This window comes from Mus caroli, unplaced genomic scaffold (assembly GCF_978045245.1).
Source record: "Mus caroli unplaced genomic scaffold, Mus_caroli_1 scaffold_8, whole genome shotgun sequence".
Taxonomy (NCBI): Eukaryota; Metazoa; Chordata; class Mammalia; order Rodentia; family Muridae; genus Mus; species Mus caroli.
Window position 1 is genome coordinate 116662219 of NW_028227263.1, and position 246330 is coordinate 116908548.

At 49.8% G+C, this 246330-nt stretch overlaps 14 protein-coding genes, 2 non-coding genes and 4 pseudogenes across 21 annotated transcripts; 9 read left to right on the forward strand and 11 right to left on the reverse strand.

Moving 5' to 3' along the window:
• Nucleotides 1–291: 291 nt before the first annotated feature.
• Nucleotides 292–3791, forward strand: Nccrp1 (NCCRP1, F-box associated domain containing). The gene is made up of 6 exons (XM_021166015.3): nt 292–676; nt 1077–1139; nt 1222–1273; nt 2112–2207; nt 2876–3014; nt 3148–3791. The coding sequence occupies exons 1-6, from the start codon at nt 292–294 to the stop codon at nt 3286–3288; spliced, it is 876 nt and encodes a 291-aa protein (XP_021021674.3). The 3' UTR covers nt 3289–3791.
• Nucleotides 3792–5199: 1408 nt separating this feature from the next.
• Nucleotides 5200–6568, reverse strand: Sycn (syncollin). The gene is made up of 2 exons (XM_021169228.3): nt 6133–6568; nt 5200–5352 (listed from the first exon to the last, which is right to left on the reverse strand). The coding sequence occupies exons 1-2, from the start codon at nt 6525–6527 to the stop codon at nt 5343–5345; spliced, it is 405 nt and encodes a 134-aa protein (XP_021024887.1). The 5' UTR covers nt 6528–6568; the 3' UTR covers nt 5200–5342.
• A 5306-nt stretch (nt 6569–11874) lies between these two features.
• LOC110299520 (cytochrome c, somatic pseudogene) lies at nt 11875–12259 on the reverse strand (annotated as a pseudogene).
• A 12619-nt stretch (nt 12260–24878) lies between these two features.
• Nucleotides 24879–26525, reverse strand: LOC110299357 (interferon lambda-2-like). The gene is made up of 6 exons (XM_085840956.1): nt 26516–26525; nt 26233–26423; nt 25656–25733; nt 25249–25392; nt 25061–25147; nt 24879–24977 (listed from the first exon to the last, which is right to left on the reverse strand). The coding sequence occupies exons 1-6, from the start codon at nt 26523–26525 to the stop codon at nt 24879–24881; spliced, it is 609 nt and encodes a 202-aa protein (XP_085697082.1).
• A 13206-nt stretch (nt 26526–39731) lies between these two features.
• On the forward strand, nt 39732–41377 carry LOC110299144 (interferon lambda-2). The gene is made up of 6 exons (XM_021168771.2): nt 39732–39741; nt 39833–40023; nt 40523–40600; nt 40864–41007; nt 41109–41195; nt 41279–41377. Exons 1-6 carry the CDS (start codon nt 39732–39734, stop codon nt 41375–41377), a joined length of 609 nt encoding a protein of 202 aa, XP_021024430.2.
• An 11885-nt stretch (nt 41378–53262) lies between these two features.
• Nucleotides 53263–53823, reverse strand: LOC110299486 (NADH dehydrogenase [ubiquinone] 1 beta subcomplex subunit 8, mitochondrial pseudogene; annotated as a pseudogene).
• Nucleotides 53824–71415: 17592 nt separating this feature from the next.
• Nucleotides 71416–73779, forward strand: LOC110297430 (interferon lambda-2-like; annotated as a pseudogene).
• Nucleotides 73780–82610: 8831 nt separating this feature from the next.
• Nucleotides 82611–98260, reverse strand: Lrfn1 (leucine rich repeat and fibronectin type III domain containing 1). 2 transcript variants are annotated; one of them, XM_029479168.2, is made up of 5 exons: nt 98172–98260; nt 95671–95703; nt 91988–92042; nt 89938–91374; nt 82611–84211 (listed from the first exon to the last, which is right to left on the reverse strand). In XM_029479168.2, exons 4-5 carry the CDS (start codon nt 91341–91343, stop codon nt 83317–83319), a joined length of 2301 nt encoding a protein of 766 aa, XP_029335028.1. In that variant the 5' UTR covers nt 91344–91374; nt 91988–92042; nt 95671–95703; nt 98172–98260; the 3' UTR covers nt 82611–83316. The 2 variants fall into 2 exon arrangements, with proteins under 2 accessions (XP_029335028.1, XP_021023924.1); XM_021168265.3 differs by lacking the exon at nt 98172–98260 and adding an exon at nt 97880–97942.
• Nucleotides 98261–99499: 1239 nt separating this feature from the next.
• Nucleotides 99500–100021, reverse strand: LOC147003355 (large ribosomal subunit protein eL38 pseudogene; annotated as a pseudogene).
• A 4017-nt stretch (nt 100022–104038) lies between these two features.
• Nucleotides 104039–113002, reverse strand: Gmfg (glia maturation factor gamma). 3 transcript variants are annotated; one of them, XM_021167148.1, is made up of 7 exons: nt 112864–113002; nt 108871–108967; nt 108686–108735; nt 107296–107345; nt 105677–105759; nt 104594–104667; nt 104039–104216 (listed from the first exon to the last, which is right to left on the reverse strand). In XM_021167148.1, the coding sequence occupies exons 1-7, from the start codon at nt 112864–112866 to the stop codon at nt 104145–104147; spliced, it is 429 nt and encodes a 142-aa protein (XP_021022807.1). In that variant the 5' UTR covers nt 112867–113002; the 3' UTR covers nt 104039–104144. The 3 variants fall into 3 exon arrangements, with proteins under 3 accessions (XP_021022807.1, XP_021022808.1, XP_085698107.1); XM_021167149.2 differs by lacking the exon at nt 112864–113002 and adding an exon at nt 109376–109452; XM_085841981.1 differs by lacking the exon at nt 112864–113002.
• Nucleotides 113003–113681: 679 nt separating this feature from the next.
• Samd4b (sterile alpha motif domain containing 4B) lies at nt 113682–151566 on the forward strand. The gene is made up of 13 exons (XM_021167145.2): nt 113682–114303; nt 126465–126867; nt 136460–136930; nt 142677–142916; nt 143255–143364; nt 143516–143602; nt 144140–144458; nt 144794–144879; nt 145226–145344; nt 146924–147122; nt 147246–147369; nt 149229–149312; nt 149519–151566. Exons 2-13 carry the CDS (start codon nt 126672–126674, stop codon nt 149545–149547), a joined length of 2064 nt encoding a protein of 687 aa, XP_021022804.1. The 5' UTR covers nt 113682–114303; nt 126465–126671; the 3' UTR covers nt 149548–151566.
• A 129-nt stretch (nt 151567–151695) lies between these two features.
• Paf1 (PAF1 component of Paf1/RNA polymerase II complex) lies at nt 151696–157882 on the reverse strand. The gene is made up of 14 exons (XM_021167146.3): nt 157353–157882; nt 156940–156969; nt 155683–155775; nt 155277–155398; nt 155122–155188; nt 154946–155047; nt 154762–154867; nt 154617–154685; nt 154432–154535; nt 154103–154219; nt 153883–154011; nt 152576–152681; nt 152380–152470; nt 151696–152305 (listed from the first exon to the last, which is right to left on the reverse strand). The coding sequence occupies exons 1-14, from the start codon at nt 157397–157399 to the stop codon at nt 151881–151883; spliced, it is 1608 nt and encodes a 535-aa protein (XP_021022805.1). The 5' UTR covers nt 157400–157882; the 3' UTR covers nt 151696–151880.
• A 66-nt stretch (nt 157883–157948) lies between these two features.
• Nucleotides 157949–164474, forward strand: Med29 (mediator complex subunit 29). The gene is made up of 4 exons (XM_021167147.3): nt 157949–158161; nt 159653–159711; nt 159893–159977; nt 164183–164474. The coding sequence occupies exons 1-4, from the start codon at nt 157949–157951 to the stop codon at nt 164423–164425; spliced, it is 600 nt and encodes a 199-aa protein (XP_021022806.1). The 3' UTR covers nt 164426–164474.
• A 7375-nt stretch (nt 164475–171849) lies between these two features.
• Nucleotides 171850–173570, forward strand: Zfp36 (ZFP36 zinc finger CCCH-type). The gene is made up of 2 exons (XM_021167464.2): nt 171850–171950; nt 172632–173570. Exons 1-2 carry the CDS (start codon nt 171909–171911, stop codon nt 173565–173567), a joined length of 978 nt encoding a protein of 325 aa, XP_021023123.1. The 5' UTR covers nt 171850–171908; the 3' UTR covers nt 173568–173570.
• A 4293-nt stretch (nt 173571–177863) lies between these two features.
• On the reverse strand, nt 177864–177958 carry Trnai-uau (transfer RNA isoleucine (anticodon UAU)). The gene is made up of 2 exons: nt 177921–177958; nt 177864–177899 (listed from the first exon to the last, which is right to left on the reverse strand). It is a non-coding gene; the product is annotated as a tRNA-Ile (tRNA).
• A 347-nt stretch (nt 177959–178305) lies between these two features.
• Plekhg2 (pleckstrin homology and RhoGEF domain containing G2) lies at nt 178306–191272 on the forward strand. The gene is given in 20 exon segments (XM_085841982.1): nt 178306–179097; nt 179709–179839; nt 180461–180717; nt 180794–180894; nt 182052–182118; nt 182210–182256; nt 182494–182644; nt 182829–182966; nt 183106–183306; nt 185424–185516; nt 185602–185688; nt 186020–186053; nt 186144–186245; nt 186338–186385; nt 186461–186499; nt 186656–186672; nt 187930–188103; nt 188216–189116; nt 189605–191019; nt 191021–191272. Coding segments are annotated over 19 exon segments (4047 nt in total). The 5' UTR covers nt 178306–179097; nt 179709–179730; the 3' UTR covers nt 191087–191272.
• Nucleotides 191273–198046: 6774 nt separating this feature from the next.
• On the reverse strand, nt 198047–200035 carry Rps16 (ribosomal protein S16). Its single transcript, XM_021167407.3, has 5 exons — nt 199902–200035; nt 199660–199761; nt 198460–198556; nt 198323–198370; nt 198047–198239 (listed from the first exon to the last, which is right to left on the reverse strand). Exons 1-5 carry the CDS (start codon nt 199947–199949, stop codon nt 198094–198096), a joined length of 441 nt encoding a protein of 146 aa, XP_021023066.1. The 5' UTR covers nt 199950–200035; the 3' UTR covers nt 198047–198093.
• On the reverse strand, nt 199129–199253 carry LOC115031666 (small nucleolar RNA SNORA40). The gene has a single exon (XR_003837331.1). It is a non-coding gene; the product is annotated as a small nucleolar RNA SNORA40 (small nucleolar RNA).
• Nucleotides 200036–209316: 9281 nt separating the features above from the next.
• Nucleotides 209317–235084, forward strand: Supt5h (SPT5 homolog, DSIF elongation factor subunit). 3 transcript variants are annotated; one of them, XM_029479542.1, is made up of 29 exons: nt 209317–209378; nt 209652–209735; nt 216491–216653; nt 217362–217427; nt 218379–218448; nt 218547–218615; nt 218708–218773; nt 218962–218992; nt 219260–219328; nt 221836–222087; nt 224092–224181; nt 224279–224349; nt 225515–225620; nt 225771–225864; nt 225946–226082; nt 227930–228085; nt 228183–228329; nt 229128–229274; nt 229365–229490; nt 230384–230468; nt 230704–230811; nt 230886–230988; nt 231091–231218; nt 231315–231420; nt 231773–231931; nt 232037–232205; nt 232292–232495; nt 234542–234637; nt 234716–235084. In XM_029479542.1, exons 2-29 carry the CDS (start codon nt 209661–209663, stop codon nt 234860–234862), a joined length of 3240 nt encoding a protein of 1079 aa, XP_029335402.1. In that variant the 5' UTR covers nt 209317–209378; nt 209652–209660; the 3' UTR covers nt 234863–235084. The 3 variants fall into 3 exon arrangements, with proteins under 3 accessions (XP_029335402.1, XP_085698109.1, XP_085698110.1); XM_085841983.1 differs by having other exon boundaries at nt 209324–209392; XM_085841984.1 differs by lacking the exon at nt 231773–231931 and having other exon boundaries at nt 209324–209392.
• Nucleotides 235085–237898: 2814 nt separating this feature from the next.
• On the forward strand, nt 237899–245029 carry Timm50 (translocase of inner mitochondrial membrane 50). Its single transcript, XM_021167193.3, has 11 exons — nt 237899–238028; nt 238930–239080; nt 239623–239654; nt 239835–239856; nt 242228–242286; nt 242378–242497; nt 242797–242901; nt 242991–243089; nt 243675–243831; nt 244124–244230; nt 244821–245029. Exons 1-11 carry the CDS (start codon nt 237921–237923, stop codon nt 244920–244922), a joined length of 1062 nt encoding a protein of 353 aa, XP_021022852.1. The 5' UTR covers nt 237899–237920; the 3' UTR covers nt 244923–245029.
• Nucleotides 245030–246330: the final 1301 nt, after the last annotated feature.

Consider the following 246330-nt stretch of genomic DNA (forward strand, 5'->3'; position numbering starts at 1 on the left):
GGAGGAGGATACACATCATTAGAGAGCTTGACATTAGCCCCAGGGGTCAGGCGAGGTCCTCAGCTGGCCCTGGGGAAACTGGGGCAGAAGAATGAGAAGTTGAGGGGGTGGGGACCTTTTCTGAGGGAGGAGGCTGGCGGCTGGACCACTGAGTCTGAGGGAGGAGGGCTGGGGAGGCTGGAACACTAGGTCAGAAGGAGGAGGACCTTGAGAACTGGGCTGCTGGTCTGAGAGAGGAGGGCCCCCGGGGCTCAGATCCTTCCCCTAACACGCCTTCTCTTAAATGCCCCTATGACTTGCCCCGCCCCTCCACCCCCAGTTAACCTGGATCCTAGGAACCAGGACCCAGTCGCCCAAACCTTAGGGATGGAGAAGACACCGGACAGAGACGCGCTCAGTGGCAGGATGGAAGCCGAGGGGTCCCTGAACTCGGAGGAACTGCCGCCGCATCCCCAGTCCCCGCCACCACCGCCGTCCCCAAGGTCTCCCACGTCCCCGGTGACCCCGGAGCTCCCCCAGCCCAATGCACCGACTGAGGTTGAAGCCAGGCAGCTGCTAGTAGAAGAATGGGGACCCCTGAGCGGGAAACTGGAGCTGCCCCCGAGAATCAGCTGGCAGCTGCTGTTCCTGGAGCGGCCGCTCTACCGCAACCTGCTCAGCTCACCGAACCCGGAAGGTGGGGACGCAGCCTGGGGACCCCTGGCGCGCTGCTCAGACCCTCGGTCTCTTATTCATCTTTCTCTGTGGCTCCTGTCTATTTCTTTCTCTCAGCAGGCATCTCTGCCCCGTCAGTGCACTTCTGTATCTCCCTATCTATCTCTGTCCTACTCTCTGTATCTTGTCTCTGTGTGTCTTTCTGTCTCCGTTTCTCTCCCTCCCCTCTACCCGTGTTTCGGTCCCTTTCTCTGGATTCTTCCAGAGCTCCAGAGACTCACCATAACCGCCCACCAACCTCCTTAATCCCTGCCAGGCTGGTCTAGCCCGGCTCGGGTTCCTGCCCTTCTAGTCTAGCTAGGGGTAGGAAGACTTGAGGAGGTGGGCACTGGCCTGAGGCGCCATTCCCTTGTGTGATTCAGGCATTAATATCTACCAGCCGGCGCCCCCCACGGGTCCCACCCGGAAACCCCTGAAGGAGCTGGGTAAGCACTGGGGATTCTGCCCGGGAGGATGGTGCCCCTCAAGGAATGTCCCACCGACCCTTCCATCCTCCTCACTGGCCAGGTAATTTCCGTGGATGGTACATTACTACTCAAAACCTCCAGGGGCCTCTCAGGTGAGTTGCCACAGGGTCTGGGGGTGGGCGTGGGGGTGGGAGGAATTACTCTCCTCTCCTCTAACTTTCTTTGTTGAGGCGCCTGCCGAGGGGGCCTCCCTTTCTGGCTCCGTGACAGGGTTAGTCATAACTGATTGCCTATGAAACATGCGGCACAGGTGCCCAAGATGTCTGGTCAGCGCACAGTAGGTGTTTGGTAAACCTTGATCTCACCCTCATTCCCTGGGAGAGACCTCCAGGTCCAGTTGAGCTCCTGAACGGTAGATGGGAGGGTGTGTGTAATTCAGGGGCTCGGGGTCAAATCTCATCTTTCCTAAATCTGTTCTTGTTTTTTGAATGAACTGATTAAAGTATCCCTTAAACTAGATAAATCGCTACTTTTATTGTTTTTTGTTTTGTTTTGTTTTTTGGGTTTTTTTTTTTAACCGAGCCACGCCCCCAGCCCCTCCCCGGAAGATTCTGGATAAGCGCTCTCCTGGTGAGCCATGCTCCTAGTCTGTTTTCGTTTTTTTTTTGTTTTTCTGAGGTAGGGTCTCGCTAAGTTGCCCAAGTAGGCCTTGAACTTCCAATCCTCTAACTCATAGAGTAGCTAAGCTTCCAGGCCTGGATCCAGTCATCACCTTAAGTGTCAGCTCTCTCCTGGAACTGAGGGTTTGTGTATATTGTTCTCCAGGGTCTCCTGGGAACCAGGACTGCCAGGTCCTACTGCAGGGGGGTAGGGGCTGAGGGGGGAGGGTCTCCTGCTGTACCTAGAACCCTGTCACCATGCTTCCTGTTCCCTGGGAGACCTCAGGGTTGTGGGACTGCCAGGCCCATCTCCTCTCTTGTTTGTCTGCAGCTGGACTGTGAAGGAGCAGTGCGTGAACCTGCTGGCCAAGAAGCTGTGGGAGGAGCTGCTGGATGACGAACAGCCTGACATCACCATCATGGACTGGTGAGCCCCGCCCTCCCTGACTACCTGCTCACGTCATCCGAGGCTCCCCAGAGCTCAGACTTCCTTGCTCCCGAGGGCCTGAGCCCCTCCCTCACCAATACCCTTTGACTCTGTGGTCTCACCCAATCCTTCTCTCCTCCGGCCCCAACCTTTGTATCTTTCAGGTGTCAGCTGGGTGGGTTCCCTCTGGGCCAAGCTGTTCCTTTATTCCCCGAAGCCTATGCCCCTGATTTTTAGACTCATTTTCCTCCTATTAAAAAGACAGTTTTTTTTTTTTTTCACACAGCTCCAACGGGAAACCTACTTCAGTCATATGGAGGGGCCATATATGAATTTGCTCTAATGCCCTGCGTTCCCCACCAGACCCCTAAACTCTACCAGCACCCTCTTTCAGTTCTCTGCCTGTACCCCATCTCACCTCAACCTGTGCCTGTGCCCCTCCATCTACAGATGTAGCCGTCATTATTAGTGACATGTCAACTCCCCCCAACTCCCGACCGCCCCTGGACAATGGGCCTCAGAGAACAGAGCATGGGGTTGTCTTGGTCTCCGCCAGCCCAGGGCTGGGAGGCTAGATCTGGAGATAGTTGTAGCTGGGCCTAGGACCAGGGCTGGGGAATGAGATGATGTTGTGGCCGCATGGCAGTCAAAACCTGAACCTCCTCCAGGTTCGAGGACAGCCGCCTAGACCAGTGTGTTTATGAGCTGCATGTCTGGCTGTTAGCAGCTGACCGCCGCACGGTCATTGCCCAGCACCACGTGGCCCCTCGGACCAATGGGAGAGGACCCCCTGGCCGCTGGATTCAGGTGAGATGCGCTGCCAGGTCCCGCCCCTCCCGCACAGGTGTTCTTTCCCACGACCTTGGGCAGAGGGAGGAAGGGACGCCAGCAGGCTGTGGGACCCTGGTGAGACTTTCTTCCTAACTCCGGGCTGCCACAGGTGTCCCACGTCTTCCGCCAGTACGGCCCCGGAGTGCGCTTTGTCCACTTCCAGCACAAGGCTAAGAACCGCATGGAGCCTGGGGGACTGCGGAGGACAAGGGTGACCGACTCCTCCGTGTCTGTGCAGCTCCGGGAGTGACCTCTGACCGGCTCTCCCCAAGGCTGACGTGATCGATCCTTTGAAAGTCCCTGATGTTTGTCTCGTCCCAGCCCTTGGCATTTCTATGATGCTCCCTGCCTTCTGCCTTTTGTGTGTGTGCTTAGCAACAGTCTGACCCCTCCTCACCCCCAATCCATCCTCCTTCTCACCTCCTTGATGCCTCCTTACCTTCGTCTGACCCCTCTTTTCCTCCCTGAGCCCCCCTCACCCCTCTGACTTTTCTTCACTTCTTAGAGCCCTCCTTCCCCCCATCCCTGCTCATCCTCTGACCTTTCCTCCCCCCCCCATCTCCTTCACCCCTGGCCCCACCTTGCTCCCTTCTCTGCCCCCAGCTCCTTCCTATTTCTCCCTGCCCAGGCTCTCCTTTGACATCTCCACGCCTCCATGAATGTGTGTCTCTGGGCAGGGCCGCCCCTTGTAGACCAACTGATCCTCTCATGCTGGTGAATAAACTTTCAGAGAGTGGCTCTAAGAACGCATATGCTCAGAGGCTGGTTGTCTGCCTGGTCTCTGTTCATTAGAAACCCCCTCCGTCCACATCTCACCCACTCAGCCAATCCTTGAACTCCGGGGACTTCTGTGACCTCTGGATCTTTTTCATTGACTGTGACCTCTGACCTCCTACCTCTTACCTCTTTTTTGCAGTGCAGGGAATTGAACTCAGGTTCTTTGTGTATACTGAACAAGTTGTCTACCGCTGAACTATATCCCCAGAGTTCTTTTTATTTATTGAAATTCTGTGACAAGATCTATGTGGCCCAGCCTGGCTTTTAATTTTCAGTCCTCTGCCTCAGCCTTTTGAGGAGCTGAGGTTATATGTCTGCACCACTGGGCCTAGCCTGACCTCAGTTTTTCCTTCTACCTTGTGGGTCCTGGAGATCTAACTGAGGTTGTCAGGATTGGTTGCAAGCCCCTTTACGGGCTAATCCATCTCCTAGGCCCCTGACAGTTGACCTGTTTATATCCCAGTGTGGCCCCTGAAGTATTCTCACTTATCTGCTCTTCTTCATCCCTTAACTCTCAGAATCTCCCCAAATCCCAGTCCTGTCTCCAGTCTACCCTGGATTACATTCCTACAGAGCTCTACCCATCTCTCTGCCTAGGACATCCCAGACTCACTCAAACCAGACAGCCATTAAAAGCTCCCACGCCTGGGACAAAGGTGAAGGCGAGATCACAACCTGAACAGAAACATAAGTTTGAACTAAAGTGTCTTCCATATGTCAGGGAAGGGACATTAAATGTAATTAACAACCCAGTGTCAAGTCTTTAAGTCCCTCTACTAAGGAGGCTGAGTTAAAGGGATCTCAAGTTAAAAGATAACCCGGGCAACTTAGTTAGACCCTGTTCCAAAATAAAAAAGTAAAGAGAGAGATGTGGGTGTGGCTCTGTGGCAGAGCCCCTGCCTAGAATCCCCCAGTGAGGGGCTGGGGGCATGGCTCAGTGGTAGAGCCCCTGCCTAGAATCCCCCAGTGAGGGCTGGGGGCGTGGCTCAGTGGTAGAGCCCCTGCCTAGAATCCCCCAGTGAGGGGCTGGGGGCGTGGTTCAGTGGTAGAGCTCCTGCCTAGAATCCCCCAGTGAGGAGCTGGGGGCGTGGCTCAGTGGTAGAGCACCTGCCTCTACCACATCATCCAATACACGGTGGTTCTACCCTGGCACAAGGTCCTAGAATGACCCTGATGTTCTAGGCATTAATGTCGAGAAGTAAACAAGAAGTGTTTAAATATTTAGACAGCAGCCAGCAGTGCTCACTCCTGCTCCCTGGGTGTCTTTGTTCATCCCAACCCAAGTTACAATCAAAGGCTGCGTCCCCAGTATGGTCTGACTCAGATCTGATCACTCTGCTGTCTCCTATTCTACCCACCCGTGCTTGCTGGGTCTCAAACACACACAGATGTCACACAGGGTTGTAACTTTGAAAGGGCTGTATTACAGGGAAGCTATGATAGCAGGTCGTGGGGTCATCTTGCCTCCTGGCTCTTGGGGCTACAGCAATCCCCAAGGCCAGGCTGGGTAGACAGAGCCTCAAGCCATCAATAGCACCTGTAACAGAAACATGAAGTCCCAACAGGGGGTGTCCAGACAGAGATTGTCCCGTGTGGGAAGGTCTGAGGAGGGGTTCAAGGCTCCAGGTTGAGGAGCTGGGAGGTTTTGGGGTCAGGCAATTTTTTTTTTGAGTGATTCCACTGAGCTGGTTTGGGATGTTGTTACAGTGAAACAGAGAATACCCGAGGTCTGTGGGTCTTGGGATGATTGCTGGACCTGGGGACCACTAGGAATGAGCCTGGGAGGTCTACAAATGGTTTCTGGGTTTGGGGCTGATCTAAACAAAGTGGGTGGGGGTGGAAGGTTAGACCAGGCTGACTCTTCAAGATTTGGGCCTGGGGTCTCGAGGCCTGAGAGGTTTTTAAGTCTCAGAGTTGGATCTAGGGGCTTCCTAATGTAATGAGGCGGGGCTGGCTTAGGGGTCTAAGGGCCCCAGAGGAGCCAGTGATCCCCTAATTCTGAGGCCAGGAAACCTCACGCAAGTGCAGAATTAGGGTGACGCTGAGTGGAAGGGTTTCTAGAATGGAGGCACAAGTTGGCTGGCATTGTTGACTTCCTGGTATGGGGAGCCTAGAGTTTGTCTAAGAGCCCAGGGGTGGTGGTGAGGGCCATAAGATAGAAGATGACAGGATTAGTCTAGGGGGTGCACTCAGAGATGGGACCTCCAGGAGCAGTTTCTAAGGAGAGATCTACTTTTCTTCGTATGAATCTGGGGGGTCTCTGGATTCTGGGGGAGCGAGCCTTGGGTTTGGGTGGTGGGGTTGGGTAGGTACTCACTTGCAGTAGAGGGCAGAGATGGAGTCGGACCAGTCTCCAAAGATGCCTTTGCGGTACTCTTCCAGGCGAGGGTAAGTACCCGCGGTGAACTTGCGGGTCTTGCCACGCTTACCGGGGAGAGACCACACAGTGATCTCGCAGCGCTGGCCCACTACCAGAGACGATGCAGTTTTAGACCAGCCCGAGGGCAGATAGGGCAGGTCAGTACCTGGCTCCACAGACAACTCGGGCCCCTGGCAGCAGTTTTCATAGTATGGGTCACTCGTCTCATAGAGCCTGGCGCACGTGCGCGTCCCATCTGACTTCTTCAGGTCTGCGGGCACGGGGCAAGTGCCATGGGCACCAGGGACAGCCACCAGGGCTATAGCCAGCAGCAGCGCGCACAGCAGGGACATGGTGACAATGAACCACGAGAGATCTGAGGTGCACTTATGTGTCTGACCCATGGGAAGAGAGAAGAGATAAAGACGGGGGAAGAACGAGGACACACCCCCTGTCCTTGGCGCCCACTGGAACGAGGACACGCCCCCTGTCCTTGGCGCCCACTGGAACGAGGACACGCCCCCTGTCCTTGGCGCCAGAGACCTACCTGATCCGGTGGAAAACCTCACACCACTGAATATAGTAAATACAAGATGGGGATAAAACCCTAACGCCTTGGACTGATTAAAGACAGTCTAGGGGTTGGAGATGAGGCTCAGAGTGTTTGCCTAGCACTCAGAAAACCTGGGATTTGATCCCTTGCCATTGTTTACAGAGTAGCTGCGGTGGGGAAAGCAATGTGGAAGTAGAGGCAGGGGGATCAGGAGCTCAAGGTTATCTTTGGCTACAAAGCAAATAGGAGCCTCCATGGGGATGTATTTGGGATCCTGGGTGAATGGGAGATGGATAGATAGATAGATAGATAGATAGATAGATAGATAGATAGATAGGAGATGATTCAGAGTTCAGATCCTTGAAGAGGGCCATGATCCAGGAGACTCATCACTTTGGGCGTCTATGGGCACCTTACAATCACATGCACGCACACCCACAGAGACATGCATGTTCACACATCATTTAAAAATAAATTAAAGGTTTTAAATGGGAAAAGTCAGGACTGGAGAGATGGCTCAGCAGGGAAACCTAAGTTCTGAGTCCCAGCACCCATGGGAATGTGGCCCTGTACACTTGTAACACCAGCACTGCAGAGGGCAGAGGCAGGAAGATGGCTGAGACTTGCTGACTGGCAGCCTAGCTCCAGGTTCAGTGAGAGACCCCGTCTCTTGAGAATACTTTGTTGATGGATCAGAATAGATAGATCAGCCCTCCTGTGGCCTTTGTGTACACATGCACATTAATGCATATATCTCACACGTGTGTGCATATGCCACACACGGACACATGGACACATAAAAAGAGAAGAGAAAGATAAAAGGGAAAGGCTGAAAAGGTCAGCATAGACCTCAAATCTCAGCACTGAGGACCCTGAGGTAGGAGAAGAAGCTGTGCGCCAGCTTGGGTTACAGAGTGAGACTGTACAGCTGGAAGGGCTAGGGATCTTAACTAAATAAGTAATTTGGTAAGTTAAAAAGGGTTCCCAAACTCTAGATGTAGCTATGCTATATGGAGTGTTTACAAATGGACAAAGAGATGAGCTTCCTCTTCCCCACCCCTCCCTCCACCCAAAAGCACAGGCAGGGGAGAGGACAGGGGTGCCCACCCTCTCCCTTACCTCAAGAGCTGGAGTTCTGTTTGTGTGTGGTTCTGGGTATAGAACCCACAGCCTCCAGCCACACCTGGAGGCTTTCTCCCCTCCTTCTCTCCTTCCTCCTCCTCCTCCTCCTCTTCTTCCTCCTCCTTCCTTTTTTACCTTCTCCTCTTATTTTAGTTTTCTGAGATAGGGTCTCAATATATAGCTGGCCTTAAACTTACAGCCATCCTCCTGTCTCAGCCTCCCTAGTGCTGCATTACAGACATGCACCCCACACAGTTTCTTTGCCTGGGAAATGGACAGTGCTTTTCTCCAACGCTGTCGGATTGTAATGGTGACAGTGGATGATTGACAGTGTGTTTCAGTGCCTGGGATGGAAGTCAGTGATGGAGGATGAGCCTTGCATGTACTAGCACCACCATGTATGCAGAGGCAGGTGGATTTCTGAGTTTGAGGCCAGCCTGGTCTACAGAGTGAGTTCCAGGACAGCCAGGGCTACACAGAGAAACCCTGTCTCGGAAAACAAAACAAAACAAAACAAGCCTTCAATACGTGGCCCGGAGTTCAAATCCCAGCACCAGTGCAGATGGCCAGGTGCACCAGCAGAGCTGTCAATCCAGTGCCGGGAAAGGCAGAGCCCCTGCTCCCCAGTGGGCACAACAGCTGAACTGGCGGTCTCCAGGTTCCAGGGAGACCCGGTCTCAAAGATAAGTGGACAGAGGCTGGAAGAATGGCTCAGCAGTTAAGAGCACTGCCAGAGGGAGGAGCAGGCCTCAGTTTCCAGAGCCCACGTGATGGCTTACAGCTGCTTGTAACTCCAGTTCCAGGGGATCCAACCTTCTCTTCTGGGCTTCACAGCATTAGATACCCAGGTAGCACACTCGTACATGTAGAGCAAAAATGATTTACATTGTTCAATAATAAAAACAAGTGGAGAGCTGAATGGTGGAGTTCACCTTTAATCCCAGGACTCAGGAGGCCGAGGCAAGTGGAGATCTGTGAGTCTGAGGCTAGCCTGGTCTAACAAGTTCTAGGCAGCCACCCAGGGCAAAAAATAAAAACCAAACAAATAAAAACAAAAAGCCTAAGAGTGACTGAGGAAGGCACTGGATGGTGACCTCTGAACTCTAACACGTACACATGCACGCACGCGCACTTGAATGTGCACACACACTACATAGATCCACTTACATACAGGTGGAAGGAGAAGCATCAATTTCACAACTTTCTCCTGTTACCTCCTCATGCCTCTCCCTACCTCATGTACACGCAAACAGTAACAATAAATATAATTTTAATGAAGCCAAACATGTAACACAATTGCCTACGGAGCAAGACTGCCTGCGTCCAGACCCAGTCTCCTTCATGGCCCTGCACCTCGCAGTAATAAGATCACAGGCTTGCACCAGGACCCCTGTCTTCACGCAGGCAAGGCAAGCCCTTTACCCACTGAGCCATCTCCCCAGCTCGGGAGCTTAGATCTGGCCTCTGCTGTGTACTTTCTGAGTGACCTTGGGCAGAGACAGGTAATCTTTCTGAGCCTCGGTTTCTTCTTGGCCTCTGAAATCGTAGATGATCATATTAATCAATGATGTCATTTATAATGACTCCAAACCATTACAAACAATCCACGTCACTGTTATTTATCAATGCACTACAAATACCTAACAGAAAATATGGGATAAATATGAAATTGTATGTATAAATGTGCAGGGCCTGAGTCCGGGACCTGTCGGTCAGCTGGAGGGTCAGTACCATTCTTAGCGTGAGCCTGAGAGCCTGGCCCTGCCCCAGAGCACACACAGATCTGGATCCCTCCTCCCCGTCTCATGATTCATGGAATCTAATCTCCAGCTGTTAACTTCCCAGAGCACTTCCTGGGCTTCAGGGTCATGGAGGCCCCACTCTTAGCTCTATGGACATGGAGCCAAAGACACCAAAGTGTGGGACAGTCACCTACATCTGCATCCACCCAGAAGGGTCCCAGGAACATAAGACACGCTTGGGTAGGGAGACCCGGAAAGGGACAAGAACATGATTCATACCACACACCGTCATAGGAATCACAGAAAAGGCCATGGCACAGCAAGCACCCAACCCTACACACATGCAGGGGGGAGAGGAACAGAGGCTGGTCACTGAGTCTGAGGTGCTTCTGTTACTGCTGTCTTTCTCTTTGTGCTGTGCAGGATCACAGATGTGTTAGGCAAGCACTCTATCACCAGGCCACGCCCCCAACCCCTCACTGGGGGATTCTAGGCAGGGGCTCTACCACTGAGCCACGCCCCCAGCCCCTCACTGGAGGATTCTAGACAGGGGCTTACCACTGAGCCACGCCCCCAGCCCCTCACTGCGGGATTCTAGGCAGGGGCTCTACCACCAGGCCACACCCCAGCCCCTCACTGGGGGATTCTAGACAGGGGCTCTACCACCAGGCCACACCCCAGCCCCTCACTGGGGGATTCTAGGCAGGGGCTCTACCACTGAGCCACGCCCCCAGCCCCTCACGGGGGGATTCTAGGCAGGGGCTCTACCACCAGGCCACGCCCCCAGCCCCTCACTGGGAGATTCTAGGCAGGGGCTCTATCACTGAGCCACGCCCTCAGCCCCTCACTGGGGGATTCTAGGCAGGGCTCTACCACTGAGCCACGCCCCCAGCCCCTCACTGGGGGATTCTAGGCAGGGGCTCTATCACTGAGCCACGCCCCAGCCCCTCACTGGGGGATTCTAGGCAGGGGCTCTACCACTGAGCCACGCCCCCAGCCCCTCACTGGAGGATTCTAGACAGGGGCTTACCACTGAGCCACGCCCCCAGCCCCTCACTGCGGGATTCTAGGCAGGGGCTCTACCACCAGGCCACACCCCAGCCCCTCACTGGGGGATTCTAGACAGGGGCTCTACCACTGAGCCACGCCCCCAGCCCCTCACTGGGGGATTCTAGGCAGGGGCTCCACCACCAAGCCACGCCCCCAGCCCCTCACTGGGGGATTCTAGGCAGGGGCTCTACCACTGAGCCACGCCCCCAGCCCCTCACTGGGGGATTCTAGGCAGGGGCTCTACCACCAGGCCACACCCCAGCCCCTCACTGGGAGATTACAGAGGCTGCACACTCTGAGTGTAGTGTGATAGACACAGGTTTAATATATAGGCCTAGAGAGAAACAGTCACCAACTTCCAGGTTCCAGTACAACCAGGGCACTATTATCTTCACAGCCCACTCCTCGCTCACTCCAGCCCCACATCCCACAAACTCTCACTCTTACAACAACTCCTCACACACATATCCGACTGACACGCGTGACTATATGCTCAGCATTTCTACTAACAAACAAATCTCCTGACTGCATGTTCGCAGACACTAGCCAAAGGATCTCTTCTCACACAGCATCCTTCCCAGGAAGAATGCAAGAACGCCTTGCCCTTGAGGAATCCACCAGCCTCTGAGAGAGCCAGGCGCTAAATCGATAATTCAAACACCATGTGAAAGGGGTTCTAACAGGCATGCTGCAAAGGACTCTGGGAATGCAGTGGGAAGAAAAGTTGGCTTTTTTTCTTTTCCTCTTATTTTTAAAGAAGTGTTAAATACTCTTTATTTGATATCATACATAAACCACAGCAAATGCCTTTCAATAGTAAAAGGCAGCATCCTTGATGTAGGGGATTCTAATTAAAACTGCACTGTCAAGCATAGACAGTTGCCTCCTGGTGTTTAGCCATGGCCTGTAAGAGGCCAGTAAACACAAACTGAAACATGGGCGAGTCTTCTTACTTCGCAGACAGTGATAAAATGTTCCCAGTGTTTAAATATATTCATATGCCCAGTTATATAAATCTAAGTATAAAACCATTTAATAGGTTTGAGGCGACATGCCCATATTTATGGAAAGTAAAACATTACTAATTAAGTCCAATCCTATCTTGAGAAAGGGAGAGCAGTGGGAGAGTGTATACAACCGGAGCTGTTGCTTTAAAAAAGACCGTACCCACTTAAATCAGGACTGTCCAACAAGAACATTGTTAGCCATTCATGATCTGAATTTGGTGTATGAATTAAATTATGGTATACATTAAAAGCCATGAGACATTTGTTTTGTAATAAATAAGGCAGTGGAATTACTCATTAGTAGCCTTTTTAAGATAAGCTATTAGGTCTGCCCTTTCTCCCGTCTTCTTGATTCCAGCGAAGATCATTTTTGTTCCAGGGATGTACTTTTGGGATTCTCTAAATACTCCATCAAGGAGGGTGTCCTCTCCCCAGGTGATGCCTCTGTCCTTGTTGGCATCTGTGTAAGAGAATCCAGCAGCCTGGCCTGTCTTCTGCCCAAACAGACCCTGGAGATTTGGTCCAGTCTTACGCTCGCCTCACTTTTCCACAGTGTGGCACTGGGCACACCTCTGAACAAAAATCTTCTTGCCTTTTTCAACATCACCCATTTTTAATTTGCTCCGGGCTGGTCAACACCACGAATGTTCGGACAGATGTCCCACTCTCCAGCCCAAGGACACGCCGGCCTGCGCCTATGTCTCTTTTTTTCTTTTTAAAATTTCCATGATATGCTTTGATTAGTAAAAGAAACCCTCTTTTTAGATCTCACAACCTTGATTCGACATTTTTCCAGCAGCCCGGAGAAAAGGAGACACGTGACACCACCCCTGGGAGAAAAAGGAATGTGTCTCATTCAGAGTAATCACTGTACATGAATACCATTATGGATGGCACAGGGTTTAAATGACAAAGCTGGAGCAGGAAGATGGCTCAGACAGGAAAGTGCTTGCTGACAATCTAAGTTCCATTCTTGGAACCCAACCACACATGGTGGAAGGAAAGAGTCCTAACGGTGTCCTCTGGCATCCACAGATGTGTCATGGAGTGTGCACTCCCACGCACAAACATATGCTCACACATAAATGAAGTACACACAACATACATATGAAGCCAGGTGTGGTGGCATGCACCTTTAAACCCAACACTGAGGAGGCAGAGTTCTAGGCTAGCCTGGTCTACATAGTGAGCTCTAGGCCAGCCAGGGCTACACAGAGAAACCCTGTCTCAAAGTGGGTAGGGGCACTAGAGAGGCAGCTCAGATGCTAAGAGGATTTGTGGCTGCTGCCCATGACAACCCTGGTTCAATTCCCAGCATCCAATTGGCAGGTGACAGCATCTGCAAACTACAGTCCCAGGGGATGTGGCCCACTCTGTTAACACTGCACATGTGTGGTTACAGACATACATACAGGCAGAACACACATACACGTAAAACAAAGTGAAAGAAAAAAGGGGTTGTCTTTGTTTTAAATGAAAGATTCTATTTGTTTGCTTTTATTTTATGTGCATTGGTGTTTTGCCTGCTTGTATGTCTGTGTGAGAGTGTCTAAGCCCTGGAACTGGAGTTGTGAGCTGCTGCGTGGGTGTTGGGAATTGAACCCTGATCTTCCAGAAGAGCAGTCAGTGCCTTTAACTGCTGAGCCATTGCTTCAGTCTCCCAGTTTAGATATTGTATTTATTTATTTTTATTTCTTCCACTCACTCCAGCCCCGAAAAGTTTTTTTTTAATGTAAATGAAAATGTTGAATGTGTTTCACACAGACAGAAAAACATGCAAATCAGCCCTGAGCACGCCAGGCCATGGGTAGCCACGATGGCTGAGAAATGACAGGTACCCAGGGGCCTTGTTTCTTCAGTCACTCATTGCTTAACCAAGGGGACAGACCCTGAGAACTGTGTCATGGAGTTGTGCAAATATCACAGGTTGCTCACATGCCTGGATGGTGATGACTTACTGCGTGATGTCATCGGAGGGAACTGTATCATAGATGTCATCCCTGGGGACAGAACAGTCATTATAGAATACATTGCAGCAGGAGTTTCTTAAAAGACCCCTTCCTTCCTTCCTTCCTTCCTTCCTTCCTTCCTTCCTTCCTTCCTTTCTTCTTCCTTTCTTTCTTATGAGTGTGAGTGAGTGAGTGAGTGTGTGTGTGTGTGTGTGTGTGTGTGTGTGTGTGTGTGCATGTGCCTATGAGTGTTCTCAAAGGGAGAAGAGTGTATTGGAGTCCCTGAGGCTGGAGCATCAAGTGACTGTGAGCCACCTGATGTGGAGCCTGAGGATCCAAACACAGGTTCTCTTTAAGAGCAGCAAGTGCTCCTGACTTCTGAGCCATTGCTTCAGCCTCCCAGTTTAGATATTGTATTTATTTATTTTTATTTCTTCCACTTACTTAGAGAGGGATGTGTATGTAAATGTGCCCAAGTGTGTGCATTGTTAGTTCTTTTTTTTTTTTTTTAATGGTACTGAGGATGGAGTTCATTGCTTTATGCATGTTACATAAGTCCTCTACCACGGAGCCTCGCCCCAGCCCCTCACTGGGGGATTCTAGGCAGGGGCTCTACCACTGAGCCACTTTACTCTATGGGGAGTTTTATTGTTTATCTCTCAGTCCTGGGGGAGGGACCAGGGTCTTGAGTGCCCTAGGCAGCCTGTGGGCTCCATCCCACTGCAGTTCGAACAGAAACCTTTCTGTCCTGCTCCATTCTGCCTGGGGCCCTAATCTTCCCTGTGACCAGGGCAGCCCTGTCCACTGGTCACTTAATAGGCAAGGTTTTAAGGGCAGGGTTTTAAGCTAACTTTATTTCACTCAATCATACTTAATCATAGCCTCGCAGCACGAAAGATCCAGTGCTGGCAACTCAGACCTGCTGAAGAGAAGCCAGCACTGCTGCCCGCTTGCTGTGGAAAAGCCTTTACTGAGGAGGCTAAGATCTGGAAAGCAAGGAAAAGGAAGGGTGAACGACTTTTGCTGTGATGCCTCAGACTACGGAAGTTAGATGGACACACACACACACACACAGAGAGAGAGAGAAAGAGAGAGAGAGAGAGAGAGAGAGAGAGAGAGAGAGAGAGAGAGAGAGAATATAATTAAAAACATAAAGTCAAGAGGTATTAGTCAGCAGTGCAATGTCTGCCTGACCTGCCACAGGCCCAGGGTTTAGTCCCCAGCACCAAACCAAACACAACAAACTCAAAAGATGGGCCTGGGCTGGGCAGTGGTGGCACACACCTTTAATCCCAGCACTTGGGAGGCAGAGGCAGGCAAATTTCTGAGTTCAAGGCCAGCCTGGTCTACAGAGTGAGTTCCAGAACAGCCTAGACTAAACAGAGAAATTCTGTTTCAAAAAAACAAAAAAAAAAGGGGGGGGGGCTGGAGAGATGGCTCAGAGGTTAAGAGCACTGACTGCTCTTCCAGAGGTTCTGAGTTCAGTTCCCAGCAACCACATGGTGGCTCACAGCCATCTGTAATGGGATCTGATGCACTCTTCTGGTGTGTATGAATATAGTTACAGTGTATTCATATACATAAATAAATCTTTTAAAAAAAAAAGACGGGCCTGATAGTACACATGTAATCTAAGCTACTCAGAAGCAGAGGCAGGAGGATTGTGTGTGTGCATGTGTGTTTCTGTGTGTGCATATGTGTGTGTGTGTGTGCATGCAGAAGGATTGAATGTATATGTATGTGTTTGTGTGTGTAAGGGTGCATGTAGGGAGATTGCATGTGTGTGTGTGCAAGCAGGAGGATTGCATTTGTGTGTGTGTGCCAAAGGATTACATGTGCATGCAAAAGGATTATATGTGTGTGCATGCAGGAGGATTGCATGTGTGTGTACAGGAGGACTACATGTGTGTGCATGCATATGTACATGCAGAAGGATGTGTGTGTTCAGTGTGTGTGCGCGCACGCGCATGCGTGAGAATGTGTGCATGCACTTGCCAATGCATGTGGTTAAGTGCCTTCCTCCATCACTTCCCACCGTGCTTTTTCAGATCGGGTCTCTTACTGAACCTGGAGCTCACCACCATGGAGGTCACTGTGTCTGGTCAGTGACCTTCAGGGAGCTGCCTGTCTCTCTCTGCCCCTTCTTCCTTCCCCCAGCACCGATGTCACAGAACACCAATGTCACGGGGCACCGCCATCACCTAGCTTTCTACTCATGCCCTCAAATTTGTGCAAAAAGCACGTTTCCCACTAAGCCATTTCCCCAGTTCTCATGTTTTGTTTTTCAGACAGGACCTCATAGCCCAGGCTGGCCTCAAACTCACTATGTAGTTGAAGCTGGCCTCAAAGTCCTGATCCTCCCGCCTCTGCCTCAACTGCTGAGATGATAGTTGTAAGCTATTAAGCTGGATCTTGGTGCTTCCTTACTGCAGCAACAGCGGAGGGTGTCCGTGTGTGCGAAGGAAGAGACTCTCAGGCCTCTGCTCCTGTGATAACTAGTTCACTCCCACTCAGCCACCTTCAGCCATTCGTTATGGTGACACAGTCATGACGTTGCCACCTCTCACAGGCCTCGCCTCGCAATACCGTTGGTGTGACAGATTTCCACAGGAGTTTTGAAACCACTGCAGATGGCAGCTGTTGGGGTAGGGATCTCTCAGGAGAGATATCACAGACACGGCTGTCATCCCGTAGTCGGTTTTGATGGCTCAGGTAGGTTAAAATTCATTTTGATTGGAAGCAATAGAAACCCACTCAAACTAGCTTAAGTGGGGGGATGTGTACTATAAGGGGAAAGGATGTGTTAGAGACTCTGACAGAAACATTTTGGCACTGTCTTGTAAAGTTGAATATATGAAGGTTCTAGAAGTCAGTAACTATACTCAGGTAGATCACGAAGAACCCTCGCATGGTACAGGAGCTGAGGAGAACCTTTTTTGAAGTCGAGTGTGGTGACACACATCAGTTAATCCTAGCACTTGGAGTAGAGGCTACAGGATCAGGGGTTCGAGACCAGCCCTAACTCCACAGTGAATTCAGACACATGCCAGAGGCATCCCCCAGACACATAGACTCGGCTCTGTGACCCAGATGCAGCCTCACTCCGGACAGCTTATCAGCTCCAGCTGTTAACTGCTGCTGCCATCACAAGTGGGGACAGATCCCATGACTTGGCTGCCAGAATCCCTTATGATACTCTCAGCCATTCTTTCATGTTCAGCCTTTCCCTCTCCCTCATCCTCTCCCTCATTGTGTGTGTGTGTGTGTGTGTGTATGCGTGTCTGTCTGTCTGTCTCTCACTGTTGTTATAGAATAGGCCTCAGAACAGAACAGCTCTTATTTTTTTAATTATTTATTTTTATTTTATTTTATTATTTTTTATTTTTTTGTTTTTGTTTTTTCAAGACAGGTTTTTCTCTGTATAGCCCTGGCTGTCCTGGAACTCACTTTGTAGACCAGGCTGGCCTCGAACTCAGAAATCTGCCTGCCTCTGCCTCCGGAGTGCTGGGATTAAAGGCATGAGCCACCATTGCCTGGTTTATTTTTATTTATATGAGTACACTGTAGCTGACTTCAGACACACCAGAAGAGGGCATCAGATGGTTGTGAGCCACTATGTAGTTGCTGGGAATTGAACTCAGGACCTCTGGAAGAGCAATCAGTGTTCTTAACTGCTGAGCCATCTCTCCAGCCTAACAGCTCTTATTTTTATCAGAGCCATTGTGGCTACGCAAAGAGACCCTCAAGGTCAGACTTGTTAGGCCAGCAAGATGGCTTAGTGGGTAAAGTATTTGTCCCCAAGCTTAATGACTAAGCCTGTGCCCTGGAACCCACATGGTTGAAAGAGAGACATGACTCACACAAGTGGTCCTCTTACCTCCACACACACACAAGCTAAATTACTATACTATATTATGATATAATAAAATATAATATAATATTAAAAATACAGAGCAAGCCGAGCATAACGGCATTTAACCCCAGCATTCAGGAGGTAGAAGCAGAAGGATTACCAAGTATTCCAGGCTAGCCTGGTTTACTTCGTGAGTTCTAGATCATCCAGGGCTACACAGTGAGAACCCGTCTCAAAAATTAGTTAATCAATTACCATTGGAAAGAGACCAGGCCTGTTGACTGTCGACCTTCCCCCAGGGAAGGAGGCTGTGGAGGCCATTAGGTCCCTGCCTGAGATTCCAGCTGCTCCCTCCTGCATACCCCTCCCTGTCAGTATGGAATCTGTCCAGCTCTCATGACCTTGCCTCAGGAGGTTTTTAGAATACATAGAGTATGAAAAGTAGCTAAAGAAGGGGTCTTCACCTGCAGGAAGATGTATGTCACCCTTCTATGTGGGGTGACACTGTCAGGAAGGCAGCTTGGGGATCACCTATGGTCTCTTTTTTTGTTTTCTTTTGGTTTGGTTTTGGTTTTTCGAGACAGGGTTTCTCTGTGGAGCCCTGGCTGTCCTGGAACTCACTTTGTAGACCAGGCTGGCCTCGAACACCTATGATCTCTTTAAGCCCAAGAAACATATTGGCTCCCCAAATTGGACTTTGGTCTGTTGTTGGTGTCCCATCTTGGGGAAGCAAATGCTGTTTCTATCCTGAGTGAAAAGTTCACTTAAGACATACACACACACATACACACACATATACATACACAAACATACATACATACATACACACACATAACACACATACACATATATACACACATACACACATATATACACATACACACATACACACATATACACAGATATACACACATATATACACATATACACACATACACATATATACACACATATATACACATATACACACATATACACACATATACACGCATACACACATATATACACATATACACACATACACACATATACATACACAAACATACATACACATACATACATACACACACATACACACATATGTCCTGACCCACAGGACAGTCGAACAGGGACTTGAGGGGACACCTGGAAGAGAATGAGGGACAAAGGAACACAAAGAACAAGCAAGACAAGGGGTTCTGTTCAAGCTGACAAATTTTTATTTTTCCCACACAGGTTATATACTCATAGGAGCAGGAAGTGGGGTAGAGGGGGTTCGCTTTGTCTCTGGGTAATGTGCCTGTTCCCAGGAACAGGATATTGACTGGGTAAACAGTTCAGCAGGAAGATCAGAACAGAATGGGTTATTAGGCACCTATCCACAAGGTTTATAGCTATTTGTTCTCCACTGACTTCAGGATCTATGTCTATTTGTTCTCAGCTGGGCTAGTGCTTTCCCACAGAGGCCAAGACTTTGTAAGTAAGCACTTATGGCTGACAAGGCAGTTAACATTCAAACAGGGTCGCTCCCAACACACATACATATGCACACGCATAAACACATTCATGTTCATGCATACATATACACACATGCATATATACCCATACACATATACATACTCATATATACACACTCATACATATATGTATATACACATATATACATACTTACATACACACATATGCATATATACATACTCATGTACATACACACATATATACACATGTACACATACATACATACACACATAATAACATGCATATATATACATACATACACATACACTGAAGTTGAGGAAATTTTCAGTGTTACATGTGTTTACACAGTCATAGACACAAACAAGCTCAATGTCACACAGATATACTTGTCACTGTTCGGTTCTCAACAGTCTAGGGTCATAACTATAAACATCTGGGGAGCTTTACAAGCGGTAGAGACCTGGATCCAGCAACCCTGGGCAGGAAGGGGTGCCATAAAACCTAAGCCCCTGGAGTAACATGCAACAGAATTCAAGATATACATTTCAGGTCACAGTGGAGCGGGGGGAAATGGTTAAAAGTGACAGAGACCTCCAGGCAGCAGAGGGTTTCCTTCGAGGACAGGGCTGGCTCAGGGCCTGCTGGGGCTCAGGGCTCCCAGGCACTTCAGATCCTAGTCCTGACCCCAGACTCACCTTGCTCTGGGCCTCCTGGAGCCTGTGTATCTAGGAAAAGAGATGGTGGTTCTGTAGGTAGAGAGAATGAGAGCTCTGAGCGTGAGCTATGGCAGAGGAAGGAAGCTCTACTGGGTAAAGCCGAGACACGGGTGACCCAGGGCTCAGGATTTTTACCATCCCAGAAGTGGTTGTCATGCAGAGTTGGAAGGAGCCAGTGCAGGTCTGTAACGGCTTGAATCTGAAATGTGCCTGGTTGCTGAGAACCAAAACCAGGTCCCCTGTAAGAGCAGCCTGTGTGTCTGGGGGTGATACCTGCCTAGCTCCTGCCTCCCTTTCTGCTTTCCCGGTCTTCTGTGATGTGAACAGGCTGGACGACATGCTGCTACTGCCCCCAAAGGAATTGATCTGATATGTTGCCCCTTCCACAAGAGTGGGAGGAGCTGGGCTTGGGGAGTTCAAAGTGGGGGATTGGGGGACCGGGAGGCTAAAAACCCTGAATCTGCGCACCAAAACAAAGCCTTGTTTCTTTAAGTTGTCTCTATCCAGAATAGTGGTCACAGCGACATAAATTAGTGAATGAAAGGAATATTGCCCAACTCCCTGCTTCCCAGGACCTTCATAGCCTTGGCCATCTCAGACTGCAAGGCACCTCTACATCGGGGCAAGGAGACAGACACAGGTGAGGGTTCCAGATGAGAACAGCTGTTGGGAGGAAAGATAAAACAAAACAAAACAAAACAAAAAACAAAACAAAAACAAAAAAAAAACCACCCAGGGACCGGTTAGGAGGAGCAGAGGAGAGCGCACCACCGTGGTCAGGGAGGGGACAGGTAGGAGCGAGAAGATTGGGGGTGGGGTGGGGAATGAGAGAAGCAACTGTGCATGACCAACAGAGGGCAAAGTTGAAGCTAACTTCAACTCACCCGAAGCTGCCGCAAACCCCCAGGCTCTGGGAAAGGGAAAAGCCACACGTGACAGCGCCCACTCTTGTTGAAGGGCGAGGACACAGATTCGCCCCTGCAGGGAGAGAGGTGAACATTATCCCATGCAGAAGGGAGGAAGGGTCACCCTTGCAGAGAAGTGAAGGTTAAGCACTTGCAAAAAGGGTATATAGCACCCACAGGAAGCGTGAAGTCAGCTCCAAAATGTCCTGCATCCCTTGCATGAGCCCGCCTCGCATTGGGAGCCTCTAGCTTCATAGTCCTCTTCAGCTTCAAAGCGTGGAGACCCTCAGCTCCATCTGGAATCTCAGCCTGACCTGGGTTCCACCCTGCCAGGTCATCTGGGCAGGGCAGCGGAGCTGAGAGAGGAGAAAAAGGGTGTGAGGGGTGAGGTCTGTACCCGCCGCCAGGGGGAGCCTCAGGCTGTGGAAGGCCAGAGCCGGTCGGGGCCGGCTGACGTCAGAGAAAAGGAAACTGCCAGCAAACCTCACTATGACCTGTGGGAAGGTCGCATCCACTACAGGGCCATCCTTGGTTTGAGATAAGGAGGAGACGTGGATGCCGGGATGGGAGAGTGTGTGGTAGGAGCTTGTTGGACACCCAGAAAATGTTTCCTGAAAGTAAGGTACTCAAAGAAAGAGATTGTCTAGAGAGGGAAGACCTTCTAGGAATACCATGCATGCTGTTGCCGAGTCTGGTTCTATGCTCAGGACGTGGAAGTCAACCTGTGCTAAGCAGAAGGAAACAGCATGTGACCCCCACTCCATTTCCCGTCTCATGGTCAGGACTTCTGATCTACCACCCATATCTCAATCACTTCTCTAAGAAGGCTTTGAGATTTTCGGCTTGTATGAGTTTCTGACAGCTGCTGTAACCACTCACCAGAGACTTGATGGTTAAAACTCAAGACTTCCTGGCCCGGCAGGGGTGGCCCATGCCTTTAATTCCAGCACTCAGAAGCAGAAGCAGGCCCATCTCTTGTGAGTTCAAGGCCAGCCTAGTCTACAGAATGAGTTCCAGGACAGCCAGAGGAACCCTGTCTCGAAAAACAAAACTGAACAACCAAACAATACAAAACAACAACAACAACAAACCCCAGACTTCCCACTGATGAGAGACTGCTTTTTTTTTTTTTTTTTTTTTTGGTTTTTCGAGACAGGGTTTCTCTATATAGCCCTGGAGGTCCTGGAACTCACTTTGTAGACCAGGCTGGCCTCGAACTCAGAAATCCTCCTGCCTCTGCCTCCCGAGTGCTGTGATTAAAGGCCTGCACTACCATGCCCGGCTGAGAGACTGCTTAAGCAAAACACAGCAACAAATAAAACAACCTTCTGTCATAGATGAACTCTGCAGATAGTATAGTAAGTGAAATGGGCAGGTTGCTCTGATGCAATGCCCCTGGAGAGACCAGTTTCCCTGAGACAGAAGAGCAAAGGGGAGCAGGTGGGAGGAGGAGCAGGTGGGAGGAGGAGCAGGTGGGAGGAGGAGCAGGTGGGAGGAGGAGCAGGTGGGAGGAGGAGCAGGTGGGAGCGATGAGGGGAGGAAGGAGGGAATTTGGTGTTTCAATAGTAGAGTTCAAGACAAGTTCAAGACTTATTTTTTGTTTTGTTTTAGGATTAATTTATTTTATGTGTAGGAGTGACTGCATATATATAAACGCACCGTGTGTATGTAGTGCCTGTTGAGACAGAAGGGGGCATCAAGTCCTCTGGTCCAGAGTTGGAGTTCCAGACATTTGTGAACCTCCATGTGGGTGCTGGGAACTAAACTCAGATCCTACACAAGAGCCTCACCAGGTGCTCTTACCATTGAGCCATCTCTCCGGCCTATTGATGTTTTTATGTTTTGTTTTGTTTTTGTTTTTGTCTATAAAGATAGAGAACAACTAGGTATCAATGTTGGCCTCAAACTCTTGATCCTCCTGCCTCAACCTCTGAAGTGCTGAGATTATAGGTGTGAACCACCTCCCCCAGGAAGATGCAAAGACTTCTGGGAATCCAGACTGCCCTTAATATTGAATCTGGTGGGGCCAGTGAGGTGGCTCACCAGGGAAAGGCGCTTGCAGCCAAGCCTGACAACCTGGGTTCAATCCTGAAGTCCCACCAGGTAGAAGAGAAAACTACTCCTTAGCGTTATCCTCTCATCCTCATTCGTGTATCACAGCATGTGTATGCCCACCAAATTAATAATAAATGTGAAAAAATTCCAATGAATATGCTAGAGATGTGTGTGCTTTCCACAACAAAAAATGGAAGTTGGGCTGGAGAGGCGGCTCAGTGGCTAGGAGCACTGGCTGCTCTTGCAGAGGACCTGAGTTTGGTTCCCAGCACCCACGTCAGATGTCAGATGGCTCACAACCACTTAAACCCAGCTCCGGGAGCTCCAAGGGCACGCATACACAGAGGGATAGAAAACAAAACCAACAAGAACAGCATGCACTTACAGGACAGGTTGCAAAGGGAGCCTGGAACTCCAGAGGAGGGTGGGTGCCAGCCCAGGGCTCACCTCCTGCAGTGGCTGAGGCTCCTCCTGCCCTGGCTCTGTTCCCAGGCTCCACTGCAGGCCTCTGAAGCCCTGGGTTTTACCCAAGGATATTGGGATCAGCACTCACGCCCAGGGTTAATGTCCCAGGCCCTAGTGACATTCAGAGTAAGATATTCGCAGTGCTAAGGCCGAGAGCCACCTGGAGACCACCTCAGAGGCCATGCACCTGTCCAAGATGACAACCGGAGTTCAACCTTGGAAATACTTGGGCTGGAAGAAGAGATGCAATTCTCTGAACTGCTGGGATGGGTGTGTAGATCCTTGTCACACAGAGACCCCCACCCACCTCAAAAAACAACATGGAGAATTGAGTGAGGGAGACAACGAATGTCCACTTACACCCTCCATGTGCACATGCTTTTCTGTACATGGCCAAAAGGCAAGAGCAAGCACACAAACACATATATGCAATTTGGAGAAATCACATTTGAGTGACATTCAGGCCTACATCTCATGGGGCACAGGAGAGCAGTTGGGAGACAAGATGGGTCTAGGATGCTCCCATCTTGGAAGACACTTTCAGGTATAAGCACTGGCTCATGTGAGCAGTGCTTTTGGTATTACTTTGTAGACAGCACATTGTTGGCAGGGGACAGGGTCTCATGCAGCCCAGGCTGGCCCCAAGCTGACCAAGAAGACAAGGATGACCTTGAGCTAACTCCTGTCTCCACCTCCTGAGGGCAGGCACTGCAGCCATGGACCATCCCGTCCCAAGGGAGACACCTGTGCATTCTGTTTCAAAGCTCTGGTCTCTCTGGGAGTTCAAACATGCCTGCCCATATTAAAGGTCAGGACGGTTAACAGCACGTGCTGTGGACATCTGGGGATAAAGCTTATCATGGGTGGGCTGAGGATGTGACTCAGGGGGGCCATTCTTGCCTAGCACACATGAAGCCTTGGGTTCAGTCCCCAGCACTGTATGAAGACAGATGTGGTGGCACATGCCTGCCATCCCAGCACTAGGGAGGTGGAGGCAGGTGAATCAGGAGTTCAGGGCATCCACAGTGACACAGTAGTGAGTTTGAAGCCAGCCTGAGGCTCAGGAGACCCTGTGTCATCATGAAACACTGTCCTAGGGAATGGAATGCCGAGGCACCGCTCTGGGAAGCACACTTTGTCTTCACACAGGTTCCAGAAGAGGAGAGAGCAAAGCAGAGAGGACCTTATCCACACGGTGTCTTTCCTGCAGCAAGGCTGGCTGTTGTGAGACCCTGTCCTAGTGGTTATGCCTGCAAGCCCAGCATCCCAGAGGAGCAACAGGAGAAACAGGAGTTTGAGGTCATCGGACTACATAGCAAACTGGAGGCTAGCCTCGGCTACAAGAAGCCACCTCAAGGGCAGAAACAAAGGAGAGCATAGAGAAGCCTGCTGCCAACACTTGGAACCACAGGGAAGAGACTTTTCCAGAACAGCATAAGATCCCCTCCAAAGTAAAACAACAGCAACCCCCAAAACAAAAACAAACAAAACCCCCAACACCCAGAGGCAAAAAGCAGTAGCCCAGGCTAGACCACAGGGTTCAGGGCAAGCAGGGGTTGTTGCTATAGACTTGAAGTTGTGGGGTTTTTTTCCCCCCAAGGGCAAAAGACCAGGAGTCAACACCAACACACACACCACAGAGGTCTTTTATCATTGTGTATTTGAAGAATGTTTACAAAGTAAAAAAATAGACATTTTGTGGGGACTGAGTCTGAGACCCACACGTATAAATAAATACTTTAAACAGGCATGAGTAGCTATAAATTAAGGTGCTGTCTTGGTGCATCCACACAGTGAAGAATTCCTGAAGCTGGCAGGAGGGTTCCAGGTCAGACACACTGGTCTCCACTGGCCACACACTTGAGGTCCCGGGTGAGCAGGCGAAAGAGGTTGGAAGTGACAGAGTCCTCCAGGCAGCTAGGGGTCTCCTGAAAGGACATGGCTGGCTCAGGGTCTGCTGGGCCTCAGAGTTCCCAGGCACTGCAGACCCCAGTTCCCTGCCCAGACTCACCTTGTTCTGGGCCTCCTGGAGCCTATGCAGCCAGCGGGAGAGGCGGCGGCTCGGGGGCCTGGGCTCTGCTGTGGGCTGAGGCTGTGTCTGTGGACAGAGGATGGGAACTGTGAGGCTGCTGCTAGGACACAGGAGAAGCCCAAGTGGCTGGAGGTATACTGGGGAGGAGCCAGGGACCCCGGACTCACACAGGTCTGCAGCTGGGAGTGGATGTGGCTCAGTGTGTGAAGAGGCTGGCTTAGGATGGTGGCCAGGGCTGAGTCAGTCATGTTCTCCCAGACCTTCAGGGTCAGGGCCACCTCAGCCTGCAAGGCCTTGGGGCGCTCCTGGACCTGAGCAAGGAGACAGGAGGAAGAACCCATGAGTGAGCAGGGGAGGGGAGGTCAAGGGAGACAGGTGAAGGGGACAGGATTGGGGCCAGGACAGGGAACATCTGAGATGTAGAGGACAGGGACAGCTGAGGAGCCACAGCCAATGGGATCACACTGTGGACAGGCCACGGAGCTGCCAGTGAGGACAAGAAACAGGAAAGTGGAGGTCCAAACAGCACTCAGACGAGGCCTCCGAGGGCAGGCTGAGTTCAGCCCCCACTCACCTGCAGCTGCTTCAAGTCCCAGGCACTGGGGAAGAGGTGGGAACTGCACCTCACGTCCTTCTCAAGCAGCCTCTTCTCCTGGAGAGCAGAGACACAGGTTAGCCCACACAGGAGGGTGAAGGTTAGACCACTGCAGTGGAACTGGGATGGGTCACGACAGGAAAGATGAAGTTCACTGCCAGAAAGACAGAGGGTCCTCCACAGCAATGGATATCAGATAGCCACTGCACTATTAGTGAGTAGGAGATAGCCCAGTTTGCGAAGGGTGGAGATCATCCTAAGGGTTAGCTCACTGAAGGAAGAGTGGAAAATAGCCTCCTGTAGGAATAATGGGGCCTAGAATATTACAGGAAATGTGGGCTTTCTGTTTCCAGCCAAGGAAGGATGGAGACTAGCTCACTGCATCAAGAGCGGCTTCAGCCTAAGGGCTGAGGTTAGCCCACTCTAGCAGAGATTGAAGTCAGCCCACTGCACAAAGTGTGGAGACTATTTTCATCCCAGTTAGCATAAGGAATGAAACCCAGAAAAGGAAGGGTGGAGGAGGCTAGCCCACACAGGAGGGCAGAGGGAGACTCACAATGGCATCCTTGGCCTTTTTGAAGGCCTGCAGCTCTTTTGGGGACAGAGACTTGAACTGAGCAATGTGGCAATCCTTTGCTTCCACTGGGAGCCTGGTGGCCCTGGGGACAGGGTCAGCTTGGGTTCTTGTCAGCACTGAGGCCAGCAGCAGTGGCAACAGCAGGAGGAGCATGTGGCCCCCAGCTGTTTCTGTGTCACAGAGGGACAGAGTGAGATTAGAGTGAGATGTGTAGCAAGGGGACTCTTGGAACACACACCCACACACCATTCTCGGGACTCACCTGGCTTCATGTTGCTCTCTGGGGTCTGTGAGGAGATAGGGACTCAGGTCTCCCTTGAGGTTTTCTCTTTTTCTTGCTTGGTGTCTCTGGCCTGGGTCGTCCCCTGTGGCCTGTTGCTGTGTGCGGACTGAAGCGCTGAGTTTCCAGCTCTGTGGAGTGCACTGCCATCCGTGCTCCATGCTTTTAACCTGGTCTGATGGGCAGCCCCAGCTGATGTAGGAAAAGTGAAAATAAGGTAGCAGGTTGATACCAGCCACTAGGGGAGCCCAGGCTGGGGAAGCCCAGAGCAGGGCGTGGGAGAGCAGGTGAGACACTGTAGGGAAAGAGAAAGTGACAGAGTCCAGGTCACCTGGGGCAAGGTTAGTCAGGAGGCTTCTCAGGAGAAGCTTGGGCCTGGGGCAATTTCGGGGCACAGGCTCAGGTCCTTGGTTTGGTTCTATGGCAGATACCTGCCTGGGGTACAGAGAATACTGGACCTATTGGTTATAACGCTGAGAAAATCTCAATGCTCAGAGGTGAGGCTCTCTACTCTGCTTGTCTGAGACCATGTATAAGTATGGCTGTAGCAAAGTTGACTCTAAATTGCTCCAATTTGTTTGAGGTAGAATGTACCTCAGCATTGTGTGAGACTTCTGTTCCAGCTTCCAGAGTCCTGCCATTGTAGGTGAGTGCCTCCTTGGCTAGCTCCCAATTGCTTAAAGGAAAAAATAGTGTGTGACTTGATTGTGTTCACCTTTATCCCTAGCATTCAGTAACCACGGGTAGGTGGATCTTTGTGAGTTCAAGGCCAGCCTCGTGTTCATAGCAAGTTTCAGGATACTGAGAGGAATGTGAAGAGACCCAGTCCAAAAAAAAAAAAAAAATCCAAACAAAACAAAACCAAAAAACCAAACCCCACTTTCTTTCCAGTTATTCCTTGGTGCTTTTCTAAATCAGCTAGAGGAGACCTTTTGGAAACCAGCTCTTTCTTTCTACTGTGGGTGCCCCAGGTATCAAACTCTGGTCTGATAAGCCCTTTACATGTTGAGCATCTTCAAGTTCCCCAAATTGCTCTGCTTAAGAGAAGGTTTGGCCAACACTTTTCTGGGACGCAGACTGGTTTCTTCATTTGAGGGCTGCAGAGGTTTCTCTGGGGTTAAGAGCAAGGGTTTCTCTCCCAGAGGACCCAGGTTCAATTCCCAGCACCGACATGGTGGCTTGCAAACAGCTGTAACTCCATTTCCACAGGCACCGGCTCCCTTGTCTGGTCTCCATGGCAGGCAAAACACTCAGACACATAAAATAAATATAAATAAATCTTTATAACAAAACAAAATGTCTTCATTCATTCTATAAGGATCCTTTCAGCCCCTACTTGTGATAGACACTGTCTGGGGTGCCTGGAAAAAGTGTTAGGCTGGGAACAACAGAAGCCTACAACAACAGAAACCACCTCTCCAGGCCTTTCCAGCAGCCTGTAGCAGTGAGTCTGCAGCCTCCGTCAGCCCCAAAGAAAATACGGCAGGTAAGCAGGGCATGGTGATTCTTGCCTTTAAGCCCAGCACTGAAGAGGCAGAGGCAGAGGCAGAGGCAGAGGCAGAGGCAGAGGCAGAGGCAGAGGCAGAGGCAGAGGCAGAGGCAGAGGCAGAGGCAGAGGCAGAGGCAGAGGCAGAGGCAGAGGCAGAGGCAGAGGCAGAGGCAGAGGCAGAGGCAGAGGCAGAGGCAGAGGCAGAGGCAGAGGCAGAGGCAGAGGCAGAGGCAGAGAGGCAGAGAGGCAGAGGCAGAGAGGCAGAGGCAGAGGCAGAGAGGCAGAGGCAGAGAGGCAGAGGCAGAGAGGCAGAGGCAGAGAGGCAGAGGCAGAGAGGCAGAGGCAGAGAGGCAGAGGCAGAGAGGCAGAGAGGCAGAGGCAGAGAGGCAGAGGCAGAGAGGCAGAGGCAGAGAGGCAGAGGCAGAGAGGCAGAGAGGCAGAGGCAGAGAGGCAGAGGCAGAGAGGCAGAGGCAGAGGCAGAGAGGCAGAGGCAGAGGCAGAGAGGCAGAGGCAGAGGCAGAGGCAGAGGCAGAGAGGCAGAGGCAGAGAGGCAGAGGCAGAGAGGCAGAGGCAGAGAGGCAGAGGCAGAGAGGCAGAGGCAGAGAGGCAGAGGCAGAGAGGCAGAGGCAGAGAGGCAGAGAGGCAGAGGCAGAGAGGCAGAGGCAGAGAGGCAGAGAGGCAGAGGCAGAGAGGCAGAGGCAGAGAGGCAGAGGCAGAGGCAGAGAGGCAGAGGCAGAGGTAGAGGCAGAGGCAGAGGCAGAGGCAGAGAGGCAGAGGCAGAGAGGCAGAGAGGCAGAGGCAGAGAGGCAGAGGCAGAGAGGCAGAGGCAGAGAGGCAGAGGCAGAGAGGCAGAGAGGCAGAGGCAGAGAGGCAGAGAGGCAGAGGCAGAGAGGCAGAGAGGCAGAGGCAGAGAGGCAGAGGCAGAGAAGCAGAGGCAGAGAGGCAGAGAGGCAGAGGCAGAGAGGCAGAGGCAGAGAGGCAGAGGCAGAGATGCAGAGATGCAGAGGCAGAGAGGCAGAGGCAGAGAGGCAGAGGCAGAGGCAGAGAGGCAGAGGCAGAGAGGCAGAGGCAGAGGCAGAGGCAGAGGCAGAGGCAGAGGCAGAGGCAGAGGCAGAGGCAGAGGCAGAGGCAGAGGCAGAGGCAGAGGCAGAGGCAGAGGCAGAGGCAGAGGCAGAGGCAGAGGCAGAGGCAGAGGCAGAGGCAGAGGCAGAGGCAGAGGCAGAGGCAGGCAGATAGATCTCTGAGTTTGAGGCCAGCCTGATCTGTAATATGAGTTCCAGGACAGCCAGGGCTACACAAAAAAACCCTGTCTCAGAAAACAAAAACAAAAATAAAAAAAAAAAACCAAGAAGGAGAGAGAGAGACAGACAGAGACAGAGACAGAGACAGAGACAGAGACAGAGACAGAGACAGACAGACAGACAGACAGACAGACAGACAGACAGACAGACAGACAGACAGACAGACAGAGTCGTGGGATAAAGCAGGCAAAATCACTGGTTCAGGAAGGCATTTTTAAACATGACTTATTTATTTACATATTTTAGGTATATGAGTGCTGTGGCTTCATGTCCACCAGAAGAAGGCATCAGATCCCATTACAGATGGTTGTGAGCCATCATGTGGTTGCTGGGAATTGGACTCAGGACCTCGGGAAGAGCAGCCAAGTGCTCTTAACCACTGCACCGTGCCCCAGGAGAGCTTCCTTTTTCTTCTTCTTTTTTTAATCAATGCAATGCCTTGTGGGAAGATCATCAGGTGAAGACTCAGGGCAGAGGGAGAGAAAGCCCAAAAGGAGCCTTCTAGAGTAAATCATAGGCAGCGCACAGTGAAGATGTAGGTAGCCCCTTTGTGGATCACATTCACATCAACCTGTCAAGGAGGTTTTGTGTCAACATAATATTGAAAACCTAAGACCACAAATCGATGGTGGCTCGCCCACCCTTTTTTGAGGAAAAACAACTGCAGCGTCAGAGAGCACTGTCCAGACCTGCCCAGGGTCACCTATCAAAGCCGCAGTGAAGGGGCTCTGCCCCTTTTCTCTGAGCCACAGGGAGACCTGTGAGTCCCTTGCCTTTGTGTGTGGTTTAACTATCGGGGAACCTGAGAGACACTGGAGGGAAGGAGAGGCTGAATTTTGACATCTGGTGCGCCAACCCCCTTCCCTTTTCTGACAGGTTCCGAGGAGAAGTCAATAGTTCAACGTCTGGTAAATGGGCTGTAGTGTGGCTCAGCGCTCGCCCTAAAGCCACCAGTGCGTGAGGCTGGGGGGAGGGGGGGGGAGAAACACAGATTACTAAAGAACGCTTTCTTTTGCTTATTCGTGTGTACGGTTACCTACTAAGACCATTAAGCACCCATCTGGAAGGTTAGTATGAGCGCTACTGACGTGTTTCTAACCCCTTCGCTGTAGAATTATTATCATCAACATAATATTTTACTAATTCTTTGAAAACTTTTTATAACATATTTTAATCGTATTTTTACTACCATTCCCTCCTGACTCCTCTCAGATTGACTCCCCACCTTCCCACTCCCTTCCAATTAGTTTCTTCTCTTTAAAAAGAAAAAAAAAATAGCCCACTGGGCTGGAGAGATGACTCAGCGGTTAAGAGCACTGACTGCTCTTCCAGAGGTCCTGAGTTCAATTCCCAGAAACCACATGGTGGCTCACAACCATCTGTACAGCTACAGTGTACTAATATAATAAAATAAAAATAAATAAATCTTTCTAAAAAATAGCTCACTAAGCCCGATTTGTGTTGACCATACTCCGAGGAATGGGGCCATCCACTTGAGTGTGTTTGACATACCACGCCACACTGTTAAGGAAAATAAGGCTCCCTCCATAAGGAAGCATCAACAGTCAGTAGGTGTAGGGGCTCACTTACCCCTCCTTCCTCCAGGCCAAACTGCTGACTGGCTTGTTGCTGTGCAGGTAGCCATGGCTGCTTTGCCATCAGAATTGTGGCCAACATCTCACATAGAGATGTTTTCACTCCTCTCGGATCTCTGACCTCTGGTATTTATAGGATTTCTGCTCTCTCTCCTACGGTCCCCAAGCCTTGAGGTGTGTGTATGTTTGTGTGTCTATGTTTGTGTGTGTTTGTGTGTGTGTGTGTGATAGATGTCCCACTTGTGAGTGATTTAACACTCTGATGATCCTTAATCTCTGCACTCGGATGCGTTGGAGTCCCGGTGCCTAAGAGCTGCACTGAGCTATAGGCAGAGCAATATGACGTTAGAGTGGTGGTTTTGAACCATCCTAATGCTGCTACTCTTTAATACAGCCCCTCATGTTGTGGTCTAAATTTATTTTTTTGTTGCTACTTCATAACTGTAATTTTGCTACTGTTATGAATCGTAATGTAAATATCTGATATGTAAGACATCTGATACGCAGCCCCTGTAATAGAATTGCTTGGCCTCAAATGGGGTCTAGACCCACGGGCTGAGAGCCACAGGTTTACAAGGTTGTCTGATAGTATATCCATTTAGCACAGTACCAGTATCAGGTTCACTCTGGGGCCTGTAGACTCCCCAACCATGGGCTTTCTGACAGATTTGCAGTACCAGGAATGAGTATCCTCCTGTGGACAAACCTTAAATCCAGTCACAAATGAGCTGGTTTCCACATAACATTCATACTGCCATTGTGTCCATGGGTTTATCTTGTCTTGCTAGTCATTATCGTCGTTCACAAGGTCCACAGCTCTGCAAGAGTGTTCATAATATTTCCCCCCCAGCAGCCTACATAGAACCTTCTAGGACTCTAAAAGCTAGCCAACAGGGGCCCTGGGCAGTGCCAACTTTACCTCCCCAAGTCCTCTGCCCATGGATAATACACTTGGCTGTATGGCCTCACCAGCAGCTCGGGTGGCAACCAAGAGCAATAGCAACAAGCTGCATTGTTTGGGGTTCTTGCTATGCGATTATAAAAATGTTTTTCTAGATAATGGAACCGAGATTCATAGAGAAGACATTTCCTAGAGTTATGCTCTAATTAAAATGCAGAGTCAGGAGCTGGAGGGTTGACTCTGCAGCTAAGAGCACTCTGTTCTTACAGAGAATCCCAGTGCTCACATCAGTCAGCTCGTGACCATTTGTAACTCAAGCTCCTGGGGACCTGATGCCCTCTTCTGGCCTTGGCAGGAATCTGTAAACATGTACACACACACACACACACACACACACACACACACACACACACACATAAATAAAAATTTTTTAAAATATTTTTAAAACAGAATTAGAGTTTGAAATGTGAATCACTGATGGCAAATCTCATTTAAAGAATCTGTAGAGTGTGTGTATGATCATATCCAAAGTAAATAATGCAAAGAAAGAGTTGTGTAACAGCGGCAATGTATTAACACTTAGAGCCAGAGCAGAAAACACACTTAGAATGCACAAATTCAAACAAGATGTGTGCAACAGAATTGAGAAGTGGTCTTCAGTGATATTTCAGCTTTCTCCACTAAGTACCTTAGGGAATTGGGCCCCACAGATGGGGTCTGAGAATCTCAGATCCACAGAATGCCAAGGTGCACGTGTGTGCGAGTGCGCATGCGCATGCGCACATGTTCCCATGACTGTACATGTGTTTCAAGTCAGGAGGATATGGAGCCCCCGCCCCGCAGGAGGAGATGTCTGTTAATCTCAGAAGCCAGTCGTGGCCCTGATGGCAGGGCTGGTGTGCCTTCCATTCTAGTTCTGGAGCAGTTCTGCCAGCTAAATCATCATCTCCCCCTGGGACTTGTGGTCTCTTCTTTGGAGACAGTAACAACCCAGGAAAGGGAGGGGCGCTCAGACACAGCTCCCTGCCCCCCCCCCAAAGGGCCACCAACCTGAGGTCCCTAGGAAGCGGGAGCAAGAGGTTGCAGATGACAGTGTCTAGGGTGCATACAGGTGAGTTCTGCAGTGGCTGGAGATGGTGGGGGTCAGATCAGGAGGGCTTTTCCAATCAGTTCCATGCAGGCGCAGTCTATAGTCTTGAGCCTGGTCTACAGAGACGGTCTTCCAGGACATCCAAGGCTACACCAAGAAACCCTGTCTCGAAAAACAACAACAGGAGCCGGGCGTGGTGGCGTACGCCTTTAATCCCAGCACTCGGGAGGCAGAGGCAGGCGGATTTCTGAGTTCGAGGCCAGCCTGGTCTACAAAGTGAGCTCCAGGACAGCCAGAGCTATAAAGAGAAACCCTGTCTCGAAAAAAAAAAAAAAAAAAAGAAAAACAACAACAACATTTAAACTTGGTTTATTCTTGTCATTGCTGTGTCTATAAGTGTGTGTGTGTGTGTGTGTGTTTGTGTGTGTGTGTGCATGTGTTTGCCATGTTGTGTGTGCATTGGAGGTCAGATGACAACTTTATGGAGTCGGTTTTCTCCTTCCACCTTTGTGTGGGTTCTGGGGATTGAAATCATGCCACCAGGCTTGAGCTATCTTCTGATCTCCACATATGCTTGGTGGCATTCCAGTACCCAGACTTACACACACACACACACACACACACACACACACACACACCCCAAAGCAAACAAATGTAATATTTTTTTTAATTAACTCAAAATATATAAGGGAACTAAAAACAAAATACAAAGCTAGGACATTGCTAGAAAACGACTCAAGTATATTAATGGTGGACTTAGTTCTTGACATTTGGGGTACAGATTACTTGTGGTGGTGCACACCTCTCACCCCAGTACTGGAGAGGCAGAAGCAGGTGACTCTCTGTGAGTCTGAGGACAGCCTGATGATCTACATAGAAAGTCCTAGCCAACAAGGGGTACACAATGAGACCCTGTCTCAACACCAGCAAAGGAAACCAAACCATCTTGGTAGCAGGGACAAGTGATATGGTTCAGCTGTTAGTGTCTGCTTAGCATGCAGGAAACCCTGGGCTCTGTTCCTAGCACAGCATAAACTAGGTGGGTTGGCGCACATCTGTAATCTCAGCCCTGGGATGGCAGAGGAGTTCAAGGTTATTTTTGGCTACATAGAAAAGCCAGCCTGGGCTACATGAGATGGCATTTTTAAAAAGCAAACCAGACAGAAGTAAACGTAAAAACTCTTTAAGAAAGACACTGCTTTGTTTTGAGACAGGGTCTCTCTGTGTAGCCCCGGCTAGCCTGGAACTTGCTATGTAGACCAGGCTGGCCTCGAACTCACAGAGATCCAGTTGCTTGTGCCTCCTGAATGCTGGGATTAAAGATGTGCACTGTCACGCCCAATGAGAAAGGTTGTTAAGACAGTGAAAAGCACGAGAAGCCTGGATCTCCTGTCTCTCCACTGAGAAGCAAGGCTTCAGAAGAGCCCTAGAGACAGCACTCATGCTAACCGATAGTTACTAAATGAATCTGTTGAGGCTGGGACACAGGTGTGTGTAACACACGTTCCCCTGACCTCTCCAAATTTCCCATGAGTTCAGGGCCACCACAGGCTGGCTTTCGCTTTGACACAGTGCAGCCAAGTCATAGTGCCAGGGACAGAAGGTATCAGGTCTATTCACAGCACCCCAAATGATCTGTCTGTTCCTCTCTTCCCTCTCCCCAAAAGCTGGGCAATGACACGACCCTGTTCCAATTCTGGTGGACCTACACGCGTCCCACCCAGCTCCATGCTGGCCCCAGGGCCTTGACTTCACCCCTATCATTTTCTTCTACTAGTGAACTCTTTTGGAAATGTTATCCCTTTCCAACCCATCCTCAATTATCCTAAATTGATCGGGCCATCTGTTTCCTGCTGGGTCCTAACTGATACACTATAATTAAAGATGTGGGGGAATGCAAATGAGAGGTAATGAGGAGAATGTAAAAGGCAGGCTACCAAACTGTATACAGCAAGCATCCAATTTGGGAGACATTGCTCACAGACGGGGTGGGGGGGTGGGGGGGAGGGGGGAAGAAGAAAAGCAATAGTTACAAATTGTCAAAAATAGATTCACCTCCCTGAGGTGGCAATCTAAGACTGCAGCTGTCCCAGGTCGCAGGCTTTTGTGTGGATGGAATACTTAGGAATCCATGTTGATAACTAGAGCACACACCCACACATAAAAACACAGGGACTCCCTGCACTCTGGAAAGACTCCCACAGGTGAGATGAAGTGAGAGGCAAGGGAGACAACGGTGCAGATGGGGGTGCCCCTCCCAACAATTTTAGACTTTCCTGTGTTTATTAAACTTTATCCAATGAATGCAAGTTGCTAATTTTATCAGGAAAAGAAGTAGTAGCTTTAATGTTTAGAGTAAAACAGAGGGCTGGAGAGATGGCTCATTGGTTAAGAGCACTGTCTGCTCTTCCAGAGGTCCTGAGTTCAATCCCCAGCAACCACAAGGTGGCTCACAACCATCTGTAATGAGATCTGGTGCTCTCTTCTGGCTGCATTCGTACATGAAGATAGAGAGAGCACTCATAAAATAAATAAACAAAAAATAAGTGAAAACAAATCTTAAAAATGTTTAAAAATTAAAGTGAAACAGAGACAGACTAGAGACAGACAAGGACAGAGAAGGGGACAAAAGGGAGATCTACATAGAGAGAAACGACAGAATGAAATAGAGAGCAACAGAAATAAAGGTTTGGGGCTGTAGTAGCATTAGAAAAAAAAACAGACTTCCTTTTTTCAGAGATGGAGAAGGAACTCAGGGCATTATATTTGTTAGGAAAGCTCTATATTCTTCAATACATCCTCATCCCCTCAAGATGGATTAAAGCAAGTGCTCTGCCACTGAGCCACACCCCCAGTCCCTCACTAAGGGATTCTAGGCAGGTGAGCTACCCCTGAGCCACAAACTAGCCCCTGGCACATATACAAAGCTGGGGGGGGGGCAGGGATATGTTTCTGTTTTCCACCTGTAGGATTGGTTATGGTGGGACCTCTCTTTTGGAAGGTTTCTGATGATGAGAAGGCATGATTTACATTCATCTAGTACATAGGGCTTGGTGGAAAGTGACTTCTATAGGACTGGTTATGGTTGTGGTAAGGGAAAGGACACAAGGTAAGGCAAGTCCAGTGACATATACACGAGAGGAAAAGCAGATTTGGGATCTGAGCAGCTGCCTTTCTGGCGAGAGACTACTGGTTAGTAAAGTTCTCAAAAGCTAAGATCTCACAGGAATCTGGCCTGGAGCCAGAGATTATAATCTAAAAAAAGCACTCCAGTTGGAGAAGCCTGATTGTGAACCATTTCTCACCCAGGCCCATAAAAGCCACCATGGGGCATCCAGATACCATTGCCCAATGGGCAGTACTCTACACACCATCCAGGGGATAGTAAAAGATGGGTCCTGCTGCAGCAGCAGACACTGAGTGCACACTGAAGGTGAGGAGGAGAGATGCTGAGTGGCTGGAGACTGCTGGGTCCAGGCGGTCTCTGCCCTATGTGTGACCATCACAGGACCATCTATGGATCCTGAATCTTAGCCAACCTGAGGGTGTCTCTAGGGGAAGAGGGCTTTGGTATTTCTGATGCCATGGCCTCCTGTAGGATCAGAGATGGGACCAAATAGTGGTGGAGGTTGGGTTGTGTGTTCTGTGGACATTGAGCAGAAGTGGACCTCATCAGGGTGACACTTGGCAATAGCACCTCACCCACTACCAGTAGTTGGACCCTAGGGTTCTGGCGAGCACACCTAGCCCCAAAGTTTATTAGCATATTTAATGGCTCAATAAAAGAATTCAGCACTTAAAAATGGTATTTCCACCCAGAAGCAAAGAACTGAATTTTTGATAAAAAGGTTTCTAAGTGGAGGTAATTGTATGCCTGGCTTTCCTCATACGAATCAATTGCAAGAGAATCAAATCCTCGCATTCGGGAGCTCGGCACAGGAGCTTCACGAATTTGCATTCAGCCTGGATGACCTAATGAGTTCCAGGCTAACCTGGGCTACAAGAGGTAGCCATGGAGTACTCACATAGATACATATCATTTCAAAAATACAGAAAGTACCCATGGAATGAGCATGTGTAAGTGTCTCAAGAAATGGAGAAAGCAGGGCTGAAGAGATGGTTTGGTAGCTTGGAGCACTGACCTGGGTTTGGTCCCAGCACACACATGGTGACTCACAATCATCCATAGCTTCAAACTCGGAGGTCCTATGCCATCTTCTGGCCTTTGGGGGGGTGGGCACTAAGCAAGTGGTGTATATATACACATGCAGGAGAAACACTGACACACAAAAATAAGTTAAATCTTTAAAAAAAAAAAAAAAAAAGCTCCATGAGAAATGGCGACTCTTATCGTTCCAGGATTCTACTCTTGTCACCTTGGACAAGGCCAGCCTGCCTCCAGCTTCAGGGATGAATTCTACTGAATGAATGAAGGTCCTCATCACACACACCTTCACTGAGATCTTTGGCTACACCGGTCCACAGCCAATCGTCCCAGAGCCATGGTGGTACAAGTCCATAACCCTAGCAGCAGGAGGCAGAGGCAAGAGGACCAGGAGCTCGGGTCATCCTCAGCTACACAGAGAACCCCAGGCCAGAACTCGTTCCTCCCTTTCCCCCACCCCCCAAAGAAAACGAGGATGGAGAGAGATTGAATGAAGGAGAAAAACTGCTCTGGACTCCAGTAGGAAACTGTAGGTCTAGCAGAACACACTCAGTGGCAACCTGTAAGAGCCAGAGGCTGTTATAGAGCAGGGGCTAGACCCAGCATCAGCTGATAGACCGTTGCTACCATGGCTGAAGCCCTGGGTTCAATGCCTAGAGCTGTATAGAGTGGACATGGGGGAGCACTTGTGATTACAGCACTTGATGTTGAAGCAAACGGTTCAGAAGTCTGAGGTCATCTACACATTGCTTTGAAGTCTAGCAACAAGACCTTGTTTCAAAATACAACAAAGAACAATTGGTCAGCCTTTTCATGCCAATAATGAACTTGCTGAGAAAGAGTTAGGAAAAAATATTCCATTCACAATTGTTTCAATGAAATAAATAATGGAGAGAGATAAGAAAAGGAGAGAATAAACAGAGTTGGTCATCCATGTATGGAATTGTTAAAGAACTCAATCTACCAACAAAAAAATATATATAAATAAGTGCAGGTGCACATAGGAATAAATCTAACCAGGGAAGTGAAAACCTCTACAATGAAAACATAGAGACTCTAAAAAGAAATCGATTGTGACACTAGGTGATAGAAACATCTCTTCTGGGCTCCTGAACTCTCAAAATCAACCCTATGAAAACGACCGTCTTACCACAAGTAATCTGATTATGAAAGCCGCATCAGAATTCTAGTAAAGACACTGAATATGGCGGCACACGCCTTTAATCCAAGCAGTGGGGAAGCAAGGCCATCCTGGTCTACAGAGGGAGTTCTAGAGCAGACAGGAGACCCTGTCTCAAAAAATCAACCTCCCCGCAAAAGAAAACCAATGACAAAGGCCAGTGAGGATGTGGGGGAGAGAACCTTTACAAACAACTATATCTAGTGCTCAGGAGAGCAAAATGGTGCAGCCACTATAGAATCCAGCATAGAGGTTTATAAAAAGGGGGGAAAAAGTAGAACCACAGGACCCAGCTCTACCAGACCTGGGCAAACCCCAGCGGCCCCTAAGCCCTACCACAGAGATGTCTGCACTCCTATGGTCTTAGCTGCTCTTCTCACAATAACATCACGAGGAGACCGTCCGTCCCAGCTGCCCACCAGCAGACAGACAGATGATGAGAACGTGGGAAGTATACACGGAGGGATTTCATTCAGCCGCTTAGAAAAAAAAAAAACTGAAACTCCAAAAAGTTCTGGGAAACAGACAGACAGGATATTATCTTAGTAAGTGAGGTAACCCCAAAGACCAAAAAAGTCAGACAAGCCACACCCCCTCACACGGGGCCTACGATAGATCATGAAACTAGAAAGGGGACCTTGAAGAGAAAATGAAGTTTTGTGGGAGGAAGGGGGAGGCAGAGGAGAACACAGTGACATGCGATTGGAAAGGTAGGGGGTAGATGGGTCCAGGATGGGAGAGACAGACAATCCAGGGAGAAATCAACACATACACTCCATGACATGTCATTAGGGAGCCCAAACCTTTGATGGTCTGAAAGGAGCTAAAGAGTTCATGGGGTGACTTTGGGCATCTGCCTACTTACTTTTCCCCAGGAGATGGGGTTTTAGGTTTCTGTATCTGAGCCTCTCCTGCCTGCCAGCAACCGTGGGTCTCCACCCCTCCCCTAGGCAGCTCTCAGGGACTTGTCCCATAGCCTGGATGGGGCACTGAGCAGATGGCAGGACATCTGCCTGTCTTCTCTCTAGCACAGACAGCTATCTGCCACAAAACCAAACCAAAGACCTGGGCCTGTGCCCCGAAGCTGCCCCAGCCTCGAGCTTCCTGTGGGAAGCCTCCTGACGAACCTTGCCCCAGGTGACCTGGACTCTGTCATTTTCTCTTTCCCTACAGTGTCTCACCTGCTCTTGCCACGCCCTGCTCTGGGCTTCCCCAGCCTGGGCTCCCCTAGTGGCAGGTATCAACCTGCTACCTTATTTTCACTTTTCCTACATCAGCTGGGACTGCCCATCAGGCCAGGTTAAAAGCATGGAGCACGGATGGCAGTGCACTCCACAGAGCTGGAAACTCAGCGCTTCAGTCCTCACACAGCAACAGGCCACAGGGCACGACCCAGACCAGAGACACCAAGGAAGAACCAGAGAAAACCTCAAGGGAGACCTGAGTCCCTATCTCCTCACAGACCCCGGAGAGCAACATGAAGCCAGGTGAGTCCCCAGAATGGTGTGTGGGTGTGTGTCCCAAAGCCCCCTTGCTACACATCTCACTCTAATCTCACTCTGTCCTTCTGTGACACAGAAACAGCTGGGGGCCATATGCTCCTCCTGCTGTTGCCACTGCTGCTGGCCTCAGTGCTGACAAGAACCCAAGCTGACCCTGTCCCCAGGGCCACCAGGCTCCCAGTGGAAGCAAAGGATTGCCACATTGCTCAGTTCAAGTCTCTGTCCCCAAAAGAGCTGCAGACCTTCAAAAGGGCCAAGGATGCCATTGTGAGTCTCCCTCTGCCCTCCTGTGTGGGCTAGCCTCCTCCACCCTTCCTTTTCTGGGTTTCATCCCTTATGCTAACTGGGATGAAAATGGTCTCCACACTTTGTGCAGTGGGCTGACTTCAATCTCTGCTAGAGTGGGCTAACCTCAGCCCTTAGGCTGAAGCCGCTCTTGATGCAGTGAGCTAGTCTCCATCCTTCCTTGGCTGGGAACAGAAAGCCCACATTTCCTGTAATATTCTAGGCCCCATCATTCCTATAGGAGGCTATTTTCCACTCTTCCTTCAGTGAGCTAACCCTTAGGATGATCTCCACCCTTCGCAAACTGGGCTATCTCCTACTCACTAATAGTGCAGTGGCTATCTGATATCCATTGCTGTGGAGGACCCTCTGTCTTTCTGGCAGTGAACTTCATCTTTCCTGTCGTGACCCACCCCAGTTCCACTGCAGTGGTCTAACCTTCACCCTCCTGTGTGGGCTAACCTGTGTCTCTGCTCTCCAGGAGAAGAGGCTGCTTGAGAAGGACGTGAGGTGCAGTTCCCACCTCTTCCCCAGGGCCTGGGACTTGAAGCAGCTGCAGGTGAGTGGGGGCTGAACTCAGCCTGCCCTCGGAGGCCTCGTCTGGGTGCTGTTTGGACCTCCACTTTCCTGTTTCTTGTCCTCACTGGCAGCTCCGTGGCCTGTCCACAGTGTGATCCCATTGGCTGTGGCTCCTCAGCTGTCCCTGTCCTCTACATCTCAGATGTTCCCTGTCCTGGCCCCAATCCTGTCCCCTTCACCTGTCTCCCTTGACCTCCCCTCCCCTGCTCACTCATGGGTTCTTCCTCCTGTCTCCTTGCTCAGGTCCAGGAGCGCCCCAAGGCCTTGCAGGCTGAGGTGGCCCTGACCCTGAAGGTCTGGGAGAACATGACTGACTCAGCCCTGGCCACCATCCTAAGCCAGCCTCTTCACACACTGAGCCACATCCACTCCCAGCTGCAGACCTGTGTGAGTCCGGGGTCCCTAGCTCCTCCCCAGTATACCTCCAGCCACTTGGGCTTCTCCTGTGTCCTAGCAGCAGCCTCACAGTCCCCATCCTCTGTCCACAGACACAGCCTCAGCCCACAGCAGAGCCCAGGCCCCCGAGCCGCCGCCTCTCTCGCTGGCTGCACAGGCTCCAGGAGGCCCAGAGCAAGGTGAGTCTGGGCAGGGGACTGGGGTCTGCAGTGCCTGGGAACTCTGAGGCCCAGCAGACCCTGAGCCAGCCATGTCCTTTCAGGAGACCCCTGGCTGCCTGGAGGACTCTGTCACTTCCAACCTCTTTCGCCTGCTCACCCGGGACCTCAAGTGTGTGGCCAGTGGAGACCAGTGTGTCTGACCTGGAACCCTCCTGCCAGCTTCAGGAATTCTTCACTGTGTGGATGCACCAAGACAGCACCTTAATTTATAGCTACTCATGCCTGTTTAAAGTATTTATTTATACGTGTGGGTCTCAGACTCCGTCCCCACAAAATGTCTATTTTTTTACTTTGTAAACATTCTTCAAATACACAATGATAAAAGACCTCTGTGGTGTGTGTGTTGGTGTTGACTCCTGGTCTTTTGCCCTTGGGGGGAAAAAAAAGCCCACAACTTCAAGTCTATAGCAACAACCCCTGTTTGCCCTGAACCCTGTGGTCTAGCCTGGGCTACTGCTTTTTGCCTCTGGGTGTTGGGGGTTTTTGTTTGTTTGTTTGTTTGTTTTTGTTTTGGGTGTTGTTGTTGTTGTTGTTGTTTTACTTTGGAGGGGGATCTTATGCTGTTCTGGAAAAGTCTCTTCCCTGTGGTTCCAAGTGTTGGCAGCAGGCTTCTCTATGCTCTCCTTTGTTTCTGCCCTTGAGGTGGCTTCTTGTAGCCGAGGCTAGCCTCCAGTTTGCTATGTAGTCCGATGACCTCAAACTCCTGTTTCTCCTGTTGCCCCTCTGGGATGCTGGGCTTGCAGGCATAACCACTAGGACAGGGTCTCACAACAGCCAGCCTTGCTGCAGGAAAGACATCGTGTGGATAAGGTCCTCTCTGCTTTGCTCTCTCCTCTTCTGGAACCTGTGTGAAGACAAAGTGTGCTTCCCAGAGCGGTGCCTCGGCATTCCATTCCCTAGGACAGTGTTTCATGATGACACAGGGTCTCCTGAGCCTCAGGCTGGCTTCAAACTCACTACTGAGTCACTGTGGATGCCCTGAACTCCTGATTCACCTGCCTCCACCTCCCTAGTGCTGGGATGGCAGGCATGTGCCACCACATCTGTCTTCATACAGTGCTGGGGACTGAACCCAAGGCTTCATGTGTGCTAGGCAAGAATGGCCCCCCTGAGTCACATCCTCAGCCCACCCATGATAAGCTTTATCCCCAGATGTCCACAGCACGTGCTGTTAACCGTCCTGACCTTTAATATGGGCAGGCATGTTTGAACTCCCAGAGAGATCAGAGCTTTGAAACAGAATGCACAGGTGTCTGTCTGTGGGACGGGATGGTCCATGGCTGCAGTGCCTGCCCTCAGGAGGTGGAGACAGGAGTTAGCTCAAGGTCATCATTGTCTTCTTGGTCAGCTTGGGGCCAGCCTGGGCTGCATGAGACCCTGTCCCCTGCCCCCAGTGCTTATGTACTGTCTACAAAATTGTACTGAAAGCACTGCTCACTTCAATCACACTTATATCTGAAAGTGTCTTTCATGATGGGAGCATTCTAGACCCATCTCGTCTTCCAATTGCTGTCCTGTGTCCCATGAGATGTAGGCCTGAGTGTCACTCAAACGTGTCCTGTGTCCGTTGAGATGTAGGTCTTGACTCACCTCAAATGTGATATTGTGGTGTCCCCTTTGTGAGTATATGTATGTGTCTCTGTGTGCATGCTCATACTTGTACACACAGGCACACATATATATGCAGGTATGCATGCACATGTGTGTGTTCATGGAAGATGTAAGTGGACACCCGGTGTCTTCCTCCATCACTCTCCACTTGATTATTGAGGTGGGTGTGGTCTCTCACTGAGCCAGAGCTCAAGGTCTCAGATAGTTTGCCCTGGGCATAGTCTGTCTCCACCTTCTTAGCATGAGTGTCATAGGCAGGTCTCCATGCCCACCCATCTTTTCCTTGGGTGTCAGTGATCTATCTGAACCTGAGCCTTCACACTTCTGCAGCAGACACAGTGTCTACTGAACCATTGTTCCCTGATCCTTGCAATTCTCATTCTAAACTGTCTCTTTCAGAAGACAGACTTTCTAGAATGATAAGATGGCTCTGTGAGTAATGGCCCTGGCCACTCAGCCTAGTGTCCTGATCTGGGTTTAATCCTGAAACCCACATGTGGAAGGAAAGAACTGACTCCTGGGAGTAGTCCTTTGACCTTCACATTTGGTTGTTGGCATAAGTACACAACACACACACACACACCTACACCTACTTCTACTCTTACTACATATAAAAACAAAATTTAAGAAATGGGTGTGATGGCTCATGCCTTTGATCCCAGACCTCCAGAGGCAAAGGCAGGGGGATCTCTTTGGATTTGAAGCCAGCCTAATCTACATGGCTAGTTCTGGAGGATAAAAGTGTAGCCTCCAAGCCTGAGGACTTCAATCCCAGGCATCTATCTATGTGGTGGAAGAGAAACTGACTGTCTAGTCCCCTGGGGTAAGTGTGCACAACCTCGTCACACAGAGACCCCATGGCAGCCTCTCAAAGCCTCCACATCCTCCCCAGTGCCAGCCAGGGCACACAGGACAAGGGAACCTGGTCTTCATCAGGTGCAGAGATCAAAGCATTTTCCCTGTGGTGTGCTAATTCCTGGCTTCCTCCTCTGCACGTTGAGAAACGCCATTGGGTCAGCTCTAATACCATCTGTAACTGAGACATAGAAAGGATCTGGTTGGAAAAGCCTGGCAGGAGGCAGCAAGGCATGAGAGTGGCCTCAAGGGCTCCAGGGAACAGTCACGGTGGCTTCTGACACTCTGTCCTGTGGACCACATTGTGACAAGTGTGTGGCACTGGGCCTGGTCTCCATGTTCTGAGCACTAGGACTGTGTTACTCTTAATGTCTGATCTGAGTGTCTGCGCGCTGGGCTGTGACCCGGGGTGCAGGTGCCCGTGAGGATGCTCTCCATTTCTAAGGATGACAGAATCGGTCCACGTAGTAGTCATCCTTTGTAGCTTGCTTGTTTCCCTTATAATGTCCTCAGAGTTCGTCCTCAGTGTAAAAATGTCTGGCTACCCTTCCTTTCCAAGGTCACAGAGCATTGCATTAGCTAGTGAAGTTCACGAGCATATAAATGGGGACTGTCCAGACTGTCACACTAACACTCGGGGGAATGGTGAGTTCAAGTCCAGCCTGGGCTACATAATGAGTTTCAGACCAGCCTGGTGTACATAGAACCAATCAATCCCCAAGGAAATACCCCCCCAAAAAAGTTAATAAATTTAAATAACGTGGAAGAATTTTTGGTAAGGCAGCAGCTAGTGCTGAAGAAACGCTCTGCAGTTAGCAGCTGTGCCCCCTGTCCGTGGTCCTGAACCCTCCAGAGCCTAGGGACGCTGTGGGGAGGAGTTGAAAGGAGTTTCCCCCAGGTATTCTGGACCAAAAGAGGCAATGGTGGTAGAAAAAAAAAAAAAAAAAAAAACCAACAGAGATGTGCATGAAGAGCCTCGGACTATGGGGTCTCCTCATATGGAGAAAGGTCTCCAGGGAACTGGAGAGGGCTAGGTGTCTGCTAAGGAGCACAGGTTCAAAGCCAGTCTGGGCTGTATAGGAATTCCCTGTCTAAAAAACATGAAGGGTTCTAGAGAGACAACTTAAGTGTGTAAAGCACCTGCCTGGCAAGCTTGAGGACCTGAGCTTAGCTCCCAGAACCCATGTAAAAAGTTAGCTACAGTATTGTAATGCTCTTGCAACCCTAACTTGGGGAGGCAGGGAAATGAGCAGCCAGTGTAGCCCAGTGGGAGAGCTTCAGGCTCAGTGAGAGCCCCTATCTCCCTGTCTCAAAAAGAAGGAAAGAAAGGTAGGAAGGAAGGAAGAAAGGAAGGAAGGAAGGAAGGAAGGAAGGAAGGAAGGAAGGAAGGAAGGGAGAGAGGGAGGGAGGGAGGGAGGGAGGGAGGGAGGGAGGGAGGGAGGGAGGGGAGGGGAGGGGAGGGGAGGGGAGGGGAGGGGAGGGAGGGAGGAAGGGAGGGAGGGACCATCAAGTGCCACAGAGAACAGAGCACTTACCATGCAAACCTGACAACCTGAGATTGATTCCTGGAACCCACATAAGGGTGGGAGGAGAGAACCAACTCCACGTTGTCCTCCAACCCCCGGTGCACACTGTGCACAGACATCACATATGCACCTGATAATGAGAAGTAAGACAACTTTAAAAAATAATGTAAATACCATTCACAAGGAATGACTCCCAAGGCCATTCTCTGACCTCCCCATATGCACACACACACACACACACACCACATACACTCCAAACACACACACACACACACACATGCCACATACACAAACATATATACACACCACACTGGTGAGAAAAACTTCCTTTGACAGTGCTGATTTTGTGGAGATTCTCCATGCCATGTTGATTGGCAAGGGTCACCTGATCATATAGCCTTGGCAGAAAAGTTCTAGGGTGCCAGTATCACCCACAGATAACCGCTTAACTTGAAGGAAGGATAGAAATGTGAACTCTTGCTTGCTTTAGTGTTTGAGATAGAACCATCCAATATAGCCCAGGGTGGCCTTAGACTCATCCTCTTCCTGTCTCTACCTCCCCGTCGTGGTAATTACAGCACGAATCACAACACCTGGCTCAAGAATAGAAACTGTGTGTGTGTGTGTGTGTGTGTGTGTGTGTGTGTGTGTGTGAAAGAGAGAGAGAGAGAGGGAGGGAGGGAGGGAGGGAGGGAGGGAGGGAGGGAGAGAGGGAGGGAGGGAGGAAGGGAGAGAGAGAGAGAGAGAGAGAGAGAGAGAGAGAGAGCACTTACACATAAATGTGCGGGTCAATGCAATTGCCTATGCATGTGTGGATGGCAGATGTCAACACCAGTTGTTTCTGTTTTTGAGACAGGCTCTCCCACTGTTACCTGGAGTCAGCCCATCTACCTATCTCCACCCCTGCATCAGCACCTGACTTTTAGGAGGGATGCTGGGGATCTGAACTCAGATCCTTGCAACTTGCACAGCAAGCATGTGACCCGCTGAGCCGCCTCCCCAGCCAAGGACAGACTTTTATAATGGAGACACCAAGCCAGCTACAGCTTCTCTGAATCACCAATAAGACGATGACAGAGAGACAAGATGTTCCTTCCAGTGGGACGCAGCAAGGACACAGCACCACTTCTGAATTATTCTGGGGAAACTCATATTTACCCTGAACTTAAATCAACAAGAAGGAATCAGATGAATCCAAGGAAAAGAGTCTATAGAGTGGTTATCTTGGACTCTCCACAAATGTCAATGTCAGGAAAGAATTAAACAAAACAGAAAGGCTGTGGACCATTCTAGATCAGAGAAGAGAAGGCAGTGTGACATTGAACTCCGACTGGGATGAGCTGATTCGTTACCTGGATTTAAAAGTATGCATATAATATAGGTAAATTGGCTATATGGTTATGGGGCAGAGTACAGTGACACACGTGTAGGAAAATGTCACAGAGCTCCCTGTGGGGCCCACACCTGCAATCCAGAACTCAGGCAGGAAGAGGAGGGACCCATGGTCACCCTGTGCTGTGTAGTGAGTTCAAAGTTAGCCATGGCTACCAGGCGCTCTGCTCAAAAATAAAAATAAATAAAATGAGGGGGTGGTGAGATGGCTCAGTGGTTAGGGGCACTTGCTTCTCCTGCAGGAGTCCTAGGTTGGCTTCCCAGCATTGACATGGTGGCTCACAACCATACGTAGCTGCAATCCCAGAGGACCCAATGCCCGCTTCCAGCCACCGAGGGCACTGGGCAGGAGCTTGCTCCTCAGATACAGAAGCAGGCAAAACACACATACATATTAAAAAATGGGGTTGTTTGGTTGTTTGGTTGTTTTGGTTTTTTGAGATAGGGTTTCTCTGTGTACCAGTCCTGGCTGTCATGGAACTCTCTTTGTAGACTACATGGCCTCAAACTCACAAAAATACACATGCCTCTTCCTCCTGAGTGCTGGGATTAACCACACCTGATGACATATAAAATAAATTTTAATTTAAAATTTTAAACCAAAAATTATATATATGTATATATACACACACATATATATATTGCACACACAAATATATATATATGAACATATATATATATATATATATATATATATATATATATATATATATATATATATATAAACATAAACATAGATACATTGTGTTATAGCTAAATTGGCCCAATTCAGACATGCATGGCTTCTTACTTTTAAAGACATTTTATTTTTTAATTTTGTCTCTGTGTCTGTGCACATGTGTGTGGGGCTTCCTATGGACTGCAGAGGCCTTGGATTCCCTGGAGCTAGAGTTACAGGTGGTTGTGAACCATCTGACATGGGTGCTGGGAACCAACCTTGGCTCCTCTATAAGAGCAGAAGTGTTCTTAATCTCCATTCTCCACTATTTTTTTTGGAGAAAAATTCCTCAAAAAAAAAAAAAAAAGCCCAGGTTGGCCTTGAACTCACCACGGAGCCAAGGATGGCCTTGACCTTGTGATTTCCCCAGCTGTACACATGTGCAAACATTCTACCACTGATCCACACTCCCAGCCCTCACCAAACACTCTTTTGCAACAAGAACATTTGAAATCTACTGTTTTGATCCTTTTCTTTCTAAGTTAAAATTTTTCCTGAGTGTGATATGTGGTAGAGAGGGTCCACGTTCTATGGCATGAGTGGAGGTCAGAGAGTCAGCTCTTACCTTCAACAAGGCCTCTGGGGATTGAGTGCAGTCCTCAGACTTGTAAAACAAGTGCTTTTATCTACTGAGCCATCTCACCAAGCCTTCTCCTGGGCACATTGGGATTTTAGGGGGGCGGGCATTGTCTTTTGGTTTTTGTTTGTCTTTTTAAAGACAGGGCTTCTCTGTGTATCTGTGTCCTGGACACATTGTTATTAACTGCAGCTCAGTGTTGCAGACTAGAACTCTTGAAGTTATCTCTCTTACTCTTCAATATTTTATTCCCTTGAACAGGACTCTCCAGTCCCCATATCCAGCCCAGACCCTGATAACCACCATGATACTCTCAGCTTCTGTGGATCTAATACAATATATTTTTTAAAGAAAAAACTATGATAAGCCAGGCAATGGTGGCTCACACCTTTAATCCAGCACACAGGAGGAGGCAGAGGCAGGTAGATCTCTGAGTTCGAGGCCAGCCTGGTCTACAAAGTGAGTTCCAGGACAGCCAGGGCTACACAGGGAAACCTGTTTTGAAAACCAAACAACAAAACAAAACAAAATGACTATTATTAGTCTAAGTGGGCAAATCTGCAGAGGGTACATGTTAATAATAAAGTGTTATTGGAATTAATGATGTTTTAACTATTCTGAGCAGGGTAGTTCATATACCAGCATATTCTTGGTGTAGAAATATCAAGTATTCAGACCTGAAGCATTTCAGTTCTGTGACTTACTCTCAAGTGGGTTTAAGGAGGTACTATGGCTATGAATCCCACAAAAGGTGACAGAGGTGTCCATTGTCCCACTGTTGGAGCTCTGTGGCAAGAGTGATAAATTTCTAAATAAATAATTGGGAAAGCATTGACTGCATTTTTCTATTAAGACATCTATGACACTTTGAACAATGACAAACGTGTTTTCTATTGTTTTGCATCAGCCAGGGCTACCATCATTTAACAGTTATTGAAAACTGATTGTATGCCAGGCATTGTTCCAGGTGCTGGGCGAATGGAACACACATAAATATTTGTACTTACAGGATTCTCCCACATTCTAGTGAAAAATGTTCTGCAATCTGGCACTTCTGGTCTCCACATCTGTGCTCTCACCACCAGGGTGCAAGTGGGTAGCAAAGAATGCTAGGCTGTATCTAGCATTCTTTAGTAGTAGAGGTCTCACTCAATTATAGTGTGTATTATATGACACTTTTCCTGGAGAGACATAACACAAACGTCTATGCGCCCCATGGAAAGAACTGGTGACAGACCAAAGTATGATACCAGATAAGACAAACTTGGTGAACCAGTAAGTTTATTGGAAAGTTTCAAGTAAGAGGAGTACCTGGCTAGAAGGAATTACTAGACTCCCTTGCAGCTAGGATAGCTTTCTAAATTGGTATATCTGTTGTTGTGATGAGTCACCATGACCAAAAAACAACTCAGAGAGGAAAAGAGTTTATTTTAACATACAACTCTCAGGTCATGCTTCATCACTGAGGGAAGTCAAGGCAGGAACTCATGGCAGGCCTCTGGAGGCAGACACTGAAGTAGAGGCCATAGAGGAATGCTTCTTACTGACTTGCTTCTCGTGGCTTGCTCTGCCTGCTTTCTTACACACCCCAGGACAATCTATCTATGAACTCCATCCCTCACAATGGGCTGGGCCCTTCCATGTCAGACATTCATTAAGAAAATGCCTCCGCAGACTTGCCTGCAGCCTGACCTTATAGAGGCATTTTCTTAGTTGAAGTTTCTCTTTGCAGTTAACTCTAGCTTGTGTCAAGGGGGCGGAGGGGGGAGGGGGGAGGGGGGACTATAAGCACGGCAATAGCCAAGAGCTCCCCACTCCCAAATACTCAAGGCATGGGGTGTTGTAGAATGATGTCTTCTGAGTATAGTGGCCATTACTATTTTTTCCTCAGAGCACCTGTGACTACCAAAGACCCCCAATATCCAGTCTGTTGATGTTTCCACATAGACGTGATGGGGGAGGGACATCAGACTCTCATCTGAGATCCATTACCTCTGCACCATCTTCATGTGGCTGTGGTCTTGGGAGACAGTAGCATATGCAGAGTCTGGAGGGCCCACTGAAGTATCAACTCCATTCTGTGCTGCTACGGGGATGTGGACATCCAGGCTGGGTGGGATTCAGTGTGGTTACTTTGATGACAGCCACACTTCAGGAAGGGATCCCTTCTCTGTGGAAGTTCCTGGAGTAAGCTCAATAAACCCATTGATTTGCCAAGCTAGACTTGGGTGGAATCATACTCTGATCTGTTGTCAGAGACCTTCCTGTAGTGTGTAGACATTTATTTGTTCATGTCTCCTCAGGAAAAGTTCACTCCAGACATCCTAACATTTGGAAGGCAGCTCTCCATGAGGCCAGCCTGGTCTACATAACGAGCTCTGTGTAAGCCAGAGATGCATACTGAGATCCTATCTTAAAGGGGGGGGGGCGGGAAGAGCCAAGGTTGGTGGTGTTGCCAGCTAAGCTCTTGTGTGGGGTGAAGCAGAGACAGGCAGATCCCTGGCTTCTGTGGCCAAACAGCCTACCTCTGCCTCCCCGATTAAAGGTGTGCACCACAGGCCTGCCTAACTCTCAGAATCTTCAGCCCTAATAGGTTACTGTTGTTTACACCCACCAAGCTTTAAGGTCACTTGCCAAGTCAGTAAACACTGCTATAGGTCACAGATACAGAACACCCCCGGAGGGAATGTCCAGGGTGGAGAAGATTGTTGCTAATGTGTGTAGGAATAATCCCTTGGGTGCTGTGTGCAAGCATCACCTGTCAATAAAAGTCTGATGGCAAATAAGCTGAGGCAGGATTAGAAGGTAGGGACACCTGGCAGAGAGAGAGAGAGGACTCTGGGAAAGAGTCAGGCTCAGGAGAGCTGCCACCCAGACTCAGAGGAAGTTGGACGTATGAAATTGAGGAGAGGTAACCAGCCATGTGGCAGGACTTGGAAGAGTATAAATGGGATAATTAAGTCACGAGCTAGTCAGGGAACAAGTCTAGCTTAAGGCCTAGGTGCTTACTCATAAACAAACAAACAAATAAACAAATAGCCTCCCAGTCATTATTTGGGAGCTGGGGTGCGGGTGAAAAAGCCCACGGTTACAAGAGTGCTTTGTGTTGCTGTAACAGAATACCTGAGGATAAGTAACTTATAAACAACAAAACAGAGCCTGGGCTGTGGTTCAGTTGGCAGACTGGTCACACAGAGGCCCTGGGTTTGCTCCTTACTAGCACACAGCACTAGCGGTAGTGCACACCCTGTAATCTCAGCAACTCGGAAATTTAATGCAAGAGGATCAGAAGTTCAAGGTTATTCTCAGCTATGCATCAAGTTCAAAGCCAGCCTGGGACAGACCAGGGAAGATGTGTTTCATTTCACATAGAAGTTCTGGAGGCTGAGCTGTCCACAGCCCAGATGTTGACATCTGGAGGCTGGGAAGAAGGCTCAGTTGGTAATGTGCTTGATGTTCAAGCACAAAAGCACCTGCATTCAGTTCCCCAGAACCCACACAAAAATCTGGGTGCGATGATGTGTGCCTGTAACCCCATCACTGGGGAGTAGGAGGCAGAAGGACCCCTAAGGCTTGTCTGACAGAAAGTTTTGCCAAGTCACTGAACAGAGAACCTGTCTCAAAAGTAAGGCATAGGTCAATAGAGGAAGACATTGGGGTCCCCACCGCACTTACATATGCATGCACACACCTGTAAACACATGTGCACGGGGTTGGTTGGCATTTGGTGAAGCTTTTTGCTTTGTTCTTCCATGGTGAGAAGCAGAAGGGCAGGAAAGGGGTCTAACTGAATGTGACATGATGGTAACTGAGTGTCACGTGATGGTAACTGAGTGTCACGTGATGGTAACTGAGTGCCACGTGATGGTAACTGAGTGCCACGTGATGGTAACTGAGTGCCACGTGATGGTAACTGGGTGCCACGTGATGGTAACTGGGTGCCACGTGATGGTAACTGGGTGCCACGTGATGGTAACTGGGTGCCACGTGATGGTAACTGAGTGTCACATGATGGTAACTGAGTGCCACGTGATGGTAACTGAGTGCCACGTGATGGTAACTGAGTGCCACGTGATAGTAAACTGGGTGCCATGTGATGGTAACTGAGTGCCATGTGATGGTAACTGGGTGCCACGTGATGGTAACTGGGTGCCACGTGATGGTAACTGGGTGCCACGTGATGGTGCTTTTCTTCTTTCTCCCTCTGCTTTTTATTTTTAGGTTTTGTTTTTATTTTTAGTTTTTTTGTTTTTCAAGACAGGATTTCTCTGTGTAGCACAGGCTGTCCTGGAACTTGCCCTGTAGACCAGACTGCTCTTGAAATCACAGAGCTCCACCTACCTCTGCCTACCAAGTGCTGAGATTAAAGGAGTGCACCACCACCACCTGGCATCTTTTTGATTTTCAAGACAGGATCTTGCCACACAGCCCAGGTTGGGCTCAAATTCAATCCTTTGGCTTCAGCTTCCAGAGTGCTGAGATCATAGTTCTTTCTGCACTACTGTGTGCGACATTTTAAAGACTTGGCAGAGACAGTTTAAAGGAGAAAGGATTTGGGACTGGACAGATGGCTCAGTGGTTAAGAGCATGGACTGTTTCTCCGGAGGACCCAGGTTCAATTCCCAGCACTTGCCTATCAGCTTACAACTGTCTAATTCTGGTCCTAGAGGATCTGGCACCCTCACACAGACAGACAGACAGACAGACAGACAGACAGACAGACAGACAGGCAAAACACCAATACACGTAAAATAAAAATAAATCTTTAAAAGAGATTTTGAGGAGAAAGGATTTACTTTGCTCATGGTTTTAGACCCTTCAGCCCATCTTGGTGGACTCAAGAAACGGAGACAGCCTTTACAGGTTTCCGCCTCTCCCAAGTCCCATATGGGTGGACTGCCTCTGAGGTGGTGCCGCCCACATTTCATGTGGTTCTTCCCCTCCAGGTCCATCCCCTCTGGAACTGTCCTTACCACCCAGCCAGAGGGTGCGCTTGACTAATTCTCTGGGTAGTTCGCAGCCCAGTCTAATTAGCAATGAAGACTGAGCAGCCCGAACCTCTGAGCCTATTCACGAAGAATAAACCTGGATGGATTAATTGCCTTTTTTTTTTTTTCTCTGATACAGCACTGAGCTTTATTAGGGATTTCATTAAGGTTAAACCTCTTGCCAGGTGGTGGTGACACACTCCTTTAATTCCAGCACTTGGGAGGCAGAGGCAGGCGGATTTCTGAGTTCGAGGCCAGCCTGGTCTACAGAGTGAGTTCCAGGATATCCAGGGCTACACAGAGAAGCCCTGTCTCGAGGGAGTCCTATTTAGAGGGCACAAAAGCCTATCAAGCGTCCTCAGATATCACAGTGAACCGCGGGCTCAGGCTCTTTGGTAGGATCACCACCTCACTCCAGGGGCAGATTATTGTAAGGGCACTGCTTCAGACCCACAGGCTGGTAGGAAGGGAACATGTTCCCTACCCAGAACATGAAAACCAGGAAAGCCACGAAGCCGAAGCGATGTTTACACATGACATCTCAGGAAGCAGGTGTAGGAGACATGTCCACGCGACTCCTGATCCTGATGTAGATGTCTAGGTCCCAGTGTATCGGTTCACCCTAGGTCAGCCTGAGGTCTGGGTGGTCCCATCATACCACGGATCCCTCTCATGCTGCGATCATTTGGGGAGCATCGGGTAGTCACCATTACCCCATGCCATCATCTGGGTATGGTTCGGAGTCTTCCACACGCATATTACACTTCTTGGTGGCTGCGGCCCGTTCTTCTGGGGTCCTAGGATATGGCCCTGGCAACATGGCCTTAGTCATGTGGAAGGCTCTCCGTGCCTCCAGTGGCACCACACCGCGGGTTGTCCTTTGCAGCCACCTGACTCTCAGGGCCGCAGCCCAGGCGGCCGCCAGATTCTCTTAAAGTTCTCACCTCATCACAGCGGCAGCAGCTGAAATTGAAGAAAACATAAGAAACCTAGTGTACTGTAGGACCCAGAAGAAACCCAAGGGGCGGGGGAGAATAAAATCAGAATATCCAAGTGCTGAGCGATCAAGGTGCTGACAAGGTGCTCTACTCTGAGATGATGCCATCTCATGAACAATGTTACTGGCTTAAATACGAAACGTCCCCCACTGGGTCACGTCTTCAGCTCAGATCCTCAGTCAGTGGGGCTGTTTAGGGGGAAATTAGCTTCAGCTGAGCCTCCTTGGAGGAAGCAGTGGCTGAGGATGGGACTGTGAGGGTTATATCTGATCCCCACCCTTCCCAGCACCGTGCTGCCTGTCCATCTTGAGTCGAATGGCTCCTCTTTCCCTCGGCTTCTGCTACATCAGTGTTTCTCAACCTGTGGGCCGCGACCCATGCAGGGGTGGGTTATATGTCAGATCTTTACATAAATTCATAACGGTAGCAAAATTACGTTTACAAAGTAGCAATGAGGAAAAAAATTTTTTTTTTTCGAGACAGGGTTTCTCTGTGTCGCCCTGGCTGTCCTGGAACTCACTCTGTAAACCAGGCTGGCCTCAAACTCAGAAATCCGCCTGCCTCTGCTAGAATTAAAGGTGTGTGCCACCACGCCCGGCCAATGAGATAATTTTTATGTTCCGGGGATCACCACAGCATGAAGAACTGTATTTACAGGTCACAGCAATTAGGAAGGTTGAGAACCACTGCTCTAGAGTGTCAAGTAAACACCCTGGCTCGGTCAGAGTCAACAGAGCAAAGATCTATGGGGCTGACATCTATGAAGCCCTTCCTTTTTGGTTTGTTTCTGTCAAGCATGTGATCATAGAGAAGACAAAAATGATGAACAGCCGTGGAGACTGAACATCGCCTCTGGAGCCTGCAAAAGTGGGATTCGATTTCAGGATTAGCTTTTGCCAGTTAGGTTAATAAGGTTTGCGGTGTTTCTTTTCTTTTCTTCGCTATGCATTATTCATTCAGGATCCAGTGCCTATTATAAAATCCTAGAAAATGCAAACTGATCTATAAAGACAGGAAGTAGATCGTCGCTTCCAGGGGAAGAGACCCAGGCAGATAAAGATGTCAAGACTTGTCAATGATCCGTGTTAAATGTGTGCAGTCCATTAATGTAAATCACACCTCGATGCTGCGGTGCCTATTCTGTGTCAGCTCAGATAGGCTACGGGGCCCAGTTATCCCATTAACCACACAGCCAGCGCTTCCGTGAGAGGCTTTGTAGAGGCCATTAAACCCACAATCTGGTGACTCAAGGAAAGATTAGCCTCCATCATCTGGGTGGACTTCATCCACTCAATTGAGAGGTCTTAAAGCAAAGCTGAGGTGTTCTCAGAGTAGGAAAATCCTGTCTGTGGCCTCCAGCATGGATCCTGTATAAGCCAAGAGCCTTGAGATCCCCCTTGCTTCCCCTCTCCTGGGGCCATCCCCACGGCCTTGCATGTGCTAAACAAACACTAACCACTGAGCTACATATACGCTCTCTCTTTATTTGTCATTTCTTTCATTTATTATTTGCTTCTTCATGACAGGTCTCATGTAGTCCAGGCTGGCCCTTGACTTGTTATGTAGCTGAGGGTCGCTTTAAATTCCTGTACCTTCTCCCTCCCTCCACTCACCAATTGTTAGAGTTACTGGTGTACACTACCACACCCGGCTGTACTTCCTGTTTGGGTTAGAGCCTCTCTAAGTTGCCCCAGTGGGACTGGAACTCACTCTGTGTCCCAAGTGGGACTTGTTCCTTCAACCTCCTGAACTGCCCACTATGCTTCCCACATGCCCCATCCTCTCTCAATTCTTTTTATTTTTTTTTCATTTATTTACTTTATTTTATTGAGTATTCAGTGGAAGAGGGTAAATGGGTTGGGCCATAGGTGGAGTATTACCTGAGAGTCAAGATGACTTGGCTCCTATGCTGGGATGGTGAGGTTTCTCTTCTTAGATGCGTGATTCGTGTCTTGGAAGGAAGGGCAGTCAGTCCACAAGGCTGGTGTATAGTCCTAGGACTTATCAAGGACTCACTTTGAATCTGGCCATCCTCCTCCCTCCCCAGGCAGTCCGAGAGCCCCAGCTCCTAAAGTTCACATCTCTCAGCCACAGCCTCCAGCACCTTCCTTTGTTCCAGAGAATAGAGCCCGGCATGGTGGCTCAAACCCTTAATCCCAGCACTTGAGACCAGCATGGTTTTCTCCACTTGGTGAGATGGGGGCCAGCCTGGTCTTCTTCACAAGACAGCCAGGATTACATAATAAAGATATCAAAACACAAATATAGATAGCTAGATTGATAACTAGATAGATGATAGATAGATGATAGATATGTATGTTGATGGATAAAAAACAAATGGAAGGGAAGAAGAGTGGGAAGAAGGAGGAGAAGGAGGGAGGGAAGGCTCTTAATTCATTTTTTTAATGATTTTTAAAAAATATTTATTTATTATTTATATGTAAGTACACTGTAGCTGTCTTCAGACACACCAGTAGAGGGTGTCAGATGCCATTACGGATGGTTGTAAGCCACCATGTGGTTGCTGGAATTTGAACTCAGGACCTCTGGGAGAGCAGTCAGTGCTCTTAACTGCTGAGCTATCTCACCAGCCCTCTCTTAATTCATTTTTAAAAAACTGTTCTTTTGGGCCTGGAGAGATGGCTCAGCAGTTAGGAGCACTGACTGCTCTCCCAAAGGTCCTGAGTTCAAATCCCAGCAACCACATGGTAGCTCACAACCATCCTATTGAGATCTGACACCCTCTTCTGGTGCGTCTGAGGACAGCTACAGTGTACTTAGATACAATAATAAAAGAAATCTTTTTTTTAACTGCTCTTTTTTTGCCTGATATAATACTGACTAATATACTTAATAATTTTTTTTTCAGAACCCAAATGAAAGTTGAAAAGCAACCCCGTGTGATGGCGCACGCCTATGATCATCAACCCTTGACAGTTAGATGAGAAAGATCTCAAGTTCAAGGCCAGTCTGGGCTACAAAGCAAGACCCTATCTCCCCAAACAAGGAAGGGGCAAGAGAGATCCGGCGGCATTAACAGCACTTGCTCTTCAACCTGGGACCCAGAATCCAGTGCCCAGCGCCCAGGTCAGGTGCTCACAGCCACCTGTAACTCCAGCTCCAGGAGATCTGATGCCCTCTTCCGGCCTCCACACACACAAGTAGCATATGCCCCTACCAACACATACATAGAAGTCAACCTGTAAAGTGTGTGTGTGTGTGTGTGTGCTTGTGTGTCTGTGTGCCTGTGTGCATACCAAAATGCACACAGATAGAGGTTAGAAAATAACCTATGGCATCAATTCTTTCCCTCCACTGTGTGTCCTAAGGATGAAAGTCAGGCCCTCACGTTAGAGGCAAGTAGCTTTGCTGCTGACACATCGCACCAACCCATACACCTTTATAAGTTTGAATGGGCGGAGCTAACTGGGCAGTGGTGGCACAAGTCTTTCATCCCAGCACTCAGGAGGCAAAGGCAGGCAGATTTCTGAGTCCAAAGGCCAGCCTGGTCTTCAGCGTGAGTTTTAGGACAGCCAGAATGGCACAGAAAAACCCTGTCTCAAAAAAAAGGGGCGGTGGGGAGTGGGGATGCTGGAGAGATGGCTTAGCAGTTAAGAGCACTGGCTGCTCTTCCAGAGAACATGGGTTCAATTCCCAGCAACCACGTGATAACTCTTACAACTGTCTGTAACTCCGATTCCAGGGCTTATGACACCTCACACAGATATACATGCAGGCAAAACACCAATGGATAGAGAATAAAAATAAACTATTTTTTTTAAAGTGGGGGATTATCAGGTTCAATGGCACATGAGTTTTGTCCCAGCACTAGAGAGGCTGAGGTAGGTGAATCTCTGAGCTTGAAACCAGCCTGACATACATAGTTAGTTTCCAAGTCAGTCAGAGCTATGCAGTGAGACCCTGATTCCAAAGAAAATAAATAAATAAGGAAGTGGAGGATCTCTTAGTTAGGGTTCCCATTGCTGAGAAGAGACACCAGTCTTGCGCACCGCCCTGGCTCGCCAGCAAGGACGACGCTGCAACAGGATCCTTCTGCACACGTTTACTGGGAGAGCTTGATTGTAGAGGCAAAGAGACCCCAAGCCCAGAACTGGTGCTGCTTATATAGGCCTAGGAGAGGCGTGTCTCACACCCAGATTGGTTGTGCTTGGGTTATGCTTATCACCTCATTTGCATGCCTACATATGATTGGTTAACTTGTCTCTCATCTGATTGGTTAACTTGTCTCTCATCTGATTGGTTAACTTGTCTCTCATCTGATTGGTTAATTTTGGTTAATTCTCAAAACCTCATCTTGGCAAAAGAACTTTACTGCCTATGTATGTGTGGTGGCCAGTGGTAGCCAGTGCCACCCTGCAACGGCACATGTGGCTTCCCACAAACCAGGACCAAGGCAACCCTTTTTTTTATTATTATTATTTATTTATTTATTTATTATTTATACAAGTACACTGTAGCTGTTTTCAGACACACCAGAAGAGGGCATCAGATCCCATTACAGATGGTTGTGAGCCACCACGTGGTTGCTGGGATTTGAAGTCAGGACCTTTCAGAAGAGCAGTCAATGTTCTTAACCACTGAGCCATCTCTCCAGCCCCGAAGGCAACTCTTAAAGGGACAACATTTAACTGGGGCTGGCTTACAGGTTCAGAGGTTCAGTCCATTATTATCACAGCAGGGAGCATAGCTGTGTCTAGGCAGATACGGTGCTGGAGAAGGAGCTGAGAGTTCTGCATCTTGACCAAAGGCAACCAGGAGAGACTGGCATCCTCAGGCAGCTAAGAGGAAGCTCTCTCCCACAATGGGTGGAGCCTGAGCATAGGAGGATACCTCCAAAGCCCACCCCCTCAGTGACGCACTTCCTCCATCAAGGCCACGCCTCCTAACGGTACCATTCCCTATAGGCCAAACACATTCAAACCACCACAGGGGATAAGGAAATTGGCTGAGTAGATAAGAAGGCTTGAGAAAGCACAAGGACCTGAATCCAGATTCCCGGGATCCACCTAAAAGACAAAGAACGTCAATGCTGGCTTGGGTGTAGGGTAATAAAGACAGGCAACAGTAGCTTGCTGGATACCAGCCGAGCACATCAACACTCTGGGTCCGACGACCCTGTGTCAAAGAAATAAGGCACAGACTGAGAGCAGAGGACACTTAGTGCCTTCCTTTGGACTTCCAATGATTGTGCACATGTGTCCAGGCACCTGCACATATGTCACACATACATCATACATACATAAACATAAACCAACAAGAAAATCTGGAAGGAAGTTTCTGCTAGACTCAAATTTTAATTAGGAGTAAAAGCACCTATGTTAAGCAATCGTTATGTGCTAGGCACGACTTTAGGCCTGGGAATTTAACATGGACCTACTTGGTGTGGGTCCCTTGCAGCCCACAGTCTAGTGGGGGAGGGGTGGATAGACAAGAAGACACACACAGTAAAGCATGTGTCCGGTTGGGCCTAGTAGGAAACAATGCTGGTCTCCGGGATGTGTTTGTTCTCTAGGAGCGTGCTGCTGTGCATCAGGCTGTTCCTAAGAGGCTGTTTCTCTTTCCATTTCTTTGCCGTGTTGTGATACCACCAAGGGGATCTGCAGCAGAGGCCAAACACATAGCACACGCCTGAATGTTGGCCTTTTAGTCTTTAGGAATATAGGCAAAGTAAACCTTTTTTCTTTATCAAGTACCCAGTCTCCAGCTTTGTGTTATAGCCACAGAAGACTGGCTGACATAGAGGGTACAGACCATGTGCTTTATTTGTGTCTATATGGTATGTACCAATAGCTAAATGGATCTAAGTACACGTGGGGCACAGGGTCTGCTAAACAGAAGAAGGTAATATAATGCATTATTAAGAAACGCCAAGGGGAGCCAGGCGTGGTGGCACACGCCTTTAATCCCAGCACTTGGGAGGCAGAGGCAGGCGGATTTCTGAGTTCAAGGCCAGCCTGGTCTACAAAGTGAGCTCCAGGACAGCCAGAGCTATACAGAGAAACCCTGTCTCGAAAAACCAAAAAAAAAAAAAAGAAAAAGAAAAAAAAGAAACGCCAAGGGGTACACAGAGAAGGCCGGTCTCAAACAAACAAACAAAATCAAACAAGCAAAAGAGAAAGAAAGAAAAAGAGCCGGGCGTGGTGGCACACGCCTTTAATCCTAGCACTTGGGAGGCAGAGGCAGGCAGATTTCTGAGTTTGAGGCCAGCCTGGTCTACAAAGTGAGTTCCAGGATAGCCAGGGTAACACAGAGAAACCATGTCTTGAAAAACCAAAAAAAAAAAAAAAAGAAGCTGATGGGATATCAGAGCGCCACCAGGGCAAAGTTCTCCTAGTCAACTGGTAACACAAAAGGATCCCTAGGTGCCCACAGGCATGGCAGGAGGAAGGGCGCCTAGAGCAGGGTGCCGCTGACTGTGTGAAGTTCAGGAGGACCTCGACAGGAGCCTCCAGCACTTGCACGGGCAGCGCACGGGCAGCTTGAGGTAGCTGGGTGGGAAGGAGGCTTCTTTAGTCTCCCGACTGCACCCCCATGCCACGGCCCTCCACCTCAGCATATGTCCCCTCGGAGCTGGGACAGAACCTGAAAACAATCACTAGGCTAGCTTCACAGAGACATCTAGAGATACTCTAGCCAGCTAAGAATGTGGGGTCAGGGACATGCCCCCTCTTCATCTCAGTGTGTCCCTCTCCTGCCACCTAAAGAAACCACAGAGGGCCAGAATCCTTACTGCCTGACTGGCCACCTTCGTTACTGCCAGTGTCCCTGTAGCACCCTCTACTGGCCAGGTTGGCCAAGTTTCTACTCTACAGAGAATAATACAGAGAGGGGGTGGGGTGCCTTTTAATAGGTGTGGACTCAACCAATCATCGATTGAAAATACCAAGAGGTGATGGACAGTATTGGCTCATGATTTCAATCCCAGCACTCGGGAGTCATAGGCAGCGAGTGAGGCCAGCCTGATCTATAGAATGAGATCTGGGACAGCCCGCCAGGACTACACAGAGAAACGGGGGGGGGGGTGGGGAGGGGGGGAGAAGAGGGAGAATGAGAGGGAGGAAGGAAGAGAGAGAGAATTCAGAGAAGCAAGGATTCTGAGCCACGATAGCAGAATGGATCAGTAATTCCAGCACGCAGAGAACATAGGAAGGTTATGAAATAAGGAATAAGACCTCTCAAAGGAGGAAGAGGCCTGGGGAGATGGGTCAGCCAGCAAAGTGCTTGCTGAATAAGGGTTAGACCCTCAACACCCGCATAAAAACCTAGGGAAGAGAAGAAGATAAACTGGGGCTTGCTGGCCGGCCAGCCTAGCCTACTTGTTTAATAGCAGGCCAGTGAGGAGCTGTAGCAAAGAAAAGAAGAGAAGAGAAAAGAAAAGAAAAGAAAAGAAAAGAAAAGAAAAGAAAAGAAAAGAAAAGAAAAGAAAAGAAAAGAAAAGAAAAGAAAAGAAAAGAAAAGAAAAGAGACAAGACAGAAGCCAAATGAATATCTAGGGCCAACAGATGGCTCAACAGGTAAAAGTAATAAATAACCATACAAGCCTGATGGAACCAAGACGCACCACATTGAAAACCCACACATTGCCCTCCACAGGGATAGCCTGCTGCACTCTGATGTCACCCATTTTTCCTCTTGGAAGTCCAGGGCCCTGGCATCTGGGAAGTAGTTCTGCAGTCCTGTGACCTCAACTCAACCAATGTGAAGGAGTTCTGTAGAGTCATGTGACCTCAGCGCAGTCAATCACACACATCACAACAGATCAGGTTGTTGCGGGGAGGGGGGGCGGGGGGGTGTCTCTGAAGTGATGCTGAACCTCTGTAATCCCAGAGATTAAGAGGGTGAAGCAGGAGAATTCAGGCGTTCTATGATACCCAGAGAAAAACCCTGTCTCAAACAAACTATAAGCAGGGCACGGTGGGAGTGCCTGAATCCCTGGCAAGCATTTGGAAATTGGAGGCAGGAACATCAGGAGTTCAAGGTCCTCCTCAGCTACATGATGGATTTGAGGCTAGTCTAGGCTATATGAGATCCTTATTCAGAATGCCAGTGTGTGTGTGTGTGTGTGTGTGTGTCTGTCTGTCCGCTTATGTGATGTACCTGTGTGTCTGTGTGGTGTGGCTCTGTGTTTGTGTGTATGTAGGAGCTGTAAGGATGGCTTGCTGTTTACACTGAAATTTCAACACAGACAGCACTGTATTGGGTTACCTTGAGGAGTCTACATAATCATAGGCATAAAATGCTTATAGAGGCTGAAGATTTGACTGAAGTGGATAGAGTGCTTGCTTAGCATGCAGGAAGCCCTACGTTTGAGGGGGTGAAGTGGCTCATGCCTGCAATTCCAGCACTCCAGAAGTGGAGGTCAGAGGATCGAGAGTTTAAGGTCACCCATGAGTGCATAGAGAGTTCAAGACCAGCCTGTATAAAAGTGAAGGGGTGAGGGGCAGGGGAGCCTTATAGTGTCACAGGCCGTTAATCCCAACCTTCAGACAAAGGCAGGAGGATCTCTTTGAATTCCAGGCCAGCTTGTTCTACATAGAGAGTTCCAGCCTGTGAGACCCTGTCTCAAAAAAAAAAAAAAAAAAAAGAAAAGCAAAAAGAAAAAAGAAAAAAGGGAAAAAAAAAAGCCTAAGGGGGCGGGTAATAAAAAGAAAACGGCTTCTGGCACATTTCATGGAACATAGTGACTCTGATTATTTATTACGGGGTGTGGCACAAGTCATCCAAACCCATCATCTTTCTTCTGGCACCCCCCCAAAACTCCTACATGTGTCCCCTAAGATTCCAAGAAAGGCCTCCTCCGTGCCCCAATTTCTTTAAAAACATCTCCCTCCTTGCTGTGTGTCTTCGCCATCGCTAGAAATTCGGGGTGAGTCAGGGCAACTTCCTCTCCTCCCACCATCCTCTAGGTTCTGAGCATTTTCCAGTCAGGATTCCAAGCTCCTGGGTTTCTCTTTCGGACCAAGTCTTCTGTCCGTCATTCTCCGGCCCCGCCCACCAGGTATCTCTCCACCCCGCCTCCTCCCCTCCTCACCCTGCCCTGCAATTACATCAGCAGAATAGTCTCGGGCCGTTCCCTGGGGAACTCTTAGACCAAGAACACCCGGGCGACGTCCCAGAGCCCTGACTGGTGCAGCCGCCTTCCCCATCGCCACGTCCAAACTCTCCAGAAACCCGGAATGGGCTGGAGGCATGCCTGGAGCACGGACTGGGGGACCGGACCCCAGAACTACTGACTCTGGAGCTCATCAGAGAGTATGCATGTGGGACAAGATCCAGGGCTACCCAGGCAGTGAGAATCGCTGCACTGCGGAGAGGGAATGGTTAAAACTCACGTTACTGTTCAGGAAGGATGAACCTGTGCCATTTGCAGGAAAAATGGATGCGACTGGAAAGTCTCCCGTCAAACGAAATATACCAGACTCACAACGGCAAATATCACGATTTTCCTCTCCTGTGCAGGATCTACATTTAGCAGTGTACGTAGGAAAGCCATAAAAGCATAATTATTTGGAATAGAAAAGAGAAAAGTGGGGAGTCCTGAAGGGAGGGGAGCAAAGAAAGTCATAAACACCTGTGACTCTAGCTCCAAGAGAGTAACGCCCTCTCTGGCTGCTCTGAACACCTACATACATGTTCAGAGACAACCACACAGACACAGGCATACACATAGCTAAAAATAAAAAATAAGGGGCTGGAGAGATGGCTCAGCAGTTAAGGACACTTCCTGCTCTTCCAGGGGATCTGAGTTCAGAGTTCAGCACCCACAGGACAGTGCCCACAGTAACTCCAGTTCCGGAGTGTCACAGGTCTTCTGATCTCCCAGGGCACGGCATGCATGTAGTGCACAGACACACATACAGGTGAAACACCCACCCGCATAAAATACAAATAAATAAATCCTTTTTATAAGTTAAAAAGAACGTCTTTATAAAAAAAGTAATAAGAGAAGCCAAGGGGTGGTGGAACATGCCTTTAATCCCAGCACTTGGGAGGCAGAGGCAGGTGGATTTCTGCGTTCGAGACCAGCCTGATCTACAGAGTGAGTTCCAGGACAGCCAGGGCTACACACAGAAACCCCGTCTCAATAATAATAATAATAATAATAATAATAATAATAATAATAATAATAAGGAAAATGATACACATAATGATGTAATAATAAAACCCATTATTCTATATACTAACTAAAAAGAGCTCCTAAAGGAAAAATCCTTCCTCCCCCAAAGGGTCATGCGCAGACCAACAGCATCATTTGGTGAGAGAGTCAGGAATGTCTCTTGTTGGGCACAGTGGCATGAATCTGCAGCCCCAGCCACTCAGGAAGTGGGGCAGGAAGATTGCTTGAGCTCAGGAGTTTGATGACAGCCTAGGGAACATAGCCTGTCTCAAAGTAAAATAAAGGAAAAGAAAAGGGGCGGGGGAGATGGCTCCGTGAGTAAGAGCACTACTGGCTGCTCTTCCAGAGGACTCATGCTCAATTCCCAGCACCCACATGGCAGCTCACAACTGTTGATAACTCCAGTTCCAGGGGATCCTGTACTAGGCATGCACAAGGTACATATATATGTGCATGTAGGCAAAATATTCATACATGTAAAATGAATCCTTTTTAGAAAGAAAAGAAGGGAGAGAGGGAGGAAGGAAGAAAGGAAGGAAAGAAGAAAGGAGAGAAGGAAGGAAGGAAGGAAGGAAGGAAGGAAGGAAGGAAGGAAGAGAAAAGCCAGCAACTGATACCAAGCCTGACAATCTAAGTTCAAATCTGGGAATCCACATTGTAGAAAGAGAGAGCTGACTACCATAGCTCTCTGATCTCTGCGCCTGCTCCTGCTCCTGTTCCTGCTCCTGCTCCTGCGCTCTCTCTCGCTCTCTCTCTCTCTCTCTCTCTCTCTCTCTCTCTCTCCCTCTCTCTCTCTCTCAAACACACACACACACACACATAATCTTTGAAAGACAGGGAACAGCTGGGCAATGGTGACACACACCTTTAATCCCAGCACTTGGGAGGCAGAGGCAGAAGGATTTCTTAGTTCGAGGCCAGCTCTGGTTGGAGGCCAGAGCGAGCTCCAGGACAACCAGGGCTACACAGAAAAACAAAACCAACAACAACAAGAAAGAAAGAAAGAAAGAAAGAAAGAAAGAAAGAAAGAAAGAAAGAAAGAAAGAAAGAAAGAAAGAAAGAAAGAGACAGAAAGAAAGAAAGAGACAGAAAGAAAGAGACAGAAAGAAAGAAAGAGACAGAAAGAAAGAAAGAAAGAAAGAAAGAAAGAAAGAAAGAGAGAGAGAGAGAGACAGAAAGAAAGAAAGAAAGAAAGAAAGAAAGAAAGAAAGAAAGAAAGAAAGAAAGAAAGAAAGGAAGGAAGGAAGGAAGGAAGGAAGGAAGGAAGGAAGAAAGAAAGGAAGGAAGAAGGAAAGAAGAAAAAGAAAAAAACAGGGAGGAAGGGAGGAACAGAGGAGCCCAGAAAGAGGTATTGTCATCCAGCATTCTTGTTTCCCCTGGCCGTGTGCGAGAGAGCATCTTCCTCTGTGGCCTCAGCATGCATTCCTAACTGTGGTCATTAGCCATTCCACCAGTCTCTTGTGAAAGGTCAACATGGGCGTCTCGGGCATTTTCCATTCTTGGTTTCTGTATTGGTTTCCCGTGTGTTCCCCTCCCTCTCCTATCTCTATGTTTATCTGTTCTTGTCTTCTGCCCGTTTCCTAGTGGGTTGTACAGCATTTTGCTATGTAGCTCAGGCTAGCCTCAAAGCCAGGCTAGCCGATTTGTTCCTCAGTCTCCTTGGTGCTGGTGTCACAGGCATGTGCCCAGTGGTTAGAACAGGTTGTTTTGTTTTGTTTTTTTAATTCTTTTTTTTTTGTTGTTGTTGTTGTTTTTGGTTTTTTTGAGACAGGGTTTCTCTGTGTAGCCCTGGCTGTCCTGGAACTCACTTTGTAGACCAGGCTGGCCTCGAACTCAGAAATCCGCCTGCCTCTGCCTCCCAAGTGCTGGGATTAAAGGCGTGCGCCACCACACCCGGCTGTTTTTTTAATTCTTGTGTATGTGTGGACGTGGGTCTGTGGTGTGCAGTGTGTTTAAGTGTATGTGCACAGGCACGCAGAAGCCGGGGGTTCACATAAGGTGTCTCCTTCAATCAGTTGCCACCCAACTTTTGTTTTGTTTTGTTTTGTTTTTTGAGACAGGGTTTCTCTGCGTAGCCTGGCTGCTCTGGAACTCTCTGAGCCATCTCTCCAGATCATCCACCTAATTTTTTAGTACAGGGCCCCTCACTGAGCCTGGAGCTCAGTGGTTAAACTGGCTGCCCAGCAAGCTTCTGGCATCCTCCAGTCTCTTCCTCCCCAGTGCTGGGATTGTGGGTACATGCCACTGTGCCAAGCTCTTCCTGTGGGTGCTGGGCTGCTAATGCATGCTCACACACTTGTACAGCAAACGCTTTACCCCCTAAGCCATCTCCCCGGACCCTTGGATCAGTTCTGAGAGGTGTGGGGCAGGGGTATACCCAGGTCCATGTGGGGTCTATGTTTGTATTCTCAGCACTTGAAAGGCTAAGGCAGAATTGTGAGTTCAAGGCTCGAGACTAGCTAGTCCAAGCTACATAAGAAGACACTGTCCCAAAACCCTTTGTACAGCGTCCGGGAAGATGCAATTTGTCTTTTTCCAGTCCATAGTTGAATACAGTGCTGGCACATACACTCACAAGCCTGAGGCACGAGGATCACCCATAAATTCAAGGCTAGCATGGGGTACATAGTGAGATCCAGGCCAGTCTGGGCTATGGAATGAGACCAAATAAAATCAATCAATCAATCAAGACAAATCAAGGGAGTGCTGGCACATGCCTTTAATCCCAGCACTCAGGAGGCCTAGGCAGATGGATCTCTGTGAGTTCAAAGTCAGCCTGGTCTACAGAGTGAGTTCCAGGCCAGTCAGGTCTATGCTTCAAGACCCTGCCTCAGAAAACAAAAAACAAAGCAAAACAAAGCAAATAAAGCACACCCAACGGGGTGGGCTCTGTGTGTGTGGCACTTACACACAGTTAGCTGATGTGCTCCCCTGGAGAGAACAGGGCCACAGCAAGCCATTGGTCCCTGGAAGCTCTGGTGAACAGCACCAGGAAGACCACACAGCCGCAGACATGACCTGTGACCCAGACATGACATGACCTGTGACCCCATGACCTCCTTTGCATTCTCTGCAAAGCCTAGACACTGAGCAAGAACGTGAACACGGGGGATGCCCTCCACAAGTGGGTGAGAACCAAAGCACAAAACGAAAAAAGTCAGTCACTGACAAGACTCAAGGAAACCTCTGGGGAGTCAGTCACACAGCAGTAGTAAGCAGTTGCTCCAGAGACGAGACTCTTCTGAGGAGCTGCCCCAGAGATGCGCAGGGAGCGCCAGGCTTTTACGAGTCCTCACCCGTGCTGGGGTGGGCTTTCCTGTGATGGAGCTTCAGGGGAGTCCCCCCCAAATCCTGTAAGTAACTCCCAAACAACTCTGCTTCCGCACGCTGGACTTAGATTGGCTCCTTCATCGGTCTGCTATTGCTTCTGTCTGTCTGAGTGAATAGAAATAGAGTCCTCATGTAATCATGCAGCCAGTCCAGGCTGGAGTAGAGGGAGACACTTAGAGGGCTTGCCCACCCCTGCGAGTGAGTAGCCCAAATTCTACATCTCCTTGTTTGTTTGTTTGTTGTTTTGTTGAGACAGGGTTTCTCTGTATAGCCCTGGCTGTCCTGGAACACACTCAGAGATCCACCTACCTCTGCCTCCCGAGTGCTGGGATTAAAGGCGTGTGTCACTACGGCTGGCTAAATTCTACATCTTGTGCCCATCTCTCTCATACCCCACTCCCTGACCTGAGACAGTTGGGGTCCCTGGATGGTGCAGAAATCATGCAGAACACAACTTGATCCTGACAGAGAAGCTATATGTTCAAATTACATTTGTTTTATTTTTATAAAGTTCCATTTGTTTATTGTGTTCGTTTCTGGTGCTTATGGAATCTCAGAACACAAGTTGCAAGAGTCGGTTCTCTCCTTCCACCACGTGGGTTCCAGGTTCTGAACTTGAATTGTCAGGCTTGGCTGCAAACACTTACACCCACTGAGCGCCAGCTCGCCAACCTAAAGGCTGTAATATTTATTTTCCGGCTCTGTCCCTGGGTAGGGATTGCTCCGAAGAAAGCACTAATGGTACTTCCACTTCCGGTCCGCTCTGCATCCGCTCAGAAAAAAGGCCTAGAAAAGCCGGAAGATCCAGGCACATCGGTGGGATGCTGACAGTGAGTGGGGACTACCCACCCTTTCCACGAGTGAGTGCAAAAGTGCGCCCATGGGATGTGGTGGGAGGGTACCAGCTGGTGTGCTGCAGAAGGTTCTAAAAAATCTCCCACACAGGGGACAGGTGTGGGCCTTATGGGAATAGGAAGCTAGAGGCAACCTAAGTGCCCATCTCTGGGCGAGTGGGTAAGTACTGGCGCTGTGGGCGCACGCTGTCACAGTTCCACAGAGAACTGGATGTCCACAGCTGTGTGGGGAGATCTCAGAGATGTGGTGTTAAGTTTTTTGGTTTTTTTTTTCAAAGTTAGTAGATTTATAGCGCAATCTCATTTGTGTAAATTGGAAACGCATAGACAAAGTCACAAATTAAAACGGTGCCTCTTGGCAGTTGTATATCAAGCCCGCTGAAGTGGGTGTCTGGGAGGCAGACGGAGGGGGTGGGGACTGGAGAGGAGGGGACTCTTATGGGCCATTTGTGGCTCTGCGTTATGATCTGAAAAGTATGATTAACAACCCTGGGCACTGAGAACTGAGATGAAATGAAGAAATAAAAGCTGCAGACAACATCACAGAAATTGCTTACTGGTTGTGTGGATCTGATAACCGCAGGACTGACCAACAATAGCAGAGCCCCCAACCCTTCCCCAGCCTGCGAGAGGGCCCTAGAGAGTGCCCTTGTCCCTCTTCAAGTTACCCAACAGTCAGATAGGAGACACTTGTGACTCTTGAGGTGTGTGTGTGCGCGTGCGTGCATGCATATCTCTTTATTTCTCATGTGTGTGTTTATGTGTGTGTACATGTGTGTGTACGTGCATACATGAGTGTGTGTATGTGTGTAAGAGTGTGTGTGCACATGTGCGCATACATTTATGAGTGTGTATGTCAGTGTGAGTGTGTGTGTGTAAGCTGTTAGCAGGTGTCTTCTTCCTCAGTTGTTCTTTAACTTATTTTATTGTGTGGGTCTCTCACTCAATCTGAAGCTTACCAACTGGTGAGACCGACTATCCAGCAAACCCCAGGGATTTTTTTGTCCGCCTTCTCGAGCACAATGATCACAGGCATGCAATGCTGTACTCAAGTTTTTTGTTTGTTTTGTTTTGTTTTTCAAGACAGGGTCTCTCTGTGTAGCACTGGCTGTCCTGGAACTCACTCGGTAGACCGGGCTACGCCTCTGCCTCTCAGGTGGTGGGTTTAAAGGCACACACCAGGACTGCCGGCCATACTAACTTTTTATAGAGGTCCTGGAGATTAGACTCAGGACCTGATGCTTGGGGGACAAGCACTTTCACCAACTGAGCCATCTTCTCAGCCCATCTCTGTTCCTTTGTTTTTGGAGATGGTCTTGTTATACAGCTCAGTCCTGTCTCAAAACATTCAGTCCTCTTGTGATTACAGGCTCTGTGGACACACTCTGTCACAGTTACAGACAGGGACTTCGATGCCCACAGCCTGTGGAGAGAGCTCCTGGGTGCTGGGATTATAAGCACTGGCTACAACGCCGAGCTTCCTCTCTGCCCAGACTCTCGCCCCATCTCTTAGCGGCATGCACAGTGGGGTGGGCACAGAGAATTCAGTAACTAACCAGCGGAGGGACCCCAAGGAAGTCATCAGAAAAATGGGGTAACCATTATAAAGGCCAGGGTTCTTCTGAGAGACAGCCTTACAGGTTACACAGTCATGTACCCCTCAACAGCCTGCAGCCAGTGATGGACCACTGTGCTCGGATTTGTGGGGGTTTGTTGTTCTTGTTGTTTTTTTGTTTTTAAATTTTATTTATTTTAGCATATGAGTGTTTGCATGTGTATATTTGTACCACATTTGTGCCTGGTGCCCTCAGAGACCAAAAGAAGGCATCAAAAACTCTGGAAGTGAAATTACAGGCCTTTGTGTGCCACCATTAGATAAGCCAGGTCCTCCGCAAGACCAGTATGAAATGGGAATTTCTGGTTTCTTTGGAGACTTAGCTGTGTCATGTGATGTTTTTCTGGAAACTGTCTTATGAGAGGATGTTGTGCTGAAGCAGACATGTGGGAGGGTGTTTTGCTGAGAACAGACATGCGGTGTTTTTCTGGAAGCTGTCTGGTGAAAGGGCATGTGGTGTTTGCAGACACTTGGGAAGGACATGTGATGCTTGGAAAGAATATGAGCACCACCCAACAGACAGTGGACAATGTGTCAGGCTTTGTTGCTCTTTGCTGATGACACACTTGCATTGGTTCGCCTTGCTTTCTTCTCTGATTTGCACTTCTCATGACTTTGTAGAGAGAAACACACCAAAGACTTCTGCTGGTGTTCCGGCTGCCTCTTGCTGCGTCAGCGGACTTGTGCGATTGGCAGAGCCCTTTGGTTTCTTCTGGATCGAGCCACTGCTGCTGAGTTTGGTGTTTTGCTAGTAGACTTGACTGTTGACAACGAAGACTGGAATCGCCCCAAAGAACTACTTCTAAGCAGGCTCATGCCCCCCTTGTCCTGTTAGCCATTTTCCTCCCTTACCTTCAGTTGGAGGGCTATAAAGGAGGTTAAAGCCTTTAAGAACCCTATTAAAGTCGGTTTTGAAAAACATAAGCCTACACCAGTAAGTGTCCTTACCCACTGTCTTTCTCAGCCCCTCATAATACAGGAGGCTCCTCCTATCTCACACATCTCACTGACTCACAGGCCCGCCTCTTCCCCAAACATCCTCAAATACCCAGAAATGAAGCCTTTCCAGCTACCAGGCTACTCCCGAGCAAGATGACACCTGAAAAATATCCCTCACAGTCACAGCAGAAATTACTCATGGGAATTTTACTGAGACACTCTCCTCAGTCAGACAGCCTCTTCCACATGCACCCACCCTCCACCACCTCCCCTGTGACCTCGAGCCTTCTGCCAGCTCACACCCTCTCTCCCTCACTCCCTTCCCCTCTTCCCCACCACACCCCCACCAATGTAGTCTAAGTTGGGAGCCCCAGGCTTTGGTGGCCTGAAAGAGATAGTTTTGCGGACTCTTGACACTGGGTTCAGTTTCTCTTTCCTTCCTGACCCGGCCACACCCACACCGGATCACTTACCTGGCCCAGGGATTAGCTCCGCCCATCAGTGTGCCTCTAAGCACAAATTTTCCTTTCCCTTATCTCCGGCTTCCCCCTTCCGCTTTGAAATCATCCAGGATAGCACCTGTAGCCTGGCCTAAAAAGCAGAGCCATGCAGCTCAGGAGACTCTTGGGACTTGAGCATGGCTACAGTGTGCCTGCTGGGTCTAGTGACCATGGTGCTGGGCTTGGCCACAGCTGGCTCTGTCCCTCCTTCCAAGCCCACCCCAACCGGATCAGGCTGTCACATTGGTAGCTTCCAGTCTCTGTCATAACGGGAGCTAGATGTCCTTAAGAAAGCCAAGGAGGCGTTAGTGTGTCACCGTTACCATGATGGACCACGCTACGTCATTTTTACTGAGATGAAGATGGTAGCCTGCCGCTGTGGGCTAACCTCTAATCTTCTGCTATGGGTTAGGCTTGAGCCTTCCAGCTATGACCAGTCTAAGTCTATCTTTCTGTTATGGGCTCAGTTCAAATCCTCCTGCCAGGCTGTTTCACTCTTGCTGCTGTGAACTAGTGCCCTGTTCTCCTGTGTGGGCTAACCTGTGCCTTTCCCTTCAGGAAGGGTCGTTTCAGAAGGACATTTGGCGCAACACCAACTCCTTTCCCAGTGCCTGGGACCTGGGCCAGCAGCAGGTGAGTTGGAAGCACGGTCACAATTGCCCCGTGATAAAGTGACTGCTTTGCCTGTCCCAAACCCTCTGTCCCTCAAATGCCTCTGCCTCTTCCATGCTTAGCTGGCTTATTCCCATCGCTTTCTGCAGGGAAGGGGACACAGAGTCTCACTTTGTAGCCCAGGCTGGCCTCAGTCTTAAGGTTCTCAAGACCCTTGGCCTCAGCCTCCCAACTATGCTGGGATCACAGACACAGGGCACCATGCCTGGCTCCTCTTTTTCTTTCTGTCCCAGTCTGTCTGCCATCCCAGTCCATCCTGCTTGCCCCTCTAAGAACTTTCTAAGAGTTCTCTCTCCTCTCTTACCTATTCCCCTCACACAGCCTCTGCCCTGTCTCTCATCTCCTAGAACCCGCCTGTGATCCTCTCCTCCCTCCATCTTCCATGCAAACCACGCCCCCACTCCCGCCCCTGCCCAGGTCCCCGCCTCCACCCCCACCCCCCACCCCCGTCCTGCCCGGGTCCCCGCCTCCCTATCCTATTCTCTTCTCCCTGCTCTATCAAGCCTGAGAGCCCAGATTCCCTGTTTGCTGCCACCTTGTTTGCCTCCTCACCTGTCTTCTCTCTTCCCTTTATTCCTCATCTGCATCCTCTCCGTTGGTATTTCTACCCATGTGCCCTGCTCTCTGGATCCCTCTTGCTTACTCATCACCTGTTCCTTTGAATGACCTACACCACCTTCCTCCTGCACGGCATTACCCCCACAGCCCAACCTACCTATGTTTTGTGGGGACTGGGACATGTATGGTGATAGAGACTCAAATGAGGGCTCACACAGGCTAGGTAAGTGATCTACCACTGAGCCACGCCCCCAGCCCCTCACTGGGGGATTCTAGGCAGGGGCTCTACCACTGAGCCACGCCCCCAGCCCTCACTGGGGGATTCTAGGCAGGGGCTCTACCACTGAGCCACGCCCCCAGCCCCTCACTGGGGGATTCTAGGCAGAAGCTCTACCACTGAGCCACGCCCCCAGCCTCTCACTGGGGGATTCTAGGCAGGGACTCTACCACTGAGCCACGCCCCCAGCCCCTCACTGGGGGATTCTAGGCAGGGGCTCTACCACTGAGCCACGCCCCCAGCCACTCACTGGGGGATTCTAGGCAGGGGCTCTACCACTGAGCCACGCCCCCAGCCACTCACTGGGGGATTCTAGGCAGGGGCTCTACCACTGAGCCACGCCCCCAGCCACTCACTGGGGCTGATTCTAGGCAGAGGCTCTACCATGTGCTATGCCTCCAACTCATCAGTGGAGAATTCTGGTGAAACATCCAGAATCACACTCCCAGCCCTTACCTCAGCCCTCTTGCCTATTATTTCTCACCTCACCTCAGGTCCAGGAGGCTGAGGTGGCCCTGACCCTGAAGGTCTGGGAGAACATGACTGTCTCAGCCCTGGCCACCATCATCCTGGGCCAGCCTCTTCACACACTGAGCCACATCCACTCCCAGCTGCAGACCCGTGTGAGTCCTGGGTCCCTGGCTCCTCCCCATTGTGCCTCCAGCCACTTGGGCTTGCCCTGTGTCCCAGCAGCAGCCTCACAGTCCCCATCCTCTGTCCACAGACACAGCCTCAGCCCACAGCAGAGCCCAGGCCCCCTGAGCCGCCGCCTCTCCCGCTGACTGCACAGGCTCCAGGAGGCCCAGAGCAAGGTGAGTCTGGGCAGGGGACTGGGGTCTGCAGTGCCTGGGAGCTCTGAGGCCCAGCAGACCCTGAGCCAACCATGTCCTTTCAGGAGACCCCCGACTGCCTGGAGGCCTCTGTCACCCTCAACCTCTTTCGCCTGCTCACCCGGGACCTCAAGTGTGTGGCCAGTGAAGACCAGTGTGTCTGAGTATGGTGGCCCAGCCCAGCCCATCCAGGACAATGGACTTTAAACTCAGTCCCACCCCACCTTAATTTATTTCCTTTCACCATTTATGAAGCTGCAGTCCAGGCTGGGTTTATTTTTCTACTTTTATACAATTTATGCAAACATATGCAAAGAAGCCACGAGGAGTTGGAGTCTTCCTTCGTGTGTGGTCTTGAGTGTGTGTTCATGGTTATGAGCATGTGACCGAGGGTGCATGTCTGCATGGTGCAGGAGACACTCAAGAGTGTGTGTCTGTGTGTCTGTCTTCTGTGATGTGTATCTAAGGGACCACCTCCCTGAATCAGAGGCTAAACAAAGGTGTGTTGTTGTGTGGCCTGGCCACGTGCTCATGTGTTTACAAACATGCTTTGTGGTCTCTCTCTAGTCGGCACCCACTGTGTATCTCCTCTTTAACATTGTTTCTGGAACAGATGGGGATCTCTCGTCCAGGATGCTATCTCCTGTAACAGAATAAAAAACCCAAACCAGGCTGGAGGGGTTGCACAAGGGTGAGGACCTTAGACCTGATCCCCAGGAACTATTAAAAAAAAAAAAAAGTTAACAGTGAACTTTGGAAGCAGATGCAGCAGAAGGGCTCCTGGGATTAGCTAACCAGCCGATGGCAAGCTTCAGATCTAGTTGTAGACCTTGGCTCAGAAAATAAGGTAAAGAGAAATTGAGAAGACACTCAACATGCACTTCAGGCCCCCATACACATGCACATGTGTATATATGTGAAAAAGTGCATAAACATTATAATGCGTAGTACACAGGTCAAAGGCTGGAGAGACAGCTCAGAGATCAGCAGCACTGGCTACTCCTGCAGAGGACTTGAGTTGGGATTCCCGGAACCTACATAATGGCTCCCAACTGTCATAATTTCCTGTCCCAGGGACATGATGCCCTCTTGTGGCTTCCATGAGCACCAGGCACACCCTTGGTATACATATATACATGCCAGCACTCATGTATGTGCATAAAATAAAAATAATTACATTATTTTCCAAAAGCAACCAGCTGAGGGAGCTACAGGGTATTGACCTTTGGCTTCTATGTGCACACGCAAGCTCACACACATGCATGCGGCACGCAGGCGCACATACATCCAAAGAAAGAACTCATCTCATATGGCAAAAACAAAAAGGAATTTATCATCACACAGAGTATTGGACCTGCACAGTCACTCTGCTCTAAACCTATACTCATAAGCTTGATACCCAGCAACCACATAGTGGAAGGAAGAACTTAGCCTCCAGCTTGTCTCTGACACCCACCCTAGGGTGTGTAAGTCTTAACATTATTATTATTATTATTATTATTATTATTATTATTATTATTATTATTACTATATGTGTATGGGTGTTCTGCTTGCATGTGTGTCTGTGTACCAGATGCATGCCTGGTGCCTAGAGAGGCCAGAAGAGGACATTAGATCCCCTGTAACTGGAGTTACAGATGATTGTGGGTGCTGGGAATCAAACCCAGGTCCTCTGAAAGAGAAGTCAGTGCTCTTAAACACTGAGCCATCTCTCTCTCCAATCCCAAATGTAAGTAAATAAGTAAGTAAATAAATAATATAAGCACATATATTATTCTGAGTGTGGTGGTGCGCACACACACCTGTAATCTCAGCACTGAGAAAGTGGAAGCATGAGGGTCAGAAGTTCAAAGTCATCCTAAGATACCTGCCTATTCGGTTCAAAACCAGCCTAGGATACTTGACATCTTACCAAAAAGTAAAAAACAAAAATCCAACAAACAAAAAAGATGCACATGCAAGTTTGGAGAGGAACCTTTACCCCTGGCAGCACGCCCCTAGGAAGATGGCTGCAGTTAGACCCAGAGCAGAGAGAAGGTGAGGCGAGGCAAGACTACTTCTACTGAACATAGAGTTTGCAATTTTGTGTTTGCCTCACAAAACTGATGTCTAGTGGATCTTCCACTAGTTTGTGTGTGTGTGTGTGTCTGTTTATGTGTGCGTGTATGTGTGTGTGTGCGCATGTGTGTTTGCCTGTGTATGTGCATGTGTGTGTGCCTATGTGTATATATATGTGTGTGCTCATGTGCATGCAGATGTGTGTGAGTGTGTATGTGGAGGTGAGAAACGCCCTCAGCTGTCACCTGTCAATAGCTGTCCACCTTGGCTTGTTTTCCTTTTGTTGACTTAGTCACTGTCTGCGGCTTGTCTGTTAGGCTATGCTGGCTGTTCAGTGTGCCCCAGAGATCCTCCTAGTTACGCTTCCCTGGCACTGGATTCCAAGCACGTGCTGCCATGTCTGGCTTCTGCTCACTCCTGCATGGGTTCTGGGGATTCGAACCGGGGTCCTCATACTTGTGCAGCTGGCACTTTACTACCTGAACCAGCCATCTTTCCAGCCTTAAGAATGCATCGCTTCATCAAGATATGGAAATGTATACGTTTGAGGTCATTCAGGACTACATAGTGAAACAGTGAGAGAGAGAAAGAGAGAGAGAGAGAGAGAGAGAGGGAAAGGGAGAGGGAGAGGGAGAGGGAGAGGGAGAGGGAGAGAGAGAGAGAGAGAGAGAGAGAGAGAGAGAGAGAGAGAGAGAGAGAGAGAGAGAGAGAGAGGGGAGGATACCACTTTGGTGTTTGGTGTTAGCTTCTCACAAGACCATAGGGTATGGGGAGGGGATGGGGGAGTTGAGAGGCTGGGGATGCAGCTGGAGAGATAGCTTAGCTGTTACGAGCCCTTGCTATTCTTGAAAAGGACCCAAGTTCAGGTTTCAGGACCCACCCACATCTGGTGGCTCACAACTGCCTGGAACTGAATCTCCAGGGGTTCTGGTGCCTCTGGCCTCTGTGGACACTTGTACCCATGTACACATATGTACCCCCCACACACACATACCCACACTTAAAAATAAAAAGTTTAGTGTGGTGGTACATTCCTTTAATCAGCACTTGGGAGGCAGAGACAGGCTCATTGCTGAGATCAAGGCTAGCCTGATTTACAGAGGGATTCCAGGTCAGCCAGGAAGGGCTACACAGAGAAGCCCTGTCTCAAAACAAACAAACAAAAAAATCAAGACATGAATATAATTTCAGCCCTCTGTACCCAGAATCTCTGCATTCATGCATACAAGCAACCTCTAATGGAACATGTTCAAAAACCCCAAGTCCACCTTGTGTCTAGACCTAACATGTCCGCTAAACAACACACAGAAACCCAAATAGTATCTCAGTTACAGTGAATGTAGCCTGATTGTCATCTGGAGAGGATTTAAAAGGAAGGTGTGTGTGGCCCCATGAGCATTCTGTATGAGGGACTCCAGCATCTCCAGATGTCTGTATCCCCCGGGTTCCTGTATCCAATCACTTAGGAGCGCCAAGGGACAAGTGTGTGTTGAACAAGAATGTGGTCGTTCTAGAGACCCAGGTCTGATGAAGAGCTAACTCAGCAGGCAAAGGCAGAGAGTGCCCCACTATTCAGAAGCGCGTACTCTCGGAGGCAGGGGGAGGACTGCAGGACACTGATCTTGGCAACTAAGAGGAGGAGGGAGAAGGGTCTCCCGCATCAGACTAGTCCTGTCTGGGTTCCAGAATTAGCCATGCCTTCCCATCTGAACATGGTGCCACATGTTTTTAACCCCAACACTTGGGAGGCAGAGGCAGGCAGATCCCTGTAGAGAGAATAACTTATGTATTGTATCAATGCATCACCTGTCCATTAAAAAGCCTATGGCTTAGGGCTTAGGCAGGAAATGGAAGTGGAACATCTGGTAGGAGAAAGGATTCTGGGATAGAGCCAGGCACAGGGAGATCTGCCCAGGAAGACGTGAGGAGATGGGCACATGGTCCCTGAGCACAGGTAACCAGCCACGTGGCAGGATGGAGGTTAAAGTAAATAGGTTATCTTTAGTTATGATCTAGTCAGAGACGAGCCTAGCTATATGACCAAGGTATTTGTAAATATACTTTTTGAGTCTGAGTCTTATTTCTGGGAGCATGAGTCTGGGAAGCAGAGCCAGGCGTAACTTCAACAGATCCCCGTGAGTTCTAGGAGATCCTGATCTACACAGTGAGTTCCGGGACAGCCAGGGCTGTATTGAAAGACCCTGTCTCGGAAAGCAAAACAAAACAAAAAAAAAATGATATAAAGGTAGATGGCTAGATAGATGATAGATGGATAGATAGATAGATAGATAGATAGATAGATAGATAGATGATAGATGGATAGATGGATAGATAGATAGATGATAGATAGATAGATAGATAGATAGATAGATAGATAGATAGATGATAGATAGATAGATAGATAGATAGATGGATGGATAGATAGATAGATAGATGGATAGATAGATAGATGATAGATGGATAGATAGATAGATAGATAGATGGATAGATAGATAGATGATAGATAGATAGATAGATAGATAGATAGATAGATAGATAGATAGACAGAACTAGCTGGTGAGATGGCTCAGCAGGTAAAGGCATTTGTCACTAAGCTTGATAACTTGAATTCAATCCCAGGGAGTGCATGGAAGAAATGAGAAAACAAACAATGCAAATTGGTTTGTCTTCCACATGCACCAGATGCATACACAATGAATGAGTGCATAAAGAACTGAATGAATGAATGAGTGTACAAGCACTGTGACTTGTGCCTATAATTCCAACACTTTGGAGGTAGAGGCAAAAGGATCATGAGTTTAATCCTTGGCTACACAAGATCTTGTCTAAAAATCTTTAAAAAGTGAAGAAAGCCTGGCATGGCCGTGGGTGCTTCAAGCCCAGCACTTTTGAGGCAGTGGCAGGTGGATTTCTGAGTGAGTTCAAGGCCAACCTGGACTACACAGGAACTTTTGGTTAGACAGGTTACACAGTGAGATGCTAAGGACGAGGGAAGATGATAAGAAAAGACAGGTAATATGCCTTAGATATTTAGAACATTCTATTATGGAGCTGGAGGTATCTTAATGTTTATGAGCACTGGCTCCTCTTCCAGAGGGTCCAGGCTCTGTTCCCAGTAGATACATGGCAGCTCACAACCACCAGTAACCCCAGTTCCTTTTCTGGCCTTCTCTGGCACAAACCACAGACATAGTACACAGATAGACATGCAGGAAAACACCCATACCCATAAAATAAAAATTAATAAAAATACCATTCAGTTATATCATCTGACTATATTTGGAATGTAGGAGTTTGTCACAGACCTGTTTTCTGTGTTTTTCTCTACCTTCCTCAGAATGATAGCTTTAAATCCTAAGCTTCATGCTGCATGGTCACAGAATGGGTGCAGAACCTACAGGTCTCACATCCTTGTACCAATAAAGTCAGCAGAAAAGAAGAAAGCAAATGGAGACTTTTTTTTTTTTTTTGTATATTGAGGAAGAGAAATAATTAGTCCAGGCTGACCTTAAACTTATAATGACAAACCTCTGATCCTCCTGCCTCCGTCTCCTGAATACTGGGATCATACACATGTTCTACCAGGGCCATTTTCTTTCTTTGTGGCCTTTAGTTTTGAGACAGGGTCTTACTGTATCCTTAAGTGGCCTGGAATTTGAGATCCTCCTGCCTCTGCCTCCCAAGTGCTGGATTACAGGCTTTGCCATCGGGCCTAGCAGTTTGTATATTTTATTCATCATGAAAGCTTCTATCCTGGGCCAAGCATATGGCACATACTCAGTAAACCTTTATCAGTTCTTAGGTGACAGAGCAATCAGAGCTATATATTGTGGCCCTGCTTCTTACAGCAGTAATGACCTTTCCTGGGTGTCATGTGTAGTGCCTTGGGTTCTGTGACATACTGACTTGCATATTAGGTGGGGTGTGTGAGCACCGAGCCCAACTGGTAGGAGCACTGTGCACACGGGGATCTTCATGAATGACGTGTATACTGGGCCAGTGTAAGGGATCTGCCTGGCCTGAAGTTCTCCAGTGCTGCTGTCCTTGCCTCCCACCCTCTCTGCCCAGACCAGCTTCCTCCCTCTAGCTCCGTTTCTATTTCTGTCTTGCTTTCCTCCCCCCCCCCCACAAGGCCTCAGGGGGCCCCTGGCTAGCTTGAAACCTTCTTCCTTTTTCACCAGGATTAGGAAGGAGTTTTCATGACAGGGTATCTGCAAGCACTGAGATGCCCAGAGTCCCTGACTTGGTCTAAACCTTATTCAGTCCCTGCATAGCCTCTCCTCCATCACCCTCCACTCCCCAGCAGACCCTGGTCCACTTATGCTTACACAGGTAAGCACAGAGGGCTCCTCCCCTAAGCACAGAGGTCTCCTCCCCTACTCCTTTTACAGCTGGCTTTGGAGACCCCAGCTCAGCTAGGGTCACCAGAGCCATTCCCCAGTCTCCAGACACAGCTCCAGAGGCAAACTGCCAGTTCCACTCTTTTCTTCATGGGAAGCAGACCAGGGAGGAGCCCTCTGACAGGGACTTCCCCTCCCTCTGGTTCTGACCTCTGCCTGTAAAATAGACTCTGGACATCTATCCCACCCAGTGAGGGCAGCCAGGCAGGGGCAGAAACTGCCCCGCTGAAAGGGCTTCAAGTCGAGGATGGGGCAGAAATTGCTCCATCTGCCTTTTATTGCTAGAGATGTTTGCAGGTTTAAGACAGTGTCTGGCTTTGTTGCCCAGGCTAGCCTCAAACTTCTGAGCTCAAGAAATCAGCCTGTCCCAGCTTCCTGGGTAGCTAGGAGTCCAGTTGTGTCATCTTGCCCAAATCAACCTGCCTTTAAAAAACAAACAAACCATATTTTGTCGGCAAAAACAAACAAAAATACCCAGGGTCTCATGTAGGCCAAGCTGTCGCAAACTCTGTGTGTAGAAGAGGGTAGTCTTTAACTTTTTACTCTTTAAACCAAACGTTGATTTTTTTTTTCTATGTGTAGCGTGTCCGAGTGTATGCTGCGCATCCCACACACATGCCCACAGAAGCCAGGACATGGGATCCCCTGGAACCAGAGTGACAGACACTTGCGAGATGCCAAATGGGTATTGGGAATCAAACCTGGCTCCTCTATGAGATCAGTGGGTGCTCTTAACCATTGAGCACTCTCTATTCCCTAGTTTTGAACTTAAAATAATTTTTTTGGTTTTTGGTTTTTTTTCTGTGTAGCCCCGGTTGTCCTGAAACTCACTCTGTAGAGATTCATCTGCCTCTGTCTTCCAGAGTGCTGAGATTTAAGGTGTGCACCACTACCAATTGATTTAATTAATCAATAATCAATTAATTAACCAATCAATTAATATTGTGGGTATTTCACATGTGCTATAGCACTTGGGTCCCAGGGATCAAATTCAGATTGTCAAGCTTGGTGGCAAGTGTCTTTACTCACTTGAGTCAACTTGGCAGCCCAGTCTTGAACTTCTGAGTGCCCTGTTTCTACCTCCCAGGTATCAGTATTTCAGGCATGCTCCAGCATGCCCAATTTCTACCTGCTTTGCTAAGTCTGTTTTCCCAGGACACACACCTATAAACCTGGCACTCCAGAGGATAGGGAAGGATAATAGAAAGTTCAAGGCCAGCCTTTTTTATCAAGACCCTGTCTCAAAAAAAAACAAAAAATGTTTGTGATGGTACATACACATAATCTCTGCACTCAAGAGGCAAAGACAGAAGGATTGCCACAGATTTGAAGTCAGCCATGTGTGTGTGTGCATGTATGTATGATTGTATGTACTTCTGCATTTGGGTACGGTAGTGCAAACCCCCAATCCCAGCACTTGGTAGAGGCAAAGATCACAAAAAGCTGGGAAGCTAGCCTACTCTAGGGAGTTTCCAGGGCAACACAGTGCTACATAGGGAGACTCTGTCAGAAACCACACACACATACACACACACACACACACACACACACACACACACACACACATGCATATATAGAGGCTAGCCTAACCTATATAGGGGTTTTCCAGGGCAATCCAGTGCTACCCAGGAGACTGTCGAAATGAATTGCACACACTCAGGTATGTATGTATGTATGTGCTTGGTGTGTTTGAGATGTCTCAGCGAACAGTGTTTGTCATGCAAACATGGGGCAGTTCAGACCCCCAAATACACTCAGGAAATCATCTATAAATCCAGTATGGAGGCAGAAGTGGATAGTGGAGGACCCTGGAGTTCACTGGCCAGCCAGTCTAACCTAACTGATGAGCTACAATGAGACTCTGTCTCAAAAAATGAGGGGGGTGACAGAGGAAGACATCCATTACCTTTGACCCCCGCACTCACATATGGGTGACCGCACCAACTCATGTGGATACGTACCCACATACTAAATCATTAAGTGAATAGTGCATGTAGAATTGCTGCTTTTTTTTTTTTAATGTTGTTTTGAGATTCACTTACTATGTAGCCCTAGCTTGTCTGGAACTCATTCTGTAGACCAGGCTGGCCTCAAGATCACAGAGATTCCCCCCCCCCCCCCCAGCCTCTGCCTCCTGAGTTTTGGGCTTAAAGTCAAGGACTATTATGACCAGCTGGAATCAATATTAAATAAATTAATCTCAATTTTCCACCCTCTGGTTATGCCAGGACATGTTATCTATTCCACCTGGCCTCAGCGTCCGCATCTCTAAGATGGGCTAGCAGTATGGATGTCCTAGGATAATTGTGATGGTTTAAAGTGACCAACATACTGGCCATCTGTCACTATCATTTTTTTTGTTTCTCCCCACCTCCGAGTCTGCCTGCGAGTCTCCCCATTCCCATTGTCATGTTCTCTTCAGTCTGATTCAGAGCCCCTCCCTCGCCCTCCCCCCCGTCCCCAAAAACACACACTCACACACTGGTCAGCAGAGCCGCCTCAGACACAGAAAAAAGTTTAATTCTGCTGCGGCGGAGGGTCCCGGCTCCGAGAAGGGGATTTGGTTTTTGTTTGTGTGGGGATTCATTGTGGGGCTAAGGAAGGTAGAGAGAAGAGTCTGGTCCTTCTGTGGGACCTGCCCGGAAGATGGTGAGGACAGGGAACCGGGAAAGACAAGGACACTGGACAAAAAAAATAAACAAGGGAGGGCGGAGGGAGAAGAGACGACCATGGGACAGAAAAAAAGGGAGACAAGTAGGGAAGGACTTAAAACAGACGACAGAGGGCAGGAAAGACAAGGACGTAGGAGGAAAAAAAGGAGAAGCCCCTCCCTCCAAACCAGACTGGTGGGACCAGGGATGGGGCTGAGTGAGGGGACTGGAGGCTTTGGAGGCCGCCGCGGGGCAGAAGAGATCTAGTCCAGCCAGATACAAGGAATGGGCCCCTCGCCCCTGCCCCAGGGTCCCGGGTAGGGTAGGGGACTCGTGTCTCAGTGCTGCAGTGTGGGGGGGCCCCGCCCCTCCCCGCGCTTCGCTGTGTAAGGCACCGGCTCCGGCGAGGTCCGCGAGCGCGCGGGGGACGGGGCAGAGGAGTGGAGTCGGAGAGGCCGGCGACCTGCCACCAATCCCGAGGAAGGCCGGCCCCGCCCCTCGCGCGTCCCTTCTCTCCAGCCTCCCCCGCATCCGGCCGGGCTGGGCAACTAAGTGCGGCCCACAGGCGTCCCGGTGCCCGTGCGCCCGTCGCTCACACGGTACTCTCCAGCATCCATTCGGTGCTGGTGAAGGCCAGGCGTGCCCGGGCGGAGCCCAGCCCCAGGTCTCCGTCCTCCCCGGCCGCGCCCCCTCCGGCCCCGTCCAGGTGTGGCGTGGACCGGTGGCGCTTTGTCCGCCGGGCGCGGCGCGGGTAACTGTGACTCTGGAACAGCGCCCCGTAGTCCCCGTCGAAGGAATAGCGTTGTTGTGGCCTCGGCCGGGCCGGGGCTCCCCCAGGAACCAGAGCTAGCGTTGGGGGCGCTGAAGTTGGAGGCCCCAAGGCCCCCGAACGGCTCCTTCGAGGGCCGGTCATGGCCCTAGATTCCTCCCCAGAAGTTTCCTCGGAGGGCAGCAAGCACAGCGAGGTGGCGGAGCCACCCAGAGAGCGTCCAAGCACCACCTCTAGCTCAGTGGAAGTCGCCTCGGCCTCCATGGCCTTTGCCTCGATGGCTGCAGGGACAGCCACCTCCCGCAGCGCCTCGTAGCGGTCTGGAGCTGGTGGGGCGGAGGCCTGCTGCGCACCTGCGCCGTTGGTCTGAGAGCACACGTGGCTGACCCGAGGGGGCGTCCTGGACGTCCCCTTAATGCGGCGGCTGTCCCCATCGCCGTACACCTTGTAGCGAATCATGAGCAGAACGATGAAAACGAGGACCGAGGCTACGATGACGCCCCCGATGGCGATGATCATGGTGCCGCCCAAGAAGTGGGCCCTCAGCGGGCGGCATGGTGCAGGATCTCCCGCGGTGGTGAATTGCACACAGCCCACCACTCTGGTAGCCGGCAGAGCGGTGGCCCCGTCGTCGTAGACTGCCAACACACACAAATCATAGGCGCGGCCAGCCGCCAGGTCATTCACTAGGAAGGTCTGGCTGGTAGAAGGGATCATCCTGTGGAAAGGGGTACAATCAGGACGCAGTTAGCCCCACTCTTAACCATGTCCCTTCACTTTACACCCTAACTGTGGGAAACCATGGTACTGGGGTCTACACAGACTACAGGATCCATTCAAGTCAATATAATGCCAGCCTCTCTTCACTGCTCCAGACCACACCCCCTCATCTATATGCCACGCCTCCAGAACCACCGGACTTTAGCATCACCTACTGGGACTATCTCTGCTCTACCTTGGAATATTATCACTCACGATCCCTGTACATAGCTACCATTTAAGGAGATCAATGCTATGGCCACCACCACCCCCCCATCTGTGTGCCCTTCCTCCATTCAGATGGACATTGGAGTTAACGGTGGTGGACTGGTAGTCCCTGGTCTTCATCCAGCCTCCACCTCCTGAATGCTGGAATTTCAGGCTTACAGATGTGTACAAACATATTGGTTTGTCTGGTTTTGTTTTTGTGGTGATAGGGAACAAATCCAGGGCTTCCTGCAAGCACTCCACTCTCCTCTTTGATACACTCTTACCTTTCGGGAAGGGAGCATGCTGCAAGACCAGCCCCAGCTCCTGGCTCAGTTTCCAAAGCACCTAAGCTACATATTACCACTCACTGCCCTTCTAAGTTGCACTCTGGCTTACAAGCCATACCCCTTCAAGGCACCTTGAGACAGCTCCTCTAGAGGCAACCGGATGTTCTATGAACGCTCTTCGTTGTACCACCAGAATTCCAGGAACCAATTCACTCCCTCTACATACCCTCCACATACTCATCCACGACTGACTAAACTGTAGCCAAGCATGGGCTTCGTTCTTTGCTATAGCCTCCTCTCAAATAAGGTACATAGCATAGCAAAGTCCTTCAGTTAAATACCCGGGAGCCACCTCTCTGCCCTTTGCTAGCTCTGTGACCACACACCTGTTTCTTAACTTCTCTCTGCACCATTTCCCTCTAACAGGGACAATGAGAATCCCAATATCCTTGAGACAGCACAAGGAATGAATGAGTTAACGCGCCCAAACCAAGCCCAGATTGTCTAAGGATGTCACTGTGAGCTAATGTCCCATCCAGGGTTTCCAGCAACTCTGTGGGCTCCTACTCCAAGGATATCTGCCCATCTCTGTCTCTTTTTAGATTACATTTAGTCTACAACAATATCATTGTTAACTGGCCTGACCTCATCTAAATTACTTTGATTAACGTGTATTTACGTGTGTGCAAAGAGGAGATCAGCGGACAACTTGCAGGAGTCTGTTCTCTCCTTCCACCATATGTGACCCAGGGATTGAACTCGAATCTTGGGTCATCAGGCTTGGTAGAAAGTGCCTTAGGCCACTCAACCATCTCACCCGCTGCACCCTCTACATCCCTCTAAGATCCACCCTAGGGACATTCCCTCCCAGACTTAGGTGTCTTTTGATGAGCATATCTTGGCACAGTCTGTTTGGGCTACTTCCAGCCTCAGGGAATCCAGAGTGTGGAGTGTGCCCTGACTGGCATGCGCTGCAACCAACCGCGCAAGCTCTCCTCTCCTGCCAAGGCTCTTAGTGGCTCACCAGAGACAAGCACCGCCCCTTCCTCTGCTTGAGACCATGCAGAACAAGTTCCACCTCCTCCAAAAAGCCATGCCTTGTCTCTGAGCGAGCTTACCTGTCAGAGCTCCACAGGCCTGCCAGTGGGGCTGCCTGCTGGTCCTGAGACCCTCTCCAAGAAGGTCCCTGCCATCTGGCACAACCCCCTACCCTAGGACTTCAAGCATAGGTCCCACCCTCCCCCAAAGACCCCACATTAAGTTCTTCATTTTTCATAAATCACCCACCTCAAGCTGCCCTGACCCCCTTCTTGGCTGTAACCTTCCCTTTTCTTCTCCTAGAGGCTTGGATTTCCTTGGTTCTTCTCCCCAAATAACCAGTTGCCAGGGGCTCCCCCCTTTTCAAGGACAGTCACTGGCTCCTTAAGAAAGCCTGGGCCCACGAGTCTCTCATTGGCTGTCAGACCAGAGCAAGCAGCTGAGCAGGCTTCTTGTTGGATGTCACCTCAGCCCATGGCTGCAGAGAGGAAGTTAACCCCTGCAGTGCCATCCTATCTGTACAAGCATCTGCAAAGGAGGATGCAGGATAGAACTGGGGCCCTCGGGGAAGAAGTATCCTTGCCCAACTGAGGAGAAGCGACCACCAAGATCTGCTTACATACTGGGTCTGGAGCTTTCCCCGACCCTGCCACACTATGGCTATGGATCAGAGAGGAGAGCGATGAAAAGCCACACAATCCAAATGACAGAAATGCATCATCCATCTCCCCACCATCCCTGCCTGGCAAACACTAGGTATTCAATAAGTGTGCATTCAAGCATATGAAAGACAGCTCTGCCGCTCTCTGTGAGAGCAAATGATCTCTCCCACAGAGCATCAAGTTCTGTGACTGAAAAGAAAGAGAAATGAGGGTGTGGCTCAGTGGTAGAGCACCAGCCTAGAATCCCCCAGTGAGGGGCTGGGTTTATCACAGGAGGATTGCCTAGCATGTGTTAGGCCTTAAGGTCAATCAACAGTACCATAAAAATGAATGAATAAAAATAAAATAAAATAAAATAAAATAAAATAAAATAAAGGCTGGCCAGATAGCTCAGTGGATAAGGGAGCTTGCTACCAATGTAACAACCAGAATCTGACCCCTAAGACATGGTGGAAGGCGAGAACTGATTCTCACAAGATGTCCTCTGATTGCCATATGCATGTTATGGCACACGCGCACATATCTAGGGAGGGCTTCTGACACAATGTCCTCAGTCCTGACAGCCAAAGAAAATGAGGAAATGTGTACTTGGTGTAATGATATAGTCCCTGTAATCTCAGAAGATAATGACTTCTGTGCCAGCCTGGACTATATAGTGAGTTGAAGGCTAGCCTAGGCAAAAGCGTGCCTCAAAAACAAAAGCAGAGCCAAGGGAAGAGAGAGCCCCTGGCAAGCACACTGGCTGACAAGGATACAGATGGAGGCCAAGAGCCAGGCTTATCTTGAAGGGCTAAGCACACTCAAGTTCTTGGGGCTACCACTGACAGGGAAATGGCTCCCAACCCTCTAATAACCCAAAGAAAGTGAAGCCCAGGGCCAGGCACTCAGCAGACTCTACAGTGCAGAAGGAAGGCAAGAACAAGATGTTCCTCTTTAGCCAACAGCCATTTATCAAGTACCCACTGTGTATCATCCCTGCTGTGCCAGGGTCTGTGACTGGGACCCGTACGGACAAGCTATGAAGATGGAGGGACCACAGGGCTCAGGTACTGATTCCCAATGGGCCCCGCCCCTACCCACTGGGCTGTGTATTCCCTCAGGACAGGGACTGGTCTAATGGTCTCCTCAGGGCGCAGGTGCCAATGGTCACAATGGAAGCAGCCATTTTATTTTATTTTACTTTATTGGGTTTTTTGAGACAAGATCTCACTGTGTAGCCCAGGCTGACCTCAAAGGCACTGCATAAGCCAGACTGACCTTGAACTGAAGATCCTCCTGCTCAGCATCCCAAGGGCTTGGACCACAAGCATGTGGCACCAATGTCTAACTCAGAGCTGGGGTTTGTTTTTTAATTCAGGAAGCACATATAATGAATACCTACTGTTTCCCAAGTAAGGATGGAAAGGGGTTAGGTAATTATTTCTTTATAAACTTTTATTTCAGGGCCAGGCGGTGATGGCACAGGTCATTTTTCCCAGCGCTCAGGCAGAAGCAAGCGGCACTCTGATTTCAAGGCCATCCTGGTCTACATAGTGAGTTCCAGGACAGCTAGAACTACAAAGAGAGACCCTGTCAATAATAACAATAACAATAATAATAATAAAATATACTCTTATTCTATGCATTTCTATCTTTTCTTCTCTATGACTCAGAGCCACGCCCAACTCAGGGCCCCCAGTACAGCACAGTCGAAATGCCTAGTGGGAAAGGAGGAAGAGAAAGTAGAGACAGACAAGGAAGAGAAAAAGACAACAAACTCTGGAGATTGTGAGGAAAAACAACGGACATGTGTCTATAACCCTCTGACAGTGGCTTCTAATCAGGGTGGGTATGGAAATAATTCGTAGGCACTGGTTAGTGTTTTAGCACTTTGAAACAAACTAGGCTTATCCGTTAATCTGAACTGAAACAATGTTTCCATCAGACTGGCCTGTAAGGGGAGGGGGGCGGTCCTTGATTAATGATTGACATAGGATGGGAGGGTCCAGCTCACTGTAGTTATTCCCACCACTGGGAATGTTATATAAGGTGGTCCTGGGTCGTTATATAAGAAAGCAGGCTGAGTAAGCCATGGGGAGCAAGCCAGTAAGCAGCACTCCTCCGTGGCCTTCGGGTTCCTGCCCCGAGTTCCTGCTCTCACTTCTCGCATTGATGAACTTGTGACCTTTGAGCTGTAAGATTGAAAAATAAACCTTTTCCTCCCCAACTTGCTTTTGTTGTTTTTTGTCTTTTGTAATTGTTGTTGTTGGACAAGGTTTTTCTGTGTAGCAACTCACTCTGTAGACCAGGACATCCTCAAACTTAGAGGTCCATCTGCCTCTCCCTCCAAAGTAATGGGATTAAAGGCGTGCATGTACTACCACCGCCTGGCTTGGTCATGGTGTTTATCAAAGCAATAGAAACTAAACTAGAACATTATGTTTCTATTTTTCTCACGCTTTTTGCTTTCTGTTTCTATAATGTAGGGGACTAGAATAGCAGTATTGACAGAAATAGAAATATAACTATAAACATGTGTGTTTTATGTGGCATAATGTTAACTAGTGGGACTCATGATCAAAGGCCTCTGGAGATCAAGTGATGTTGACCATGAACTCCGTGAGATATTTATTGTTTGGCAGTACTGGGATGGAACTCAGTGCCTTCCCCAGCTTAGCAAGTGCTCTGCAGAACCACGCCCCAGGCCCTCACTGGGGGATTCTAGGCAGGGGCTCTACCACTGAGCCACGCCCCAGGCCCTCACTGGGGGATTCTAGGCAGGGGCTCTACCACTGAGCCACGCCCCCAGCCCCTCACTGGGGGATTCTAGGCAGGGGCTCTACCACTGAGCCACGCCCCCAGCCCCTCACTGGGAGATTCTAGGCAGGGGCTCTACCACTGAGCCACGCCCCCAGCCCCTCACTGGGGGATTCTAGGCAGGGGCTCTACCACTGAGCCACGCCCCCCAGCCCCTCACTGGGGGATTCTAGGCAGGGGCTCTACCACTGAGACACACCCCTCAGCCCCTCACTGGGGGATTGTAGGCAAGGGCCCTACCACTGAGTCACACCCCAGCCCCTCCCTGAGCGGGGCTCTACTTTGACGACACCCTAGCTTCTTAATATCTCATTATAACTGTGCTACATCTCCAGCTGTCTTTTTTTCTACTTTTTAAATTTTTGAAGTATCTCAAAGTTGTCCAGGCAAGCTTTGTCCTTGCTGTCTTCCTGCCTCAACTCCCCAAAATCTAGGATACCAATCCTAAAGCATCAGTCCCTGCTCTTTGTTATAACTCCACTGTCCAGCCCTGCACTGGCTCATGCTAAGTATTACACAAACATATCCTAAGTGCATGAAATACAAAGACTGCGGGGGGGGGGGGCGCACTACAGGCCTATCCAGAGCTGGAACTAAGCAAGGTCAAGGGGGATGAATGGGCAGGTGAGAGGAAAGGAGGACAGGATGTCAGGGTTAGAGAGGAGGTCCCGGAGCTGCAGTACCACACTCACCTGTAGACTAGGGAGTCATCCGCAGAGCTGTTGTATTGCACTTGGTACATACGGATGCCAGGCACTGGCCTCTGGGCCGGCCAGCGGATGAGCACAGAGCTGGACGTGAGTTCAGCAGCCACAAGCCTGCGCTCAGTGGCTGAGTCGTTGGCACCAGGTCTGCCTGGTGTGGCGATGTCAGAAGAACCAGGTTCGGTGAGAGGCGGCGGGGCAGCAGGTGGGGGCGCCATCAGTGGCAGAGGTACCACACACACCTCCACAGGTGCCGTGGCTTCCCCCGCAGCATTGGAGGCTATGCAAGTGAAGGTACCGCTGTCCCTCAGGGTGGTGATAGTCACATCCAGCGTTCCGTCACCACGGACCCGAGTCCGGCTGGAGTTCCCCAACAGCCGCCCATCAGGTGCCACCCAATGCACCACGGGCTCGGGGTCACCCACAGCCCGGCAGCGCAGACTGACAGCCTGGCCCTCTACCACCAGAGCGCGGCCCCCTGCTTGCCGTGTGATGAGCGGGGGCTCACATAGAAATTCCTCCTCCGGGATGGACCAGAAATAGCGGTCAGTGAGATGCTCGGGCGTGGCACACGTCTCCAAGTCGTCCTCCCTGGTCAGGCGCCGAAGCCAAAGCAGTTCACAGTTGCAGTGCAGCGGGTTGCCACCGAAGCTGACCGTCAATGGGGTAGGTGGCTTGGGCCCACCGCCCTGGGACCTCAGGAACAGTCCGTCGGGGGGCAATTTATGTAGACGGTTGGAGGTCATGTCCAAGCGCACAAGTTTGTGCAGCTGCACGAAGGTGCCCTCCGCAATGTGATCAATGAGGTTGTGGTCCAGCGTGAGGGTGTTCAAGTTCACCATCTGACCCACCGCCTCCCATGGCAGTGCCTCCAGGTTGTTGTAGGACAGATCCAGGTCCTCCACGGTGGATAGGAAGGCATCAAAGGCTGCCGACTCCACCTTACGGATCTGATTGTTGCCGAGGATCAAGTGGCGGAGGTTACCCAAGCCCCGGAGCTGATCCCCTCGCACCTCTGCCAGGCGGTTGCTGTCAAGGTGCAGGGCCCGGAGAGCCCGGAGGTCAGCAAAGGCGCCGGCTGCTACCTGGCCAATGGTGTTGCGAGACAGGGTGAGGTGGACCAGGCTGGTCATATTGGCGAAGTCTCGACGACGCACAGCCGCAATGAAGTTGTCAGTGAGCCGCAGCTCTACCACACGCCTGTCGATGGCGGGTGGCACGAAGAGCAGGCCCGTCTTCGCACACAGCATGGTCAGCGTAGGTGCCACGTTCTGACAGATGCAGCGACCGGGGCAGGGCTGGCTGCGAGATGCTCCTGCCCAGAGCAACAGCAGAAAGGGAAGAGCAGCAGGTGGTGGCGAGAAGAGCCCGGAGGAGAAGGGGCCTGGAGCCATGGTGCAGGGGGGAGGCAGGAGTGGGAGAGACCTGGAGGGAAGGAAGATAGTCAACTGGGGTGTGCTGCTGAGAGTCAAACTGGATCTTTTATTCCCCAATGAATGGGCTCTGGACAACAGATTTCAAAGCAGCTAGCATACAGGGCCACCTTTTTTCTTTCTTCCTGTGGTTGTTTGTTTGTTTGTATAGAGTCTGATAATATAGCCTGGCCTGGCCTGAAACTTGCTTTGTAGACCAGGCTAACTTCAAAAGCATAGAGATCAGCCTGCCCCTGCCTCCCCAGGGTTAGGATTAAAGGAATGTGCCACCACCTTGGCGTTTCTTTTTCTGAGATAAAGTTTCACTGTATATTCCAGGTTGGCTTTGAACTCAGAATCTTCCTGTGTCTGCCTTCCAAGGGCAAGAATTACAGATCTGGGCCAAAGCACCCAGATCTGGTTACAATATTTCCATAGTAATTGGCAAACCACCACTGCATTACTCCGATGTCCTCAGCCCTGCCACCTATCATGCCTCTTGGAGCTCCCCAACATCCCATGACCTCCCAGCCCACCAGATACTCTGAAATCACCATTGGCTGAGATGTAGGACCAAAGACGTCCAACATACAACTCCTAGTTCAAATTCCAGCTGTGATACTTACTAGCTGTGTGACCTGGGGCAAGTGTCTGAACCTCTCTGAATCTCGGTTTCTTCATCTGTAAAATAGAGAGAGAGAGAAAAAAACAGGCCCTACTTTGGTGAGGATTATGTACACTCATGAGCAAGTACATAAGAAGGGTTTAACACATAACAATTGTTAGCTGCAACACCACTGGGTGCCTACTGATAACAATGACAGACCTGGGCCTGTGCGTTATGGTAAGAGAAAATGTTTTCATTTTAAATATTATTCTGAATATTGCATGCGTGTGGCTGGGTCAGAGGACAACCTTGTGGAACTGAGTCTTTCATTGCACCTTCATGTGGCTTCCAGGAATCGAACTTAGGTTACTAGGCTTGTGCAGCAAGCTCCTTCACCTGCTACGCTGTCTTGCTGACCTGCAAGGGCATTAAAATCAAATGCGTCCAAGTAAAACTTCCGACTCTCTCCTTTGCTAACTCTGGGAGGCCACAGCAATGATCCCCATGCCTACGCCAAAGTCTATTTTTCTTCCTTTTTAAATGTTTTGTTGTTATTTTTCACCTGTTTGTTTGAGCCACGGTAGCAGTAGTAGGCTGTCCAGACTAGTTTTGAACTCACAAGCCTTCTCAGGCAATAAGGTCTCACTCTGTAGCCTAGGCTGGCCAGGAATCCATCTGCCTCTGACTCTCAAGTGCTGGGACTAAGGGTGTGCATGCAACACACTTATCCTGTTCGGTTTTTTGTTGTTGTTGTTGTTGTTGTTGTTGTTGTTGAGACAGGGTTTCTCTGTGAAGTCCTAGCTGTCCTGGAACTCGCCCTGTAAACCAGGCTGTCCTGGAGCTCACAGAGATCCACCTGCCTCTGCCACCTGAATGCTGGGACTAAAGGCATGTGCCACCATTGCCCGGTCCATCTCGTTCTTTAAGGCCTGACAGTATGTAGACCATGCTAGTCTAAACTTGCTATTGCTATACAGTTGAGACCAGCCTCGAACTCTTGATCCTTCTGCTTCAGCCTCCCAAGTACTGGGATTACAGGTGTGTGGTGCCACACACAGACAGGACAAAATCTCTTCACTTTATATATTAAAGCAGTAGCATACACACTGAGATCTTGCGTGGGAACCACTGAGTACAGGGCCTAGCTCACAATAAGCACTCAATGAAGGTTAAGGTCCTCCACATGAATTAATAGACAAAAAAGCTGAAAAGATGGGAAGACTTGAGAAAAAAAATATCAGAATTTGTGATCTCAGCCTGGAGAAGTCTTCCTCTGAGTGTGATTTCTTTTCTTTTTTTTTTTTTTTTTTTTGGTTTTTCGAGACAGGGTTTCTCTGTATAGCCCTGGCTGTCCTGGAACTCACTTTGTAGACCAGGCTGGCCTCGAACTCAGAAATTCACCTGCCTCTGCCTCCCGAGTGCTGGGATTAAAGGCGTGCGCCACCAACACCCGGCTCTGAGTGTGATTTCTTTCCAGGTTCATCTGAGCTCCCAAGCAGGGCTGACTGATATCAACTGGTACACAGGAGGCCCATACATGCCTACAGGCACATGCGTGTATGCATACACACTATGCCTCTGCTCCAGGCAAAACCTTCCGGCAGGGATTCCCCCCTCCTGCAGCTGCAACCCACGACATGTCGGCTCCCATCATAACACAGGGTGGGCGGCTGGGGGGTGGGGTAAAAGAGGAAAGGATGGGAAGGGGGCGTCCTGAAAGCTATTTTCATCCCACCCTGTCCTATACCCCAGCCCTTGCTGACCAACCTCTGAGGAATCTCTGTGGAATGGTAGCCATATGTGACCTTGATCTTTTTACCCAGGGGGAGAAGAATGGAACCAAGAAAGTCAGAGAAAGGCTGAGAGAGTCAGAAGGAAGCAAGTCGGGAGGAATGGGCTGACAGAGAGAGCAACTGAGAGTCAGACAAAAAGAGAAAGGATTTCCCAAGAAGATGGCACAGGTTCCAGGTATGATACGCTCAGCAGAACTTGTGCCTGGGATCCCCCAATGAAGGGCTGGGGGTGTGGCTCAGTGGGAGAGCCCCTGCCTAGAATCCTCCAGTGAGGGGCTGGGGCGTGGCTCAGTGGTAGAGCCCCTGCCTAGAATCCCCCAGTGAGGGGCTGGGGGCGTGGCTCAGTGGTGGAGCCTCTGCCTAGAATCCCCCAGTGAAGGGCTGGGGGCGTGGCTCAGTGGTAGAGCCCCTGCCTAGAATCCCCCAGTGAGGGCTGGGGGCGTGGCTCAGTGGTAGAGCCCCTGCCTAGAATCTCCCAGTGAGGGGCTGGGAGCGTGGCTCAGTGGTAGAGCCCCTGCCTAGAATCCCCCAGTGAGGGGCTGGGGGCGTGGCTCAGTGGTAGAGCCCCTGCCTAGAATCCCCCAGTGAGGGGCTGGGGTGTGGCTCAGTGGTGATATGCTTTCCTAACATGCTGGAGGTCCTGGATTCCATCCCCAACACTGCAAAAAGGGGACAGCCAGGTGTGGTGATAGATACCTATAATCCCAGCACTCAAGAGATTGAAAGATGCAGACCAACCTGGACTACATATGGAAACACTGTCTCAAGAAACCAAGGATACAATGAAAAGCCAGGTACCAGTGGGATAAAGAAACAAACAAACATCTGAGTGAAAAAGGAAACAGAAAAGAGACAGAGCCAGGGTGATAAAAAGAGGGAGGGGAGAGACAAGGAAGAAAGAGAGGAAGAAAGAGACAGGAGAGAGGAATGGGGCTGAGGAGAGAAACTGAGGCAGGGCCAGGGCAGCACATCTCTGAGCACCCCCACCCAGATTCCACTTTCCTCTCCCTCTAGGTTACTCTTCTGTACTAACTAGAAACCCCAGTCTGGAAGTTGAGCCTCTATCTCATTAGGAGCCCTGGCAGGGCATCTGCTTGCTTGGGGTCTCTAGGGCCCAAAACCCTGTTCTAAGACTTTCTCCTTGCACAGCTGCAAAGAAAACATCCTGAGCTTACCCAAAGGTAAGCTGACCACGGGTCAGACCCTGTCCCTCTGCCAGCGGTCACACTGGAAGGCCCAGGTATGCATGGCTTTGGGTGAAGCAGCATCCCCCTCTGTCTCTCCCATGACAATGATGGCCCCTGGTAACCTCACCGCACTTTGAAGAGGGCTTACTGAGAATATTTTGTAATGTGCTTAGGTTAGCTTTAGACTACATAAATGCTACATCAATGTTAGATGATGCTAACATATTGTGTGTGTGTGTGTGTGTGTGTGTGTGTGTGTGTGTGTGTGATGCTGGGGGTGAAACACAGAGCCTTGTGCATTCTAAGCAAATACTTTATGGCTAAGCCACACCCCCAGTCCCTCACTGATGGATTCTAGGCAAGTGCTCTACAAATGAGCTATATTCCCCCATTCATTGGGGTTATTTCACTCCGAGAAAAGTTCATGGAGCCTGGCTGATATAAAGGGACTCCACTTTCCTGATCATTTTACCTATCTTGAGAGATGTCACATCCTGACATATGGGTCCCTCTGAGCCTCCTGACCACCATGAGATGAACGCTTACCCAACTCCAATTCTCATAGGCTCATTTCTACTTTTCACTGGGAGTGGCCACCTGCCTCCCCAGACACTGTGGTATCCTGCACTTGGGTCCACTTAGGTAGAGCTCTGGGCCTGGGCTTGCTCACAACCAGTGCTCTTACCCCATATCTCTTCCCCAACCCAAGGTAGTATACTCACCTCTCTTCAAGGAGTCAGGGCCTGGGCCGGTACCTGCAAAAAAACAAAACCAGTTAGCATCTTCAAGCTCCTTTCTAGTCACCGAAAGCTACCTTGGAGATCATCTAAGCCAAGGGAATTCTTACAGCGATTACTTTCTCAGGCCTCCTGCTGTAGGGTCATCATACTCTCAGAGGGATCTAAAAGTCATGTCTAGACCTTAAGTGACTGGGTCTTAGGGTCCTGCATGTGAGCTTTGCCCTCTGAGGTCTCAGGATCTCTGAACCCTTATCCCTCCTGCACTGGTTCCTGACTATGGAATTTACCCACTCTTCTTAGCAGCTCTAGAATTCTACATTCCCAGCCTTCTCTTTTTGAGACTCTGAAATATGGGCCAGACATCTTTTCTTTTAGAACTTAAGAGTTTTCATCTGGGCTCCCCAACTTCAAAGACATGAGTGGTATCCAGAGTCTAGAAGCACTAGGATTCCTACCATCTCCTTTCTGTCCACATTTACACTGGGGGATCCATCCCGATCTATGTGAGTCCAAACCCGAGCTCGCCAGGGAACACCAGCCCAGTCTGGGTGCTCCGTACCCTTCAGGACACTGAGCCCAGGAGACAGTCACATTTGTGTTCCAGGACCACACACTACGCCTTGGTGTGCTACAGATCACACTCGCTAGACCCAGAATTAGGGTCAATCTTGTGCCCAAGGCACAGGTACACATGTATCTTGCAGAGATACAGGCCTAAACATACAGAACCTGGTCCCCAGAGACTAAAGTAGGAAAGGACTCCCAAGATAGACACACACCCTCAAGGCTGGCATATCTGCATACACCACTCATATGCACACACACACACACACACACACAGGCTATCCATTGCACACTCACAGATGTACAGATACAGAAAAGCCCACATGCCCCTTAATAGACAACCAGACAGCTACATCTATATAGCCTTTGCACACTTATCAACACACAGTGGCTCACACACATAAGACTCACCTTGCACAATGAAAGATACATTGGTGCACACTCATACACACCTAAACACATTCGTGCAACTTCACATTTTCCCACTGGGTAGTCATAGAGCAGATAAAGCACCAACAGACACACGCGTGCACAGTCAGTGCATGCCTCACACATGTACACAGAACCCCTGGCACGAACACACACTGACAAAGCAGGAAGCCATGAACAAGCACACTGGCACTTTGTAAGCACTCTAATAGGCTCACGCATGGCAGATACACTCAGGCCACAGTCCCATGAGGAACCAACACACTTGTAAATGCACACAAAATACCAAAGCCCAGAGCAGTCAACAGACCAGCTAGCTTCACACTCAGTCACTGCTACACATCCCTCATGGCCCTGGCTCTCCTGCCCCACCTACTTCCCAGGCCAAATACATTCTAACACCCCTTCCAGTCCCTGTTACACCCTTCTCCAAAAAGAATCGGGCACAAGCCAGGGCCAAAGGTCATATAGTTCAGCAGGTGGGATTCCATCAGGAAGAGATTGAGTCCCAAAGCCGGGTTCCAACAAGATTCTGCCACCAGGAACCCCCAGAGTTTCCCCAGCCTTACCATCAAGATATAGGCAACTGGGGCGCTATCTGCAGATGCCCGGCAGGTGGGGGAGTTAGGGTGGGGTGGGGTGGGAAGGGCCAGGTCTTCAACCCCACCCTCCACTCTCCAACCCTCAGCCCCCACCCCAGGGCCCATCTGTCCATCCCTCGGCCTCTCATTCCTCCATCTGTCCACCTCCCGGCCTCCCATCCCCCCCTCCCCAACCAGCCACGGAGAAGAGGAGAAAGACATGGCCGTCTCCCCCAAGGATCACTGAGGACCCCCCCTCCAGTTGACATGTACCGAGGGATCAGCCAAGTCCCCTCCCCCCCCCCAATCTATTCGGAGACCTGGCCCACTATGCGCTGAGCCTCAGCCCCCACCCCAGCAGGATACCTGACACAGACACACACACACACCCTTGGAGACATCCAACCCGCACATAACACACACACACACATACACACACACACGGACACACACAGAGACACACATATACACACACCCGAGCGAACACACCCGGCACCGCAGCCCCTCGCATGGACACCCAGCCGGACACAGACCCCCAACGCAGCCAGCCGCACGCGCGCACAGGCCCGCTGGGCCCCCCCGCCCCGCACACCTGGGCGCGCAGCCCCCGCACACACCTGCACACAGCCCCTCGGACGGGCGCGCCACAGCCCCCCAGATCCGGCGCCCCGGAGTGTGTGGGACACACGCGCGCACACACGCACACATGCACACATGCACACGCACGGCCGACCGCGGCCCCGCACACGCCCGGATGGCCACACCGGCGGGGCGCCCGGCACACACAGGGCCGCGGGCCGGCGCACGCCGGGCCCCGCCGCAGCGCCGCGGACACACGGGCACGCTCGTCCCCGCGCCCCCGCCCGCCGCCTCCAAAGAGCCCCCGGGGCCGCCGCGGGCCGCGCTCACCCAGCCCGGGGGAGGGGGCCCGGGGCCCGGCCCCACCGCCGCCGCCGCCGCCGCCTCGCGCCGCGCCATGGTGGGGGGAGGGCCGGGGGAGGGGGCGCGGTGCCGCGGGGCCGCCTCCCGCCCGCCTCCCGCCTCCCGCCCGCCCTCCCGCGCGCCGCCGCGCTCCGCCCTCCGCGTCGCCGCCGCAAGGGGGGAGGGGGCGCGGACCGGAGGTGGGGCGGCCACACTCACTCCCAGGTCGCCGCAGACCCCCTCTCCACTGCAGAGCGCCCTGGTCCAGCCCCCGCCCCGGCCCCACCCCTGTCCCCTAGACCACGCCCCAGCGGCTACTTGGACCCCTACACACACCCCTGCTCTCTCCATCACATCCTTAGAGTGCGGGTCTTTGAAGCCCCAGATCATGTTGGAGAGCCACCTGGAACCAGGAACTGTTCTACTCTTTTTCGTGACTTCAGACAGGGGTGGAGGCACACCCTGTCAGGAACCCTAAACCATACACCTCTAATTCCAGAAGCACCCCCCCCCCAGGTCATATCACAACATCCCAGGGGATCCAGATACCAACCTATCTCCCAGCCATCCTCAATCATACCCAAGGCTCAGATAGATGGTCCACAGACCACACCCCGGAATCCAGGGAGGACTCAGACTATATGTCCGTGTCCATAAAGAGCCTACCATAGCTTGATTCACTGGTGAACCCTGAGGAGCCACGCCATGTTTCATAGCCATCCAGAGTAAAAATTGATCCAACCCCAGCAATGTCTTCCCTCCATCAAGGACTTTAAACCGTTCCCTGCCCACCAGCAGCAATTGTATGGCCTGGCTAATGTCTGAGGAACGCCAACCGTCTCTTCTCCCTATGGGAAACCCTTAAACTTTCCTCATTTCCCCAATGATACCTCAGGTCTTCCTTTAACACTCTTGGGAACCTTGGAACTTTCACTCTGTCCCTTTCAGAGCACCCCTTCCTTGGTTTACCTCCGCCACCATTTGCTGTAGGTTTCTTCCCACCCCCACCTCACCCACCCCCACTCCACCCCTCACTCCCAGCAACCAGTCCTGCTGCCTTCAGCCCCCTGCAACCCCTTCCTCACTCTCACTCCTGTAGATCCCTGAATTCCTTGCTTATTCCTTGCTTGGACCTTCAGTATTTAACTCCTACCCCAGAGCCTACCTCCTGCCCTTTTCTCAGAGTTCACTGCGTGTCTCAGGCCATGTTCCTTCTCTTTCTGACATACACACAGGACTCCCAAACTCAGCAAGGCCTCCCCTCAAAATATATAGAGTTTTTCAGGGTTTTTAATAGTCAAATGCTGAGATCTGGTTCAGTTCAGATCCTTCACTGCCATACCTGGGGACAGGGACTGTTTCAGCTTCTCTGCCTTCTCCTTGTCTGTGGCGACCAGGGTGTAAAGGCACCTGCTGCAGTGAACCTTGAACTTCACATTATCCTTGTTCTTCTTGATCTTGACAGATCTGGCATCCTTCTGCAGGGCTGTGAGCGGGAATCAAGTCCTTGATTCCCTCAATTTTCCAAGGTGTGGCTCTGGGTGCCTCCACTCCGGTGTCTGCCCCTGCCCCCCCCCCCCCAAAAAAAAACTCAGTGGCAAGAACCAGAAAAAAAAAAAAGGAAAAATACTCAGTATCCACCTTACTGTAGTCCCCAGATCTGTAGTGTCTCAAACACTTCCCACTTAGGGACCCCCCCCCATAGGGAGATTCTCACCCCAACCCCAGGACAGCTCACCAACGCAGATGACAATTGTCCAATTCAAACCCAGATGAGCAGCAGGGGATGCTCCTGGTCTCCCCTCTCAGACTGCCTGCCCACACTCTCCAGACACCATCTCCACATGAGCAAGGGAGTATAGGGCTGAGGAGACAGAAGGAGAAAAGGACTGGGGAGATCTCTGAGCCTGTGGAGAGCTTGCTGCGCAGCACAGGGGGATGGTGGCTCTCTCCAGCAACCCAGACTCTGTGGAGGCTGAGACAAGTAGATCCCTGGAGCTTTTTGGCCACCCCATGTAGCCTAATCTGCCAGCCGTAGGCCCCAGTGAGAGACTCTGTCTCATAAACCAGATAGACCAGGGCTGCAGAAATGGCTCATTTGTTAGGAGTGCTCATTGCTACTGCAGAGCACCCAGGTTCAAGTCCCAGCACCTAGGTATGGTGGCTTACAATTGTCTGTAATTCCAGTCCCAGGGCATCTAGCGTCGTCTTCTGACCTCCACACGCACCAGAAATGCACACAGTGTGCAGACACACAGGCAGGAAAAACACTTACATGGATAAAATAATTTTAAAAAGAAAGAAAAGCCAGGTCATGGTGCCTCCTGCCTTTAATCCCAGCACTCAGGAGGCAGAGGCAGGGGGATCCCTGAGTTCGGGTAGGGAGCTGGAGAGATGTTCAGTGATTAAGAGCACTCACTGGCTGTTCTTCTTCCAGAGGACGCTGGTTCAATTCCCAGCACCCACATAGTGGCTCACCACTGTAACTCTAGTTAGAGGGCACCAGACACCCTCACCCAGACATGCGTGCAGGTAAAACACCAAAGCACATAAAATAAAAATAAATAAATAATTAAAAACAACAATAAAACAATAAAAATAAGGTGAGCCACTCCTGAGAAACAGCACCTGAAGTTGACCTCCGCCTTACACACACACACACACTCACACACACACTCACACACACACTCACACACACACTCACACACACACTCACACACACACTCACACACACACTCACACACACACTCACACACACTCACACACACACTCACACACACACTCACACACACACTCACACACACACACACACTCACACACACACTCACACACACACTCACACACACACACTCACACACACACACACTCACATGTGTGCACACGTAGCACACATAATGAAGTAGGAGAAGACCTGCAGCAAACAAACGAGACAGATGTAGCACTGATTCTAGGGCATTCAATTACGAAGGCTCTCCTCTGACTATCCCTATTTTACAGATGAGAACCACTGAGGCAGAGAGGTCTAGTCACTTGCCCAGGGTCACACAGGTAATAAATGGCAGCATAGCATGTGCATGAAGAGGAAGCACACACAGGCATCCAAGAGAGGGGTGACATTATCCCTGTACTGGAGGTGTGGGCAGAGGGGAAGGTAACAGGAACACAGAACGGATGATGAGTGAAGAGCCTATGATGCAGGCAGAGGTAATTCAAAGTACTAACCCGAGCCCTACTTCCTGCCACACATCTTCCAACCTCATGACCTCATGACCTCATGACCTCATGACCTCATGCCCTAGCCTATAATTCCTCACCTAGGCCCTATCTCCAATTGCCGCCTCTTTTTTTTTTTTTATTGTTTTGTTCTGTTTTGTTTTGAGACAGGGTTTCTCTGTGTAGCTCTGGCTGTCCTTGAACTCACTCTGTAGACCAGGCTGGCTTCGAACTCAGAAATCTGCCTCCCAAGTGCTGGGATTAAAGGCATGCGCCACCACTGCCAGGCTACCTGCTGCCTCTTAAGCCCTGCACAAATCTAGCTTTGTATGGCAGCCTGGCCCAAAATTTGCTGTGTAAACCAACTTGGCCTTGAACTCAGAGATTTCTGCCTGCCTCTGCCTCTCAAGTGTTGGGAGTAAAGGCGTGCACCACCACGCCCAGCCTGAAACTCAGGATTCTTATTTTTTTTTTTTAAGATTTATTTTATTTATTTATTATATGTAAGTACACTGTAGCTGTCTTCAGACACACCAGAAGAGGGCACCAGATCTCGTTATGGATGGTTGTGAGCCACCATGTAGTTGCTGGGATTTGAACTTCGGACCTTTGGAAGAGCAGTCGGGTGCTCTTACCCACTGAGTCATCTCACCAGCCCCGAAACTCAGGATTCTTATTCTTCTTTGGTTTTTCCAGATTAGGATTTCTCACTAGCTTTGGCTGTCCGGGAACTCACTTTATAGACCAGCCTGGCCTCCAGTTCACAGAGATCTGCCTGCCTGTGCCTTCCAGGTGCTGGGATTACAGTCATACCTCATCACTGCACCAGCAACCACCACCACCACCACCACCCCCTTAGAGACTTAATTATAGTATTTATCCTAGGTTCCACCCACAAGTCTAAGCCCCACCCACTAATGCCTAAGCCACACTCTGCATTTTTGCCTTCCTGCCCAAAGAATACACACACACACACTCATAAATACAATGTAATAAAATACATCAAAAATTAAAAAAAAAAAACCCTAAGTTAAACATCAGGGTGCTGGTACTTCTTGGTAGACTGAGCCCATCGAACCACCCCTCCGCCCCTTTGGTCTTTGCTTTCCACATTTGCTCTTCATTGGGCGAGTCACCTACATGGTCCTTTCTGATTGGATTACTTGCAGTTCTACCCGAAAAGCCAGTTCCGCTCTGAAGGATAGTGAGGAGGGACGGGAAAAGAAATGGCTGTTGACTTCTTGGGTAAAAAACCGGTAGTGTGGCCTTTGGGCATGGGATAGTCTGTGGCTTCACCCTCTGTGCCTCCGTTTCTTTGTCTTCAGAGTGAGGTTAAACTGTGCCCGTATGGTGCCCACAGATCCTTGACTCGTAGGAAGCGCTCAGTGGGAGAGTTAGCTGTTATGCATTTGAGGTTGTGACTGTTGTGACAAGTTCCATGATCTCGGCAGGCCAGGGGTTGTTTGGCCTCAATGCCTCTTCTTATCCCCAGACCTCTCTTTCCCACCTCCAGCCTTTGGGGACTAAGGCTGTGATCAGAAGAAACATGGGTGGGATGGCACCTCTAGCAGGGCAGAGACAGCTTGATCCAAATGTCCCAGAACATGGAAAGCTAAGGGCATTTCTCCATAGCCCAGTTTGGAGATATTCTATGCAGAACTTCTCGACAAAGGGTTTTTCTTGACTGGGGATAAAAGAACACGGATTGAAGGGGTGAAGAATCTGAAGGCTGAGAGGGAGAGGCAGGGTTAGAATTCCCTTTTAGGCTCATCTAAGAGCACCAGGGTTGGGGGGAGGGACAGCCCAGGCCCAAGGTCACTGTGTCATTGTTACCATGGCAACGGCCACCTCTCAACGGGGAACCTGGAAAGAGGTGGAGGGAGGGAGTTCCAGGGGCCTTGGGTGTGAGGATTGAGGAGCCATGGGAGACACTGGGAGAAGCAGAGACAGTATGATTCATCTTTGTGGTGACTGCCCATCTCAGAGCCCTGTATGGCTTGGGTGCTCAATACATGTCCTTCAAAGAGAAACAGAGGTTTGAGAAAATTCAATGCCCTGATGTGCCAAGAGAAAAGAAAGAAAAAGAAAGAGGCTAGCGTATAGGGAGTATCCTTTCCCTGACTCTTCAAGCCCTCTGGGGCTCACAGAGAGTTCTGAATGCTCTCTCCCCACAGTCCTGGGCCTTCAAGCTTAGCACACCCTCAAACTATCCATCCCTCAGCATCCTCCTGAGTGCCTGAAGCACTTACATTTTGATCCTTTGACATTTTTTTGGCCTTTAAATTCTCCCTACCTAAGGGCTGAGAAAAGTAGCATTTGGCGCCAAAGATGCCTTCTTGTCCCAGAGCGGGAAACAGGTGGAGAAAAAGGGTGCCCACGCTCTCCTCTCGAGGGTCTTTATCCCCTTAGGCGTGACCCTTCACAGATTCAAACATTCCTTCAAATTCCTTAAGGGGACCCAGGCCACCTTCCATCCAAGGAAACCCCATAGTCCCCTCCCTTGGTTTTTAAGAAACAGGTGTCTGTTCTCCTGGGACCAGCTTGGTTTCGCTAGAAACGTCCGCCCCCTCCCGGCCAAAGTTGGAACTGTAGGGACTGTCCGGCGGCACCAACAAAGAGGCTCAGATTCTGCAGATACCATGTCATTGTTAAGTTCCTGAAATTTTAACCTTTATTTAGCTCTTGGATGTTCATATCCTATCAATCTAAGCCTTCAGAAGTAAGGATTCCAAATCCGTGGCTCAAAGGTCAACGAAAGAAAGCTAACTTTTCCTTAAGCCAGGTCTCGGTGAGGTCGTCTGTGGTGCGGATTTCAAACACCTGGATAAAGAGCAATCGGCATTATGATCCAATGAGGATTCCTAACCCCCTAGGAATCAGGAGTCCAGATTCCAGCCATCCTCCTTCAAACCCAGGAGTCCGTACCCCAGCCCTCCTACTAGAAACCCAGGAGTCACCCTCCTACTTTGTCAAGAAGCCCACCTGCTTCAAATCCAGAAATCCCAGCCTCCATATCCCTCCTTTCTCAGACCTTGGAGTCCAGGTCCATCCCTCTTCCCTCAGACCTGAGGATCTAGGCCCAGCCTTTCTCTCTGGGGTCTAGAATTTAGCCTCAGCCCACCAACCCCAGGGGTCCAGCCCCTGGCTCCCTCCCTCAGACCCTCAGGTTGCCCAGCCCCTCCAGAGCCCCTCCGGACCTTGGTAAGCTCCGCTGTCTGCACCAGCCTGTTTTTACTTCCTGCGTACATCATCTGTTGTTCAGGCTTGCAGCCTGTGTGAGAAAGGGAGATGGATGTGGCTGGGAACACGACATAACTGGTAAAGCTCTAGGAATGTCCAGTAGGCACAGACGTTCCTTGGAGGAGGACCTTGAAAGTCATCTGTCCTCAAGAGTTTCTACATTTGTTTGGGAGCTTCAAGTGATAGTGAGGGTCTCTGGGAGAAGAGTCAGAAGCCTGTCAGGGATTTCCAGGTAACATGAACAGGATCCCATGAGTTCTTGATGAATCTAAATGCCTGCCTTCACTTCTCAGCTCCCACGTACAACGCACCCACCCACACACACATTCACATGATTACACTTTTTTTTTTCTTTTCCTTAGACAGGGTCTCGCTATGTAGCCAAGATTGATCTTGAACTCACTGTGTAGACAAGACTGGCCTTGATTTCACAAAGATCTGCTTGCCCCTGCCTCCTGAGTGCTGGAATTAACAGCTTGAGCCACCATGCCTGCCTGCCTGGCTTGTTCATATTAGTTGTCGTTTAGTCGGGCCTGGCATCAGCTTCCCAAGTTCTTTGCTGAGATCACAGTTAGAACATGACCATGCCTGGCTATGGTGTGTGCGCGTGCGTGTGCACGCTCGTGTGTGTGTGTGTGTGTGTGTGTGTGTGTGTGTGTGTGTGTGTGTTTAGGGAGACTTGTTTGAGGCAGAGTCTCTATGTAGCTCTGGCTGTCCCGGGACTTGCTATTCACACCAGGCTGGTCTCAAATTCACAGAGATCTGCCTGCCTCTGCCTTCTGTGTGCTGGCTTTAGAAGTGTGTGCCACCATATCTGGTTACTATTGACACCTCCACAGTGACACACACACACATTCACACTCACTCACACACTCATGCTCACTCACACGCTCACAAACACACACTCATAACACAGCCATGCACACTCTACATTCACATTCACAAACACACACAGACACACACACTCACAAACACACTCACACACACACACACACTCTTTCTCACACACTGCTCCACAGAATCTAAGACGCTGTCCTCACCCACGGGGCTGGAGAAGATAAAGCACAAAGGATAGGACACCCTGCCGTCATCGTGCACGTACTTGTAGCTGTAGACCACAAACCTACGGAAGAGAACGAGACCTGAGAAGCTGCGCGATCGATGCTCTCTGAGTTCACATCCTTGAATTTGGGGCTAGGCCCCGGACTTCCCTCTCCCAGCAATGAGCCCTGAGGGCTGGCTCAGCAAGTTGCATGCTGGGTGCTGACCCAGGAGCTGGAACTGCATGTGAGCCAAAGTGCTAAGTGCCACAGTCTGATCGATCGGACTTCACAGAAAAGACAAACTATAAGATAAAACTCTAAACAAAATCAGCATCGAACCCCTTCGGGGGTGGGGTGGGGGTCCCCCTTCTGGGCCCTGGCTCTTTGCAGTCCTCAAAAGTCCCTGAGCTGGGGAATGAGGTCCAAAAACCCTGAGAGACCCCAAAAGAAATGAGTCAGGATGAAAGATGTGAACAGACCAATTTGAGTCAGGCAGAGTGGCCCAGGCCTCTGATCCCAGTACTCAGAAGGCTACAACAGGAGGATGAAAATCAGACATTACAGCACGGAGCTGTAATCCCAAGTGCTTGGGAGGCAGATTGGGAATCCAGGGCTGTTCTCGGCTGTATATTGAGTTCAGAGCCAACCTGGTATACAGGAGACTGCGTTTCAAAGAAACAAGAGGGGCTAGAGAGATGGCTCTGGGGTTGGGTACCTTTTGTTCTTAGGTAGGGGCTGCAGGTCAGCTTCCCAGGACCCAGCGTCAGGTGGCTCCCATAGACACATGCACATAAATAATAAATTAAGTCCTGTTTTAAAAGGGGGAGTGCTGAAAGAGATATTTCAGCAGCTAAGAACCACTGTTGCTCTTACAGAGGACTGGATTCAGGTACACAAAGTTGCTCACAATGCTCTGTAACTCCAGTTCTAGGGGATCCAAAGCCCCCCTCTGGCCTCTATGGACATGAAGTGCATAGACATGCATGAAAACATGCATACTCATAAATTTAAAAAAAAAAAAAACTTTTTTGAGACAGGAGCTCACTATCTTGGTTGCCCTGGAACTGTCTTTGTAGACTAGGCTGGCCTCGAACTCACAGAGATCCAACTGCCTCTGCCTCCCAAGTGCTGGGATTTAAAGGTGCATGCTACCACCACCTGTCCTTAAATTTTTTTAAATGCTCTCCTGATTTGTCTACCCCTTAAAAAATTATTGGTATAAGGGGTGAAAAGATGTCTCAGTTTTTAGAAGCCCTTGCTGCTCTGGCGGAGGACCTAGATTTCATTCCCAAGTCCCACGTGGTAGCTTCATACTCCAGTCACAGGAGATCTGTGATGTCTTCCGACCTATGCAGGCACCAGGCATGTATGTGGTACATAGTCATAGCTGCAGGCAAAATACTCACGGACATAAAACAAATAAATGGCTCTTTAACATACTAGTGAAAATTCTGCAATAAAATATTATATCAACAAAAGTTCCTAGACCATGACTTCTTGGCGTCAAACAAGAGATCTTGAGCCCATAAACAGAACTAGAGCCCAACAGTCCCCCAGTTCATAGGTCAATCACCCCCTACCCATAGTCCCCCACTCTACCTCTTTCCCCCATATACCTGGGCTGTCTCTCTGGCAATTCCAACTTAAGTTCTTCTGGGGAGATGTTCTGAGGCAGAGAGAAAGAGACAGGGAACAAACAAATGACTGTCATTCGGTTTATTAAATGATCACTTAAAAACATGCAGAGACATTTTTCTAAGAAGTGCATGTGGATTCACTGAGATGTCTCAGAACCCTCACGGGAAGGTCTTATTATGCCCACTTTGACAGCTACAGAAACTGAGGTCCGGCAGTGTCAAGGGACTTGCCCCACATTGCACAAGAGAGTAAACGCCAGAGTTCTGATTTGAATCTGCATTCCCATGGTAACCACTCTAGTATACTTCCTTTTAGGGGGCCTAAGGGAGCTTAGCTCTTCCTGGTCAATACCCTTCCCTGCCAAACAGCCTTAGCTCCAGCAAGAAGGAAGGAAGGCTGTTGCAGAGGGCAAAGCCACAGTGGGAGGTTTATCAAGTTATATAGGGTTGCTAGTGGCTTTGGGCTACCTTATCTAAAATGAAAACTTTTTTTTTTTAAGCTTTAGGGCCTGGCTCTACAGGCAAGAGCTCTGTACAGCTATCCTCCCAACCTTTTCTTTTTATTTAACTCCTGTGCTGGCTAGTTTGTGTCAACTTGACACAAGCTATAGTCATCCGAGGGGAGAGAACCACTATTGAGAAATTGCCTCCATTAGATCAGATTTAGGTCAAGTCTATAGGGCACTTTCTTTAGTGATATAGGAACATAGCTCTATTGTGGGTATACCACTCCTGGGCTGGTGGCCCCGGGTACTATAAGAAAACAGTTTGACCACGCCACGAGAGGCCTGTGAGCAGCACTCTTCCATGGCCTCTGCATCAGCTCCTGCCTCCAGGTGCCAGTCACGTTTGAGTTCCTGCCCTGACTTTCCTCAGTGGATTGTGATTCAGGCTATGTAAGCCAAATAAACCCTTCTCTTCCCAACTTGCTTTTGGTCGTAGTGGTTCATCACAGCAATAGTGACCCTAACTGAAGCACCTGGCTTTTTTTTTTTTTTTTTTTTTTTTTGCAGAGGTAAGCCCTGGAACTCACTCTGTAGACCAGGCTGGCCTCAAGCACACAGAGAGATCTGCCTGCTTCTACCTTTTGCACTGGAGTATTAAAAGTCAGTGCCACCACACCCAGCCTTATTTGGCTTTTTGATACAGGGTCTTGTGTAGTCCAGGCTAGCCTCCAACTTAACACTGTAGCCAAGAATGACCTTGAATCCTGGTCCCTCTCTCTCCACCCCTAGAGTGCCAGCATTACAAAAGCATGTGTCACTGTGCCCTGTTTATGAGGTAGCTGATCCAACCCTGGGAGCACTCTCCCAACTTTGTCCCCAGACATCTTCCTGTGTTTGGAGTGTCCAGCATCCCAGCCCCTCACCTGGAATTCATCCTCCAACACCACCATCTGCCGGTCTTTGTCCACTTTCACTGGGGAGGGAGAGAACACAGATTACAGACCCCTCCCCATTCCAGGAGACACCAGCCCAGACTTCCCTGCCTTGCTGCTCCCCCCCGCCCCCCCGCCCCCCCCCCGCCCCCCTTCAGAGGGCAGAGGTCACTGACTTATGATGGCGGCATTGTTGGTCTCTTTTCGGAAACGGAATTTCCTCAATGTTTCCTTTAGCTCCGGGTCCACTTCACACACCACCAGGGAGTCCGACTGCCAATGGGACAGGGAAGAGCTGAGCCGGCTTAGCTTCTAACCTGGCCCCTTTCCTGAGTTAAGTGTCTTCGTAAATCAATGAAGATGCTGAAGCTAGCCTATATGAGTGGCCTTTGGCAAACACCTGGATAGGGAGGCAGTTACCAAGACACACAGTTCAGCTCCGAGGGATACAGAGGTCAGGTACCACCTTCCTGGAGGGTTCCCTCGGATTACTCCAGAAGACCTAAGCACCTGCTTGCCTGAGGCCTCTACCTCTATGACCAAGCTTTGTCAAGACTGGGTCCCTTCCCTTCCTGCCTGTGACCTTCATCCCCCAGCTGACCTCCATCCAGGTACCCTCTTTGCTCCAGGTCACCCTGAACTCGGCCCCCTCACCCTTCCTTGTCACCCAGGCCCTCTGACCATGTTTTTCTGTCCTTAGGCCTCTTCTCAGTTCCTCTGTCTTCTACGGGTGGGGGCCCCAAGCTGAGAGGGACGGGCTGTGAAAGGGGGAAGCTTTCTTCTAACACCACATCCTGTTTATGCCTGGCCTAGGACAACAGTCACAAAGGGCTCCTCCTCTTCCTTCCTTCCCTGCATCTGTCAGAACCTGTGAGGCTTTTCAGTCACTAAGATGGGGGTTCGAATACTGCCTCACTGTGGCCCTAGTTAAATTCGCATCTCTGGTCTGGGATTGCTGTGAAGAGAAAAAAGCGTCAGCTGTCGATATCCCAGATAGAGATGCCTAAAAAGAGGAAATGAGTCTGGTACTGTAGATCACACGTTTATTCTTTATTTTCTTGTTTTTTTTTTCAAGACAGGGTTTCTCTGTGTAGGTCCTCTCTTATAGACCAGGCTGGCGTTGAACTCAAAGATCAGCCTGTCTCTGTCTCCCAAGTGCTGGGATTAAAGTTTGCTGTCACCCACTGCTAAATTCAACCATTCTACTAACTCCATTCTCCCAGGTCCCACTGCCTCTAGAGCAGTGACAGGCTACATAGAGAAACCCTGTCTCAAAAATTAATAAATGCTACCATGGAAATGGTGGCCTATTGTTGGAGTGATGTTTTTGCATACTGTGTAAAGATGTGTCTCTGTCCTTCCTTGCCTACCTCAGGTGCCCTCTGATAGGTTAAAATTAAAAGCCTATGGCCTGTAGCAAAAGGCAGAATAGCAAGGTGGGACTTCTGGACAGAGAAAGCAACTCCGGGAAAGAATCAATCGTGGGAGACATGGAGGAAATGGGCTGCATGAAACCGAGGAGAGGTAACAAGCCACACAGCAGAACTTAGATTAGTATAAGTGGAATAATTGAGTTACAAGCTATTTAGGAACATGCCTAGCTTAAGGCCAAAGCTATTAAATAAATATAATGGTCTCTGTGTTATTTGGGAACAAGGGTAGGCATAGAAAGGCCCAAACAGTTACAGCTTATTATATATATATATATATATATATATATATGTGTGTGTGTGTATGTGTATACATATATATACACATATATATGTATGTATATATGTGTGTGTATATGTAATAAGTATATATATGTAACATATATGTTTATATATATATATACCTATATACTATTCTATATGTGTATATATTATATAATATAATTATAAATATATAACTAAATAAATTTAATTAAATCTATACAATTCAAATATAAATTTTTTTAAATTTTTAAAATTTATTTTATTTATGTGAGTACACTGTAGCTGTCTTCAAACACACCAGAAGAGGGCATCAGATCTTATTACAGATGGTTGTGAACCACCATGTGGTTGCTGGGAATTCAATACAGGACTTCTGAAAGAGTAGTCAGTGCTCTTAACTGCTGAGCCATCTCTCCAGCCCCCAATTTAAATATAATTACAATGTTTATTAATTATATAACATAATACATAATATACATTGATAGATATAGCTATAGATATCTTCCAGCAGTCAGGATTGCCAAGTCTGAGGCCAACCTAGGTGACAACAGTGAACTCCAGAACAGCCAGAGTTACACAGAGACACTGCATACCAAAAGACCAAAATAGGGCTGGTGAGGTGGCTCAGAAGGTAAAGGTACTTGCTACCAAGTCTGAGAAATTGAATTCATTCCTTGAACCCACATGGAAGGAGAGAACTGATTCCCACAAATTGTCCTCTGACCTCCGAAAGTGGGATGTGGCATGTTCATCCATGCACAAACATAAACAAACTCTAATAAGAAATGTAAAAGGAAACAGGAGATTCTAGCTGAGCACTATGATGTGTGCCTGCAATTTCAGCACTGGGGAGGCAGAAGCAGGAGGATGGAGACCTGCAGGCCATTCTGAGCTACATAGCTCAGCTTTTTGTCAAAAACAACAAAACAGAGCCAGTTCTTTAATTTTAGAATTTGATAGGCAAAGAAAGACAGGAGATCAAGAGCTAAGGACAACCTTGGCTACGTAGCAAATTTGAGGCCAACCTGGATTACAGTGAAGCCAGCCTGGGCATACACAATGTCCTGTCTCAAAAAAAAAAAAAAAAAAGGCAACATCAAAAAACAGGTGTTCCAGAGATAGCTCGCCATCTAGGACCAGTTAAGAGCACTGGGAGCGGAGAAGTAGCTGTGAACATCTTTCATCCCAGCACCCTGGAGGCAGAGACAGGCAGATCTTTGAGTTTGAGGTCAACCTGGTCTATACAGTGAGTTCAGAATAGCCATGGCTACACAGAAAAGCCCTTCTCAAAAAAAACCAAAACCCCCAAACCAAACAAACACAAACTCTAGAAAATCTAATAAAATAAACAAATGGGCATTGAGGGGTTGCGTGTAGCTCAGTGAGAACAGACATTATCATACACAGGGCCTGGCCTTTTGATCTCATGAGTGTCCCACACAGATACACAAGTTCCCCTTCCCTTGAAACAATTCCTGGGTAATGTGACCTACTTATGTGCCCAAATTTTGAAAAAAAAATCAATTCATAAAGCCAACTGTTCTATAAAGAAGAAATAAAGACAAAGTAACTTATGAGAAAACCATATGTATTTTAGTGAAGAAATAAAAAAAATATTTCTAAGTCCTTGCTCCACTTGACTTTCTGTGCTGGCTCCCCTCTTTAATAATGGGCAGGCTCCATCACTGGTCTCCATCCCACCTGCCAGGTACCTCTTTAGTCTTCCCAATTCTTCCTATAATCTCTCCCTGACCCCTGATGAATCTTCCCCTAAGCCTCTATACAATGTTAGTTCTTCTATTTTAAAAACAAAGAACTCCCTCTCTAGCTTGTGTGGTGGTACAGATCTCTAACCCCAGCACTCAGGAGTCTGAGGCAGGAGTCTTGGCCAGCCATGAATATCTAAAAAGACATTGTCTCCAAAGACCAAAAAAAAAAAAAAAAAAAAAAAAAGGTGGAGTGGGCTGGGAAGATAGCTCAGTGGTTAAGAGCACTGACTGCTCTTCCAGAGGTCCTGAGTTCAATTCCCAGCAACCACATGGTGGCTCACAACCATCTGCAATGGAATCTGGTCTGTTTAAAGACAGCTACAGTGTGCTCATAATTAATAAATCTTAAAAAAAAAAGACTTAAAATATCTGTGTTTCTCTGCGCAGCCCTGGCTGTCCTGGAACTCGCTCTGTAGACCAAACTAGCCTTGAACTCAGAGAGCCACCTGCCTCTCTGCCTCCCGAGTTCAGGGTCTCAATATGTAGACCAAGCTAGCTTCGAGCCTACAGAAATGCTCTGCTGGGATAGGATGCGCCGCTAAGCCCAGTTCCGTCTACTCTTTCCTGTGCCATCTTCACAATGTTGGTCTAGTACTCATTTCTTTTCTCAACTCATGTGCCCTAATTTCTCAGAATTCCGTCTGAGCCTTGTCTCCATTCACCCCTCATACCCTCCTTGGGATCGGTCACAAACTCCCTCAATTACCATCTCTAATGATCCTTAAATCCTGGTCGCCAGCCTCAATTTGTCCCCGAGGTGGGGCAACGGTCTTGACCTCAGTGTTGGCTGTCCCACACTGAGCTTCTCCTCTGGGACCCAATCTCCCAGAGGGCTTTGTCCTGGACTTTTCTCTTCCGCCCTGTGGCCAGCCAGTGGCAAAAGGCTAGTTCAATGGGCCACCTGAGTGTCCCGCCTACTTCGCACCTCCTCCCTCCCCAAGGTCCCTCCCAGATGCAACCCCGCCCCAACTCCCCAGGTAGCTCCCTGGGCTCTCTCTTCTGTGTCTCATTCCTTCTCATCCCACTTCCCTATGTAAGCTAGAGGCGTCCCTTCCAAACTCCCAAGTCCCCAAGACCTTACTGGCCCCGTCACTCTAGTCGCTTGTGCCTTCAGCACAAGTGCAGACTCCCTCCAGTGGCCAAACATCTGGCCGCAGCTCATTTCCTACCACTCCCTGTCGTAAATTCGACACTCCACCCTGACTGTATTTCTTGGAGTTCTCGGAACAAGCCACGTTGCTGTCACCCTTCTGGAGAGCCGGCCCCTTTCCAGTCAGTTCACCCCGGCGCAGGACAGTTTGTGGATGGACTAAGATCACGACAAGAGTGATGGAAGCCATCTCCATTTATTGACAGCCTCTTATGTGTGGGGTCTTATCTCTTTCCACCCTTAAAGGGTGGACCTCGCTCATCTTGAGGTGTCACTTGAGGCGCGGCCGATCGATACCAGGAGCCAGGAGGCAGCATTGTCATCCCAAAGGGCGATGGTACTACCGGACACAGACCCTGGGCGGGGTGTGACCGAGGGGCGGAGAGGAGGGGGGGTCCTTGAACGCCAGAATGAGGAATTGTGACTGGGTTCGCCGCTACTGAGTTAGACCGGCGCGAGACTGCCCCCTGCGGGTCCGTAGGTCCAATCGCGGGCTCCGCCAGACCGTTGCCCGGGGCAACGCGGCGCGCGCCCCTCCTCTTCCCGGCCCTCTGCTCTCTGCCCGGGGCCTGTCCGTCTGTCCGTCACCTTCTCGTCAGACCAATCGTAGTGAGGAGGGGGCGGGCCTCTCAGGCCTCGTTCGAGCCCTGTCGCTCCCCTCCAGACCAGGACCCCGCCTTTCTCGCCGCACACCTCCCACCCTTCGGTCTGCCCTCGCCGCCAGTTGGCTGGGCTCACCGTCTGTCAATAGGGTGTGAGCTAATGCTGGCGCACAGTGGCCCTCCGGGGCGGAGCCAGGGGCGGTGACGCACGGCGCGGTGACGCAGCGCGACGGCGGCGGCGGCGGCGGCGGTGGTCGGTGCGGGAGGAGGGAGGGGAGCTCTCGGGCCAGAGAGGGGGCGACGGCGGCGGCGACGGCGGCGGCGGCAGCGGCGCGGGTGGCGGCGGCTGCCTGAGGAGGTGCGGGTGGCGGCGGCGGCGGCGGAGGCCGAGGCGGTGAGTCTCGGGCAAGGCCGGGCCGGCGGGCGCGGGGCGGCGGCGGTCGAGGCGCGCGGCGCTCCCCTCAGGGCGACCCAGGCCGCGCGGCCGGCCCCGCCCCCTCAGGGACCCCGCGCCGCGGGCTGCGGCGGGCGGCTGACTCGGGCCTCGGGAGGCCGGAGGATCCTGGAGGACCCCTTAGGGCTCCGCACTCAGCCCGCTTCTCCCTACCCGGGCCCCTTCCTCAGTTTCCCTCCCAAACCGTCACGCCCTGGGGATAGCCGAGGGGCCGGGCGCGGGGACCTCTGTCCTGACTCGGCACACATCTGCCTGGTCCTCCCGCACGACTCCAGCGGCCTCCCCGGAGACCACCCTCAGCTTTCAACTGCCTCCTCTGGGGACGCTCCCCATGGATCCCCGCCCTTTGGTCCTTGGTTCTCTCCTCACATCTTCCTCCTAGATCGCAACACATTCCTTGGTGGCTACTCGTCATCTGTCTTCACAGCACAGATATTCCAGGCATCTCCCCCAGGAAGAACCTTATAGCCCCTAAACCGCCCCCAGATACTCTCTCTGCATCTAACCCCCCCCCAATCTGCATCACATATTCAAGTCATCTCTCCTTCAGACTTCTTCAAATACCCCCAAGAATTTGCCCTCCTACCTCTCCCCATTCCACAAGTCTTAGAGATTTTCACTCTTATCCCCAAATTCTTCAGGATGTCCCTGGTGAACACTACATCATCCTTAAAGAGCTTGCATATCCCAGAACAGTCGTCTTCAGACCCTCAGGAAGTGCTCTTAGATGCCAAAACTCACCTAGAGGATCCCCTCCTTTCTTTGCTTCCACCTCCTATATGCGCCCTGTCCTCTTCTCATATTTCTTAGACCCTTCTATAGATTTCCAAACTCATGTTACACAAATATTCCCCAGCTTGGAATGCTCTAGAGGTAATCTCATGTACTCCAGCCCTTTTCTCCTCAGCCCCAACACCTTCTAATCTTGGAAATCTCCAGAGTTCCTCTCATATTCCCAAAACCTCTTCCAAATCCTCTCCTGTATCCCAAATCCTTTCCAGTAACACACACCACATGTTTTAAGAATAGTGTACGGACTCCAAAAAAGTTTCCTCATAGCCTCTATTCTTCTCGAACTTTTCTTGGATAACCTGAAAATTTGAAACTCCCTTTCTAGCCTTAGGTAAACTTTCTGACACTCTTCCTTACAATACTGAAACACCCCTCTAAGCTACAGCTTTCAGGACCCCCATGCATCAAAGAACTTAGAAACCCTGAAATGGCCTTTAGTTCTTTCTTTTTCTCAGACTTTCTTATTAAAAGACTTTTCTAGCTATCTCTTCCTCAGAATCTCCCCCACCCCCAATTCTCTAGAACCATCTTTAGAAAGCCTTGCATACCTACTTAATCTTTCTTCAGTATAGCTGAACACCCAGAATTCTTTGTGGAAAACCTACTCAGGTCTTCATTAGGAGTCTTCCCCCAGCCCTATATGCTTGGGTTTTTTTTTTGGGGGGGGGTTGTTTGTTTTTAACCTTGAGATTTCTCATAAAGCCCCCCAATGCCTACCCTACCCTGTATTTAAAAATCCACTTCCTAAGACATTCTTTAGAGATTTTTCTCCCAAGCCCTGTGTTGGTAATCTATAGCACTTTCTGGAAACCCTCCCTCAGTTTTCTCCTCTGACATCCCCAGTCTTATTTCAGGAATCTGTCAGATGAATCCCAGTTAGGCTAAACCTCTTCTTGCTTTCTCTTCTCCCTCCATTCTTAGTCCTTTGAAATTATAAGCCCTTCTGGATACTCAGCCTACGCCCCCCACTGTTTCTGCAGGGGCCCAGCATCCTTCAGACTCTCCCTTCCCAAGCTTCCTCTACGTCTGGAATCCCAGTGCTTGAAGACTTCTCTCAATAGACCAACTGACTGACCTACCTATCTTCCTTCTTTCCTTCCTTCCTTTATTTTTAGACATGACCCCCATAGGTCTCTCCTTTCAGAAATGGAAAGATCTCAACACCTACTTAGAAACTTTTTGAGGACTCACTTCAACTTTCTTCCTTTCAGTTTTGAAGACCCATTACTGAAGCACTCCCTTTCCCTCTGTCAGTGGCTCTCAAAGTATGGTTAGTTAGACCCGCAGCAGCATTAGTTGGAAAATGCCAATTCTTGGGTCTTACTCAGACTTACTGAATCAGAAAACCTCAAAGCAGAGCTCAACAATCTGAGTTTTTAACAAATGCTACTGGTGATTATGATGTGTGCTCTCAAGTTTGAGAACCACTGCTGCTAAGAGGCTTGCTCGATCTCTCTCTCTCCCTCTCTCCCTCTCTTTCTCTCTCTCTCTCTCTAATAAAAAGTCTCCCTGAAAGAGTGCTTAAAAATGTGCCTCTAAGCCCTGCTGCAGACCCTCATTTTCCCAAGGATCTACTGTGTGATGCACCCATCCTCCAGAAAGACTTCTTACCCACTTTGGAAGGATCTTGGCTTCTCCACAAGGTTACCCCACCCTCTGAGTAATTACTTCAGATTCTGCCTTTGAATGGTTCCTTTTCAGCTCTTCCTCAGCACTTTCTCCTTCTACCCCTCTGATCCACTACAGAGCCTTTGCTGCTTTTGCTTTAAATTGCTGCCTCCATGAACACACATGTCCCTTTCATCTCCTCATTTCTCTCTCCATATGGCCATCTTCAGGTCTTCCACTCTGTGTCTCAGATGCCAAGGGCCCTCAGTGTACTTTATAGAGCACCATTCCCTTTCCTGCTTATAGTTTTATCTGCACTTTCCCACTTACCCTCACCAGACAGGAAGCAAGAAGCACAGGATGTATCTGAATGTGCCAGGTGTTCCCCAGGAATGAGTGGGCACTCTTAGAGAATGGGTAGCTCCAACTTTCTCAGATCCCACTCCCCATTCATGCCTGGCACACTTTCCCCACCCCTTCCTCCCTTTCATCACTTTGTCCTTGCCTATACTCTTGCCCCACTGTTTCTATTCATGAAACTTTTCTTGACACTGATTCTGAACTATCCTATATTCTGTTCTAGTGTCCTACCTCACCTCATCGGGTTAGCTTCTCAGCCTAAGTTTCAGATCTCTATAGTCTTCTCAGCTCTTCCCAAGAGAATCCATTTCTCTTTAGGGCCAAGAAGAGGAAATAGAGACCTCAAGATAAATACTGACTTTAGGGAGTCAGTAGAGAGCTTGGGCAGATGCACTAAAAAGGGCATGAGGTATAGATTACCTGCTGTGGCAATTGAGCTATTTGAAAAGACTTCATGGAATAGGTGGTATTTAGGTGAGGTAGTGTTCCGTGGGAATCAGGACCACAATGAGGGGCTCCTAGACAGACGACACACTTTTAAACACTGTATGTTTTTGTCTTCTGGTGCTGAGAACTGAACTCAGGGCCTGGAGCACAAAAGAAGTGGTTAATGACTTAGCTACATGCGGAGCCTCAAGACATCTTCATCTCTCACCCTTAGTATCTTTTGTCTATGAGTAGAGTTAAAGGAAGGAAGTACTTTTTCATTTGCATGATATTTCACAGCTGTACTGGAGTGACCTACAGCTGTAACAGGGATTGCTGTTTACTGTTTGCTAGGTGCTGTTTAAATGCTTTATCTGTGTAATTTCACATTCACAGGAGCCTGAGGTAGATAAACTACGACTATCTTCATTTTACATATGATGAGGTGAAGGATAGATGGGACTAATAGAAGGTCTGTGAGCCCTGCCTGTCCCAAAATGATAATGCCTTGGGTTAGATAGTTGGATTTTCTGTTCAGATAGGAGTTGAGTGTGACTCTTCATTTCCACAGCTGAAAAAATTAAGGTGATAATGATATCTTACTTCTTGGACTAAGTTAATGCATGTAAAGTACTTAAAACAAATGCCTTGCATACACTTGAGTGCTGTGAGCAGAAAGTATGTTAGCCCAGGCCCTAAAAGGTAGTAGAATCTTGGCACAAAGTACCTCTGTGCCTTTTTTAAGCTCCAGTAGGGATGGGAGGGAGATGTGCAGGGGAATTAGGTGAGGGTTAATTGGCTCATATTACTGAAAAATCTAGACTGCTTATAGCTGCATCCAAAGGTTCAGATAATAGTCCCAACCTTCACATTTCTCCATTGAGTTAGTAGCTTCTTTTTTACCAGGTTTCTGCTTGTGGTGACAGATACTGCCCTCAGCAACCCCAGCTTTAAACTCTACTTCTTTAGTAGCCACAGTGGAAAGGAAAAAAAAAAAAACTTGTAAGAGTCCCATTTTGAAACAATTTCTCCACCTAGTAGGTGTGAGACAGTTGGTGGTTGAAGATCTTTGGATATATTTGGGGTTCTGTGTTCTACAACTGGGTCTCTTACTCGCTGAACCAAATAGGATTGTGATTCTATCCCATGAAGTTTATGAGTACTGATGGTTCCTCCTTTTCTCTGTCCCCATCCCCAAGAATTCCCTGCTCTCATTAGAGTATGACCCTACTGACGTTGTTTCAAGGTCTCACTAGGAGAGGCAGGAAGGAGGTGAGTGGCCTAAGAACATAGAATACAGTAGGTCCTGGGATTCAGCCCTTTGAATTTCTAGGGCCTAGAACTTTGGAGAGGCTTTATTTGTTTAGTGCAAATTTGTCAGATCGTGGTTGAAGACAGGTCATAAAAGAGAAGTATAAGAACTATGCAAGATTGTTTTGTTTTGTTTTGTTTTGTTTTCAAGACAGGGTCTCTCTTGTGTAGCCCTGGCTGTCCTGGAATTTACTGTGTAGACCAGGCTGGCCTTAGAACTCACAGAGATCCACCTGGCTCTGTCTCAAGTGCTGGGACTAAAGGTGTGTGCCACCACTACCCAGTGAACTAGAACTATGCAAATCTTTTTTTTTTTTTTTTTTTTTTGGCTTTTCGAGACAGGGTTTCTCTGTGTAGCCCTGGCTGTCCTGGCACTCACTTTGTAGACCAGGCTGGCCTCGAACTCAGAAATCCGCCTGCCTCTGCCTCCCGAGTGCTGGGATTAAAGGCGTGCGCCACCACGCCCGGCTCGAACTATGCAAATCTTAAATGTCCCTACCTACAAGTGTTCATTGAGTAATTCATGGAGGGAACTATTTTGGGTATTGGAGATATAGCTGAGGATAGAATAGTGAAAGGCCTGAACTCATGAAGTTTACATTCTGATGGGGGAGAAGAAATACTGCATTAAGAGAAATGTAAGCCCTAGTGAGGTGGTTCATCATGTGAAGGCAATTGGTATATAAGCCTCAGGACCAAATATGATTCCCAGAACCCATGTAAAGGTGGAAGGAGAGTGCTGACACCACAAGTTGTTTTCTGACCTCCACATGCATATTGTGACACATGCGTATTCATACACACATAAAATAATAACATTCTAAAAAGAAGTATGAATGTGATATGTGGTGTGAAGAAAATGGACGGGTGTAAAAGGTGATTACGATAGACAAGAGTGGCCAGAAATGGCCTTGTTGAAGAGGTGACAACTGAGCCTGATGAGCAGGAAAGATGAGTGACACCGGTTGTGGGAAGACCAGGAAGTGAGACATTCTAAACCTAGCATTGCTGCATGCAGGGGAAGAACTGCTGCACAGTGGGGAAATGTATCGTAGCTGTTTGTGGAGAGCCTGCTCTTTGCCAGATGCTGTGTGTCATATAACCATAACCTTCCCTGCACTCAGGCCTCTCGCAGTCTAGGCAGCGAGAGAATGGGAAGAGCTGCAGCCCTTGAAGAAACACCACCTGTGAAGAGATCAGCTCCTCCTTTGAGGAAAGTTGGAGATAGGTCTGATCTGAGGTCTGAGGAAGAGGATTGGGAACATTTATTTGTGATTATGAACACATCTGGGCATACAAATGATAATGTACACATGTGGAAGTCAGAGAACAACTTACGGGAATTAGTACTTTCCACTATGTGGGTTTCAAGGATTAAACTCAGGTTGTTGGGCTCGGTAGCATGCATTTAACCCGTTGAACCATTTTCCTGACACAGATAAGGACTTTTGTAGCTGCCACTAAGAAAAAAGAACTAGGGGCTAGAGAGATGGCTCAGCAATTAAGATGACTGGCTGTTCTTCCAGAGGTACTGGGTTCAGTTCCCAGTACCTACATGACAGATCACTATCATCTCTAATTCTGATCTCAGAGAATCTGACACCCTCCTCTGGCCTCTTCAGGTATTGATACATACATAGAGGCAAAACACATACAAGGAAAATAAATGAAGTCTTTAAAAAGAAAACTAGAATCAGGCAGACAATTCTGTTACAGCCATATCTGTTGTGCCCTTGCATGCTTGATGAATTAGCCTTTTCTCTTTAAAGATATATCTGAGCCGGGCGTGGTGGCACACGCCTTTAATCCCAGCACTCGGGAGGCAGAGGCAGGCAGATTTCTGAGTTCGAGGCCAGCCTGGTCTACAGAGTGAGTTCCAGGACAGCCAGGGCTATACAGAGAAACCCTGTCTCAAAAGACCAAAAAAAAAAAAAAAAAGATATATCTGTTTATTTATTTTAGGTATATGAGTTCTCTATCTGCATGTACACCTGCATGCTAGAAGAGGGCATCGGATCATTTTATAGAAGGTTATGAGCCACCATGTGGTTGCTGGGAATTGAACTCAGGTCCTCTGGAAGAGCAGCCAGTGTTCTTAACCACTAAGCCATCTCTCCAACACTTCTTTTCCTCTTTAAAACAAAAAACCCACGAGGATGTAGTTGTTCATACCCCAAATCCCAGCATTTCTGAGCTTGTGAGGCAGAAGAAGGAAGTTCATCATATTGAGTTAAGTTGTAACATTGGCTACATGAGTTCCAGGCTAGCCAGGGCCACATAGCAGGACCTAATCCATTCCACCCCTCCCCCTCCTCCCGAAAAGAAAATGTGATTTTAGGGCATATATGCCTATCATCCCAGCACTCAGGAGACAAGAAGATCTCCAGTGCTAAGTCAGCTTAACTACATAGCAAGACCCTGGCTTCAGGGGGGAAAGACTGTATCTTCAGGAGAGGAAAGAAACAGATGACAAGAGAGTCTGAAATATCTACAAAGGTGACAATTTTATAGGAGGATGAGGGAGTAGGGAACATTCTGTGAGAGGCAAAGAAGCAAGAGCTTTTGGTATAGGAAGAGGAATGCAACTTCCTTTTTACTCCGGGCTTTCCCAGAGTTCCCATGTTGCACTTAGCTTCCAGTGGCCCTGCTTGGCTTCTCTTTTTTTCCCCCAGAACAGTTCATTAGCAGAAAAAGCTCTTTTTTATTTTATTTTATTTTTTGGGTTTTTCGAGACAGGGTTTCTCTGCATAGCCCTGGCTGTCCTGGAACTCACGCTGTAGACCAGGCTGCCCTCGAACTCAGAAATCCGCCTGCCTGTGCCTCCTGAGTGCTGGGATTAAAGGTGTGCGCCACCACGCCCGGCGAGAAGACTCTTTTTAGTGAGGTGATGGTATACTTTTTTATGTGTTCGATAAGTAGCCATTCCTTTGTTTATAAAATGTGTGTTCCTCAGGCCTAAGTGAGAAACTATAAAAGCTAGGAATGGATGGGGACTGATAGTACCCAGAGACCTCGTGGGAAAAGATACTCCAGAAACTTCATTTCTGGACACCAGTGGTGACTTGAGGGAGCTTCAGCATCTTTATTAAGAGCAAGAGGTCTGAAAGCATACTGCCTGGGCCTTGCAGATCCTATACAATCATGAGTAGTGACTTCCTTTGTCTAATTCATTTTTCCCATCTGTAAAATCATGTCTTATTAATGTATGTGATCTTTATGTATTATGTATGTGTGTGTTGACAGGGATTAAATCCCAGACTTTCACATTTTACAGACAAGTACACTGTCATTGAGTTACAGCCCCCTCCCCTAAGCCTTACATATATTTTTAAATTAGATCCCAAGCACTTGAGAGGCTAAAGGAGGCAGATCTCAAGTTCCAGGCCAGCCTGGGCTCCATAGAGAGAACTTGTCTCAAACAAACTGCAAAGGTAGATGTCTGGGATCTAGGTGAACTCACCTGTGAAGAATTGTTAGCAGGGCCTGTGAGTGACAGTGTATGCTGCAGGAGAGGAAGGCTTCTGACTAGTTGTCTTCCATACATGGTGTCATCTAAGTCTTCTCACAGTTGAACTGAGGAAGAAGCTGAATGACTTGCCAACAGCCATAGTAGTGTCAGTGGAAGAGCTGGGATTTGAGCCAGATCACCTGACCTACCCAATTCTGTTTCTAAATGAAGAGAGCTGACTGAGCTGGACAGTGCTGGTGCACACCTTTAATTTCAGCACTCAGGAGAAAGAATGTGAGCCTAGACTGGTCTACAGAGTGAGTTCCAAGATAGTTAGGGCTGCACAGTGAAACCTGGGCGAGCGGGGTGAATGCTGACTGAGTACTTGTCCTGTCCATGGACCCTTTCTCACTTTTGGAGGCCAAGGAAGAAGCCTGGGGAAAATTTTCTCTGGTACCTCTCAGCTGTTTGTTTGGTTCCATTTTTTCACCTCTGGGGTTGTAGGTACTTCCCAAGAAAGTTATACATTCTAAATCTGACGAGATGACAGCAATGTTGCTAACTATTTAGAGGCTTGCTATAGCAGGCCCTCTCCTGGCTTTCCTCAAAAGCAAGAAGATTCAGGTTTGGCCATGTGAGGACAGAGAGACCAGAGCAGCAGTAGATGTAGTTTTATATTTAAGTAACCAAGACTGTTGTAAAAAAAAAATCCAGTTCTAACAGGGCTGAGGAGTGTATTTATTGACCTGTTGAACTAAAAAGTTTAGCCCAGTAAGAAGACTTCAGGCTCTGTGGCCCTTGGGTCATCCCCTTCCTTCACCTCTTTGAAGATGCTCCATTTATGTTGGCTTTGAATAAAGCAGTGAGCCACAAGGTAACAGAAGGAGGGCTTATTGTTAAAAGGGAACTCATTGTTAGAACCAGAAGACAGAATGGCTATTTGACAGATAACCCCATCATGGAAAGATGAGGTGCCATAGGACAGTTGGTGCAAATGCCTTATTTAGGTACTGTCTCATTTCAAACAAAGAGGTGGGATTCAGGGACAGGGGGACCAAGGGCCTCTGCATTTCAGTGGAAAGGGGCCATCCATTCATTTTCATGTACCACCTACATCCAGTATTCAGCATCCTTCTGTCCTGATCATTCTTTTTTCTTTCTTATGTTCTCAATCTCATGTTCTCACCCTCTCTCTCCCTCCCTCCCTCCCTTCCTCTCTGTGAGTGTGTGGGAACACATTTATGTGGGTAGCTGCAAGTGTGTGTGAGCCATGGTAGGAATTATGAGATCTGAGTACAACTTTGGGTATTGGTCCTTGCCCACTACCTTGTTTAGATAAGGTTGCCTCTTATTCACCACTTGATATAGCTGCCCTGTGAACTTCTGGGGGTTCTCCTGTCTCCATCTCTCACCCTGATGTAGGAGCACTGCAGCAGAGGCTATCACATCTTACTTCACCTAGATTGTAGCAATCTAAACTCAAATCCTCCCGCTGGTATGTTCTAGCCCCTGAACTATCTCCCTAGCCTAAGATCACTACTTTTAGGTTGTTTTTGAGATAGAATCTTATTATGTAATCCTGACTGGCTTCAAACTTGCTGGGTAGCCCAATTTGGCTATAAACTTACGGAAATCCTTGTGTCATTTTTTTCTTCTTTATTTTAAAGATTTATGTGTGAACATGTTTTGTCTGCATATATGTATGTGTAGTATATGCACAAGTATTTGCAGAGAACTAGAGAGGGCATTGGATTTCCTAGAACTAGAGTTACAGATGATTATGAGCTGCCATATGGTTGATAGGAACCAAAGCTAAGTCCTCTACAAGAGCAGCAAGTGCTCTTAACCACGGAGCCATTTCTCCAGTCCCATTAGGAATGGATTATTTATTTTTGAGACAGAATCTTTACTAAGTACCTTTGGGTGACCTAGAACTTGGTGTGTAGATCAGGCTGGTTTCAATTTTGGAGATCTTTTAAAACAAACGTTTTTTAAATTACATTTTACTGTGTGGGTGTGAATGGGTGGGTGGGTGGTGTGTGTAAGCACATGTGCCATGGTGTGTATGTACGTGGAGGTCAGAAAGACGTCTTGGAGTTGTTTCTATCATGTTGGTTCTGGGAATCAAACTCAGGTCTTTGGGTTTAACTAAGGGGATGGTTTTCCATTGTTTGGTCTTATGGGTTGATTTGTAGAAACCCCAGTTCTACTGCAGACCATTAGAACCTGCTCCACCTATGTCCTCCCTACCAGTTATGTCCCTTGCACATCTGGGTAGCTTGAAGATACAGACCACAGAGGGCCCGGGGAGGAATTGTTAGTTGGCTTCTGGCCTATTTCCAGTTTGTTTCAAGGGCCACAGCCACAATGTTTTGGGGTTTTGTTGTTCTGTGTTGTAGTTCACAGTTGCTGTTTTAATGTGAATTAGTTTCCAACATTTAAAAATAGGGAATTTTTTTTCAAAGCCAGATTTTCCCTTCTAGTTTAAAAAAAAAATCTGAAGAATTAATACAAATCTGTTCCCACGTGGCAACAGTTGATTAGAGTGGAATAGTATATTCTGCCTTTAAACAGGCCTTGTACTGTGCAACTCAGTGTAGTCCCCAGTGGCCAGCTCTGGTGAAAGCCTAGCTTGGTGAGTACCACATTTGAGACCTTATGTTGTCCCAGAGCTTTGGTGGAAGAAGCTGGATTGATGTTTAGTCAGCATCTTATGGGTGATATGGTGTTGTTGCTTAGGAAAAGTAACAACATAGTAAAGGAATTAATGGGTGGAAATATGCACCATTTTTGCCTGATAATTTGGTCATCTTTTTGCTGTAAATCTTTTGGTATATCAAACCTCCCATCATAAACATTCCCCTGAAATAGTAACATGGTCTGATATCACATGAGCTGTCATCCAGTGGCGGAACCACTCCTACTCCCAAGGGGTGTCCACCCAGCCTCTGCTTAAGGGACTTCTTACCTCCTCACATGGTGACCTGCTCCATCCTTGGATAGATCCATTATATAGAAGTCTTTTTTTTTGTTTGTTTGTTTTGGTTTTGGTTTTGGTTTCTCTGTGTAGCCTTGGCTGTCCTGGAACTCACTCTGTAGACCAGGCTGGCCTCAAACTCAGAAATCCGCCTGCCTCTGCCTCCCAAGTGCTGGGATTAAAGGCATGTGCCACCACGCCCAGCAGTGTCTTTGCTTTTTAATCTGCCTATTCCTTTTAAGTTGGCACTCTTTTGGCTCTTTGATAACAATCTGGTCTCCTGAAAAATCAAGGGGACTTCTACCTCAGAGTCTTAGGACAGAAGCTGGCTTCAAGGACTGAAGAGAAAGGCTGGGAGGGCTTTACCTCACAGTAGAGAGGTAGAGACTTAGAGCTCAGAGCCAAACCTCTTCCAGAGCAGCAGAGCTGGGTTGAAGGGCATGAGATCCCTTTATGGTGGTAGTCTTTAAACAAGCCTATCCATGTTCGTGTCCTGGGCTCTTATTTACCAGCTAGTTTTTGACTAGTTAACTGCTGTCAGCATCTGCTGTCTGCATACGTAGCATCTCTACTGGGGCCACTGCTCCACCTTCCACTCTCAAGCCACAATTGTGGGGTTTAGTTTGAAGCAGTTAAGGAACTCTGAGGTTCTTTTCTGCTATTCAACAGTCACTGTCCAGCTCTAAGAGGAGGCAGCATGAGATTAGCAAGGGCAGGGATTCTCTTCCAGGTCATATGTCTGCTTTGTCACTTTGAGCCAAACCTTCCTTCATTCAGGTCTTTACCCAGATGTACATCATCTCTTCCTGTTTCTGAACACCATCTTGACCTAATCTTTGATCCGAACCCAACTCCTTTGGTGCTGTGCAGTCTGTGCATGAGGCAGTTCTTTTCCTTTGTCTCTGAGGATCTGGTCTTGGGTGCCAATCATACCTGCTTCCTAAATCCACAGCTGGAGAGGAGCTGGTTCAGTGTCTGAAGGTCAGGGCCTAAAGGGGTGCCAGTCCTGCCTGTTCCCTGGGTCCTCAGTTAGAGAGGAGCTGGTTCAATATCTGCTGCTGGCTTTTCCCAGAAACTTAGAACAAACTCCATAAAACGGGAACAGGGCCCCATCTCATAATTTATCCATGACAATTTTAACCCCTACACCCCCTCTGATCCCTTTGCTTTCTTTTCCAGGAGCCTGGAGAGGTGTGGCTGGACCAAGACCTCCCCTGATGTAAGCAGGCTCCCTCCTCCCCACCACCACCCGTTGCCACCACGCCAGGGGACATCCTCAAGCCCTGGCCCTTAGGGGAGAGGTAACAGGAGCCCAGAGCCGAGACCATGTGACGGCGCTGGCCCTTGCCACCGCCGTCCCCCAACCCTGGCCCCAGGCCTGGCACCATGATGTTCCGAGACCAAGTGGGCATCCTCGCTAGCTGGTTCAAGGGCTGGAATGAGTGTGAACAGACAGTGGCCCTGCTGTCCCTTCTGAAGCGGGTCACCCGTACCCAAGCCCGCTTTCTACAGCTCTGCCTGGAGCACTCGCTGGCGGACTGCAATGATATCCACCTGCTGGAGTCAGAGGCCAACAGTGCTGGTGAGTCTCTGCCTCTAGATATGGGAGTACAGTAGGGAGAGCAAGAGCAGGTGCCAGGTGCCACAGAGGCCAACCAACATCGGAGCTGAGAAACATGTTCTGTGCTTCTCTGGTCTCCTGGGGCTGTGTTGTTGTCAGCTGTCCTCAGGTGTGGAATGGGGACTCCCAGGAGGAGGGCACTATAAACTGGAAACTGCCCACATAGAGGAAGGATGTTAGCTAGCTTGTTTTAGCTACTGAAAGGAACAGGCAAGTAAATCATGAAGTGAGTCACTCAAAGCTAGGAGAGGATCTCAGAAGTCTTCCATAACCCATAGGGTTGGAGGTTTTACTTTCAAAAGTAGATTGGTCTCAGGCCACAAACAGCTTCAAGAGAGTTTTTAATGTAGATGTAGTCCTTTATGCCAGTTCTTTAAGTACCCAGTAGAAGGCACTCTGTCCCCTGAAGCTAACATTGGGATAGGTGAGCCAGACATCCTTAGAACCTGTCCTTAGAGTCTAAGAACAGTCAGTCCAAAGAACTGTCTCAAAGGCTCCTGCTAAAAAGCATAGGGGCTTCTGGGCCTTGACACAGTTAGCTGGGTGATCTCAGTGACACAGGTAGGAGGTGGCGGTTAGAGAAGCAGGAGAGTTGGGAATAACCAAAAGCTAGCTGAGAAGGGGACGGAGGGACTCCTTGAAGAGTCACCTCTGTTCTTTCTGTCTTTATCTTCATAAGAGCAGTTTTCATAACTTCAGCCCTTGAAGTCAATGCCCCTTAACTTGGGTCAGGTCCTTTGGTGGCTCTTGAGTCACATTGCCTAGACTGAAGTAACAGTTGTTAGTGTCAATAATTATGCCTCAGTTTCCTCATCTTTAAAGTAAAGATGATAATTGTACCTATGTTTAGGGTACTTCTGAGGAGCCAGTGAGTTCATGCAGGTGGAGTTCTCCGCATGATGCCTGAGAAGCAACAATGCCTAGGTACTCAGTGACAGTCAGCTGTTCCTAGTGTCAGTCATACTTAGCACTCCTCAGAGCTACCTTACAAGATTAGTACTGTTAGGTCCCTGTTGTACAGGACAGGGCTCTAGCATGGGTGTCCAAGATTGGGAATTTGGGGAGCCACAGAGCTACTTGGCCTCTGTTATCTCATCTAGGCCCTTATTTCTTACTGAATTGGATGTAAAAGCTGCAAAAGCATCGCATACAACAGAAGATAGTTACATACATTAGGAGTCACGTAGGCCTGATGTAAGGCAGACAAGAAGCAGGTAGAGCACAGCTTAGCTGCAGTAGACTCAGAGTTCAGCCATCTTCCACTCTTGCCAACCTCCCCACCGAAGAAAAGGTTCCCCTGCTCTGGAACCCAAGGATGGAGGTCTGTTTAGTGAATAACTCTGCCCACACTGAAGAGGTGGGGTGATCTTCCTTGGGACAAACCAGTGTTTTACACAGCTTCATCACATTCCTTACTACCATGTCCTGAGCACCAGCCTTATCTGTTTTATCAGGTCAGCCACATGCTTTCACTGTTAACTTATTAGAGCACTTTCAGTTTTTGCATTTGTTTTCAAAACTTCTAAAAAAAAAAACCCAATTGCTATAGAAGGTTAAATGTGGGGTCTTCTTTCCTGATCTTATGTGTTATGAAATGATCTGTGCAATATGAGTGCACACATTTTCTCCGAGCTTTGTCATTTTATTGGTTTTGGGTTGTTTGTTTTTTGAGACAAGGTCCCATTTTTGCACCCCTGCCTGGCCTACAACTCTCCATATAGACCAGACTGTCTTCAAATTTAAGAGATCCACCTGCCTCCGCTTCTGCCTGAGTGCTGGGATAAAAGGTGTGCACTCCCACACTTGGCCTTAGATTTTTACATTTTTTTGAGACAGGATCTCAGCCTACAGCCTATGCTGGCCTCAAACTTGCAATGCAGTGACGTATGCCTCTTTAAGTCTGAGGTTACAGGCATGCGCAGTCTGTTGCTGTCTAACGCTCACAGCACCTGTAAGGGAAGCCTATTTTATGGATGGGGAAGCTGAGTGACTTGCTCTGGGTCACAGACTAGGCTAGAGCAGTGGGTCTCAACCTTCCTAATGCTGCAGCACTTTAATGTAGTTCCTCATGTTATGGTGGCCCCCAGCCATAAAATCATTTCATTGCTGCTTCAGAACTGTAATTTTGCTATTATGAATCATAAAATAAGTATCTGATATACAGGATATCTGATACACAATCCCCAAAGGGGTCCATGACCCAAAGGTTGGAAACTGCTGGGCTAGAGGGTAGGGAATCAACTTTGACTTGGGAGTAATTGACCATTAGCTCTGTCTACCACCTGGTTGGTCCACTTGGTTTTGCTCCTCCAAGCTGTAGTAGAGACGCTTTAAACAGCACTAGGATGAATCTCTAAATAGCTCTGGAGCTCCTAGTGTGAAGGTATGTTATTCTAAAGTATTTGTTCTTACCACATTGTCTGTGAACATTATGCTATACAAAACAGTGGAGGCCCTTTCCAAACAGTTACATCAGCATATTGGGGAGGGCTCAGCCAGTACTGGAGGACTACTGTTTAGGAATTGCATGATAGTGAATATATGAACCAAGGTCTTACATCTCTGTCATGTTTTGAGACATTTTCTATGAAGCTGATGGGTAGAGAGAAAGGAAAACAGAATGAGAGAAGAGAGGGAGGCCTTGGCATAACCCATATTGAGCACGAAGGATGTCTGTCAGGGTTACAGCAAAGCATCACTTTCAGGAAAGTACTCATGGATAAAGTCTGTGGGGGCCTTAAATACTTCCTAATGGATGTGACTTTAAGTCTAAAGTCTATCTCCTGTCACTTCCACCTTTAGGTAGACTTGCCCAGTAATCTGCTTGTTCCTGCCTCTTGGAACTGGTACATGGCCCTTGGGAAAAAGCTGTCTCTCCTGATATTTCTTTCTTTCTGCTCATTATGGTTCTTCATTCCTTTGTGTTTCCCACTCATGTATTATCATAATCTCAGGGTCAGAACAACTTAAAATCCAGATTCCGAATCTTCACACCCCCACCTCCACCCCAGACCCAATAATAAGTGAGAATCCTGAAGGGATGGGCTCAGAGAGGGGTCCAGATTCTTATAAAGACCAAGCACTGTGACTCATGTCCTTCAGGTCCATCTCCTGTCTTAGAGTGGCAGGCACATTGATCAAAGCAACTTGGGGAAGGAAGGGCTTATTCATCTAAAGCTTACAGTCCATTCTGAAGGGACATCAAAGCAGGAACTCCATACAGGCACCTGGAGGCAGGAACTGAAGTACATATCACAGAGGAACACTGCTTACTGGTTCTTCATACCTTCTCTACCTGCTTTCTTAATACCACTCAGGATCACCTGCCCATAGTGGTCTGGGCCCACTCACAGATAATTAATCAAGAAAAGTGTCTCACAGGGTTGCCTATAGGCCAATCTTCTGGAAGCCTCAATTGAAGTTCCTCTTCTCAGGAAAATTCTAAATTGTGGTAGGTTGACAAAAATAATCAACCAGGACAGAGAGGCCTAGAGTTCCCAGTTGTCATCAGCCCTACTTATCCTAGTTCTCTGCTGTTTGGAGCTCCAAAAGCAGTCTTGGGCGTCTGAATGTGTCTTGAATCATAAGGGTGTTCCCATGGACTGGTAGCTGGAGATTGGGTCTAGGCAGCTAAGATCTCTTCTTCCTCATCCTCTCCCTGGTCTACAGTTCTTGCATTTCTTCTTACATCTAGTCTTCTGAGTCAGTCTCCATATCTAGCAGATTTAAGCCTCTCCCTCTCTGGCTCCCTGAATTTGGGTGGGAAAACTGGGGTCAGAAGGGGCCATGGTGAGTGAGTCACCAGAACTCATCCTCTGATACCCCCACCCTTCCCTTTCAGGCTCTACTGACATAGTTCATCAAACAAAAATGTGAACGCGTGTCTGTGTGAGCTGGGTGAGGCAGAGAAGAGTATGTCTGAAGCCAAGCCCCAGCCCCTCTGATTAGTGCCAGAGAGGCCAACATGATTGTTACAACGCTAAACATATAAAAATGGGTTTACTCTTATGTCTCAAAGATATATTTGGCTCCCTATGATTTGCCAGGACCAAGGGTCATGACCTACTTTACTTGGGTTACCTGTCCAGTTCCATCCCATGGCCATCATGCTAAGGAGGGCACTCACACAATCTACTTTACCTTCTCTGTGTCCTCAGAGTCCAAATTTGCATCTCTGACAGGAGCAACAGCTGGCATTCTTGCATTGCTTAGTTCCCCAAACCCAGTCCACCCACTTCCAGAATTTTATCACTACAAAATTAATTCTAACTTAAGAGCAGACATGTGTCTGGTTTTGGTAAATAGTTGCGTAAATTTCCCCAACCCTGTGGGAAATCTTAAGGGGGAGTCCCAGTTGTTGTGTGCTAAGTGAACCACGGGTTAATAGCCTTGAGACAGCCTCAAGGGAGATCCCACCCAGGAACAGTGCAGGTTTATGTTTATGTTCATGTGCTGAGCACTTGCTCACGCCAGGCCTTTGCACCCTTGTTCTCTACAACCCTGTAACTTTACAACCATTGTTGCATAAACAAATGACCAAGATCCAGTGAATTTAAAGAACTGGTCCATGGTTACAGTATACTGAGTCATGGAGACAGAGGCAGAATTAATTAATTAATTTATTAATGTATTTATTTGCTTGCTTGTTTGTTTATTAAACCCAGGCAGGTTTTTCCTTTTGAACTTGCAGAATATACTCTGCTAGAACTTAAGGCAGGATAACTGAATGTTTGGAATCCCAAAGAGGGCACATTACACACGTAGACACCACTACCTACCAACAGACCATCTGGGTCAGTCGTCCAGGTATTCATTGGGCCCCTGCTTGCCTTAACTCCGTGCCAGAGTTTTCTGATCTCGGCAGGAAACTAGAAGTTCCATCCCCACCCGTCATCTGCATCCCCAGCTGGGCTCACCCCAAGAGGCCCGAGGCTGTGCACATTCCTTGGACTCATTCCAATGCTCATTGATGCTTCCCAGTCCTGGGAGGCTCGCCCTTCCTACCACCACCACTCAGACACATGAGCACACATTTCCTCAGGGTCAGCCTTCATTGGTTCAGAATTACTCTCTCCTTTCTGGGCAATAGAACAAGGTCCTTCTTTGAGCCCAACCCTTGAGGCTATTCTGTCACGTCCCCTGGCAGTACCAGAGGAGAAGCTGCATCCCATAGCCCTGGGGTCCTGGCAGTACTCTGGGGGTGGGGGAAGGTTTAGACAAGGCTTCTCTGTGTCTTAGATGCCTCTGGCTACACTGTAATGCCTAAACAACAGCAATTGAGAAGTCTGGGTAGGGATGCAGGAGCAAGGAGGAAAACACCCATCACTGAGCCACATCTTGCACATTAACTACAAGCAGAGTGTTAATCCTTCACAGATACCCTTACCTAAATCTGAGCAACCCACATTTCAGCAACCCTGTGCTTCTTGTATAGACAGCTGGAATACAAGGCCTTTGACTTTGTCCTTAATATTACTTGCTGTATTTCTCATCAAGAATGAAAGGTTGCGGGACTGGTGAGTTGGCTCAGTGGGTAAGAGCACCCGACTGCTCTTCCGGAGGTCCAGGGTTCAAATCCCAGCAACCACATGGTGGCTCACAACCATCCGTAATGAGATCTGACACCCTCTTCTGGTGTGTCTGAAGACAGCTACAGTGTAGTTACATATAATAAATAAATAAATCTAAAAAAAACAAAGTAAAATCTAAAAAAAAAGAATGAAAGGTTCCATTAAGTCCAAAAAAGAAAGATATCAAAGCGTTATGTGACTCCATGCCAGTTGGAGGTAGAAGGATAGGATAGAAAGGGCTTCCTGACTTAAGGAAGAACTTGTCCCACTTCAGAATTTTATTTTATTTTAAATTTTAAATATTGTGATGGTTGGAGAAAGCTTTGTGGACCCTAAGAGCTGGTTCAGATAAAGATAGATGGGAGAGGCAGTTTCCTGGCTTTGAGTGGCAGGTATAATGTGAGAGGAGTCAAGACTGAAAGCATTGGCACTGGAAGATGGAAAGTTACAGTGAAGGCTGGAGGAACGACTCAGTCACCACTGACTGCTTTTCCAGAGGCTCAGGCCCATTCCCAGTACCCACATGTTGGCTCACAATTGTCTAACTCCAGTACCTGGGGATCTGACACCCTCTTCTGGCCTCCACAGGCACTGCATGCACATGAAATATCAACACACATGCAGAAAGACACCTAAAATAAAATGGAGAAAGTTTCTTCCAGGACATGCAACTTAGATCTCATGTTTGTCACTTGCAGTCCTGTCACTTCACCTTCCCTGGTCTTACTTGTGTGTAGAAATAATAAAATGGTTAAGGGTGGACAGCACATACTTAGTATGCACTCAGTGTCAACCATCATTGTTGGCCTTGTGAGGAGTGCTTGCAGTACTGCTAGTTCTGTTACTCTTGGGCTGGTGCTGTGATCATAAAGTGGCTTTGAATGGATGAATTTCCTGGCACTTTAACAGGGGCTGTCCAAGAAAACAGAGAACAGAGACTTGCAGGCCAGGCCCCAGGAGTTCTGAGTTGTGTGATTCACTCCAAGAGCTACAGATTTAAGTAGAATTAGAAACTAATATGAATTCCAGGCTACAGAATTAAGACAAAAGGTACAGAGGAGTAATTTGCAAGTATCTGTGTATCCATTCTACATTGTGGCTATAGGCACATGATGTTTTCTTTTTTCTCTTATTTTGAACGTGAGGCCTCATACACACACGTTAGATGTGTGCTCTTTACCACTGAGCTGGATCCCCAGTGCATGCTCTCTCTTCTCATCCTTCTTCTCCCTCCCTCTCTTTTCTTTTGAGATATGCTTTTGCTAAGGCTGCTCTTGAACTTACCCTGTATCTCCTGCAGACCTTGAATTTGATGATAGGCTTGAACCATCTTGCCTGGCTGTATCTAGATTTCTTTAGTGTTGTTTTTTGTTATTGGGTTTTTTTGTTTTGTTTTGTTTTGTTTTGTTTTGTTTTTTTGAGACAGGGTTTCTCTGTGTAGCCCTGGAACTACTGTTCCAGGCTGTTGTGGAACTCACTCTGAAGACCAGGCTGGCCTCGAACTCAGAAATCCGCCTGCCTCTGCCTCCCAAGTGCTGGGATTAAAGGCATGCGCCACCACTGCCCTGTATCTAGATTTCTGAGGTCTAATCCCATTCTGTTTCCTAGGCTGGCTGGTTGGCCTGTACCTTTAGACTCTATGTATATTGCTGAAAAGGAAGAAACCATAAAAAAATACACTGACCACACTACTAATATCAAAAAGTAAAAACTATTTCCAGAGGACTGACCTTAAACTGAACCTCACTTAGTTCCTAACAGCTACACTGTAGGAAGGATTCTGAGTTTCCTTGATGGAGCAGAGCTGAGGCTTAATACAGGAGGGCACGGCATTTAGGGAGCTGAGGAGAGGGATTCAGAGTCTGTGGCCACACTGAGCTACCTAGTGAGACCCTGTCTCAGAAAAGAAAAAAAAAAAAAAACAATTTGGAACTTACTGCTCTTGTAAGAGCACGTCTGCTAAAATTGGAACCATATAGAGGAGATGATACTCAGATGTATCAAGTATTCCATATTGGTTTTGTGTGTCATGTTAAAATAACCAAACTGGACTGGCAGATGACTCATTTGGTAAAGGCCCTTGCAGGTGAGCCTGACATCTTAAGTTGGATTTTTGGGACCGATATAGTTTGAGGAGAATATTACTCTTACAGGTTGTGACCTCCATGAGACACAGACATGGACACACATGGACATACACAACCATAATTGGCCTGTTGGTTAAGGCTTGAAATAGCAGCTAGTTAGCATACTGAGGCAAGACGACCACCACATCATTGCCTCTCTGGACTACAGAATGAGTTCAAGGCTAGCCTGGGCCACTTTTAGTGAAGCCCTATCTTAAAGTACAAAGTAAAAAGAAGGCTTAGAGTATATATAACTCAGTGGTAGACTGTTTCTTGAACAACACATTCTAGGCCTCAGGTTCAGTCCACAGTTCTAGGAGTGGAGAGAAAGACAGAATTAATATTTATTATTTGGCTAGGAAAAAGTGATTACAGGGGCTGAAGAGATGGCTCAGAAGTTAAGAGCACTGACTGCTCTTCCAAAGGTCCTGAGTTCAAATCCCAGCAACCACATGGTGGTTCACAATCACCTGTAATGAGATCTGATGCCTTCTTCTGGTACATCTGAAGACAGCTACATTGTACTTATATATAATAAATAAATAAATAAATCTTTATTTTAAAAAAAGTGATTACAGCGAACCCTTGAATCAGTCTCACTGTGGGAACGTGAATGAATACAATGTAGTTGAGCCCCAAGGAAGATGGGATGGTCCATTCGTGCTGAATCAGTATCTGATGATACGGGTGTTGGGAGAAGTGGCATAAAATGAAGTTGCTGTGTGCTGTGAGTTCTTGAATTTGAGTCTGGTTTCAGGCTGCCATAGTAAACCTCTGGTCAGAAACTTAAGTGGTTTGGAAAGATAAAGCCACCTATATGGACAGGACAGATTAGAGGAGGTCGCTTGGAGGCAGAGAAACCAGTTTTAAAAATTGCAGCAACCATTTATAGCATTTTTGATTCTAGGCCATAATTCATTATTTTTAGCTTTTCCTCATTCATTCATTCACTCATTTTTACTCATTCATTCATGGTTGAAAGCCATAGCAATATAGAGGTCAGAAGACAATTTATAGGGAGCTGGTTTTTGTACACCTCCCAGAAATCAGATTCAGCTTGTTAGACTCAGGAACAAGTGCCTTTCTTACCCAATGGGCCATCTCACCAGCCCCACTTGACTTTTCTTATTGGCTCATTAGTCTCAAGCCAGCACTGTGAATCAGGTACTATAATTTCCTCTCAAGTTTTACAGGTAGAGAGTATTTTGGGAGAAGGTTTAAGACTACCCTATGCTACGTAGCAGGAATCTGCCTCCAAAAGCAAACAAAGAAATCAGTGTTCAATGAGATCTAAAGTGACTTACCTAAGGTCTAGCTGGTGATGACTCTATATCTTATGCCAGAGAACAAACTTGCATTCCAGGACCTTCTCCATTTAAACAAGAGGCTGTATTGATGGTGGTGATAGACAGGTAGATACAGCAAAGAAATGGGCCTTCATGTTGTAAGAGGACTTCCACATGACTGCCTGGACTGGAGGTCACTACAGGTGTTTGAGGACAGGGGTGATAGAACTAGCAAGAATGACTTTAGAAGTGGGAACATGTAGCTGGGCATGGTGGCGCACGCCTTTAATTCCAGCACTTGGGAGGCAGTGGCAGGTAGATTTCTGATGAGTTCAAGGCCAGCCTGGTCTACAGAGTGAGTTCCAGGACAGCCAGGTCTATACAGAGAAACCCTGTCTCGAAAAAAAATAAAAGAAGTGGGAACATGTGCTTGGTCTCAGCTCTGTGAGGGACATGGTCAAGGGTAATAAATGGGAAAGGTAGAGGCTAGAGACAAAGGAGAGACCATGGGCTTTGGGGTTTTGATAGTGTCCACTCACACTCCTGATGTTTTCTCTTATTCCCACTGTAGCCATCGTCAGCCAGTGGCAACAGGAGTCCAAAGAGAAGGTGGTGTCCCTCCTGCTGTCCCATCTGCCCCTGCTCCAGCCAGGCAACACGGAGGCCAAGTCTGAGTACATGAGACTGCTGCAGAAAGTGCTGGCCTACTCCATCGAGAGCAATGCCTTCATTGAGGAGAGCCGCCAACTCCTCTCCTATGCCCTCATCCACCCAGCCACTACACTGGAGGACCGCAATGCGCTAGCCCTCTGGCTGAGCCACCTGGAAGAGCGGCTAGCTAGTGGTTTCCGCACCCGGCCAGAGCCCTCCTACCATTCACGCCAGGGCTCAGATGAATGGGGTGGACCTGCAGAGCTGGCCCCTGGAGAGGCAGGGCCAGGCTGGCAGGACAAGCCACCCCGGGAAAACGGACACGTACCCTTCCACCCATCCAGCTCTGTGCCGCCGGCCATCAACAGTATTGGGAGCAATGCAAACACAGGTGGGAGACATCTTCCTAGGTGCCATATCTATTTGAAAATAAACTGGGCTGTCTTCTCTTGCTCTGTGCTTGGCAAGTCCCATCACACCTCTTGGCCTCAACTTTATGTGCGAGGCAGTGCAGAGATTGTGAACTGACCTTCTTAGAGCTAAATCTGACCTGTAGTTGTGTCTTAGGAACTCATATTTGAGTGAATTTGTTTGTTTGTTTGTTTAATTTTTTCAAGACAGGGTTTCTCTGCATAGCCCTGGCTATCCTGGAATTCACTCTCTAGATTGGGCTTACCTCAAACTCAGAGATCCACCTGCCTCAGCCTCCTGAGTGCTGGGATTAAAGCTGTGCACCACCACGCCCAGCTTCCTTTTTAATTTTTATTTTATGTATATGGATGTTTTTCTTCTAGGTATGTCAGTTTATCATTTGTTTGATTGTTGTACTTGGAGGCCAGATGAGGGAGGGTATCAGATCACGTGGAGCTGGAGTTAATGATATGGACAGTTGTGAGCTGCTATTTGGCTGCAGAAATTAAACCCAGGTCCTCTGATTTCAGCATAGCCAGTGCTCTTAACCACTGAGCCATCTCTTTTGCTCTTGATTTGTTCCTAAATAAATTTAGTATATAAAGTTTTAAAAACTGAATTTCTAGTTTCTCTTGAAAAGTCCAGGTATCTGAAGCTTCACAACCTATAATACTCCTAGTGGCAGCCTGAAGGAAAGCTTAGTTGCCACGCCTGTACATGAGGCTCCATAACCCTCTTAACATTTTTTTAAAAGTGTGGTTGGATATTTTGCAAGCTTATCTGTACACTTGCATGTATTGCCCACAGGGGCCAGAAGAGGGTGTTGAATCCCCTGGAACAATAGTAGCAGATAGGCCAGGTGTGGTGGTAGAAGCATCTCTTGGGAAGTAAGCAACCAGATCTCTGCATTTGAGGTCAGCCTGGTCTACAGAATAGGTTCCAGGACAGCCAGGGCTTCACAGAGAAACCCTGATTTTTGGGGGGGGGGGGGGGGTTGTCAGATGGTTGTGAACTACCATGTGGGTTCTGGGAACTGAACCCTAATTTTCTGCAAGAGCAACAAAGTCTCTTAACCACTGAAGTATCTGTCCACACTTCCTGTCAACATTTATGATACCTGACTGGCTGCTGAGGACCCGTGACAGGGATGGATATCATACCTGAGTTCTCTTTAGCTCACTCAGGATTTTTGTCTCTGGTCTTAGGTTCCAACATGAGAAATATATCTGTAAATTTGATACTGCAGAGCATCAGCTGTTATATCTCAGCATTAGTGCCAAGTGCTTTCAGCAGCACTATTACAGATATAGTCTCAGTTAAGCCTCCTAGACCATTAGGCCCATTTCACAGATGAGGACTTAGAACTCAAAGAACTGAAACCACGTAGTTGAGATCTCACATAGAATAAATAGTGGAACTGGCAAAGTTCTGGCCCTGAGCAGTCTGGGCCAGAGTCACCTCTGACTAGTGCTGCCCTGACCAGCTAAGTCCAGAGGTTGGGTGAAATAGGAGCTGGTATTGAGGTGCCTTTTTGAAATGTTAGCTGAGATGAGCAGTGTAAGACACAGTGAATAGCATGACCTGATTGAAGGTGAATGCTCAAAATTTAGCCTCAGGTCGTCAGCCCCTTTGAGCAGGCTGTGGTTAAAGTAGGCCAGGGAAGATAGGGCATTTCCAGAGAACTCTAGCAACCCTAATTACTTTGGATTTGTTTTCTGGTTTTGGAATACCATACTTCTATACTGGCTTTGGAAGCTATATTAATAATGGTGGTTATGACTGGGAAATATTGAGCACTTTGCTCGGAGCTAGTCTGAGGACTTCAGAGCTGTAAACTCGAAAACTTGGCGTAGTCTTAGAAGTCATCTGCCCAACATGATGTCAGAATTCAATCCAGGCAATATGGCTCTGGATCTCAGAGCTTGAACACGTATACTGCACTGCCTCTGCCTAAAAATGACCAGGCAGTGACTACCCCATGCCTCTGTGCTCCCTGGCTCAGAACTCTTTTGTTTTTGCTTTCCCTTTTGGCAACACTTGGGGGTAGAACTCAGAATCGTGGCCATATTAGACAAGGCTGTACCGCTGAGCTGTAACCCTGGCACTCCAGTAGCTTTGAAGAACCAAAGCTTTCAGTGTTGGATAGGGTTCTGAAGCAAAAGAGAAAAGAAAGGACCATGCCATGTAGAGGGCACAGCATGATTGAAAGGCATGGTGGTGTCCAGTAGAGGGTCAGTGGGTAGCAAACAGGTCTATAGATTGTGCAAGTGATCATATTAGTGCATGCTAGGCTACCATGCAACCAGTGAGGACTGCATATGGGCAAAGAGACAGGCTCCTATCCAAAAGCACTGATTTTAGAGGTAGTAGAATTAGGATTTGAACTCACAACTTAGGGGCACAATTTAGGGCTTTGAAGGATAAAATGAAACATTTGGATATCAGACAGTTGCAGGAAGCAGGAAACAATTAAAATATTTTTGAGTAGGAAGAAAGATTAGCCTGGGAGGGCAGGCAGGGTGAGTTTGGTGTACTGCCAAGGACAGAGCAGGATTTCTTGGAGAGTACAAGGCCATGGATCTGCAGCCGACATTCCTGTTTTTATAATCCTCAGGCAGTGGCCAGCCTCCACCCCAGCACAGGCCAAGCAGGGTTCCTTAGGAACTGCATGGTCATTCTAGCTGGGGTAATTTCCTGCCCTCTCAGCCTCACCAGCCCACTCCTTGGCTAAGAAGGGAGAACAGAGGTGGCCAAGCACACCAAGATAGGCACAAAGACTGTATTGATGGTTTTCCAGCCTTGGGGCCCAGAGTGCTGTTTTCTTCCAAGAGGCCCCAAATGGGGCAGAAGCCAGAGTCCACAGTGTCTAGAAAGTTGGAAGGAGCCTTGAGTAGAGGACTCAACGGGCTCTTGGGTAATAGCAGAGCCTGACACTGGCTGTGTGCACTGGGCCAGTCAGTATCCTCTCTCTCTTGAAGAACTTTCTGACTAGGAGCATCAATATTGTCACAGATAGTAATGGAAGGTGCTTTGGGGCTTGTGTCGGGGTAGCCTCCTGGGTAGGATGTCACTGGGCACTGACAGGGACCTCAGCCTCACCATCAGAACAAGGCCTGTACTCTTTCTCTGGCTCTTCTCTCCTCTCTGTGGGAACTGGGGCAAAGGAATTCAGCTTCCTGGGCCTTGTCCTCACCTAACCAGGCTTTTTGGCTTTCTCTTTTTCTCTCTAGGCTGCCACAGGAACTTCTGGATTCCCTGTGCTGGGCTCACAGGCCCTGTTAGCACTCATTTGTTCTTTACGGAACTCAGTTGGAAGGCTTCTGTGTGATATATACTGCCCTGAGCCTGAGGTGCAGAAGTGATTAGATTAGGCCCTGTTGCTGTTCTTCATAAACCCACAGACCAGTACAAGAGACTGGCCAGCACAGAGAGGAACAAGTGCCTAGCTTTCAGGGGCCAAAAGGAGGTGCTTGAGCAAGACCCAGAGGCAGAAGCTGAAAGGAATACTGCAGCAGTGATAGGTCAGGGAAAAGGCAGTGGCAGCGTCTGGGTGTTTGCTGTCTTGCCTAGAGCACCAACTTGGAGCCCTTTGCTTATCTCAGAAATGGAGTGTACTGTGAAATGGGGAAAGGTAACCTTCATCCTGAGTTACAGGCCTCTTAGGGGTCAGTTTGGATTCAGTCCAGGGAAAATAGAGACGTGAGGTCTAGTCACAGACGTGTTTATAAAGAGCAGTTCATTAGCTAAGAGTGATGGTGCATACCTATCCCAACACTTGAAAGACTGATTGAAGCAGGAGATCATGAATTTGAGGTCAACCTGGACTGTGTAGTAAGTGCCAGGCCACAATAGCAACACCCTATCTTAAGCTCCCTCGTCCCCTGAAAGTAACAAGGGACACTTGGTTGGCTTATTTGTAAGTGCTAAGGAAGCAGCTTCCTGGGCCATCCCCCTGTGGTTGTTGAGGATATGATAATGCAGTATGTAGGTCTCTGCTTTACAGCACATCAAAGGGGTTTGGTTAAATAAGCAAGAGAATCTGGCTTGTGATTGGTGTTAATAGAAAGATAGGAGAGTAATTGGAATGGAGTATTAGAGTGCATTGACAGGATAGAAGACTTAATGTAGGCCTTAGGAGGTAACTGCCAGCTGCTAAGATTGCTGAGTTGAGAATGTGGGGCTGGGTTCAATGGTAGAGTTTGTCTAGTATACAGGAAATCCTGGGTTCTTTCTGTCTTCAGTAACATAGAAAAGGGGATAGGAAGAAAGTAAAGAAATATAGTGTAGGGGTCTGGACAGATGGCTCAGCAGTTAAGAGCACTGACTGCTCTTCCAGAGGTCCTGAGTTCAATTTCCAGCAACCACGTGGTGGCTCACAACCATCTGTAATGGGATCCGATGCTCTCTTCTGGTGTGTCTGAAGACAGCTACAGTGTCTTCATAAAATAAAATAAAATATACATAAAATAAATAGTTTTAAAAGAAAGCAAATAAATATAGTGCAGTGATTCGTAAAGTGAAGCCTTTGTGTCTGGCTTTGATTGGAATGTTTCAGCAAAGCCTTTACTGTGTTTGGGTGAATGAGTAGAGGCTGAGAAATTGTTTTGAGACTGTTTGAACCTTGAAGAGATGTCTCCCTGAAAAGTCTGCACTTGGTGCTACATGAGAGCTTGCAGCTGCACAAACCTTGGTGCTACACTCCTGGCAAATCCGGAATTCTTACTTTTGACTATGGATAGCCGTAATCAAAGATTTGTGTGGTTTGTCTGCTCTCGGGCAGTGAGGGCAAGGTAACTAGCTGGTGGTTGGAACCTTTCCCAGCCACAGTTAGTTGTGTGTAATGATTGAGCAGAAATAGCTGGAGTAAACTAGTCAGGGTGTCGGTCTTTTTTCCAAGAAGGCTGAGCATCTTGGAGAGCTTCTCTCTCTACTGCAGCATCTATGACCAACATCAGCCACAACAGAGCAGGTGCCAAAGTCCTTTGGTGTGAACCAGGAGCAAGCATTTGGTGTTCAGAGAGCCAGGGTGGTTGCTTGTGTCTTTAATCCCAGCACTTAAAAGACAGAAGCACAAGAATATTTTGAGAGGCCCTTTCTCAAAAGAGGAGTGGGGTGGTTTCAGTCAGATGAGAATGAGATGGTCTTGAGCCAAGGACTGGCCTGTAGGAGATGAGAGATCAGTGTTAGCCAGGGCTAGGGCTTTCAGGTGTGTGGAAGAGTTTGGATTTTGAAGGAGCCGCGAGGATCTAAAAACAGGCCGAATTTCCACATTTGAAAGTTGTTGTCTAGTTGAGTATGGTGGCACATGCCTGTAATTACAGCACACAAGAAGATCACTGGGTTTGAGATCAACCTGGCTACAAAATGAGAACCAGTCTCAAAAAACCCTACCTCTAAAAACAGCCAGCATGGCTGCTGTAAGGCAAGGGGCTATAAGCAGCAAGAATGAGAGAAAGATCCTAGTTAGGCGTGAAACTAATCCCAGCCACAGCTGCTGGGCTTGGATGAGTGTGAGTAAAAGGCTGGGGTACGCTCATAGGCCCCGGACATCATGCTGGGAAGGTGCGTGTTCAGGCAGGAGGCTGAACAGTATCTGTAGACAGCTCCCCTTGAAGTCCAGTCCCTTGGCTCTTTCCCCTTCGAGGATTATAAGATTGATCAGGCCACGGTCTTTTTTTATGCTCAGATACCCCATTCTGACCTCTTGCTTTTCCTTCTCTGGCCAGGTCTCCCCTGCCAAATCCACCCTAGCCCACTGAAGCGCTCCATGTCACTCATCCCTACGAGCCCACAGGCCCCTGGTGAGTGGCCGAGTCCAGAGGAGCTTGGGGCCCGGGCTGCTTTCACCACGCCCGACCACGCACCCCTCTCGCCACAGAGCAGTGTGGCCTCCTCTGGCAGTGAGCAGACGGAGGAGCAGGGCTCCAGCCGGAACACTTTCCAAGAGGATGGCAGCGGGATGAAAGGTGCATCCAGGGGACAATGCTAGAAACCCTGCTCCGGGGCTTGGGCTAGGACAGAAGGACAGAAAATTGCCTGTAGCTGCCACCTCAGGGAGGACACAGGTTTGAAAATAATAGATAACCCTCCCAGCCAGCCAGAGCTCAGATAATTGATAGATGAGCTAAATCATGGGTCCCATCCTGGCAGCTCAGTAGATCTATCAGGTATCCTGTTAGGGAAGGGTATCTAAAATGGCAGCTTCTGACTCCAGCTACTGCTGGCTTATGCCCGACTTCTGCCTGCAACCTCCCTTTGATCACCAGCATCCATTTCTTGACCTATCCTCCCTCCTTTTCCACAGATGTGCCCTCATGGCTCAAGAGCCTCCGCTTGCACAAGTATGCTGCTCTGTTCTCACAGATGAGCTATGAAGAGATGATGACCCTCACTGAGCAGCACCTAGAGTCGCAGGTGAATCTGAGAGAGCACTGGGGAGGTGGTGGGCCAGCACAGTTGGCTGTTGTTCCTCTCATCAAGCCTCTTCTATTTCTGCGCTCTGTTGGGCTACCCCTATGTTCCTTACCTATTTTCTGCTTCCTGTCTCCTCCTGTCCTCATCACAGAATGTCACCAAAGGTGCCCGGCACAAGATAGCCCTGAGCATCCAAAAGCTGCGTGAGAGACAGAGCGTCCTCAAGTCCCTAGAGAAGGTGAGGCCCTGTGGTTTAGGCAAGTAGAAGGCTTTGGATCCCTCTTGTTGGGAGCTGCAATCTGACCTCTGCTGGCCCCAGCCATGGGCAGCTGGATTCTAGAGACCCTGAGCAAGTTGTATTCAAAGGGCTACTTGCTGCTGCCTGAGAGGCTCCCTCCCATGCTCTCCCTGTCTTCCCTCCCTGTCCTGGTTTGTGACTCCAGAATGTCTCCATCCTTTATCAGTAGACCTGAGTTCGTGGATGAGTTGCAGATGTGAAAGGGCTCTTTTCATTGACTTTCTTCTCCACTCAATCCTGAATCTGCTTCCATTTATCTTCCTTCTGTCTTTTCCTTGCTTCCTTCTTCTGGTTTTTCCTTCTCCTTAACTGTCTTAGTCTGGTAGTCTGCTGCTTCTTTGGAGGGAAAAGGAGTCTAACTGGCTGATGAGCCCAGCTGCCCTCTGCTGGCCTCTGTGCTAGAGCCTTGCATAGGCACCTCAGAGTCTCATTGTCACCTTGGGGTTTGTGCCTGACCCAGCTGTGTCCTCCCTGTAGGATGTGCTGGAAGGTGGCAATCTGCGGAATGCTCTGCAGGAACTGCAGCAGATCATCATCACTCCTATCAAGGCCTACAGTGTCCTTCAGGCCATCCCTACTGCCAAGGATGAGGGTCGGGGGGAGCCGCTGCTGCCAGGTGCTGAGCCTCCCCTCACCCACCCTGGATCAGACAAGGGCACTGAGGCCAAGGACCCTCCAGCTGCAGAGAACTATCCTCCTCCACCAGCTCCAGCCCCCTCTGATAGCAGTGAGCCAGCCCCAGCTCCCGTCGCCGACGGAGACATCCCCAGCCAGTTTACACGGGTGATGGGCAAAGGTGAGAGTAGTGTCTAGCCCAGAATCCTGAGGCAGAATACCAGGTGAACCAGGCACCAGGGATCAAGTCCAAGTTAGAGAAGGGGAGCATTGCTTCTTATTAAAGACCCTATTAAAGACCTTATTAAAGACCTCGTGAGTAGGTGAGATGTAGTATGAGTAGGTCTCTAGCAGGCCTGTCTGGGTGATGATATTAGCCATTGCCCTCTAAGCAAAGGGCTGGGACTCATCTAGCCCATGTTTCTTGTTCCTCTACCCACCAGCTGGTATTGGGAAGGCTGCAATACGGCAGAGGGTATGTTAGGACTAAGCTCTGTGCTTTTCCATGTTCCTCAGTATGCACCCAGCTGCTGGTGTCCCGACCAGACGAGGAGAACATCACCAGTTACCTCCAGCTCATCGAAAAGTGCCTGACTCATGAGGTAGGACCTTTGCTAGGGCTCCCAAGAGGGAGCCCCCTCAGAGCTCAACGGTGCACCGGGGCATCCCATCCTTCCCAGCGCTGACTTCAGATGCTTAGCTTTTGTACACACCTGTGGGGAGTGGCCACCTTCTACCTGCTCATCCCTGCTCTTGGTTCCAATATTTGTCCAAGTTTCCCAAGTCAACTCAAAAAACACCCCTGCAGAGTCAGGGTTTCTTGCATCTTGTTCTTCTTGATCACAGGGAGAGACGACTACACTCAGTTACCACTATGTACCTGTCTCTCCCAGCTAACCTATAAGCGTGGTCCTCTGTGTCCAGCATCCTCCTCTTCCCCCTTTCCAGGCTTTCACAGAGACACAGAAGAAGCGGCTGCTGTCCTGGAAGCAGCAAGTGCTGAAACTCCTCCGGACATTCCCTCGAAAAGCTGCACTGGACATGCAGAGCTACCGGCAGCAGAAGGGGTAGGTGGGCACCTCCCTAGGCAGATGGAGTTGGCATATGGATGCCTAAAAGGATGATTGCTGTGTTCTGAAACGGGCCCCCTGCTGTACTTACCCACATCATCAGTACAGAGTTTACAACTTAGAAAAGAAAAAAGGCCAGATGTAGTGGCACACACCTTTAATCCCAGCACTTGGGAAGCAGAGGGACTTGGATCTCTGAGTTCGAGAACAGTAAGGGCTACACAGAGAAACCCTGTCTCAAAAAACACCAAAAAGAGAAAGGGAGGGAAAGAGAAGAAGGCTAATTGTGGTGTGGCACAGGACTTTAATCCTAACTCAAGAGGCAGAGGCAAGTAGATTTCTACAATTTGCAGAATGAGGAGGTGGGAATTCATGGAAAGAGAGCTTGATTTGTGGAAAGGCACTGCCATTTCATTATCCTTCAGAAGAATGTAAGAGGGAGAACAAGCCTTCAGTCCAGAGAGGCTTCTTAAGGGAGATGTATCATGGTCATTGGCAGCCACAGTGGAGCTTTGAAGAGAGAGAAGAGGGAACTTTTGCTTTCAAATCTGGAGAACAAAGTGGGTAGCTTTATGCCGTATGATCTAGCTTACATGCCATAGGGCATAGAAGTAAGTATTAGGTAGAACCATGACATTGATCTGTAGCTGTGAGAAGGAGGGCCCGCAGGGTCACAGCACAATACTCTCTTGCAGCGTTATTTATGTTATGTGTGGGTACACCCATGCCATGGTGCACATGTGAAGGTCAGAGGACAACTTTTAGAAGTCAGCTTTCTCCTTAAACCATCTGGATTCCAGGGGTCACACTCAGGTCATCAGTCTTGATGGCAAGCACTTTTACCTGCTGAGCCATCGTGTAGACCCACTGTCTACTTTCCTATCAGCTCTCTGTCCGGAGAGGAAGAGATACAAGGAATGTTGCCTGACTGCTGGAATAGAGAGCAAAGAAAGGCAGCTAGAGAGTCTAATCCAGCCATGAACAATACAAGTGTGCAGAGAACTTGTCTACTATGCATAAGGCCCTGGCTTCTATCTCTAGCACCACATGGATGCTGGGGTGACAAAAACCCAGCACATGTCTGTCAAGTGGACCCTACTCCTGTACCTTTGTCTCCTTACCAGTATGTGGAGGGCTCTGAGGTCTCTCTTCACACCAGATAACACATTTCTTCATTGAAAAGTGACATTTGGCCGGGCGTGTTGGCGCACGCCTTTAGTCCCAGCACTCGGGAGGCAGAGGCAGGCAGATTTCTGAGTTCGAGGCCAGCCTGGTCTACAAAGTGAGTTCCAGGACAGCCAGGGCTACACAGAGAAACCCTGTCTCGAAAAACCAAAAAAAAAAAAGAAAAGTGACATTTGAAGAACTGCTTTGAAGGGTACAAAGAAACCTCACTATGTTCCCCACCTCCACCTTGGGTCAGGAAGAAACTGAAATGTAGGGTGCAAAGACGTGGTCAAGGGATCCTAGCTCAGAACAGATTGCTATTTTGTCCTACCCACTGGAATTTTGGGAAGGACAGGAGATAATAGACCTTCTGCCTAAGCTAATAACCTGTGCTCTGCTCTCTTGACAGCTGGGCATTTGGCTCCAACTCGCTCCCCATAGCTGGCTCTGTGGGGATGGGTGTGGCCCGGCGGACCCAGCGGCAGTTCCCAATGCCTCCTCGGGCATTACCACCTGGCAGGATGGGCCTCCTGAGCCCTTCAGGCATTGGGGGTGTCTCTCCTCGACATGCCCTTACCAGCCCCAGTCTTGGGGGTCAGGGCCGACAGGTGAGCGGGCTGCTATCCAGGTCCAGGTGCTTCTGGGGTTAAGGTGGCAGTACCTGGGATATGTGTTTGGACCTGGGCCTCTCCTCCTATTCACCCTGACACTTTCTCCCCCTGTCTATGTAGAACCTGTGGTTTGCCAATCCTGGAGGCAGCAACAGCATGCCCAGCCAGAGCCGCAGCTCTGTGCAGCGCACTCACTCGCTCCCAGTTCACTCGTCACCCCAGGCTATTCTCATGTTCCCTCCAGGTGAGGTGCCTTGCCTCTGTCCTCTGTCATTCAGCCTGGCCAACCTCCTTAGCTGACTTTTGTCTGCTCACCTGGATATCACATTCACTCTCCCCTATGGATTTGTAGCAGGTCTCTCCGGGCTATGCACCATCCCCCATGTCCCTACATCTTTAGGGAGGCGTTTTCCTTGTATGTCCATTAAGTCTATCGGGCTCTCCCTTTCACTGACTATCTTAGCTCCCCCTCTGTTTGCATGTCTTTCCTTCCCTATGCCATGGTCTCAGTGTTGGTATTGCTCTGTCACTGTCTCTTTATAGGCTCACTTAAAACTCAGAAGGGTTTAAAATCTTGAGGGGTCAGTGAAGGTTTTGTGGAAGCGTTGTAACCTGTCAGCCCACCTGACAGTTATGTTCTGTCAGAGGCTGGTGACCACTGGAACCAATGGCTCTACCTCTTAATGAGGTCTGCTAGTGAAAGTGGGCTCACTCCCCTCTGCCCACATCAGCCTGGAGGCCAGAGGCCGGGAGGGTTAGTGGCATGTAGAGATCAAAAATAAGCCAACTCTGGGTCCCTGCTTGACTGGACAAGGTAGAGTGGCATCTGGCTGGTGTATTCCTGCATGCTTGGACTAGGTGTGACATCTGTGACTGGAAGCTGGCTTCAGTGAGTTGTTCTGGACAGGTCTTAAATTTGGAGGAGACGCCGGGTGTGGTGGCGCACGCCTTTAATCCCAGCACTTGGGAGGCAGAGGCAGGCGGATTTCTGAGTTCGAGGCCAGCCTGGTCTACAAAGTGAGTTCCAGGACAGCCAGGGCTACACAGAGAAACCCTGTCTCGAAAAACCAAAAAAAAAAAAAAAAAAAATTGGAGGAGACATAAATTCTTACAGTCAGAAACTTTGTAGTCAGTGGAGTTTGTGAATTGATGAAATACTGTAGGCTTCCATTTGTGATCTCAGAGATCTCTCTGTTCATCTTAGAGTGAGGCTTAGCACACCATAGGGATATATATTGTGTAAATGGTGTCGGGTGAATGGGTGTGCCATAGGTGCAAAAGGTGGGAACTGTTCCAACCAACCCATTAGGCAGCCTTCCTACATGATACTCATGAGAAGGGTGCTCAAATGTGTTCTCGCCTCACCAGTTAGCACTCAACTATAAAGAGTATTCAAGTTCAAAGGTTGTTTTATAGAGAAACAGGTCTTCCTGGAACTGGGATGAAATGAGGCTTAAGATAGGAGCCAGACCCCAGGAGTACAGCTCAAAAGCTCAGATATCCTGAGATGAGGCAAAGTATTTAGCAGTGTGGTACCTGAGCTCTCACGCAGGTGCTAAAGAGGTCTTTTGAGAAGTACTTTGAGGACAGACACCATAGCTGCTGTCCTGTTTTGTGCCACCTGTTGAGCCTGCTTGGATTGCATCCTGACTGCGGGAACAAGTCCAAGTAGGCACAGGAAGGGCTTTAGCTTAGCTTTACACCAGGCATAGCGAATAGGCCATCAACCAGCAAGAAGCTGCCCAGTGTCTGCCCAGACTGCCCAAGGCAACTTGGAGTCCCTGTCCAAAATAGTCAAAGCTTGTGTGTGGCCGCCAAGAACACCCACTTGGCTTCACATCACTTCCTCTCTGGAAAGTCTGGCCTTTCTTGCATTACCCAACTCCTACCTACTGTGGCTGTCTCCCTGTCTACATTGTGACATCCCTAGCCTGTGTTTGTCTCTTCTCAGCTATGTCTTCCACCCCTCTGTTTGCATGCTTTCTGGGCTCTTTATCTCTTGGCTCCAACCCCATGCCAGCAATCTCTGTCGGCCGGCCCTTCCCTCTCTCCATTCTGGTTGGCCCTCCCCTCACCACCACCATTCTCTTCTCTCCCACTCAGACTGCCCGGTACCTGGGCCTGACCTGGAGATCAATCCTACCCTGGAGTCTCTGTGTCTGAGCATGACAGAACACGCCTTGGGTGGTGAGCATTTCCTCTTCCCCTGACCTAGCTCCCACCTACCCAGCATCTCCAGCTCTGAACACAGCAACTTGGAGCCATCCTGAGGGTCCCAAGGGGAGGCCAGACTCCAGGGAGGGCCTGCCTGGGATGACATGCTATGTGAGTGCCTTTGCTCAGGCCTCCCGCCAGCTCCTGACCTTCCTCCCTTCCTCCCTTTCTTACCACAGATGGGACAGACAAAACCTCCACCATCTGACGGGACCCACAGCCCAGCGCACCCATAGGCTCCCTGGGCGGCGGGCGGGGGCCATCCCCCAACAGGCTTCTCCTCAGCAGCGAGAGGGTGGGCTGGCGCAGCTATACATTCTGATATTTTTCTACTCATCCTCTTAACTTTTGTTTAACATTGGCACATGCCTTGCTCACTCCCAGGCCCATTGAGGGATCTCAGCTGAGGCCGGGGACAGAGAGGGCAGCCAGAGGCAAGGACTGGCCAGACTGCCTGCCTTTTCCCTCCCAAATCCCCCACTAGCCCCATCCTACCCCTGCCCCCTTCAGACTGCTGACACCTGTCCTTCCCCAAGAGAGCAGACTTCCTCAGAGACAAACTGACAGCCACCTTGCGCAACCTGCCCTTCAGACACATGACAGTGGGGAAATGAGCAGTGTGGACAGCCTGCTCCACCAGTATGTCACTGGAAAAGAGCCCCTCTTCCTTACCTCCTACCCTTCATCATTCCTACCATTCCCGAGGACAGGCACCACCTTCCTCCTTTTTTTCTTGCCCTGTTTATCAGAGGTTCTCTACAATTAATTTCTTAGGCCTATTTAAGATACATATTTATATAGTTCTTAACGGTTTTTCTCTGATCATTCCCTGTCATTTTTAGAATCCCTAGGCCTCTCTCTGAGCCAGGACAGTGGCAGGGGGGGCCTGAACTTTATGAGGAGAGGGCAGAGCCCCCTCCTGCAGACCCCCTTGCCCTTCCCCATCCCAGCCCCGGCTCCCAGATGCAGAGGTTGAAGGTGGGCAGCCCCAGGCCCTCAGTGAGGTCAGGAAGTCTGTTGCCTTAATGTCCCTTTCCCCCCACCAACATAACCCTTCTCTGTTCCCCAGGTCTGTGCAAGACTTGAGGGTAGGAACCAGGGAATGGGGAGGTGTTGGGTTTTTGTTTTCTTGCCTACCCTCTCTGTCAACCTTTCCCACCCCCATTATGTCATGACCTCATGTAAGTGGAACACTATATCATAACCCAGAGGTGCAGCCCAGCCTGAGTCACATAAACCCTCTACTCCCTGTTCTTGATGAGGGCTGGTGCTGGGGCCCAGGTGGAGGGAGGGAATTTGGGATTCAGGCTGTGGGGAAGCCAGGGTCCCCTATTCCAAACTCCTCTTTACCCCTCAACCTACACCCTCATTGGGACATTCTCAAGCTTTTCACAGGAAAAGGAAAAAAAATGTTATTTTTAGATACATTTTATGAATAACTTTTGTTATGAATATGGCTGGTAACCATTGTGTATGTTATTAAAGATACAAAATGTTGGGAAAAAACAAAACCAAAAAAAAGAAAAAAGAAAAAAAAAAAGGAAAAAAGAAAGCCTTCCCTGCACTATCAGCCCATCCCCCCAGACCTTGCCCCTACCTCCTGGTCTGTGGACCTCCCCTGCTTTGAGACCAGGGAGGGAGAAGAAGCCAGGGGGTAGAGTGGCCCTGGGGACCTGCCTGTGGTCCCCACCACCTCTCCCAGTGCCGGGCTGGGCGGGGTGTCAGGTGTATTTATGTACCTCTTGCACACTCATCAACCTATGCAAGTCCCCACCCCGGCCCTCCAGGTTTCTGTGCCTTTGATCATTCCCCCTCTTAACTCCCAGGCTTCTCCGGCCCCTCCCACTAACAGTGGGAAGTGGGGTGAAAGGCCACCTGTTTAGAATAAGCAGGGTGTCCCTCTCATGGGACCCTCGCCCCCACAAGCCGGTCTAGTCTTGTCTTGTTCACTTCCCATCAGGGTGACTGACCCTGCCTGGCACTGGAAGGTGATGAGGGATACCCTCCCCAAGAGGGAGGTGAGAGCTTCCCACCCACCTGACAGCAGAGTGCAGGACGCAGGCGGCCTTGCTCTGACAGGCAGGACCCTGACCCTCCCACCCCCATACCCCTCCATGGTTTCACCCTACCCTACCCACTTCTGTCCCCAGCCCCACTGGCAGAATCAGCTTTGAGTAACTGTACATTTTTCTCGCTGTTGGAAAAGACTTATTTGTTGAAGTTTCAATTGTTAATGGTCTGGGCTTATTTTGGAAAACAAAAAAACAAAAAATAACCAAAAAGACTCTTAATTTTTCTTATGATGCATTTCCTGGGAATCCATGGGGACTTGACTTGTGCTTCAAGTGGAGATTGGGGGGGGTGCGGCAAGATGACGTGAAGGGGAACAGAGACTTTGGGAGATGAAGTCAAGAGAAGTTAGGTTTATTAACAGCAAAGATTGAGGGGTAGTGACAAAGGCTCACAAAACAGACAACTAGAAAAGTGCTTCCCTGCCCTAAAAATGGTGTCTGTGATGATCTCATTAGAAAGCCTTGTGGCTCAATCACTGTCACTGTCAGCCTCACTGGAATCAGAGGCTGCAGCTTCACTGCCATCTTCCTGAGCTGAGTGCTCACTGCCACTGGGGAAGGGGCTGGCACTCCGGCTACGACTCCTGCTCTGGCTGCGGCTCCTCTGGCCACCACCATCACTGCCACTGTCCGAGTCATTGTCACTGCCCCTGTGGGCCTGTCCTCTGTCCTCTTCATCAGAGTCAGCATCATCTTCTGAATCAGCATCACTACCAAAAATCTCCTCTTTGTCCCGGGCAGCACGTGCTTCATCCTCGCTGCTTTCATCTTCACCGCTGCCACTCTTGTCACTTGCCTCATCTCTGTCACCCTCCTCTCGGTCACTCTCACTTCCAGAGTGTTCATCCTCGCTGCCTTCTTTCTCACTGCTGCTACCCTTCTCCTGTTCCTCATCTGAGGAAGTAAGGGACTGGTGAGATCCCGTTGCCCACCCTCCCAGGGCTCCCAGGATGTGACTAGTCCTTTACCTGAGCCCCCAGCTTCTTTCTCTTCAGCCTCCATCTCTTCCTCCTCCTCTTCCTCTGGTTCGTGGTTTTCCAGCTGGGCCTTGCGTGCCTCCTGAAACCAGCAAATTGCGAAGAAGATGAAAGAAATCTATCAGACCTCTGACACCGTCCTTACCCACTAGACTCCCTTTGGGTATCCTGGGCCAGTACAGTTTACCTGGGCTTCTAATTCCTTCTCATTCATGTCACGGTGTTTGACGACAAGCAAGGCATTGGTACCTGACTGAACCCCAGCCTTGGCCCGGCGCTTGCTTAGACGGACCCTGCAGTGGACAATTGCAGAAGGGGAGTTAGGCATATGTATGCATACAGTGGACGTGAAAGATGGTATTTTGGGTTTGATTTACCCAACTTTTAAGTTTTCAGGGTTTTTTGTTTCAAGATTTTAATTGAATGGGTGGTTTGCCTCTATGTGTGTTGTGTTGTAGTACCCCAAGAAGCCGCAAGAGGGCATCAGATTCTCTTGGGAACTGGGATATAAACTGAAGTCTTCTGAAGAGCAGCCAGTGTTCATCACTGCTAAACCGTTTTCCAAAGGCCCCTTATTCAAAGCATAAAACCAAGAAAATGGCAAACGTGTGTTTCTGGATTTTAAATAGAAGAGCAGTGGACTGCAGCTGTATTGTAGTACTCACTAAAGGTGGTGTCACTGCCTGTTTTCACATCTCCAGCCAGACAACAGGATCAGAGCCATATTGAACCACAGGCACGAGGACAAGTTAGCTTTCAGCCCTCAGAGAAAGGTTCTGAGGTGACACAACAAGGGCACACTTTTGAAGTTGTGTCAAGTATTTAATACCTATTGAAGGGTATAGGAGATGGTTCTGTTGGTAAAGTGTCATGGTGGAACAGGAAAGAATAACTCTTCCCCCAAGTTATCCTCTAGCATCCATGTGCATGCCAGGTCATGCACATGACTGTATGCATATGCATACATGCACACAAAATAAAAGCAACAAAGGAAAACTGATTGAAACCTCTGGCTCCAGTATGTACACGCATGAACATAAACATGTCACATACAAAAAGCTTATTAAAACTATTGAGACTAGGAATGTATCGTACAGGAGGGCACTTGCCTATCATGTGTGAGAAAAATGACTAGGTTTATATCCTGCATTATGTGAAAATTTTCTTTCTGGTTTATGGCATTGAGACCACAGCCAGGTCCAGCCTACATTTATAAACAGGCTTCTGCTGCTCTCTTAAACACATCCTTACAACAAATCCTTAGGTACAAATGACCTCAGGTTAGTTAGTTCTTGCATGGTCTTTTGAGGGGGGGGGGCGTGGTGGCGCACGCCTTTAATCCCAGCACTTGGGAGGCAGAGGCAGGGGAGTTGGAGGCCAGCCTGGTCTACAAAATGAGTTCCAGGACAGCCAGGGCTACACAGAGAAACCCTGTCTCAAAAAATAAGGGAGGGAGACCACAAAGGGCCAAAGTCATGAACCAGTGCCGAGTACCTGGTCTCCAGCTCATTGTAGTAAACTCCGTCACCCTCTCTGAAGATGAAGAAATAGTTCTCCTCATAGCCCTTACTGGCCTTGTTCTTCACATTCCAGTTGTATTCCCGAGCAATTTTATAGTCATACCTGGGAAGAAGATACACAGTCAGCCCATCGATTCATGAGAAGGAAACATACTTCTGAATTCTAAAACCTACCCTAACCCTAACCCACTTACACATCATCTGGTGCATAGTCCATCTCTTCCTCTTGGTCCCGCTTTCGTTTCTTTAGTGTTTCTTCCACAGGTAGAAAATAAGCCACAAACTGATTCCCTTCCTCATCCATCATGCCCCTGGTTTGGGGGAGAAGAGGGTGTAAAGGTCAAAAGCAAAGAAGTAACAAAGCTAGGTGTGGTGACACATGCCTATACATTCAACATTCCAGAGATTGAGGCAGGAGGAATGCAAGGAGCCTAGAGGTCAGCCAGGACAACAGGATCCTAACCCATCTCAAAAATACCCAAACATGGGAGAGGCACACAAGGTAGAAAGCAAGACCACAGACCTGATCATGGCCTGAGACATCATCTCTAATGCAGCTGCCCCACTTGTGTCCTTGGGGGCTGGGTCTGAGTCAAAAATGACCTGAGCACATGGGTTTATCCACATCTGGGACATAGAAAGATACTAAAGTTAGTAAGGACTGGACAGGCACAAGCAGCAGCCCCCGCCTCTTTCCCTAAGTCTGACCTTAAAATCTGGGAAGACAGGCATGACCTCCACTGGTGTCACTCGGGGCTTGCTGTAATGCTGGGAGATCTGATAGAACAAAAAGGGTGAGAAAGAGGAAGACCCTGAGCCACACTCTTGCCTCTATTCTAGTCCCCCCAATTACCGATTTCTGGGCATCTTCAAAAGTCTTTTCAATGGCTGTGATCTGGCTGTCCCTGTCTTTGTATATTTCTTCCTCTGTGAACTGCTGTTTCACAGAAACCCCAATCCTAGCAGTGAAGAAAATGTCATTTAGGGGCTCTGGACATTGCTGAAGTCTTGCCCCTTCCCACCTGTTTGTTACTTACTTGACCTCAGGCTTCTCATTGGAGATGCCGTATCTGTTGAACTCAGTGGAGATATACTCTGTCTTCCGCATCCACGGTACCACCTTTGCATGCTGCTGGGATCTGAAGAGGAAACCCAGGCACCTCAGGGTCCCATGCTTGACACAGTCCACCCGGTACTGTGGGGCCCCGCTCACCTCTTAGAGCTGGTGGGGGCCTGAATCTCCTCTTCCAGAAGCTTCTCATCGGCCGGGTCCAGAAGAGCTAGGGGTGAGGGGCGGGAGGACCATGAAGGACACCCAGGCCGGGCCTCTGCTGGCCCGGAGCACACCCTCCCTGTCTCCCCACACACCATTGGGATCAATGCGGTAGGTGTCAGGGTTGATGAGATCAATGGTGACCCCCAGATCGGGCTCAGTCAGGAGGTCATGTTTGTGCTGTTTCTCCAAGGAGGTTGCTTTGTACTGAACAAACCTGGGAGGGAAAACATGACTGTTAAGAGTTTTATGATCCACCCTCACGCCCCAACATGCTCCCTTCCTAGAAGCTAAGCCTCTATGGAGAGGAACTCCGAATGCAAGCGTCCAGCACTGGCAACTTCTGAGTAAGGAGGGTATTGCGTGCTGCTTTTCTCTATTAGTAGTTACTGAGCACCTCCTGTGTGCCAGGCCGAGGAAGGCTGAGGCAATGAAATAAGCAGGCCTTGCCGTCAATCAACTATTCTTTAGTAGTTTTTCCATTCTTGAATTCAGTCCTACCTGTTCTGGTCGAAGGGGTAGGTGATGAACTTGGGGTCAAATGGGATGTCAGGAAGGCTATTGCAGTACTTGACTCGGCAGACTACTCCAGACCTAAGAAAACAGAGGCCCAGAACTAGGTCTTACAGACCTACAGAAATAACTTCAGCAGTTAAGAGGGAGTATTTATTCTGCAGAGGACCCAAGTTTGGTTCCTAGCACCCACATCAGGCTGCTGACAACCACCTGTAACAAGGGGAACCTGACACCTGTGACCTCTGTAGGCAGCTAAACAAACATGCACATACTTACACATCTAATTAAAAATATAAATGGCTTAAGTTGGTGGCACCGGCCTTTAATCCCTGCACTTGGGAGACAGGCAAGTCACTTGAGTTTAAGCTAGTGATGGTTTACATAGTTCCAGACCAGTCAGTGATACCAAGTGAAACTCTTATCTCAAAAGGATTAATAGTACCCACACTTTAATACCAGCCTTGGGGAGGCAGAGGCAGTGGATCTCTGAGTTTGAAGCCAGTCTGAGTGAGCGAGTAAGTTCCAGGACAGCCAGAGCTACACAGAGAAACTTGGTCTTGAAAAAAGAAAGAGTAGTAGTAACAATTTTAAAAAACAGCCTCAAAGAGCTGGTGAGATGGCTCAGTGGTTAAGAGCACTGACTGCGGCTTCCAAAGGTCCTGAGTTCAAATCCTAGCAACCACATCGTGGCTCACAACCATCCATAACAAGATCTGACGCCCTCTTCTGGAGTGTCTGAAGACAGCTACAGTGTACTCACATATAATAAATCTTTAAAAAACAAATGGGCTGGAGAGATGGCTCAGCGGTTAAGGTCCTAATTTCAATTCCCAGCAACCACATGGTGGCTCGCAACCATCTGTAATGAGATCTGATGCCCTCTTCTGGGGCGTCTGAAGACAGCTACAGTGTACTTACATATAATAGATAAGTCTCTTAAAAACAAACAAACCAACCCTGCCTCAAGCTGACAAGATAGCTCAGCAGGTGAAAGCACCTGCTGTCCAGCCTAAGGAAATGTCTTTAGACTGCCACTCAGAGCTAAGGTGTGTACCATTTAAAAACACACACACACACAACCCTAGGCCTGTGCTGCTGGGCACATAAGGCTGCAATCCCGGCCCCCAGGAGACTGAGGCACAAAGACCAGTCTGGGCCACTTTATGAGATTCTTCAAAGGCCCCCTAACCGCCTCCCCTGTCCGTGTTCCACCCCTCCTGGAAAACGGAGCTGGGAGCTTACCTCTCTGGCAAGGTCCGGTGGGAATTGGGCCTGGTTTCGGGGAGAAGAGAGAGAGAGAGTGATATCAAGAGTTTGCCATGTGAGTGGAAAGGCCGGCCCTCGAATTTCTGAAGGAGTGATGGTGATGCTTTAAGCCAGATGCTCAACCCCTAAGAAGAGCAATCCAGAAGCTTCACTGAAGGAGACTGAGGCCTGGGTCCCTCCCGCAAGGTGCAATTCCGAAATTGAATAGCAGGGGACCAGGAAGCGACCTCAGAGGCCCAGGGGAACCGCCCCTTCATCGGGAGTGAGCGCTGCGCGACCTCGGGGTCCGACCTGAGGGAATCAGTGATGTCGCAAGCAGCCCACCTCGGCCTAGTCCCCAGCTTGTAGCTCACAAAACAAAATGAAGCGGCAGGTGACAGGAGACCTACCTGTGGCCATCTTCCCGCTGGGCCTGGGTCTGGATGGTGGGCGCCATCGCGACCAGGCGACGGCGGCGCGGTAGGCGTCCTCGCTGGCCGCAGGCGGACGCTGAGGGGCGTACCGACTTTGAGAGACGCCGGATCCAAGGACAGGCTCCCGTAGACGCCGGGCTCCGCGGGGAAAGGGGATGAAGTGGGCCGACAAGAAGGGCTCGGGTGTGACTGAAGTAAGAGCACGGACACCGTCGGACACGGACTTGCAGCTCCCGCTCCGACTGCTACCAAGACGCAGAAGACTAGACAGGTCGCTCCTGGCCGCAAGGCCTTCAGGGAAATAGAGTTTGGTCAATCCTTCACAGCGATTGGCGAGCTGTGGGTGAAGGGGCGGAGCCGTAGGGGAACTCCTCTTATGATTGGCGAAAAGATATTCCACTCATGGCCTCGGATTTGGGAGGGCGGAGAAAAATGCATATCCTCTCCTCCCATTGGCTAATCCGTCGGCAAGGCAGGGCTAACTAGGAAAGGAGGTCAGCCAACTGAAGAAGCTGAGGAGCTACCGGAGCAGACGCATTTATGACGCATTTCCGGCGTTCTAGCGGAGGAAAATGGCTGCGCCCCAGCCACAGGCTGCAGCGGTTTCCTCTGCGTCCGGTGTGTCAGGCCCGGGTTCTGCCGGTGGTCCGGGTCCCCAGCAACAGCCGCAACCGACCCAGTTGGTGGGTTCTGCCCAGAGCGGGCTCCTGCAGCAGCAGCAGCAGGACTTCGATCCTGTGCAGCGCTACAAGATGCTCATCCCGCAACTGAAGGAGAGTCTCCAGGTGATGGGCCGTACGCGGGGAGCAAGAGGGGCTGGAGGGCGGGCGGGCTCCGGGGACGAGCGCCGAGGGGCTGATTGTTGAAAGAGAGATCGTAAGTCGGGAAGAGAAGACAGACTAGCTGTGTTGTGTTTGTGTCTAACCAAAGTGAAGCTCCGGTCAGCTGTAGTGGTGGCGCGTTCTCAATCCCCGTGCTGGGACAGCAGAGGGGGACGGATCTGAGCTCGAGGCCAGTCTGGTCTATAGAGTTCCAGGCCGACCAGGGTCTACATAGTGAAACCCTGTGGAGAGAAAGGAGATGAGGATGAATGACAATTTTTGTTTGTTTGTTTTTTGTTTTTCGAGACAGGGTTTCTCTGTGTAGCCCTGGCTGTCCTGGGACTCACTCTGTAGACCAGGCTGGCCTCGAACTCAGAAATCCGCCTGCCTCTGCCTCCCAAGTGCTGAGATCAAAGGCGTGCGCCACCACGCCCGGCATGAATGACAATTTTAACCAAGTGTGGTAGTGCACGCCTTTAATTCCAGCCCTCTGGAGGCAAAGGAAGGTAAATCTTTTGAGTTCCAAGACAGCCTTGGCTACACAGAGAAACCCTGTCTCAAAAACCTAGATGGAAGTGGGGGAGGCGGGAGGAGAAAAGTAAAAAGAGAAATCGTAGCCGGGTGTGGTGGCGCATGCCTTTAATCCCAGCACTCGGGAGGCAGAGACAGGCGGATTTCTGAGTTCGAGGCCAGCCTGGTCTACAGAGTGAGCTCCAGGACAGCCAGGGCTACACAGAGAAACCTTGTCTCGAAAAACCAAAAAAAAAAAAAAAAGAGAAATCGTTCTGTTTAAGTTCCGTGCAAAAGTACGGCTTAAGTGTCGTTTCTGTCCATGATGACTAGATAAAGGGTATGTCCAGGAAGCTATTAGTGATAATTCTAAACGAGAGCAGCTTACTGAAAAATTACAGGGAGATTGGGGGCTAGAGAGTTGCCTCAGCAGTTAAGAGCACTAACTACTTTTCTCAGTGGTCCTGAGTTCAAATCTCAGCAACCACATGGTGGCTCATAACCATCTGTAATGAGATCTGATGCCCTCTTCTGGTGTGTCTGAAGACAGCTACAGTGTACTCTTATTATAAGAATAAAGTCCTTTAGAAAGGCCGGGCACCGTGGTGCACCTCTTTAATCCCAGCACCTGGAAGGCAGAGGCAGGCAGATTTCTGAGTTTGAGGTGAGTTCCAGGACAGTCAGGGCTACACAGAAAAACCCTGCCTCAAACAAACAAACAAACAAACAAACAAACAAAAAGGAACGGAGGAGGGAGGGATGGGGGCAGGGGGAGAGACTGCTATGGGGGTGGTAGTGAGCTTTATTTAGTCTCTATCATCAGGATGGAGGTGTAAGCCGAAAAGGCCTGTGACTCTCAACACAGAGTTGATCCCGTTTGTGCACGTTCATCTCCTGTATCTTACGTCTCTCTCTCTCTCTCTCTCTCTGTCCTTTTAAAACTAGACTTTGATGAAGGTTGCAGCCCAAAACCTGATTCAGAACACCAACATTGACAATGGACAGTAAGTGAACCTCACTGTCTTCTCTGCCTCGGCCATAGAAGCCCCTCCCCTGCTGCCCCACCCCCTCCTTTTTAAGCCCTGCCTGGATTCCCCTGGGCCTGGCTTCATGGTGGTCACTTGATTAATACCGATGTTTCAACTTAGAAGTCATGTCCCTCACACGGTTTCTCTCTGGCCGCAGGAAGAGCAGCGACGCACCCCTGCAGCGCTTTGACAAGTGTTTGGAGGAGTTTTACGCACTCTGTGATCAGCTGGAACTCTGCTTGGTGAGGAGCTCCCTAGAGCCATCGTGACTAAGCTCTGCTGAGTTCACCACAAGAACAGTTTGAGATAGTATCACTTAGTAGCCCAGGTTCTCCCAGCACTAGGTCTATAGACCAAGCAGGCCCCGTTGTACTAAGATCATAGGCATGCACCCCCATGCCCAGCATCAGCCAGCCACTCGCTCAGTGGTCACTTCCTCTGTGCTAGACATGCACTTCAGTTGAGGCTGGGGGTGAAATCTATCCTGATTGTCACCCTCACAGAGCTGCTAGTTCAGTGGAATGACAAATACAAGACCAAAGGTGGACAGCTCAGAGTGGTCAAGGCTGTGATGACACAGCCTGGATCAGAGTGGTCAAGCTCTGTGGGGTGAGGAAGCCCAGGGGCATGTGGACTAGGGAGAGAGTGACTCACAGAAGGTTGCTGGTGGAACATGGAATTCCACCTGACAATCTGGCCAGAAGGACAACAAGGACAGGGCCTGAGAGGAGGGTCTGGGGGCCTGTGCTTCCTTACTAGGGACTGGTATGAGCTTAAGGCTGTGGCTCCAGCTCTTGGGGGTAGGGCAAAACCGAGGAGACCTGAATGAGCAGACCAAGAAGCAGATATGATAAAGCCTAGGCCAGGACTGTGAAACATGTGGGCAGTAACACCTAGGCTGTAGTGTGCTTGGAAAGGTTTTATTCCTAACACCCACATTAAAAAGGTAGGCATGGGGCTGGTGAGATGGCTCAGTGGGTAAGAGCACCCGACTGCTCTTCCGAAGGTCCAGAGTTCAAATCCCAGCAACCACATGGTGGCTCACAACCATCCGTAACGAGATCTGGCGCCCTCTTCTGGAGTGTCTGAAGACAGATACAGTGTACTTACATATAATAAATAAATAAATCTTTTAAAAAAAAAAAAAAAAAAAAAAGGTAGGCATGGCCGGGCGCTGGTGGTGCACACCTTTAATCCCAGCACTTAGGAGGCAGGCCGATTTTGGTTTTTTGTTTGTTTGTTTGGTTGGTTGGTTTGGTTTTTCGAGACAGGGTTCCTCTGTGTAGCCCTGGCTATCCTGGTACTCACTCTGTAGACCAGGCTGGCCTCGAACTCAGAGATCCGCCCGCCTCTGCCTACCAAGTGCTGGGATTAAAGGCGTGCGTTACTACGCCCGGCTAAGGCGGATTTCTAAATTAGAGGCCAGCCTGGTCTACGGACTGAGTTCCAGGACAGCCAGGGCTATACAGAGAAACCCTGTGTTGGGGGGTGGGGGGGAATGGGCATGGCAGTAAATACCTACAGCCCCAGAGCTGGGGAGGTAGAGCTAACTGGATGTGTGAGGCTCAGTAGCTAGCCAGCTCTGCCTAATTGGCTAGCTCCAGGTCCTGGTGAGAGATCTACCTTAAAGAAAACCAAGCGGGGGGTGGGGGCGGGCGCAGCAAGCCTTGAGAAACAACATATGAGGTTGACCTTTGGCCATACACCCTCAACCATACACACACAAAAATTCCCTTAGGCTAGCAAGCCTGTGGTATAGTCCTATCATCCCACTGCTTATGAGGCTGAAGTAGGAAGGTCAAAGTTCAAGACCTGTCTTGAGTGGCTGGGTGAGATCTTGCTTTAAAAGGGAAAAAGGTATGTTGGTTCCAGTCTGAAATCTTTTTTTCTTTGAGACAAGGTTTCTCTGTGTAGCCCTGGCTGTCCTGGAACTCACTCTGTAGACCAGGCTGGCCAAACTCAGAAATCCACCTGCCTCTGCCTCCCAAGTGCAGGATTAAAGGCCTGCGCCACCACCGCCTGGCCCAGTCTGCAGTCTTAACTTGAGAGGCATCAGCTGGAGGACTGCCATAAGTTCCAGACTGCCTAGGCTAGGAGCACTGGGGCCAATAGAACCGGGACTTAGTTGAGTGGCAGAGTTTATCTAACACAAGTAAAGTTCTAAATTCAATCCCCAGTACCACACTCAGTCACTTCCAGGCCTGTCCATAGAGCCTGCTGAGCTATGGTAGGCTGGGTCTTACTAGACTGCATATAACCCCTGTGTCAGAGAGTGATGGAGGATTTGAAGTGAGGACATTTCTTCTTGAGGAAATGAGGGGCATGTTAAAAATGCCTGAGGGGCTGGTGAGATGGCTCAGTGGGTAAGAGCACCCGACTGCTCTTCCGAAGGTCCGGAGTTCAAATCCCAGCAACCACATGGTGGCTCACAACCATCCGTAACGAGATCTGACTCCCTCTTCTGGAGTGTCTGAAGACAGCTACAGTGTACGTATATATAATAAATAAATAAGTCTTTAAAAAAAAAAATGCCTGAGACTGGAGGTGGGAGCCCAAGGAGGCAGTCCTGGTTGAGCTGTGAGGAAGAATTAGGGACAGACAGAAGCTTGGAGGCTTTGCCAGGCCAAAAGACTGATGGACTATTGGGGAAAGTTCCCAGGGCTATGGTTGGAATTAGGAAGGGAAGGTAGTAAATGATTTTGCCGGAGCTATAGAAGAAACTTCTGTTCACCTTCCAAATAAGGGCATAGCCACTAAAACAAGGTTCAGAGTCCAGCATGGTGATGTGAGCTCATGTAACACACTGTGCACAGGCTGGGGCTTGGGAGAGGACAGGACTGGACGGCCAGCCACACCACTGAGAAGTCTCAACCCTTGCCACCAACCTTCAATTTTACTGTTTATTTTTAAAATGAGCCCCAACTTGCTATGTAGCAAAGGATGACTGGACTTCCTGTTCCACCTCAGTTGGGAGTACTGTCACGTACCCCCATCCTGCACTCCTACGCCTGGCTCTTATCAAGGTTTCTGCTAGCCTCAGCAAGCACTGTCCAGCCATGGGAAGGACAGGGTTTACTACAGGCTGGCACACAGTACAGCTAAATGGAGTTTTGTTGCAAGATTGAGTTACTTTGGCTGGATTAGGACGATTACTCCTACCAAGGGAGTCACCTCTGAGGCAAGGACTCAGAAGAAGCCTTCGGGGGAGGTGGTGGGCGGCTGGGAGGGACCTGAGCAGTGAAGAGAATGGCAGCCTTGGAAGGAACCAGGACAGAAGGCAGCTGCCAAGTGCAGTGCCATTAAGTAGACCCCAAGCCTGGGTGTAGTTAGGACAGTTAGCACTTATCCCCTGTGGCACACATCTGTCTGTCACCTGCTCTCACCAGGCAGGAGAGGTGACCATCCAACCCACTTACGGAACTGGGCGTGTCGCTGCACTTGGTAGTTCTGTTTTAAGGCATACACCACCACTGCCAGGCAAAGGTTTTATTTATTTTATGTATGAGTACACTATAGCTGTCTTCAGACCCACCAGAAGAGGGCATCAGATCCCGTTACAGGTGATTATGAGCCACCATGTGGTTGCTGGAAATTGAACTCAGGACATCTAGAAGAGCAATCAGTGCCCTTAACTGCTGAGCCATCTCTCCAGCCCTGGGTAGTTTTGTTTTGTTTTTTTAAGTTATTGCATCTTATTGTCGTCAGGCCCTGCCATTGTGCACACACAGAGACAGCAGACATCTCGGAGTAATTGATTATTTCCCTTCTACTACATGAGTCCTGGGGAAATAGAACCCAGGTCTTCAAGCTTGATAGCAAGCATCTTTACCTACAGACAGACCACTGACAAGCTCAGATGTGTGCACTGATGATCCCAGGAGGACGAAGCAGTAGAGTAAAAAGTCTGAGGATGGGTGGGGCTGGCGAGATGGCTCAGTGGTTAAGAGCACTGACTGCTCTTCCAAAGGTCCTGAGTTCAAATCCCAGCAACCACATGGTGGCTCACAACCATCTGTAATGAGATCTGATGCCACCTTCTGGTGCATCTGAAGCCAGCTACAGTGTACTTATATATAATAATAAATAAATAGTCTGAGGACAGCTTTGTCTATGTAGCAATTCTCTGACTGAATAGCAAAAACTTTTTGGGGGGGGGGGGGTTGAAACAGGATTTCTCTGTGTAGCCCTGGCTATTCTGGAACTCACTCTGTAGACCAGGCTGACCTCAAACTCAGAAATCTGCCTGCAGAAATCCAAAGTGCTGGGATTAAAGGTGTGCACCATCACTGCCTGGCAGCAAAAACATTTAATGACGTAATCCCAGAGAGAAGTAGGCACATATGCTGGGTGATCCAGTCTGACTTTGGATGCCCATCAGTTTAGCTGCAGGTTTGGGGGAGGGGAGGCTGCATTCATGAAAGTGATGCTGTTGTTCTCTTTTCCACAGCGCCTGGCCCACGAGTGCCTTTCACAGAGCTGTGACAGCGCCAAACACTCTCCAACACTGGTACCCACAGCCACAAAGCCAGATGCAGTGCAGCCAGACAGTCTGCCCTACCCACAGTACCTGGCTGTCATCAAAGCCCAGATCACCTGTGCCAAAGACATTCATACTGCCCTGCTGGACTGTGCCAACAAGGTCACTGGAAAGACTACTGCACCCTCTACTGGCCCTGGGGGCAGCCTCTGAGGTCTTGGTTCGGGGAGGGGCAGAGAATGAAGTATGGCCTAAGGCAAAACAGGTGGTTCCTGTTGCTGATTTATTTGTCGAGCCACAGTTAATGCAGCTGAAACCAGCAGGGGGCAGCAGAGTCTTGCAGACAGCACAGACCTCAAACCCCACCACCACCACTGTTGCCTCCACCCACGCTGCTCCCCAACCTGGAGTGGATCTCCCCACTGGGCCGCTGATTACCTCTGTTCTGGGGACTCTGTCTCTCCACCTGGCCCTGGGTGTTAGCACTAACTGAGCCCTTTAGACCTTCCTCAGTCTGCCCCAGTGTATGGATTTCCTTTTAACCCACCTTTTTCCAGTCCTGCCATTCTATCTCAATCAGTCCCCTTTTGTTGCCCCCAACACCTAACTGGGGTCGTATTATATAAGAGGAACCAAAATGCCTGGGTTACTAGGGCTACAGGAAGGGACTTTCTGGCTCACAAAAGAAGTGCATGGACGTAAGCCCTGACCTCAGCACATACAACCTAGGAGAAGTTTGGGTCCACATTGGACCCTGCGTCAGCAGAGCTCTCTAGCTGTTCTGGGGAGGGGCCAAGGGGGGATATTGTGCAATGTGTGGGGAGGCCTGCTCAACAAGACTCCTTGGTCTCTATATTTTTAGCTCCAAAGCAGAAGTGAAAAGGCCCCAGCTTGAGTGAATCATGGATTCTGGGGAAGAACCCAGCTCCTCCGGGAAACAGGCCCTGGGGAGGGGGCTTTGGGGAGGGAGGGGAGGCCCCAGCCTGTGGGCCTGGACAGTGCTAGATGGAACTACAAACCAGGCCTGGCTGCCAGTGGGAAAGGCTAGGGTGACAGACTGGTTAGGGAACTGCCCCACCCCATACCTTTTGGGCCCTGGTTCCCATGTCACCAGGTTCCTGTGTCTACAAAGGTCCCAGAGACTGTGGAGACCTCCATGATGTATAGGAACCCAGATCATCACACTAGGAAAAGTGGAAAATGATCAAAATGAGGGTGTATACACTGTTCAGGCATTCCTCCCTGCCTAGCTTCAGTGCCACTGCATGGTCTTTCTGCAGGGAAGGTGAGTTCCAGCAGTTTGATCATGGGCCTCATTACTTTTCATTTGTAGTTGTAGAGATAGGCTCTCACTCCATAGCCGGGGCTAGCCAGTATAGTCCAGGCTGCCATGTAACAGAACCTACCTGCTATTACTTGTCAAGTGTTGTGATTATACCGTGTGAGTGTGTGGGGTGTGCTTGCTTACACGTACACGTACAGGGTGTATGGAAGGGGGTGCCTGTGTGGAGATAGAGAAAGCCTTTTAGGCCACAGTTTCTCCTGTTTGGAGGCACGGAGGTTCTCTTGCCATCCTGTTGCTTGGCCCTTCCCACACACCAGGCCTGCTTAGGCATACATATGTTGCTTGCAGATGTGCACTGTAGCTGGTCTTCAGTGCACTGTGGTTCTTTCCCTACCCTTTACCCTCCCCAACCCAGTTTTACCTCCTAATACTGGATAAACAAGGCAGAGAGGAATTAAGAAAACCTCTGAATCTGATTTCTTTCCTTTTGTTTCGTCTTTGACATAGTTGTTTTGTCTTTGACCATGGCTACTAACAAACCGCAGCCAACCTCCCTAAACAATCAACAACTACCCACCAAGCCTGTCTGGGCTCTACCACTTATATGCCATCTGAAAAGTTCCAGAATTCCAAACATCATACAGTTGCAGAAACTATCTGTAGATGGCTAAGCCATGCCTCTGCTAGAGCACGAGGCAAATCATAGTCAGCTGCCCCAAACAGTCCAAAGCAGCCCATGTCCCACCCCTAGGATTAAAATGGAAATGTTCTTATAGTTCTGTGTTTTAAAAGAAACCAAAATTGTCACTACAGTGCATCACCATATTCATCTTCCTTCTTGAGTTAGGATCTCATTGTGTAGCTCAAACTAGGCTTGAACTTGGAAATCTTGCTTCTGGCTGCGAAGTCCTAGGACTACAGGGCTGTACCACCATGGACTTTAACTACACTTAGAAAATGCCTTGATGTCTTGAGGTGGAGGCAAGAAAACTGCAAGTTCAAAGCCATTCTGGGTGACATATAAGACCTCATCTCAGCCAAAGAGAAAAGCCAAGCCTTCATTCAGCAATCCCTAGATTCCCATATGGTTAGCAATGAGCTGGGTCCCAAAGTGCTGCATCAGACTCACAGGTCTTGTCATCTGTGCACCGGGCGCACATCTCCTTCACCATTCTTTGTTAATGTTAGTATTCTGGCCTAGAACTGAAAACACTGATCCTGTCCAAGGCAGAACACGTCAGTTTCCAGCCAGGGGCTCACTATACATTGGGTGAGGTATAGCAGTTTGTGGCTCAAGGAGACAAGTACAGCTGGCCCCTGGGGTGATGTCGACACACTACATGCAGGTAGGCGTGGCACCCAGGATTCAAGACCTTACTGCTTAAAACCACACTCTGGATGACAACAGACCATGGGGTGACAGGTGTGTTTTTCACAAGCCCACACCATAGAAGATAAGCACCAATTTATATTCATTCAAAAAACATGGCAGTTTTTGAGCTGAAGATTCCAGAGATGAACAAGATACAACATGGTACCTAATCCTGTAATTCCAACATGCTGGAGGACCAATACAAGTTCCAAAGTCAGGCAGGGCTACATCGTGAGATCCTGTCTCATAAGAGGAGAAAGGAGAGAGGTGTCTGGGCCGTTGAGGTGGCGCAGTGGGTAACCACACTTGCTACCAAGCCAAGCGACCTTAGTTCAGTCCTCAGGCTTGCATGTTGGAAGGAGACAACTGACTCACACAAGTTGTCCTCTTACCTCCACACACATTTTTTAAAAGGAGTTTGATGGCCTACATTCATAATACTAGCGTTTGAGAGCCTGAGGCAAGAGGATGGTTTGAGACCAGCCTGAACAAAAATAAGCTGATGTGTCAAAGAAACCCTTGCCAAGCCAGTGACAGCAGACTTGAAGGAAAAGGGATTAGGTCTTCTGGACACAGCAAAAGCGAAGGAACTGCAGAGCACGAGCCAGCCTCTGGCAGGAAGAGTGAAGAGTCGGGCTAGATTCAGGGAGCGCAGGGTGAGAAAGCCCGAGTGGATCATGAAGGTCCTTGCTAAGGCTAGCCTTCTCCCTGCCTTACAGGCACAGAGGAAGGCTGAGGAGGCCTGTACGAAAACCCCACACTAGGGACAATGTGTGTGAGATGAAAAACCACAGCCAGCCAAAGTGGCTTATGCCTGTAATCTCAGCACTTGAGAGGCAGAAGAAGGGAGGCTTGCCGCAAGTTCGAGGCCAACTTGCTTCACATTCTATAGGCTGCTTCCCCCAAAGACAAAGGCTGACTGTGGGCACATGCCCCACCCCCCAGCAGAGATTAGCACATTGGCCATCCTCCCACACAAATGGACCCTGCTCCATGACCAAGTGCCACAAACACTAAAGCAACCACCTAACCACGTGACTACCCAACCCTGTAGCCACCATTTAACCCACTATCTCTCACCCCATCAAGACTTTGCCCATCACAGGCTGACTCAGCTCTGCGGCAGAGCCGCCTCATTCGCTGGGGACAGATAAGATTGGCTCAGGCACTCAGCATCCAGATGCCAGTGTGTGCAAGTCTGTTCTGCCCACAGAAGCAGACACAGAAGCGCCGCACAATCAGTAAGCCAGCAGCCCTCCCCATCACGCGCCTGCACCTACGTCAAGCACTAAAGTTCACTGGTTTCACTGCCTTATGACGGGTCCACAGAGGAACTATGTCCAGACTCAATTCTACCACACTGTCAGGAACAGGCAACCTTCAAGATAGCCACATAAAGGGCACAGACCCACAAATAGTACTTGTACACAGAGTAACAGTGCTGAGTGAGCCACAGAAAGCTATGTGTACAATCCTGCCACCCAGGCACCTGCTAGGAATGACACACTTAGCATAGATCCCACGGTGGCTCAGTTACACACAGATGGGTGGGGGTGGGGTGGAAATGACAGTTCCCATGAAGTCCCTTCAAAGACAGCTGCAGTAGTTACAGTTGACAGTTCTCCAGAGGCCACTTGCAGCATATGAGGAGTAGTCAGTGACACACATAGAGGTGGCTTCAAATTTATTTACAGGACCGTGTTTGTTCTATGGGGACCTTAAGCACTGGTCCACAGGCGCGTCCCCGCACCTGCGCCCACAAATACCTAACTAGGAACTTCCCATAACACATGCCGAGCGAGCACAGCTCCCGATCCCGTGAGCACATCCCGTGGGTACAGGTGGCATACTGGTTGTCCTCCCCTGCAACAACCTCCCTGCCTGGACCACACTCACAGGCAATCAGGACTGGCACACACACACCACACACACACACACACGTGCTGCGTGTACACGGCCCCTGCCCGCCCACTGGCTCTCACACCCCCGCGTTTCCCGTCCCTGCTTGTTTTTCTGGAAACTCAGCTCAGAGTTCACCTCCCCCTAGGCCGGAAGTGCTTGCTATATTTTTAGCCTCTCTGGTTTCCGCCCCTTTCTCTACCCCAACCCCCAACCCCAGCGCGCACAGGACGTGGCCGCCTGCCCCGAGGGACCTTGGCCATCCCCTTCCCCACCGTCATTCCAGAGGGGATTCCCGGCCACTGTCTGGGCCGCGGATTTTCCCCGCTGGCTACGTGGGGAGCAGGGAGGAGTCAGGCCATGAACTTCCTCCTGGGATTGGGGCACACAAGCGGGGGCTGGATAGAACCCCGGACTCCTAGATCCGGAGAACAGGGGCTTGGGGCCTAGATCTTGGACCTCTAGGTCGGAGGGAAGAGGGCCGCGAGTCTAAGGGAGAATAAGTGGGGCCTGGATTCCTGGTGCTGAAGGAGGTGATGTGTGTCTGGACCACTGGACAAGCAAAGGAACGGGTTGAGAGCCAAGGCACAAAGTGTGGGGCAGGAAAGAGCTAGCACCTGGCCCCGTATTTTAGATGACGACACACTTTGTGAGTCCTACGGCGTAAAGTCTTGATTTTCAGAGGGGTTGTCCTGCTTAAACCCTCTTCTATCCCCAACGCCCTCATCTTTTAGAGAGTAGCCCAATACCAGGCATCCAAGCTTTAATCCCAGTGACTCAGCAGATAGAGGAGGGGGCCAGGCTGAGTCAGGAATGGCAAAAGGCTCCCAGTCTCCAGGGAATCGAAACTGGAATTACTCCTCCATGATCCAGTCCCAGCTGGCCTCCAAAAACCCCGAGATGCCCCACCCTAACCCTCGCTTTTGGCGTTTGGTCCTAAAATTGGCTGGCTCAGGGATTTGTAAACTGGGCGGGAGGCAAGTTTTTGTGCCCCTCCTTCCCTCTTTTCCCGTTGTCCTCGAGACTGTTTACAACAGACTGGAACCCTGGTTACAAGAGAAGGAACCCAAGCGTCCGGGCTGAGCGTCCTCGTCACGGCTTCCAGGAAGCCCCCCCTCCCCCGCCCTAAGCGAGTGAGTCACGGGCGAGCGGGAGGCCGCAACCGTGCCACAAGCAGCCTAAGGCCCGCCCTGCTCACGGGACCAGCCCAGGAAGGCCCCTTGGCCCCAGAAAGCGCTGCACCAGGGATTCCCCCCAACCCCCTCTCCTATGAGGCAAGCCAGTAAGTAGCCTGGCAGACTCTCCCTACCTCGATACGAGTGCGCAACGCACCGTGTGAGAACTTCCCAGCATGGTAATTACACTCCTGGCAGTGATAACCCCCATACACAAGAACTCTTTTTCCCTAGAGATATCCTTGAAATAACACTTTTGACTTGGGTGTGGCGGCCATGCCTGTAATCCTAACACTCCTTGGGTGGTGGAGACTGGAGGATCGCAAGTTCCAAGCCGGCTAAGGAGACCCGACTAAAAAGCAAAAACCTTACAGAGCTCCAGAGACTGGAAACTTTGGTCAAGACTGCTTGCATTACAAGAAACCCATTCAACGTTGAAGGCGGCCCATTGTTTCAATAGAGGAGAGCTTCCTCCCTAATAAAAGACTCAAGCTGTTCCAACCTTGAGTTTTCGGAAGCAAAACCTCTTAATAATTTAAACTGCAGCTTGGGTAAATGTGCTATCCCGCCTTGCTAGACTAGGGGGTTGGAAGGGCACTGCTGAGCTACAGCTGAGAGAGGCTCTGAGCGGTCCCTACCTGGACCAACCGTCTTACAGGTTCTATGCCTTCAAGTTTTACTTTTTATTTCGCCTTTTTATCTTTCTGTAACCCACTTCCTCGCCTAGATTTGTTTCCCAGTCCCCTCTCCCTGTCTTACTGTTTCCCCACTTTGTAAATGTCATTTTTTTCTTTCTATAATAGGGTTGGCTCTAAGGAGTACATACCAAGTCGCTGAGACTTCGTTTTACTTCCTCCTTACCTTCGTGGTTTCTCTCTCTCTTTTTTTTTTTTTAGAAGTAGGACCTGGAACTCAATCAATAGCTTAGTCTGACATTGAACGCCTGATCCCCCTTCCTCCACCTCCAAATGCCAGGATTACAACCATATGCCACTGTCTTGTCCTTTGTTTTGTTTTTCAAGACAGGGTTTCTCAGCGGAGCATGGTGGCGCACGCCTTTGATCCCAGCACTCCAGAGGCAGAGGCAGGCAGATTTCTGAGTTCGAGGCCAGCCTGGTCTACAGAGTGAGTTCCAGGACACCCAGGGCTATACAGAGAAACCCTATCTCGAAAAACCAAAAAAAAAAAAAAAAAAAAAAAGACAGGGTTTCTGTGTGCAGTTCTGGCTGCTCTGGAACTGGCTCTGTAGCCCAGGCTGGTCTCGAACTCAAAGAAATCCGTCTGCTTCTGCCTTCCAAGTGCTGAAATTAAAAGTTTGGGCCACCAGTGATCTGGCATCTTTTTACTTCCTAAGAGAAGGGTCTCACCAAGCTACTCAGGCTGCCCTAGAACCCACTGTATAGTCGAGCCAGGCCTTGAACTACCAGTCTCCTGCCTCAGCCTCCCTGAGGGGCTGGAATCACAGTCCTAAACCAGCAGGTTCTACTTGTGATTGTCTCTCTCACTGTCTCTTTGTTTTTCTCTCGGCTTCTGGCCATCTCTGTCTCTTCCAGCTTGTCTCTCCCCGCCCCCGTCTGTCTCACACGCACACGCCCTCAGTCTCTGCCCTTGTCAATTGTCCCTAGAGCCCTGCCCCCACTTCTGCCCCAGTTCTCTTCCCGACTGCCTTCCACCTCTGAAAAACACTAGGACGCCCCGCTACCATCACCATCAGTCGGTCGTACACAGCCCTCCCTACTACCCCCGAGAGGGGCCGGGGCTGCGGGAGAGCCAAGTTCAGGCACATTTTGCATGCTAACCAGCAGATAGGCGGAAGGGGCCTAGTACCAGGCCGGCCGGGCTACGCCGCGGGGGCGCGTCCGGGAAGCTCTAGTGGCCACGCCCCCAAGCCGCCCCATAAAAGGCGAAAGCTCCAGCTGCGGGCCACAGCCTGACTTCTGCGAACCGACAGTCGGTCTCTTCACCATGGCCATTCGCGCCACCATGGATCTCTCTGCCATCTACGAGGTGAGTACCAGTTAGACAGCATCCCGGGATCCCCGACGCACCAAACTTAGGCCCGGGACGCCTCCGTTCCTTCTCAGACTAGCCCTGGCTGGCTGGAAATGAGAGAGGGAGCCAGCGAGCCCGGCGCCTCGGTCCAGATACCGGCGATCCCCTGGGGACGAAAAGCTGGCGCACTGCTGTCACTCGCCCAGGGCGGAAGCGGCATCACACCTGTCTAGTGCCCTTCGCTGCCCATGGCGCGGTTTGGCGGCCAAGCAGGTGCTAAGGTTGAGGGGGGGAGTTGACACGGTCAGAGTTCTAGAGAGATCTGGCCTCCTGGGTCAGCTTTGGCCGGCTCCTCCAAGTTGTGAAACGAGCACCCGGTGGGCGGCCATATCGGGGGGGGGGGGTCTAGAGGCCCAAAGTTGGCGAGCAGCAGTGTGCTTTGATTTGTGGGGGAACCCTCTCTCGATCCGTCGGGGATACTGGGCTTCCTAGATTTTTCTGGATTACTACCTTCAGTCATGTGGAAACACTCAAACCTCTGTAGTCAGGTTCTCCCTGGAGTTTGTGTGAGCCGGGTGGGGCTCAGGCCGAGAACCCACAAACCGGACTGGCAAGCTCGTGAAGTGCTTTACAACAGGGGCGGGGCGTCGTCACCTTACCTTTTCTAGTGGCCTAACCGAACCCTGTTCCTCTCAGAGCCTCCAGTCGTTGAGCCATGACCTGTCATCCGACCACGGAGGAACTGAATCCCTCGGAGGACTTTGGAACATAAACTCGGACTCCATCCCGTCTGGGGTCACCTCTCGCCTGACTGGCCGCTCCACTAGCCTGGTGGAGGGCCGAAGCTGTGGCTGGGTACCCCCACCCCCTGGTTTTGCACCTTTGGCTCCCCGCCCAGGCCCTGAGCTGTCACCCTCACCTACTTCGCCTACTGCAACTCCCACCGCCTCCTCTCGATACAAGACCGAGCTCTGTCGGACCTACTCAGAAAGCGGGCGTTGTCGCTACGGGGCCAAGTGCCAGTTTGCTCACGGCCTGGGTGAACTGCGCCAAGCCAATCGCCACCCCAAGTACAAAACGGAACTCTGCCACAAGTTCTACCTCCAGGGCCGCTGCCCCTATGGCTCTCGATGCCACTTCATCCACAACCCCACCGAGGACCTAGCTCTCCCTGGCCAGCCCCATGTGCTGCGACAAAGCATTAGCTTCTCAGGCTTGCCCTCAGGCCGCAGAAGCTCGCCGCCACCGCCAGGCTTTTCTGGCCCTTCCCTGTCCTCTTGTTCCTTTTCGCCTTCCAGCTCCCCACCGCCCCCTGGGGATCTTCCACTTTCCCCTTCTGCCTTCTCTGCTGCCCCTGGGACCCCTGTGACTCGAAGAGACCCTAACCCAGGCTGTTGCCCCTCCTGCCGAAGGTCTACTACCCCTAGCACCATCTGGGGGCCCTTGGGTGGCCTGGCTCGGAGCCCATCTGCCCACTCTCTGGGATCCGATCCTGATGACTACGCCAGCAGCGGCAGCAGCCTGGGGGGGTCAGACTCACCTGTCTTTGAGGCAGGGGTGTTTGGGCCTCCCCAGACCCCTGCACCCCCGAGGCGTCTCCCCATCTTCAATCGCATCTCTGTCTCTGAGTGACAAGTGCCTACCTACCCAGTATGGATCAACTAGATCTCAAAGAGAGGGCGGGGACTGCTCATTGCTGTGGGGACCTGGGGCACTCCTCTAAGTTAATAAGTCCCTTCTTCTGGACATTCCAAGATGCAATAACCCATTTCCCTGGTGCTGGGCTGGGGCAGGTCCCTAGTTTGCAAATTCAGTGTTTGGGTGGATCCGTTCCTAGGGTACCTAAGATGTTTGAGGGAGACAGTTGACAGTTGGTCTTCCAGGCCCCAAGTCTTCTGTTGTTTTTGAGATAGGAGCCTATTATGGTACCCCAGGCTGGCTTTGAACTCAATATAATCTTGCCTTAGCCTTTTCCAAGTTCTGGGGTTACAGGTATGCACCAGCCCCTCTGCAACTCTGGTCTCCTGGAATCTTAAGTGCTGTGAAGAGCCGGCTCCCACAATACTATCCTAATTTTTACTAGACCCTGAAGTTCAGTGTCCCGTGGTCGAAGCCTCTCCTGAGAATCCTGGTGCTCAAATTTCCCTCCTAAAGCAAATAGCCAAAGCCATTGCCAAATCCCTTAACCCCCAACCAGTGGGTCCTTTATTTATGACGACTTTATTTATTGTAATAAGATTTTATAGTATTTATATATATTGGGTCGTCTACTCCGTTTTTCTTTTTGTAATGTTAAAACTGATACTGTATTAAGTATATGCTATAATATATTAATATATTGCTACCGTACAAGTCTATTTTTTGGGGGGGGTTGGAATTTTTAAATAAAATCTTGAGTGTGAACTGAGATGAAATTTGTCTTTTTCGCGGCTCACAGCCTTGTGATGGTGGGTAAACTGACCTCCAGACCTTTCCGTGAGCGATGCTGCCTGGGGGCGCTTACCTGGCAGGAAGTGACGTTACCAGCCCGGGTGTTCACCTGAGGGGGCGTGGCGAGATGAGGTCACCCAGTAGGAACAAGGAGAGCTAGTTCTGGCGTAAGGGGTGCTCCGGTCCTGTCCCTCCGGCTCTTGACCCAGCTCGGGCAGGAACGGGATGTTTCCGTCCCCACAGGGCCAAGGAAGGAGGGCGGGGTGGGGCGGGGCGGCGAGGACGGAATGTGCCGGAAGGCGAGCCCGGGCGGCCAGGGTCAGGGGTCACCCAAAGCCGGGGCCCTAGGGGACTCTGAACCCTGCGCAGACAGCTTGGGCGGACTTGATAGAGGACTTTTTTTAGTTTAACTTTTTTTTCTAAATAAAGTCGACCCTAGCTCAAACTTATCTTAACTCTCAGCAACCTCCTGCTGGGATAACAAGCGCAGATCACCATGCCCGACTTGTAAATGTGTAGTGTTAGGAATCTGGTCTCTTCCACAAAGTGGGTCCCGGGATCGAATTAGGTCTTACGGCTTCGTGGCAAGCGCCTTTACTTGCTGAGCCCTCTCACCCTTATGGATTTTTTGTTTGTTTGTAGGGGAGGGCAGGGAAGACTGGGTATCCCTCTGAACCCCGAGCAACTCCTGGCAATCCTCCAGCCTCAACCCTATGAATGTTTAGGATTATAGATATGAACCCTCCCGGTTTGGGGCAGAGGCTTTAAAGACGTGTGAGATTTCTAGGCTCCATTTGGAATCTCGGGCCCCGGCACCAGGCAACTTGGGAGTCTCCAGACACTTAAAAGAATCTTGGCCAGAATTCGAGCATCTGCAGACCCCGATCGGGCATTTCCGGAACTTCGTCTGGTTCGGCTCGCGGGGCGCAGGGGTAGGGCAGCCTCCTCGTCCGACCATACAAGGAAAAAGGCCGCGGCGGCAGCCAGCCTAAGCTGGGCGGGCCGCGCCCGGAAGCTGCCCGCGTCAGGGCCCGCGCCCCGCCCCTCTTCGCTTTCCTCCGCTTCTTCCCCTCCTCGCAGCCTCCTCCCTCTCCTCCCTCCTCTTTTCTTTCTTCTTCTCCCCATCTCCTCCCACCCACTGCTGTAGCTCCTCCCCGTTTCCCCTCGTCTCTTAGCCCCTGGGACTTTTGTTCCGTTTGTTTTTGAAATGAGCTCCCACTGTAGCCCTTCCTGCTAGGCCCTTTGCTTCCCTCCTAATTGTACACTCTTAACCTCGCTCTTCCTCTCACCCTGACTCTCTTTCACTCCGTTCTGCTGACCTTTGATCTCCTCTCCCAGGACACTGCCTCCCTTGTAAGACCGAGCTCAGGCCCTGGTATGTAGAACAGGGGTGGGAGAGGGAAACAAACTCAAAATTCCCCGAGGCATCCGGAAGGTAGAGCACTGGTCATTGAGAGGAAGAAACGGAGGGACACTAGAAAACAGAAGCACACAGCTACTACCCTGGCACTGGTGCCTTTTAAAAAGTCTCTCTAGCCGGACGTGGAGGCGCACGCCTTTAATCCCAGCACTTGGGAGGCAGAGGCAGGTGGGTTTCTGAGTTCGAGGCCAGCCTGGTCTACAGCGTGAGTTCCAGGAGAGCCAAGGCTACACAGAGAAACCCTGTCTCGAAAACTTAAAAAAAAAAAAAAAAAAAGGCTCTTGTTCCGCGTGCACACGCGCGCACGCGCACACACACTCACACACTCACCATGGGCTGGGGATGTAGCTAAGTACAGAGTGCCTGCTCAACGTCTGCAAAACCCTGGTCTAGCCGGGCAGTGGTGGCCTTTAATCCCAATCCCAGCACTTGGGAGGCAGAGGCAGGCAGATTTCTGAGTTCGAGACCAGCTTGGTCTATAGAGTTCCAGGCAGCCAGAGCTCAGGGCTATACAGAGAAACCCTGTCTCAAAAAACAAACAAACAAACAAATAATAATAAATAAATAAACAAACAAAAAACCACCACCACCACCAAAAAAAACCCTGGTCTAAGTATATGACCTCTCCAGGTCCTGGACAGATGGCTGAGAGGTTAAGAGAATGGGCTTGCTTCTCTTGCAAAGAACCCACATGACAGGTGACAACTCCCAATTTCACAGGATCCAGAGTCCTCTCCTGGCCTCCTTGGACACTAGGAATGCTGTGACACCATCCCCTTAGACCTGCTCCAGAGACACAGCCAAGACTATAGCTCACTCCAGCCTCTAGGGCCCTCTCATCGAAAGCCCACCTTGCTAGTATCCAGGTCTAAAAGGACCTGTTCTCTCCTTCCTCCCGGTAGTAAATTGCTCCCGGAAGCTTGTTAGAACACCAGAGGCAAATCACAAAGATCGAAATCCTCACCACAGCCAACAGCCTGCATCCCCACACCCCCACCTCTTCTCACCTGCTCCACTAACACACCCATCTTCAGCCTTAGAGTGTTATCTGGAGCATCTCTCTGCTGTTCCCATGGCTCCTTCCCCTCCTCCAGGTGTCTGTCTGTTCAAAGATCTCCCCTGGGGCCGGAGAGATGGTCAGCAGTTAAGAACACTGGCTGCTCTGACAGAGCACCTGGTTTGATTCCCTGCACCGCAAGGCTCATAACCCTCTGAAACTGCAGTTCCAGGGGATCTGCCGCCCTCCTCCAGTCTCTTTGGACACCAAGCATGAACGTGGTACACAGACACACTTGCAGGCCAAACACCCATACACATAAAATAAAAAGTTCATCCATGACAGCTATGATAATCTTCATCCCCCCCTACCTGCTCCATACTTATCAGTACCTAATCTAACGATACACTAACTCTCCCAGATGGCGAGGGAGCCAGCAGTTTAGACCAGTCTGGGTGACATAGGGAAAGTCAAATTAAAAAAAAAAAAAAGTACTTAATTCGTAGACTTTCAGTACTCAGTCTCCTTAGTAAAAAGTCAAGTCCTCAGAGACAGAAGATACAGTACCTAGTGAGTGTTCAGTAAAAAAAAAAAAAAAAAAATCTGTTCAGAAACTTGAAGAAGACAAATATCCATAAAGAGTGTGTTGTAAGCATCCATCCATCCCTGGGATCTGAGATTTGGATTTTATCTGACGCCCAGGCCGTTTAATAAGAGACGTTATTGCCCTCTGGCGACCAGAATAGAAACTGCAACTTTGGTACTGTTCCACCGACCATTACAAAAAATTCACAAAGAAATGTTCATTCTTCAAAAATTCTGTAGTTTCCGGGTACAGTGACGCACGTCTTTAATCCCAGTACTCCGGAGGCAGAGGCAGAGGCAGTGGCAGGCGCTCTCTGTGAGTTCAAGGCCAGCCTGGTCTACATAGTGACTTCCAGACCAGCCAGAGAGTTACATGTTGAGACCTTGTCTCAAACAAGCCAAAACATTTGATTGAAATTATAAAATGTGAAGACTTCTAAACTATCTAAACTGATGAGAGAACACCAAAAAAGAGGTAGATGAGTTAAAAAGGAAGTGCTCCAGGTGAGGATCGAACTCACAACCTCGGCATCGCTTACGCCTAGCACTGACATATAAGTACCGCGCGCTAACCGATTGCGCCACTGGAGCTCCGGCCGCACCCTCGCGCCACAAAGTCCTTCAGTCAGTTGTAGTTGCACCACTTTATTGAACGTCTCGGCCCAACATTACATATGCAAATATAAAGCCCGCCGATCGACCAATAAGAACAAGAGTGTGAGACTATTCCAGATTCTCACGCCTCCTGGGCCCTTGCTGTAAAAGGTAAAAAGTCCTCCCGGCTCTAGGCTCTTGGAATGTGGGCGGCGACTCGCCGTTGGAACCGCTTGCTTGCGATTATTCAGAGTAGGGGGCGGGGATTTTAAAAGCCTTTGCGGGAGGGCGTGCCGGAAGGCGGCCCCTCCCCCCAGCGGGCGGGAACAGGATGTGAGCCGCAGCGGCGGCAAAGGGGAGGAGAAGCCTTGGGCGGCCGCCCCCCCTCCCCACATCTGGGACCCGACTCTCCCCGCCCCAGATGCGGCGTTGCCGCCGCCCCAGAGCCCCAAGATACTCATCCCGGAGCCCGAGGCGTTCATAGTCTTGGGCCCAGGCGTCCGGTACTTCTGTCCCGCGTCTTAGGAGACCCGCAAGTCCCGGCTCCCGCAGAGGGGCCCGCACCTCTGATGTCCAGCGCCCCCTCCTGGAGGAGCCCGGGGCTCGGGAAGTCAGCCCCGAGGCTGGAGGCCCGTCCCGCACCCGGCTTCGAAGACCGTAGGATCTGTGGCCGTGCATCCTTCCCACGGGGTCCCAACTCTGAGTCCAAGACCCCCTCCTGGAGCCACTTGGGGACAGGACCTCGCGCCTCGACTTAGGGCTGCAGCATCCATCACCTCCAGGAGACCGAGGAGTTAGCCAGTCCTTGCGGTCCCTCCCGGAGGTGACTTCACTCCTGCCCCTCGGGTTCTGGAAACTCTGGAATCCCGGTGCTCCCGACAACACACAGCCCTACCTAGAAGACTGAGGAGTTTGGGTCCCCAGCGCCCTGGTCTGAGACTCGAGTAGAGGATTGCAGCATCTTCTATTTAGAACACCGAGACTTCGGACTCCGGATCCCAACTCTCCCCAGATTCTGGAGTCCGAGAACCCCAAGTTCACGACCTTAAGTCTGGGTTGTGAGCCTCCCCAGGGAGCGCGCGTTACGGTCCAGACGCGCGGGACTCCCGACCCCAAGGCCCGTGGCTCCCCGGGAGGTGAGGGGAGCGAGGGGCCCGGGGCTGGGGGAGGGGGCGGCGCCGAAGCGGAACAATGAGGGGGCGTGCCGGCGGGGGGTAGCGGAGGCGCCGGCTGGAGTTGGGGGCTGCAACTGCACAGGGGTGGATCCAACGGTGGGGACCGCGGTTGGGGCGCCGAGGGACCGACTGGAGCTGGGTGGAGGACTCGGGGCCAGCGCCCCAGTACGCCGTCTTGGGCGGGGTAAGGAACCGTCTGTAGGACCCTGGCATCCGGTCCCCCAGCCTCCGCCCTCCCCTGGGACCCCGCGGCCTCTCCCGCCCACGGTTTTTCCCAGCCCTGCCCCTAGCCCTCAGCTTCAGCCTGAGCCTGAGAGTTCCCAGGATCCGTGAGCCTTGGGGAGGGGGGGCGCCAGACAGATGGGACTTGCAGACTCAGGCACTTTTGCCGTCTTCGTTCTTTGTCTCAACCTTTTTCCATCTTTGGCTTGTATTCTCAGCCCCTTCTTTCACTTTGTATCTTCTTGGGGCCCCTCCTTGAGTTTAGATCAGCTTCCAGCACCCTCTCTGTGAGTTGGAGCGGCCCGAGAGACCGGTGAAGTCTAGTTCCCAAGAAGTGGGTCTCTTTGTAGGTCGGAGTTGTGCCACTCAATCATGCCCGAGGGAGCCCGGGGATTGAGCCTGTCCAAACCCAGCCTTAGGCTCGGGTGTGGCCACCAAGGTGAAGTTTGCGACTGCGCAGCAGTGAGTGACACTCCAACAGGTGAGCAGCCCAGACAGGTGGAGCCTGTAGGCATTTGTCCCTTCTTCAGGACCATGAGCATCCCTCTATAGCTCGCCTAGTGCTGAGCATGGCCAAGATAGCCCAGCCCTGTCACCACGGAGGAGACTGCTAAGCTGAGAATTCAGGAGAAAGGAGTTGGACTCAAAGAAGAATTCTGCATGCAGGGAACAGTATGTGCAAAGGCCCACAGCTGCACCTTTAAGTAACTGGACAAAGTTGAGTGTGAAGAGGTGGGGGCTGTTAAGAGCTGTGTGGTGGAAAGGGAACTGGGTGAAGGGTTCTACCATGGCTGCATTAGACCGGGCCCCGTGCGTCTGAGGAATTCGGACTTGAACATAAAGGGCCTGTGCTTATGTGAGTGACAAGGTCAGTTGGACAGATTCACAACAATAGGTGTGGTTGATGGAAGATGTGACTAAAAGCACTGGAGGTTTAAGTCCCAGAGAGGAAGGAGCATTGGTAGGTAGGTACTGATCAGACTGGACCAATAGAGGAGTGGAGCAGAGACCTGTGGGGACTGTCAGCTGAGTGTGGGTGACCACGGGGGCCGTAAGACCGTGTGTCTAGGAAGCCCTGACCACTTGCTCCCTACCTCAGCAGCGCAGGCAGCCCCCACCATGGCTTCTCCAAGGGGCTCTGGCAGCTCCACTTCGTTGAGCACTGTGGGCTCCGAGGGGGACCCATCTCCAGCCTGCTCAGCCTCCAGGCCAGAGCCCCTGCCGGAGCCCCCCATACGCCTGCACCTGCTGCCTGTGGGAATCCAGGGTTCGGTGAAACCCTCCAGACTGGAACGAGTAGCCAGGGAGATTGTGGAGACAGAGCGGGCATATGTTCGCGACCTTCGCAGCATCGTGGAGGTGAGGTGGGCAGGTACCTGAAGACAGCGGGAACCCAAGACAGGCCCTTGGCTTCTGTAACCCATCATCCCCACAGGATTACCTAGGCCCTCTGATGGATGGCAGGGCCCTGGGGCTGAACATGGAGCAGGTGGGCACACTGTTTGCCAACATCGAGGACATCTATGAGTTTAGCAGGTGAGGGACAGGGTGGGGACCACAAGGGGACTGGCTGATGTGGCAGGGGAGGGGCTGTGGCCTAACACTAGCCTGAGTGCCTCTTAGTCAGTGGCCTTGTGTGGGCTGGCATGGAAGTGTGGTGACATGATGGGGACAGTGAGGACCCAGGGTGGGAAGAAGTATAGAACCATACAGATGCCATGTTGGGCTCTCAGACCTCCAGTCTGAGTGTCCAGTCCCAACTTACTACTGTACTTCTGTGGGCCTAGGACACCCTGAGCTCTGGACAAACCTATTTGGTTGTTTGCCCTAGTGAAGAAGACACTGGAGCCCAAGTGTAGCATCTCAGAATCCCAAGAGAAGCTCTTTTAGGGGGAATGGAGGTGTCAAGACATGGTCTTTCTATGTAGTCCTGGCTGCCCTAGAACTCACTCCGTGCACCAGGCTGGCCTCAAACTCAGAGATATGCCTGCCTCTGCCTTCTGTTATGCTGGGATCAAAGGCGTGCGCCACCAACCACCCAGTAAAAAAGAAGCTTTTAAATTTTGTTTTATTATTTGAGACCAACAGGGCCTCTCCTAACGAGGCTTGGAGTTTGCTAGGTGGATGAAGATACAAAGCTCATTATCCTGCCTTCACTTCTCCAGTGCTGGAATTACGGGCATGCACGGCCACACCTAGGGTCTCCTGGTGTGGTTCAAGCTGGCCTCAAAATTGAGATCCTCCTGCCTCAGCATCCAGAGCTGTGCCTTCAGCTCTTCTCTCTTGTTGTTGTCAGCTACTGCTACTGCTGCTTTAAGACCAGAATCTCACTAAGTAGCCCACAGTGATCTCGAACTCTCCGTCCCCCTTCCTTGCATCCCAAATAGCTGAGATCACAGGATAATGCCACCACTCCCTGGCTTACAACACATTCTAAGCTACCTAAGTTAGTTGGGCATTACCAACACCCCCTTTCCCAGGGCTGTGGTGTCACTCCCTAGGTCACGGCATGCCAGCCATGCCAGGGTTATCAGGCTGAATAGTACGAAGCCGTGAGGAGACAGAATGAGCAGGCTATACTTTTCTGGTGTAGCCATCTGAGGCTCCTTCCTACCTGTCTGTTGCTCTCTGGAGTTTTGTCATGGGACAGGGAGGCAGGCAAGTCCTTTACCTTCCCCTTCGCCTGCCCACAGTGAGCTCCTGGAGGACTTGGAGGGCTGCAGCAGTGCAGGGGGCATCGCCGAGTGCTTCGTGCAAAGAGTGAGTAGGACAGCTTGAGGCTGGGGGACGCTGGCCTGGGAATCATGGGGCCATGGGGATCTAGGTGGTGCTGACTCCCATGTCCCCACAGAGCGAAGATTTTGACATCTATACATTGTACTGCATGAACTACCCGAGGTGAGGCAGAGGGAGTCCCTGCTTGGCCCCCGGCTATTCCCATGAGCCAATGTGCCAAATCGCTACCCCCTACCCTTTACTGCCCCCAACCCTGTGCCCAGGGGCAGCCCTTTCTAGACCTTGATAGTCACTGGCCTCCTTAACTACCCTGACCTGATCATCCCTGACCCTGGCCGCCTCCTCCCAGTCCTGCCTGCTGGAGTGCCAGCCACCACTGATCTATGCTGTGCCCCCCAGCTCCCTGGCCCTGCTCCGAGAGCTGTCAGTGTCCCCACCAGCCACTCTGTGGCTGCAGGAGCGTCAGGCCCAGCTCCGTCACTCCCTGCCTCTGCAGAGCTTCTTGCTGAAGCCTGTTCAACGCATCCTGAAGTACCATCTCCTGCTGCAGGTCAGCTGTGCCCCTGAGGCCTGGCTTGTGGAGAGGGGGCATGGTTGGGTCTAACAGCCACCCCTGGTACCCTGACTGTCTGTGGTCTGCCCCTCCCCTTTCATGTTGCTCTGCCTCCTGACTCACTCCTCTCCTCTTTTCTCTTTTTCTCCCCCATCCTTCTACCCTGCTGGATGACTGTCAGGAACTGGGCAAGCACTGGGCAGAGGGCCCAGACACTGGAGGGCGAGAGATGGTGGAGGAAGCCATTGTGTCCATGACTGCAGTGGCCTGGTACATCAATGACATGAAGCGCAAGCAAGAGCATGCTGCACGCCTGCAGGTGGCCCCCCGGGGTGGGCTGGGGCACCTGAGCTGGGGGACATTGCTCAGTGTGTCCCGGTCACTAACGCCTCTGTTTTGGCTTATATATGTGTGCCACCAACCTGGGCCTGTCTCTGTGCCTGATGTGGTCCCAGCAGGAAGTGCAGCGGCGGCTGGGTGGCTGGACTGGCCCGGAGCTCAGCGCCTTTGGAGAGCTAGTACTGGAAGGAACCTTCCGAGGGGGAGGCGGGGGAGGCCCCAGACTTCGTGGGGGTGAGCGCCTGCTCTTCCTGTTCTCCCGGATGCTGCTGGTTGCCAAGCGTCGGGGGCCTGAATACACCTACAAGGGCCACATCTTTGTGAGTATAGAGTGGGGTCTGGCTCTGAGAGTCAAAACTAACGTATCTTCACCTGAGTTCCCGAAAGGGGACAGACTGGCTTCCTAGGACCATATTTAGCTGTGCCCAGTGACATTTGACCTTTGATTCCAGTTACTGGGAAGGCTGAGACAAGAAGACTAACCTGGGCTACAGAAAAGGTTCAAGACCAGTTCCGGGCAGCCTGATTAAAAACCATTAACAGCTAGAAGTAGGGCATGGTAGCTCACTGGGGAGGCAGTGGGATTGAAGCAAAAGCCTGAGGCCAGGAAGACCGACAGGCGAGCTCAAGGCCAGCGTAGGTTATATAGTGAGATCCTATCTCAGGGACACACTGATCTCCAGGTTCTAGGGTAGCTAGGACTACAAAGAGAGCCAGACCCTGTCTCAAAACCCAACCAAAAAAGCAACAGTGAGCATGGCTGGCGGCCACAGGAACCAGTGTGTAAAGATGCCACAAACTTGTCCACTGACCTCTACTGGCAACTCGGTGATGCATACACGCCCCCATATACACGTAAAATAGATAGAAATGTAAGGGTTGGAGGGAACTCTTGTTAGAGCATCCAGATTTGATCCTAGGGTTTGTATTAGACTGCTCGAAACCACTAAACTCCAACTATAGAGGGTCCAGAGCCTCTGGCTTCCAGGGACACGTGGACTTACATGCCCATAGCCTCTCTCCCAGATACACATGACATGGTCTCGTATGCTGTGCATGGCCTCTAACAAACACATAATACCTCTGCCTCCTGAGTGCTGGGATTAAAGATGAGAGGGGACTTTAGAATGTGAGAAAGCAAAAGCAGCAAGCCCATCCTGCAGAATGACGGGCAGGCAGAGCCACATGTGATGCCCGCACGTTATTTTACTTGCATGTGTGCGAGGAAGGTATGGTAGGGAGAGCTCTCCGTACAGTTCTATCCTGCCGCCTGTGGAAATGGGGTGGGGAGATGGGGTGCTGAACTCCAGTCTTCAGGAGGCACACAGTGCTTCTTGCCCCACTAAGCGCTCTTTCCAGCCTCGCTGCCTGGAACTTGCTATGCAGGCCGTGCTAACTTCAGACTTGCTTTAATTCTCCTGCCTCAGACTCCCAAGGCCTAGGTCTACAGGTGTGTGCCATCATATTTAGCCAGCAGTTTTTCAGGAATTAAAAACACGCAGGAAGCCAGGAGTGGTGGCACACGCCTTTAATCCCAGCACTTGGGAGGCAGAGGCAGGCGGATTTCTGAGTTTGAGGCCAGCCTGGTCTACAAAGGGAGTTCCAGGACAGCCAAGGCTACACAGAGAAACCCTGTCTCAGAAAAACAAACAAACAAACAAGCATGCAGGAGCCATGAGCTAGCAGGGGTGGTTCAGTGGTTAGAGTCTCACATGAACAGAACCCCATGTTCCATCCCAACCCAGAATAAACCAGTTGTGCCAGTGCGTGCCTGCTATCCCAGCACTTGATGAAGACAGACAGGATTAGGAGTCCCTGGTCATTCTCCTCTACTACAGCTTACTGACTGAGGAGATGTGAGATCCCAGTTCAAAAACAAAAGGGTGGGGGAAACCTGGTGTGTGGTTACCATGCCTGTAACCCCAGCCTTGGAAAAGCTAAAACAGAATTAGTACTTTGAGGCCAGCCTACATAGTGAGTCTCAGACTTTTGAAAAATGTAGGGGCTTGGTGGTGGTGGCACACGCCTTTAATCCCAACACTTGAGGCAGGTGGATGTCTGTGATTTTGAGGCCAGCCTGGCCTGCAGATCAAGTTTTAGGACAGCCAGAGATACACAAAACACCTCAAAAAACAAACAAAAATGCCATGGAAGTAGTCAGTCAGAATACTTGAAAGATAGACTTGGGCATCATTTAGAATTTCGAGGAAAGTCCAGAGGGGTGTGGAAAGTCTCTTCATGGGAGTCAGAAAGAGGAGGGAGTGTATCTTCAGGAAAGGAGGGAGGAATCTGGTAAGAGAGTGACCAGAACCAGTGATGGATTAAAAGGCAAAACAGCTGGTGGGAAGCATCTTTGTGGCAGACGGGAGCCCCGGTATTTTCTGAAGGGCGCCTGTGCTGGACGCTCTCAGCTTCCTGCCCTCTCTGCTCTCCTCAGTGCTGTAACCTCAGCGTAAGTGAGACTCCACGGGACCCCTTAGGATTTAAGGTGTCGGATCTGACCATCCCCAAGCACAGACACCTGTTTCAGGTATGCAGAGGGTGCGCTGGGCTGACACCCATTCCCGCTTCAGCTCAGAACCCAGAACCCCTCACCTCCATCTACCTCACCCCAGGCCAAGAACCAGGAAGAGAAAAGGCTGTGGATCCACTGTCTCCAGCGCCTCTTCTTTGAGAACCACCCAGCTTCCATCCCTGCCAAGGTATGGACCTGCCCAAAAAGTGGCCTTGAGAGCCAGTCTCCACAGCAGACCCTTGAGTAATACCAGTGGGACTCTTGTACTCCCTGATGGCTAAACATGCAGAGTTCTGTTTTCTGGCTTTGGAATCCAGCACGATCTTGCTTTGTGATCGCCAGCCTTCCATTTCCTCTCCTGGAGGGACAGTGACACTCCACTGTAGGGTTGTGGGCAAGAACTGCCAGTCACTAGCCTGGCATCAGAAGCAGCCATTTGTTCCTGGGAATGGTTGATTCTCAGCATCTGCCCTCCCAGCCCTATCAGTCCAATACTTTTCCACCTCTCTGTCTTTCAGGCAAAGCAAGTTCTCTTGGAAAACAGCCTGCATTGTGAGTCCAGGGGCCAGGGCTGCCTGTGAGCCTATGCCAAGAGAGGAAATGCTTCCAAGAAAGTAGACAGTCCCCCAACTCTCGCCACAGGTGCTCCAAAGAGCAAACATGTCCCAGAACCCCCAACATCCCCATTGGACTCTCCCCGACCTCGAGATGCTCCAGGTTTTACCCCTGGCAGAAGAAACCCAGGTAATCGAAACAGAATGTGGGTTCAGACCCCAGCACATCTCCCAAGGCTGAAGGGCTGTGCTCACACTGAGTTCTGACCTTTCCTCCCACAGCTCCATCTCCAAGACTTTCTGGTAGTCGCCGTGGCCGCAGGCAGTCTGGTGAGTACCCACCACTTGAAGGGGACCCAGGGAGCCAATGGCCTGGCCTCCTGACATCCTTTTTCCTTCCCCCAGAGCCAGCAAAGGAAGCTTATGTCATTTTTCCCCAGAATGGTTAGTGACTGGTCTGTGTCTGTCAGTCTGTCCACGTCTCTTTCCAGGGATGTCTGGGAGTGGTTGGGAGGGGAAGAAGGGGGCAGCTGATCAGTCACTGGAAATAATTTACTCCTGTGTCTTGTTCTTGTCTCTTCTTTTCTTCTCCATCCCCAGATAAGCCTCAAGTCAAGGTAAGAAATGCCCCTGTCAGAGCCTGGGCACCTGAATCCCCAGCCCTGGTGGAGAAGGGAAATGATACAACCCTGGGTCAGAATAGCCATGGGTTAAAGGCCTTAGGGACATAGCAGAGTTGGTTCCGTGCTTACCCAGCATGCACAGAGCTCTAGGTTTGAGCCCTTAGCAGCACATAAAGCCAGATGTGCTGGCACAAGCCTGGAAGCCCAGCACACAGGAGATAGAGGCAGGAGGACTTGGAGGTCAGTTATCCTTGACTACAGGCATGTTCTAGGCTAACCTAGACTATATGAGACTCTCAAAGCAGGGAGAGGGGGCCTTAAGCCAGGTGTCCTGGCAGATGCCTGCAATTCAAACTCTGTTGGAAACCGAAACAGGAGGATCAGAAGTTTGAGGCTGCATAGGTGAATTCTCGTCTCAAGATTAAAAAAGGGGGGCTGGAAAGATGGCTCAGTGGTTAAGAGCACTGACTGCTTCTACAGAGGTCCTGAGTTCAAATCCCAGCAACCACATGGTGGCTCACAACCATCTGTAATGGGATCTGATGCTGTCTTCTGGTGTGTCTGAAGACAGCTACAGTGTACTCTTAAACATAAAGTAGATGAATAATTCTTTAAAAAAATAAAAAATAAAAAAGGGGCAGGCAGGTCTCTGAGAGTTTGAGGCCAGGCTGATCTACAAAGTGAGTTCCAGGACAGCCAGGGCTACATAGAGAAACCCTGTCTTGAAAAACCAAACAAGTGAAAATAAAGATACAAAAGGGCTAGCAGGTCAGGTGTAGTGTGGTACCACACACGTCTTTAATCCTGGCAAAATCCAGGTCTTTAATGGGAGGCAAAGGCGGGGACCTCTAGAGTTCAAGCCCAGCCTAGCCTGGTCTACATACTGAGTTCTAAGCCAGCTCAGGCTATAGAGTAAAACCCTTTTTTTTTGGGGGGGGGTGGAATAACAGTGGTAGAAAATCCTGTATGATGCAGGAGTCCTTGAGTTCCATCCCCAGCAACACCTTATTTTATAAGGGGGGGGGGGGTAAGGGGAGTTGTGGTGAAGCTAGGCTACCTTGGTGAGAAGTTAAGAGGATTAGAAGTTCAAGACCACTCTGGGCTACATAAGACCCTGTTCAAAAGAAGGAAAAAAAATGATACGGTGGTGGAGGGGTCATCCTCTACTTCCTCAATGTGCAAGAGCAGGAGCTAGGCATTTGGGGCTCTGAGCATGCCTGGCCTTTGCTTCTATGCCCTTCCCCCTTACAGCATGCTGGCAGTGAAGGAGAGCTCCACCCTGCATCTGAGCTGCAGCCAGTGTCTGCTTCTGGCCCTCCTGAAGACCTGGAGGATGCTGGGCCTCCCACATTGGACCCGTCGGGGACTTCCATAACTGAGGAGATCCTAGAACTGCTGAACCAGAGAGGCCTCAGGGACTCGGGGGTGAGCTGACAGGCCAGTAGTTTTGAAGCACTTGGGCAGGCAGAGACCATGGTCCCGGTCTGCCCATCCCATCGGCCTGATATCTTGGCTTTTCTTTGTGTGCCCACTATAGCCAGCCACCCACGACATTCCCAAGTTCCCCAGAGACTCCAGGGTGCCAGTTGAAAATGAACCCCTCCCGTTCCAATCCCTGCCCAGCCGAGAGTCTTCAGAAGAGGAGGAGGAGGAGGAGCTGGAAACAGATGAACGCGAGCCTTCCCCGCTCCACGTCTTAGAGGGGCTGGAAGGTTCCAGCGCAGCTGAAATTCCCTGCATTCCCAGCCTTACTGACATTCCCAGTGACGTGCCCAGCCTTCCAGAAATTCCTGAGGCTCCCTGCCTTCCCTGTCTCTCTGACATCCCTGGTGTTTTTGAGGTACCCTGCCTTTCACCCACATCCACTGTGCCTGACATTCCCAGCTTGGCCACCACCCCCTCCTTCCCCTGTGGCTCCTGGCTCCCTGGACCCCTGCAGGAGGCAGCCCAGCCTCAAGCCACCAGGAGGGAACTGTTGAGTGGGAGCAATCCAGAAAGACTGAGTGAGCCCTCCTCAGAAAGCAGAGAGGGGCAGGAGGACGACACAGAAGGCGTGTCATTCTCAGCTGTGCAGAGGGAGGCTGGCTCCTCGGTCCAAGGATTCCCGGAAGAACTGGAATACCGCTCTTGTTCAGAAATCCGGAGTGCCTGGCAAGCTCTGGAGCAGGGGCAGCTGGCCCGGCCTGGCTTCCCAGAACCTCTGCTCATCCTGGAGGACTCTGATCTTAGTGGAGGCAGCACCAGCGGAAAGACGGGAATGCCACATTCAGAGCGGTCAGCATCGCGGGTGCGAGAGTTGGCTCGGCTCTACAGTGAGCGGATCCAGCAGATGCAACGAGCTGAGACTAGGGCATCCACCAATGCACCCCGCCGCAGACCTCGAGTCCTGGCCCAACCCCAGCCATCCCCTTGCCCACCCCAGGAAGAGGCTGAACCAGGTGACTAAAAACATTTTCCCCCCTGTGGTGCTAGGGCCTTGGGTCTTTATCACATTCTAGGCAGGGGCTCTACCACTGAGCCAGTGCCTAGAATCACTGGGGAATTCTAGGCAAGGGCTCTACCACTGAGCCATGTCCCCAGCCCCTCATTGGGGGATTCTAGGCAGGGGCTCTACCACTGAGCCACGCCCCCAGCCCCTCACTGGAGAGTCTAGGCAGGGGCTCTACCACTGAGCCATGCCCCCAACCCCTCACTGGGGGATTCTAGGCAGGGGCTCTACCACTGAGCCACGCCCCCAGCCCCTCACTGGGGAGTCTAGGCAGGGGCTCTACCACTGAGCCATGCCCCCAACCCCTCACTGGGGGATTCTAGGCAGGGGCTCTACCACTGAGCCATACCCCCAGCCCCTCACTGGGGGATTCTAGGCTGGTGACCTTCTGCTGAGCTACATACTTAACTTTTGATCCTTATGTGTGTGTGCATACAGGGGCCCTGCCTGCATTTGGACATGTGCTTGTATGTGAGCTGGCCTTCCCACTGAACTGCACCCAGGAGTCTGTCCCTCTGGGCCCTGCTGTTCTGGTTCAAGCTGCCACACCTTTGTGTATTCAAGGAGATGACCTGAGTGGCCAGAATCTAAATGTTTCAGATTTGTCCAAGCAAGGCCATCTGAGTAATAACTCCATTCCACCTCCTGTCCCTTTACCTGGGCAAAGCAACTTCCAGAACACCCAGGATCCCTCCACATCCCTTTTGCCTAAGCAAGAGCCTCCAGATGTCCAGGTCCCAACCGCCTCAACCTTGCCTGATACAAGCCAGCTACAAAGCCAAGTTCCAGCTGCCACTCCATCAGCTGGGCATAGAAACTGTGTAGAGACCCAGGTTCAATCCACCACTTCCCTTGCTGGCCAAGAGTGTCAGGCAGACACTGTGGCGTTGCCCAAGCAAGAAGGTCATGAAGACAGTCAAAACCCAAACAAGGCCCCACGAGCCGAGCAAGAGCAAAGAGACGTCAGCATTGATCAGGGTCTAGCTGCTGTTGGTGGCTGGGCTGTCAGCCCTTCGCCAGTGTGCACAAGTAGCCCTGACCAGCAGATCCCAGCCACCACCCCACTGCCATTGTCACCTGACTTCCCAGACATGGAGGGTCCTGGTGCCTTACCTCTGCCCGCACAGGGAGGTTGTCCGGACTGCTGCGTCGCATGCAACCCTCTACCATCTTTGTCCCAAGATGTTCAGGTGCCAGCCATCATCCCTGTGTCCCAGCTGCAAGGCCTTACAGACACCAGGGCCAGAGTGCCCCTGTCTTCCTGCAAGCAGGAGGATGCTCCAGAGTGTCTGGGTCCAGAGCCCAGCCTCACAGACACACCAGCTCCCAGACTCTTACCTTCACCGGGCCAACAGAACACCACAGATGGCCCTGTTTCAGCAGCTGCCGTGCCTTTGACTGAACAAGGATGCTCTCAGGATCCGCAAGGCCTAATTACTTCCCCAGTTCAGACAACCGTAGAGTTACCCAAACCAAGGGGTTTAGTCTCTCGTGTTGCCACCTCAGAGTCTTTGGACTTGACCCCACCGCATAGCCCATCGCTCTCCACTCGCCAGCTCCTGGGCCCCAGTGCAGCTGCCCTTTCAAGGTACCTGGCAGCTTCATACATCAGCCAGAGCTTGGCTAGGCGCCAGGGACCTGGGGGAGAGGGGACGGTAGTCTCCCAGGGTCACTGGTCCTCCTCTGCCCCCACGTCACGGGCACCTTCACCACCACCTCAGCCCCAGCCCCCAGCCCCTCCAGCCAGGAGGCTCAGCTATGCCACCACAGTTAGTATTCAGGTAGGAGGTGGTGGGCGGCTACGACCAGCTAAAGCTCAGGTCCGGCTAAACCACCCTGCTCTCTTGGCAGCCCCTCATCCGGGAGCCTTTGGGCCTTCCCAGGGCCCAGGAGGCTCCTGATGCCACTCTCCGTATGTGAGCCTGGACATTAGGCTTCCTAAGCTTCAAGAACTTTCTTCCCCAGGTGCCACCCATCCTTATGACATGCAGAGTCTGGACACAGGTCCAGAAATGGCTGTAGCTTTCTAGCCCAGGAGTCTGGGTCCAGTGGAGATGGCCCTCCTGAGGTCATGGTTATTTTGTTAATTAATTTTATGAAACGCTCTGTGTTTTGCCTTTCTTGAGGTAATGGGAAATGGACAGACACCATGAATGGGAAGGGCTGATGTGGCCCAAAATGTCAAAGCTCTTAAGAATATTTGCTGTAGCTTAGGTTGGCCATATAGCTCAGTTGGTAGAATGCTTGCTTAGCATGTGCAAAGTCCTAGTTTCAATTCCCAGCACTACATAAAACTGGGTGTGATAGTGCATACCTGAAATGTGTGCAGAAGGAGGATCAGATCAGATATTTGTGGCCATCCTTGGCTACATAGCAAGTTCAAAGCCAGCATGTGTTATGGGGCCCCTCGAGCTCCCGGGGGCTGTTAGAAACTGTCAGATCCTGGTTTTGCGGTTTTGAGGCATCCAGAACTATGCTAACCTGTCCAAGAAAGCTGAACATGCATGGTGGTGCACACCTCCAGTCCCAGCTGCTTGGGAGGCTGAAATGAGGACCCCATGAGCCCAGGAGTTTGGGGGCAACCTGGGCTACAAAGGCAAGCACCTTCCTCCAGATAGACCTTCTGAAATCCATGTCCCCAGTATCCATCTCTGTCCATATCCTCTCAGTTATCTTACACATCATCAACTCCTACCTTACACTCCTTTTGTTCATCCATCCAACTATATCCTTCATCCCACCTCTGACCCATTCCACTCTCCCATCTAAATGTATCCAATATCTACATCTGTATCTCCACCCATTATTTGCCCACACATCCATCTATCCATCTACCCATTTCATCTACACACCTCATTACTACCACCATTTTCTAATTATCAGTGCGCCCCCCCCCCCCATAGGGTTCTTCCAGGTACCATAAAACCTCACGGCGTGGTGGCGCACATCTTTAATCCCAGCACTCGACAAGCAGAGGCAGGTGGATTTCTGAGTTCCAGGACAGCCTGGTCTACAGAGTGAGTTCCAGGACAGCCAGGGCTGCACAGAGAAACCCTGTCTTGAAGAAAAAAAAAATGAAAAAAAAAAAAAAACCTCAGGACCTTTCCATGCTGACACCAGGGCAGATTAGGATGGGGTTGTGGGAGTTCTGTTCCTCATTTGGTTTTCCTGGGAACACCCAGGCCCCCCTTTCCCATGAATATTCTGACTATTGTGTCCAACCTCCCTACACACACCCCACACCCCTCCTCATTTGGGACCTCTGTAATTCCTCAGTATACTCTTGCCTCCCACAGAATAATTCAAGTTTGTAGTGGAGACAAAGGGTATTTTTTGTTAAATCCTACCCCCGCCCAGCAGTGGTCTGCAGGGCAGCATAATTTAAACAATTTGTTTGATGACAGAATGCCAGCTCCTTCCTTCACTGTCTATAATCCTCCCAAGGATTCTAAGGCATCCGTCCTCGTGCCAGGGTTCTATTTGGTGTGCGACATTCCTCGAAGAGCTCTGGCTTTCCTGTTTTAACCACTTCTCAGAAAGAGCTTAGCATTCAGTAAACATATCCTGTCACTTCTCAGGGACACCTTAACCCGTGACTCACCAGGGAGTCAGTCTAATCACACACACACAAGGTCCAGTCCTGACCTATGGAGCTCAGGAATCTGATTGTTAGCCGTTGGCTCACAGCCAGAGGCTGTGCTTTAGAACAAAGGAGCTTTGGCTTTAAGCTTGTCACTCTGAGCTCATCCTGTTTTGGCCCTTGGCATCCCTAACAGGTTAATGAGGGTTCTACTTGGTTTTCTTTTGCATTGAGAACCAAACGGGGGCTTTTTTCTTTGGAGAGCTTGGCTATGAGCTATCTCCCCGACACGGCCGAGGGTGAGGATGGCTTTTGTGTTGTTTGCAGTGTTGGGCATTGAATGTAGGACCTTGGACTTGCTAGGCGAGTGCTCTGACGTTGCACCTCATCTCAACCCAGTCCTTCATTGTCGGGGTGGGGGGGGTTTGTTTGAATTTTGTATGTGTGTGTACACAAGGGACCCTGGAGTCTATAGGAAGGCTCAGATCCCCCTGGAGCTGGACATGGTGGGTAGGTAGTTATGAGCATGGATGCTGGGAACTGACCTTTGGTCCTCTGTAAGAGCAGTGGTAACCACTTTTAACCACAAACATCTCTCCAGCTCCTTGTTTTGAAGCATTATAGATAAGGAAACAGCCTGGGCTACAGAGCGAGACTTACTCTCAACCCAAAAAATAGGAAGAGGAGACAGACACAAAGAAGGTGCCTTACCTAGCTATAGCTAATCTCACTCTTAGGAAGGGGCTTAGCAGGGACAAATCCTCTCAGCCTGAGTTGCCCATCTAGTGCCAAGAGCCACCAGGGCTACAAGAGGGAACTTGTGAGTCAACCAGCCCAAGGAGCTGCCTACTTACTGAATGCCATTGTGCCCACTGGGCCTGGACTCTTTCTTGTCTGGGGGCTCCCTAGCAGCTGAGTCCTGCGTTCCCCCTTAGACCCTGGTGACTGGAGGCTTCCCCCATGGTCAGAACTGAGGCTGGCCCTCCCCTCCTCTGCAGAGTTGCACATTCCCAGCCACCCCCAGCTGTAGGAAAGTTCCCAGCCTGGCCTGGGCTCCCAGCGGCGCCGGAATTCCCGGCATTCAAAGGAGGCAGGGAGGGAGAAAGGGCTGTCTGCTCCAGAGCCTGGCAAGAGGAAGAAAAGCAATTCCCCTCTCCAGATGTGTTCCAGCTGTGCCTCTAGGTTCCAGGCTAGCCTCAGCCCCGCCTCACTTTGATGAGTTCCATTCCTTTTCCCACTCCAGCTCCTATCTATGCTTCAAAGCCCCAAATTACCAGGACCAGGAGGGCTTTTGCCCACCCATCAACCTGCATACAGCTGTAGTCAGGCTCAAAAAGGAGTTAGAGGACAGTAATAATATGGTCGGTGCCTGGAGTCCCAGCTGCTTCTGAGGCAGGAGGAGGATACCTGAGGCCAGCCTTGGCAACACAGCAAAAGCCCTTCTTAAAGAGTGACACCAGGCCAGGCGTAATAGCATATGCCTTTAACCCCAGCACTTTGGAGGCTGAGACAAACAGATCTCTGTTAGAGGCCAGCCTGGTCTACAGAGGGAGTTCCAGGACAGTCAGAACAATGTAGAAAGACCCTGTCTCTAAAAAAGGCAGGTGGGGTGGGGTGGGGTACGTACCCTTCTCTGGTTCTCATTGCCTTTAGCTGCTGCAGAGCATACTTCTGCCACTAAGTTTTCTCAGGGATACCCCCTTCACCATCACAGGGCCACCATGTCAAGTAATACTGAGCCAGGCATCTACTTGCTATTCAGCAAACCCCACTCCACTTTTCTGCCAGATGTCATTGCTATTCATGGAGCCTTTCTCAACTATGGGAATGACCTATCTGCTGGGTCCAATGTGTAGGCACACTTTTAATCCCAGTACCCTAGAGGCAAGCAAATCTCTGAGAATCTGGGGCTAGCATCGTCTACCTAAGTAGTTCTAGGTCAGCCAAGACGACATAATGACGCCCTGTCTCAACAAAAAACTACATGTATGTGAGCTGAGGACAGTGGCTATGTGTGGTCTTCAGCAGTGAATCTCCTAGTTGTGTGAATGAACCTCAACTGACATGCAAGCCTGGTACCCTCTAAGGCCAGTACTCACTAGTGTAGTTCACTGGCTGCAGGCCACAAAACTGCTTCTAGGCCAAGTCAGAACTTTCTTGACAGAAAGTTGGCTCTGGTTCCTGAGGTCCCTGGATCACATCTCAGAGGTGTATGTGAACAAGACAACCTAACAATCCACCAGCAGATCCTGATTTGTTGTTGTTGTTGTTATTGTTTGGTTTGGTTTTTGGTGTTTCGAGACAGGGTTTCTCTGTGTAGCCCTGGCTGTCCTGGAACTCACTCTGTAGACCAGGTTGGCTTTGAACTCAGAAATCCACCTGCCCCTGCCTCCCAAGTGCGTGCGCCACCATGCCTGGCCAGATCCTAATTTGTAATACCCCCAAGAAACCCACCCGACCCTCTGGGCTGGGCCGGCTACTCTGTAGGCTTGGGTTTCTCCCATGAAGCTGAATGATTTAACCGTCCACTCCCCAAGCAGGACTGCAGAGCATAGCCTCTTAGCACAGCTTGCAGGGCCTGGGCCCTTCCACCTGCTTTTGTGGCTCAGCACCACTTCCTGCTTCCACTGTGTGCTCTTGAGTGAGTCACTGCCTAGCATTCTATTTTCCTCTACAAAGAGCACATAACAGACTGACATCCACAGAGGCTCCTAGGCACTGGCCTGCATGTTTGTCTGTGTGAGGGAGTCAGATCCCCTGGAACTGAAGTTACAGTTGTAAGCTGCCATGTTGGTGCTGGGAATTAAATCAGGATTCCCTCGGAAGAGCAGCCAGTGCTTTAACCCCTGAACCATCTCTCCATCCCCTGATTTTTTTTTTTTTTTTTTTTTGGTTTTTCGAGACAGGGTTTCTCTGTATAGCTCTGGCTGTCCTGGAACTCACTCTGTAGACCAGGCGGGCCTCGAACTCAGAAATCCACCTGCCTCTGCCTCCCGAGTGCTGGGATTAAAGGCGTGCGCCACCACGCCCGGCTCTGAATTTTTTTTTTTTTTTTTTTGGTGGTTTTTCGAGACAGGGTTTCTCTGTATAGCTCTGGCTGTCCTGGAACTCACTTTGTAGACCAGGCTGGCCTCGAACTCAGAAATCCGCCTGCCTCTGCCTCCCGAGTGCTGGGATTAAAGGCGTGCGCCACCACGCCCGGCTGAATTATTTTTGAAACAGTGTTTATGTCAGGCCAAATTTGAACTCACCTCCACAGCCAAGGATGACCTTGGACTTCTGATTTTCCTACCTTCCCTTTGCAAGTGCCAAGAATACATAATGGCCAGGCAGTACTGGTACACACCTTTAATCCTAGGAAGAGACAGGCCTGGTCTTCAGATAAGAGTTCAAGGATAGCCAGGGGTAAACAAAGAAAATCAAAAACCAGTACCTCAGGGGCTGGAGAGATGGCTCAGCAGTTAAGAGCACTGACTGCTCTTCCAGAGGACTTGAGTTCAATTCCCAGCACCCACATGGTGGCTCACAACCATCTGTAACGAGATCTGAAGCCCTCTTCTGGTGTGTCTGAAAACAGCAACTGGGTACTCACATAAATCTTTAAAAACCAAGCAAGCATGTGCCCCCAACAGGTGAATTGCTCACACAGGTAGAGGTGCGCACTTGAGTCTGTCTAAGGTAAAGACAGGCTCCATGGGCTCCCTACATTGAGCACTGTCTGCCTTCAGGCTGGGCTCCACCCCCAGCACCTAAGCTCAATCATTTGAAGATTCAGAAGAGCATGGAGTTTGCCTGACCTACAGATGGGAGGCTGGTGGCCCTTCCTTATCAAATATCCATACTGCTGGCTGATGTTTTAAAACCTGCACCCACTTCCTTTGTATTGAAGACTACAGGCCTCATTCCTCGACTCTGTGTTCAGCAGGGCTAGGTGTGGCACTTTACAAGTCCCAGGGTTTGGAAGGCTGAGGCATTCTTGAGCCCTAGAGTTACAGATGAGCAAAGGCTATGAAGTGTGACAGCTCAGTGAAGTGCAAAAAGGCAGGGACATCTCACCTCTCACCTCGTGCAAAGCCCTGGGTCTGCTCCCAGACAAAACAAGGTAGGCAGAGAACAGAAGATCTGATAGTGTGCTATGATAGTTGTACACTCAGGTCCTGTACCGAGGTGGGGAACTAGGATCGCTTGGGCCCAGCATAACATAGCCAGATTCCTCAAAACCAAAAGGTTTTGACTGGCAAAGTGCTTGCTTTGGGAAGCATGAGGACCAGAGTTCAGTCCCAGAGTAGAGTTACATAAAATCAGGAAGGGCTCAAGGCTTGGTATTGGGTAGGACCAGGTTCAGTTCCTATCACCCACTTGCCAGCTACCAGCTGTTATGTAACTGGCTTCAGAATACAGATACATGAAACCTGTCTCAAAAAAAGAATGAACTGATGCTTGGCATGGTTGCACACTTGTAATCCTTGTGCAAATGAGGTAGAGACATGTAGACACCTGAAGCTCACTACCTGATTTCAGTGAGAGATCTTGTTCAACCTGCCCTTTGGCCTCCCTCAAGTGTATGTATATACAGTCTCAAAAAATCTTGGGGCTAGTAGAGAGATGGCTCCAAGGTTTAGCTCCAAGTTAAACAAGGTACTGGCTGCTCTCCTAGAGGACTTGGGTTCAGCATCTAAATGGTGACTCCTACCAGTCTGTAAATCCAATCCCAAGGGCCCACCACCCTCTTCTGGCCTCTGCAGGAATTGGGTATGTGGTGTACATACATACACACCTACCTACCAAAACTCATACACGTAAGTAACAATCTTTCAATAAAATTTAAGGTGGGCAGCACTTGAACATCCAAGATGGCCCTCTAATGTCTACATGCATTTACATACAGCCCTAAACATAAAAACCCGGGCTCTGCCCACCATGCATTCCACACAAGGGAAACAAACTAAGCCTTCTACCTGCCATCTCAAACCATAAAGGCCAGAGAGGGCTAAACGTGGTGGCACACGCCTTTAATCCTAGCACTCGGGAGGCAGAGACAGGTGGATTTCTGAGTTTGAGGCCAGCCTGGTCTATAAAGTGAGTTCCAGGACAGTCAGGGCTATACAGAGAAACCCTGTCTCAAAAAACCAAAACAAACAAAAAGTAAAAAATAAATAAATAAACGTACACACACAAAAACAGAGCTCAAATGCTCTGGATCTGGAAGGCAGCCATTACTCCATAGTGCCACTTACTAAGGGTGTTTCTTGCACTGTCCAACCACTAATACTACAAAAAGAGACCAACACAAAAACAGGAACATTAAAATCCTAGGATGTTTATTACAAAGATCCTTGAGATGGGCTTATCGGTAGGATTTCTGGTATCGGGCACGGGCACCAGGACCTCCAAACTTTTTGGATTCGCAGCGACGGGGGTCAGCTACAAGCAGGGTGCGATCGTATTGGATGAGGATATCTTTGATCTCCTTCTTAGAGGCTTCATCCACATCTGGAGATTAATAGACAAGACCTTTAGTTTGGTCCCACCACATAGCCCACCCACCATGAAATGAAAGACCAGCTCTCACTCACATTTTTGGTAATAAGCTACCAGGGCCTTTGAGATGGACTGTCGGATGGCTGCAAGACACAATGACCAAAAAGCTTTGTGAAGACCCAGTCCTTCCAGGAGCTGCCTCACACCCATAGGCTTAGATCCTGAGACTTACCATAAATTTGGGCCACATGTCCACCACCCTTCACACGGACCCGGATATCCACACCAGCGAATCGCTCCTTGCCCAGAAGCAAAACAGGCTCCAGTAACTAAAGAAATGGGAAAATATGGGGTTAAGGAGTTAAATCAGAGCCTGACTTAACCACCCTCCATGGGCATTCATCATCTCCCTTTGTGTGGTTCCCACCATCACTAGCATCAAGGAGGCAGCCTATCCTAAGATCCCTGTGCTCTTCAGAGTCCCATGAACATGTGCCCATGGAGACCAGAAGAGGGCCTGAGACACCGAGGAGCTGGAGTCATGGAGTGACAGGCAACTATGAACTTCCCCAAACAGGAAGCAAGGTCAGATAGGTCCACTGTTCTCACAGTGGTCATTCCATCTTCTCTTTGGATCAAATTATGTCCAGCACCTAGGACCAGTCTATCCAGAAGCCCCCCGAGTGGCAGGCCTAGATCCACCTCCATCACTGGTGTTTGCCCAATTCACAACACAGGGTACACACACCAATCCTTCAAATAAATTGACAGACCTGACAGCCCAACTGTGTCCTTTTTAGTCACCTGACAGACTTGGATTAAGACTAAGCGTGAGGGCCTAGTGGCATTATCATCAATATCTATTGGCAATATCACCATTACAGTGCATCGTCTTGGATATGATATTCCTTCTTACATGTACCAAAACTCATACAACAATGAGTTCTGGGTTGCAAAAGAGGATTTGTTCTTGCACTTGTTTTTCAGTTTTTGTCCACTAATTCAACAAAAACTCATACAAGTGCTACTAATGTTAGATTTCAGAGGGCTCCTATTGTAATTTTCAAGGTTCCACATTGTAGCCCCATGCTGACCTAAACGGCGGCGCTTTGGATTCGTAACTCGTAATATGCTATTCTCCAGGGAGCTAGGAGTATACACAGGAGCTGTAAACTCATACTTCTAGACCAGAAATCGTCAATCAGGTCGGATACACTGTGCTATTCCCCTGGCCACGGGCCCCTCGCTTCGAGGTTATAGAATAGCCCACGTTTTCATGTATTTTACCAGCTCCGACTTCATCTTTACCAAGCCCAGGTTAAGATCTACCGCGAGGTAAGCCATCCTCCCTCCCCCACCTCAGCTCCCTATCATCCCGGGGCCTTCCCTTCAGTCTCTTCGCCACCCGGACGCCCGTGCCCGACCCCAACACCTTGTACTGCAGCGTGCGCGGCTCGATCATCTCCAGGGGACGTCCGTTCACCTTGATGAGCCCATTTCCCCGTTTGCAGTGGGCCACAGCCGTGGCTGTTTTCTGTGAAGGGCGAGGGAGACGGCGGGGCCGTGTGAGCGCGGGCCCCTGGCTCAGTGGGCCCCAGCTCCTCATGTCACCCAGCCTGGGCCTTCTCACCCCTCTCCCCACCCCCGCCTCTTTCCATGCCGCCCCTGGCACACCTTGCGTCCGAAGACCTGCACGGACTGCAGCGGACCCTTGGACGGCATAGCTCCGAGCACAAGCACGAGATCCTCACCACGCAGAGCCGCGACCGGAAAAGGAAAGCGCGAGGCCAACCCAGCGGATTTTTCAGGGTCTGCGCAGGCGCATTGAGCGCTACGTCACGACAGAAGCGGGCTTTACGGCAGACGTCGAAGCCTTAGAGGGGACGTGTGAATTGCGGCGGGAACGCCTTCAGGCAAGGGAGGGGGCGGTGTCCGAGGGGAAGGGGCGGAGCTGTGCGGGACCGGGAGGGAGGGGCTGGCCTCCTTTTTCCATTACTTTTCCGCAGCCTTGTTCTTGACTTTCGGCCAGTTCTTATAGACATTCCTGCTCTTCGATGCTCTCCTTCGGCGCTTCTCCAGGCCGATTCTCACCCTCTTCCTCCCACCCTTTCCCAGGATCCCCATCCCATCGGAGTCTTCCCGCATCCACTATGCTAAGTCAAGCTGGCTTTTCAGAATCCTGCCTCCAGAGCCCTCTTCCCTAGCCCTTCCCTCACCGCGAATCTGCCTTTCACCAGAACTGCCTTCCTCTTCTTCCCGGGAAACCTGACCCCTTAAAAGCCCTTTTCAACGCTCTCCTAAATAAACTTCTCTTGCCTCCTGGTTGTGCCTTATATACGTTTTTTTCCTCAGAGTCTCCGGCTTTCGCTGCCAAAATTAACTACCTCTTTGGTGGCTCCTCTCCCCAGCAACTGCTCCAGGGACATTGTTCTCCCAGCTTGGCCCTCCCCTAGAAAACTACCCTCAGGACCTGTCTTCAGGGCAGTTATCTTAGATCATTATCCAGAATCCTCCAAATAGCCTAGCTTTAAGATTTAATACTTTTTGGCCGGGCGTGGTGGCGCACGCCTTTAATCCCAGCACTCGGGAGGCAGAGGCAGGCGGATTTCTGAGTTCGAGGCCAGCCTGGTCTACAAAGTGAGTGCCAGGACAGCCAGGGCTATACAGAGAAACCCTGTCTCGAAAAACCTAAAAAAAAAAAAAAAAAAAAAAAAAAAAAAAAAAAAAAAAAAAAAGATTTAATACTTTTTGGAGGTCAGGTTCCCGAGGGAGGCCTCCAATCTCCTTGGAAATGTAGTTGCAGGGTGTCTGAGCCACACCCAACTTGTGTACCTGTCACCAAACTCAGGTCCTCTCTAGGAAGAGCAGTTAGTGCTTTTAACCAGCCATCTTTCCAACCTCCAAGTGACGGTAATGCTCCTCTAAATCCTCTGCTCTACGTGTTTACTCCACAGAATTCTCCGCCCACCAACCTGAGGAAAACCAGCTTTTAATTTTTTCATAGTACCCACCCGAGAATTGTTCTAAGTCACTTCTCAGGATTGCCTCAGTTTCCCTTGCAGCACAGGGTGTGGAGACATTAAGGGGTGTAGAGACTTTTGGAGGGCAGAGTTATCAACAAAAAGACTAGGTATGGTCATGTGCACCTGTAACACTAACACTTGGAAGGAGGAGGAAGGGTCAGGAGGAGTACCGACGCCATCCTCTCCTCATTATGAATATCTGACCAGCCTGGGCTACATGTGACCCTGCTTCAGAAAGAAAAGAAAGAAACTAGCTAGCGAAGTGCCCAAGCCTGAGGGCCCGAGTTTGGTTCCTGGGACTCACATAGTAGAAGGAGAAAACAAACTCCTGCAGGCTGTCTTCCAAGCTCCACATGTGCACCGAGGCGTACACACACAGACACACACTAGAATGTAATAAGATGGAAGACACACAGTGGATCTCTGGATTAGAGGTCAGTGCTCCAGGCCAGCCAAAACCAAAGCATAGCACTGTCCACACTGGTGTGACCATGCCTTGGCAGTGGTAACTCCTTCTTAGAGCTGGGAAATTAGGGGAAAACCACTGGGCTCTGCAAGCAAGCAGTTATGCATGCTTGAACATGCTCACAGGAAACAGTAGGGCTGGTGCTCTGGATTTCTGACCCACTACCCCAACCTTCAGCAGATAAACGTCTTTCAGACACAAAAGTGATAATTATGTTGATTACAGTCACACTTAAACAGCGCTTGCTCTTCGCCAGGTGCTGATCTACTCTAAATGTGCTGAGTGCGTTGGCTAACTCTGAGGTGGGCAGACATATTATGGCTACACAGCACAGTATTTGTCCTGGACATCATAGATTTATATTTGTCAACTTCCAGCAGGTGGCAGTAAAATACTTTGTCCTACCCTGGTGGGTCCTTCTGTCCACCCACCCACTTACAGCCCACCCCATACTCCCCTGCTCCACCCCACAATTTCTTTTGGAGTCCAGTCTGGCTGGAAGTCACAAGATAGCTAAGGAGAAGCTGGCTTTGAATCCCTGATCCTCCTGCCTCCACCTCCCCAGTTCAGGGAATACAGATGTGTATGTACTTCGGCATCCAGTTTTAAGTGTCTTTTTTTTTTTAAAAAGATTTATTTATTTATTATATGTAAGTACACTGTAGCTGTCTTCAGACACTCCAGAAGAGAGAGTCAGATCTCGTTACGGATGGTTGTGAGCCACCATGTGGTTGCTGGGATTTGAACTCCGGACCTTCGGAAGAGCAGTCAGGTGCTCTTACCCACTGAGCCATCTCACCAGCCCCAGTTTTAAGTGTCTTAAGGAAAGGGCGCATCTTTTTTCCTTTTGTTTGTGTGTTTTTGTTTTTGTTTTGTTTTGTTTTGTTTGGCTTTTTGAGACAGGGTTTCTCTGTATAGCTCTGGCTGTCCTGGAACTCACTTTGTAGACCAGGCTGGCCTCGAACTCAGAAATCCGCCTGCCTCTGCCTCCCGAGTGCTGGGATTAAAGGCGTGTGCCACCACGCCCGGCTTGTGTTTTTGTTTTTGTTTTCCGAGACAGGGTTTCTGTGTATAGTCCTGGCTGTCCTGGAACTCACTTTGTAGACCAGGCTGGCCTCGAACTCAGAAATCTGCCTGCCTCTGCCTCCGGAGTGCTGGGATTAAAGGCGTGGGCCACCATCCCCGGCGTTTGAGTGTGTTTTAAAGATTTCTTTTACTAGCCAGGCAATGGTAGTGGGAGGCAGAGGCAGGCGGAGTTCTGAGTTTGAGGATAGCCAGGGCCTCACAGAGAAACCCTGTCTCAAAAAACAAACAAAAAAGAGCCGGGCGTGGTGGCGCACGCCTTTAGTCCCAGCAATCGGGAGGCAGAGCCAGGCGGATTTCTGAGTTCGAGGCTAGCCTGGTCTACAAAGTGAGTTCCAGGACAGCCAGGGCTATACAGAGAAACCCTGTCTCGAAAAACCAAAAAAAAAAAAAAAACAAACAAAAAGATTTATGCTCCCTCTCTCACTCTCTTCCCCTCCTCTACCCTCCTCCCCCTCTCGCCTGTGTGTGCCTGTGTGTGCCTGTGTGTGTGTGTGTGTGTGTGTGTGTGTGTGTGTGTGTGTGTACAGACCCAAAGAAGTCAGGTACCCAGGTACCCAAAGAGGTCAGAAGAAGGCATCGAATCTCCTGGATTTACAGTTAGTGTGAGCTTCCCAACAGAACATCACAACTGAACAGGAGCAGTACAATCTCTGAACTGCTGAGCATCTCTCTCCAGCACACTCTATGAGTGTTTTGAAACAGGATATTTTGTTGGCCAGGCTGGCCTCAAACATATGCCCTTGAATTCCTGATACTCTTGCTTCTGTCTCTTAGATACTGAGATTACAAGATCATACCCAGTCTATGGAAGCCAGCTATGTATTCTGAGTTGGCTGGGAATTTCTAATGATGCTCCTGCCTTAGCCCCAACCTTATAACTAACTGTCTGTAATTTCAGAGAATTAGACAATTTCTTCTGGCCTCTGCAGCACTGAACAAATGTGGTACACAGATATGTATACAGGTAGAACATCCATCCACATAAAATAAAATAATAGATAGGTAGATAGATAAATATAGATATGGATAGATATTTTTATTTTTATTTTATAGGTTATTTTATAGGCATTAGCGTTTTGCCTGCATCCATCTGTGGAACAGGAGTTACAGACAGCTGTGATCTGCCATGTGGGTGCTGGGAATTGAACCCAGGTCCTCTGAAAGAGCAGCACGTGCTCCTGCACCTAACCACTGAGCCATCTCTCCAGCCCCAGTAATTTTTTTTTTTTTTTTTTTTGGAGACAGGTCCTCACTATGTGTTTCTGGCAGACCTACAACTCCCTTTGTAGACCAGACTAGCCTTGAAGCCACAGAGATCCAGCTGCCTCCACCTCTCAAGTGCTATGCTAGAATGCTGGGATTGGGCATGACCCAACATACTCGGCAAATATAATAATTTTTTAAAGATTTATTTATTATTATACATAAGTACACTATAGCTGTCTTCAGATGCACCAGGTCTCATAACGGGTGAGCCACCATATGGTTTCTGGGATTTGAACTCAGGACCTTCAGAAGAACAGTCAGTGTTCTTACCCGCTGAGCCATCTCGCCAGCCCCCAGTAATTTTTAATTAAAAAAAAAAAGCATGAGGAGAGTACAGCAATTAAGAGTACTCTGTTCTTCTAGAGGTCCTGAGTTCAATTTCTAGTGACCACATGGTGGCTCATTTACAAGAGGATCTGATGTCCCTCTGCTGTCATGCAGACATACATACATATAGAGCACTTGTATACATACATACATACATACATACACATAGAGCACTTGTATACATACATACATGCATACATACATCTTATAAAAATCTGATTGAAGGGATGTCTTTCTAACTGGCACACAGAGCTCTTACAGGCTATGTCATTCTTTAGGGCAAGATCGTTTGGAGATAAGAGAAATTTTGCAGATAAGGAAATTTAGGGCCAGAGAAGTGAGCGGGCTTGTTCCAAGCTTTTCGGACCTGGAGACACCAGGTCACTCTGCTCAGCAAGTCTGGTCTGCTAAGAATGTCAGCCACATCAGGGTGGTTTGAGGAAAGTCAGTTGGTAGGGACTGCTGTGTTTCTTGACGGTGCTCACTGAGGCTCTGAAGTCCTGCTTGTCAGTGGTCCTGCCATCCCTGTGAAGCATCCTCAATAAATACAGCCTGTTCTGGCCAAACACTTAACTTCCTCTTTCTCTCTCTCTCTCTCTCTCTCTCTCTCTCTCTCTCTCTCTCTCTCTCTCTCTCTTTTTGGTAAAAGTAGCCTTCAACTTGTTTTGTAGCCAAAGATGGATGACCTTGAATTCTTGAACCTTTAACTGCCACCTCCCAAGAGCTATTGATTGGTATTTCTGAGAGAACAGGGATGCTGGGAGCTCAACCTATGAACTTGTGAATGCCAATCAAATAATCTACTACAGAGCTGCATCCCCAGCCCAGAGCACCTGTGGGTTTTTGTTGTTGTTGTTGTTGTTTTTTGGTTTTTTTGTTTTGTTTTGTTTTGGTTTTGGTTTTTTTTTTTTTTTTTTTTTTTTTTTTTTGGTTTTTCAAGACATGGTTTCTCTATGTAGCCCTGGCTGTCCTGGAACTCACTCTGTAGACCAGGCCGGACTCGAACTCAGAAATTCACCTGCCTTTGCCTCCTGAGTGCTGAGATTGAAGGCGTGCGCCACCATGCTCAGCTGAGCATCTGTGTTTTATAAGTCCTGTGGGGCTGGAGAGATGACTCCATGGTGAAGTGTGCTAATTCCTTTTCTAGAAGACCTGACTTTGTTTCCCAGCCCTACACATTGGCACATAACTGTCTATAAATCCATTTCCAAGGGATCAGATGCCTTCTGACCTCCCCAAGCAACCAGGTATCCCGGTAGTGTAGGCAAAATACTCATGCACATAAAATGAAAATATTTTCAGGCTGTCGAGATGGCTCAGTGGTTAAGAGCACTGACTACTCTTCTGAAGGTTCTGAGTTCAAATCCCAGGAACCACAACCATCCGTAATGAGCTCTGACTCCCTCTTCTGGGGTGTCTGAAGACAGCTACAGAGTACTTACATATAACAAATAAATCTTTAAAAAATTATATTTTCAAAAAAATTAAAAAGTCCTGCATTATATTATATTCAAATAACATTAACAAATATATTACATTATAGTTGTATTTTATTTAGATATTCTCCCTATGTGGGCCACATTTTTCCTGTGTAGACAAAGAGATGCTCTGTCTGTGCAGGTCAAGATGACTTTGAGCTTCCCTTTTTTGTTGTTTTTGGTCTTTTTGAGACAGAGTCTCTATTATGCAGTGCTGGTTGTCTTGGAACTCTCTATGTAGAACAGGCTTGCTTTGAACTTACAAAGATAAACTTGCTTCTTCTGTGTGTTAGAATTTATTATTATTGTTATTATTATAATATTTATTTTGGTTTTGTTTTGTTTTTTGTTTTTTGAGACAAGGTTTCTCTGTGTAGCCCTGGCTGTCCTGGAACTCACTTTGTAGACCAGGCTGGCCTCGAACTCAGAAATCCGCCTGCCTCTGCCTCCTGAGTGCTGGGATTAAAGGCGTGTGCCACCACGCCCGGCTCAGCCTCTGCCTCTTGAGAGCTGGGATTAAAGCTTCGCCCTGCCACCATGGCTGGCTATATGTATTTATTGATTATGTATATGTATATGTATATATATATATATATATATATATACACACACATATGTAGCTATAGTTTCTGCATGTAAGTCTCACTTTGTCGACCAGGCTGGCCTTGAACTCAGAAATCCGCCTGCCTCTGCCTCCCGAGTGCTGGGATTAAAGGCGTGCGCACCACCACTGCCCGGCTGGCTAGGTACTATTCTTAATAGAAAGACAGGTAAACAATTCTGCTGTAGTTCTTTAAGTCTTATTGATTTATGATATGAACTACTGACCTAAACTTACTATAACTCCGGGGCGACAGGGTGTTGCCTCGGGGTCCCCGGTCAGGTCGGGGGCTACTCCTTCTCCACACTCCGCAGCTTGGGTCAGAGGCTTAGATGCCCACCCGGGGCCATGTGGAAAGTGCCTGGCAGTCTCCCCGTGTCTGCCTGCCCAGAACACAGGAACTCTGGCCGGATGTGGTATATTTCTCCCCCTCTTCTTCCCCAGGGCCTCCCCCCCTCCCTTTTCCCCAACAAAACCCCTTGTAAAGAAAAATATGATTGGTCAATGCAACAGCCTACCCTGATCCCCCTTGCTTTCTGCTCCCATCCATTAAACATTTTGTATAATCTCCCTCCAGGGGTGCAGTTCAGACAGGCCCTGAACTGGTCGCCTCCCGGCAGACACTGATTTACGCAGTAAAAGGCGCCATGTAGAGAAAACGCTCCCACCAGGGCAGACACTGACACTTCCACTTCATCTCCTGCGCTCAGACACCCACTCCTCTGCTTTCCCTATGAATAGCTTGGCTTTGCTTGCTCTGGAGTCTGTATGGATGGGATCACACCCTCTGCCAGATCCCACTGTCTGGCTGCTTTCACTGTGCATACATGGGTTTTGAAGTTTGTGCTTTTCAGCAGTTTGGTGGAATTTACTGTTTCTTCCTCCTCTTCCTTCTGCCCTCTCCCATTTGGTTGTTTTGAGAAAGGGTCCTGTTTTGTAGTCTAGATCCATTGGGACTTCAGAGTCTCCTACCTCAGTTGGCCAAGTGCCAGTATTACAAGGTAGGTACCGCTATATCTAGCTGAAGCACGTGACTTAAAAAATGTAAACTTATTGTATATATATATGTTATATGTATATATGTTATATATGTGTGTGTATTGTATATATACATATATACACATATGTATACACACATTCATGAGTGGGTGCATGTATTCCAACTATAGCATGGATGCAGAGGTCAGAAGAAAACTTTTTGGCTATTTTCCTTCTATCTTAGAGGTTCCAGGGATAGAACCCAGATCTTCAGGTTTCTCAGCAAGATACTTTATCTGATGAGCCATCTAGATTGCTCAAGCATGCTGCTTTTATTAACTTTGTCTTGAATTTTTTTTGGGGGGGGGGTTTCGAGACAGGGTTTCTCTGTGTAGCCCCGGCTGTCCTGGAATTCTGTAGACCAGGCTGGCCTCGAACTCAGAAATCCGCCTGCCTCTGCCTCCCAAGTGCTGGGATTAAAGGCGTGCGCCACCACCGCCCGGCTTGTCTTGAAGTTTTATGTATGTGGAATATTAAGTGTGTATGGGTGTCAGTGCGTCACATGGATGCAATGTCAGCCGAGGCCTGAAGAGGGCGAGCATTAGCTCCCCTGAGACTGGCGTGAAAGCGGGTTGTGAGCTGCTGGAAATTGACCACAGCTCCAGAGCAGCCAGCGTTCTTTGGCCGTTGAGCCATCTCTCCAGTTCTTTGGTTACAGTGTTTCACTGTGTAACCTCGGCTGTCCGGAATTAAATAAACGTGACGGTTTTGTGCGTAACTCCTGGCACGCCTTTTTGTCCACCTTCAGTCTTTTTTTTTTGGTTTTTCGAGACAGGGTTTCTCTGTGTAGCCCTGGCTGTCCTGGCACTCACTTTGTAGACCAGGCTGGCCTCGAACTCAGAAATCCGCCTGCCTCTGCCTCCCGAGTGCTGGGATTAAAGGTTTTTTTTTTTTTTAAGGTTTATTTATTTGGGGCTGGTGAGATGGCTCAGTGGGTAAGAGCACCCGACTGCTCTTCTGAAGGTCCAGAGTTCAAATCCCAGCAACCACATGGTGGCTCACAACCATCCGTAACGAGATCTGGCGCCCTCTTCTGGAGTGTCTGAAGACAGCTACAGTGTACTTACATATAATAAATAAATAAATCTTAAAAAAAAAAAAACCACTCCAGAAGAGGGCATCAGATTTCGTCATGGATGGTTGTGAGCCACCATGTGGTTTCTGGGATTTGAACTCAGGACCTTCGGAAGAGCAGTCGGCGCTTTTAACCCACTGAGCCATCTCGCCAGCTCCCGCCTTCAGTCTTAAATCCGTATTAAAGTGTTTTTAATTGTAAGCATGGTGGCACACGCCTTTAATTTCAGTACCAGGGAGGCAGAGGCAGACATGGGCTTATCTCTGTGAGTCTGAGATTTAGCCAGGCTACACAGTAAGGCCTTATCACACCAACCAACCAACCAACCAACCAACCAACCAACCAACCAACCAGATCATTAATAACACTATCCTGCGCCGCGCTAAACAAGTTTTGAGATTGTTTTGAGCATTACCAGGAATTCGGATTTAACCTGAGTCTAGGTCCCTAAAATTTAAGAGAACTCCTCAGAATGCCGAGGGTGGCGGTGTGAAGCCAAATCTCTGTCCCGTCACCTCTGACACCTCCGAGGGAAGATCAGAGGACGGACGAGCCAACAGTTCACCCGATTCAGGTCTGGGTCAGGAGGAGAAGCCCATTATTTCTCGACCTTCTCAAGATGGCGGCCGTACAGTCCGCGTAAGCCACTCTGGCCACTCCCGAGATGGCGGCTCCAAGAGGCCGCGGCCCCTAAAGTCTCGCGTTAGGTGAGGCTGACGCGCCAGTTCTCGCGAGAGAGCGCTCAGGCCAGCTAGGCGTTGTGTGATCCGCAGCTGGCGCGGAAGCTTCAGGTAGCAAGCGATCGGTGAGCGGGCGTGGGGCGACAGGCAGGGGCGGTAGCGGGGGTCGGGGCTGGCGGAGGTCCCGGACGTGTGCCGGCCGCAGCCAGGGCGGGGTGTGCTAGCTGCCACGGCCCAAACAACGCGGGTTCGCGACCGCCTGAACCAGGCTGCCGGAAGTGCGCCTGGGGATTTTCTCCCCCGGTGGACCTTGCGGGGAAACTGAGGCTTGGGGGTGGCGCTCCGGGTTCCGCCGTGCCCTGAGGCCGCGGTCTCCCTCTGCAGCTGCGGAAGATGTCGGACAGCGAAGACAGCAACTTCTCGGAGGAGGAGGACAGCGAGCACAGCAGCGAGGCGGAGGAGGCCGAGGTCGGTGCCTGGGATTCTTAGGGGAGACGTTGCGCCTGGGGACAGGGGCAGGGCAGAGAGGGCCCTGGGGGAGCCGGCGACTCGGAACGGCTGGGGGATGGGGGGGTTCCAGATTGTCGGGAGAGATGGACGAGTGTGCAAGTCAGCGTGGAGCGCAGGGGCAGCAGGGTCCAGAAGGTGGGGGCGCGCCAGGTCCACGGTTGGTGGGATGCGGTCAGACGTCGTTGGCTTTCCTCTGATTTGTTTCTTTCGGTTTACTTTGATCACTTGCGATGCTGGGATTGAGTTCAGGGCCCTGCTAGGTGGACAGCCCCAGCTCTTAGGATTCTTTCGTGTTTGTGTTTTTAGGTATGCCCAGTTGTTCCAGAAGTGTGTATGTATTGCCTACTGTGTGCCAGCCACAAGTCTTTGTCCTTGGGCTCCTGCTAACAGATTTTAAAATGTAAATCGACAACTGATGGGTGAATGTGAATTTGCTACTGTGAATAAATACAGCCAGTAAATATGAGACTCCCAGGTTCAGCATCCTAGTGTGAAAATCCAGATGACTTTGTAACTTTTCTAGTCTTCTGTTGATGCCACGAATGGAAAATTCCACATATGACAGGTTAAAGTCGACACTAGTGCACTAAAAATACTGTTTTAAATTACTGTGCACAGTATATATGAAAGATGCATGAATTTCATGTATTATCCCGTTCCAAGGTACCTTATTGTGTATGTGCAAATAATCTAAAAAATCCTCCAAGATCTGAAATATGTATACTTTGGATTTTATTTGTTTTCTTTCTTTCTTTTTTTTTTTTTTTTTTTTTTTGGTTTTTTGAGACAGGGTTTCTCTGTATAGCTCTAGCTGTCCTAGAACTCACTCTGTAGACCAGGCTGGCCTTGAACTCAGATCTGCTTGCCTCTGCTTCCTGAGAGCTGCCTTTGTTTTTCCTTTACCTCCCAAGTGATGAGATTCCTGAGATGACAGGTGCTGTGCCAGCCCGGACAGCCTAAAATAGGAAATCTCATCACGTCTTGTCTCAAGCTGTGGATTAAGGATACGAGGCCTGAGATATATCTTTCTAGTACTCTGGTGAAAAACCCAAGTACAAAAAGGGAGTAGAGGGTCCTAGCTGCACTTCGAAGCAGTCAGAATAAGTCAGAGGGACATTTGAATGGGAACTTACCGGAAGAGAGGGGGTAAATCATGTGGTTGTCTTTTCTTTTCTCTTCTTTTCTTTTTCTTTTCTTTCTTTTTTTTTTTTTTTTCTTTTTTTTTTTTTTTTGAGATAGGATGTCACTATGTGTAACCTTAGTTGGCCTAAAACTAGCTATGGAAACCAGGCTGGCAAACTCATAAAGATCTACCTGCCTTTGCCTGCCGAATGCTGGGACTAAAGATGTGTCCCACCATGCCTGCCCCCCACTTCTTTTAATTATGGGGATAGAACTCAGGGCTCTGTACACATTAAGTAGGAGCTCTGCCACTGAACTATGCTTTGTTTAATTTAGCATTTAGAGAGAGTCTAGTCTCTCTCTCTCTCTTTCTCTCTCTCTGTGTGTGTAGTTTTTGCACTAGAGTTTCACAAATGCTAGGCAGATACTCTGCCACCAAGCTGTGTTGCAAAGCTGTAAATTAACTTTCTTTTCTTTTCTTTTCTTTCTTTCTTTTTTTTTTTTTTTGGTTTTTGGTTTTTTTGAGGCAGGGATTCTCTGTATAGCCCTGGCTGGCCTGGAACTCACTCTGTAGACCAGGCTGGCCTGGAACTCAAGAGATCTACCTGCCTCTGCCTCCCAAGTGCTGGGATTAAAGGTGTGTGCCACCAACACTCGGCTTAACTTTATTTCTATTTTTTAATTTAATTTTATTATTTCCCTGTGTGTGTGTGTGTGTGTGTGTGTGTGTGTGTGTGTATGTCTGTGTAGCACATGCATTCAGTATGCTAGAGGTCAGAAGATGTAGGTCCCCTAGAACTGGAGTTAAGGATGGTTGGAAGCAACCATATGGATGCCGGGACTAGAACCTAGGTCTTTTGCATGAAGACCTGAATGAACTTATGTTAGTTGTCAGTGCTTCCCAAGATTTCACTGTGAACAATATAAAACCTGTGAGGGAGGAACTGGGGACCTTGGCATCATTACAATTGACTTCCGTCTTCAGCTACCAGACAGTAACCTGAAGCTCCAAGTCTCTGTCCCTTTCTTTAGTGGGAAACAGAAGGAAGCAACAGTCTCTGCTCAGAAGCGGCTCTCTCCTCCTTTGTTACAGGGTTGGGGTGACCCTGGCCTCAGACATGCTAGGCAAGCATGCTGCTACTGAGTAGTATGCTGATCCCACCTGCTCCAGCACTGGCGTGTATCAGAGGCCAGTTACCATCATGCTCACCTCTGGCAGAGTTTAGAGAAGGGAAGTTGTCATGGGCCTGTGACCTGGAGGGTATCAGGATTAGGGCTATGGGCTTCCATTGATACCCTCTTACATGGTCTGTTTTCTTCTGTAGGCATTTAGTTGTCCTTGTGGCTTTGAGGGTGGTCCTGTGCTCCCAGGCAGGAGTCAAGGTACTGTGGTGATCTAGGACAGACAGGAAGGTGACAGGACCAGCCTTTGCTCCAAGCTCTAGCACTGGGCCTTTGACAGTGACTCATGGCTTCAGGTCACTGCTGGTACTTGCAGTTCTGGTGGTAATGAGACCAGGGTCCCTGATTCCTTCCTTGCAGAGGTTTTCCACTGGGCATCTCATCAGAAGCTTGAGTCACCTGTTGGCTGGCTGTGGACGCCAAGCAGAAGGCGGTGTGAGGCCTGCCCCAGCTTCTGGAGCCTGGGCCTGGTGTCCTGGGTTCTGTAGCTAGGTTGGCTGTCAGACAGACAGCATGCTTGCTGTTGAAAGAATCAGCTCATTTCCCAGTCTTTTAAGATTTATTTCATGTATATGAGTACACTGTAGCTGTCCTCAGACAGACCAGAATAGGGTATTAGATCTCATTACAGATGATTGTGAGCCACCATGTGGTTGCTGGGAATTGAACTCAGGACCTCTGCCAGAGCAGTCAGTGTTCTTAACTGCTGAGCCATCTCTCCAGCCCTCATTTCCAGTTCTTATCCCCTTCATTCAGCAAGGGCACTTCATTCTGGTTTGGCATGGTAGCTCCCTTCCAGAGCTAAGTCCTGGGGCAGAGATTGCAGGGTGTTGTAGTGTGGTGGGATGAGACCTGTGACAGTGCAGTGCTCCTCAGTCCCTAGGGTGCCTCTCCCAGACTTTCTGTGACACCTACTAAGAACTGGCCATTCCAGTTTATGCTTACAATTCCAGATTGCTTCCAAAACCAAAACAGAACACAAACCAAAGAGTGTAGTCTAGGGCTGGTGAGATGGCTCAGTGGGTAAGAGCACCCGACTGCTCTTCCGAAGGTCCAGAGTTCTAATCCCAGCAACCACATGGTGGCTCACAACCATCCGCAACGAGATCTGGCGCCCTCTTCTGGAGTGTCTGAAGACAGCTACAGTGTACTTACATATAATAAATAAATAAATCTTAAAAAAAAAAAAAAAAGAGTGTAGTCTAGACTCCAGGGAACACAAAGTGTACAGAAGCCCTTACCTCAGAGAAGGTTCTTACCTCAGAGAAGGTTCTTACCTCAGAGAAGGTTCTTACCTCAGAGAAGGTTCCAGAAGAGGAAAGAAGGCTTCTTTGGGACCCAGCCAGGGACACAGTGGCAAATTTGCTTGAAATGGGCCTGTAAACTTTGGCTTTTTAAACTGTGAGGCATTGTGTTGGACTGGTACCATAACTCATGCAGCCTAAGGGCCTGTGTTTGAGTTCCTGGGTGGGGAAACAGAACTGACTCCTGAAGCTTGTCACTCACATGAGCCCACGCGTAAAATGTATGTGTAAAAAAATTGCAATGAGAGATATAGTTACAGTATTAATATTAAGGGAATTCATTTTTTTTCTTCTCAGTGTTTTATTTTTGAGACTATCCCTGGCAGGCCTAGAACTGGTTATGTAGGCAGGGTGTTCTGAATTTCACAGAGATGCGTCTGCTTCCTGCATGCTGGGAATAAAGGTGCGCTCCACCAACAAACTAGGTCAGTGGTTGGTTTTGTTTTTGTCTTTTTAGATTTATCTTTATTTTATGTGTATGAGTGTTTTGCTTGCCTGAATGAATATGTACCACATGTGTGTCTGCAGAGGTCAGAAGTCATTAGATCTCCCAGAACTGGGACTAGGATAGCTGTAAGCCACTGTGGGTGGTGCTGGGAACTGAGCCCACCCAGGTCCCTTGGAAGAGCAACTTCTCTGTGTCTCAGAGCCATCAGCTGCCTTCTCTGTTTTTGAAGTAGGATCTCATGTAGTCCAGGCTGACTTGAATTTGCTATTCAGCCAAGAGAGAATCCTTCATCTCCTGATCCTTCTGCTTCCACCCCATAGTGTCAGTCAGCATACGTCTACTCTGGGCTGGGCAGTGCTGCAGACCCTGTCTCAAAAACGGAGGAGGGAAAAGTATGCACCGGCACACCCAGCTTAAAGAGTGTGTGTGTGTGTGTGTGTGTGTGATTGAACGCTGCTGTGACTGCAGTGTGCTGTTGTGGGGTGACCTCAATAACAAGATAGGGCTTTGACCCCTCCAGCATTAGAACTACAGGCAGTTGTGAATCACTCAATGTGAGTGCTGGGAATTGAGCCCTGGGACCCAGAAGAACAGCATATGCCCTTAACTTCTGAGCCATGGCTTTAGCCCAGAGCAATGTTAGATGTACACATAGAGGGGCTGGAGAGATGGCGCAGGGTTAGGAGCACTGCTGTTCCAGAGGTCCTGAGTATAGGCACATGGTGGCTCACAGCTATCTAAAATGGGATCTGATGCTCTCTTCTGGCAAGCAGGCCTGTATGCAAAAGAACACTCATGTATAAAATAAATTAACAAAATCTTTTAAAGAAATGTATATATTGACACAAACGTGATATGTCTTTATTACTTTTTTGGGGGGGGGTGTTGAGACAGGGTTTCTCTGTATAGCCCCGGCTGTCTGGAACTCACTCTGTAGACCAGGCTGGCCTCGAACTCAGAAATCCGCCTGCCTCTGCCACCCAAGTGCTGGGATTATATTATATCTTTTTTTTTTTTAAAGATTTATTTATTTATTATATGTAAGTACACTGCAGCTGTCTTCAGACACTCCAGAAGAGGGCGCCAGATCTCGTTACGGATGGTTGTGAGCCACCATGTGGTCGCTGGGAGTTGAACTCTGGACCTTCAGAAGAGCAGTCGGGTGCTCTTACCCACTGAGCCATCTCACCAGCCCCATATTATATCTTTTTAAACCCCCCTTTTTTTTCTAAAAATTCATTTATTTGTTTAAGTGAATACACTGTTGCTGTCTTCAGACACACACCAGAAGAGGGCATCAGATCAGCGTACAGATGGTTGTGAGGCAACATGTGGTTGCTGGGAATTGAACTCAAGTGTTCCGGAAGCCCAGTCAGTGCTCTTAACAGCTGAGCCATCTCTCCAGCCCTCTAACTGGGTTTAAAAACTTGGATTACAGTTCATAGCACAGCTCATCCAGAGGACCTGTGTTTGGTACTCAGTGTCCAGGTCATGTGGCTTACAGCTGTCTGTAACTCTGGCTCTAGGGGACCATACACCTTCTGAGGCCACATATCTGCACATACCTGCCATTTACTCGTAGGCTGGGTGCAGGCACATGTGCAAATATATAATAAGCAAAAGTAAAATAAAAATAGCATACAGAAATATTGGATAAATACGTTATAGCAATGTGGAGATGGGGGGAGTGAGTTAAAGGTTGATGCTTGGGCAGCAGAATTCGTGGATCTGTTTTTAACTGGTAAGGAATGGGGATTAGAATCCAGTTGGCTATTGGCCTGGCAGACCCATAAGATATAGAGGCAACCCAGAGGCTGCTGCATGTGGGGGAGGCTCTGTTTCTGGAAAACAGTGGAGAATAGAAGCATCAACAGTAGAGACAGGAGCTGAGATCTTGGATGGTAAATGGCCCAGTGAGAGAAGCGTGGGAGAAAGGATAAGCACGGCCCTAGACAGAGCCTGGGCCCATGGAAGGTCTGTCCAAAGCTGCTTTTAAGGGATGAGGGGGGGGCCGGGCGTGGTGGCGCACGCCTTTAATCCCAGCACTTGGGAGGCAGAGGCAGGTGGATTTCTGAGTTCGAGGCCAGCCTGGTCTACAAAGTGAGTTCCAGGACAGCCAGGGCTATACAGAGAAACCCTGTCTCGAAAAAACCAAAAAAAAAAAAAAAAGGGATGAGGGGAAGCTGTGAATGGTGGTTTACACCTGTATTCCATTAATTGGGAAAGAGGGGGACTGCCACACAGCGAGTTCCAAGGGAGTCTGCATTACTGAATGACCCTTAGTGTTAAGAAGTGCAGAGGTTGCACTAGGGACATCCATTGGTATCAGGCACCTGATACATCCTGTGGAGTTAGGAGCTGGACTTTTCAGGAAGCACAGAGATGAGGAACAAGCCCCAAACCTGGCATATGATGGCTCTCAGAGCAAGAGATCCAGTGTAAGGATTGATTGGCTCCTGTGGGTTGGTTGGGTGCCAGGGTCTTGGCTATAGTGTCACTTGAGGTAGGACAGTAATCAGAGGCGTGGTCAGATTGAGACTTTGAGTGCATTGTGGATATGCGTGTGAGACAGAGGGAGAAGGAGCTAGAGATCATGAGCTTTTCTGGATTTGGGGACAGTAAAATCCTGGTGCCTCAACTCTGTTTGATCCTTCTAGGTTGAGGAAGACCGGCGAAGTGCCGCAGGCAGTGAAAAAGAGGAGGAGCCTGAGGAAGAGGAGGAGGAGGAAGAGGAAGAATACGATGAGGAAGAAGAGGAGGAAGATGATGATAGGCCCCCCAAGAAACCACGCCATGGGGGCTTCATTTTAGATGAGGCTGGTATGTCACAAGGCCAGGAAGTATTGCACTTAAAGTATGCATGAGACAGTCTGTGGTTCAATTTCTGTGTGTGTGTGTGTGTGTGTGTGTGTGTGTGTGTGTATTGACCTGGCAGTGGTGGCACACACTTTAATCTCCACATTTAGGAGTTGGATGCACCGTCGACAAAAAAGAAAGGAAGTGTGGGGATTGACTGTGCCACATAATTACTTGTGGAGCCACATCCTGACACCTAACGTGGATTTTAGGCAAATGCTGTGCCATTGAGCCATTCCCCAGCCGCCTTTTTTACTTTTTCTTTTGAGACAGGGTCTTGCTAAGTTGCTTAGGCTGACCTTGAACTTGCAGTTTTCTTGCTAGCCTCTCAAGTAGTTGGGGTGGCTATTATCCTATTTCATGGGACCTGAATAAGAATGCTGGGGATACAGGTGTTTGCCTCCTTGCCAGCTGTGGTCTTAATTTTTTAGGAGGGGTCTGTGGTGTGCTGTGGCAGATGGCCTTCAGAGCTAGGTAGATGTACATTACACATAGCCCTGCCGCACTCTGCCAGTGTGTGGTGTCCCTTGGGCAAAGCGCATCACACCTCTCTGAGTCCCGGTCCAGGGCTATGGAGTTCTGGCTCTGTCTTCTAGAGGTGTTCATTCTCTTGGAGCTGCTGCTCTGAGGTCACCTGTCTTCTCTGCTGATCCCATTGGCTTTCCCATTCAGATGTAGATGATGAATATGAAGATGAAGACCAGTGGGAAGATGGAGCTGAAGATATCCTGGAGAAAGGTGTGTGTGGGACCTGCCTGCAAGACGACTCGGGGTGAATCATGCCTGGGAGGGTGTCTTTCTTTTAAGCCCTCTCCCTACCCCATGCCCTGCACCCACCCCAACCCTCACTCTTTTCACCGTGCTTCTTTCTGTCCTTGCCAGAGAGACAGCTTCCCCCAACCCTTTTCCTTTTAGGCCCATGAGTGGGGGGCGGGGACTGTCGGGTGGGTGGTATTGTAGGAAGAGGATTTTGGGTATCCCTTTTGTGGGGTGTAGGGTGGGCGGGCTCTGACCCCGATCCCCCCACTTGCTGGGCCAGTGCCCCCTCCCCTGTTACTTTCCGTTTTGTGCGCCTCATACATTTCGGCTTCTCCCACCCACCTGGTGCCTGGCCTTTACTTTTGGTTTCGACCTTCCTGTGTCCCTCCCTCTGCCCCACCCCATTGGTTGATTTCGCTGCTATAATTTGGCTCATACTTTGTCTACCCTGCACACCACTACCACCACCACCACCACCACCACCACCACCACTACCACCACCACCTTCTCCTCTTCCTCCGAGTAGAAGAGATTGAAGGTAAGAACTGGGGAAGTGTGGTCTGTGGTCCCATATCCTGTGTGGCCCTGGGGCTCTGATTCACATGGGGTGCAGGGTTAGGCAGTTTGGGGTCGCTGACCTGGGAAAGGTGCACATTTCTGTGTCCACAGGTGTAAATATAGTGCATATAGGAGTGTGGGTGGGGTGCTCAGGGCATGCTCAGTTGGCAGCTGTGAGATAGAGGACTGCTGGGTGCTCCCAGCAGCCGGCCTATCCCTGAGTATGTGTGATGAGAAAGAAACAAGAGGCTGAGGAGGACAGAGGATGGGGGAAGGATGGGAGAGCCTTAGCCATCCCCCCAGGGCCAAGCATGGCCCCTCAAGTCCCCAAGCTTGTTCCTAGCCTGACTCCCCTTGTGACTCTGTTTCCAGCCTCCAATATTGATAACGTTGTGCTGGATGAAGACCGCTCTGGGGCTCGTCGTCTGCAGAATCTCTGGAGGTGAGCAACTGAGGCGGCCTGGTGGGGACCTAGTTTCCTTGGACAGATGTGGGGCAGGCTGACTTTCCTTCATGTCTGCTTTTCCCCTTGTATCCCAGGGACCAGAGAGAAGAAGAACTGGGCGAGTATTACATGAAGAAATATGCCAAGTCATCTGTGGGAGAGACGTAAGTGCCTGGCAGGTGCGGGTGGTCCCTATGTGGAAAGCAAGTGGGGGCTACTGGGACATCCCTTCTTCTCAATGCTCTTCTTTCTCTAGGGTGTATGGAGGGTCTGACGAGCTCTCAGATGACATCACTCAGCAGCAGCTGCTCCCAGGAGTCAAGTAAGAGAGTAGGAGGATAGAAATCAGGGTTGGAATCCCATACGGGGTCAAGACACATAGAAGTAGAGGAAGTAAGACTCCTGTGTACGGTTCATGAGATGGAAGATAGGTGGTGGTATAGATCATGACTTACTGAGGGGCAGGTCTGGTAATAAGTTTCCTTGTCTTTCTTATCCTGTGCCATGTAGGGACCCCAACCTGTGGACTGTCAAGTGTAAGGTGTGTGTTCCGATCTTGGGCTGCATGTGGGGAGGGGCAATATGTCTCTCTGGGTCTCTAGGTCTTTCTGTAGCGTTCTCTCTCTCTCTCTCTCTCTCTCTCTTTCACCTGGTTTTTGCCTCTTAATCCCCTTTTCTCATGTCCTTTAGTGCCTTTGTCTTGGAATCCATCTCTCTCCTACTTCACCTTCCTCCAATCACCTTCCTTTGCTTCTCCTGTCTCCTGCCCTCTCCCTGTCAGCTCTCCAAAACCTATCTCTCTTTCCAGATTGGGGAGGAACGAGCCACAGCAATTTCCTTGATGCGAAAATTCATCGCTTACCAGTTCACAGACACAGTAAGTCAAGAAGTGGACTGGTTGTGGGTGAGGAAGGATGGATGGATGGAAGGATATTGTAGGCACTAGGCGCCCTTGGGCAAGCAGACCTGTGCAGTGAGTGAGTGAGCAGATGAACTAGAACAAAAGCAAAGACCACTGCGTGACTCAGGGGCTCTGCCTCCCTGGGACTTGTTGTTGGTGTTTTGTTGGGGTGTGTTTGTTTTTAGCTGGAGAAACAGCTGGCTGATGATGGGAGCTGGACTCTTGGCCTTTTGGTTGAGCCATCTCTCCAGGCCTTGATCTGGAGCATATGTATGCACATATGCAGTGAATAGTGTCTCATGGGTGCACACATCTGTGCGGTCATGAAGAAGCTAGAATAGCATGTAGCTTCCTATGGTCAGTGCCTTACTCTCTGGAGGTGGGTCTCATTGAACCTGAAGGCCCCCCCAACCCCCCCCCCCCCCCACCTTTAGCTAGGCTGGCTGGCAAATCCTAGAGATCTTCCTGTCTCATTCCTTGTCTTCCTACCTGCTGGTTTTTTGCATGTGTGCTAAGGATTCGAATACAGGTCTTCATGCTTGCAAATGTTCTTACTGACCATGTCGCTAGGGGTGTGTGTGTGTGTAAATAAATTTAAAAAGTGCGGTAGAGAGATGGCTCAGTTAGGGATGGATATTGTTCTTACAGAGGACTGGAGTTGATTCTCACCCCCCCCCCACATCAGGCAGCTCACAATTACACAACCTCCTGTAATGACAGCTCCGTGAGATCTGATCTCTCTGGTCTCAGGCACATACACAGATTCATATGTACACATAATTAATCATAAAAATATTTTTAAAAACACACAAAAAAGTCTTTTAGCCAGATATGGTAGCCCATACCTGACATTACCACTTGGCAGATTACAGCAGGAGGATCAAGAGTTCAAGGCTAACTTGGGCTACGCAAGAAACTGTCTCAGAAAACAAAAGGATTGGAGTAGTAATGTCCTTGCCGAGCATGAGGTCCCAGGCTTGGTCTTCAGCACTGGGTAAGCCCAGACACAGTTATGATGATAGATAGAGGTCTGTAATCTCAGCACCTGCGAGGTGGAGGCAGGAGAAACAGGAATTCAGGGTCATCCTTGGCTACATACCACTTGCTAGGCCAGCCTGGGCTGTGGAACCCTATTTTAAAACACAGTGAGGGTTTAGGGCGATAATTCAGTTGATAAAAATGTTTACTGTGCAAGAATGAAGACCAGTTAAGTTCAGTCTTTAGTATCCATGTACAAGGCTGGGATGATAGTGCATGCTTGTGACGCCAGTGCTCGCCGGTCCCTGAGGCTCTGCCCAGTTTAGCCAAGTCTGAGGGGGGCTGCACCATGAGGATGACCTCTAATTGCAGTCGTTACACATATGAGTGTGAACACACATAGGCAGAGGCTAACAGAAGTAACTTTTTAAAGACAAGGACTCCCTTTTTAGTTCTGAACTCTTAACAATCCTCTTGCCTCACTTTACTAGGGTTGTATGTGAATTCTCCCTTTTAATGTAAAGCCTAGCATGTTTTAGCGTTCAAATTTATGTCTCTATCATCAGTGTGTTGTAATTCTAGAACATGTTATGAAAACTAATATCACTAAGCCGGTCATAGTGGCGCTCTCCTTTAGTCCCAGCACCTGGGTGTCAGGCAGGTGGATCTCTGAGTTTGAGGCTGAGTTTCAGGACAGCTAGAGCTATACAGAGAAACCCTGTCTTAAAAAACCCTAAAAGAGGGCTGGTGAGATGGCTCAGTGGGTAAGAGCACCCGACTGCTCTTCCGAAGGTCCAGAGTTCAAATCCCAGCAACCACATGGTGGCTCACAACCATCCGCAACGAGATCTGGCGCCCTCTTCTGGAATGTCTGAAGACAGCTATAGTGTACTTACATATAATAAATAAATAAATCTTTAAAAAAAAAAAAAAAAAAAAAAACCCTAAAAGAGAAGAAAACAGGGGCTGGAGAGATGGCTCAGTGGTTAAGAGCACTGAGGTCCTGAGTTCAAATCCCAGAAACTACATGGTGGCTTACAACCATCCATCTGACGCCCTCTACTGGTGTTTCTGAAGACAGCTACATTGTACTTAATATAAATAATAAGTCTTAAAAAAAAACAGAGAGAGAGAAGAAATCTAATACCACTTAGCAGTCACTCTCCATTCCCACTCTGTGACTAAGGTACACTCTTAGTCCCTCATTATTTCTTTCTATGGTTACACTGTTCTTTGCAGTGTAGTTAAGCTATAACTGAACCAGTCCCTTGCCTGGCATTTTAATGTGTTCAAGTAATCTAAGCATTAAGGAGGTGGAGACAGGAGGAACAAGAATTCAAGGCCAGTTTAGAACAAAAGTTGAGTCATTTGGAAGCTTCCATTATATGACCACCCTAGTGTGTGTGCCACTTTGGCAGTATACTTCTGTGAACTCACCGCCTGGGGGAGAGCCAAGAGTAGCATCCTGACTTTCCTCATTGTCCCTCTCCCACCTTTGTCTCCAGCCCCTGCAGATTAAATCAGTGGTTGCCCCAGAGCACGTGAAGGGCTACATCTATGTGGAGGCCTACAAACAGACCCATGTGAAGCAGGCCATTGAAGGTGTGGGCAACCTGCGGCTTGGCTACTGGAACCAGCAGATGGTGCCTATTAAGGAGATGACCGATGTACTCAAGGTGGTGAAGGAGGTGGCCAACCTGAAACCCAAGTCCTGGGTCCGCCTCAAGCGAGGCATCTACAAAGATGACATTGCTCAGGTGGGAGTCGATGGAGCAGCCAATGGGCGGTGCTCATATACACTGCACTTCTTCCTTTTTACTCCCTTTCTGAGAGCCAAGAGCAGAGCCTCCCTCCCTCAGGGCAGGGGTGCGGTTGAGGGTGTAGCTCTGAGCACACAGGAGGTTTATGGTTGTTCCTAGGACATTGGTTGAGTAAAGGCCGAGCGAGGAAGGGACTGATGAGCCACATGCAGTGTACGGGAGGTAAGATCCCTAAAGCGAGGCTGGAGAGGTAGTACGGTGTATAAGAGCATTGCTTATACTCTGAGAGGGTCTGGGTTTGAGTCCTACAATCATGGTGGCTCACAACCTTCTGAATCTCCAGTTCCTAGGGACCTAATGCTTTCTCTGTTCCTCTGGTACAGCGTGATACTGACAGACACACAGATAACCCCCACAAACCCATGCATAAGATAAAAAAAATGGCTAAAGCAGGAAGTGAGGGAAGTAGAACTTAGCTTTGAGATAATAGGCTTCATGGTTCATTGTAGGTTCTTCTTGTTAGTTTGCTTTGTTGAGACAGGGTCTTTGCAGCTCATGCTGGACTAGAACTTACTATGTAGAATATGCTAACTCCAAGCCGGGCGTGGTGGCACATGCTTTTAATCCCAGCACTCGGGAGGCAGAGGCAGGTGGATTTCTGAGATTGAGGCCAGCCTGGTCTACAAAGTGAGTTCCAGGACAGCCAGCGCTACACAGAGAAACCCTGTCTCCAAAACAAAACAAAACAAAAGAACATGCTGGCCCCACATTCATAGAGATTCACCTGCCTCTGCCTCTGCCTCTGGAGTGCTGGGTTAAGTTAAAAGCTTGTAAACCTGGCTTCAGTGGACAGAAATAGTGAAGGTTCTATGGAATGCAATCCAATTTTTAAATTTTCTTATGCAGTGGCTAGTGAACCTAGAACCTTAAACATATGTAGATTCTAGGCAAATGCTGAACTGTGGAACCCCTCCCACCCCCAGCATAGAAGGTTGGAATGTTACAACGTACAGTGAGAGGATTTGTGGAAATGAAGGTGTTGAGAATGGCTGCCAGGGCCTGTAAACTGATGATAGTTGCCTGGCACGAGTACGTGAGACTGTGTTCATGAATCCCTGCACTAGGGAAGATAGGAGAAGCTCAGCGGTAGAGGATGCCCTAGCTTAAATCTTCAGCCCTGCACAAGGCAGGCATGGTGGGCCATGCCTATAATCCCAGGACTCAGGAGGTGGAGTTGAGTCCAGCATCATCCTCAGTTATTTAGCGAATTTAAAGCCAGCCTGGGCTGTGTGAGCTCCTGCTTTTAAAAGATAAGAAAATTGCCAGGCCTTGGTGGTATATACTTTTTTTTTTTTTTTTTTTTTTGGTTTTTTGAGACAGGGTTTCTCTGTGTAGCCCTGGCTGTCTTAGAACTCACTCCATAGACCAGGCTGGCCTCAAACTCAGAAATCTGCCTGCCTCTGCCTCCCGAGTGCTGGGATTAAAGGCGTGGTCACCACGCCCGGCTTTGGTGTACACTCTTAATCCCAGCAAGATGCAGAGGCATGTGAATCTCCTGAGTTCGAAATTCTCTCTACCTGGTCTACGAAGAGAGTTCCAGGACAGTCAGGGCTACACAGAAAAACCTGCCTCAAAACCAAGCAAGCAAGCAAGCAACCAACCAACCAAACACAAACACACACACACACACACAATGGAAGAAAGAAAATTACTCTAGGCAGTGGCCTGAGCAGAATAGTGCAGAATTATGGGAAAGGGGGAGTAGGTGGGAATGGGAGCAGTTTGGAGAAAGCAGTCATTAAGCTGTAGTCCAGTGTCTGTGGGAACTTTCACATATCCAAGTAGGGGCCATAAGTGTTCATTTCCAGTGCAGAGAGTGTTGGGTAGGGCAGAGAGGCTTCTGGGAGTTGTAAGCTAGCCTGTTTCTTCTTTGCTCTTTTCTGAGCCATCTAGTACTTCCTGCAGGCCGCCTGCGCCTGCTGACCTGCCGCTTCCCTCCAGGTGGACTATGTGGAGCCCAGCCAGAACACCATTTCCCTGAAGATGATCCCGCGCATTGACTACGACCGCATCAAAGCCCGCATGAGCCTGGTACTTTGAGCTGTTGGTGTCTTCTGGGGACACTGTATCCTTGCTGGTGGCCATCCCTCCTCCCTCACCACTCCCATGTGTCCCTTGTCTTCCACAGAAAGACTGGTTCGCCAAAAGGAAGAAGTTCAAGCGGCCTCCACAGAGGCTCTTTGATGCAGAGAAGATCAGGTGAGGGCACCTGGAGACCAGGCCTGCTCTTGGTTGATGGTACAGTGTACTTTTGGAGGTCTCTTCACGCACTTCCCCCTCAGGTGCATTGTGTGGAAGCTTAGCTGTGCAGCCAGCCTCAGGCAAGCATGTTCTGTCTTGGGACCTCAGTTTCCTCTGGAGAAGATTGTTCTTTTCTTTTATTAATTGAATGCAAGGTCTTGTTCATGCCAGGCAAGCATACTACCATTGAGCCCCGTCCCAGACTGTTGCATGTTGCTGTGAGTGATGAACTGCCCCCGTCTGTCTGTCTGGTAGCGCACAAGCCCCAGCTTTGCATTCTTCTCTCGGCTTCGTGAGTCTGGAGAGCTCCCAGGCTGATGATTTAGAAAGCCCTCTGGTGAGAACATAGATGTTTTCTATGTGACTGGCTGAGGTCACTGGTGACAGGCAAAGGAGAGAGGGGACATGGTTTTCTCTAGTCCTGTTCTGGAACCTGCTGTGTGTGAGGTAGGCACGCAGGTTTTTGGTTTGGTGCTAGGATGGAACTTAGGGCATTGGGCACATTGTTCACTTGTTGTACCACTCAGTGTGCCCAGTGGAACTCACTTGCCCAGGCTCACTGTGTGGCCAAGATGGCTGAGGGAACAGCCATCGAATGTTTCCTTATAGCTGCTACCATTTTTCCATACTGGGGGCTTACGCCAAGTGTTTGTAACCTATACTCAGGGTGAAGGACTCTGACAGGTTGGAGCTGCAGCTAAGACACGGGATTGACTCCTGCCTTCCTATATCATAACCTTGCTCTGAGCCATCTTGAGATCTCCTTCCCTGGATAATGATGTCCTGCTTCTGCTGTCATAGGGCTTGGGGGCATCTGGACAGCTGTGAACATGCAGGCAGTCTTGCCCCTGCCCTCCAATAACAGAGTCTGCTGTATGCTATGCCCAGCTGTGTGCACTGAGAATAGGCATAGCAGCAGGTCCTGAGAAGGCCTGCTCTAATGGAGCTGACATGCCAGTTCCAGTGACCCAGTAAGGCAGGGAGTCCCTTCATTTAGCTTGCCTTTGGAGTATGAGAAGTCATTTGAGCCGCCACGGCTGTATGCGGAGGGTCCTGAGCCCTTTTCCACCCAGGGAAAGGATCGCACACATCCTTACCATCTTCTGTTCTCTCCCCGAATCAGGTCCTTGGGGGGTGATGTTGCCTCTGATGGTGACTTCCTCATCTTTGAGGGGAACCGCTACAGCCGAAAGGGCTTCCTGTTCAAGAGCTTTGCCATGTCTGCTGTGGTAAGGATTGGTGGGCAGTGCTCATGCAGGGGTGAAACTTTTGTTCCTCCTGGAGCTCTGGTCTCCAGTGGTTTCTCCTGGGCAGTGGTTCTGGCCACTGCATGGTGACATTGACTTCTGTCCACCTCCTCCCCCTACCCTGGATCTCAGATTACAGAAGGAGTGAAGCCCACACTGTCAGAACTGGAAAAGTTTGAAGATCAGCCTGAGGGCATCGACCTGGAAGTTGTGACTGAAAGCACAGGTATCTAGTCCTGGCCTCACCTGGCTGAGGAGGACCGTGGCTCTGGAAGGATGCCCAGCCAACCCTGCACTGTCCCCTCAGGGAAGGAGCGGGAGCACAATTTCCAGCCTGGGGACAATGTGGAGGTGTGCGAGGGTGAGCTCATCAACCTACAGGGCAAGGTCCTCAGCGTGGATGGCAACAAGATCACCATCATGCCCAAGCACGAGGACCTCAAGGTGATTGCCACAGGCCTGGCCGTGTTTGCTCATGGCAGGTTGTGTGTAAGGTGTTCAGAGATGTTCCGGCAGTGTGTTCTGTCCTTAATGAGGACATGTTTGGACCTTTTTTGACTCCTTATGCTAATGGGTCTGTTGAGAGTATTTAGGCCTACTTTCTGTAATTAGGGAAGCAGGTGTCTGGTTGAAGTCTCAGGCCCCATTCTGCCTGTCTGTAGGGGACTTTGTGGGTCCATGCTGTGGCCTGGGCTGTGTCCTGTGCATGAAGAAGACAGTGTGATAGTGACACACCTATGTGGGTTTACAGGCGAGGAAGGATACATCCAAGGGCTACCTCTTTACCCTCCTTCCGTGCATGTGTGCTACTCAGAATGGAAGCAGCCAGGTTGTGTGCGTGCTAGATAAGTAAGTGCCCGACCCTTCGCCTCAGGCCAACCCCTCGTTGGTGACACCTAGGCATGTGTTACACCACTGAGCCAGGCCCCAGTCCCTCACTGCTGTCTTCTACCACTGAGTCATATTTTTTGTCACCCCAACCCCCCCCACATTGACTTACTTTGCATGTACACATGCCACAGCACACACATGGAGGACAGCGTCTGTTCCCTCCTTTAGCAGTCTTTACTCAGGATTGAACTCATGCTAACAGCCTTGGCCTAAGTTCTCTTACCACCGAACCATTTTGCTGGGCTCCTTTGCCCTCTCTTTTTTTTTTTTGAAACAGGGTCTCACTATATAGCAGTGTCTGAACAGGAGCCCACTATGTAGGTCAGGCTAGACTTAAATTCATAGAGATCCGCCTGCTTCTGCCTCCCAAGTGCTGTGATTAAAGGCAGTGGGCACTGTGCCCAGCCTCCTTTTACTTACTAAGACTTTTTTTTTTTTTTTTTTTTTTTAATAAATGGTTTTTTTTGTTTGTTTGGGTTTTTAAGATTTATTTATTTATTTATTATATGTAAGTACACTGTAGCTGTCTTCAGACACACCAGAAGAGGGTGTCAGATCTTGTTACAGATGGTTGTGAGCCACCATGTGGTTGCTGGGATTTGAACTCCTGACCTTCGGAAGAGCAGTCGGGTGCTCTTACCCACTGAGCCATCTCACCAGCCCACCAAGACCTTTTTAAGAATTCTTTTGTATATATGAGGAAGAGGGGCGGGGTTAGAGCTCAGCCTGTCAGCTTTCTCACTGCTTCCTTTCACTTTTTTTTTTTTTTTGGTTTTTCGAGACAGGGTTTCTCTGTGTAGCCCTGGATGTCCTGGAACTCATTTTGTAGACCAGGCTGGCCTCGAACTCAGAAATCCACCTGCCTCTGCCTCCCGAGTGCTGGGATTAAAGGCGTGCGCCACCACACCTGGCTATGGTTTGTCTTTTGTTGTTGTTTCTGAGGAACAGCATGTCTGGGTCTCATTGGGTTGAGTAGTTGACTGTGGAGTTAACCTGAGGTCTTCAGTCACAGAGCCGTGTGTGTGTGTGTGTGTGTGTCTGTCTATCTGTGTCTGTCTATGTATGTATGTATGTATGTATGTATGTATGATGAGTTATTGGTGCTAGTATTTAGTGTCTTGGTAACGTTAGGGAATGGCATCAAAAGACTGTTGCAAGAGAGGTCCATGTATTTGGACAAGCTGTCTGTGGGTTCAGGAATGTGCATGCATATGGCTCATGGGTTGGCCATCTCTGGGGAAAGGCCTCCGGAGTGTCTCAGGCGGCCTCAGGTGGGTGGTGGGTGGTGGGAAGGCTGCAGTGGCTCTGCCAGAGTCTCTTCTGAGATTGTGGTGGTGCAGAGGGCCAGGTGACTGTGGCTTTTCTTGAGTCCTTACTGTTGTTATGTTCAAATCTCCCAGGACATGCTTGAGTTCCCCGCTCAGGAACTTCGGAAGTACTTCAAGATGGGGGACCACGTAAAAGTGATCGCTGGCCGATTTGAGGGTGACACAGGTCTCATTGTGCGGGTGGAAGAGAACTTTGTTATTCTCTTCTCAGACCTCACCATGCATGAGGCAAGTGCCTGGATGAGGCATCGGGTACCAAGCGGGGAATTGAGTAGGTCATTCACTGGGGCCTGACTCACCCCTTCCTTCCACTGTCTGTCCACAGTTGAAAGTGCTTCCCCGAGACCTGCAGCTCTGCTCAGAGACTGCCTCAGGTGTGGATGTTGGGGGCCAGCATGAGTGGGGTGAGCTGGTGCAGCTGGATCCTCGTACCGTGGGTGTCATCGTGCGGCTAGAGCGAGAAACCTTCCAGGTGTGTCTTACATTACGTTCCTATCCCGAGAGCCCCACATCCCAGGAGGTGCAGAGCAGAATAGTGACCAAGCCCACAAATTGTGGGGAGTTGCAGGCATGGTAAGGCTCCCTGAAGCCTGTCTGTAATGTTGGCAAGAGGCCTGTCCTTGTTCCCGTCTGCCTCTGTTCATACTAGGTAGGTGAAGATGTGCTTTTTGCTGCGAGTTGAGTGTCGGCTCCAGTACTTGGTGCTTTTGCAAAGACCGAGTGCTACAGTTGCCACAGCTCTATCCTCCCCGGGGCACTAGCATAGTACCTAGGACCCTGATTCTGTGTCAGTCCTGCTGCTTCTGTATTGTGTGACCCTGGCCTCATGACTTGTCCTCTCAGGGTCACTGTAAGGTAGGCATTGTGATTGTGTTCCTCTCAGAGGGAAGTGTGTGAAGAGCTTAGGAGGCGTGCCCCTGATGCTCAGTCGGGAAAGTGTGTCCCCTCCCCTGTGTGGCCGAGGACCTGGAACTCTGCATTCCCTGCATCCACCTGAGTTCCTTAGGTGATAGGCATATACCAGTTTATATGGTGCTGGTACTCAAACACAGCTTCATCCATGCTAAGGCAGCATTCTGTGAACTGAGCTAACGTCCCAACGTGCTAGGGTCTTTTGGAATGATCTAGAATGTCTGTGGCTGACCTAGTACCCGGTGGCTGGTGCTATGGCTCTGCCTTATGGTCAGGGTGCTGTGTAGGGCTCAGGATCTTAGGGTTGTCTCCCACAAGGAAGGACTAGCTCACTTCACATCACCCTCTCCCTCCAAAGGTTCTCAACATGCACGGGAAGGTGGTGACCGTTAGGCACCAGGCCGTGACGCAGAAGAAGGACAACCGCTTCGCTGTGGCTCTGGACTCAGATCAGAACAACATCCATGTGAAGGACATTGTCAAGGTCATCGATGGCCCTCACTCAGTAAGTGTCAGCTGCTGCTCTCGGCCTGAGTCTAAAGGGGTTGACGTGGGTTCTGCCCTGCCCAGCGCGTGACTCTGCTCTCCTGCCCAGGGCCGAGAGGGTGAGATCCGCCATCTGTACCGCAGTTTTGCCTTCCTGCACTGCAAGAAGCTGGTGGAGAATGGCGGCATGTTTGTCTGTAAGGCACGGCACCTGGTGTTGGCTGGGGGCTCAAAGGTGAGAATATCAGGGCTCCACATGGGCAAGACCCGCTTGGTAGGGACTTGGGGACTGGTTATTTCTGCCGAGTTCTTGGGGAAAGTGACAGGTTTCTTTGGGACTTTGATCTACACTCCTGTCATTTGTCACTCATTTTTGTAAGGTACATGTTGGGTACTAGACACCCTGGGGTCTCTACCCTCCTGGAGCTGAGACAGGGGTACAAGGGAAAGTGTGAGGTGGGGGCAGGCTTTCGCCTCAGGACTTCTGTCTGTTCCTGAGTGCCCCTCTTCCTGAAGTGAGGGTCTAATGCCAAATGGTGGCAGCAGTATCTGTGGTTGAGACAGAGAGAGGGATGGGCATGTGTGTTACAGCAGAGATCAGAATGAAGGAATACAGAGCCACTGTGTAACTCTGTGAAGAGCTAGATACTGAAAGGCAATCTGAAGCAAGATGTGATGGCACACGCATGCAGGACTAGCACTTGGGAAGTGAGATAGCAGGCTGCTCAGTGTAAGGTCATCTGTCCTTGACTACATAGGAAGTGCAAGGCCAGCCTAAGCTACACAAGGCCTTATCTCAGAAATAAAACTTAATAAAAAAAAAAGAGGACGTCAGATCCAGTAGGTGAACCCGGTGCTCCTCAGATGAGATGGCTGGTACTGTTGACTTGGGGACTTAGATTTCTAACTCGTGGTTAAGATGCATGTCTTGGTGTGGGGTGACCCAGGCCTTTTGATAGGTAGACAGAGAGGCAGAGAGGTAGTACTTCTTCTCCTTGGAGATGGAGGCTTTGTCCCTAGGAGGAGGAATGGCTGCTGGGCAGCTGCAGACAGAGCCTAGCCCTGTCATTCTGTCATTGTGGGGAGCGGGCATCCTGCCTGGCTATTTACTCCTTATCCCTCTCTCAGCCCCGGGATGTGACCAATTTAACCGTTGGTGGCTTCACTCCTATGAGTCCCCGGATCAGCAGCCCTATGCACCCCAGTGCTGAAGGTGAGATGGGGTCGGAGTTCAGAGATTAGTGTTGGGGGGGCCTTAACTGTTCAACCCTGTGGCCAGAGTGGAGTCAAGAAAGGCTTGGGGGTTAGGGAATAGGTGGAGGAGGCTCCTAACCCAACTTGGGCTCTCAAGCTGGTAGAGAGGGATTTGAAAATGTACTGGCTGTGGACATAGCATAAAAGGGACAAACATAATTCCTGGGCTCCCACAACATCTTCCCACCTTACAGGTCAGCATGGTGGCTTTGGAAGCCCAGGTGGCATGAGCAGGGGTCGAGGGAGAAGAGACAATGAACTCATAGGCCAGACTGTGCGAATCTCCCAGGGACCCTACAAAGGTGAGCCATGGCGTGTGCAGGGGCAGGGGCTGTGGTTGAGGAAGTTCCATACTTCTGACTGCCATTCCTTACAGGCTACATTGGTGTGGTGAAAGATGCCACAGAGTCCACGGCCAGAGTAGAACTACATTCTACCTGCCAGACCATCTCTGTGGATCGCCAGCGGCTCACCACGGTGTAAGTCTAGGCTTAGAGAAAACCAGTGTGGGGTTGATGGGTGGGCCTAGAGAGGAGCAACATGAGGGTGCTAGGCGTCTCACCACCTCGCCTGTGTCACAGTGACTCCCAGCGTCCAGGTGGCATGACCTCTACCTACGGACGGACTCCCATGTATGGCTCTCAGACACCCATGTATGGCTCTGGCTCCCGAACACCTATGTATGGCTCCCAGACACCTTTGCAGGACGGTAAGTATGTCCAGAACACTAGGGACGGAGCAGTGGGGAGGCAGAGGGCTCAGCAGATAGGATAGGATGAAAGTCTTGTTTCTTTCCTTTATCCAGGCAGCCGCACTCCACATTATGGCTCACAGACACCCCTGCATGATGGTAGCCGCACTCCTGCTCAGAGTGGGGCCTGGGACCCCAACAACCCAAACACGCCTTCCAGGTGAGAGCCATTTCTAGGATGGGCTGTGTTGGCAAGGTTATGAGTGGTTATCTTAGAGAATTGTGCTCCATGCTTGTCCCTGCCCTGCCACGGGCATAGCTGGGAATGCAGTCCTGTCCGAATCACCGGCCTCAGCAGACAGCTACTCTGTGCTTGGAGACATTGCCGGGGTGTGATCATGTCTCTGCACCGTCCACTCAACTGCAGAATGGCTTTAGTGTCAGGAAAGCCTTTGCTGGAATTTCTTCGGCCAGAGTGAAGTTGCTTCAGTTGAGGGTCCAGTTGTGCTGTTCTACAAGCTCCGTCAGACTTGTTACCACCCGTCATTCTCAAAGACTTCTGTCCCCACCAGGGCTGAGGAAGAATACGAATATGCCTTTGACGACGAACCCACCCCATCCCCACAAGCATATGGGGGAACCCCGAATCCCCAAACACCCGGCTACCCAGACCCATCATCCCCCCAGGTCAATCCACAGTACAATCCGCAGACACCAGGGACGCCAGCCATGTGAGTCCATCAGGGCTGAGCCCGAAAAGCCCTGCACGCAGCTACCCATTGCCCCACCTCCTGACCCTTTCTGCCAAGAATAACACCCTTTTCTTCTGTCTACAGGTACAACACAGACCAGTTCTCCCCCTACGCTGCCCCCTCTCCACAGGGGTCTTACCAGCCCAGCCCCAGCCCCCAGAGCTACCACCAAGTGGCACCAAGTCCAGCAGGCTACCAGAACACCCATTCCCCAGCCAGCTACCACCCGACACCGTCACCTATGGCCTATCAGGTATACCATGTCACAGAAGGACCTTGCTTGGTTGGGTTGGCCAGGCCCAGTGACTATTCCAGACACTCACTCCTGTCTTCCTTCAGGCTAGTCCCAGCCCAAGCCCTGTTGGCTACAGTCCAATGACCCCTGGAGCACCTTCTCCTGGAGGTTACAATCCCCACACACCGGGCTCAGGCATTGAGCAGAACTCTAGCGACTGGGTGACCACTGATATCCAGGTGAAGGTTCGAGACACCTATCTGGACACACAAATAGTGGGGCAGACAGGTGTCATCCGCAGTGTCACGGTAAGTGTGGCCCTAGGAGGTAGACATGTGTGGCATCCCCCCGCCCCCAGCCTTTGTGGTTATTTTTATCTCTGTTGCTGTGGATGGAACCCTAGGCCTCACACATGCTAGGCTAGTGCCTACCACTGAGCTACATCCCCAACTTATTGTTAAGTTTTAGATTTAACTTTACAACTGTAATGCATGGTAAGCTGTGATGGACAAGCAGATGTGGAAGGCTGGGGTGTCTGAATCCAGGGGGTGGAGAGTTGAGCCTTATGTGCTCACAGCTCAGGCTTGTGAGTGGGGTGACTTTGTGTCACAGTTTAGGATGAGGCCCAGGGGCTCACTGAGTTCCCAGTCTTTGCACATGCTACCCCAATCCTGTCTCAGCCTTCAGGAAGCAGCTATTGTCTCAACTTGTGTCTTAGGGGTCTGAGCTGTTCCAGCCTGCTGCCTGAAAGTTGAGTGTCAATCCTAGCTTGGGTAACAAAGTCTCAGGGCATTTGTTTAACTTTGACTGGGAAAGCACCTATGTTTTTTCCTTAGGAGCCCAACTTGCTGACTAACCCTCTGTAGATGCTCTGATGAGACTGATCAGACACCAGGGATGAGCGCAGCTCTAGGCCCGCCCGCCCGCCCCTCTAGACCTCTCTTTGCATTATGAGAGAGCTGTGTGCCCAGAGTGGAAAGGACTGGGATGAGGAGCCCAGAAGGCTTGGGGAGTAGGGTGAACTGAGTGGGCACCTTACAGCTTTGGGGAATTAGAGAGGGATTCTGGAGGAGACACTGAAGCTGAGGCCTGAGGAAGTCCAGAGCTGGAGGATAATGCTGTACGCCTTTAATCCCAGTACATGGGAGGCAGAGGCAGGCAGAGCTCCTGAGTTCGAGGCCAGCCTGGTCTACAGAGTGAGTTCCAGGACAGCCAGGGCTACACAGAGAAATCCTGTCTTAGGGGTTAAATACCCAGGGGGAGGAAAGGTGAGCAGTGAGGCTGGGCGAGAGCCTGGACTGCATCACAGACAGCATGGGCAATGTAACTGTCAGGGTACTGAGGAGCCGTGCTGAGACCAGATCGCTGGTGTGGACCTGCTTTTCCATGTTGCATGTGTAGATAGTGACACTGGTGTCAGGGGAAGTCAGGCTGCTCTGTAGCAGGGCAGTGGGGAAGAGAGGAGGGGCAGGTGACTGTGACAGGGTTCACAGCAAGATGGTGGTAACTATGATCAGGTGAGCTTGGTTGGGTCAGGGCCGATGTGAGACATGGGCTCCAGAGGATCAACAGGTAGAGAGCTGAGGCTAGTTTGGGATTTTCACTCTTGATCTAACTTTGTTACTGGTTTTTTTTTTTTTTTTTTTTTTTTTTTGAGACAAGGTCTCACCAACCATGCAGCCTTAGTTAATTGGAAATGGATATATAAATATAGACCAGCCAGGTGTGGTGGTGCACACCTTTAGGAAGAGGCAGAGGGGGGCTGGTGAGATGGCTCAGTGGGTAAGAGCACCCGACTGCTCTTCCAAAGGTCTGGAGTTCAAATCCCAGCAACCACATGGTGGCTCACAACCATCCGTAACAAGATCTGACTCCCTCTTCTGGTGTGTCTGAAGACAGCTACAGTGTACTTACATATAATAAAGTAAATAAATCTTTAAAAAAAAAAAAAAAGGAAGAGGCAGAGGATGAGTTCAAGGCCTGCCTAGCTACACAGAGAAACCCCGCCTCAAAAAAAAAAAAAAATGCCAACCAAACAGAAAACAACAAAAAAGGAAGCAAACAAGCAAAAAAAAAAAAAAAAAAAAAAAAGATCTGTAGATCAGGTAGTCTGGCCTGGAATCCACAGAGCTCCTCTTGCCTGTGCCCAGTCACTGAGTATAATGAGGTGTGTATCGCAGTGCCTTGCTCTCTGACGTGGTGTGGTTACATTTTACTGTTCCTTAGTCACCTTAGCTGCTCACCCTGAGGCTTACCACAGCCCCATCCCCACCCCAGCCCAGCCTGAGGCAGCTGGAGGGTGGGCTCTAAGTTGCAGGAAGAGCAGGCTGAGCAGGCTGTCTGTCCTTCTGCAGGGAGGCATGTGCTCCGTGTACCTGAAGGACAGTGAGAAGGTGGTCAGCATCTCCAGTGAACATCTGGAGCCCATCACGCCCACCAAGAACAACAAGGTAGAGATGGGACCTTGGGAGGATACCGGAGGGAATGACAGGGCCACTGCTGGACCTGACACTGGCTGTCGCCCCCAGGTGAAGGTGATTCTGGGAGAGGACCGAGAGGCTACCGGGGTCCTACTGAGTATTGATGGTGAGGATGGCATCATCCGCATGGACCTAGAGGACCAGCAGATCAAGATCCTAAACCTCCGCTTCCTAGGGAAGCTCCTGGAGGCCTGAAGCCCAAGTGTGCAGCGCAGACATGGAGCCAGCAGCCCCCTGGCCTTGTTTGGCCTAGCATGGAGCCCTGAGTCTGGAGCAAGCCAGGGCAGTCACTCTGTGTCCTTCCCTCCTTCCCTGATACGCTAGGAGTCAGAGCAGAGTCTGAGGAATGTTCCTGCCTTCTCTGCAGTCCAGCTTGACTCTGTTCAGGTCTTTCAATAAAGAAAAGCTGTTTGAAAAGTGTGTGTACAAAGAGTTTGCTTAGTCTTAAGCATAGATATTAAGTTGGGGAAATAACAGATTTTAAGTAAGTTTCCCCATCTAGAAAAATAATGCTTCTGGAACTGCAAAGGGCACTCCAGAGTCTTCTGCAGACAGGAGAAAGATGATCAGGGCTGGCCTTTGTCATTCAGGCCTGTCACCCAAGCTACTTAGACCTGGGGAGGACGATCACAGGTTCATGGCTTATCTGAGCAAGTCTCACTAAGGGCAACAAGCCCCTTTACTGCAGTGCTTCTTAACCTGAGGGGAGTAAACATGTTTGGTGGGGGAGTCGAACGATCCTTTCACAGGAGTCACATCAGATATCCTACATATCAGATATTTACATTATGTTTCATAACTAGCCAAATTACAGTTATGAAGTAGCAATGAAAATACTTTTATGGTTGGGAATCATCACAACATAAGGAACTGTGTTAAAGGGTTGCAGCATATGGTTAAGAACTGCCTTAGTAGGACCCGAGTCTCAAAGTTCAAGAGCAGGGCACAGTGGTACATGCCTTTGATCCTAGCATTTGGGAGGCAGAGGCTGGTGGATCTCTGTGCTGTCTACAGAGTGGATTCTAGGACAGTCAGAGCTAAATAGTAAGACCCTGTGGGGGTGGACAGGGCTACTCAGCAATTCAGCTGGGACACAGCTTAATGAAGAGTGCTTTACGGGCTGGTGAGATGGCTCAGTGGGTAAGAGCACCCGACTGCTCTTCCAAAGGTCCAGAGTTCAAATCCCAGCAACCACATGGTGGCTAACAACCATCCGTAACAAGATCTGGCGCCCTCTTCTGGAGTGTCTGAAGACAGCTACAGTGTACTTACATATAATAAATAAATCTTTAAAAAAAAAAAAAAGAGTGCTTTACAAAGTAGGTGTGGCGCCATGGCTTTAAAAAGCCAGTCTGTAAAAAGTAACAGGTAAGAATGCAGTTTGGGGGCTGGAGAGATGGCTCAGGAGTTAAGAGCACTGGCTGCTCTTCCAGAGGTTCCCAGTTCAAATCCCAGCAATCACATGGTGGTTCATGACCATCTGTAATGGGATCTGATACCCTCTTCTGGAGTGTCTAAAGACAGCAATGTACTCACACAAAATAAATAAATACATAAATCTTTTTTAAAAAGTAAAAAAAAAAAAGAATGGATTTTGGACTGTTCAGAACTTATCCAGCCTATGGTGAAATACAGGGAACAATTAAGTTAAGATCTAGATCTAGATAAAGAATCTGTGCCACTACTCCCCAACTTGATAAAACTAATTTTTAGGCTGGGCATGGTGGCCCACGCCTTTAATCCCAGCACTCGGCAGGCAGAGGCAGGCAGATTTCTGAGTTTGAGGCCAGCCTGGTTTACAAAGTGAGTTTCCAGGGCTATACAGAGAAACCCTGTCTCAAAAAACCAAAACCAAAACCAAAAAAAAAAAAAAAAAAAAACCCAAAAACCCAATTTTTTAAAAATGAAGATATATTTCATGAATAATACCTATGTTCCCTCCACACAGTTATATCAATATAAGGCAAACAAGACTCACCATGTCAAGGCAGTGTTCTGACCACTAGGGCTTTTCACCCAAGTTAATGTGAGGAAAACAGCCTAGTTCAAATGACTCAACTTTGATTCCTTGGACTCAGGGTGGAAGCTGAGAGCTGACTCTTGAAAGCCGTCTTCTGACCATGCCCTGTGCCATGAGGATGAGCACACATAAGCAGCACCCCAATCCATTTCATTCCACTCCAGAAATAACATCTCTGAATTCTGTGTGTCTTTCCTTTGCCCAACTTTGTAGTTTTACTATCTTAGTTCTTTGGGTTTGGTGTGTGTGTGTGTGTGTCTTTTTTTGGAGACAAGTTTTCTCTGTGTAGTCCTGGCTGTCCTGGAGCTCACCCTGTAGACCAGGCTGGCCTCGAACTCAGAAATCTGCCTCTGTCTCCCAAGTGCTGGGATTAAAGGCATGTGCCACCAGTGCCCGGCAGTACTTTGGATTTTTAAAGTTTAAGTGTAAAAATCTGACTTTTTTTCCTATTGAAAACAACTTGTGGGGGCTGGAGAGATGGCTCAGTGATTAAGAGTACTGGCTGTTCTTCCAGAGGGTCTGAGTTCAATCTATAAAGAGATATGGTCCCCTCTTCTGGCATGCAATTGTACACGCAGACTGTGCACTCATACATTTAAAATGAGTGAATGAATGAGTGAATAAATAAATGATTAAACAAATGAATAAAGGAATAAACAAACAAATAGAAAACAACTTGGGGAAGAGTCATGGTGGCTCCCGCACCCCAAATTCACTGCTTTCTTAATCACTCTAAAGCCTAAACAAGTCAGCACGGACGTTCCTTTGGTTGAATCCAGATGAGTGGTTGGGCAAAGGAAAGGAAAGATACTCCAGTCCTTTCTACAAACTCATGGCGTTAGGGGTAAAAAGAGATCTGGGGACGGGAAAGAAGACTGGTTCTGCCTCCTGGTCCACGTGAGAAAAACTGAGGGGTGCCGGGTCAGCTCATTTTTTGGGCCTCTGTCCATTTCTGACGGTGGGAGGTGAATGACAAAGTCCAAGCGACTGGATGGTGGCGGTCCTTAGGGCCCCAGGGGGCGTGGTGCCAGATGACAGTATTCCAATTTCGCGCTCGGGGACAGTCAGAAGAAAGACCGACTAGGAGCGCACCCAAGGTACTCCGCCCAGGCCTTTTTGTCCCTCTCGGGTTCCTGTCCACACGCACTACCTCAGCGATCCCATTGGTCGTAGTCCTCGCCTGGGCGGGAGAGAGGGAGCGAGTGGGCGGGGCCCGCGTGGCGTCAGCACAAGATGGCGGCCTCGGCGGCTCTGTTCTCGCGCTTGCGGAGCGGGCTCCGGGTAGGCGCGCGGGGGCTGTGCACGCGGCTGGCGCCGCCACCTCCCCGCACTCCCGAGCAGGTGAGCGGCGCCGGGACGCGCGCCCCGATATGGGGCTTCTTTCTAAAGTTTTGGGCGTCTGGTGGCAACCCCGGCGGGTCTGGGAGACCGCACCTCAGGGTGCTGAATGGGACGGAGCCCGCGTTTTCGATGTTTCCATGCTTCCTGTGTGGACCACAGTTGCTCCCCCGGGGCTGGATTATGGAGGCCCCGAGTGCATCCCATGGAGCCCAGGTCTCAACCACGTGGGTGCCGGGGGAGGTCACCTGTTCTGATCTCGGTGACCATTCAGGTGATACTTGACGGGGGTGGGGCCCAGGGCGCTAGGGACCCAGGGTCTGTCCCAGTGACATTTCAATCGCCTCCTTGAGCGAGAGGAACAGGAAGGATCCAGCCTGCCGTCCGTTCCAGCCTAGCCATTCTGACCTCTAAGTCCATGACTTTCCGTTCCCAAAGTCCCAGACAGGAGATTGCCTCTCCTGGCTCTTGCTTCCTTCTCTTCCAAACCCCTCCATCTTGGGCTCAGGGTATCCGGATATCTTAACTGTTTGTCCTGTCACTTGGGTGCCCTCTGTCCCCTTAGTTTGACATCTCTGTGCTAACACACGCGCGCGCGCGTACACACACACCCATCCCTTCTCTTATTCTCCTTGCCCTACTCTTCCTGGCTCCAGACCCTGCAGTGCTATTGCTTCCAAGACCTTGAGCAATCCACCCTTTCAGCTCTTGAACCCCTGTGATTCTCTAGACAGTTTAGTTGTGACCGTCTGAGGGGACCAGCCTCTGAACTCACCCCTTCAGGGACACAGTTTTCTGCTCTGGATGTCCACTTCCTGGTTCTTGATCTTGAGGCTACTTGGACAAATTTAAGTATTCTGTTATTTTTCTCTCTGTGACCTCTCCTCCATCCCCCTCCACTCAGGTCACTGAGCTTGCCAACCGTGGGGGCTCCAAGGCCCAGGGGCCACAGCACCAGCCAGGTTCTGAGGGTCCCAGCTATGCCAAAAAAATTGCACTGTGGATCGCTGGTTTGCTCGGAGCTGGCGGGACTGTCAGCATCGTCTATATTTTTGGTGAGAGACGTAACCCTTGACTGTTGGCTCCCAGATTTCTACTGTGAAATCCCCCTTTCTTTCTCCATACTGAGTTCATTACCTGGCTCCTCCATCAACTAGGATACTCACCTTGAAATTCAAGAAGTCCCCTTCGACCCCTTATACTTCAAAAGTTCTATCCTCTAGTTGTTCCCTGTACCTGAATTCAGGAACCAAGGGAATGGTGGGAAGAGTAAGGCTAGACCAGTGTGCTTGGTTTCAGACCCGGGACAAGGGACTGTGGTGTGTATTGGTGGAGAAATAACCTGTCACAGTGCCTGAAGCTATGTGTCCATCTCAGCAGCAGAAGACCTTCCCCTTGTGTGTCCAGCTCAGCCCCAGCCCACTTGGAATCCTGGCCCCTAACCTCTTCCTCCCTTTATCCAGGAGCCAAACCTCTAGCCATAATCCCTTTGAGTGGGGAGTCCCCACCCCTCACTCTCCTCCCCACTCCAGACCCAGCAGACATGGCTCCAAGGCTCCAGTTTTCTTCATTTGTCTCTTGTCTCCCTCCCTGGCAGGAAACAACCCTGTGGATGAAAATGGTACCAAGGTGAGGAGAGTGAGAGGCAGAGGTGTGAGGGTGTGGGGCAGGTTGCCTTCCGTTGGGTCAGGCTCTCTATAGTCTGCACTGAGCCTCTCCCTTCTTCTCTGGGACTCAGCCTGGAGCTCGCAGACTGAATGTGCTGTGCTCCTGCCTCTGCCGGTTCAAACCTTTCCTTTTTTTCCCCAGATTCCTGATGAATTCGACAGCGGTGAGTGATTAAACACAGAGCTGGGCTTCCTTCCCACCTCTGCTGCTCTGTTTATTCCTGTAGAGTGCTGTTGGCCTGTCTTGTACACCAGCCCCTCCTCCATCCGAGGTGTGGCAGTTAGATGGCTCAGGGGACAGACGTGACAAAAGCCCAGCTCCCTTTCCCGGCCCCTCCGCCCTGGAGCAGATGGTCAGGGACAGATGGGGGCAGGGAGCGTCAGCAGTCCATCCCAGACACAGGGCTTTCTGTGCCTTAGATCTAGGCATCTGCAGCCCCTGACCCCACTCTTTTATAACACCTTTTTTTTTTTTAATCCCCAAGTCCCTACTCCAACCCATGCCTCATTTCCAAAACAATGTCTCTCTGTGTCTGTGTCTCTGCCCTGCTTCTCCACACACCCTGACTACCAGAGTTTGTTAAGGGACTTCCAATAAATTCGATAGTGGAATAGTTGTGGTTTTTACCGGACCTTTTCTTAGAGAAGGTGAAGTGTGTGGGTCCGAAAGGCCCCTGTTTGTGTGGGAGGTGTGCAGACAGCATGTACAAGCACTGATTGCTTTGTTCACGCCAGGCGGATGGGTAAGTCTGTTCTTTTAACTGGAGAGGCCAACCCCCTGGTTTTATTTATTTATTTTTTTTTCTTATTCATTTGTTTTTGCGACAGGGTCTCTCTATGTAGCCCTGGCCGTCCTGGAGCTCACTGTGTAGACCAGGCTAATCTCAAACCCACAGAGATCCACTTGTCTCTTCTTCCAATTGCTGGAATTAAAGGCCTACACCACCATTCCCTGCTACCCACTGGTTTAAACAAATTACCTAAATTGGGCAGGTAGACCTGGGAGGTTAGTGTGCCTACTAGTTTAAACTGGCTTCAACATGTGATTTTTAAGAGGCAGGCTCACAGATAGAGCTAGAGTAAGAATGACATATTGAAATATTTCCATTGATTTTTTTGTGTTCATTTAGCCCAGAGTTTTCACCCTTGGCTCTAACACTGATAGTTTTTATTAGGACAGTGGCTGCTGGGGTCGGAGGATGGGTGCTGTCTCATTTTAAAATGAGGTGCGTGTGTATGCACGCCCTTGTGTGTGCTGACCCATGGATACAGATGCCTTCAAAGGCTAGATAAGAGCTTTGGGTCCCTTGCAGCTACAGTAACAGGTGTTTGTCATCCTCTTGACATGGGTGCCAGGAACCCAACGACTGGGCCATCTCTCCTGCGTGCTGGTGCAGCCATCCCCACCCTATCCTTTGAGATCTTACAAAATTGCCTACTTTGACTTCAAACTCATTATGTAATCCTGGCTGCCCCCAGACAGCTGGGCGACAGGCCTGTGCTGCTGCAACCCAGCTCTGATCCTAATTCCAACCAGGTAATTCCGTGTTGCAGGGAGTCTGTCCTGTGTGTTGTGGGATGTTTGAAGCTGTGCTCTGGGTATCTACTCATCAGACGCTAGTATTACAACCATTGAAAATACCTCCATGAAAGTAGGCATGCTTTTATTTAATCCTAACACTTGGGAGATAGGCAGGGGGATCTTTATATAAGTTCAAGTCCAGCCTGGTCTACATAGTGAGTTCCAGGACAGCCGGGGCTACATATTGAGGCCACATGTACACACAAATGAATGTTTAGTAAAAAGGTTTTTTGGATATCCTCCAAAATCAACAACAACAAAAATGTCTTCCAAGGGGTAGTGGTGGTGGAGTACTGGTTAGAGAGATGCCTCAGCAGTTAACAGCACTGGCTCCTCTTCAGAGGTCCTGAGTTCAATTCCTAGCAACCACACTGTGGCTCACGACTAATGGGATCTGATGCCCTCTTCTGGCACACATGTGTACATGCAAATAGAGCATTCATATACATAAAATACTTAATAACTAAATCTTTTAGAAAAATGTCAACTGGGTGTGGTAGCATCTGACTTTAATCCCAGTAATCGGAAGGCAGAGGCAGGTGGATCTCCATGAGTTCAGGGTGAGCCTGGTCTACAGAGTGAGTTCCAGGACAGCCAGGGCTACACAGAGAAAACCTGTCTCAAGTAACCAAACCAAGCCCCCCCCCCCCCCAAAAAAAAAGCCCAAAACAAATAAGTATTCTTCCCTTAAAATCCTTCCCACTCTTGGGAATTTTTTCTCACTTTTCCTTAAGAGATCTGTTAGTTCTGCAAGTAAAGAAATAATAAACTGGGCGTGGTGGCGCATGCCTTTAATCCCAGCACTTGGGAGGCAGAGGCAGGTGGATTTCTGAGTTCGAGGTCAGCCTGGTCTACAGAGTGAGTTCCAGGACAGCCAGGGCTCCACATAAGCTCATCTGTCCTGGAGGTGGACAGTGGCTTACTTTGAAATCCCTTTGTGCCTGGTGTTTTAGATCCGATTCTGGTTCAGCAGTTGCGCCGGACATACAAATACTTCAAAGATTACAGACAGGTGAGTGGGGTGGGTGTAGAGGGGCTGTGCTCAGTCCCCATCCCCCATGCCCAGCCCTGTATCTGAATGAGCGGCCCATTCTCTCCTGCAGATGATCATTGAGCCCACCAGTCCCTGCCTTCTCCCAGACCCTCTGCGGGAGCCCTACTATCAGCCACCGTATACACTGGTCCTGGAGCTTACCGGGGTCCTTCTGCACCCAGAGTGGTCGGTGTGTCCTGCAGAAGGCAGTGTGTTGGGATCCTCTTGGGGGGCTGGGTCCGGAGTGGTGGTGGGGTCAGCCCCACTGCCGTGTGTTCTCTTCCTTCTTGTGTCCTTTGGTGCCTACTTTAGGGTGACAAACATGAGTTGGCTTTGGCTTAGAGTCATTGTACCACATGAGTGAGACCAAGCCATATGCTCCTCGGCCCCCAGAAGTAGACAGATGCCTGCCTCTGGGGCCCTCAGGCAGGGTCTTGACCCTTTGGGCTTTCTGGTCTAAACACTCCCCTGTCCTTACTGCCTCTGCAGCTGGCCACTGGCTGGAGGTTTAAGAAGCGTCCAGGCATCGAGACCTTGTTCCAACAGCTTGCTCCTCTGTATGAAATAGTCATCTTCACATCAGAGACTGGCATGGTGAGGCTCTGAGGCAGAAATGACCCAGGTGTGTTGACAGATGCCCGGACTGGACCTAGCCTCATCTCTCCTTCTCTCCGTCCCTGCAGACTGCATTTCCACTCATTGATAGTGTGGACCCTCACGGTTTCATCTCCTACCGTCTGTTCCGGGACGCCACCAGATATATGGAGGGACATCATGTGAAGGTGCCATGTGGGGATCACGGTGGGCCTCTGGGATAGATTTGGGGGTGCTTAAACCGCTGAGAGAGGGGGCCTTGCTCCTTCTGATGTCAGTGCTTGCCTCCAGGTTGTCTAAGGGGTGGGGGCCCAGGCCTTGCTTCTGGGGTTGTAAGTGGCTTCCGTGAGACTGTGCTTGGGACTGTCGTAGAACCTGTTTCTTTGGCTAGCCAAGCATCGAAATGTGGTGACCAGGCTCCTATTAGACATGTGTTGTTAGGTTCTCCCTTATGTCTTGGTGACTCATGGTATAAATTCAGGCTTTGACAAGAGCCTGTCTGTAATTCCTGGCTTGAAGTGAGTCTCATTGTAGCCTGTTGCAGGCTTGGGGTATGAATTGATCCCACCAGACAGAGCCCATGCTCTCTCCAGAGACCCCTGGCTTAGGTGTCTATGTGACCAGCTTCCCAGTTTCTCAGAAGCCTGAGGTTACCTCCATAACCTGTATCTGGGAGTCTTTTCAAGCCTTGTCCTTGAGTGTATGGTGCTGTGTCTGTCTGTCCCCTCTGTGGCCAGCAGGGTGGGGAGCTGACCCTTCCCGCTCACTTCCAGGACATCTCCTGTCTGAATCGGGACCCAGCCCGAGTAGTAGTCGTGGACTGCAAGAAGGAAGCTTTCCGCCTCCAGCCCTTCAACGGTGTTGCCCTGCGGCCCTGGGATGGCAACTCAGATGACCGCGTCTTGCTGGACCTGTCTGCCTTCCTCAAGAGTGAGACTTACCTTAGTGTCTGGTCCAGAGCCCTTGACCCTGAAGACAGTGGCAGACACTTGATCTTGGCTTGTCATTGGTATAACACTGAGCAGTCAGGGTGGAAGAGATTCATGAGGATCCTGAGCCTTCTGGAACTTTCCCAGATGTCCAGGCATTTCTCATAGGGGTTATTTGGTCATGTGCGGAGGAACTCTCTCAGCACTGACAACATCCAGGGTGTGCGGACCCTCACCCTGGGTCACGCTAAGGCCTGACTAACTCGTACCCCCTTTACCTGTTGTGCTTACAGCCATTGCACTGAACCAAGTGGAGGATGTCCGGACTGTACTGGAGCACTATGCTCTAGAGGATGACCCACTGGAGGCATTCAAACAGCGGCAGAGCCGGCTTGAGCAGGTTAGGCTGTAGTCCCTACTGGGCACTTTGGACTTGAACACCGTCTTCTTGGCTTTGTGGGGCTCTCACACAGCCTGCCTTGCAGGGCTGTTCTGAGGGCTCTGCAGCATGGGCTAGAGGCAGAAAATAGTGAGCACTTAAGATAAGTCCATGGCCTTGGGTGGTCCTGAGACCTTTCATGGTAGACTGTGTGCTAGAGCTTGTGCACAGGGAGCTGTGAATGCTGTGGACACTTGGCCTCGGGCTCGAGGGAAAGAGTGTCTTGTTGGTTCTCTTTTTGAGATAATATCTCATATACGTCAGGCTGGCCTTAGCCGCTCACTCTGCCTGTCTCAGTCTCCTGAATGCTGTGTTTACGGGCGTTGCTTCACTCCCCGACAGTGTTGGGTGACAGCATTTGACTTGCTTATTTTTGAGTGTGCTAGGGATAAGAGCGTCTCATGCATGTTAGCCCTGCACCCCTGGGGCTAAGAGATGCTCTTTCCACGCTCCAGATCTAACGGGTGGACTCGGGTTCTATACTGGGCCTGAGCGTGATGGCAGGCAGGCTCCTGAGTTGACCCTTGTCTTTTTCTGTCCCTCATCCCCAGGAGGAGCAGCAGCGCCTGGCCGAGCTCTCCAAGTCCAACAGGCAGGGCCTCTCCTTTGGCTCACTCGCCAGCCGACTGTGGCCTCGCTCCAAGCAGCCCTGACTTCTAGGCTTCCTCAGAGACTTGATGCCTGAGCCTTGGGCCCCAGCCCTCGCACGGCAAGGTGTGGACAGTTATGTGTCCAATAAAGCGAGTCCCAGATGCCACAATGCCTGTGTCCAGAGTCCAGATGGGGCACTGGGGTGAGGTCTTGGACTCGGTCGTCATTCACAGTGACTGAGCACCACCACAGGGCTGGGTACCATGAGTGCCTCATTGGAGTGGGGCTCCTGCCAGCCTGAAACGGAAAACCTGGGTTTCTGCTGCACATGTCTTCCCATATACTCTATGAGTTGGCAAAGAAAAGCCTCTCTCTCTCTCTCTCTCTCTCTCTCTCTCTCTCTCTCTCCCTCCCTCCCTCCCTCCCTCCCTCCCTCCCTCTTTCTCTGGCTCTGGACTCCTTGTGTGCTGTGGAAATAAAGAGAAGTCTGGCCTCTGGGGAGCCGCCTCGAGGGCTGTCAGCCTAGCTGCCGTGTGTGGCTCCGTGGGAATGTGGTTCTGGAGCTGTGCAGTCAGCCACACCTCATAGAAGCCAGAAATACGATTGCTTTGTCTTTTTGGAGACATGGTCTCACTGCATAGAGCTTGCTAACCTTGGTCTCAAGAGGTCCACCTGCCTCTGCTTCCAAGTGCTGGAACTAAAGGCGTGTACCACCACGCCCAGCTCACTAATAGGGTTTTTTATTAATTTATTTTTCTTTATATTTATCGGTGTTTTGCCTGTATGTATTTCATTGTGAGGGCGTTGGATCCCCTAGACCTGGAGTTACAGTTGTGAGCCACTATGTGGGTGCTAGAATTGAACTCAGGTCCTCTGGAAGAGCAGTCAATGCTGTTGACCCGAGCCATCTCTCCAGCCCCAGTGATAGTCCATTCGTCTTTATAATATGTATATATGTGCTTTGTCAATGCACTGTGTGCTTATTCTAGAACTCATGGAGGCCAGAAGAGGGCATGGAATCCCCCAAGGTTGTGAGGGAGCTGCCATGTGGGTGCTGGAAATTGAAACTATGTCCTCTGCAAGTGCAACCAGTGTTCTTAACTGCTGAGCCATCTCGCCAGCCCACCCAAAATAGTTCTTAACAAATTGATAGGCTCTTGTGTAGTAGCCACGAAAACCTTTGGCAAGGTACTTAAGACTTAAGGTCTTAAGGCTGAGCAGTGGTGACACATGCCTTTGATCCCAGCACTCGGGAGGCAGAGGCAGGCGGATTTCTGAGTTCAAGGCCAGCCTGGTCTACAGAATGAGTTCCAGGACAGCCAGGGTCACACAGAGAAACCCTGTCTCAATCAAAAAAAAAAAAAAAAAAAAAAGGCTTAAGGTCTTAGTTTCTTCCTGTCTGAAGTAGGGTGGAGCATCTGTTTTGTCTCTTACCCAAGCCTCTGCTCCAGCCAGCATCTAGTATTAGCC

What these genes read in the sequence shown, in the direction of transcription:
- Med29 (XM_021167147.3), top strand. Translation starts at nt 157,949, where the DNA reads ATGGCTGCGCCCCAGCCACAGGCTGCAGCGGTTTCCTCTGCGTCCGGT. An exon ending in AACTGAAGGAGAGTCTCCAG is followed by an intron (nt 158,162 to 159,652) that starts GTGATGGGCCGT and finishes TTTTAAAACTAG; the next exon opens with ACTTTGATGAAGGTTGCAGC. An exon ending in ACCAACATTGACAATGGACA is followed by an intron (nt 159,712 to 159,892) that starts GTAAGTGAACCT and finishes CTCTGGCCGCAG; the next exon opens with GAAGAGCAGCGACGCACCCC.
- Supt5h (XM_029479542.1), top strand. Translation starts at nt 209,661, where the DNA reads ATGTCGGACAGCGAAGACAGCAACTTCTCGGAGGAGGAGGACAGCGAG. An exon ending in TGTTGGCTGGGGGCTCAAAG is followed by an intron (nt 229,491 to 230,383) that starts GTGAGAATATCA and finishes TCCCTCTCTCAG; the next exon opens with CCCCGGGATGTGACCAATTT. An exon ending in CGCCAGCGGCTCACCACGGT is followed by an intron (nt 230,989 to 231,090) that starts GTAAGTCTAGGC and finishes CCTGTGTCACAG; the next exon opens with TGACTCCCAGCGTCCAGGTG.
- Sycn (XM_021169228.3), bottom strand. Translation starts at nt 6,527, where the DNA reads ATGTCCCTGCTGTGCGCGCTGCTGCTGGCTATAGCCCTGGTGGCTGTC.
- LOC110299144 (XM_021168771.2), top strand. An exon ending in AAAGGGCCAAGGATGCCATT is followed by an intron (nt 40,024 to 40,522) that starts GTGAGTCTCCCT and finishes TCTGCTCTCCAG; the next exon opens with GAGAAGAGGCTGCTTGAGAA. An exon ending in GGGACTTGAAGCAGCTGCAG is followed by an intron (nt 40,601 to 40,863) that starts GTGAGTGGGGGC and finishes CTCCTTGCTCAG; the next exon opens with GTCCAGGAGCGCCCCAAGGC.
- LOC110299357 (XM_085840956.1), bottom strand. An exon ending in GGGACTTGAAGCAGCTGCAG is followed by an intron (nt 25,393 to 25,655) that starts GTGAGTGGGGGC and finishes CTCCTTGCTCAG; the next exon opens with GTCCAGGAGCGCCCCAAGGC. An exon ending in ACTCCCAGCTGCAGACCTGT is followed by an intron (nt 25,148 to 25,248) that starts GTGAGTCCGGGG and finishes CTCTGTCCACAG; the next exon opens with ACACAGCCTCAGCCCACAGC.
- Nccrp1 (XM_021166015.3), top strand. Translation starts at nt 292, where the DNA reads ATGACTTGCCCCGCCCCTCCACCCCCAGTTAACCTGGATCCTAGGAAC. An exon ending in CAGCTCACCGAACCCGGAAG is followed by an intron (nt 677 to 1,076) that starts GTGGGGACGCAG and finishes TGTGTGATTCAG; the next exon opens with GCATTAATATCTACCAGCCG. An exon ending in GAAACCCCTGAAGGAGCTGG is followed by an intron (nt 1,140 to 1,221) that starts GTAAGCACTGGG and finishes CTCACTGGCCAG; the next exon opens with GTAATTTCCGTGGATGGTAC.
- Samd4b (XM_021167145.2), top strand. Translation starts at nt 126,672, where the DNA reads ATGATGTTCCGAGACCAAGTGGGCATCCTCGCTAGCTGGTTCAAGGGC. An exon ending in TGGGAGCAATGCAAACACAG is followed by an intron (nt 136,931 to 142,676) that starts GTGGGAGACATC and finishes TTCTCTGGCCAG; the next exon opens with GTCTCCCCTGCCAAATCCAC. An exon ending in GGATGGCAGCGGGATGAAAG is followed by an intron (nt 142,917 to 143,254) that starts GTGCATCCAGGG and finishes CCTTTTCCACAG; the next exon opens with ATGTGCCCTCATGGCTCAAG.
- Rps16 (XM_021167407.3), bottom strand. Translation starts at nt 199,949, where the DNA reads ATGCCGTCCAAGGGTCCGCTGCAGTCCGTGCAGGTCTTCGGACGCAAG. An exon ending in TGCAGGTCTTCGGACGCAAG is followed by an intron (nt 199,762 to 199,901) that starts GTGTGCCAGGGG and finishes CGCCCTTCACAG; the next exon opens with AAAACAGCCACGGCTGTGGC. An exon ending in GGTAGCTTATTACCAAAAAT is followed by an intron (nt 198,240 to 198,322) that starts GTGAGTGAGAGC and finishes ATTAATCTCCAG; the next exon opens with ATGTGGATGAAGCCTCTAAG.
- Paf1 (XM_021167146.3), bottom strand. Translation starts at nt 157,399, where the DNA reads ATGGCGCCCACCATCCAGACCCAGGCCCAGCGGGAAGATGGCCACAG. An exon ending in TTGAAGATGCCCAGAAATCG is followed by an intron (nt 154,686 to 154,761) that starts GTAATTGGGGGG and finishes TTGTTCTATCAG; the next exon opens with ATCTCCCAGCATTACAGCAA. An exon ending in AGAAGGAATTAGAAGCCCAG is followed by an intron (nt 152,471 to 152,575) that starts GTAAACTGTACT and finishes TGCTGGTTTCAG; the next exon opens with GAGGCACGCAAGGCCCAGCT.
- Timm50 (XM_021167193.3), top strand. Translation starts at nt 237,921, where the DNA reads ATGGCGGCCTCGGCGGCTCTGTTCTCGCGCTTGCGGAGCGGGCTCCGG. An exon ending in CCTGTCTGCCTTCCTCAAGA is followed by an intron (nt 243,832 to 244,123) that starts GTGAGACTTACC and finishes TTGTGCTTACAG; the next exon opens with CCATTGCACTGAACCAAGTG. An exon ending in GGCAGAGCCGGCTTGAGCAG is followed by an intron (nt 244,231 to 244,820) that starts GTTAGGCTGTAG and finishes CCTCATCCCCAG; the next exon opens with GAGGAGCAGCAGCGCCTGGC.
- Lrfn1 (XM_029479168.2), bottom strand. Translation starts at nt 91,343, where the DNA reads ATGGCTCCAGGCCCCTTCTCCTCCGGGCTCTTCTCGCCACCACCTGCT. An exon ending in GATGACTCCCTAGTCTACAG is followed by an intron (nt 84,212 to 89,937) that starts GTGAGTGTGGTA and finishes CCCTTTCCACAG; the next exon opens with GATGATCCCTTCTACCAGCC.
- Zfp36 (XM_021167464.2), top strand. Translation starts at nt 171,909, where the DNA reads ATGGCCATTCGCGCCACCATGGATCTCTCTGCCATCTACGAG. An exon ending in ATCTCTCTGCCATCTACGAG is followed by an intron (nt 171,951 to 172,631) that starts GTGAGTACCAGT and finishes TGTTCCTCTCAG; the next exon opens with AGCCTCCAGTCGTTGAGCCA.
- Gmfg (XM_021167148.1), bottom strand. An exon ending in TGTTGGAGGATGAATTCCAG is followed by an intron (nt 107,346 to 108,685) that starts GTGAGGGGCTGG and finishes TCTCTGCCTCAG; the next exon opens with AACATCTCCCCAGAAGAACT. An exon ending in TATCTTCTCCAGCCCCGTGG is followed by an intron (nt 104,668 to 105,676) that starts GTGAGGACAGCG and finishes TTTCTCACACAG; the next exon opens with GCTGCAAGCCTGAACAACAG.